Source organism: Balaenoptera acutorostrata, chromosome 8, assembly GCF_949987535.1.
Source record: "Balaenoptera acutorostrata chromosome 8, mBalAcu1.1, whole genome shotgun sequence".
In the NCBI taxonomy this organism is placed as follows: Eukaryota; Metazoa; Chordata; class Mammalia; order Artiodactyla; family Balaenopteridae; genus Balaenoptera; species Balaenoptera acutorostrata.
Window position 1 is genome coordinate 104,597,156 of NC_080071.1, and position 288,358 is coordinate 104,885,513.

A 288,358-nucleotide genomic window follows, 5' to 3' on the forward strand; every position below is an offset into this window, starting at 1 on the left:
GAGTAAAAATTATCTGGTAAATCAACATGCTATTTAGTGAAAATACAGAAAAATACTAAATATTACTGGTAACAGTCAAGAAAACACTCTCCAACAGCTTGCCTCAACATAAGACAATGTCAACCATGTCCTGAAGTACATTTTTTATTGATGACTTGAACAAAATTAGGGAAAGCACATTCAAATTATTCCAAGGTGATGCTGAGCTAAGGAATGAAAACAGCAATCAGGAAAATAGAATAGATCAATGAGCCAAGTTAGGCAAACTACAATCTAACTTAAGATATGTGTGAATTTCAATAGTCGGGTCCAAATAATCAACTACAAACACATCATAGATGAAAATTTGGTAATCAAGATAAGTTAATTTAAAATTTTAAAAGTTACATCTGTTTTTAGCTTCAACAGATAAATAACTTAGAAGCTGTTACACCCATACTTAAAACAAAAGAAAGTTGAAAACAATTGAAGAGCAGACTGATTTTCTTGGGCTCACTGGAAAACTGAGGATATGGGACAAACTGTCACCTTGAAATCTGGAGAGATAGCAAATCCAAAGATTCACAAAGACCTACTTAACTGGAGATGCTGAAGCCATAAACTGGTAGGAAGACTTAAATGGTACTAATGGCAAATTGTTGGAGGTTGAGTATGATTAGTATAACAGTGCAAACATTCTTGGGCTCTCCACACTTTCATTAGTTTTACTTCCATGACCCCAAGATGTCCTTATGAACTAGAGTTAAGAGATATACTTAAGAGGTATACCCCTGATTCTGACAGAAGAAGATGAAGACTAACCGTGGTCTAATATACCAAGAGCATTATTCATAATTAAACCTACTTTCCAGGGAAAAGGACTTTATCAGAGTCTTATTCCAGAATTGTAGACGAGAAATTTGTAGGGAAGCCCAAAGTCAACATGGGGAGAAGGATGAAAACAAACACATAAGGATATTAGAAGAATTTGAAAACTATGGCAACTAACCCCTTCCCCCCAAAAAAGCTCAAAAACCCAACTCAACTCCTAAAAAAATTAACAAAAACCTCACACTAAAGGGTTATTTACTCCAGTCCCTACAATATGTTGTATCATGTCAGACTTTTAACAACCAAAAATTACAATGTGTGCTGGAGGCAAGAAAAAATACAGTCTGAAGAGGTAAAGCAAGCACCAGAATCTGAATCATGCATGACAGATATTGTAATCATCAGAAAAGGAATTTAAAATAATTAATATGTAAGAGACTCCAATGGAAAAAGTGGATGAGATGGGGGTAATATAAGAAGAGAGACACTTTAAGAAAGAGCCAAAAGGAAATTCTGGAAATAAAAATTAATGTAACAAAATACTTTTGATGGAGTTATATGTAGATTGGATACAAGTGAGGAGACAATAAGTGAGTTTAAGACAGATCAATAAAAACTTCCTACATGAAAATGAAAAGAGAAAAAAAATTTTTTAAATCAAAATGGAACATCTGAGAACTGTGATGTAATTTCAAAGGTTCAACACACACATAACTGAAATACCAAAAAGATAAGAAGATTAGAACAGAAAAATTATTTGAAGTAATAATGTTTGAGAACTTTCAAAAACCAAACTACAGATTCAGGAAGCTCAGAGAACACCAAGAAGGATTAAAACCAAAATACCTCCACCCAGGCATATTACATTTGAACTTCAGAGAAACAAAGACATAGAGAAAATCTTGAATAAAATCAGAGGGGAAAAATCATGTTATCTATAGAAGCAAAGGGTAAAAACTGAAGATTTCTTGTTAGAAATCATGCAAGCAAATGTTAATTGAGTAGAATATTTAAAGTACTTAAAAAATAAAACACAGAATTCTATATCTTGTGAAATTATTCCACAAGAATAAGGGGCAAATAAAGACTTCCAAAAAAAAAAAAAAAGACTGAGGAATTTCATTGCCAGCAAACTTGCCACACAAGAAATATTAAAAGTTCTCCAAAGAGTAGAAAAATTATATATGTCAGAAGTCATTATCTTCATAAAGAAATGAAAAATATCAGGAAAGTAATAAATGAAAGTAAAATAAAATCTTTATTTTATCATTAATTTATCTTAAAGTTAATTGCTTAAAAATATAATAGTAATGGGACTTTTCTGGTGGTCCAGTTGTTGAGACTTCAACTTCCAATGCAGGGGGTGTAGGTTCGATCCCTGATCAGGGAACTAAGATCCTACATGCCTCGTGACCAAAAAACCAAAACATAGAAGCAGTATAGTAACAAATTCAATAAAAGACTTTAAAAGTGGTCCACATCAAAAAAATCTTAAAAATAATATAATAATAATGATGTATTAAGTGATTATATCATGTGAAAAAGTGAAATAACTGACAGCAATGTCATAAAGGATGGGAAGAAAGAAATGGGAATACTCTCTTATACAGTGTCTGCAACACATGATGTGAGATGAGGCTATATAAAGGTGGATTTAGATAAGTTAAAATATATATTTCAAATTCAATCAATATTATGATATTTTTAGTTTTGAACTACATTTTAAAATTTCCTACAGGATTTAAAAGTCAAAAGTATAAAAAGCATGAATCTGAATTATTGGACACACATGCATAAAAATAAAATTTTTTACCACAATAATGTTAAAGGGGGAAAGAGTTGTATACGAGCAGATTTTTTGGTACCACGTTGAAGACATGTTACTATCAATTCAATTAACTGTTATAAATTTAAGGTGGCAAATGTAATTCCCATGATAACCACAAAATTATTGACAGAATATATACAAAAGGAAATGAGAAGGGAATAAAAATGTATCACTATAAATAATGAACTGAAAAAAAAAGAAGAATGGCAATAATGGAGAAAATCAGGGACAGAATTGTTATAAGACATACTGAACAGAAATAGAAAAAAAGACAGAAGTAAAATTTTCCTTATCAGTAATTATTTAAATGTAAGTAGATTAAATTTCTAATCAAAAGGCAGAAATTGCAAGAATGTATATTTAAATATACAATCCAACTATATGCTGACTATAAGAAACTCACTTTAGATACAAAGAAAAATAGGTTGAAAGTAAAAGGATGGAGAAACATATCCAATGCAAATAGTAAAACAAACAAAAAAAACTGAGGTAGCTACACTAACATCAGGCAAAATATACTTTAATTCAAATATTACTACAGTAGATGAATAAGAAAATTATATATTGTAACATGGGCCAAATTTTCAAAGATGAATAGCAATTATAAACATGTATGCAATAAACTGAACGGAGTCCTAAAATATATAAGTCAAATATTGACACAATTGATGTGAGAAATAGACAGTTTTATAATAATTGTTCAAGACTTTAATACTCCACTTTCAGCAAAGGATAGAACCTCTAGACAGAAGTTTGGTAAGGGAAGGCTTGAATAACACTACAAACCAAGTGGACCTAACAGACATATAGAACATATATGTGGAAATCCAGCACTATCTATTGAAGAGACTATTCTAACAGACATATAGAACACATATGTGGAAATCCAGCACTATCTATTGAAGAGATTCCTTTTATCATGCGTGGGTTTGGCAATCTTACAAAATCCAGTTGGTCATAGTTGTATGCCCTTTAACACTACTATTAATAATCTCCTCAGCTAGATATCCAGTTTCATTTATTGTAAGCTCTACCTTCCACAAAACACTAGAATACAACTCAGCTAAGTTCTTTGCAGCAAGTACTGCCTTTCCTCTAGATTCCAATGACTATTTTTCATTTCCTTTGAAGACTTCACCAGAATGACTTTCAGCATACCATATTCCTACCAACTGTCCCTTCATAAAAATCTAGGCTTTTCCAGCACACACATCAAAACTCTTCCAGCTTCTACCAATTACACAGTTCCAAAGCCACTTATACATTTTTAAATATTTGTTACAGAAACACCCCACTCTGGCACCAAAACCTATATTACTTTGTTAGGATTGTCATACTGAAATGCCACATACTGGGTGGCTTAAACAACAGAAATTTATTTTCTCATTGTTCTGGGGGTGGGACATAACAGGATTAAGATGCCAGAAAGGTAGATTGCATTCTGAGGCCTATTGTGTTGGCTTATATGTGGTCATCACTTCACTCTTTGCTCACATGGCATTTTCTTTGTGTGTGTGTGGGAAGAGACAGAGCAAGATTGAGCAAGAGAAAGACTGAGACAGTGAGTAAGTGAGATAGAGAGAGAAAGCAAGCTCCCTGGTGCCTCTTCTTATAAGTGCACTAATCCTATAGGTTCAGTCCTCCACCCTTATGACCTCGTTTAACCTTAATTATTTTCTTAAAGTCCACCTCTTCAAATACAGTCACACCATGAGTTAGGGCTTCAACATATGCTTTGGGTGGGGAGGGCATAAACATTCAGTCACTAACAACAAGTATTGGCAAGAATGTGAAGAAATCAGAACCCTGTACATTGCAGTGTAGCTGTTATGGAAAAGAGTTTGCAAGATTCTCAAAAAGCTAAACAAATAATTACCATATGATGTTGCAATTCCTCTCTTAGATATATATTCAAATAAAATGAAGGCAGAAAAAAAAAAATGAAGGCAGGGACTTTGATCCTTGTATGCCTTGTATGTGTTCATTGCTATGTAATTCACAATAGACAGAAACTAAAAACTACCTGACTGTCCATGAACAGATGAATGGGTAAACAAAATGTTGAATACACATGTAATAGAATATTATTCAGCCAGGAAAAGGAACACAGTTCTGATACATGCCATGGCATGCATAAACCTTGAAAACATTATGCTAAATGAAATAAGCCAGATACAAAGGACAAATGTATGCTTCCACTTATATTAAATTTCTAGAATAGGTGAATTCATAGAGACAGAAATTAGATTAGAGGTCTCCAGGAGTTGGAAGTATAAGGATGGGGAATTACTGCTTAATGGTTATAGTTTCTACTTTGGTGATGCGAAATTTTTTCAAATAGCTGTACAATATTTTGAATGTAATTAATGACACTGCATTTTACACTTTAAAAAGTTAAAATGGCAAATTTTACGTTACAAATAGTCTACCAAAACTTAAAAGTAAATAGTGTACCCAGAAACATTGAAATGCACACTTTAACTGGATGAATTTTATGGTATGTGAATTACATTTCAACAAAGCTGTGAAAAAAAGAGATTCATAAGATAAGCTACAAACTGGGGGAAAACATTTGTAAAACACATATCTGATAAAGTTCTTATATCCAAAAAGTATACATGCAAAGAACACTTCAAACTCAACAGTAAGAAAGTAAACATTTCAATTGAAGAAATAGGCTAAAAATCTGAATATGTTTCTCAGCAAGAAAATATATAGATGGCTAATAAGAATATGAAAAGATATTCAATCATTTATCATTAAGGAATTGAATACTAAAACAACAATGGCATGCCATTATACAACTATTAGAATGACTAAAATCCAAAATACTGAAAATACCAATTGCTGGCAAGGATTTGGAGCATAAACAACTCTCATTCCTTTCTGATGGGAATGAAAAATAGTACATATTATCCAGCAGTCATGCTTTTTAGATAGTTACCCAATTAAACTGAAAACTTATGTCCACACAATAACCAGCAGATAAATGTTTATAGTAGATTTATTCATAACCACCAAGTCTGGAAGCAACCAAGATGTTTTTAAATAATTGGATAAACTGTGGTATATCCATAAAATGGGATATTTTGAGCAATGACTATAAATGAGCTACCCACAAAAAAAGATACAGAAGAGCGTTAAATGCACATTCCTATGTGAAAAAAGGTAGTCTGAAAATACTGTGTAGAGTGTGATTCCAATTATATGACATTCTGGAAAAGGCAAAATTGTGGTAACAATAAAAAGTTCAGTGGTTTCCAGAGGTTTGGGAACAGGAAGTGTTGAGTTATTGAAGCACAGAGGATTTTTTTTTTAGGGCAGTAAAACTATTCTACAGGATACTGTAATGGCAGATATTGGACATAATGCATTTGTCAAATCCATAGAGCTGTAAAGCTCAAAGAGTGAATGTTAAGGTATCTAAATTAAATATATATGTTTAAATATACATAGTTAGGGGATCTCAGGATGGAATGTGAATGTGACAAAATAATCTAACCATACTATAAATGTATGAAAAAATCTCACTGAAATGGGTGGGGAAAAAGTGCTGGCATAAGTAATATTGGGGATGAGCAGAGTCTGTGAGACTAAAGGTGAAGGAAGCTATATATAAGCGCTTTTCTCTAAATGATAAAGTTATTTTCTAATTCCTTTTTTGGACAATGAATTTCTAAAAAGGAACAAATGTACAGTAACCTTCATGTTATGATAAACTACTGTTCAGAAATAAAATGACATGGGTTTATACTATCATCATTTCTAGTAAAAAGTGTATTGAAAATACTAGATATTGAAATAAGACAAGAAAAATAAGTATATAAAGACTTAAAAAGAAAAAAAAATCAAACAGTTATTCATTTCAAATGTGAAAAATTCAGGATACCAAGAAAATGGACCATTTGAAATGCTGGAGCCAACTGGATGACTTTTAGTGAAGACACCATGTAATAAATTGGAGTTATTCTAGCCTCCATTAGTTGTCAAAGCATTCATTGTTCCAGAGCAATGACAAAGTTAGTAAGAAATACTGAAGGTGGCAAGCTTGTGTCCTTATCAACCTATATATATAGACTCTCTGTAAAGCTAGATATAAAATAGTCAAGAATTGTAAAAAGTACGCTGAAAATTACCAATCTGTCGGAAAGGGTGTCCTCTCTACATTTTGAACTTTTGTATCTTGGTGCATCTTTTCATTCTTCCTTGTCTTGGTTTGTAGCTCAGTCTCAAATTTTACATGATCTCAAAGAGGAGGGGATAAAAATTCCCATGATTATTTTCTCCAAATCAACTTGCTACTGAGTAATAAGAATATACATTAGAAATAAGTGAGGGCTTCCCTGGTGGCGCAGTGGTTGAGAATCTGCCTGCTAATGCAGGGGACACGGGTTCGAGCCCTGGTCTGGGAAGATCCCACATGCCGCAGAGCAACTGGGCCCGTGAGCCACAACTACTGAGCCTGCATGTCTGGAGCCTGTGCTCCGCAACAAGAGAGGCCGCGATAGTGAGAGGCCCGTGCACCGCGATGAAGAGTGGCCCCCGCTTGCCGCAGCTAGAGGAAGCCCTCGCACAGAAACGAAGACCCAACACAGCCAAATAAATAAATAAATAATAATTAAAGGTGCTAATACTTTAAAAAAAAAAAGAAATAAGTGAAGGTTTTATATTTTCTTAAATATTTATCCAAGTATGTAGTAGAAATATTTTCATTAATTTCCCCAAAGATTACCATATTCTCCAAATTCATATTCATTTTACTTGTTATCAAATCTCTGACATTCTATAATTATCCAAACTTTTATCTGCTCATTTATTCATTTCTGGCATGAACTAATTAAATCTGGAATAATTAATGAGAATGTGTATTCATTTTACTGTAAATAATGCATCACCAACAATTATTAATTCACCTTTTTAGGACTTGTTAATGTGATCTAAACTTTCTTCTTCTTTTTTTTCTCCTGTTACTTTTCACTGAACTCTCTCTCATTCCAGCAATTAGTAATGTTTATTTATGGATTCATGAATTAATTGAAAAAATCCATCTCACTAAGAGATGAGTTTCATTTAAAACTGTACTTTTATGTTTAATAGTGATTAATCCAAATTTTTACTATAAAGTCATTTTACTCAGTTGTGTGCTACTAAGAAATGTAATGATGGCTTAATCCAGAAGGAAAAAAAAAATGCTTAATGCTTTTCGATCACAAGAAACACAAAGAAATATAAACATCTAAATTTTAAATACAGAGATATTTTATGGCAGTGATGCATAAAAAAGTGATAAGTAGAAGATTTGCAAGGATAAAAATATATTACATTAGGATTAAATTCTGTGCACAAATAAGGAAGAAACACACAAAGTTAAAGAGAAAGTAGAACACTGTAAAATGTATGACTTTTGAAAAATCTTTTTAGTTTTAAATGAATGGTTGTAGATGTCTAATTGTTATGGTATTTCTACTTCACTGTATATGTTTATATAACAACTTTATTTTTAAATGTCAGTATTTTAAAAAATCAACATATATAACATTTGTAACTACAGTATTTAAACATAAGATGAAAATGTTTTAAATCAGTTTACAGTTTGTAAGTATATTCATATTTCTCACATTTTCTTTTTTAATTTAAAAAAATTATTGAGGTATAGTTGATTTACAATGTTATAGTAATTTCTGCTGTACAGCAAAGTGACTCAGTTTTATATATATATATATATATATATATATATATATATACTTTTTCATATTACTTTCCATTATAGTTTATCACATGCTATTGAATATAGTTCCCTGTGCTCTACAGTAGGACCTTTTTGTTTATACATCCTACATATACTAGTTTGCATCTGCTAATCTTAAACTCCCAGTCCATCCCTCCACCACCCCGCCTCCCCCTTTGGCAACCACAAGTCTATTCTCTATGTCTTTCTCACATTTTCTTTAGAGGGTGTTACAGAAAAACATTAATGATCACTAAGTTAGACCACTTCTCAGTTCCATTGAAAACCGAGACTGACTTTCCACAAACTTCTTCCAGGTCAATTTTAAGTTCAAGTCTATGAAACCTGGGGTGAAGGAATGAGGGAGCATCACTGAAAGTGCAGACAGCAAATTCCCAGGCAACAGGGACACCTGGCTCAAAACTCTGGGGAAAATCCCCAGGAATAAAAGGCATTTAACCCCGAGCCAGAGAATTCTAGGCAGCAGCTTTGGCTGGTGGCAGAGGAGAGTGATATTGGAAGCTGAAGCTGAGGTTGCTTTTGAAGTGGGCTCAGGCTTTTGGGATCCACCCAAGTCTTGCGGCTGTGAAGTTCCTGGATAACTCAACCAGTCCCTCCAGTTTCCTAGACTTGCTTTTCCTCCACACTGGAGATTAAGACACTCACCCTGCTCTACTCACCTCTAGTGATAGCATAGACCTCTCAACCTCTTAGGTTTCTCCAGCCCTAAGAGTGAACCATGAGAGGGATGTTGTCATTCCACTTCTGCCCTTCCTACCTCTCCAGAAGCCTGGCCTTAAGCAGCCAATCATAACTCATTTGTTACCCAACAGGTCTTCAGGGTATAGGAAAACAATGCAGAGATAAGACATACTTACCCATGGTGTGGTATCATTTGCTTATACTCAGGAGCTCCCTTGTTACAAGTGGAGTCTTTTTCTCTCAGAATTCCTCAAGATTAGTTGATCCCCATTTCATGGGATCCTGGAGAACAACATTCATCAAGGCATTTTCTTCTAGAATGTATAAATGTCTAGAGGAGTTGCGTGTTAAGGGCAGTTTTGTCAATACAGAGTTTTTCCTTATTTGCGATGCCAGGATTCTCTCAGATGCCTCTCTACATCTGACAACTGGTAAAAATGCCTCTCACCGCCCAAACCCAGCTTGTGCAGAACTTCTATCCTCACATGCTAACCCTCACTGTGCTCTTCCTCATTTTCCCTAGTACCTAGCCTATACAACCTTACTGTAATTATCTTATCATACTGTAAGCAGCCCTTTGCAGGAAACTGCCCTCTACAGGGAGCCTCTTTTCTTGTCGCTTTAGCAAAGCTACACTGTAACTAACTTTTAAGCAGGCACCCCTTTCAAATCATTTAATCAGGCAATACTTTTCCTAACTTGTGTGTTCTTTACATAGATCAAAGAAGTAGAAATGAAGAAAAGAAATTAACAGATGAATAGATGTCTTCCCGAGCTTCCCCCTCAGTAACCTCACAAAAAATTGTGTGACCAAACTGTGTTAATAAGACAGCATCTAGAGGAAGATCACGAGGAGTTGACCAGCCTGCACACAAGCCTGCACGCAGTGGGGGATGGTGACGGCTCTGATCCCCCATCTCAATGATTAACTTAGATTTCTTCGCTGTTTCCCTTTAAAAATTTCATGGCTGAGCAGAATCTTCAGAGGTGGGTTTTGGGGGACCGTGGGGAGTCCATCATCTCCCCAGATTGCCAGCATTCTGATTAAAGGCACATTTCTCCTCCATCATTTATGAGTATGTAATTGATTTTTTTAAGCAGCAAACAGCGGGATTTGATCTATTCAGTAACAATATTTCAAAAACCTGTGTTCCTGTCCATCTACTTTATCTTTAGTCTTGATTTACAAGATAGGAACACAAAGTGCTCATTCGAAAGATGCTCATCCACTCCTCTTTCTCTCCAAAGTGCTCAAATTTTCTGAGCATGTCTGAAAGAGTATATGCAATCAAAGTATTTGAAGAACACAGAGATCGTCCATCTACTAAACTCAAATTTTAATCTAACTTGATATCTAGCTCAAAGCTTTGAGGTCAGAGAAAGGAGTTGGGAACAAATCCATGGAAGTTCAGGTAAGTGCCTTAGGGTTGTAAGCAAGACGCTGTCCATAGATCATTCTGTTTAACCCTCATACAAGATTATAAGATAGGTATTATTTAGACCATCTGATTGATAGATTAATGTAAATGAAATTCAAGGGTACCTTACACAGAGTACCACAAATATTACAGTATATCCAGGGTTTAAGACAACTCTTTTCATCATGCCATGAGAGTAATGTGGGATTCATTACTTTGGCAGGGGAAAAAAAGTAGTTTAAAAAAGTTTGGACATGCTACATGTCCAGACATGCTAAGTGACATCAATTCAGTGAAGGCAACTCTCCATTTGATCTGACATTTCACAAAGTCTTTAATCCATTTAAAATAAATTCATCTTGTTAACAATGAGAAGGGCTAGGAAATTATAAAAAAGATACCTTTTCTTCCAAGTACTTTATATTTTACAGAACAAGGAAAAATCTTTAAAATAACTTTAAAATATATCATCCTAAAATTGTCGCCCTTCTCCGAATGACATAGATTTCCACTTCTTTCCATAAAGCCACTGCCCATAATTTAACACATTTATTCTTTCACTAGTCTTGAACTGCAGGCATCCTGAAACATTGTAGAAACCTTGTAGAAACATTTTTTTTTTTAACTTCTCACAGAAGACGGATACACACCAAGGATTTTTTTTCAGGACTTCGCAAAGTCCAATTTAGTGTTTTATCAATTCTTATTTAAATTGTTCCCAGTCCTCTGTGTAGTGATTATTGATAGAACTATGCCTCAGGTTTTATCAATACTAATAAAGCCATCACATATTTGTACAGATATTTCTATAGACATACTTTAAATACAGTATCATAGGGATAAATTAATCTGTCACCAGATTTCTTTTGCAGGAACCATGTGGGCAGTGCAGGTGAAAAGTGATACCTCCATTGTTGTCTGATTTTCCAGGTAAACTGCTACCTGAAAACACTCAGCTTTCAATTTGTCTTCTACAGTATTTTGTTTACAGTCTCGTATATCACATAGACGCATTGCAATGTAATTCATCCATTTACATGTCTGCCTTCTCCATTAGAAAGATAAGTTCTGAGAAAAAGGATAGTGTCTGTTTCATTTTAATATTCTGTGACCTTCCTTGGGTGCTTGTAAGTACACAGACAAGTCCCATGTAATTCTGAATGAATAAATGAATGGTAGCTCAGGGTTTTCTGTCTCACTAACTCCATGTATTCCCCTTTTCACTCATATTTCTTCTTAAAAGGGAATGTTTTAATCTAACAGCCCTTTGAAGTTAAGCTATGAGAAGCAATGTGTGTTGGCAGATAGAAAGTTTGTCTCATAGAGGATCTATTTTGGCCAGTCTAAAATAGCTACTGTTTCTTCCATGGAGAATTGTGACCCTACACATACTATGGGGAACTCGAAGCACATGAAAAGGAGAAATGATACCCCAACAATCTTGATCAGATAGCGCTCAGCCAGAATGGGACAGGGGCAGGGTGAGTAGCAGGAAGAATGGGTAAAAATGCAAAAACAGAAAGAGGGAAACAAACACAGAGGGAGAAAGTTCATCCGAGGCTGATTCCATAGGAGAAAAAGGATGATGCAACTGTAAAATTATACACTCTGTATGGCTCTCTAGACTCTGTATATGTTTGATGAGTTAGCTGGTGTTCTGTTCATGGACTGTGCCTGCTTGCCTTTCTGGACATTTTGGGGGGTATAATGTTGGGATCACAAAATGAAACATATTATAGTTGAGAGATACAAAAGAATTAAAACTGTTTCCAGATAATGTCCTCATTTCATTAAAAAATCAAGGGCATTCACCAACTACCCATTTCAGTAGTTCACTAAATCCTCCACATGGTACCTCATTTCTCTGGAAAACAATACTGTATAAAGCATCCTTTCCATGCATTTCTCCAGCTTAAATGGCCCATAAACCACCTATGTTTACCCATTCTATCTCCCAGCTCCCACCTAGCCCACTGGCCTCAAGCACTGACCAGAAATAACTGACTTCAGTTATTTTGGAGGATACTCAAGTGTGTATGTGAAATACAGTCTCAGAATGCTTTATTTTCTATAAGGCTCTAGTGGGATTTGGTTTTCTTCCCCCAAATCTAAATAATATATTCAGTTTACTACAACATACTCAGGAGGGAGGCACATAAAGAAGTTGTTTTCTATCAGGCATATAAAGTTAATATAAACAGAATGAAAAAGGAATATGAAAAGGCAAAGAAGCAAGGGGAAAAGACTTTCACCAGAGTGATTTCATCAAACATTGATTATCTAAATTGTAATTCGTTCAACAAATTAATATACAATGAGATCCAGTAAATAAAATAGAGTAACAATAACTAAAATTATAGTGTTCAAAAAGTATGTGCACACACCATTTTATATTTCTGTCAAACTATACAAAAGTTTCTGTTTCACATACATACTAACTTTCCTACAAAGAAAATGGAATGGTATGTAACTATAAAGCAGATAAATGTAACAAATGTACTTCACTGGCCAGAAGATGAAAAGAATAATGACAGTGGATCATTTCTTAATCTGGGGAAAAAATAAAACAACAAACATAATTGTTGCTGAGGTATTGGAGAAAGTGCTGATTGAATAAAGAAGGGCATAATTTAAACTTTTCATGTAGTCCAGCCGACTGACTTCATGTTCTTCTTCTCTTTCTGCTTTTGTTCTTGAGAGTTGTCAAGCCGCGAGTATGAGAAGGAGCCATGGAAGAATACCAACACCTTGGGCAAATGTAGTTCTCCTGCTCAACAGAAAGAGAAAAATTAAAGGATGAAGCATGGTCGTCCTCAAGGCAAACCTTACCAGCTGTCCTCAAGGGGTGAGACACTCCAGGGCTTAGTAACATGTAGAGGGGCTTTTCACAACTGATCCTCACACTATTTTGGTTAGCAAGCACTTAATAGTAGTGGTACTACTACTATGAAGCATTTGTCCTACAGGAGCAATTTTGTGAACAGAAAAGATGATTTTAAAAAATTCATTTAGTTAATAAATATTTATTGCAAGCCAAATGTGTGTCAGCCACTCTAGGAGAATTTACCAGTATTATGGTTAAAAATCCGTAATCTCAGGGCTTACATTCTAATGAACTAACAGAAGTTGACACAGGCCAAAATGCACTATTTAAAGAAATTTTAAAATATTATATATATATATCTTTATATATATATCTTAGAGATACTTTTTAATGTTTGCCATTAACAGTATTTTCTCTGTATTAAATTTATTTCACCAACTACTAGCGGTCGTTGGAGAGAAATATGAGCAGGGAGTAATATTTGTAGAAATAAGTTTTTAAAGTAAAAATTTAAAAGGCATGTTGAGAAAATTAATTTGTACAATTGATTTTCTTTTTTTTTTCCTTTTCTTTGAATTAGAAAATGACCACCATTATTGTATTTAAGTAAAGGAAAACTTTAATTCAGCTTGGAGAAGCATAGTTTGAGAACCACTGATGTAGGAAAACTATTGAGTCAACTGGGACTTGATGACTGAGCAAGAATAACAGTTATTAGAAATGATTAAATGTTCAGAAGCAAAATCTGAGCTTCTTAAAAATAGAGTTACCATATGATCCTGCAATCCTACTCTCGAGTTTCTGGAGAAAACTCTAATTCAAAAAGGTACATGCAGTATTCACAGCAGCACTTTTTATAATAGTCAAGACATGGAAGCAACTTAAATGTCCATCAACAGATGAATGGATAAGAACATGTGGTACATATACACAGTGGAATATTACTCAGCCATAAAAGAGAATGAAATAATGCCATTTGCAGCAACATGGATGGACCTAGTGTTTATCATACTAAGTGAAGTAAGTCCAACAGAGAAAGACAAATATGTGACATCAGTTATATGTGGAATCTAAAAAATGATACAAATGAACTTATTTACAAAACAGAAACAGACTCACAGACACAGAAAACAAACTTATGGTTACCAAAAGGGAAAGGGGGGGAGGGATAAATTACGAGTTTGGAACTAACATATATATGTGACTATATATAAAATAGAAAACCATCAAGGACCTACTGTATAGCACAGGGAACTGCACTCTACATCTTGTAATAGCCTGTACTGGAAAAGAATCTGAAATATATATATATATATATATATATATATATATATATATATATGAATCACTTTGCTGTACACTTTAAACTAACAAAACATTGTAAATTAGCTATACTTCAATTTAAAAAAACCCTGAACTTCTTGCAGGCAGGAACCCAGGGCTAAGGTGTTCCCTGAAGGTAGCTGGGGACAGTCCTCAAAATCCAAATGGGCAGCAGAGCTAGGACATGACAAGAGCACTAAGAACAGGAAGCTAAACATGTTTTGTGCAGCCCAAATCCAAGGTGCAGAGACAGGTTCAGGGGTGGGGCTACAATATGAAGATCCAGGGACCAGGAGGAAGCGGGAGGGTCAAGACAAAACCAGCTGGAGGAAGAGCTTCTTTGTGCTGTTTCGTGAACTGAGTTACATGGGATGATAGCCACTTCCCACAGGTAATTACTGAGCACTTGAAATACGAGTAGTCCAGAGATGTGTCATCAGTGTAAACTACACATTGGGATTCCAAGATATAGTACAAAATACATAAACTAATGTAAAAAAGACCATTAATACATTTACAATTTTACATGTCAAAAGGATAATAGTTTATATATGCCACAGATCTATACATATGTGACTTCTAGGAAATGTGAACTTATAAATGATGTTTATATTTCTACTGGACAGCATATGTTTGGAGAGTGGATTCTCAACTTTCTTGAACACATACCCTTGTCAGTAAACACAATTTAAATGCATCTTCAACATTTATTTTTAAATGATAGATCTGCCAAGCTCTATAAAAATTTGGTATATTTTTGTAAAATGTGTGGAGAAATAGAAAATTTAAACAGGTAAAATAAAAATAGAGATAGAAATTCTAACACTTTCTTCCAGCTCTAAGTAGATCATGTGATACACTTTTGGAAGCTAAAAACTTTTATTTCTAGGAGGATTATAAACCAACTAAACAATCTTATGTGGATGATCAAGCCAGGCTTAAAGGATCAGAAAGAGAGAATCCAAAATAAGTGTTTCCTTATAAGTACATTTTAAGTCATGTTTAAAATTTTGTGTTGGGTTGAAATGTAACACTATAGTAAATCTCTTTTATGTATATGCATAAATACTAAACTACCATAAATATTAATTTTACATAAAATAAAATATGATTTTTTCATTGAATAAGTCTATGGAAAATCAGAGTGCTGAGATGGGCAAAATCATAAATATGAGACTAATGTCCACCTGCTGGCTGATTTCTCTAACTGTGAAGGAAAAAAAGTAAGAAAAGATGAAAACAATAACTTATAGAGGATACGCTGCATAAGCCTTGATTTATTAAATGGGAATAAATGCCCAATTATCTCAATTACATAATAATGTATCCTAAGCACATACATTACTTAACTCATAAAAATTAGGATTACAGGCACTCAAAGCTGGCAGGAAAATCAATAAACATCTCTTCCACTCTTTAAAAGTGAGCATGCAGAAGCCCAAAATTCCAATGATGGGCAGAAAGCACATGGTGGAGAGTCATGGGGGCTAAGACCACACCTTGGTGCCAGGCCCAGACTCTGTCTCTTTCCCAGTCAACATCATCTTCTGAGTTCACAACTGTAGCACCCTATACAGAGACAGTTTTAAGTTTGGTTTGGTTTTGAGCCATGTTTGATTATTCTACCTTCCCCTTTCTCATGAACAATACTTTTATAACTCATAAATAAAGACATTGTTTCCAAATTTTTCCTAACTGAGAGTCAAATGTTTGAATAACCTTAATTTCCAAACTGTGTAGGGTCTGAGTTAATAAGATTTTACTGAATGTCACAGCAAGGGAAACAGCTCCCAGGTCAGCAAGCCCATTCTCTACACACTTCATGCCTTTCCTTTTGTTGTGATTAAATGAAACATTATGAATTCCCCAAATAACCTCAATATGTTTTTATGATAAAGTATGCCATTATGTTCAAATATATATCTTACTCATTGTAACAGTAATGATGTGGGCAACACAATATTCTATTGCACTTTCCCTGTTGATATTCTGGGTTAGAGTGGAGCAGATGTTCATATATTATAAACCATATTTTAAAGTGCACATGTGCAAGCATCAATTTCCTTGTGTGTTAAAAATCAACATAGCATTTTTGAATATGAGAATGTTAAAGAAAGGAGAAGCAAATATTTGGTGATTATGGCTTTTACCATTCACAGACTAAATTTTATATGCTTCCCTTTGATACGGAAAGATTAAACTTATAAAATGAAGAAATTATTAAAATACTTTTTTGTATTTAGTCAAATCTATTGTAATTATGTCTATGTACTTTTTAGAAAGAGAAAATACTGTCGATTGTTACCTTGCTGGTATACAGTTTTTCCGATCAAATTTTGTAAGAAAAGAACATGCTACTACAACCTTCGAGTGACATTTTAGTTTAGCATGCAACCAGAAAGAAGATGAACTTTGAAAAACACTTTTAGGGTTTTCCAAGTAGTGAAAGATATCTCTTAATTCTTCGATAATTAATTAATTATCCCTTGAACCATCTATATTAACTTTAATTTTTAAATGTTACATGCTTCAGCATTTCTGTGAATTTGCTACATAAACTTTGATGTAATTTCCTCTCTATCTACATGGTATCATATTACATGACTTTGCAGCATTTAATAATTAGTATATTCTGACAAAGTTACTGATGTGATGGACAGGAGAGATATTAATGATGTAAGATTGAGTGGGACTATTTTTATAATTAGCATATTTCTGTAATGGATATTTTTCTGCTCTAAAAATGTTTCTTTTTATAAGTCTCAACTTCTGGGATTCTGATAGAGCAGTGCTACTCAGGGAGTGGTCCCCGCATCACAGGGAGTTCTGGATCTACTTGATACTGATCAGCTAGGAGACAAAGGCAGGGACTGAGAGTTTACATTCAGGAAGTCTTTGAACACTTCGGCATTGCCACAGCATCCGGTCCCCGCCTGGTGGGACACAGCAGAGCCCAGTTCAGGTGATGTCAGACTTGTGAAGGTGGGTCGCATGGGCGCTACCCATACACAGTGAGACCATGTACTGGGATGTACCGTGGGCTGGAAAAATTATTCAGAAAAATAAAGTTTCCTTTACTTGTACCTCAGCAAGATAGCTAATTCCTGTGAGTCCTCCCTAAGAGCAGAAATACATATCCTCTAGAGCTGTGTGGCCCTGGGTGGTAACCACTCGCCACCTGTGGCTATGCAGCTTCTGAAGTGTCCTTAGTCCAAACTGAAGTGTGCTGTTACTGTATGTGTATATTACACACTGTGTTCTGAAGCCTACATAGATAAAAAAGGAAAAAACAATCTCATTAGTAATTTCATATTGAATTACTGTTGAAACAATAATTCTTTTGATATTTTGGATTAAACAAAATATGGTATTACCCTTAGTTTCATCGGTTTCAGTTTACCTTTTTTATGCAACTATTCAAAAAATTTTCAGTTAAATGTGGCTTGCATTTTATTTCTACTGGATGGTACTGCTCTAGATTATCTTGAGCAGACTATGACATCTAAGCTTTGTGGTGAACACTAGATAAAAATTACTCTAATCCATGATGGTGTTTGACTCTCTGAGCCTTCCTTCATAACAAAATGCAGTGAATCAGTTTAACTGCATGAAAATTTGATTTGGGTTGATTAGGGTAGAAGTTGAGTGTGTTGGAGGATGATTTTTAATCTGTTAAAAGATTTTAGCTACAGCCCACAGTTACTTATAAGAATTCATTTATTAAATGCCAGAAGAAAAAATAGAAAGTAAAAGTATATAAAATAGATTTTCCAGGTACTAGACAATACTTAATCGTTGAAAATCATATTTTTAAACTTAGAAAAAAGTGAAGAAAGAAAGAAAAAAAGAAAGTAAGCATTCATAGAGACTTGAACTTAATCACCATACTGTATTAATATAGGTTATAATATTGTCATATCAAAAATGCATAGCAAAAATCTTATACAAATAGAAAACATTCTATTTACTGCATGTGCCCAGAAGGTCCCTCAGGGCTGAGTTCCAGGGATAGTGTGGTTTTTTGTTATCCTAACAGTCCTAAACATTTGAAAATGGGTCTATTTTCCTCTTTGTTTTCATCATTGGGAAGCTGTGAGGCTTTTTTATGGTCCAGCTTGAGCAGCTCCCTAAGGAGCCCTGACTCTGTAATTGTAATCTCATGGTAGATTTAACTAATTCTTTTCCAATTGTGTTTCTCTAACTCCAAATCTTGGGTTAAAATGATAAGAAAAGAAAAGAAAAACTCAATAAATGGTACTATCTCTAAAATATTTACTGAACAACTCACGCCTATAGTGGTTCTTCCATGCTTTGCCCAGACACATATTAGCAGCTCTTTTGCCTCTTCCTGTTTGTCTATTTTTGTTCCCCTTAAACCTTAATTATAAAAGTGAGATCACCAGGCAACATTTAACCTAATTCCTGACTTATGCTCTACTAAATGTACACAATGCCTTACCTAACCAGTTGATTCCCTTTTTGGATTAAAAGGAGTAAGAATGAAGAATTAAGTAGTTAAAGAATGAATGACTCTCTACTCCTAGTTTCCCCTGAGTAACTCTGCAGGTGGACCCCACAGACACAGGCGGACCACGTGGGCATGACAGCATCCAATTGCAGGCGGACCACACAGGCAAGACAGCATCCAAAAGAACATCAGGAGAAGTCAGCAGGTCTGCACGCAATGGAAAAATGATGAAGAATCTGACCTCCTATCTTAATGATTAACTGAGATGGCTACCACTTTTCCCTTTTAAATTGTTGTGGCTGAGCAAAATCTTCAGAGTTGGTATCTGGACATGAGTCTACCCTCTTCCCAGATTGTTGGATTTTCTGAATAAACTACCTTTCTTCTCTACCAACATTTGCCCTTTGATTACTGGCTTTTCAGCAGGGAGCCTCTGAACCTGAGTTCGGTAACACAGAGACAGCCCTGGCAGGAAGCCCATCTAGCTCTATCATACAATCAGGACACCTGATTAAGTCAATACACACAAGAAAGATGGGTTGCCATGTATGGGCAGGAGAGGATGTAGGACCAAATGCTTGTGTGTTTAGGAGCACAGAGAATATCCCACAGAATCATTTTCAAGATGAAAGCAAAGATTTGGTTTTATACTCAAATATAAAATGTAAGAAACTTTTCCCTCTGAGAGAATAACCACCATAAGAGGGCCACAGAAGTCGCACTAATTAGGAATTGTGTAGCCTAAGGCTACCTCATTAACTGCTTTGTGCCTCTCTTTCTTCCTGAGTGAAAAAATAGTGCACACTTTTCAGAATTCTTGTAACTAAATCTTGGGCAATCAACAAGCCATATTTATTATTATTAAGGTAATAACCAGTTGTTGATAACTTTACAGGCTGCAAAAGAATACTGATCCCCAGGAGAAGGACAAGCACAGAATAGGAGAGCTTGACTGTGCACAGGATAAACTCCACTGCTTTTCCATTTTGACTTTTTAATGTATTGGGTTGCCCACAAATTTTGTTCGGGTTTTTCTGTAACATCGGTCCAAAAACCCGAACGAACTTTTTGGCCAACCCATAGTTAAATCTCCATTGTTTCTGTAGCCTCTAAAATTCCGTTGTTCATGGACCTCTGACTTGGAAGAGAGGCAACTGAACACCTGGCAAGGATGCATAACACTCAAAACATAAAGTTGCCTATCTAAATATCTACACTTTCATTCATCCTCTCAGCTCTATAACATTAATTATCCAAGTCTTGGAAGCCTATTCTAATTATTTGATGTTGCAATTTTGTTTACTTTAGACAGTTGGAAAGAAGATATTTCTCAATTAAATATCAGAAAAGTAGCTAAAATATCTCACTCTGTGAGAAACAGTGTGGTCTGTAATATCTACCAGTTAGGTCTCAAGATTTCAACAACTTGCTGCTGTTACGTATATATTCTCTGCTGGGAACTCAAAGACCAGCAAATAGTGCCTTGAAATGATAAGCGATTAAGAAGCACAGGGAAAAGTTTCTCAACCAAAAGGAAACAAGTCAAGGAACGTGCTGAGAAGCAGAAAGATGTATCAATGGGTAGGAACATAGTTCTCAGCTGGAAACAGCCTCATGATGTCCTGAAAGTGAAAGCAAGACGTATGCTCCTGGCAGGAAAGAATATAAAAGAGTTATTCATAGGCCGACTCTTGAAAGCATATATTGAAGGACCTTGTTTTTCTGTCTGGTAAACAAAAATCTTTAATATGGCCATGTAGTAAATAACAGATTAATTGTGATTGTGAATATTGCAATCCCACCACAGCTAGAAAGTTCTGGAAGCCAGTTGATGTGTCTTTGCCTCTTGACAGATGCTTAACATAGTCATTTGTTCACTCATCCATTAATTCTTCCACATTTTTAAAAACTGTGTGTAACAGGTTCACTGCTGGGGATAAGAAAGCAGAAAAAAAATCACCATCTTCACAGAATTTACAGACCACAAAATGTCTCTCCCTTTTGTAAAGAATAACAAAGGAAAGAAAAAGAAAGAAAAGTTCAACAACCCCTTGGAAATCAGCTCTTAGTACATTTTTATATTCTTGTAATTCGTTCTACATTCTCTATTAAAAAAAGAAAGAAAGAAAGAACACTGGAGTTTAGAAACAAATTGATCTTTAAAAGGCAAGAAGCATGGGCCATTTTCTGCTTAGCTTGAATTATTGAATTGTGGGACCAGCCTCCATACTGGTCTTGGAGAAATGCTTCTTGTTTCAAAAACGTTGCAGATCATAATACAACCTAGTATCATTATAATAGATTATTAACCATTAGACTATAACCTTGAATATATTGTCCTGGAGTTGATATCCAGAAATTTTTGCCATGATCAATGACAGAAAATAGTAAAAGTTATCCTTTCCTTGTTGAAAGACTAAGGACTCAGACAAGAAGAGAGAATAATGGCCATTTAATGATAATCTGTCAGCTTTAGATAAATCTAAAAATTTGGTGGGAGGTCTCTAACAAATAACCATTTGGTCTATATTAATTGATTTTCTTTTACATAGTCCAAATAACTTAACTATTATTAGATAAGAAACAACATGGGCGGAGGGTGGGAGAAGATGGCGGAAGAGTAAGACGCGGAGATCACCTTCCTTCCCACAGATACAGTAGAAATACATCTACACGTGGAACTGCTCCTACAGAACACCCACTGAACGCTGGCAGAAAACGTCCGACCTCCAAAAAGGCAAGAAACTCCCCCCGTACTTGGGTAGGGCAAAAGAAAAAAGAAATAACAGAGACAAAAGAATAGGGACGGCACCTGCACCAGTGGGCGGGAGCTGTAAAGGAGGAAAGGTTTCCACGCACTAGGAAGGACCTTCGTGGGCGGAGACTGCGGGTGGCGGAGGGGGGAAGCTTTGGAGCCACGGAGGAGAGCGCAGCAACAGGGGTGCGGAGGGCAAAGCGGAGAGATTCCCGCACGGAGGCTCGGCGCCGAGCAGCGCTCACCAGCCTGAGAGGCTTGTCTGCTCACCCGCCGGGGCGGGCGGGGCTGGGAGCTGAGGCTCGGCTTCGGTGGGATTGCAGGGAGAGGACTGGGGCTGGCGGCATGAACACAGCCTGAAGGGGTTAGCGCACCACAGCTAGCCAGGAGGGAGTCCGGGAAAAGTCTGCAGCTGCCGAAGAGGCAAGAGACTTCTTCTTGCCTCTTTGTTTCGCGGCGCGCAAGGAGAGGGGATTCAGAGCGCCGCCTAAACGAACTCCAGAGAAGGGCGCGAGCCGCGGCGATCAGCGCGGACCCCAGAGACAGGCGTGAGACGCTGGGGCTGCTGCTTCCGCCTCCAAAAAGCCTGTGTGCGAGCACAGGTCACTCTCCACAACACCCCTCCCGGGAGCCAGTGCAGCCCGCCACTGCCAGGGTCCCGTGATCCATGGACAACTTCCCCGGGAGAACACACTGCGCGCCTCAGGCTGGTGCAACGTCACGCCGGCCTCTGACGCCGCAGGCTCGCCCCGCCTCCTCCGTACCGCTCCCTCCCCGAGGCCTGGGTGAGCCAGAGCCCCCGAAGCAGCTGCTCCTTTAACCCCGTCCTGTCTGGGCGGGGAACAGACGCCCTCAGGCGACCTACACGCAGAGGTGGGTCCAAATCCAAAGCTGAACCCCAGGAGCTGTGCGAACAGGGAAGAGAAGGGGAAATCTCTCCCAGCAGCCTCAGAAGCAGCGGATTAAAGCTCCACAAACAACTTGATGTGCCCGCATCTGCTGAATACCTGAACAGACAACGAATCAGCCCAAATTCAGGAGGGGGACTCTGGGAGCAGGAGATATTAATTTTTCCCCTTTTCCTTTTTTTGTGAGTGTATATGTATATGCTTCTGGGTGAGATTTTGTCTGTATAGCTTTGCTTTATAATAGCTTTATTTTACTTCATTATATTATAGCCTCTTTCTTTCTTTCTTTCTATTTTTTCTCCCTTTTACTCTGAGCCGTGTGGACGAAAGGCTCTTGGTGCTCCAGCCAGGCATCAGGGCCGTGCCTCTGAGGTGGGAGAGCCAACTTCAGAACACTGGTCCACAAGAGACCTCCCAGCTCCACGTAATACCAAATGGCAAAAATCTCTTAGAGATCTCCATCTCAACATCAAGACCCAGCATCACTCAATGACCAGCAAGCTACAGTGCTGAACACCCTATGCCAAACAACTAGCAAGACAGGAACACAGCCCCATCCATTAGCAGAGAGGCTGCCTAAAATCATAATAAGGCCACAGACACCCCAAAATACACCACCAGACGTGGACGTGCCCACCAGAAAGACAAGATCCAGCCTCATCCACCAGAACTCAGGCACTAGTTCCCTCCACCAGGAAGCCTACACAACCCACTGAACCAACCTTAGCCACTGGGGACAGATACCAAAAACAACGGGAACTACGAACCTGCAGCCTGTGAAAAGGAGACCCCAAACACAGTAAGATAAGCAAAATGAGACAACAGAAAAACACACAGCAGATGAAGGAACAGGGTCAAAACACACTGGACTTAACAAATGAAGAGGAAATAGGTAGTCTACCTGAAAAAGAATTCAGAATAATGATAGTAAGGATGATCCAAAATCTGGGAAATAGAATAGACAAAATGCAAGAAACATTTAACAAGGACGTAGAAGAACTAAAGAGGAACCAAGCAACGATGAAAAACACAATAAATGAAATTAAAAATACTCTAGATGGGATCAATAGCAGAATAACTGAGGCAGAAGAAAGGATAAGTGACCTGGAAGATAAAATGGTGGAAATAACTACTGCAGAGCAGGATAAAGAAAAAAGAATGAAAAGAACTGAGGACAATCTCAGGGACCTCTGGGACAACATTAAACGCACCAACATTCAAATTATAGGGGTCCCAGAAGAAGAAGAGAAAAAGAAAGGGACTGAGAAAATATTTGAAGAGATTATAGTTGAAAACTTCCCTAATATGGGAAAGGAAATAATTAATCAAGTCCTGGAAGCACAGAGAGTCCCATACAGGATAAACCCAAGGAGAAACATGCCAAGACACACATTAATCAAACTGTCAAAAATTAAATATAAGGAAAACATATTAAAGGCAGCAAGGGAAAAAAAAACAAATAACACACAAGGGAATCCCCATAAGGTTAACATCTGATCTTTCAGCAGAAACTCTGCAAGCCAGAAGGGAGTGGCAGGATATACTTAAAGTGATGAAGGAGAAAAACCTATAACCAAGATTACTCTACCCAGCAAGGATCTCATTCAGATTTGATGGAGAAATTAAAACCTTTACAGACAAGCAAAAGCTGAGAGAGTTCAACACCACCAAACCAGCTTTACAACAAATGCTAAAGGAACTTCTCTAGGCAAGAAACACAAGAGAAGGAAAACACCTACAATAACAAACCCAAAATATTTAAGAAAATGGGAATAGGAACATGCATATCGATAATTACCTTGAATGTAAATGGATTAAATGCTCCCACCAAAAGACACAGGCTGGCTGAATGGATACAAAAACAAGACCCATATACATGCTGTCTACAAGAGACCCACTTCTGACCTAGAGACACATACAGACTGAAAGTGAGGGGATGGAAAAAGATATTCCATGCAAATGGAAATCAAAAGAAAGCTGGAGTAGCAATTCTCATATCAGACAAAATGGACTTTAAAATAAAGACTATTACAAGAGACAAAGAAGGACACTATATAATGATCAAGGGATCGATCCAAGAGGAAGGTATAACAATTGTAAATATTTATGCACCCAACATAGGAGCACCTCAATACATAAGGCAAATACTAACAGCCATAAAAGGGGAAATTGACAGCAACACAATCATAGTAGGGGACTTTAACACCCCACTTTCGCCAATGGAGAGATCATCCAAATTGAAAATAAATAAGGAAACACAAGCTTTAAATGATACATTAAACAAGATGGACTTAATTGATATTTATAGGACATTCCACCCAAAAACAACGGAATACACATTTTTCTCAAGTGCTCATGGAACATTCTCCAGGATAGATCATATCTTGGGTCACAAATCAAGCCTTGGTAAATTTAAGAAAATTGAAATCATATCAAGTATCTTTTCCGACCACAACGCTATGAGACTAGACATCAATTACAGGAAAAGATCTGTAAAAAATACAAACACATGGAGGCTACATAATACACTACTTAATAACGAAGGGATCACTGAATAAATCAAAGGGGAAATCAAAAAATACCTAGAAACAAATGACAATGGAGATACGACAACCCAAAACCTATGGGACGCAGCAAAAGCAGTGCTAAGAGGGAAGTTTATAGCAATACAAGCCTACCTCAAGAAACAGGAAACATCTCGAATAAACAACCTAACCTTGCACCTAAAGCAATTAGAGAAAGAAGAACAAAAAACCCCCAAAGCCAGAAGAAGGAAAGAAATCATAAAGATTAGGTCAGAAATAAATGAAAAAGAAATGAAGGAAACAATAGCAAAAATCAATGAAACTAAAAGCTGGTTCTTTGAGAAGATAAACAAAATTGATAAACCATTAGCCAGACTCATCAAGAGAAAAAGGGAGAAGACTCAGATCAATAGAATTAGAAATGAAAAAGGAGAAGTAACCACTGACACTGCAGAAATACAAAAGATCATGAGAGATTACTACAAGCAACTCTATGCCAATAAAATGGGCAACCTGGAAGAAATGGACAGATTCTTAGAAATGCACAAACTGCCGAGACTGAACCAGGAAGAAATAGAAAATATGAACAGACCAATCACAAGCACTGAAATTGAAACTGTGATTAAAAACCTTCCAACAAACAAAAGCCCAGGACCACATGGCTTCACAGGCGAATTCTATCAAACATTTAGAGAGGAGCTAACACCTATCCTTCTCAAACTCTTCCAAAATATTGCAGAGGGAGGAACACTCCCAAACTCATTCTACGAGGCCACCATCACCCTGATACCAAAACCAGACAAAGATGTCACAAAGAAAGAAAACTACAGGCCAATATCACTGATGAACATAGATGCAAAAATCCTCAACAAAATACTAGCAAACAGAATCCAACAGCACATTAAAAGGATCATACACCATGATCAAGTGGGGTTTATCCCAGGAATGCAAGGATTCTTCAACATACGCAAATCAATCAGTGTGATACACCATATTAACAAATTGAAGGAGAAAAACCATATGATCATCTCAATAGATGCAGAGAAAGCTTTCGACAAAATTCAACACCCGTTTATGATAAAAGCCCTGCAGAAAGTAGGCATAGAGGGAACTTTCCTCAACATAATAAAGGCCATATATGACAAACCCACAGCCAACATTGTCCTCAATGGTGAAAAACTGAAACCATTTCCACTAAGATCAGGAACAAAACAAGGTTGCCCACTCTCACCACTATTATACAACATAGTTTTGGAAGTGTTAGCCACAGCAATCAGAGAAGACAAAGAAATAAAAGGAATCCAAATCGGAAAAGAAGAAGTAAAGCTGTCACTATTTGCAGATGACATGATACTATACATAGAGAATCCTAAAGATGCTACCAGAAAACTCCTAGAGCTAATCAATGAATTTGGTAAAGTAGCAGGATACAAAATTAATGCACAGAAATCTCTTGCATTTCTATACACTAATGACGAAAAATCTGAAAGTGAAATTAAGAAAACACTCCCGTTTACCATTGCAACAAAAAGAATAAAATATCTAGGAATAAACCTACCTAAGGAGACAAAAGACCTGTATGCAGAAAATTATAAGACACTGATGAAAGAAATTAAAGATGATACAAATAGATGGAGAGATATACCATGTTCCTGGATTGGAAGAATCAACATTGTGAAAATGACTCTACTACCCAAAGCAACCTACAGATTCAATGCAATCCCTATCAAACTACCACTGGCATTTTTCACAGAACTAGAACAAAAAATTTCACAATTCGTATGGAAACACAAAAGACCCCGAATAGCCAAAGCCATCTTGAGAACGAAAAATGGAGCTGGGGGAATCAGGCTCCCTGTCTTCAGACTATATTACAAAGCTTCAGTAATCAAGACAGTTTGGTACTGGCACAAAAACAGAAATATAGATCAATGGAACAGGATAGAAAGCCCAGAGATAAACCCACACACATATGGTCACCTTATCTTGGATAAAGGTGGCAAGCGTATACAGTGGAGAAAAGACAGCCTCTTCAATAAGTGGTGCTGGGAAAATTGGACAGCTACATGTAAAAGTATGAAATTAGAACACTCCCTGACACCATGCACAAAAATAAACTCAAAATGAATTAAAGACCTAAGTGTAAGGCCAGACACTATCAAACTCTTAGAGGAAAACATAGGCAGAACACTCTATGACATACATCACAGCAAGATTCTTTTTGACCCAGCTCCCAGAGAAATGGAAATAAGAACACAAATAAACAAATGGGACCTAATGAAACTTAAAAGCTTTTGCACAGCAAAGGAAACCATAAACAAGACCAAAAGACAACCATCAGAATGGGAGAAAATATTTGCAAATGAAGCAACTGACAAAGGATTAATCTCCAAGATTTACAAGCAGCTCATGCAGCTCAATAACAAAAAAACGAACAACCCTATCCAAAAATGGGCAGAATATCTAAATAGACATTTCTCCAAAGAAGATATACAGATGGCCTACAGACACATGAAAGAATGCTCAACATCCTTAATCATTAGAGAAATGCAAATCAAAACTACAATGAGATATCATCTCACACCGGTCAGAATGGCCATCATCAAAAAATCTAGAAACAATAAATGCTGGAGAGGGTGTGGAGGAAAGGGAACCCTCTTGCACTGTTGGTGGGAATGTAAATTGATACAGCCACTATGGAGAACAGTATGGAGGTTCCTTAAAAAACTACAAATAGAACTACCATACGACCCAGCAATCCCACTACTGGGCATATACCCTGAGAAAACCATAGGTCAAAAAGAGTCATGTACCAAAATGTTCATTGCAGCTCTATTTACAATAGCCAGGACATGGAAGCAACCTAAATGTCCATCGACAGATGAATGGATAAAGAAGATGTGGCACATATATACAATGGAATATTACTCAGCCATAAAAAGAAATGAAATGGAGGTATTTGTAATGAGGTGGATGGAGTTAGAGTCTGTCATACAGAGTGAAGTAAGTCAGAAAGAGAAAAACAAATACAGTATGCTAACACATATATATGGAATCTAAGGAAAAAAAAAAAAAAAGGCCATGAAGAACCTAGTGGCAAGACAGGAATAAAGACAGAGACCTACCAGAGAATGGACTTGAGGATATGGGGAGGGGGTGGGGTGAGATGTGACAGGATAAGAGAGTGTCATGGACATATCTACACTACCAAATGTAAAATAGATAGCTAGTGGGAAGCAGCCGCATAGCACAGGGAGATCAGCTCGGTGCTTTGTGACCACGTAGAGGGGTGGGATGGGGAGGGTGGGAGGGAGGGAGATGCAAGAGGGAAGAGAAGTGGGAACATATTGTATATGTATAACTGATTCACTTTGTTATAAAGCAGAAGCTAACACACCATTGTAAGGCAGTTATACTTCAATAAAGATGTTTAAAAAAAAAAGAAACAACATGGGCTCTGAGAAGAGCCATGGCCAAAAGGATAGAAAGGATTTAACTCTGCTAATAAGCTTAATCACATGTAAATATTTGCACTGATCAAATAGAAACTATGTATCATTTCAAACATACATGGAACAGCCGAAAATACCCACAACAAATATTAACAAGTTTGTTGTAATACCAATAAGGTTTTCAAAACAAAATAGAACTCAAATCCAAAATCACTGATCAGAATGCATTAAAATTAGAAATAAATAGAAAATAAAGGGAAAAAAATCTGTAAACCTAAAAAATTATGCAATATCTTTCTAAAGAACCCTTGGCACTACAAAGCATTCATAAATAAATGATGATAAAAATATTAAATACAAATCCCGCCATATACAACCAAAACATAATCAGGAAAAACTGATAACCTAAAATATTTTCAATAAAAATCCAGAAAAACTGAAAAAATGTAAATTAAGCTTCAAATGAAAAAATTGCATCATTAAATAATAAAAGCAACTAAAAGGGTAAGAATAAATTCTTTTAAGAAAAAAAGCAAAGATTAAGAAAATAGTAGATTTGATAAGTGCGATATGATTATATATTTTACAAGTTCAGAAAAAGGCAAAAAAAAAAGAAGACAATTAAAAGGTACAAATAAATAGGAGTAATACATTAAACATATAATTTTTTTCTTAAATAATAAAAAAATAGAGAATATTTAAACCATCATTTCTTAGATGCTTATGATAACAATTGATAAACTAGACAGTACACAAAACTTTTTTTTTCTGAGGAAGTATAAAATCTTGTCAGGCTGATAAAATAAATTTCAGTGAACGTTCTGTACTTCTATTTTACACACACAGAAGCACATACATGTGTACCAGCTGGTCCCCAATAAGTTTTACTTCTCATGTTCTACTCTGGCATCAAGAAACAGATAATATGCATGTTACATATCCTGTTTCAGAGCCTAGAAACAAATGCACAGCTAACTAAATCATTTTCTAAGAACAATGTAGCACTAATTCCCAATGTAGAAAGGGAACATGTAAGATAATTCTGGGCAACTATCATTGCGATATCATCAATATCAATGTTAATAAAACCTTGGCAAATTGAAACCGGAGAATATCAGATGAAGTCCTTGGACAAACCATCCTAGTTTTTCCTGAGTCACCAGGATATTCAATATTAGAGAAAAAATTAATGCAAACCACTATATTAATACATTACAGGGAAATATCAATAAAACAAAATCAGTAGTTAAACAAATCATAATGATTATAAACATAATTCCAAACTAAGTTCATAGCAAGTCAGTATTCATAGCAAATAATAATTAAAGGAATCATTCTTAATCTATTAAAGATAGTTCACCAAAAGAAAAAATTCATGGTGACAAAATATTAAGCAACTTCTTATTAAAGTAAGGAAGAGGGTAATGATGTTTGCTAATACCCCTATGAGTCAACAACCAGAGCACTGAAGGAAGTAAAAAAATATGAGACATACATACTGAAAAGTAAAAGTTAGAGCTGTCATAATTCCAGATGTTATCATTATCTAGGGAATCTAAGGGAAACAATGAATAAGAGTACAACCAGAAAGAGATTTAAAGTGAAAAAAATTAATGAGAAACATCTTCAACATACCAAAGTCAAAGGTTTTCTTTATACTGAATACTATTTTACATACCAAAATACTACTAAAACTAACACCCAAATCATAGAAAATCATGTTGCCTCCTCTTGACCATCAAACTCAAAGTGCTGCTTCATGGCAGCTTGGGGGGTCAGCTCAAGCCATGCTGAGCCATCAGGGAGACCCTCTGTGTTTCAGCCTCCATTTTTGTTTGTTTGTTTTGTTTTGGGGGGTTTTGGGGTTTTTTTGACCTGCCAGGTCTGCAGTTCCCTCTTGATGGCTACCTGGGTGTACCTGATATTTCCTCTTCTTCCCTCTCCACAAATTTTTCAATGGTTGAACCTCTTTTTCTGCATCCTTTTTCTCAAACCAATCTTTGTATATGCACAAAGTATCAGAAGATGTTGCCATTGACCTCATGTTGAAATTAAGTAATCATCAAGGCCATTGTTCATGAGTTTATATCCATTCCCTTTCAGAGTTTGCCATGCTCTTCCAACCTGTTTGCATGGGTATTTCTCCAGGAGAAATTCATTTTAAAATGGTCTACAAAAATCTGACACATTCAGATAAGTTTTAAAATATACCATTAATCTTTCATAAGGAGATTATTTGAATGTGGAAAATTATTTATTTTGTGTTTGTGTGTGAGAGTGGGAGACAGAGGGATAAAGACATATAGACAAAGAGACAGAGAGACAGAGACAGAGATAGAAATAGAGAGAGAGAGAGAGAGAGAAAGAGGGAGAGAGGGGGAGAGAGGGAGAGAGAAAAGGACAGAGAGAGGGAGAGGGAAGGGGAAGAGAGAGAGAGGGATGGAGGGGGGAGAGAGAGGGAGAGAAGGAGAGGAGGAGAGAGAGAGGGAGAGAGAGGGAGGGAGAGAGGGGGAGAGAGAGGGAGGGAGAGAGGGGGAGAGAGAAGGAGGGAGAGAAGGGGAGAGAGAGGGAGGGAGAGAGGGGGAGAGAGAAGGAGAGAGAGCTGAAGAGACACTTGTGAACTGAGCTGTCAAACAAGTAAGCACATTTCCGAAACAGATTTTAAAATGCACTATCATATTTTAATTCAGTTCCTACAAATGATTTGTTTTATTTTCTAGTATCATCCTGATGTACAGTCTTTTCACAGAAAGACCATAAAACTCATAAATGCTTGATTTCTTTTTAATTTAATTAATTAATTTATTTATTTTTGGCTGTGTTGGGTCTTCGTTTCTGTGCAAGGGCTTTCTCCAGTTGCGGCAAGCGGGGGCCACTCTTCATCGCGGTGCACGGGCCTCTCGCTATCGTGGTCTCTCTTGTTGCGGATCACAGGCTCCAGACGCACAGGCTCAGTAGTTGTGGCTCACGGGCCTAGTTGCTCCGTGGCATGTGGGATCCTCTCAGACCAGGGCTCAAACCCGTGCCCCCTGCATTAGCAGGCAGACTCTCAACCACTGTGCCACCAGGGAAGCCCAAATGCTTGATTTTTTAACTCATATATTAAGCATGTGTCTTGTTGCTTTATTATTCTCTGTTGACTCACTTTTTCCAGAAAAAGCAGAAAATGTCAGTCAAATATATTGCCATAATATTGACATACATTTGACTTTTTCCTCTTAAATGTTTGTTTAAAAATAATTGTGCCGTGCTCAAAAGCATCCATTCCAACCTTCTGCCCATTACACCCTTGACAGAAGTGGGTCCCTGAGTGCGCATACAACTGAGTTAACAAATGCATCTTATTTCCTCGACCTTTTTGCCTGCTCTTACACCTTGACCTAAAATATTAAAATGATATTCAGGATCCCCAAAATGGTTAAGTTTTTTTTTTTTTTTTAACATCTTTACTGGAGTATAATTGCTTTACAATGGTGTGTTAGTTTCTGCTGTATAACAAAGTGAATCAGCTATACGTATACATATATCCCCCATCTCCTCCCTCTTGTGTCTCCCTCCCACCCTCTCTATCCCACCCCTCTAGGTGAACACAAAGCACAGAGCTGATCTCCCTGTGCTATGCGGCTGCTTCCCACTAGCTATCTATTTTACATTTGGTAGTATATATATGTCCATGCCACTCTCACTTCAACCCAGCTTACCCTTCTCCTTCCCTGTGTCCTCAAGTCCATTCTCTATGTCTGTGTGTTTATTCCTGTCCTGCCCCTAGATTCTTCAGAACCACGTTTTTGTTTTTTTTTTAGATTCCATATATATGTGTTAGCATACTGTATTTGTTTTTCTCTTTCTGACTGACTTCACTCTGTATGACAAACTCTAGGTCCATCCACATCTCTACAAATGACCCATTTTTGTTCCTTTTTATGGCTGAGTAGTATTCCATTGTATATATGTGCCACATCTTCTTTATCCATTCATCTGTCGATGGACACTTAGGTTGCTTCCATGTCCTGGTTATTGTAAATAGAGCTGCAATGAACATTGTGGTACATGACTCTTTTTGAATTATGGTTTTCTCAGGGTATATGCTCAGGAGTGGGATTGCTGGGTCATATGGGAATTCTATTTTTAGTTTTCTAAGGAGCCTTCATACTGTTAAGTATTTTTTTTAATTTAGATTTGACATAAGAGTCACCACCTTCTATTCAATACCATCTGGCATATGCAATTTACATATTTAATTTGTAAAAGCCCTTCTGTTACAGGAATGATCCAGTGCATTCAGAGTTCTTACCTTCAGGGAATAAAAGTACAGTGCACATTAAAACACAAAAATAAGTAATCCTGAAATACTCTGACCACTTAAATTGTGTATGGGTGTGTATTTGTGTGTGTGAGACAGAAAGACAGAGAGAGAAGCTTAAGTAATTACCAAGAAATGACCTGGATCCCTTTTCAAAGATGATTTGCAGAAAACACTGGTACTGGTATAAAAGCAATGTGTTGCCTAATTCTGTTGGATTTGGGTGTTTTCATTGTAATCTAACTTCATAATGACATACTTTTAAAAACTATCTCTTTAAGGATGGAAAAAAAGGGGATGTGGACCAACAAATCATGCTGTGGATGTAGGGTTACAATAACAGTTTTTGACTAAATTCAAACTATGGTTTATGGTACTGTAATTCTATATAGTAGGGTATATGTTATATAGTATATAGTAGGAGATTATCTATCTATCTATCTAGAGACTTCATTTCATTTTATAACTTTCATTATTTTTTTTTCCTTCCTAATCTTCCACCTTTCCTCTTGTCATTTCCTTTCTGTTTAGAAGACTTCCTTTAACTATTATTTAGAGTAGGTCTGCTGGCCACAAATTCTCTCAGTTTTCTTTCACCTGAGAGTGCCAAGGTTTTCCATTCATTCCTGAAGGTTATTTTCACTGCATTCATTATTCTGGGTGAAAAGTTATTTTCTTTCAGCATCTGAAAAATACTGTGCCATTTTCTTCTGGTCTCCATGGTTTTGGATGAAAAATCCATTGTCATTTAAATGAATTTTCCTCTATAAGTAACATAATTTCTCTCTCAATGTTTTTAAGTTTTAGGTTTTTTTAATTTGCTTTTAGTTAAAACTACAACTATGATGTGTCTTCATGTGGATTTCTTTGGGATTATGCTATTTGGAATTCATATAGTTTCTTAAATCTATAGGTTTTTGCCCTTTCCCAGATTTGGAAAGTTTTCAGCGATTATTTCTTTGGGTACTTTTTCAATCTTACTCACTTTCTCTTCTCCTTCAGGGATTCCAATGACATGAGTGTTAAATCACTTATTACAGTAATACAGGTCTTTGAGGCTCTGTTCACTTTTTTTCTTTTCAACCTATTTACCCTCAATTGTTCAAATTGGACTGTGGCAATTTTCCATCTTCAAAATCACTGATTTTTTCCTCTGTCCCCTCCATTCTCTTCTTGTGCCCATCCATTGAGAATTTTCTTTATTGCATTTTTCTCTATTAAAATTTCCATTTGGGTCTTCTTTATGTCTCCTCTTTCTTTGCAGAGATTATATTTTTTTTATTGGTTTCAAAGGTGCAAGCAATTTCTCATTGAAACATTATTTTATGATTATTGCTTAAAAATCTTTGTCAGATAATTGTAATATTTCTGTCATCTCAGTGTTGTCATCTATTGTCTTTTCTCATTCAGTTTGAGATCTCCCTGGTTCTTGGTACCATGGACGATCTTCTTCTGGAAGATGGATATATTGGTAAGTATATTATGAGCCACTAGATCTTACTTAATCCTTCTATTTTAGCTGGGTTTCTCTGATGCTACTCCTTCAAAAGAAGGGAAGATACAGCTTGACTTCTGCTAAGTGGGGGTAGAATGCAGAGTTCCATGTTCCCCACTTGGCCTCAGTTAAGTGCTCCACAAGGTTGTGAGTTCCAGTTCCTGCCTACACCTCCCGTGAGACTCCCATAGCTGAGAGAGGTGTGACTTCTCCCCACATGAGCTCCTTTGACATCATGACGGGGAGGAAAGAAGGCGGATTAATTCCCCCAGGAAGTATTGAAATTCCTAACTCTCCCCTAGGTCTCCTCTGACACCACATCGTAAGACAGGGGGACAGTCACCTTGTTACTGCTACATGGGGATAGAAGCCAGTGCTCCCAGCATTGTCCCACTGACACATTGGGTGGGGGGTGGACAGAGGTTAGGATCTCCATTACTTCCTAGTGAGGAAGAAACTCCCATCTCCATAGTAAGTCCTCTGGCACCCCCAGAGGGGACAGGAAGGGGAGAGCTGGGGTATCTGTTACAATCTTGTGAGGGTGGGAGTAGTCTATACTCCCCACTTGGCCTTTGCTGGCTGGTGGGAGTGTTTTCTGTGGCATTTAACTGGATTAGAGCAGATATGTCTATAAGTTTTCTGTCTCAGTATGTTGCCCTTTTTCTGGTACTTTGTCTAGAGAAGGCAGGCTTTTTGGTGGCTTTCCTCCCCACTCCCCACCCTCCCCACCCTGCATCATTGTCAGCTTCGTCTGCTCCAAGTCTGGAATATATGAAGCAAAAAGAAAACCCAGGGAGCTCATAACCCAGTCATTTCTCCAGCCCTGAGGTCTCTAGTCAGTCTGCCTTCTTTCCTTCACCTTTGAGAGTCTTTGTGTGTGTGTGTGTGTATGTGTGTGCGTAGAGAGAGAGAGAGAGAGACACCAAGATTTTAGTAGTAGTTGAGAGAGAAATAGGACAAAGTATAAAGTGCATCTTCCAAAACGTAGTAGTTGCCTTCTTATTTTATAAAAAATTATTTCTAAATTGTGTATACAAGACCTATTTGGCTTTAGGTACTAAAGATATAGTTTTCTACTCAAGGGTGTACTTTTTCACTCTCTCAGTGGTGTCTTCAATAATAGCTCCTCTTAATATTAACACTATATAATTTAACAATATTTTGATTAACAATGAGTACCTTTTTGATTTAAGATTTTCATTTGCCTAAATTATGAAGATATGATCTTATGTTATCTTGTAAAAAATTGTTTTTTTACTTTTCCCATTATTATCTCCAACTTATTTAGAATTATTTATGGAGAATCAGGTGAAATACAGATTAATATTTTTCCCCTATGGACATTCAAAACAGCATTAAAAGAATACCCTATTGCAATGCAACAGCAACTTTATCATAAATCAAGTGTTCATATATTTGGGCATTTTTTAGGACTCTCTAGCTGCTCTTTTAATTTATTTGCTCAGATTTTTGCAATAGAATAATCTGTTAATTAAAATAGCTTTGTAATAATCCTTGTTTCTATAAGTGCAAGTCAGGTAATCTTACTTGTTTTTACATACATGTTTTGGGTATTTTGTTTATCTTGTCAATTTACAATACAAACCTACCCTCCTAAACATATACACACTGGCTAAAATTTTTATTGGGATAGTGTTTAATGCATAGACCAGATGTGGATTTGACATTGTTATAGTGTTGAATCTTCTAATACATGAACAGGGTATAATTTCTCATTTATGTATGTCTTTTGAAGTTATCTCAATGGTGTCTTACATACTGTACTGAGGTCTTTCACACCTTCTTTATATCTGTTCTTTGGTATTTAACAATCATAGATGTCATTATACATGATATCATATTTTTCATTTCTTTTTCTACATTTGGTTGTTGGTATAGGACAACAAGGAGTTTTGCATGTGGACTTTTTGGCAACTTTGCTAAAAATCACTTACTAATTTTAATAGCTTATGCATAGATCATTTTGAATCATCTACATAAATAATTACATCATCTGTGAATTAAGCAAGTTTTATTTCTTGTTCCCGTTCTTGTACCACTATTTAGCTTTGTCAGCTTATTAGACTAGTCAGAAGCTTCAATAAAATGTGGCATAGAAGCTATGATAATAGGAATACATCAGGATTATCACCTGGTTTTTGTTCTGTATTATGTTAATATGTTGACTTACATTGATTGGTTATTGCACAGTTTCCATGGGTCAAGAGTGTGAGCACAACATAACTGGAGCGTCTGCTTAGGATCTTATAAAGCCAAAATCGAGGTGCTGTCAGGGCTGTGTTCCTTTCTGGAGGCTCTGGGGAGGAAAACTTCCAAGCTCATTCAGGCTGTTGGATGGTATAGAGTTGAGGTCCTCCTTCTTCCCTGCCTGTCAGTCAGGGGTCTGTTTCAGCTTAAGACCAACTTCCCTTCCTCCTCACAATTCCTTCTCATATGACTGCTTCATCTTCAAACCAAAAAACAGTGTGTTAAGTTGTTCTCACACTTCTCATCTCTCTGACTTCCATTTCTGCTTTGTACTTCTACCTTCTTCTACCTTCCTGTTCTGCCACTAGCCTGAGAAAGATAACTGCTTTGAAGGGCACATGTGATTAGACTAGGCTTACTTAGATACTCTCTCCTTTCTTAGATAAGCTGTGTCATATAACACAATCACAGGAGTGACAGCTCATCACTTTCACAGGTGCTGGGAATAGGGGGCATAGAATCTCGAGAAGGTGAGCATTACAAGCATTCCTAGAAATTTTTCACACTACAGATATTATTCTTTTCTTTGCAAGAGATTTCTGAAAAGTTCTGTGCAAATTTTGTGTTAATTCCTCTCTAGATATTCTGGGAGTGGGTTTTCTTTTTGAGATGTGTACTATTATTTTATTTAAAATTCAATTTAGTATTTTTTTCAGAATTTTTGCTTATTCTTTTATCAGATTTAGTCAGTGATTTTTCAAGGAATTTATACATATCATGTAAATTTCCACTTGAACTGGAATAGCATTTTTGAAAATTTGCTCTAAGATTTTTAAGCTCTATAATCTGTTATTATATCCCATTTTATTCTTGATATTATTAATCTGTGACTTCTCTCCTTTTTCTTTTTCACGCTTAGTATAAGACATTTCAAAGGACTAGCTTTTGAGTTTGTTAATTTATCTTTTGAAAGGTGTTTCCTATTTTATTTATTTCTGCTTGATTCTATTTTTTTTTTTTTTTGCCTGTTTAGATTTATTTTGTTTTCTTTTGTCTTCAGATGGACACCTACCATTAAATTTCCACATTTTGGTAGTGTATATATTTAAGGCTAGAAATTTCCACTGACCCATTAATCTTTTATCTTCATCCCCTTAATTATACATCTTAGTTCAATTTTATTCAGTTAAAATATTTACTATTTTCCACTGCAATTTATTTTATAAAAACATACTGTAGGGGCTTCCCTGGTAGCGCAGTGGTTGGGAGTCTGCCTGCCAATGCAGGGGACATGGGTTCAAGCCCTGGTCTGGGAAGATCCCACATGCCACGGAGCAACTGGGCCCGTGAGCCACAACTACTGAGCCTGCACGTCTGGAGCCTGTGCTCCGCAACAAGAGAGGCCGAGATAGGGAGAGGCCTGTGCACCGCGATGAAGAGTGGCCCCCACTCGCCACAACTGGAGAAAGCCCTCGCACAGAAACGAAGACCCAACACAGCTAAAAATAAATAAATTTAAATAAATACATAAATAAATAAACCTTCTTTCTAAAAAAAAAAGAAAAAAACCTACTGTATATTTTAGAATAGTTTTATATTTACCAAAAAATTGAGTAGATAATAGAATTCTCATACTTAACCCCACACAAACACGCATATACATAGTCCCCTATTATTAACATCTTACATTATTATGAAAATTTTGTACAATTAATGAACTAGTATCAATATGTAATTTTTAAGTCAAATCAATACTTTTTTCAGATTGCTTTAGTTTTTACCTTGGCTTATTTTTCTGTTCCAAGATCCAATTCAGGATATCAGACATTTAGTCATCATACCTCCTTAGATTTCTCTCAGCTGACACAGTTTCTCAAGCTCCCCTTGATCTGGATAACCTTGGCAGTTATGAAGAGTATTGGGTATGCATATTATAAGACGTACTTTTATTGGAATTTTTCTGATGTTTTTCTTATAATTAAAGTGGGGTTAGTCATTTTGGAGAGGAAGATCACAGAAGTAAAGTGCCATCTCATCATATCGGGGAATAAGCCATCAGCATGATTTATGACTGTTGATATTGAACTTGATCACCTGGCCAGTGTAGGGTCATCAGGTTTTTCCACTGTGAAGTTACTCCCCCTGTCTTTTTCAGACTTAACTCTTTGGGAGAAAATCTCTATGTACAACCCACATTTAAGAAACAGGTAATTTCTTTTTTGTTTATTGAGAGTCATTTTGCTTAACTTCAAAATGTTTAGTAATTTTTCTGGCTATCTGTTTTTGCTACTGTTTGCTCTTAATTACTAGCTTACTTTCACACTGTGGTCAGAAAACACAAACTGGATTATTTCAGTTTCTTGAAATTGTAGAGATTTGCATTACCATTCATTCCATAGGAAACTTTTTGTAAATGTTTTATACATTCTTGATAATAATGTGTATTTTCTAATTGTTGGGTGCAAAGTTCTATATATGTGAATTATACAAATTTGTTAAACTGGTTCAAATCTTCTAAATCTTTAGCAATTTTTTATCTGTTTCTGTCTGTTATCAAAAAAGATATATTAAAAACTATTTTCAGCTTTTCATGGAAAAAACTGAACAACAAAATAAAGTAACATTGGATTATAACCCAAAGTTTAAAATAAATACCCATGAATCCATTCTGATATAAATAAATGATTGCATAAATAAACAAATGGGGGAAAAGGGACATATTCCTCATGAAGAAGAATTCCAAATAATTGATGTAGGTATCCTGCTCTCAAGGAAAGGAAACATAACAGGCAAACATACACAACTGATAAACACTACCTCAGGCAGGTGGTCAAGGTCAGTAGCCACAGTTCTAAGTCATGTTTATAGTATGTACGCTTGATAAAATGTGATGAGAATGGCATTTCGCCTCTGTGGTCTTCTTCCAAAAGATCATAACCCCAGCCTAATCATGGGAAAAACATCAGCATCTTTGACAAAAGTCAGACAAAAACGACTAGGAAATATCAGGATATATTAAACTTTTTGGAGTGAACCATATATTTAGAGGAGTAGAGTTTCTTTGGGTGAAATTTAGGGGGTGATGTGTATTTGGGAGTTTGGTACAACACACAGAACACACTACATGAAAGACACAGATATAGTAGCCTGTGTCCCTTTTTTCTACTCTCCTACAAGAGAAGTAGTGGACAGGGTCCTGACAAACAAATGGAGTTCCATGGAAAGAATTCCAAAATCAGGAGTTTTAGAGTTCTAAACAAGCTGGTTGCCTTTGTGGATAAAGTAAGTGTTAAGACCCCAGATTCAGGAAGGGCTGGAGCACAGGAGAAATATTCTACTTCTTGGGAAAACAGGTGATAAGTGATTGAAAAAAAGGAAGCCAGAAAATAAGGAAGAATGGAAGGAAGGAAGCACATTATGTTAGAAAAGAACAAATAAAAGGAATGAAGAACAGAAGCTAACATTTTATTGAACATCTACTGTGTGTAAACTCTTGTATTTGACCCTCCTCTGTGTATTATTTCTTTTAATATTTTCATATAACTCTATGGAGTAAGTAGAGGAAGGAGTTGTTAGGAAATTAGAAAAGAACAAAAAGAGAAGATGGCAGTGTGGGAAGATGCCAAGTTAGCATCTCCCCACATCTAGGGCACCTGCTGGCCACCGGTGGGGGACCCTGATGCCCAAGGAGATGGGAGGAACCCCCAAGTGAACCAGTAGGATATGGGGGGACTGAGGGGGGAGGAGAAGTAGAGGCCAGACAGGATCAGTGCCCCTGGGGCCAGGGAGATCAGGAAAGGCAAGCAGGAAGGTCCCTCTGGAAGGAGCAGAAGAGGAGCTGAGGGCATTTGCCCTGCCCACTTGTGCCCAGGAAACCTGCTGGGCTCCCAGGTGAGGTCCCCAACCCTCTGAGACTGTGGGGGGGGGCACACCTGGGTCCCTTCTGTTCCTTGAGCCTAAGCCCCCACCCCCCACCACTCCTAGGGCTTTTTCCAGCCCTGTGGGTCCTGAGCATTGGCCCTGCCCACTGCCCAAACCTCCCCTTTGCTCAGGTCCTGCACTCCACAGCCAAAGCCTTTTCCCCCACTTTTTAAATTTTTTTTCTTTCCCCTCCTCCTCTTTTTTACTATTGTGGTACGGTTTAACTTCTGGTTGTTGATTCATCTATATTTTTATTTTTATATTCATTCTAACATATCTGTTAGTTTCCTAGTCTAATTTTAGTTTTTACTGTGTTATTGTTCTCTCTTTATTTATTTATTTAATTATTTTTGCCACCCCACATGGCTTCTGGGATCTTGGTTCATGAGCTGGGGGTTGGGCCGAAGTTCCTGCAGTGAGAGCTCTGAGTCCAAACTACTGGACTAACAGAGAACTTCAGACCCCATGGAACATTCATTGGAGTGAGGTCTCATGGAGTTCCTCATCTCAGCACCAAGACCCAGCTCTACCCAACAGCCTACAAACTCCAGTGTTGGAAGCCTCAGGCCAAACAACCAGTAAGACAGGAACACAATCCCCCTCAAAAAAAAAAAAAAAAAGAAAAGAAAAATGAGATGTCAAAAAAATATGCCACAGTTGAAGGAGCAAGGTAAAAACCTACAAGACCAAATTAATGAAGAGGAAATAGGCAATCTACCTGAAAAAGAATTCAAAGTAATGATAGGAAAGATGATCCAAAATCTCAGAAATAGAATGGAGGCATGGATTGAGAAAATAAAAGAAATGTTTAACAAAGATCTAGAAGAACTAAAGAAAAAACAGAGATGAACAACACAATAATTGAAATGAAAAATATACTAGAAGGAATCAATAACAGAATAACTGAGGCAGAAGAGCAAGTAAGTGAGCTGGAAGACAAAATGGTGGAAATAACTGCCAAGGAGCAGAATAAAGAAAAAAGAATGAAGACAGCCTAAGAGGCCTCTGGGACAACACTAAACACACCAACATTCAAATTATAGAGGTCCAAGAAAAAGAAAGGGTCTGAGAAAATATTTGAAGAGATTATAGTCGAAAACTTCCCTAACATGGGAAAGGAAATAGTCACACAAGTCCAGGAAGGGCAGAGAGTCCCATACAGGATAAACCCTAGGAAAGAGACACATATTAATCAAACTAACAAAAATTAAATTCAAAGAAAAAATATTAAAAGCAACAAGGGAAAAACAAAAAATAACATACAAAGGAATCCCTATAAGGTTATCAGCTGATTTTTCAGCAGAAACTCTGCAGGCCAGAAGGGAGTGGCAGGATATACTTAAAGTGATGAAAGAGAAAGCACTACAACCAAGATAGTTGTAGTTTGCCAGATTACAATCAGTTGTAATCTGGCATTCCTATACACCAACAATGAAAAATCAGAAAGAGAAATTAAGGAAACAATCCCATTTATCATAGCAACAAAAAGAATAAAATACCTAGGAAAAAACTTGCCTAAGGAGGCGAAAGACTTGTACTCAGAAAACTATAAAACTCTAATGAAAGAAATCAAAGATGATGTAAACAGTTGGAGAGATATACCATGTTCTTGGATTGGAAGAATCAATATTGTGAAAATGACTATACTACCCAAAGCAATCTACAGATTCAGTGCAATCCCTATCAAACTACCAGTGGCATTCTTCACAGAATTAGAACAAAAAATTTTACAATTCGTATGGAAACACAAAACACCCCAAATAGCCAAAGAAATCTTGAGAAAGAAAAACGGAGGTGGAGGAATCACGTTCCCCAACTTCAAACTATACCACAAAGCTACAGTAATCAAGACAGTATGGTATTGGCACAAAAACAGAAATATAGATCAGTGGTTCAGGATAGAATGCCCAGAGATAAACCCACACACATATGGTCACCTAATTTATGACAAAGTTGGCAAGAACATACAATGGAGAAAAGACAGCCTCTTCAATAAATGGTGCTGGGAAAACTGGACAGCTACATGTAAAGGAATGAAATTAGAACACTACTTAACACCATACACAAAAATAAACTCCAAGTGAATTAAAGAACTAAATGTAAGACCAGACACTATAAAACTCTTAGAGGAAAACATAGGAAAAACATTCTTTGACATAAACCAGAGCAAGATCTTTTTTGACCCACCTCTTAGAGTAACAGAAATAAAAACAAAAATAAACAAATAGGACTTATTAAAATTAAAATCTTTTGCACAGCAAAGGAAACCATAAACAAGATGAAAAGACAACCCTCAAAATGGGAGAAAATATTTGCAAATGAAACAACAGACAAAGGATTAATCTCCAAAATATACAAACAGCTCATGGAGCTCAATATCAAAAATAAACAAAAAGCAATCCAATTAAAAAATGGGCAGAAGAGCTAAACAGACATTTCACCAAGGAAGACATACAGATGGCCAAGAAGCACATGAAAAGATGCCCAACATCACTAATTATTAGAGAAATGCAAATGAAAACTACAGTGAGGTATCACCTCATGCCAGTCAGAATGGCCATTATCAAAAAATCTAGAAACAAAAACAAAAACAAAAACAAAAACAAAAACAAAAATCTAGAAACAATAAATGCTGGAAAGGGTGTGGTGAAAAGGGAACCCTTCTGCACTGTTGGTGAGAATGTAAATTGATACAACCACTAGGAGAACAGTATGGAAGTTCCTTAAAGAAATAAACATAGAACTACCATATGACCCAGCAATCCCACTACTGGGCATATACCCTGAGAAAACCATAATTCAAAAGAGACAGTTACTACAATGTTCATTACAGCACTACTTACAATAACCAGGACATGGAACCAACCTAAATGTCCATTGATAGATGAATGGATAAAGAAGATGTGGCACATATATACAATGGAATATTACTCAGCCATAAAAAGAAATGAAACTGAGTTATTTGTAGTGAGGTGGACGGACCCAGAGTCTGTCATACAGAGTGAAGTAAGTCATAAAGAGAAAAGCAAATGCTGTATGCTAACATATATATATGGACTCTAAAGACAAAAAACAAACAAAAAAAAAAACGGTACTGATGAATCTAGTTGCAGGGCAGGAATAAAGATGTAGACATAGAGAATGGACTTGAGCACATGGTGGGGAGGGGGTAGCTGGGGCAAAGTGAGAGTAACATTGACATATATACACTACCGAATGTAAAATAGTTAGCTAGTAGGAAGCAGGAGCATAGCACAGGGAGATCAGCTCCGTGCTTTGCGATGACCTAGAGGGGTGGGATAGGGAGAATGGGAGGCAGACTCAAGAGGGAGGGGATATGGGGCCATATGTATGCATATGGCTTAGTCACTTTGGTGTACAGCAGAAACGAACACAGTATTGTGAAGCAATTATACGCCAATAAAAATATATTTTTTAAAAAAAGGAAAGAACAAAAGGAGTAGAGGAATGAATTGGTTTTGGAGTCCAGGAGTTATTCTATTTAAAAATATTCTTTCTAAGGACAGGATTTATCACGTTTTTCCCAATTGTCTGTTTTCCTCATTCTCTGAGACTTCAGGAGAAACACAGGAGCCAAAGAGGCACCATCCTCTTGAATATGCATCCTTCCTCCATTCTGACTTCCTCTTGCAATGGAAGAGCTCTTACCTTTTCAGTAGCAGCACCTCTGCTTGTTTTGAATGCAGGTACCCAAATCTCATTCTCTCTCTCTTGTCTAAGCTGCTGTGGCACCACGTTCCCTTTCTTCCCTCCTCTAACTTAATGCTTGCTGTTGGCTCTACCTGCTTTCCCTCTACCTGCCTCTAAATGTTGGCTTTCCTCAGGATAAATATTAGAGTTCCTCAGATTTTGGAATTGAGCTTTCTTGTCTCTAGTCTTTCTAAGTGATTTTCTTCCTTTCCAGAATTAGAAACACCATTATTGTTTTTGATGGTTCCCCAAAATATAACTTCTTCGAAGACAGTTTTTGAGCTCTAGACTTGAATCGGAAGTTAATCCTCATTAATGTCATTAGAGTTTATTTCTAACCACCAAATTGATACTTGTGACAGTTTTGTGGTCATTTGTGGACATGCACAGAGCAGCAAAAATTTTGGTTTTCAACCTACACCTACCTTCCCAGTTGAGGTGAAAGAAGGCAATGCTCTTTCTTCTTGTTTCAGCTCTTATACTGTAAACAAGTGTTCTTTTTGAAATCCATTTACTGCCATGTTTCTTTCCCATTTTTATGCTTTTTTTGTGTGTGATTTCTCTGTTTAAAATGACCTCCAAGAATAGTGTTGAAATGCTCTCTAGTGTTCGTAAGTACAGAAAGGCTATGATGTACTTTCAGGCAAAGCACACGTTTTAAAAAAATGTTACATATTGATTGGTTGATGAAAACATGCCTGGAGGCTGGCAGGAATCTAACCCTGTATTCCCCCTAGGGACAATAGTTCAGTATTGGCAAATTCATTGTCTGTGGTGAAATCATAGAGCATACTACCATGAATAATGAGAATCAACTGTATTTTCTTCACTTGGGTGACATAACCATTCACACTTTATTATATAAAACACTGACCCCTTTCTAAAGTCATCCACCATCCTATATACCATTATCCTATTAGTTACTTAAGCCATAACTCTGCTACTCTTTTTTGATTTTTCAATGTTTTCTGCTTTCCACATCCAATCTGGTACCTAATCCTGTTGGTGGTACCCCACAATTTACACAGAACGTATCCATTCCTCACCAACATCATGGCCACTGTCTCTAAACCAGGACCCCACATTCCCATCTCTTAATTCAAGGCAATGCAATTCTACCTCGATTAGGTTCTGAAGTTTAGGAAGCAAACACGTTAACTCTTCTACCTAAATCCTTTAATATATTCCCATAGTTTTGAATAAATTCCAAAGTTTTTGGAATGGTTTATATGCCTGGTATGTTTTTGTCACTCACTACCTGTCGGGGGGGAGGAGAAGCAAATGAGGAGGGCAAAATAGGGAAGCCCAAGTTGAGGCACGTTAACTCTGTAAGCCATGAAGATTAAGCTTCTGGACCCTCATCTGTACAGACTCTACTTAGCTGTGTCCACATGGCCATATATCCATTAAGCTTTGCAAAAGTAAGATATATTGTCCATAGAAGGTTAAAACAGACACCATTTGTCGGCTTCAACTCCCTCTTCATAATACTTCATGTGTCCTATGGTGTTGGAATAGCTGTGAAGAAAAAAAACAAAAACAACAACAACAAAGGCTCTTTTGAGGATTTATATGGTTCAATCTCCTCAAATTATGTTATTTTTATATTGTGATATTCATCATATTTAACAGCTTTTGTTTCTTTATTCTAATTTGATATTCTCTCTCTCTCTCTCTCTCTCTCTTTCTCTCTCTCTCTATATATACAGTAAAATTTGCAAAAGATATACTCATGGATATTACACCACCATTTTATACAAGGAACCTGAGCATCTGCAGATTTTGCTATACACTGGGCCTCCTGAAACCAATCCTCTGAGGATACTGAGGGACGACTATATATACCACGTTTTGCTTATCTATTAATTGTTCAGTAGATACTTGGGTTGCTTTCATGTTTCAGCTATTGTGAATAATGGTACTATGAACATGAGTGTGACAATACCTCTTTAAATCTTTTAGGTGTATACTCAGAAGTAGAATTGTTGGATCATATCATAATTTTATTTTTAATTATTTTTTAAGGAAAGGACATACTGTTTTCCATGGTGGCTTACCATTTTACATTCCCACTAACAGTACACGAGGGTTCCAACTTCTCTGCATCCTCACCAACATTTGTTTTAGATAGATAGATAGACAGATAGATAGATAGTAGCCATTTTAATGGGTGTGAGGTGGTATTACATTATAGTTTTTATTTGCATTTCCCTAATAATTAGTGATGTAGAGCATCCTTTTACGTGCTTGTTGGCCATTTGTTTATCTTCTTTGGATAAATGTCTATTCATGTCCTTTGCCCAGTTTTGAATAGGGTTGTTTTTTGTTGTTGAGTTGTAGGAGTTCTATATATATTCTGGATATTAATCTCTTATTAGGTATATGATTTGCATTTTCTCCCTAACATTTGCATTATGTTATACTATCTCTGCAGTTTCCAGTAGTTCAAGGATTCAGTCTTATTCTCTTTGCATCCTCAACTAAGCTTTATAGAAATCTATCAGCTACATTGTAAGGGTGAAATTAAACTTGACTTGATCCTGGCTGGTGGGACAGTATTATAACATTATATCAACTGAACAAGTTCTTGTAGTTTACCAGTTCCTCCTTATTTATGTGAAGCATGGTAAAATCAGTCAGAATGTCTTTCTCATAGAGATATGACTTTGGCTTTGGCTTTGACATACGGGTCATTGAAAAATGTTACCCATTTCCATTTTGATTCTTTCAATTTAATTGGCATAATAAACTGAAGTGTGATTTTGCATTCATTTGAGGCTCAAGTGAGTCTTATATTTGAAATATTAAGTATTCCTAGAAATTTAATGTAGGAAAATTGCTTCCTGTAAGTCCTTTTGAAAATGGAAATTCAGTAGTTTTGCACAATGCTTAAGTTTTTGTTTTTAGAATTTCGTTCCTTCTCTATCACTATTCTTCTAACTTCCTTTCATCTCTCAGACCATATTTTGATTGAAAACGGTTCCTTAATAATAGCTAGCTAGCTAGCTATAGATACATACTCATGCACTGAATATGTGCATATACATAATCATACATAAACTGAATATGCTATGTCTATATATATAGAGAGAGAAACAGAGACAGAATCAGAGACAGAGAGAGACAGGGTTGAAAATAGCCTCTGAATGTGCAGATTCAGATTTAGCTTATATATGTTAAATGCTTACTAAGTGCCAGGTACCATGCTAGCTTACCAGTCTGTTCCCTTAGCATATCAGCACATGTTTTTGACTGAAAATCTTGATATGGATCATCTGGTAATTCCTTTTTTGTTTATATTCTTATTAATAATCATGATAGATAAATATAATAACATCACCCATAAGTACAAATTCCATACTTATGGAAACATAAGCATTTATTTCCCATATAATTCTTTGAGAAAGTTATTGATAGCATGAAATACACAAAACTCTACCATAAGATAGTTCTGGCTCAGCATTTTTTCAGATAATGATAAATTTGAGGGAGTCATGAGGAAATTTTTGGTTGCAAGTTCCAATTTAAAATATTATTCATTAATTTAAACATTAACTTTACAAACTTTTACTAAGAATCTCCTCTGGTCTGTCATTATCTTCTAGCAGCCCAATATACTGAAATCAGAGAGGTGTGCAAACCAAAGAATTACAGCACAACTTGATAAGTTCTTTATAAGAGGTATGAAGAGAGCTGTCAAAGAAAGATTTTAACACCTCTGCTTGCATGAATCATGTTCAGTAAAATTCAGTGTAAGTTCAGTAAAATTTGGTATAAATTCAGTACAAATTACAATTTGTCTTTGAAGTCATTAGAAAATCACTTAATATAGTTAGAAGTAGTTATTTCAAGTTACTGTATTCAATTTGAGGTATATCTTCCAATATCATTTTATCAAAGACTTACTTATACTTTTTTGTTGAGCATAATACAAACAAATACTGCACTTTTGAAGATCAGAATAAATCAAGTTTTAGGACAGGCTGAACTATATTTAGCATTTTTCATACAAAAGGACTTACTAAACAAATTAGTGAGGTAAGAAAGACAGAAAGGGGACCTTTATCTAAGGTAGGAAAGCAACAACAAAACTTAAAAAGCAATTTGCACACAAATATATGCTAATTAAAGACATTGTTTATATATTGAAGCAATATTTGTGAGTCCTTTATTTATTGAATTTTTTAGACACGACATTAGTAATGTGCTTAGAAATAATAAAATTATATTTTTTGCAACATTAAATGATTAAAACTAAGGTTATTATTCCGTACTTATTCTTAAAGAGTTAAAACATTATTTATATTAATACATTCCCCCCAAAATACTTTTTTGTCAATGTCATAAGATATATCAAAAAATAAATATATAGAACAACTCACATGATTACAAAATATAAGAAGAGAGTGCTCAAAAATCGTCTTTCATAGAGTAAAAAAAAAGATATATTTATCTAAGTCATAGATTCTTGTTTTTGCATTGCTATCAGGAAAGGTCTAGTATAGCCTGGAATTTTACTAATGCCAAGTCTCCTTAAGTAAAAAGTAGCCTCTACCAGAAAGCAAGTCTTATCAGATATCAGAAGTCTCAATGATGTACTCAGTGAGTAAATGCAGACAGTATATGCAAATCAGGCTAGGAGAGCTTAGGCCAGCTCCCAAGGCTAAGGGTAGAAGAACTGTATGGTAAAGGTGACTGCGTAAAAAACACAGGAAAGCTATGTTGCTGATGGTACGTGCCATTCCTCTGTATTTTTACTCTTCTTCCCATTGGGGGAAAAAAACCTCAGGCACTCTGGGAAGTTACACATATTATTGAAGTTACAGGGAAGGACTATGTCATGGCAGTTTTTTCCTATGAATCACAGGACATTTAAATAAGACGTAGTCTTTCATCCAGGGAGTGACATTAGGGTCCGCCATGTTTGTGATATGGTGGGCAAAGGACAAAGATGTCACCATCATTTTCTTAATTAGGCAGAGCAATGGAAACTGCACAAAATCAATTCTGCAAACCTGATTAGAGTATTAAAGCCTCAGATAACCCGAAGACCACAGGAATATTTGGGACAGCCTCTCTCATTGTTTGAAAAGAAAAATCAACTGAGTACATTTGAAGATGAAATTGGCTTTACTCAACAAGTTATGAATCAGGCAGCATCAAATCTAGTGGACCAGAAGGAGCTCCAAAGAACTGCAGAAGAAGAAAGGTTTCTAAAGGCAGAAAGGGGGAGCAACAAGAAAGTCACAAATTAAAAAAAAAAAAAAAAGGGGATATAGCAGGTGGATCACCTCACTAGTGCCGGACGGGAAATTCCAGACTGACTGTGTAAGATGACATCCTTAAGAGAAGCAATTAGATTAGGCATCAAGTCTTGGTTTGGTGACGTGGGTTTAGAACAAGTGACTCCATTTTGGGTCTATTGTTTCTTTCTTTCTTTATTTTTGAGATTTATTTTATTTATTTATTTGTTTGTTTGTTTTTGGCTGTGTTGGGTCTTTGTTGCTGTGCATGGGCTTTCTCTAGTTGCAGCGAACCAGGACTACTCTTCGTTGCTGTGCGTGGGCTTCTCATTGCAGTGGCTTCTCTTGTTGCAGAGCATCGGCTCTAGGCACATCGGCTTCAGTAGTTGTGGCACATGGGCTTCAGTAGTTGTGTCTCACAGGCTCTAGAGGGCAGGCTCAGTAGCTGTGGCACACTGGCTTCGTTGCTTTGCGGCATGTGGGATCTTCCCGGACCAGGAATTGAACCCGTGTCCCCTGCAATGGCAGGAGGATTCTTAACCACTGTGCCACCAGGGAAGCCCCTGTTTCTTTATTTTTAAACACCAATTTATAGCATTTTTTTTTTTTTTTGGTAACACTATAAATACTGTTAAGTATGCCAAGGCAAGAGAGAGAACTGGTCAAATAAGTTGGGAAGTCCTAGCCTATGATACCCTTTTTCAGGTTTCAAAACACCAGTAATCAGAAGAAAGATCCAGCAATCTGGCAGAAAACAGACTTTTTAAATTTGTCTAACCTGGCATGTCTTAAACTAATTTGGTATCTGACTTTGTAATTTATTTGATAATATCCTACCGATCTGTGTTTTTGGGAACCATAGACTTTTAAGAGCTGCTTAGTTTGAAAGATGTGTGTTAGAATCAGCCTGGAAATGAAAATGAACCCTGATCCAGGCTTATTAAATACTGATGGATAAGCGTTGAAGAGTAATGAGAAATTGTTAATTGCTAAGTTTGCATTATTTTAAAGGATGTGTGATAAATTATTATATACTTTAACATCTATATATCTACAGTCTTATTTCTATATTTTTTAAAAACAGAATGAAATCATCATTTGGGATAATTAGTCATGGGCAATCTATAGTTAAGTCGTTGGGTAACATCAATTTTGTAGAAGAGCACATCTAGAAGATAGACTCTGAAATGCTAGCCTTACAAAAACAATTCACATGATTAAATCTTTACAAAGCATTATGACCTTTGTAGTTGTGAAACTCTTCTAAAACCATATGCAAGCCAAGTAACATTGAGCCAATATGCCCAACCAAAGCAAGAAAACAAATTTTCATTATTTGTTAGAATTTAATAGTGTAGGAGGTTTTAGTTTCAGAATATTACAAAGAAGATTAGATCTGAGAAAATCCATCTGCCACAGAGCCTAGTGATTTTGGACGGCTCACTTTAACCCCCCGGTCTTGCCTCATGAGCAGACAGGAAGATTCAGTGATCCCTGTGGGAATTGGGGGTGGTATTGAGATAAGAACTGTAAATTCCCTTCAGTTTCCACGTTTTTTCAAGACGGGAAGGAGACAAACATGGACATACCCTTATTTCACCTACGGAAACTGATGGGGAAAAAGAAAAGGTTTTCACATGTCCCCAAAGAAAGAAATGTACTTAGACTCTTATTCTTTGGGATTTTGTCCCCAAATACTCACTCCTCACTCTAACAACCTTGAAGTTCCAGTTCATATCTTGTATTCAGTGGAGAGGAAAATTTTTTAAAAATTATTTAAGCATCCATATAATCCAAATACCTTTTATGGAAACATCCTAAGAAAAGTCACTAGCTATACAATGTTACAGAAGGCATGACCTTCTCCCAGAAGCAGCTGGTAGGGGAGAGATCCAAATTATAAAGAAAACAAATATATATGTGTGTGTGTGTGTGTGTTTGTGTGTGTGTGGGTGGGTGTGTGTGGGTGTGTGTGTACACACACACAGAGAAAGAGAGACAGGCATAAATTTAAAAACAACAAAAAATCATAAAACACAGAGAAAGCCTTATAACAGAAGTTTAGACGTTTGTAAGTGGAATGATTCTCTTATCCCACCAAATGGATTTTACATTCCTCGAGGGTTGCATCCATCCTTTACCTCTTTATATCTATTTCCCATCACCAAGCACCCAGGACCCAGGAAAGCCCTTGCAATAGCATAGACAACAGAAGAACAAGTGTCTTCGAGTTGATTGCTTGATTTGACCACATGGCTTTGCATTCTTTATTCACTCACATATATTCATTCATTCACTCATCTCTAATTAATTATTTCATTCATTTGCAGTTACTCTGGTTAGATACTAGAACTATGGGAAAAAGTTCAAACAATAAGAACATTTAAGCCCTTCACAGTATCAAAAGCTTTGCTCTTGATTGTTTTTGTTATCTCTGCTAACAAGGAGGCTGCAAGGAAATTACGACGCGGGTAGCAGGCTTGGTGAATCAATATGCTTCGTTATCATTTATGCCCAGCTGCCGTGCTGCTGTTACCCTGGCTGCCAAGCATTCTAACCTCCTGGGAGACACCTAGAGAGGTTAATTAGTTTACAGCTGGCCGTAATTAGGATCAAAAAGCAGCAAGAAAGAAACTCTTAAGCATCCTGACGGAAAGCATATGCAGAGGTGAAGCTATCAGCTTGAACAAACTCCAGTGTTTTAATTAGAAATCAGACATGTAAAAGTTTGGAAGTTGTGAGATAGGAATGCCAAGGGAAGGTATAATTAGGAAGGATAAGAGACTCATTCCTCACCTCATTCATGTAACTCTTACCACTTCAGAACCACCTTCCCTCACCACCACCTATAAAAGTACCTCAGGTCTCTTTATCTCTTCACTATTTTAAATTTTTCTTTATGGCATTCTACTTTTTTGTTTATCTATTTTTGTCTGTCTCTTCTAATGAAATGTAGGCTCCATGAGGGCAAGACAGTTGAGTCTTTGATTTACTCCTCTATCCCTGGGACCTAGAATTGTGCCTGGAGCAAAGAAGCAACTGAACACATATTTTCGAATAAATGATTAAGTGAATGAATGAAAGATGGATGGATGAACAATGAATAAACATTTTATAAATGGGGAATACGAATCTCCCAGAAGTTAAGTAATTTGTACAAGTTACATCGTTAGGAAATCTATGATGAGAACTTGGACTTGCTTGCATCCTTACTAATATCCAGTACACCCTGCCATCCTCCCAAGACTGACCTGTCACTTGCAAACCTCTGTCCAGTCAAGAAAATTGTCAGTAGCTTTCTGATATTCCACAAAATGATTCTAATGAATAAGGGTTAAGAGTGAGTCATAATGATTTCTTATTAAAATTAAAGTATTTTTTATCATGCTCCTCAGAAACTATGTCCAGGTCAGGCAAGAATTGCTTTGTAGACTTAAATGAAAATAGTCATACCAGAGGCCATCATATTAGTTCTTGTAATCCATTTACTGATATGTATCAAAACTCTTTAATGTGTTCTTAATCTGTGATGCACTAATTTCACATCTGGAAATATATTCTAAAGCGTAACTACAAAACAAGCTAGATGTGGGGGCTTATTTATAACCACAAGTCTTTTTATGATGAATCTTAATGCCAAATAATACTACATCAGTGCAATATTTTAATGGCACATGAAAATTCTTATGAGATAATGTTAGTTGATTAAAAATAGTTGTATAGGGGCTTCCCTGGTGGCGCAGTGGTTGGGAATCTGCCTGCTGGTGCAGGGGACACGGGTTCGAGCCCTGGTCTGGGAAGATCCCACATGCCGCGGAGCGGCTGGGCCCGTGAGCCACAATTGCTGAGCCTGCGCGTCTGGAGTCTGTGCCCCGCGACGGGAGGGGCCGCGATAGAGAAAGGCCCGCGCACCGCGATGAAGAGCGGTCCCCGCACCGCGATGAAGAGTGGCCCCCGCTTGCCGCAACTGGAGAAAGCCCTCGCACGAACCGAAGACCCAACACAGCCAAAAATAAATAAATAAATAAATAAATAAATAAGAAAATCCTTAAAAAAAAAAAAAATAGTTGTATATATAATACAGTGCCATATATTACATATGAAATACTGTACAATGTAGCGATAATGATGATTGTATGTGGCAGATTTGTAGATACTTTACAGAAAAAGACACTTTTTTTTCTATTATCCAAGTTTTTAATGGGTATATGGTTTTATATAAAATTTGCAAATAAAGCAGAATGAGACAAAAGCAAAATTAAATAAATTAACAAAAGTTGCCTCCTGTCTAATCAATTACTGGTTATTTTCAGTATATAATTCACTGATTAGATATGACAACCAAGTATGAATAACCTTGCAAAATTAGCAAATATGATTAGGGATCGACACACAACCATGATTAGTCTTTGCTATAGATTGAATGCTTTTGTTCGCTCAGAATTTATATGTTGAAAACTAGTCCCCAGAATGATAGTATTTGGAGGTGAGAACGTTTGGAGGTTATTAGGTCATGAGAGTGGAGCCCTCATAGTGAGTTTAGTGTCTTTACAAAAGAGGCCTCAGAGAGTTTTTTTGCTGCTTCTTGCTGTGTAACGTTATAGCAAAAAAACTGCCATCTATAAACTAGGAAGCAGGTCTTCACCAAACACCAAATCCACCTAGACCTTGATCTTGGATTTCCAGCCTCCAAAACAATGAGAAATAAATTCTATTGTTCATAAGTCATTGGTATTTTTTACAGTAGTCCTCATGTTTATTTACATTAATTTCTAATGTTCCATCTAATTGGATTTTCATTAGCAAGTTCTACCGGTGAGTCCTCGGGAAAACTACAGAAAAAAGAAAATAAAATCAGAACATCTACATCGTAAAATGAAGTTTTATGCAAACCATAGTTTCTTTTTTGTTTATCCTGTGAAACACATTCAATATGTCTGGGTTAGACTCTGACACGGCAAAGTGGCTTGATATAGGGTTGCTAAATTAACAGCAGGTCAGATATCTTAAATGTACAAAGAAGAATAAATTTAGAAGAACATGTCTACTGAGATAGTACCAGAAGAAATTTAGGCATTGACAGGTGCAAATCAAACTTGACCTTTCAGACATCAGCAGAGGAAAAGAAGAAAGACTATTTATGCGACTTTAAGCAGTATAATCCCTGGAATGAGATGAAAAAGGGAATTTGAAATAAAAAAAAAGTGTAGTGTTCAGAGTTTTCTTTCTTTTTCAGTATTTGCAATTACGTATTTGAACATCATAACTGGAAGCAATACATCATTAACTTACCTGGGATTACATAGGAGGGTCATCTCAAGATAATATATTAAAGCAGTTGTTGCAAAAATAACAGCAGAAGCTCAAAAAGCATCTGCTTTTTATTTGGCAACTTAATTAGAAATACATATAAATTGACTTAGAGGATGACCCTGAAAATCTTACAAGTGAGGAAATGCTTTTCCTAGACAACTACGTTTTTGGACGTATGCATAATCACTCTTTTGTGCCGTCTTTCTCTGACCAGTGTTAGGTGTGTCAGTGATAACCCAAGCCCGATTAGTATTTTATTCCTCCCAGGAAATGTCTGAAAATTCTGTTCAAGCAATCAGACTGCATTCATTACTCTTTTAAACACTAACTTAGTCACATGGCTTCACTGAGTGCAAACCATGAACTAGGCTCTGTGCTGGGCAGAGGAAAACAGAGATGAATAAGGCATCTTCCCTGCCCTCAAGGACTTCACAGTCTAGTGAGGAAGTCAGACAAGGAAGCAATTACTACAGAAAGAGGTAGATGCTCTGAATATAAAGCTGTATGAGCGTGAAGTGGCACCCAACTTAATCTAGAGGAATCAAAAAAGTCTTCCTAGAAGAGGAGGCAAGTGAGCTGAGATTTTAAAGACAGTTTGATATTGGTAGGAAAACGAGTAAAAATTGAGTGAGGGAATTTCTGGCAAAAATAAGAATAAAAAAGAATTTCATGCTGTTGGAAATTATCCCATGCCTTGGCACTTTTCCATAACTGTAAATTGTTTAAAGCCCTTATTTCAGTGTTTTCCCCTACCTTTATTTTCTATATTTTTATTCTGGGAGCCAGTTTCCAGATGTTTGGAGGGAAACCTAGAAATAAGTAGGTTTCAGTAACAAACAGTAGAATATATCGGTTTATCAACTAGCTTCTGGAAACCTAGATTGGGTTTCCTACCTTTAGAACTTCAGAACCAATAAAAAGTTAATGAGAACCAGGTAGGTGCAAACTTGGATCTAATCAGTTTAGTCGCCTGTATGTGTAACAATAATAGTGACGGGCTGTATTTACACAGAATGTGAAGCAAGGGATGAGAAGTTTACACTGACATCAGAGTTTATCTCTAGCCCAGGAGCTGCTCTGTTGGGAAGATGATTTTACATTAATTGAGGAAGCATTTAAGTACTGGGCACTGTGCTAGGGAAACAGAATGAAATAAGCACTGACAATGCAGAGTGAGCAAGTGAGATAGTGCAGAATATGCTAGAAAAATCAAGGAGTTGAGTATGGATAGAGTAAAAGAAGGGGGATGGAATGGTATGCATGGAGAGAGAGGAAGAATATAAATAATGAAATCCTCAGTTTCTTCATTATCTTGAAGGCAGGGAGGACACCCTGAATTATTATTTTTAAGTAGATAACTATGGATGAGAAGTTGGGACAACTTCAAGTAGGGTTACCAGGTTTTTGTCTTGTTTTTGTTTTTTTTGTTTTCTTAGAGGGAAAACTTCCCCCAGAGAGTGTGACAGCTGTCCTGCTTCTGCAGGAGGTGCTCCTGGCCACCAGGGGCTGTGATGCTTCTGGATTGATGTACAGAGGTGATGCCTCCTTCAACAAAAAAGCAGATCCCACAACTCCACACAGGAGTCCCTCCTTCAGCCCAGAATTTTTTGATGCTATTGCAAATGGAATTCTTTTCTTAATTTCATTTTTAGGTTGTTCATTGCCGTTATATAGAAATACAATTAAAATTTTGTACATTAACCTTGTATTTTGCCACGATGCTGAACTCACTTATTCTAATGATTTTTAAGTGATTCTTTTTTTTTTAGAATTTTTTATTGTTTACAGATTATGTCATTTGCAAATGGTGAATTTACTTCTTTCTTTACAATCTAAATCTTTAAAAAAATTTCTTTTTCTTGCTTAAGAGCTCTGGATAGAACCTCCAGTACTATGCTAAATAACAGTAGTGACAGTGGACATCTTGCTTCAGATCTATGGATAAAATATTTAGACTATGACCACTAAATACAATATTACCTGTGGGGTTTTCATAGATGCCCTTTATCAGATTGAGAAAGTTTTCTTCTATTTTTAGTTTGTTGAATTTCAAATTTTGTCAAATGCTTTTTCCTTCATATATTGTGACAAATATGGCACTGTTTTTGTCCTTTATTATATTAATATAGTTTGTGATGTTGACTGATTTTTAGATGTTAAACCTTGCATACTTGGGGTAAATCCTACTTGATTACATTGTGTATCCTTTTTAATATGTTGCCTGGATTATGTTTGCTAGTGTTTTGTAGAATATTTTTGCATCTATATTCATAAGAAATATTGATCTGTAGTTTTCTTTTCTTATAATATCTTTCTCTGGATTTGATATCATAATAATACCGGTTTCATAGAATGAGTTAGGATGTGTGTCCTCTTTTTCTATTTTTAGAAGTATTTGTGAAAAAATTGGCATTCATTCATCTTTAAATTTGGTGGAAATTACCAAAAAAGCCATCTGAATCTGGAGAGTGTTAAAATTACCAATTCATTCTTCTTACTTGTTATATTTCAATTTAAATTTTCTATTTCTTTGTGTAGCAGTTTTGGTAGTTCTGTCTTTCTAGGAATTTGTATATTTAATCAAAGTTATTATTAGACAGTTTCTTAGGCTAGTGTCATGTGCCTTATACTTTTCTCTCTTTTGTCACTTGAAAAGTATCGCCTTGTAGTATTTTATACAATTAAATTGTATATATCGTATTTCTCTTTGGCCAGATATAAAAATGCCATAAGGACAACAATCATAAGTTACTTTTGTAATTCCTCCAGCTTACTTAGTGCCTGTAATAATATAGGTGTTCAATTAACTGTGGGGGCTGTTACCATCATCGCCACCATCATAATCTTTACCATCACCATCATCATCCATGGCAAGCTCAACATATGGAATAAAGACAAGAGTGTGTGACCCCAAGGAGTTACCATTATAGGCTCTAAGTAGCAAATGCTTTTTATCTCGCTACCACACATAATCAGCTGATAGTGGCTACCTGTGTGCCAAAACTTAAAGTATTGAATTTTGCCTCAACAGAGAAGTGATAGGCATAATTAATGATGTCTGTGATGCCTAATGGGGAATAGTAAAGGTTCCAACGTCTAGTACTTGCCAGTGTGGCCTAAATGTGGAGACACTAATGTGTGAATTAGTACCCATGCTCTAGAAACTCACCACTATTGCAATAATACCATGCCAGGAGTAACAACATCAAACTCCATGGTATATATAAGACACGTATAATGCCATGTTTTTCAGAGACATTTTTCTTCAGACATGTCAAACCTCATTAACAGTACTGGTTGCAGTCATAACAGGAAAAAGCCATATCAATTTTCAGAAAATTACTCCAGTATCAATGATTTCTGTGTCAGCTTCTTATAATTCTCTCTCCTCAACTGAAAGAATTGCAACAAGAGTTTTGATTATTTGAATTTAGTGCAATGTATATTATATCTAACTGGTAGCACATTATTGGTTTCTGTGGTTGGGGAGGGAACAGAAATATGTGCCTGAATTTTAGCTGTAGGGACCATGATCTATTTCAAGCTTCATTTTTTATAACTGCCCCTGGGATAAACACACTAACTTGCTTCTTTTAACTGACACCAAATAATTGCCTTCTTTCTTCATTCTGTCTTCCTCATTACTTACAGTTCTTTAGTTCTGCCTATCTTTCTTATTTTAGGAAACCTCTTCACATTGCTTGGCACAAGACAACAATATTTAAGTTTTCCTCTTCAGTTCATTCGACTTCAACATTCCTAATGTGATTTCTTCCTGTTGACTCAAGAAGTGCCAGTAACCAAAATATCATATTATAATGAAGCACACTGTATGGAAATTCTGCATGAAGGCATCATGAAGGAAAGGGAGAATAGTGAAGGCTTAAAAAAAAGAGGATGCCATTAAAATATGATAAATCCATCTGTTACCACATCATCATAAGCTTGCATGAGGAGAAAAAAGAACTTTCAGATTAATACCCTGTGGAGCTGAGTCTCTGACTTTTTCTTGTATCATGCACTCAGCTCATTTACTTTCTTTCTGTTACTGAGAGCCAGATCACTTCCCCAGGAGACTACCATGTGGAGATGTCTCATTATTTCCAGAGAGAACTCAGTATTGGCAACATACACTGAGATAAAAGTATGCTCTCATGTTGAACTTAATCTGAAAACATGAGCTCTTCATTAATGAAAAGTATGGATTTAATTTTGATATTCAAGAATCACAGACCACTACTAGGAAGCTAGATATTAATCAGCAGGTGAAAAAGTGTTTATTGATATGTATGCAAGGGTATATTTATTAACATGTATGCATTGCCGTTTACCACAGAATCACATAAGAGGAAAATAAAACCAGTTTTATTAAAGACCAAAGCCTACTCTCCTAACTCAAATTGGCCTCTACAGAGATTAAATTTCTGCTTTTGGTGTGCGATCTAGTCAGTATCCCCCAGACTAGAAAGGTTGACCTATGTTTTTGTTGAGAAAAAAAAAAACAAACAAACTTAGTTCACTTGCTCTTCCATCCAGGCTGGATAAATTGATTTTTAACTAAGAGGATGAAATGCCTAGCAAGTACATCATGTGCATCAGGTGAAGGTAAGGTCCAGTGAGGGCAGAGTTGGCAGATTCTAGGGCTTTCCAAACTCTTCACATAAAAAGGAGCACAAGAAGGGTGTTTTTAGAAACTCAGTAAAAATTGTAAGGAGAATTGACTAGCAGTGTCAGATTTAAAGCTGCTGTGAGATCTTCCTCCCCAGCACTCCAAAATTCTGAGCTTTCTCTTCCTCCAAACCCACCTCCATGAGCTTCTTGATAATCAATATTAATAATTTTGCATATTGTACATATGCTTATGAATATAGTTTATATTAATATTTTCTATAGTTATTTTTTTCCTAAGTTTTTTTTTAGCTTTATATACATGCATATAGTTTCCTAAAATCTAAATTGATTCTAACTTTTCTCCACATATATAGATAAATACTGCTCACAAAAGGATTTCTTAAATTAGGAATTGGTAAAACTATTTTTAAGAAGTTGCTTTGTAATATTTGGAGAAATTTATAATATAGTATTTGATCAACTATGCGATGGAGCTATGAATTAAAATTATATTACCAATTCTAACAAAAAAATGGCTATACTCATTGAATTACTTTACCTGATAATTTTTTAAATTTGTCTATCTCAATTAGAAAATCCATGTAAATAAAGACATGATTTCAAATTTTCTTTATGTTAGAAGTCTGAGTAAATCTCAGTAGAACACTGGGCCTAGTTTATTTTTCTGCAGCTTTTATGTATTCATTGGTTGATTCGTTTATCACACATTTATTGAGATATTCTCAGCTTGGTCACGTTTCTAGTCCCTTGGTCACGTTTCTTTCTAGATGAACAAGTCTTAGGTTCTGCCCTAGGAGCACACAGTCTCATGGGATAGGCCAACACATAAACCCGGAAGAGTAATGTGGGTTAGAACAATTGTGGAGGTATATGCATATATTTCCATGAAAGTCAGAAAGAAGAATAGTCCTGCATGATTCCAGGGAAACTTCAAGGTACATTCTTTTGAAGCTGGGTCTTCAAAGAATAAATAAGAGATAAACAGGGAAAAGGGTTGGAGGGACATCCTAACAGGAAGATCAGCATTTTCAAAAGCACAGAAACATTTGGATATATCCCAGGGCCATCAGTGGCCAGATGGGGTGGTAACAACAAAGTTAGGGCCAGATTAAGAGACACCTATGTTTTCCTAAGGAATTTGTGTTTTATCTTATAATCATAAATCAAGTTCTGCATTTTTATCATCTCACCTCTGCCCACATTAGTGTGACCACTGCTTAATTTATCTAAATTTCGTTATCTTCATCTCCTAATATAGAAATGGGCAGTTTTTCTTTCTAGCCTTTTAATGAATAATGGAAATTATGTGAGCATGGTAAGCATGCTTTATAAGTATAGTTGCTCATGAAAGTTAGTGACATCACAATTTCCATCCTTAAGTATAGAACTGCTATTATCAAGTCTGTTTTAAAATGATTCTACTAGAAATTGAAAACAGATGAGATTAAAAGTAGGAGGTCAGCCAGGAGTCTAGTTCAGGAATATAAATAGGTGCAGTCAGAGTGCCAAATGAGTGTAGGATACGAATGGCATGAATCGGAGGCTAATTCAAAATAATAATGATTATTATTATTATAATTATATAAATGCCATTATATAATTGTTATTATTATAATAATAATTATATAATTCTTATTATAATAATAACAACATTAGCTACCATTACCAAATGTCAAGTTCATGAACTCTCCTAGGCACTCCAGCTGTTATCTCATTAACTTTCACAGCAATTTATGTGAGAATAATATTTTCATATTTTTGATGAAAAATGAAATTGAAGATGTGAAGACTAACATAGTTCACCCAAGGTAAATGTCCAAGGTAGAACTGGGTATCAGATCCTCATTATTTTAACTCAAAAGTCATTTTGTGGAGTGATGTTACCAAAATCACAACATAGGAGACCCCAGCCACCATACCCCCCAACAAAAGGTCAACAATTAGACAGCTGTCTATGAACAAAACACTGCTCTGTGAGACCTCTGGAATCTACTTAAGAAACTTTAGCAACACAGCGGAACAAAAACACTTGAGAATAACCACAACAGAAGGGAAAGAATACAGCTTCAGTTTTGGACATCATCACATCCCCATAGCCAGCGTTGCTCAGTGCCAAGAAATTAGCAGCTAGGAAGAGTTCACTTCACCGGGAAAGGAAGTGTAGGGTTCCCCAGTATTTTGTGCACCACGGGAAGGTCGCATTCAGTTTCAGCCCACCCCGATGGGCAAAGCTGAGATGCATAGAGATGGCGCAGAACAGGATTGGTATCCATGGCAGCCAGACGGTGGGAGCGATCACAGTTCGTAGTGACCCACCTTGCAGACAAATCCAGCAGATTTCGCCACTGAAGAAGCCATCAGTTAGCACAACTGCCCTGGATCCCCTGCATACCACTGTCTTCCCCCCACAGGTATTTGCATTCCCTGAGGCCACGACCCCTGAGCTCTTCCCTATTCCCCTCCTCCACCTCCACTGGGGATTAGAAACACACCGGCAGCCAGCTCAGGCCTCTGCAGCTGCATGAGTGCAAAAAGCCAGCCTAGACCCCTGCAGCTGAGCCCCACCAGCATGTGTGTGCTCAAGCCTAGCCCCTCCAGCTGTGCGCGTGCATACTGCCAGCTTGAAGCCCTTCGCAGGTCTCCACTGCAGCGTGCACACCTGGAGGGAGACGCGGAGGTCCCAGGAGAGCGCACTAACAACCGCGGCCCCCTCAGGTGCTTGTGGGTCTGGATCCGGCCCTGTGTTCAGTCACCAGCCTGCACAACCATGCTTACCAGCAGCTAGTCCCTCCGCCTGTGTGCCAGCCTGGTCTTGGTCTGATTTGATGATTGCCCTTCACTGCAGCACACAGGCATGGGAGAAGACTGTGCAGTCACAGGAAAGCACACTGAAAGCAAGCTCCACCCCCCCCCCAGCCCCCTGCAACAACTGGGTTGGCAAAACTGGGCCCCAGAGTCTCCGGTGCAGGGCCCTGAGAGTTCCAGAGTCAGCCCACTGGTGGGTGAATCTAGCACCCAGGGATTCCTGTGGTTGGTGTCTGCCCACAGGCTGGTGAGGCTGGTTCTAGGCTAGTCCTGGCCCACTGGGTGGGGCGGGGAGCCATGTTCATGGGTCTGTGGCTTCTGGGTCCTGAGGGTTCCAGGGCTAGTACTGAACCACTGGTGGTTGGGTCCAGGTCCTGGGCCCTCTGGTGGATAAGGCTGGGTACTTGGGGCAGCTATGGGCTCAAGAGGTCTTAAGGCAGCCAGCCTGCTGCTTGGTGGGGCTATGTCCCTGCCAGGCTAGTTGCTTGGCTTGAGATAGCCCCAAACTGGTTCTGACAGGCGTATGGATGGGACCAGTTCCCCATACTAATAAGCTAGAGGGAGAATTCCAAAATGCACTAGCCAGCACCAGTGTCCTTGGGGTAGAATGAACCCTAAAAATGGCCAATGCCTGTTTCTAGGTCCTCAGGGTGAACTGCAGTTTCCTCCTGCCTCTCTGGAAAGCTCTCCAAGACCAGCGAGTGAGTCTGATCCAGTCTCCTTTCAAATCACTGCTTCTGCCCTGGGTCCCTGAGCATGTGAGATTTTGTGTATGCCATTTAAGAGTGGAGTCTCTATTTCCCATAGCCCTCTGGCTCTCCCCAAAGTAAGCAAACCCTCCCGGAGGTTGTCTTCCTGTTGCAAGACCCCCAGCTGAGGAGCCCAACATGGTTTTCAAATTCCTCACTCCTTACAGAGAAACTCTGCCATTGTAATTATTCTCCCATCAGTGGGTTGCCCAACCTGAGGTATGGGTCTTGGCTATATCACATTTCCACCTCTCCTACACATCTCGTTGTGGGTCTGTCTTTACATCTTTAGTTGTAGATCTTTTCTGCTAGTCTTCCAGTTTTCTCATCAATAGTTACTCTGTAAATAGTTGCAATTTTGACATTCCCGTGGGAGGAGGTGAGCTCAGGGTCTTCCTACTTCATTACCTTGGCCACCAACCTCTGGTGATTCTTATGCACATTAAAGTTTGGGAACCACTGCTCTGCACTACCCTTTATGCTTTTTACCTGTAGAGTCTTGTACTTCTCACTCATTCTAACATCTTTCAGTGCATGTTCAGGGAAGGTGATGCCGAAAAGCCAAATCACAACTAAATCAACAACTCTTCACCCACTGTTGGATGCATGCTCACCTCAGGGTGTTTATTCAAAGCTTCTCCTCTCCCCTTTGTACTTCCTCCACCCCGCCCCACCTTCAGTAAAAGTAGGAATTCTCATAAGATCAAGGACTTTGGGAAATTTAGTGGCCACTCCTTGAAGAGGAATCAAGTTTAGTTAAAGTTTTCTTTTTTCTTGAAATTCATTTATTTTCATTCTGTTAGAGTTAGGAGGTCAGGAATGGCAAGTGAACTGTTGCTGGAGACCAGAAAGAATGTGGTAAGGAAATGTCAGGCCTGTTTCTTGGTTGGCAGAAAGCAAATATGCAGCTCATATTTATAGGAATAACAGAAAATACCTCCTTAATGGTAATAATAACACTAATATTTCTGAGTTGGACTCCCATATGTACACAATTGCCTGTATCCCAAACCCTCTAACACTGCCACTACTATTAGCTCCATTTTGCAAATGAGAAAAGTGAGGTTTAAACGACTTTCTCAAAGTCATTCAATAAATTAATGGTGAGACCAGTGTTCTTTCCCATACATCTTAATTCCAAGTCTCATGCTTTTAGCTACCATGTTTAGATGCCGCAATAAAAAGTTCCTGTGTATGCACCTCTTAGTTCGTGGGGTGACATAGTGGGTAGCATTAGCAAATAGTTCAGCAGAAAGGAATTCAAGTCTGCCTGTCCTCTGCACTTTGGGGTTAATGGCACAAAAATTGAGAACAGAATGGGTTCCCTACTGTGTTTGATCATATTCAACGTTTGGAGTTAGGTATCAATTCAGGCCAAATTCCTAGCAAATAATTAAGAGTATACATACGCTTTGTGTGTCCAGGATTTATGCAATAATTTGCGAAGGGTAATTGTTGAGAAGTAAGTATTCGGACCCTTTTTTTTTTTTTCTTTTTTAGCCTTAATTCTAACTAACTCACTGTTTTTTGAAAACTGCTGTCACCCACAAGAAAGTAAATGTTTTGTTAGTTGCTTTGTTATTGCTGGTGTTCCATTTTTAATGTAATCTCCTCAAGGATCTCAAACACAGTTTGGCCATTTTATGAATATTAAGACAATCAGTCAGTTACAGGCTCTTGTGATTTTCCAAATATCTTCAGCTGGCATAATGAATAGAAATTCTCTTTTCAGAAGCTCACTTAACTTCCATATGAATTTCTAATATACTGATGAATAAATAACAACCATCAATTATTTATAAGAAATATATTTAAAATTATAGTAATAATGATACTGATATCTTGTACATTGCTTTTATTCCCAAAGTCAAGTTATTTTTCAAAACTGAATCATTGGGGGCTTCCCTGGTGGCGCAGTGGTTGAGAATCTGCCTGCCAATGCAGGGGACACGGGTTCGAGCCCTGGTCTGGGAGGATCCCACATGCCGCGGAGCAACTAGGCCTGTGAGCCACAACTACTGAGCCTGCGCATCTGGAGCCTGTGCTCTGCAACAAGTGAGGCCGCGATAGTGAGAGGCACGTGCACCGCGATGAAGAGTGGCCCCCGCTTGCCACAACTAGAGAAAGCCCTCGCACAGAAACGAAGACCCAACACAGCCATAAATGAATAAAATTAAAAAAAAAAAGAACCGTGTGCTCTGACATATCTCAAATTAAAAAAAAAAAAAAAAAATTGAATCATTGGTCCAGAATACGGCACGTAGGATCAAAGACATTTCCTAAATTAAGGAAAAACATTCAAATGTATATCAAAGGCTGTATTTCTTCATAAGAATGTTGGGTCAGTGTTGACTCATTGCTTCCCTGCATCTGATAATCATCCCCTATATCTAGGAAAATAAAACTATTGTGTGTGTGTGTGTGTGTGTGTGTGTGTGTGTGTGTCTGTGTACTGACTGTCCTTAAAAGAGGACCTCTTTCAGTTACTGGCTGCATCATTCCCCCGATCCCTAAACCACTACTCTCAAAATAGCTTTTTACTTAAAATTCTCCTTCTCTTAATAGCCAGTCAGTCTTCACACGTTTACCTTGTCATCATGCTGGTAGAGGGATTAAAACTTTTTATGTTTTGTTCTTGTTTTTCCTTATCAGAACAAATCCAGTCCTGTTTCCAAAATTCCAAATGGCAATGTCTCCCATTAATGAGATTACACCAACATTTATCTTCTGCTCCTCCTCACCATGACTTGCTGTTCTACTCAAACATTTTCTTCCTGTCACTCCTATCTGCCAAGGCCATTTCCACCTCAGAAACATTCCTCATATATCACTTCATGGATGATTCTTCCACTTCTCTCACTCTATCCAAATCCTATCCTTGTGTTGGTAGGGAAATGGTGTCACAAAATGTGCATATTAGAATGTACAGAGGGTCAGCTTGACACATCCATCAGATTGAGAGAAATGATGCTGGACATATGTTTATAATGGACGCTTAGGATTTGTGAATAAGCTTTACTGAATTGTCTGGATAATTCAGAGACAAAGTCTTTTCATTCTCTGTAAATTTGATAACTCATATTCAAAATCAAGGTTTAGAAACTCCATGCTCAGATTTTTATTTCTTTATTTCTTTATTATTTTTTTGGGGGGGAGGATGAAGTAGAAAAGAATAACTTTATTGCTTTGCCAGGTAAAGGGGACCACAGGAGGCTCATGCCCTCAAAACTGTATGTCCCAACACGGGGGGGACTGTGTATGCTCAGAATTTTTAAAATTGTGTCATGTCCTTTCCTTGGGCTCCATTACAGTCACCTGTCTGTTCTTATTTCTGATATCTCATCTGAAATGAAAAGCTAAACATCATCCTAGACTATTGTTTTTAACATTATTTTGAAAATATTTATTGGAGATTTTAATTTATTTTGTCTACATTAATCACAATATAGCTTTGGTCTCTGGTGAAAACAAGTTTGAGAAAGAAGAAAATATTGTATGTATTTTCCATACTATGTGTTCAGGACTGAAATGTATTCAGCCAACAGACATTTCTCAAAATGTTATTTTCATCAGTACATCTATTCTACCATAGCAAAAAGTGAATTTTAGAATTTTAGCTAGCTCAATACTCAGAGTTTTGTCAAACTCTCTGTTGTAGTAAATTCTCGGCAGCTTCCTCTCATTCTGCTCTCAATATTCCAACCAACTCCAGATCCCTGACCTGATCCATTTCCTGTGACTTGATAAATCCACTCCATCCCCGGCCACCTGAATGCAGGAAGCACTGGAAACTAGACCTGAAAAGAGAAGACCAAAACTGGACAATGTTTTCATGATATTATTGTCAGGGTAGCATTGTAGAGAGAGCAACAATTCCTTTAGGCAGGGTACTTCAGTCCCTGGTTTTGGGTGGACCTGGGTTTGGATTCTGGATCTCTATACTTTGGGTGAGGTACTTAATATTGTGAAATGTTAGTTTTCTCAGGAAAGTAATACAACATATCTCATATGTTTATCATGAGGCTTCAATTCAATGATGCATATAAAATGCTTAGCACAGGGCTTCCCTGGTGGCGCAGTGGTTGAGAATCTGCCTGCTAATGCAGGGGACACGGGTTCGAGCCCTGGTCTGGGAAGATCCCACATGCCACGGAGCAGCTGGGCCCGTGAGCCACAATTGCTGAGCCTGCGCGTCTGGAGCCTGTGCCCCGCAACGGGAGGGGCCGCGATAGAGAAAGGCCCGCGCACCGTGATGAAGAGCGGTCCCCGCACCGCGATGAAGAGTGGCCCCCGCTTGCCGCAACTGGAGAAAGCCCTCGCACGAACCGAAGACCCAACACAGCCAAAAATAAATAAATAAATAAATAAATAAATAAATAAATTAAAAAAAAAAAAAAAAAATGCTTAGCACAGTGACAGGTTTATAATAATACATGCTAGTGATTGAACTTGTTATTTTGCTGTTTCTGTTTGAAAGTAAGACTGTGTTAAGTTACAAGCTACCTCACTTGATGACTCTCTGATAAATATAATAATAACACTTCAAATGGTGATTATTCTAAAATCTGTCATATAACAGGTATTCAATAAATCTGTGTTTCCTCCTTCAACAGAAAAAAATAATCAAATGATACGTTTAATGTGCAAACGTTTAAGGATCAAAAGAATGTTTTTCTGGGTTTTGTTGTTATTTAGTCTGTTTGTTTGTTTGGCTGTCCTTCATTAACTTGTCAGTGATGGTGACTTTGTTTATTCTTATTTTCACATGCAGACACAGTCTCTAATGGACATAGCACCTCCATACATATTAAACAGTTTTTCTGATAATAAACCAATCAAGCTGCATCTTCCTTCCCTGCTGATTTGATTGACATGATAATCACCACAATATACTACTTCCAAAATACATTTGTCTTTTGTCCAACTCACAACTTCACACTATGTGAGATTACAGTCAACACTGAATAATTTTGCTAAGCCAAGTATTGATTTGTTAAATTCTGGTTCATTTAATTAAAATTTCAAACTTATGTATTACCACGATGAAAAATTGCAATTTGTTAACACAGAAAATGTTATTATTTTAGAAAAATTAGCGGTTTATCTGATAACATGAAAACAATGTCATTGCACTGTCATGAGATGTGCTTACAATCTTAATATTTCCTAATATAGTGGCATGGCTTAGAATATTTGGAATAGTAGCCTATTCTCTTGCTTTGGAACTCTGGCAAGTTCAACTAACACTCCTACATGGGGTGGAAATAGCAACAGAAATTTTTATTGAATTAATTCAGTAGCTATTTATTCACCATCTCTGATTTGCTAAGCTCTGATATAATGGGGGAATAACAATATTTTTTTAAAAAAATCATGTCATTGTCATGCTCATATTCCAGTTGATAAAGGTAGATGATCAACACATAAGCAATTAAATTAACAATAATTCAGATAATAAGAGGTCTCATTAGGAGAATACAACAGAGTAATATGACTACTTTTCAGTAGGGTAAGGAGCATGCTACTTCATCTGGAATGGTCAAGAAAGGTCTCTGAGGAATTGAGTTAAGCGTTGTAAAGGAGCTAGCCACATAAAGACCATTGAGAAAGTTTCCCAGGAAGAGGGAAGAGCAAATGGTCTGTATACTAAAGTTATGTTTGCCCTAAAGCCCAGAGGCATGCAGTACGTATAGGGGAAAAGAAGGAGGCTCCTCGCTAGAGTGAAGTATACACAAGGAAGAAATGCAAGGGCTGAGGTGGTAGCAGGGGGGTGATGAGCAAGTGTCCAACTCAGGGAATAATTAGAGGGAGTGGTGCTGAACTTACTGAATTGGATGTGGGAATGACTAGGGAGAGCACAGGACATGAGGATGCCTAAGTTTGGGCCTGAAATATTGAGTGGATGAAGGTGCTAGTAACCAAGACAGAAAGACACCCAGCACTTTTCTGAGTGGGGAACCAGTTCAGTTTATTCCCATGTCAAAGGTCAGATCCCTATTAGACATTCAGGTAGAGATGCCACGGAAGCAGTTGCTCACCTTTCTGGGGCACAGGGTAAAAGTTGGACATGTGCATTGTGAAGGCACTGGAATATTGATGGCACTTAAAGCCATGTGACTGAGGAAACCACTGAGGGAGAAAATGTTGGCAGAGGAAGGAAGGGTACTGAGATCTGAGAAAAGGATGAGCACCCAGAGAAAGAGACTGAGGAAGAGAACCACAGTGTAGTAGAATAGCTAGAGAAGTGTGGCATTCAAGATGCCTGGAGAACGAGGATTGTCAAGAATTAAGATTGGTCAACTATTAAAAGTGTATAAGAGCTGGAATAAAGAATGGATGAGGAATTAACCAGTGAATTTGGCCAATCAGGATTTTGGGAGCGAGCCTGATGACCCTCTTGGGTCATTTTGCTCAGCCTGTAAATATGCCATTTCTATGGCATTACCTGGAATAGATCGAATTATTATGTTCAATTCTCCATTGTTTCCTTGTAATAAGATCATACATTCATACCTTTTGCAATGGAACTTTGCTGTGCCTCCAAGTAAAGCAGACAAGTATACATCTCTATCTCTTGATTTAGGGTTTGGCCATTAACTGGTCATACATACAGGAAAATAGAAAAAAAATCTGTAAAATTTAAATCTGTCAGTAGTCAAGAATGTCGCTTGGAGTCCAGAGTATTACAAAATAGATAGTAGAGAAAAGCTTAGAAAGAAGTAGGCATCTTTCTCCCATTGCAGTGGGAGGAAAGGTAGAATATATGGGGAAAGATGCAAGCAGGTTAGTGAATATGGCTGTAGAAAAACAAGCAGAGGATAATCCTAATCTCTCTGCTAAACCTTCTCTAAGACACCTCTGCTACTCTATAAGGACTCTGCTCTTCTTGGTCACTAAAACAAATTCTTACCAGGGAAAGTAGCCTCAGCCTCACAAGCTGAGATTTAGGGATTACTTTTGTAGTATTGGCTGAAGCCAGGGGTTCTAGGTGTTTAGCAATCTGAGGGAAAGTCCTACATAGAACAAAGCACACCTTTGCCTCCCTCTTGTATTATATAGGATAAGAATAGACTCCAGAAACTATAGACAAAAGAGTGTTCAATGGCACAACACAATACATCACAGGACTGTCTGAGAAGGAGACTCTTTGGTAGATGATTTTCCTTCTCCCAGACCCCTGTCAATATGCAGTTCCAACCTTCCTACAGCAGTGGTTCTCAAACTTTAACCTGCATTGTGGTCACATGGAGGGCTTGGTAAAATGCTGAATTCTGGGTTTCACCTCTAGAATTTCTGATTATGTAGCTCTATGGTGGGATTGGAGAATTTACATTTCTAACAATTTCCCCAAGTGACAAGGCTACTGTCCCAGGAACAATTTTGTAACCACTACCCTACAGCAATTATTACCGACTCCAGCTAGACGGTGAAAGTGGAAAGAGGGTTTGGAAGTACTACTTGTTGGGTATCTTTCCTTTGCTCCTCTTTGTCTTTCTCCAAGCTTCTCGATGCCCCAAGAGTTTGGTCTGCACCAAAGGGCCTCCTTGATCACTGGAATTCAATTTGGCTTAACCCATGAGGAACATGAGTAAGCAATGAGAGGGGGAGAAGAGAGAGAGATTGGATTTTTTGTTCCAGTCCCAGTGGGACTGATGTTAGCAGAGTGTGTCCACAATCCAAGTTCTAACTCTTGGCAGGCAATCCCCCTCTACACAGCTCTCTCTCTTCATTTATCTGGTATCTGTACCCTCCTCATCCCCTTCCAGGTTTATAGAGTCCAAAGACCTCCTTGCTACCACCCCTGGGAGCTGCATTATTCTTTATGCCCTCTTATATTCTGCCTTCACTTTTCTTTTTAAATAATCTAATTTATTTTTTAAAATTTATTTATTTAATTTATTTATTTTTGGTTGCATTGGGTCTTTGTTGTCATGCACGGACTTTCTCTAGTTGCGGTGAGCTGGGGCTACTCTTCCTTGCAGTGTGCGGGCTTCTCATTGCAATGTCTTCTCTTGTTGCAGTTGCAGAGCACAGGCTTCAGTAGTTGTGGCTCGTGGGCTCTAGAGCACAGGCTCAGTAGTTGTGGCACACAGGCTTAGTGGACCAGGGCTTGAAACTGTGTCCCCTGCATTGGCAGGTGTATTCTTAACCATTGCACCACCAGGAAAGTCCCTTTTCCTTCACTTTTATAATGATATTATTAAACTCTCCTTAAATTACTGAACGTGAGCATATTATTTATTTCCTGCAGGAAATATAAGTGATACAAAAGACAGAAGTTTTTTGTTTAAAGACAAATAAAATTAGCACACCTTATTTCTGCTTTATTCCTTTGGCTAGACTGCAAAATAGGCTAGGGAATGGGTCTAACTCTGCTCCCAGACAGGAAAAGAAATGATGTTTTTTCAGTGAATCTTTAAAAGTTTCAGTGAATCTTTTCTACATGCACAACTTTTCTATGTCAGTAGAAATTCACATACGTGAAAACCAGTTTATAATTATTTGAACCTAGAACCTAACTCTATATTACATATTTATACAAAAATGTTTTTGATGATTGGCCTAAAACTTTCAGGAATACACACTTGATAAATTGAAGGAAGAAAATACATTGTTTTATTCATAACTTTACCAAGAGATGTCCACTACTTTAGGAAGTCTTATCCATGACTGAGTCACCAATTCAAGACAATGAAATCTTGGTATTTGATCTCTTTATTATGTCTTCTAGTGTAGTTGTACATAAGTATTTACATATTGAATGTATATTATTTTATCTGCTTCCTGTTAAAGATAGGGAATTGTATTGATTTGTCATTTAAAATTATATGTACTAAGGTAAATAATCTTATGATTATATCATGGTTTTAAATATGTGTTATAAAAGGAAGCATTGGGTTTTGTAGGGTTGAGAACTGTATTTTATTAATAAAGAGACTTTTGAAAAGATATTTGTACTCATACACATGTGGGAAACCAGAGCCCTGAACTAATGAATCAACGTAATTAACAAAGAGAAGAAAGTAGACACCTGTCAATGATGTACAGGTGACAGCTGAATGGAAGCCACCAAGCACTCCAGCCCCAGATGTGTTGGAGAATGGCAATGCTGATTGCATAAATGCTCCTGAATTTGAATGCTGCCCTTATCATTGAGGCTTACCACCTTCCCAGCCACAGAAAACTGTACCTAACTTGGGAAAGTTTGAGTCTTGAGAACAATTTGGGAAAGTCCCAGAAGGAGGGATCAGATCCATTTTATCTGTTCACTGAATAGTATAACTTCAGTAATAGCTTGTGGTAATCATTAATACTACCTGGGATTATGGCAATTTTTTTTTTATCATGTGGGGATTTGCTTAGGAATTAGGATGTAAAATGTAAATAAAATATTAATCTTTATACCTCCATTGCAATAACAGAAAACAAAGAACTATAACAAAGAGATTTAAAAACAAAGCCAAACAAAAACACCCTGAGTGTTAAAGGGTAGCATCCGTGTTACTGATAATGTCATATACAGATGCTATTTAGAGCTCTTTGGAGCTTATAAGTGCGTTCCCATACATTACTTCATTTCTTCTTCACGACGGCCCTGTGAGATAGTTATTATTATATTTGATTCTCTGCTGAAAAGAACGTGAAACCCAAAAGGACTAATTAAATTGTCCAGCATTGCTAAGTTAGTAAAGTGTGAAGTTAGGAATCAAGATTTAAAATTCCAATAGCTACTCTTGTACCACAAGCAATGTCTCTTTTCATGTTGAGCTTTGTGTCAGACACTTTTGAGGTGATGAAAGAGGTGGACTTGGATTTGATCAAGAAAGCCAGACAGATCCCATAAAATATGTAAAACATACCCTAATCTCCAACTGCCTTTCAATCCTCTGTATTTGATTTCTGATATAATTTTACCAATGAAATTGTTTACTAATATCATCCCGTTTTGATACATAGTAGAAGAAATTCCCTTCCTCATTTTCACTTGATCTCTGAAGTCTTTACCAAGGACATTTTTCAAAACATGTGTATACATTTATCTGGGTTGCTTCTTAGTATTCATTAAAATAAAATTAAAACCACTCCTACAGACACCCTTCTTAGCTGAGTCCAACTAGTCTAGTGGTTTTCACAGCCATCTACAAGTTGGTGGCACTCACAGCTTTCCCCTGAGCTCATGACCTGAATCTCCAATTAGTGACTTAATACCTCCTCTTAAATAATTCATGGACAATTCAGGCTCAATTGTGTAAAAAACGAACTCTTTGTTGCCTTCCTCCCAACCACCCCTCAACATATATGCATTCTTCCTTCATTCTTTTATTCGTCTTCATGAGTTCTGAAAACCTAAAATGCATCCTTGCCTGGTCCTTTACTCAAATCACCACTGCTTTATATATCAATCATCATATCTCCTATTTTTGTAGGTTCTTCTTCTCTTATTCACATGGCCACTACCTTAGTTCAGCTCACCATCATTTCCAAAGCAAATCACCTCAAATCCTGTTAGTTTTCATGATACCAGTATTTCCACATTCTGATCCATTACCTATACTATGGTCAGAGTAATATGTCTCACATAAAATTCTGACAATATTGCCCCCCTGTGCTCACCTCTAATTACAGTCAGATATACCACAAGGATTTATAGGGGGCATATGATACATATTCTCTCTTACCTGTTGGCTACTGCACATGTGATTTCTGCATCTAGAAGCCTTCAGTAGATTGATCTCATCATGATGAGAGCTCTTGAGGAGATTTCATCAATTTGGAGGATTTAACTCTTGATCATGGGCTTAACATTATCATGGAGTTTTGGTTACCACTTTAATTAATATGCATGTTTGTCTATTTTACTCACTCAACTTTAATCAACCTGAGAAAAGGGTTCATATCTTACACATCATTGTAATCCCAGAAGCTAACACTGTCTGACATGTAGAAGACACTCTGTCTATATCCATCAAAAGAATGAAAGAGTTACTGAATGAATGGATGAGTGTGAATAGAATACAAATTTTGTGTGCAGTCACATAAAGTGCCTTACTCCTTCCTGGTTTGGTTAGAGCTGACAATCCTACTGCAATGCTGCTTACCACACACGTGAATGATCTTGACTTGAATGAGAAAACTTATCAGAGACTTTGAAAGAATCATCACTGTAGTTTAATGGAAGGAGAGACTGTTACACATGAATTACATTACTTCTCTAAGTTTATCTAAGACAGATACACAAACACACACACAAAATATTACTGTTTATCTCATGAGTTGAAGTGAAGTGTAAATTAGGTGGTAGATAGAATTTATATGGTGAGAACAAGTTAATGAAGGTGTTTTTGGCAGTGTCACTGCACAAGGCTATGGGTTCAACCATTTCAATGGAAATCAATTTTGATTAATGTAAGTGGTGAATTCAGTCATTCAATCAGGTTAAATGTATTCCACGAAATTAACTGCAGGGTATCAGCTCAACTGTGTAAGACTATGTTTCTACTGAGAAAATCATAAATTTCATACGTTTATGACTTTAATAATTTATGATCTGAGTGTGGACTTTGGGAATTTCCCTTTTACAAAGTGCATGGCTCAAAATAAATGCTCAATACTAAAGTTTATTGTTGTTATTATTTATTATTAGGAGATTATTAACAGAAGGATATTCAAATAATGTTTTAAAATCATTTAATAATCCAGAAATATTTTTGCATTATTAAGGTATGGTTTCAAGGAACGTCTGTAATTTATATTTTCCTAACAGTAGTGACACTATTAGTAATTTGAAAATTCTTAAAATTAGGGAATAAGATATATTTCCATACTTTATTTATCTTCAAGACACAGTTCTAGTCTCTAGAAATTGTGTGTGTATGTGTGTGTGTGTGTGTGTGTGTGTGTGTGTGTAAGAGAAATAGTACAGAATAGAGTACTATTTTCATTATCAGTGGTTAACAATTTGGGAAGTTTTCTAGGTCAGAAGTTAATGAGATAGTTACAGTTTCAGGCTGACTTTGTACTTTGTACAGTTTCTGTTTTCCCAGGACTTGATGTGATGGACTATGAGGGCAAAGCCAGTGTTGACCATACAACAGTGTGTGAGCACTGATTTTCCCAGTGACCTTCAGAAATGGGCATAAACCCTTGGTGTACAAGACTTTGCCCTTCTCTTAGGGGAGGTCAACAGCATATTTGCTTCTCAGATTCTAATTTTCTGTAGTATTAGAAAAGAGTTTTGCACTTAAAAGAATACAGATAAAGGTTTAAGATAAACAATTTCTGAAAAGTAAGTCATAAGCCTTCTGTGGCCAGAGGATCCTCTGAGGCTGTTTTTGGCCATCATGCCACCCTACTCACTTCAAATTGAAGACCACCTTCAGTTGGAAGGTGATAATGAAGATATAAGTTTCAGAGTGAGAACTTTGAAAATCCCTCTTTCGGCTCATTATGAAAGCTCCCTGATGCATAATTCAGGTACCAGGTCAGAATCTCTCAATAAACCCCAAGAAAATCTGGGAGCACTATACCTTCTGATATAAAAAAGAAAGAGATCTAGTGAAATGTGAAAATGATGTAGGGGGTGCTAATGAGAGGAAGTAAAGTCCATGGGTTACCACATTGATGGGCACCAAATAGTTATGTGTTTTCCCCAAAATAGAATATCTGTGTCTCAGGGGTAAGGAAAATAAGTTATATGAAATACCTAAACAACATATTTAGAAGTATAAATTTCTTGGGGAATAGAGCATATTAATAGTGCATTTCCTTTTTTATTGTTTACTTACTTTTTTATTTTGGAAAAAAGTAAATATACCCAGAATAATAATAAAATATATAAAAATCAATTTTTATTTATAAAACAATAGAAATTATATTTAGATTATTTAATCTTTTGATTAATCTAGGCTATATTGTTGTTACACTTCATTTGGAGCCAAGGACTCAGGCAAAAACTTTAGAGTCTGTTCATGTCTAATGGAGACCACTTCCATTCAATAAATTATTTTAATTACCTCAACCTTAACATTTTACAAGTCAATATTCTCTTTCCACATTAACTTATGTGATTCCACAGTGTAAAAGAAATTTTTGTAATGTGCTCATTTTAGGTAGTGTTTATACAAGACTTTCAGACCAACTATTTGATGGATTCTAAGTCATGAAAGTGGTGGATCCATCATTCAACCGAGGTAATGAATTTCTATGAAACTGATCATATGACATTAGTTTAACTGTGTAGGAGTATCAGCCCCAACAGAGACAATCTAGCTCCCAGTTAGAAAGCAAAAAAAAAAAAAAAAAAAAAAAAGTTTTATCTGATTCAGCCTTGCTTGGCAAACTTGACTTCCAATTACAGTGACTACTGACAAACACAGCCTTCTGGCATCAGTGTGTAAAGTATAAGAAAAGTGTTACTAGATAGATCTTGATTCAAATCTCAGATCAATCTCTTCCCAGCTGCGTGATTAAAGCACTTGAATTATTTTTCTCACCTGTGAATTGACATTGAAAAATATCAGTTGCTGAGCACTGTTATAAAATTGAATGTTATACATGTATAAAAACTTGGCTCCTTTGGAGCATATGCAAATGATATCTATACTTTCTCACTTTTTCCTTTGGACCACTTAATTTTCTTTATTCTTCATTCATTTATTTCTTCAAGATACCCACAAAACACTCATCAGGACACAAATTTTCTTGACTCTTGTGTTCCTCTATTAGAGCATATATAACCTGCTTTGTGTTTTATTTGTCCAAACCTCCTACTAAATTATGAGCTTCTCATCAGTGAGAAAGGTCTCTCATATCCAGCCCTTAGAACTTACCTGGGCATAGGGTGAAGACCCTCTGCAAATCACCACTGCCCTGTGAATGTTTCTAAAGCACAGCTTAATTTTGTGAATGTCTTGTTAAGAATAGAACATACTCAATATATTTACTCCCTGACTATCAAACAAAGGTTTAGTTCCTAAATTGGACAATAGATAAATGGATGCATTTCATCATCTATCTCCAATAAATCTTTTCATTTGGCCCCCTCCAATTACCCAGAATCCAGGTAGTTGGAGCACTGTTACATACTCATGAATATATTTCTTTTGCTTTTGTACCTTTAAGACCACTTTCCCCACCTCTTAGTTAGTTCTTCACTAACAAGCTATTATCCAAACTCAAGCTATTCTATAAAACCATTTCTAGAGCTTACCACCATCATGACCCTGTTGGAGATGAAACAAGCAGGGGCCAAACAGGAGGCCTAATGGGATGGTCATCACTGGGTCCAGAAAAGGAAAGCAAAATTTGGAGTGAGGGCTGCAAGATGTGTGACTTTCTTCTGATTGGTTGGTGGTGAGGTAACAGGGTGGTGCTCCAGGAATCTTGTGCTCAGCCTGAAGTTACCATCTCCACTAGAGTGGGGGTCCCAGTTCTGCAGAAGGGTTCAAAGACATTGTTATGCATATCCCTTGGGGAGGAATCAGAACCCTGCCCCAAGGCTGCACCACCATTTGACTGCTCCTCCCTTGTCTCTGCATCCCCTCCCTTCTCTGATTAGCAACTGTTTGAATCTGCCCTTTGGAACTCAGAGAAGGTCAAGGAGACTGAATGAAGTGTGTTCCATTTTATTAACCTGTTCATACAAGAAGCAATCTCATCCATCTCTGGATTTTATTTTGCTTACCTGTCTGTATTAGTTATCAGTTATTGCATAACAGGTAACCCCAAATTTTAGCAGCTTAAAAAAAGCATTCATTAATTCACATAGATTCTGAGCATCCGGAATCCTCTGGTGGCTTGGCTTAGGGGTTCGGGGATAAGGTATCTCTTTACATTGCTGTATAGGTGTCAACTAGGGCTGCAGTCATCTGAAGAAATGGAATTTCACTTCCCAGCATAAAGTTGTAAAGTCCAAGATGCAGGGATACTGACAACCATCTTGGAGGCTGACTACCATCTTTCTCATGGTCCTTATGCCTTTATTCTTCTTTTTTAAATTAAAGTACAGTTGATTTGCAATATTATATTAGTTTCAGGTGTACAACACAGTGAGTCAATATTTTACCGAATATACCCCATTTAAAGTTACTATAAAATATTGACTATGTTCCCAGTGTTGTACAATATATCCTTATAGTGTATTTATTTTATACATAGTAATTTGTACCTCTTAGTCCTCTACCACTATCTTGTCCCTCTCCCCATGCCTATCCTTACTGGTAATGACTAGTTTGTTCTCTATATCTGTGAGTCTGTGACTAATTTGTTATTTTCATTTGTTTGTTTTATTTTTATATTCCATATGTAAATGAAAACATACAGTATTTGTCTTACTCTGTCTGATTTATTTCACTTAGCATAATCCTTCCAGGTTCATCCATGTTGTCACAAATGGCAAAATTTCATTCCTTTTATGGCTGTGTAATATTCTATGGTGTGAGCTGTTTCTTGTTTATTGAGGTAGGCCTTCACTGCTAAAAATTTCCTTCTTGGAATTGCTTTTGCTGTGTCTTATATATTTTGGAAAACTTTGATTTTACTTCCACTTGTCTTGAGGTATTTTCTCATTTCTTCTTTTATTTTTTACTGACCCATACATTTTTTGTAGCATGCTGTTTAGTCTTCACATGTTTGTGTTTTCCCTTTTTCTTTCCTGTAATTAATTTTTAGTTTCAACTATTATGGTGAGAAAAAATTCTTGATATAATTCTTAAATTTGTTGAGACTTGTTTTGTAGCCTAGCATGTGATCTCTCCTGGAGAACATTCCATGTGCATTTGAAAATAATGTGTATTATGCTGGTTTTGGTTGGAATGTCCTATAGATATATATTAAGTCTGACTGGTCTAATGTGTCATTCAAGACCACTGTTTGCTGATTGATTCACTGTCTGTATGATCTGTTTGCTGATGTATTTAGGGTGTTAAAATTCCATAATACTATTGTATTATTGTCAGTTTTACCCTTTATGTCTGTTAATAATCACTTTATGTATTCAGGTTTTCCTATATTAGATGCATGTATGTTAACAAATGTTATACTTTTTCTTATATTAATCCCTTTATCATTATAAAAACTTTCTTTGTCTTTTGTTATGGACTTTGTTTGAAGTTCACTTTGTCTGATATGTGTTTCTGCTCTAGGTTTCTTTTTATTTTCATTTGCATGGGATATCTCTTTCCATCCCCTTACTTTTAGTCTGTGGGTGTCCTTAGCCCTGAAGTGATTCTCTTGCAGGCAGCATATTGAAGGGTCTGTTTCTTGAGGTTTTGTTTTGTTTTTTATCCAAACAGCCACCCTATGTCTTTCTATCAGAGCATTTAGTCCATTGAAATCTAAAGTAATTATTGATTGGTATATACTTATTGCAAGTTTGTTACTTGTTTTCTGGTTGTTTTTGTAGTTATCTTTTCTTCTGTTGTTTGTTTCTTTTATCTTTTCACTGCTGTTTGATGGTTTTCTTTAGTGTTATGACACTGTTCTTTTTTCTCTAGTTTTTGTGTAACTATTTTAGGTTTTTGATTTGTGGTTATCATGGGGTTTATATATGTTGACCTATAACTGTATCTACTTGTTTTAAATTAAAAGCCATTTAGATTCACACACATTTTAGATCTACATTTTTTACTCCCCTCCCCCATGTTTTGTGGTTTTTATGTCATTACTTATATCTTCATCATATCCCTTAACTATTTATTTTAGTTATGGTTGATTTTACAATTTTTGTCTTTTAATCTCTGTGCTATCTTGTTAAAGTGGTTGATCCACAGCTGTTGCAATACATTTGCCTTTACTAGTGGGATTTTTAAATTTCCTGTAAATTCTTACTTCTTGTTGTAGCCTCTTCTTTTCCACTTACAGAAGACCCATTAACAATTCTTATAAGGTTGGTTTAGTATTGATGTTCTCTTAGTTTTTGGTGGCTGAGAAGGTCTTTAACTCTCCTTCAATTCTGAATGATATCCTTGTAGGGTAGAGTATTCTAGGTTGTAGGTTTTCCTTTTCAGCACTTTAAATATATCATGCCACTCTCTTCTGGCCTGCAAAGTTTCTGCAGGAAAATTCACTGATAGCCTCATGGGGGTTTCTTTGCATGTGACTCTTTGTTTTTCTCATGCTGCCATTAAAATTCTCTCTTAAACTTTAGTCATTTGAACTGTGATATGTCTTAATGTGCATGTCTTGTTTCATCTTATTTGGGACTCTCTGTGCTTCCTGTACCTGGAAATCTGTTTCCTTCCTCCACTTCAGGAATTTTTCAGTCATAATTATATCAGATTTATTTTCTACCCTTTTTTCTCTCTTTTCTCATTCTGAGAATCCTATAATGTGAATGCATATATGTTATGTTGTCCCAGCAATCCCTTAAATTATCCTCAACTTTAAAAAATTTGTTTTTCTTTTTGCTGTTCTGTTTGTGTAATTTCCATTATTTCATATTACTTATGCATGCTTCTGTATCACCTAGTCTGCTGTTAATTCCTTCTAGTGTATTTTCATTTCTGTTATTGTATTATTCAGCTCTGACTTGTTCTTTTTTTATATTTTCTAGTTTTCTATTAAAATTTTCACTGTGTTCATCTATTTTTTCCCAAGTTCAGTTATCGTTCTTATGACTAATGCTTTGAACTCTAACTGGCAAATTATTTATCTCTATCACTTTAGGGTGTTTTCTTGTTCTTTCATTTGAAACATATCCCTCTGTCTTCTCATTTTTTGAAAATCTATGTCTCTATGAAATTAGATGAAACAGTTACCTTTCCCAGTCTTGAAGGAGTATTTGTATGGGAGCATCCCTGTGCAATCTGTGTGCCCAGTGTCTTTGGTGGGAGAGCTAGATCTGAAGTAAGCACAGCCTGCATCTTCCCCTGGACTGTGCTAGCAGCTACCACCTTGGCGAGTTGTAGGGTTTGAGATGGTGGAGCTAGGGACAGAGCCACGTGTGAGCCAGGGCTTTTCCTATGTTCCACAACAGTCACGACCCTATCAGGGGTTGGGGCAGGGCTCAAGGTGCTGGAGCAAAAACTCTGAGGGTCAAGTCCAAGCTGGGTCCATTGTCTCTTAGTGTCTGCATTCCCTTGGCAATGGCACATCTGTCTCAGTGGAGAGCAGTGCCATAGCAAGAAGGGCTAGAGCAGGCACCTGGTGCAGGCTGAGTGCACACTGAGACAGTCACATCAAGCCAGTCAGAGCCCTAGGCAGCTCCCAATCTGCCACTTCCACATACCCACTGGCAATGGCCACCCTCATCCAGTCCAGTAGCAGGGTCAGGCCCAAGTCAGCTCTCTTCTTACTAAGTGTGCACACTCTAATTGGCACCAGTACCATTCCCTACTTCAGAGTGTACTGGAGCAAGGAGGGCTTGAGCAGGAGCCTGGTGTGGGCTGGGGGCTTGCTGGGGTTTTCGTGAGAAACCAGCCACAAACCCAGGCAGTTTTCATTCTATTTCCACTGCCTTGTACCTGGGAGTAAGCAAGCATGTGCATGCTCTTTACAAGTGGAGTCTAGGTTTCTTATAAGTCCTGCTGTGAGTCCCACTGGTTTTCAAACAAATTAAGGGGACTTGTTTTCCTGGTGTTGGACACCAAATCTGGGTTGCCTAATATGTAGCTTGAATGTTTCATTCACCAGGGATCATCCCCAATCTTTTGATAAACCCCTCCTTTTCTTTGTCCCCCTCCATGGGTGCAGGTTCTGACTTGATTGTTTCTCTACCCTTCCTACTCAATTCTGTGTGAAACTTTCTTTACAGCCTTAATTGTAGAACCTTCTGTCAATCTCTAGTTTGTTTCAGTGAGAATTGTTCCACATGTAGCTGTATTTTTTATGTGTTCATTGGGGGAAGTGAGCTCAGGATCCTCCTACTCTGGCATCTTGATCTCCCTCCCCCTTCATTCTTTATATTTGCACTATAATTATTTCTCTTTCCATGTAAAATCCTTGATAATTTAAAACTCTTTTTTCATTTATTTCTCCCTTTACATTTAATAGTGTCAGGAATGGTGAGAATAAATGCTTATTGAATTAATTGAATTAAAACAATTCTTTATGAAACTAAATAAAACCTTCTAACTTCTCAGATCAGGTCACTAGAATGTACTCATTTTTAAGTAGAAATTTAAAAAGCACTACATTAAATCGTTGTTTTGAAAAAACTGCAGAGATTTTCTGATAAGTTCACAAGGAGATTTGGGAGTGGGGGGTGGGGAAAGCATTACCATAACATTAAAACCAGACAAAACTATTGCAATAAAATAAAACTGCAGATTAATATCCCTCATGAGCATAAATGCAAAAATCCTCAATAAAGAGTTAGCAAGCTGAATCAGTGTATTAAAAAATTGTAAACCCCAATCAAGTGGTATAACCTAGGTATGCAAGCCTCATTTAAAATTAAAAAAAAAAAAATCAACTACAGTAATCTATCACATCAACTGCCTAAAGAAGAAAAATCACATGATCATGTCAATAGATGCAGCAAAAGCATTTCACAAAATCCAACGTCCATTTGTGACAAAAACTTTTAGTAAACTAGGAAAAAGGGAAACTTTCTCAACTTGATAAAGACTATGGATGAAAAAACCTATAGCTAACATCCTACTTGATGGTGAGAAACTGGAAGCTTTCTCAGTAAGATTAGGTACAAGGCAAGGATGTCCCCTCTCACTATGGCTTTTCAGTATCATACGTGAAGTCCTAGCTAATGTAATATGACAAGAAAATAAAATGTATACAGATTGGGAAGAAAGAAATAAAAACATATTTCTTTGTAGTTTATATGCTTATCAATGTAGAAAAACTGAAAGAACAAAAAGTCTGTAATTAATACATGATAATATCAATAGTGCAGTTTATGAGGTTAGTATACAAAAGTCAATCACTTTTCTATATACCAGCAGTAAACACATGGAAATTTGAAATTGAAAATACAATATTATTTATATTAGTAACTGAAGAGATGAAATATGTAGGTATAAATCTAACAACATATAAAGGTCTATACAAGAAAAACTCCAAAATGATGAACAAAATTAAAAATAAATAAATAAATTGAGAGATATTCCATGTTCAATTATAGGAAGCCTCAATATAGTTAAGATGTCAGTTCTTTCCAATTTGACCTATAGATTCAATGTAAGTCCAACCAAAATCCCAGGAAGTTATTTTGTGGAAATCAACAAAATATACATAAAGTTTATATGGAGTTTCAAAGACCCAGAATAGCCAAAACAACATTGAAGGAGAAGAATAAAGTTGGAGGACTGACATTATCTGTCTTAATTTAGTATAAAGCTAAAATAATAAGACAGGATGTCATTGCAAAAAGAATAGACAAATAAATCAATGAACCAAAATAAAAAGCCCAGAAATAGACTCACTTAACTATACACAACTGATCTTTGAAAATAGAAGAAAGACAATACAGTGGAGCAAATGGATCAAAATAAAGGTGCCAATTTAAGTTAAGTATTTCTTGCTGTAAAATTACCAGGTATAAATGAAATTCTCCATTCTTTTATCAAAACACTTACCAGCCACTTATATTCAAAGCACAAGCATATTGGAGAGCAGATGCAAAAAAAAAAGTGTATTTTACACAAGTTGTTCATTTAATTTAAGGTCACAAATTTTTAAGGTCAATTAAATTATACTGATGTATAGGTGAAGGTTGTGCACAGGCATGCTTACATCTTTGTCTATGGATTTCTGTTTTCAGTTTTCATAGGGCTATTTTCCTGTTGATTATTAGTTCATTTGTTTTTCTAAGAAGTTCCTGAAGATAATTCTGATTTTTTACTTTTTCCATCCCTCCACAGGATCTAATTCAATATTCATTGCATAAACTATGTTTTACAATTATTTGGGGGAAAAATAATGGAATTTAGTCAAATAACTTGTATGGCTATGTTGGACATATTACCTATCTTCTCTGGGTTGCAATTCCCTGAATTTTAAAACAAGCATACAGATTTTTATTACAGGAATACCTCGTTTTATTGTGTTTCTTAAAAATTAAAGGTTTGTGCAACAGCAAGCCTATTGGCACCATTTTTCCAACAACATTTGCTTACTTCATGTCTCTGTATCACATTTTGGTAATTCTCCCAATATATCAAATCCTCCACAAGCAAAAAGATTATGACATGTTGAAGGTTTAGATGATATTTAACATTCTTTAGCAATAAAGTATTTTGAATTAAGGTACACACACTGTATTTTTAGACATACTGCCATTTCACACTTAATATAATATAATATAATCATAACTTTCATATGCACTGGAAAACCAAAAAAATTGTGTGACTCAATATGATATTTGCTTTATTGCAGTAGCCTTGAACCAAACCAGAAATAACCCCAAGTTATGCCTGTATATTCCATTATGTTATTGAAATAATAAATGTATAGATTCATCTAACTTTTTGAGCTGTAAATTCCTAGCGTGAGGCCTTGCTTCATATGGCAAGTTTGTAATGTTTACTGAACCCAAATTGCTGATTATGTTTCTTTGCTTGTTTATTTAAAAAACTAAAATATTATATACTAAGACTCAGCTATAATATATATTTAAAGAATATTCCCAAGGAACTTACTAAGGTAAATGTTTTCTTACTTTTAGCCATCTTTATCATATTCATATGTTCTAATCAGGTAACATATAACTTTAAAGTTCTTACAGTTTGATTTTGGTAACTTCTAACAGCATTTTTTTCTCCCAGACCCCTATTCTGATTCTCTCTCTACTTTCCATTTCTGCCCGTTTCAGCCAAAATGTTAAGTAGTAATTAAGGTAATCATTGGTAGAAACTTAGGACAAGGGTTCCTTCCTTGACCAAATTTTAGTCAGACTCCTGTGAGTCCTCTTTACAACCAGGTCTTGTCCTCAGCCCAGTCTTGGCTTGCCTTTAGCAAGAAGGCTTTTAGGCCCATTTAGCAAGGAACCCCCTTCCCTTGATTTCTAACCAAGTTGCTTGTAGTAACTTTCCATCTGCTTACTCCCTCACTTTGCTTGTTGGCTCTAATTGTTAGCTGTTTTTTCTATATTTAGAATTGAGGTTTTTTTATATGCTTAAGTCTCTCTCCCCTATTGCAGTGGCTTGAACAAAATCTGTCTTACCATTTTAACAAGTGTCTGTTGCAAATTTTTTCTTCTATACTTATAGAAAATGTAAAAATGCTAGCACTTTCTTGAAGAGCTTTTGGAAAGAAACTTCTAGAGTCAAAGACTATATTGTTAAACTGGATTCTGTGTAGCCCTACTCAGAATCCATTATTCACATTATTAAAGTATTCAAGGGGAGAAAACAGTCATGGAAGATTTTGTCCTGTCCCAAGATGTTGTGACATCTTGGAATTTTGGGGGTGTAAGACAGACCCTCAGGAGAAGAAAGAGCATTCAATTTGGGGGGAAAATATAATTCAAAACAAAATCTTCTCCCAATCCAGAAAACCTCTACAAAGGTAGAAGACAAATAAAACATTTTTATTACTGAATAAACATTAAACCATACTGTGATAAGGCACATTTTGTGGGTAAGCAATCTGCTAAAGAGTTTTCAAACAGAGAAATAAATCTCACTCTTAATAAATAAGTGGATAAAATCCATTCAATAAATGAGGTAGTTTTTAAAATTTGAAGTCAGATGACACCTGAAATTAGGCTAATCTCCTCCCAGGAAACTGGGAAATAGAGCCATACTTTCTTTGATGACTACTTTTCAAAGATATGGCTCTCAGGTCTTTGAAGAAACATTCTTGAGTTTTGAGATTGGTGAGAACCTTATTTGACCCATTAAAAAGATTTGCATACATTTGAAAAGACCCGAGAAGGAAATTCTGAAAAAAAAAAGAGGGGAGTGGCAGTCTTTCCTCTTATTTTCAACAGGTAGAAATAAGCCTCCTATTTTCAATTTGCACTTGCCCTTACACAGTGCCGTAAAACCCTAAACATTATAGCCTGTATTCGATGTAGAACTCCAAAGTAGCAATTGCATTTCCTCAAGACAACAAACAAAAAAAGGTCATTAATGAATAATACTAGTAAAGTAATAATAATTGCAATTATTTATTAAATTTACTACACCTTAGGAAATTTAGTAACTATTATACAAAATATTATCTCATTATCTATACCTCTCAATAGCATTGACTTTGCTAAGCAAACACAGTCTCTGATTATTGGCTTAAATGTTCTTGTTCCTCCTAGCTACATACCATTTGTCAAAATATTGTGATGTGTGTGTGTGTGTGTGTGTATAAGGGAGATCATGATAAGGGTGTGAGAACGCATTTTTTCCGCCAGATATAAATTTTACATTTGCTCTGAAGAACACATCTTGTTAGATCAGGTCTTGAAAGAAACCTTCTAAAATAAAACATGAGGGCTTCCCTGGTGGCGCAGTGGTTGAGAATCTGCCTGCCAATGCAGGGGACACGGGTTCGAGCCCTGGTCTGGGAAGATCCCACATGGCGCGGAGCAACTAGGCCCGTGAGCCACAACTACTGAGCCTGCGCTTCTGGAGACTGTGCTCCGCAACAAGAGAGGCCGCGAGAGTGAGAGGCCCACAATGAAGAGTGGCCCCCACTTGCCACAACTAGAGAAAGCCCTTGCACAGAAACGAAGACCCAATACAGCCATAAATAAATAAATTAATTAATTAATTAAAAAATAAAATAAAACATGAGTCCAACCCATTTATTTTAATAAAATGGATGTTGTTCTTTTTCCCATATGGTAATATTTCATCTTTAAAATATTTTCGCATAAAACAATCCTATTCTAAATAATTTTAGGTTGAAAAATCAAAGCAAACCAAGTTTCTTTTCTATTGTAGAAAATCTCCTGGTAAAATAGTAATAAACATAAGCATTCAAGTGAATAAACTAATGATCCACATGACTGTTAAGAAAACTTATAATTAATTGGATTTTATACTCACTCATGATAAATCCCTGGAGTTCTGCAGGCAGTGACCAAAGACACTTTTGCTTTTATCGTGCAAGATAATGGGATTACCGGCTAGTCTAAATCTTTAATCTTTGTTGATAAAGTGAGATGAATACTCAGGAAATACAGTAGATGGGCTTAAATTGCCAAAAGAGAAAGAGAGAGGAAAAGCCTGAAGTGTTAGATTGTCTATCAGGGAAACAGAATTAACTGTAAGCACATTTGCATAGCTGAAGGGAATTTCTAGCCATGGTTGCAAGGTATAATTTTAAAGTTGGTTGTCTAATGCAAATAATTGACATTATAATGAGCAAACTAATTTGTGTTCTTTCATTTCTACCCCTTTGACTGGAATAAGCTGTATTGATGTTTTTTGTTTGTTTGTGTTTTGTCCATCCACACACATTAATTTATTTATAAATAAAGAAAGAAAATAATTTATTTGATTTTTTAATGACAGAAATAAACATGTTCCTTCTATTTTGATTTATATTATTTTTCTTTAGTGTTATGTTTTGTTTTCCACTTCAAACTGTGTATATTTAACAATTAGATTTGCTAAAGGATAGCTTCAAGCAAGTGACTTGTTTTTTGAGTTGACTAAAACATTGTGTGTTCTTAATAACTGTATTTTATCATGCTTGATAAATTATTTTTCAAACAATTGATGACTAGCATAAAACATGTGATTCTACATCAAAAGAAGTTTAGCTTTTTATGACATCAACTTGAAAAAAAAACATTAAAATTTATCCATTTGAAAGAGTAAAATAGGCCCACCTAAAATAGACGACAAAACTGAGTTTTGAGTATTGACTTAACCTAAAACAAAAATTAAAAAAAATAAAAAATTCTGCGATGCAGACATTATTTTTATTTTAAAGTTCATAAATCTCAGGCTCAGAAAGGTAAGCTACTTTGCCCAAGCTCATACAGCTAGTAAGTGGTGGAGCCAAGAATGCAAGCTCTTAACTCCTGTGATCATTGTTTCTGAAATCCCCCCTTCCCCCAAATATTGCCTCTGACACCTTATTGGTATACAGCATCTATGAAACTTACATGTGATCTTATTTGTAAGGGTGTGTTTCTACATATGGTAAACAACAAATTTTGTTTGTTGATAAACCTGAGTGTCACAAAGGTACAGGTCACATACACCTACAGAGTTACATAAGTAAATATGTATCAACAGACATTTCTAAGTCATATATCATCAGAGTTTTCAATAGTGACACAGAGTTTTAGTGTAACCACATCTCCAAAATTTAAAAGAAAATTTTTGAGCATAGGATTCTGCACTTGGCCAAATTATTAATCTTAAAGATTATTAAATATATTTTCAAAGTCCTAAGATATCAAAAATATGTATACCAATCTTTACTTAAAAAGCTATTAGAAATGATGCTTTAACAAAACAAGAAAGTACATTTTAAAAATAGTAGATATGGGATTTAGAAAATGAAGGATCCTGCATAGCAGAGTGGTGAAGGGAAATCCCAGGATGAACATGTATGATGTCTAGAGAACCGTTGGCCCAGTGAGAGAAAGAGGATAGTGAGATACTGTGTGTGGACTAAGAAAACTGCCTGCCATATCAATAAACAAAGGATGTTGCAGCCATCAGCCACTACAGCTGCCCTCTATGGTGAGCCCTGAGGGAGCTCAGGATGGAAACATCAAGCCATCAGACACTGTAGCCACCTCGGAGCGTGTGACCTAAGGAGACTCAGGATGAGAAGCACAGGATGTTGGCCCAAGATAGCTGAGGTGCATATCAAGGGAATGATTTCAATGACTGCAGACTCTTGCATCTTCCCATACAGAGGAAAATCACTAAATTCCTTAACTTGAGATGTCTGATTTTCTTTGATTAACAGTAATCATTTGATGTTCCTACTACCTGGTCTTTGTTGCAAAACTCCTATATATCCTGACTTCTCCTTACCTCTTTAGCGCAGTATCTCAGAGCTATCAGAGGTGCTGTGTCCTCAGTTTTGTCCACTGAATAAAACATAGCTCTCAACTTTTAGGCTGTGCTTTTTTTTTTTCACTTGACATGTGTAAAAGAGCCTAAAAGATTAACTAATGGAACTAATAGATTATTTTGGTGTTTGAGCATCTGGAAAAAGTGTATAGAATTTGAAAAGTCTAGCATAGTTTTGAGAGAAAAAAACAACCAACCACAAAAACAGTGACAGATACTGATAAAACTAATCAAATAAAATTTAAAAATTGGTGTTTATTAGTGCCAAAAAATATTAGACATGTGCATCAGAAAACAAAGTTTACTAACAGAATTATTGACTAAGCCATTATATATGTTATATATAAATCATAAAGCATAAAACATGAAGATTTAACAAAAATTATTGGCATGTAGCAATATTGGGAAAATGGCAAATATAGATGGTTCTAGCTGAGATATAAACCCTCAAGTACCATATGAAGTGGCATCTAACATTGTTAAACCAAGAAATAGCCTAATTTGTTAAATATATTATTTAGCTACATGAGGATATATGCCTGAAAATAGGATTTATTTTTGAATGTGATTACCTTTGGGGAGGAAGACTATGGAATGGGGAGGGCTTGGGCAAAGGATCCCCCCTTTCATTGTGAAACATATTAGTCCTATTTGATTTTTAATCTTAAATATGCAATTCTTCATAAATTAAATTTAGCAGGGGGAAAAAATAAAAACAATTATGGTTAGCACATTACCCATACTAGTGGCTTCTCCCTTTACACCCAATGCCTGCAGATGTGTCTTTTATGTTCCCAATAAGAGACATATCTTCGAGTGCAAGGGTACAGATGAACTTCAGTTCACTAGCCTGATCGAGTTTCATAAGATAGAAATGCAGGGCTGGCATTTTGTCTATCTCACATATATGCCAAGGCCAGTCTTACATTTGTTTCCCACCTGGTAAATTCCTGGTTGACAAAATTTGCATATGCATTTCAAGTTAACTTAAAATGATACAGGATTTATATTTTTATTGGTATTCTCCAAAGCCAGATTGATAATCTGCCTAATTTTGAAAACAGCTCTTTTGCCCCTTTCATGTTTGCCCATTTCTGTTCCCCTCTAACCTTGAAGGAACCTAATTATAGGAATGAGATCACTAGGCAATTTAACCTAACTCCTGACTTATGCTCTCCTGAACGCACACCATGCCTTGTCTAACACGTTGATTCCTTTCCCAGATAAAAAAGAGGGAAGACTAGCTCTCTACCCCCACCAGCCCCCTAAGCAAACCTGCAGGCAGATCACTCAGGCAAGATAACATCTGAAGAGAGAACCAGCCAGCCTGCATGCAATGGAGGACACAGAACCCAACCTCCTTTCTTGATGATTCACTGAGATTCTTCCCCCCCATTTTTCCCTTTAAAAACTGTCATGGCTGAGCAGAATCTTTGGAGCTGGTCTCTGGGCAGGAGTCCACCATCTCCCCAGATTGCTGGCTTTTCTGATTAAACCACTTTTCTTTTCTACTGCTACTTGCCTCTCAAATTATTGGCTTCGGAGCAGTGGGCAGCCGAACCTGAGTTCGGTTCCAATTTGATTCAATCGGTCTTGAGAGAATGATAAAGAGAAGGTAAGACAGGCATGATACAGATCTTTTCCATCTATTTCCTTCTTTAGTCATCATCAGAAAATGTCTTTATGATCTCTTCACTAGAAGTTTCAGCTTCTTCCAGAGCCTGAGTCCTGCACCACTGAACAAGGCTGCCTGCCTCCATCTTCCTCCCCAAGTAGGAAGTCCAGGATCTAGGTTTTCTTTTTCTCATGCTTGAAGAAAAAATACGAAACTAAACAGCTGCTGCTGAGTTCGACTATGGGTTATTTTAAGGCTGTGTATCCCATCACACTAATACCACTACCTCATTTGATCTGGCAATTCAATCAAAATTTACTGGCTTATTTAAATTGTGTGTGTATGTGTCTGTGAGTGTGCTTTCCTAGGATAGCGATCTGACCTAGTGGCTATGCTAATTGGAAGACATCACTGGTGATCCATCCTCACCCATAACATGTTCTCATGTAGAGAGTCTTCCTCTTCCAAAATTTCATTTTATCCATTTGGGCTTCGACCTTGGAAACTGGGTCCTCTTCTGTTTATCTGTCCTTTGATAAAGGGGAGAAGCTTCAAAGCATCTCATTTTGCACATCATTGAAAAATATATCCAAAATAGACACTCATTAGTGTTTGGTATCCTTGTACACACTTTAATTAGTTCTAATTAGTCTCTCCACATAGATAAATATTAGAGAAAGGAAAATGGACATTTTAATTGGAGGGAGGTTACTTTCTAAAGACTCAGCAATCTCTATCTTTCCATGGAAGAGTTTTTAATTATAATCATTCATACTGTTTGTTTAAAGTAGACTCTAGAATTTGAAGCAAGTGTTCACAGAAAAGCTTAATTAGTTACAAAAGCTTTTTGTGTTATGTTTATTTTTCTTCAGAACACACACACATGCACACACGCGCACACACACTAGTTTGCCAGAAAGGAAAAATTTTAAACATTGTCATTTGACTCTTCTCAATCCATCTGTCAGCAAATCAGTTCAAACTCCTGCTGAAGGGCCTGGGGGAAACATCAACATCTGGTAGAACACCTGCACATATTGATAGGACACACACAGTATTCCACATTTGCAAGGATTTCGTATCACTAGGATGAGTTAAATTTGGGCCTTTTTTCCCAAAGCCTTTAATCTGACTCAGAAGAAACCTTATCCTGTGGTTAACAGTTGTGATGGCATAAGTTTTATTAAACAAATGGCAAGATTAAAAAGCTACAAGAATACCTAATAACAGAAAGATTTCCTATTTCCTAACAGCTGTCTCCAATGCAAAAGGACCTCAAATCCATTCCCAGTACTACAGGAAACACCTCTGGGGTTTTTGAAGTATATCAGCTCTGAAACTATGCAGGAAACATTTTTCAGGTGGACTCTAAAATATACTTTCTGCAAACATGGAAGGAGGAAGAATCCAGTGCATACATTTATTTCTCTAGAAATGCTCAGCATCTAAGTGTAGGTGCTCAGATCAGTCTCTATAAAATTTAACAAGGATAGCATTTATGCTTCATTTTGTACTTTGTAATTCTCTCCATAGCTGCTTTTGATACAAGCTCTAACAGATCCCCTAATTATTTCCTAATACATGCCAACCCCTCTCTAAGGCTCTCTCCTTGTCCCCCAAGTGCACCCTACATTCTAGTTACATTTTAACTACTTATATTTGTTGTCATTATTGTTTTATATCTGATTGAGGAAGACAATTTTTCAATACTTTGGATTGCCATCCTTTTCTGTCAAGTAACCTTGAATTATATTTATATTATTAAAATGCAGTTTGCTTTAAAAATAAACCAAAGACAGGAGAGAGGAAAGGAGATTAGGTTAGAAGTGGTGTTACTCTTTTAGCTTTTTTTCAGCCATTTATACCTGAGTCTGTATGTAACTGGTAGTAGCACTGATAACAAGGGACCCTAATTTAACAGAGTGGCATGTTCGGATAAACAATACAATACGTGTAGTAGAGGCTTTAAAAGCTATTGTCTTGTGTTTCTCATGCTTAGGACTGTTTTATATATTGTATTAGTTGAAACTAATAAAGTAAATTGGTGGTAGAACATATGCTCTGTGAGATATGTGAAGACAAGGAGGAGTCTGGGAGGATCCCATAATCTTATAACCATAAAGTGAAATGAGCCAAGAATGTAGTTATTATCGGATTATGGCAGATGCTATGGGTGTTCCACCCATATGTCTTCAGCCCCCCTCACTGTGTCCATGCATTCCAGCCTGAATTCTAATGACCAGCATCTGCATTTTTGTTGGAGGGTTTCTCTGAGTTTGCTGGAATTTGTTATACCTAAGTAAATGTCCTTCTGAGGGAAGCCCTTAAACAATGAATGACAGATGTGGAGAGGTAAATACTCGTGTCCTTTTGCCCCTTAGCAAGATGTGTATTCACATGATGTTCTAGTTTCTCTGTAGGATTAAGCTTCACCCCGAGTCGGAAGTCACCCATTTTTGCCCCTTTCTTCTTCCTGGAATCACTTTCTATCCTCTTTTGGTGTCTCTGCACTTTCTGAATAAACTCCACAATCTCTGCTCTTATTCCTGGGCAGAGCAAAGGGGCTCTGCTTCCAGAGGACAGGACAGAGTCCAGCAAGCCAGGAACTCTTGGTTGAAAATGGACCTAGAAAATATCTTATTAAGCCCATAAGATGGAAAATACTCTTTATACTAATGTTTATATGACGAAGAAGACTACAGAAAAAAGCAGGAGTTGGCATCATTAACTGAGGTTTGCCAACTTGAAGGTGAGGAGCTGGGTTTGTGTTTGAGAGAGTATAAGTCGAGAATTGGAAGTGTGGAGGACACGAGGGTGGACTTGAGAGATAGAAGACAAGCCCTGCAGAAAAGAAGCTGGGCTCAGGCTCCTGTGGGATTGGAATAAATAGATCAACCATGACCATGGCCCAATAGTAGGACACATGACAGTGGGTGAGAAGAGTTGGCTGTCAGAACAAGGAAGATAGATGCATAACCAAGCCTGGGAGAGCAGAAATCTCCTGAAATGACAAATGTCTGAGATGAGTGAGTAACATTAAACAATCATATCCATTTTGAGAAGAACTGGGGGCAGCAAAGGAGTAGAAACATTTTTTTTTCTGAAATAAGGATTTAGAATCTCAAAGATTCTTTAGGCAACTACAGGGAACTTGATGTGGCTTGAGGGTAGCCTATCAGTGGAGGAGTCACCAAGACATGCCACTGAAAAAGTGAAAAACTCTAAATCTTAAAGAGCCCTGTCCTAGCTGCGTAGACAAGAAATAAGAGGAAAGTACAGGAGGGAAAAAAACAGAGTCTCTGAAGAGTGACTTGGGAAGGAAATTGGTGGGGAGGCTAAGAAGAGTGGACGGTATGGGACAAAAAGAAATCTGTATTCATTCCCCACTATATCCTAGCGCTGATGCTGTGTTGATGATGTTTAAAAAAGGTATATTGCATCTTTTACACTTAATAGACTGAATTTGATTTGCATGGCTTGACTATTTCCTATGCTCTAAATGGCAAGGAAATGGTTGAATAAATCTGCTGTTTTAGCACCATCCAAACTTCAGAACTAGATTACCTGTTTTCCCTCTTTGTTCCCAGTCCTCTAAGATCAATATCATACTCATTGTTTGAGCACCTGCAGTCCATTGCTAGTCTAGTCTTTATGGGGTAAGCTCTTTAGTTCTCATATTTTGTATGCATTTATTTTATATCATGTATTTTACTTACTGCAAACCACCATAGGCATTCATGTAGCTATAAAAGTAATCACACTTAAAATAATAATAATTTTATACTGAGTCTCCTGAGTTGGTTGTTTTTCTGGTATGGAAGCGTTTCGGTAATGCTCTGTGACAGTTTTACCCATGAGATCTTCATGAAAACAAGATGTGAAGGTGTGTATTTATGAAGTCATACCATTGAACCTATGTTTAAGTAAATAAAGTACTGTTTTTTCTTCTAACGATAGCCTGCATTTTCCAAAATGACTAAAGACTGTGTTACATCCCCAATCCAATGGAATACTACACTGTGGATTGAGGACTGCTTTGCAATAGTAGGGATTCATATTCTAGAAGAAAAAAAAATTTCAATAGAGGTCTGGTTCTGCTATGTGGTTTTCCATGCTTTGGCTATACTCTTCTCAAAATATGATATATTATCTCATTGTTAAATGGTATAACAAGTGACCATGTCTTAACTGTAAAAGATGCCTAAAATGCTCAAATTTTTTACTTTCAATATCAGAAAGAGTGTCAGGTATGTCAGTGAGATAAGGTGACCTTCATAACTAAGATACTTATAACTGTAGCTATGCTGAGATGCCCTCAACTAAAGAGCACACTCTCACTCAAAGGTATGCCCCATTCCCAGGCAGACTGTAACCAATAATTGGTCTGTATGGGGTATAAATACATGTTCAAGCCACACCCTAATTTGGAACAATTTCTTAGTAGCCATCTCAGCTTCAAAAGTCACAGTGGGGTCAGCTGAAATGTTTGTTGTTACTGTATTGCAGACCAACTTCTACCTATCATGGCTCCATTACTCACCTATAGGTGATGACTCTGACAGCATTCTTCAACAAACTTTATTCATGATAATTTTCATCTCAGAGCAAGCTTGTCAGGGAGCCCAATATGAAAGAGATGGGAAAAAAAATAAGTGAGAGAGAGCTCTTGTTACGGAAAGCTCAGCCTCTCTGTGTACCGGTGCCAAATCAAATCTTGGAGACAGAGTTTTGAGTGAAGTAGCAAAAGATAGCTTTATTACTTTGCCACGCAAAGGGAGACACACCAGGCTCTGCCTCGAAAAACTATGTGTCCCAACCCAGGAGGATTTGATGAGGGGTTTTATAACAATGGTTCAAAGATGGGGTCTCTGACAAGATTAGGGGGTGAGAAGGACTTCCACTCCCTTAATCTCCTCTCAGGTGGTGTTCTCCTAATCTTGATGAGCTTTTCTGGTTCCTTTAATCTTGCTTCTGGTGGATTCTTGGCTGTTCCTCCCTTGATTAGCAACTGTTAGCAATCCACCCTTTGGAACTCAGGGAAGGTCACGAAGGCTGGAGTCTTGCCTACCAGAAATGGTGGACAAAAGGAGGGCTCTGTGCCCAGGCCCCACTTGGTTTCACTCTAAGATAGGTAACAAACAGTTCTACTGACTCTAATTAAATTCTTACAATAATTCTATACTATGAATGTCACTCCTTTTTGAAATAAGAATACAGAAAAGCATAGAATTTGAAAAATTTGGCCAAGATCACACAGCACAAATTTGTTAAATACTTCTTCTTCAACAACATCCTTCTTCCATTGTCCCATTAATCACAAATGTTTAATTTAAAAATTAAAATGTTAACTCTGAAAATTAATTTTTTCTTGTGATTCAGGTATATGATACTGTGATTTGTAAGAAATATATATTTGGTCATTCAGATGACCAAAATACATTTCTCATAAATATTTGGTCTTTGTACACAGTTCCTGAATCACAGCTCACCAAACCACTGGAATTTCAAGTGTTGAGAGTGAAAAAGGTATCTTTTGTTATTTGAATGAAGTGACTTTTGGAAAAAGCCTAAGTATGGGGGCTGATGGCCAGGGGAGCCATTCACCTGATTAGAGGGTTGGAATTTTCATTCCCAACCCCTGATCTCAGGGGAGGGAAGAGGGGCTGGAGGTAAATCAATTGCCAATGCCCAATGATTTAATCAGTTATGCCTATATACGAAGTTTCCATGAAAATTCAAAAGGAAATTGTTCAGAGAGCTTCCAGATTGGTGAACACGTGGAGGTGCTGGGAGAGTGGCCCACCTGGGGAGAGCATGGGAACTCGGAGCCCTTTCCCCACACCTTACCCTATGCATCTCTTCCATCTGGCATTTTCTGAGTTATATCCTTTTATAATAAACCAGTAATCTTGTAAGTAAAATGTGTGGTGCTCTGGCAAATTAATCAAACCTTTGATTTACAGCCATTTGGTTAGAAATACAGTACATGGACTTGCGACTAGTGTCTGAAGTCCAAGGAGGGGGTCGTGGGAAACCTCCAATCTATACCTGTTCGGTCAGAAGCACAGGTAATAACCTGAGCTTGCAACTGGTATCTGAAGTGAGTAGGGGGTGGGGTGGGGTGGCAGTCTTGTAGGATGGAAATTTTACCCTGTGAAACTGATGCTATTGAAACCAAACCAGGACCCTGTGGGGCTCCTGGGTACAAATACTTTCTGTGTTCCCTGTTTCTTATTCGTAGGCAATAGGCTTCATTCAGCCTCCTTGACCTTCCCTGAGTTTCAAAGGGCAGAATCAAATAATTGCTAATCAGAGAAGGGGGAGAATGCAAGGAGCAGTCAAGAAACAATAGTGCAGCCTTCAGACAGGGTCCTGGCTCCTCCTCAAGGAATATATTATACATAACAATGTCTTTGAGCTCTTCTGTAGGAAGTAAGGTCCCCACCCAGGTGGAGGATTGTAACTTCAGGCTGAGCACAAGACTCCCGGAGCACCACACTCTTTCCTCACCACCAACCAATCAGAGTTTCTCCAAAACTTCTTGGGAAGTTTGGGGTTTTTGAACACAAGCCACCTGTTCTCCTTGCTTGGTCCTGCAAAAAACATTTCTCTGCTCTAAACTCTGACATATTGGTTTATTTGGCCTCACTGTGCCTCGGGCATAGGAACTTGGGTTTGGTTACACTATCTCCAGATAGATTGTGTCAGAACTAAGTTGAATTGTAAGGCATCCAGCTGGTGCCTGAGAATTGCTTGATGCTGTGTGGGAAACTCCCTATCCCCTTGTCAAACTTTGGAATTGGTTCCACAACCAATTTAAGGTATCTGAATCATTTTGAATATTTTATGTTTTAGAATTAAATGACTAGTAAAATTTAAATGTAGTGGGGTTGTCATTATTTTATTTGGTGTTTATATTGATTTATCATTTTTTGTTTGTTTGTTTAATCAAACTTAGCTCTGTGGCTATTGTGCTATTGCAAGCTTCTATTAAGCAATGATAAATCTTCAGATCCCCATGATGAATGGCTGGTGTTCTCTACATTATTTGCTATTAAATCTTACCTTAGATTTTAACTGCTACTTCTCACTTTAATTTTGGAAAACATGATGGCAAATGCTGAAATTTAATCACTATCCTTATCACTCTAGGATCACATTTTTATTTCTTCTGAGCATTCCATTGAAGAGCCTAGGAGGCTACTCTATTTATTTAAACCTCTTTGGTTTAATGTTGCAAATTAGCATTGAGGAAATCTGAGAGGAAAGAAAAAATGTATATTCCTTAGAATGAAAGTCTACTTTTTTCCTGTTTGTGTTTTTTTTTTTTTAATTTCTAGATCCTATTGTTTTATTCCAGTGAGCATTAATTGCTACTTTTCTGCATTTATTTGGCACTTCAGTATTGAGCCAGGTACATTTATTTCATTAAAACATCTTGTAATAAACTTTACTGAAACATACAGCATTCCACAGTCTGAGGAAGTGGTAAGCAAGTTCATCCAAAAATTATGACTGAATTTTTGCTGTGCTATCTGGGATAAGTTAAGCAGTGTCTCTTGGTTGCAATTCTTCAACTACAGAAAGGGAGACTTGAGCATGATATCTAAATAACAAATCTTAATATTTAATCAATAACCACTTACTGAGATCCTACTATGTGTCAGAAACTGGGAATTTTATGATGGATAAGCAAGGTGTGCTTCAGGAGCTCACATTGTAAAGTGAAAGATCACCTGAACGTTTTTGGTGACTCTCCTCTTTCATTTCTGCTCCTCAAATTTGAAGCACTTCTATAGATCCTCAAATAATTCAAAATCCATTAAAGACAATGGAAATTAACCTCATATTTTTATTCAGAAACTGAGGCACAGTGAATGTGAGAGGTGTATAATATTCACTAATTGCCATGTGGCATTTCTTCCTCTACACTTTAACAGCTCTGCTTGTTTAACTCTGCCTCTTAGCCCTTTCTCCAGGTGTCCTATAATATGAGGTCTTTTGCTGATCCTAGAAGCTTTAGTCATTGTTCTTTGCTTGAATAATTCATAAAATTTTAAGAGGTTACCATATACCATTGAATATTAACCATAGTCATGTATTCTTCTTCTAACAAAAGTTTTGGTAGTCTCAATTCAACTTAAAAGGTAAGCACATTTTATAAATCAGAGTCATGAGAGCACTACATGGCTATGTTCTAGGAATAATGGTGGCAGTCATTTTATTTATTCATTCACCAAAATTTATTGGTATACCAGGTGTACCAGGCATGGTGCCAGGTCCAGGTATTGCCATGGTGAACAGCAACAATAAATTATTTTCTTCATGGTTCTGGTTGGGCAACTGGACTGACTTTTTAATGTCTCTGGATTGTCAGGCAATGAATAGATAATCAAATGCAATAATGGGCCATTAAATGATTTAATTCAAATGGTACATATACATAGTAGAGGTATAAATCTATATACACTCTTATACATTCATAAAGAACTTTAAAAACAGCCAATTCTTTACTTTTTCCAAAAATTAACTTCAGGATGATGTTCTAGCTGTAAAATTTAGTTCAGTATTCTACAAATTTGCCGCATTCACTTGTCCAAAGAAATAATTGAACCTTAATCAAAATGTGGGAATCTCTTTTCAAGACTTCAAAACACTAATCAACTGAAAATAAATAAATGAATAAAGGGAGAAATGTATTATGAAAAAAATGGATTAATGCAAAAATAAGCTTTTAAATTGTTGGAAAGTAATGGTTTCCAGTGAAAATGGATTAAGGATTATGTCTGCTTCTGGGAAGATAAAGTAGACATGATTTTCCCTATTCCTTCTGCTAAATAAAATTAAAAACCTTGAACATTTTACTAAAAACAACATAAAAAGACTAAGTGGTTGTGAGAAAATGTAAGCAGACCATCAAGGGACCTCAGGATCCAAAAAATGAAGCACAATGGTAAGTTCCTTTTTTTTTTTTTTTAATTTCCTAGACTGGGAGCTGAAGAAGTCAGCAACCACAAATGCCAATAAGTACAAACAAACAAAGCCACAGCAAAAGCCAGCTTTGTCTACAAAGGATCAGGATAATTTCAGTTTAGCAAGACAGAAAACATTTTTAAAATAATGGCTCTACTCCAGCCAAATGCCACAGAAAAAAGTGGATACCCCATCTCCACCCATATCAGCAAGGGTCTAGTGTGGAGTCTAGAATTCTGCCCTCATGAGGCCCTAATAATGAATCCCAACATATCTGCTGGGATAATGTCAGACAAACCAAGTAGGAAGCTGGAACATTCATTGCATTGGGCAGCAATGAGGACCTGCCCCTCCCCAGTGTCAATAAAGGCTACCTGGGTAGCCTGGACTTTCTACCAATCAGGAGCAATGAGGCAACCTTCCACCTTCCTGGTGAGTAGAGTCAGAGAAATCTTAGTGGAGAGTTAGGACTTTTACCCATGGCCAATGGTAATGAGGCCACCAACCCACGTCAATAGAGATCACAAGGTGGGCAATAACACGACACTCCTACTCTTCCCATATGAATGATGTCAGCAGAGATCCAGTGCTCAACACTGCCTAGCAATAATAGGAAACTCTCTCAGGTGTTAACGGAGGGGAAGGAGGCTCTATTTCTACCTACACCTAGCAGATGTGAGGTGGCACCCTCTCTTCCCCTACTAGACCAGAGTTAGAGGGAGCCAGTTAAAACAAGTTTACATAAGATCCAGAATCTCAGAATAAAATGCCCAAGATGTCCAAGTTTCAATTGAAAATCAGTCATCACATAAAAATCAGGAAATTCTTTCCTTTGTCTTGAATGAAGACAACAAATAGATGCCAACACAGAGATGACAAAGATGTTAGAATTATCCAATAAAAAATTTAAATCATTCATAATAAAATGCTTCACCAAGCAATTATAAATATTCCAGAAACAAAAAAAAGTAGAGTCTCTGCAAATAAATTGAAGACAGAAAGAAAAATCAACTGATAATTTTAGAATTGCAAAATATAACAAGTAAAGTACAAAACTCAATAGACAATCTCAACAGCAGAGTGGATGGGAGAGATGAAAGAATTAGTGAACTGGAATATAGAACAATAGAAATTACCTAATCTGAACAACAGAGAGAAAATAGACTAAAAAAATAAAAAATAAAAAATAAAAGAACAGAGTCTCAGAGACCTATAAGACTATAACAAACAAAAACTAAGATTTCTGTTGTCAAAGTCCATAAGAAGAGGAGAAAGATGGCAGAGCTAAAAAAAGTGCTTTATGAGTAATGAATGAGAACTTTACAGATTTGGCAAAAGATGTAAAGCTACAGATTTGATAAACTGGGAAGATGCTAAAAAATGGTAAACAAAAATTAATCTGCACTAAGGCACTTCCTAGTTAACTCCTGAAAAAACAAAAACAAAAACAAAAACTTACCTACAGAAAGAAAATGATTTGAATAACAGTGAATTTCTTACCATAAACCATAGAGGCCATCCACTAAGTAATGACAGGAACATATTCAACTTCTGAGAGAAAATAACTATCAATGCAGAATTTTGAATCCAGCAAAAATATCCTTGAGGAGTGAAAGAGGATTCAAGACATTCTCAAATAAAGAAAATCTAAGAGACTATGTGGCCAGCCAGCAGACTTATCTTAAAAGAACAACCATAGGAATTTGTCTAAAAACAAGAAAAATGATGAAAGAAGAGATTTTGGAATATCAGAAAGAAAGAAAAACAACGCAAAATGTAAACCTAAGAGTAAATAGTTTTCTTCTTTCTAGTTCCTAAATTATATTTGACAATTGAAGCAAAAGAGCTTAACATGTACAAGAGATATTTTAGACAATTATATTCTAAATGGAGAAGAGTAAAGGACATAAGAGGAGTTAAGTTTTCTAACTTCACATGACCTTGTAAAAGACTGAATACCAATAGACTGTGATAAGTCACCATACTTAGAGAAACCACTAAAAGAAAAATACAATGAAAAACACTCAAAAAAATAGAGCTAAATCCAAACAGAATCCTAAAAAGTGTTCAAGAAATCTACAGGTAGACAGAAAAAGGAAAATTGAGAAACAGAAAACAGAGAGAACAAACAGAATATGAAAAAAAACAAAAGTATAGACTTAAGCCTTAACAATAATTACATTAAATTTAAATGGTCTCAATAGAACAATTGAAATGTATTGACAGAGTGGATTAAGATAAAGTAGACTTCAGCTAAGAAAATTGCCAGAGACAGAGAAAAACATTACAAAATGATAAAATGATCAATCCACCAAAAAGACATATCAATTCTAAATGTGTATGCACCAACAAACATAACTGCTAAATATGTAAAGCAAAAAGTGATAGAACTGAAGGCAAAATAGATAAATCCACAGTTATAGTTGGAAACTTCAATATTTCTCTCTCAACAATAGATGAAGCAATAAGAGAGAAAATGTGTAAAGATACTGATGAGTTCAACAACACTATCAACCAGAAGGTTATCATCAGCATTTATAGCACACTTCATCCAACAGTATAATAGTCATTATTTTCAAATATCTATGAAACATACACTAAGGTAGACAATATTTGGGGTCATCAAACGATTCTCAACAATAACAATTGATACCACACAGAGTGTATGCTCTGTCAACAATGGGATCAAACTAGCAACCAAAACAGAAAGATAAGAGAAAAATCATGAAATAGTTGGAAAGTAAACAGCTCAATTCTAAATAAACCATGAGTCAGAGGGGAATAAAAAAAATACATGAACTGAATGTCAATGAAAATACAACATATCAAAAACTGTGAGGCACAGCTACAGCAATGCTAAGAGGGAAATTTATAACACTAAATGCTTATGTTGGAAAAGAGAAAAAGTTTCAAATCAATCATTTCAACTTTCATCTCAAGATCCCGGGGGTGGGGGGGGGGAAGGAGAGTCAAACAAAGTCAGCAGAATAAAATAATTAATAAAGAGAATAACAGAAATTAATGAAATTGAAAATGGAAAACAATTGAGAATATCAATGAAACAAAACATTAATTCTTTGAAAGCATCAGTAAAATTGACACACCTCTAGCAATACTGACACAATAAAAAGACAGAAAACACTAACTACCAATATCAGGAATAAGACAGAGGATACAGACTACAAACTTCAAAAAGATAATAGGGAATACTATGAACAAGTCTACACACATAAATATGACATCTAGCCAAAATGCAAAAATTGTCCCAAAAGCACAAACTACCACAATTCATTCTATATGAAATAATGTGAATAGCCCTATAACTATTGAGTAAGTTGAATTCTTAATTATGTAATAAACTCCTCAAAAAAGAAATGTTCAGGCCCAGATAACTTTACTGCAGAATTATTCATAACTTTTAAAAAGAATTAACACCGAATATATATCATCTGCTCTAGAAAACAGAAGAGGAAAGAATACTTTCCAAGTTATTTTATGAAGACAAAACCAGAGAGTATGACAGACAGAAAACTAAAGGAAGGGGGAAGGGCAGGAGAGGAGAAAGGGAGGGCAGGATAAAGAAAATTAAGACATTAGTATTCCTCATGAATAGAGAAGTAAAAATTATTTTAAATATTAGCAAACATAATTCACCAATACATAATAATTATACTGTATATCATGACTATATGGGGTTTAATCCAGGATTCAAGGATGATTTAATATTTGAAAATCAATCAATATAATCTACCATATAGCAAGATAAAGAAAAAAATCATGTGATTATATCACTTGATGTAGGCAAAGCATTTGACAAAACAACACACATTCATAATTAAAAACTTTCAGAAAATGCAAGGAATAGAAAGGAACTAACTTAGCAAAGAGCAACAAAAACTACAGTTAACCTACTGTATACTGTATGGTATACACTTATCATTTTACTTTTACTTAAGGGTAAAGGACCAGAGGTTTTCCACATGAGAACAAGAGCAAGGCAAGGGTGTCTGATCTCACTATTCTTATTCAATAGTGTACTAGAATTATTGCACAATGTAGATTGTACAGTTAAGCAAAAAGAGGAAAAAAGTCATATAGATTTTAATGGGAAAAATAAGACAGTCCCTATTTGCAGATGGAGTAATTATCTATGAGGAAAATCCAATGTAATATAAAAAATTTCCTAAAATTAATTAATTAAACAAGCTTACAGGATACAAATATAGTGACCAAAAAAATCAATTTTATTTGTATATACTAGCATGTAGAGAGAAGTTTGGCCTAAACTAAAGGTGTACTTTATATAATTTTTAATAAACATGTAGATAAGCATCTTTCATATAATTAATTATTATTATAACAATTTATAAACACTCAATTTGAGGCTTTTTCTTATAATTAATTATGAGAGAATGCTGGGCACTAGGTAATTTATTTTGTTCCTGTCACTTAGGCAGAGAACAAGTAAAATGTGCTACTCGCGTCTATATAGACATTCCTTATATCTCCAAAGGATTACATGTTGGTAGTGAAAAATTTTCAGTTCAATAATTCTAATGGATATTTAGCTTAAATGTTATGATTTTTCAATTTTCTATACCTTTTCATAAAGTCGTTTTGAAACAATAGAAATAGCTTTGTTTATTTCAAAGAAATAATTCAGGTAAATTGTCATTTAATGAAATCAAAACAAAAATGTAATAAGGAAGAAATGAATTAATGGCAAAATCCTTTTAAATATTTGACAAGAATGGTTTTTCACATTAAACTATAAAATTCAATTAACCAGGACAAATGAACTTCATCATCCTTATTTCAGAAGGGAAAACCTTCCTATGTTAATTGTGTGGATTTGTGTTCAGTTCAGACAGCTTTTACTTCCCCAAATATTTAACAAATTAGAGATGTTTTAGTCTATTTATGTTCAATTGAATTTCAGTAGAGACGCCATGACAATTAAATAGGGAAAGAACATTCGTTTCCACATATGGCCCTGGGACAGCTGGACATCCAGCTGCAAAATAATAAATTTGAAACCTTATATCAAATCATAAACAAATTAACTCAAACTGGATCACAGACTTTAAGAGCTAAAAATATAAAATTCATAGAATAAAACATAGATGTAAGTCTTTGTGATCTTGGGTTAGGCAGTGGTTTCTTAGATGTGACTCCAAAATCACAAGTAATCAAATTAAAAAATAGACACATGAAACTACTTTAAAGGTAAAAAGATCTACTCTCCAAATGACACTACAAAAAAGTGAAAAGATAACACAGAGAATGACTGAAATATTTAAAAATAATGTGTTTGATAGGGAACTTATATCCAGAGTATATAAAGAGCTCTACAATGAATAGTAAAGAGACAAACAACTCCATTAAAAATGGGAAAATTATCACCTCACACCATTCAGAATGGCCATCATCAAAATGTCTACATACAATAAATGCAGGAGATGGTATGGAAAAGAGGTAACCCTCCTACACTGTAGGTGGGAATGTAAATTGGTACAACCACTATGGAAAACTGTATGGAGGTTCCTTATAAAACTAAAAATAGAGTTTCTATATGACCCAGTGATCCCACACCTTGGCATATATCTGGAGAAAACTATAATTTCAAAAAGGTACATGCACACCAGTGTTCATAGCAGCACTATTTACAATAGCCAAGGCATGGAAACAACCCAAGTGCCCATAAACAGATGATTGGTAAGAAGAAGTGGTATATGTATACAGTGAAATAATACTCAGCCATAAAAGTAATGAAATATTGCCATTTGCAGCAATGTGGATCAACCTAGAGAATGTTATACTTAGTGAAGTAAATCAGACAGAACAAGGCAAATACTATATGCTATCACTTGTATATGGAATCTAAAAAATAGTATAAATGAATATATACTCAAAACAGAAACAGACTCACAGACGTAGAAAAGAAACTTATGGTTATCAAAGGGGAGAGGAAGGGAAGGAGGGGCAAATTAAGAGTATGGGATTAACAGATACAAACTACTAAACATAAAACAGATAAGCAGCAAAGATTTACTGTATAGCAGAGGAAATTTTAGTTAATATCTTGTAATAACCTATAATGGAATATAATCTGAAAAAATATGTATAACTGAATCACCTTGCTGTACACCTGAAACTAACACAATATTGTAAATCAACGATATTTCAATTAAAAACTGGGCAAATCTTTTGAATAGATATCTCTGCAAAGAAGATACACAAATAGTTAATAAGCTTTTGGAAATATGTTGAACATATCATTAGGGGAAATGTTAATCAAAACCTCAAAGAGACACTACTTCACACACACTAGGCTGAATATAATCAAAAAGTTAGAGAATCATAAGTGTTGATGAGGATGTGGATAAATTGGAATGCTTATACACTGCTGGTGGGAATGTAAAATGGGACAGTCACTTGAAACATAGTTTGACATTTCCTTAAAAAGATTAAGCATGAAGTTGCCATATGAGCCTGAAATTCTACTCCTACCTTGGTAGATGTCCAAGAGAAAGGAAGCATATGTCTACACGAAAACTTAGACATGAAGATTCATAGCCAAAAGGTATAAACAGCCCAAGTATCTATCAACTGCTGAATGGATAAACAAAATATAGTATGTCCATATGATGGAATATTATTCATCAATAAAAATAAACGAAGTATTGATACATGCTAAAACATGGATGCACCTTAGAAACATTATGCTAAGTCATAAAAAGCCAGTTATGAAAGATCACATATTGTATGATTCAATTTAAATGAGATATACAGAAGGGGCAATATATAGAGAGAAAAAGTAGGTTAGTGTTTGCCTAGGACTGGTAATATGGGAGAGGAGGGTAAAACGGGAGTGACTGCTAACTGTTATGTGTTTCTTTTTGAGACGAAGGAAATGATCTAAATTATTGATAGATCATAGTGGTATTTGAGCAACTCTGAATATACTAAATTCTAAAAACTACTATGTGTACTTTAAATGGGTAAATTTTACAGTATGTGAATTATATCTTAATAAATATGTCAAAAATAATTACAGATATTTTTATTATTCTGTTCAATTTTGCAAACAGGAAGAGGAAGAGAAACAGTTCTAAGCATTCATGGGAGGCATCCTTCTGAATTACAACCAAGATGACAGTCACCCCACATCCCAGATTTTCTGAGATGTTACCAATTTCAAATGTTTCACCTAAGTGTCCCCGAGGCAATTGTACTTGTTTGAGGATATCACATGCCTTTTCTGTTTGACATTTATGATCACAATAACCTTCATCATTGGTTCTTTCATCAAGTTCAGCTTTTGATTACCGTAACTCTTTTTCAAGTGTCTTTCACACTTAGATATATCTAAAAGCAGGCATTTGCAGAAAAGAAAGAGAAAAGAAAAGAAATTAATGTTTGGCTGAGGATAAGACCTAGAAACATAAAGTTATTTTTTTTTCTTGTCAGTACATTGCTTTCTTCAGAAGAAAAAGATGATTTTGACAGATTTCACTGAGGACAATAGCTGATGTTGTATGGATGTCCTGGGTTCCCATAGCCCTTCATTCAAAGCACTCTTCTTGTGTCGGCACTCACTGGCCATGTGAAATTGAGACATCGTGATGGTGCTGTGCTGGGGTGGTGAGGAGGTGTGAGCTCCCACATCAGCCTCTGGTGTCAGTTCTGCCTGGCAGATTACTAGCTATGGCTACTTGAGCAAGTAAGCTTTGCTTTGTCATTTGAAAATCGAGGAATTAAACCCTACTTTATTTTATTTATTTTTATTAAAGTATAGTTGATTTACAATGTTGTGTTAGTTTCAACTGAATATATATATATATATATATATATTTTTTTTTTTCAGATTCTTTTCCCTTATAGGTTATTACAAGGTATTGAGTATAGTTCCCCGTGTTATACAGTAGGTCCTTGTTGCTTATCTGTTTTATATATAGTAGTGTTCATATGTTCCTTCCAAATTCCTAATTTATCCCTCCCCCTCCCCTTTCCCCTTTGGTAACCATAAGTTTGTTTTCTAAGTCTGTGAGTCTATTTCTATTTTGTAAATAAGTTCATTTATATCATTTTTTAGATTCCACATATCATAGGATATTTGTCTTTCTCTGTCTGGCTTACTTCACTTAGTATGATAATCTCTAGGTCCATCCATGTTGCTGCAAATGGCATTATTTCATTCTTTTTTGTGGCTGAGTAATATTCCATTGTGTGTATGTATGTATGTATGTATGTATGTGTGTGTGTATATATATATCCTATATAAGTCTATATTCTATTGTCTGTATGTGTGTGTGTATATATATATATATATATATATATATATATATACTTTAGGAGCACAATGAAGATTCTATGGAACAAAGGCTTTGTGTAAGGCCTTGACAGTGCCTTACACTATTCTCTTCTGCATGCATTGGCGTACAGGGAATAGCATAGCTGCCTATTCATTCTGGACCTTGGATCAGCATCTTAAAAGCACTTCAATCATTTACTAAGACAGTATGATGTGCAATGTACTAACATGTTATTTTTCAGTATTTCTATAATTAGTTAAAAAGCAACCAAACATGAGACCAACATATCTGGAGAATTCTGCTGTCTAGAGATTTTATTAAACCATATCCACAGATTTGCAGAAACTATGCTATGTGTTTGGTTCTGAAGTGGCTATTCTAATTCATGTCACTTAGAATTTTCTCTATTATTTTTTCTCTTGACCACTGAACTAGGGTAAGATTGTTAAAAGTTAGTTGTGAAATTCTGCTAAAATTGTCAAGGTGAGTATAATTCTTTTTTAAATACCTCCAACAGCCTTTACTCTGCAATCCCAATTAATTTGTTTATACTTGGAACATTACCAGCTCTAGTTCCTTAACATGCAAAACATTTTACACTTCCATTTCCTGGAAGTAATTCTGATATCACATTGCATTGTGCAAATGCTCTTCTTTTTTTTTTTTTTTTTTTTTTTTAATTTTATAGCTACTTTATTTATTTATTTCTTTATTTTTGGCTGTGTTGGGTCTTCGGTTCGTGCGAGGGCTTTCTCTGGTTACGGCAAGTGGGGGCCACTCTTCATCGCGGTGCAGGGACCGCTCTTCATCGCGGTGCGCGGGCCTCTCACTATCGCGGCCCCTCCTGTTGCGGGGCACAGGCTCCAGACGCGCAGGCTCAGTAGTTGTGGCTCACGGGCCCAGCTGCTCCGTGGCATGTGGGATCTTCCCAGACCAGGGCTCGAACCCGTGTCCCCTGCATTAGCAGGCAGATTCTCAACCACTGCGCCACCAGGGAAGCCCCCAAATGCTCTTCTTATAGTGATGTCTTTAATGCAAAAGGCAGACAACAAATGTTCTCAATTAGTTTTAAACATATCCAAATCACAGAGGAGATGTTTACAAAGTTAAAGGAATATAATGTTTGTAATTTCTCTCTCATGTAAAAATACACTAGAGTCAACCAATTCTACATAAATATCAAGAGTGATCTGTATAACTTTTTGATTTGAACATTTCTGATCAGATTCATTTTGGCCGTGCTGGGGAGTAAAGCAGTTTCTTTTCTTTCTTTCCTTTTATTTTCTTTTTTCTCAGTAGTTTGAGCCACCACATAAAGGTTTGTTTGTTTGTTTTTCCTTCATGCATACATGCTTGTAAATGCAGGAGAAACCATCATTTGAATCCAAATACACCAATTTCAATTCCTCTTCAAAATTCTACATGAAATGTGGCATTAATAGAAAACACCCAAAGTTGGGGAATATCTGAGCCTCCTCAACTCTCAACTACCCAGTCATAAATGACAATGAATTTGCATCTCTTAGGATAACGTTCCCTCCTGGGTGGTGCAACTATCTATCTTTGTTATCTTTAATATCCTGTGCCTCATGCACTAAAAAGCATTTTTATGAAGTCACTCAGCCTCCCAGCAATTAACGAAAAATGGGAACTTTGCAGCTAATGAAACCAGCCAGTTCGTTTTAATTCCAGGCTTAATTTTCCTTGGACATAGAGAGCAAACACTTCTGTGGTGGGAAAAAAAATCTGTAATAACTCTTCTTACTCTAAAATCATGTCCAAATTACACCACCAATGGACAGGTCTGCACTTTGCCAAGCCAGAAGATTGCAGCCTTGCTTCCAGGTAGGGACTAGGACAGATTCCTTCTCAAGTCACCCTAATGGAATTCATGCCTATCAGCTCTTGCAAGCTGGGACTGCTTATTTTTTGAATTTTATTTTATTTTATTTTTTTAATACAGCTGGTTCATATTAGTTATCTCTTTTATACATATTGGTGTATATATGTCAATCCTTATCCCCCAATTCATCCCAGCAGCACCCACCTTGCCCCGCTTTTTCCCCTTGGTGTCCATAAGTTTGTTCTTTACACCTGTGTCTCTATTTCTGCCTTGCAAACTGGTTCATCTGTACCCTTTTTCTAGATTCCACATATATGAGTTAATATAGGATATTTGTTTTTCTCTTTCTGACTTCCTTCACTCTGTATGACAGTCTTTAGGTCCATCCACATCTCTATAAATGACCCAATTTCATTCCTTCTTATGGCTGAGTAATATTCCACTGTATATATGTACCACATCTTCTTTATCCATTTGTCTGTCGATGGGCATTTAGGCTGCTTCCATGACCTAGCTGTTGTAAATATTGCTGCAATGAACATTGAGATGCATGTGTCTTTTTGAATTATGGTTTTCTCTGGGTATATGCATGGTAATGTGATTCCTGGGTCATATGGTAATTCTATCTTTAGTATTTTAAGGAACCTCCATACTGTTCTCTGAAGTGACTCTATCAATTTACATTCCCAACAACAGTGCAAGAGGGTTCCCTTTTCTCCACACCCTCCCCAGCAATTGTCATTTGTAGATTTTCTGATGATGCCCATTCTAACTTGTGTGAGGTGATACCTCATTGTAGTTTTGATTTGCATTTATCTAATAATTAGTGATGTTGAGCAGCTTGGCATGTGCCTCTTGGCCATTTATATGTCTTCTTTGGAGAAATGTCTCTTTAGGTCTTCTGCCCATTTTTTGATTGGGTTGTTTGTTTTTTTAATATTGAGCTGCATGAGCTGTTTATACATTTTGTAGATTAATCCTTTGTCCATTGATTGGTTTGCAATTATTTTCTCCCATTCTGAGGGTTGTCTGTTCATCTTGTTTATAGTGTCCTTTGCTGTGCAAATGATTTTAAGTTTCATTAGGTCTCATTTGTTTATTTTTGTTTTTATTTCCATTACTCTAGGAGGTGGGTCAAAAAAGATCTTGCTGTGATTTACGTCAAAGAGTGTTCTGAGTATGTTTTCGTCAAAGAGTTTTATACTATCCAGTCTTACATCTAGGTCTTTAATCCATTTTGAGTTTATTTTTGTGTATGGAGTTATGGAGTGTTCTAGTTTCATTCTTTTACATGTAGCTGTCCAGTTTTCCCAGAACCACTTAGTGAAGAGACTGTCTTTCCTCCATTGTATACCCTTGCCTCCTATGTAATAGATTAGTTGACTATAGGTGAATGGGTTTATCTCTGGAGTTTCTATACTGTTCTATTGATCTATATTTCTGTTTTTGTGCTGGTACTATATTGTCTTGATTACTGTAGCTTTGTAGTATAATCTGAAGTCAGGGAGTCTGATTCTTCTAGCTCTGGTTATTTCCCTCAAGACTACTTGGCTGTTCAGGGCCTTTTGTGTCTCCATACAAATTTTAAGATTTTTTGTTCTAGTTCTGTAAAAAATGCCATTGGTAATTTGAAAGGGATTGCATTAAATCTGTAGATTGCTTTGGGTAGTATAGTCATTTTCACAATATTGATTTTCCAACCCAAGAACATGGTATATCTCTCCATCTGTTTGTGTCATCTTTGATTTGTTTCATCAGTTTCTTATAGTTTTCTGAATACAGGTCTTTGATCTCCTTAGGAAGATTTATTCCTATGTATTTCATTCTTTTTGTTGCAAAGGTGAATGGGAGTGTTTCCTTGATTTCTCTTTCTGATCTTTCATTGTTAGTGTATAGGAATGCAAGAGATTTCTGTGCATCATTTTTATCCTGCAACTTTACCAAACTTATTGATTAGATCTAGTAGTTCTCTGGTGGTATCTTTAGGATTTTCTATGTATAGTATCATGTCATCTGCAAACAATGACAATTTTACTTCTTCTTTTGCAATCTGGATTCCTTTTATTTCTTTTTCTTCTCTGATTGCCATGGCTAGGACTTCCAAATCTATGCTGAATAATAGTGACGAGAGTGGACATCCTTTTCTTGTTCCTGATCTTGGAGGAAATGCTCTCAGTTTTTCACCATTGAGAATGATGTTTGCTGTGGGTTTGTCATATATGGCCTTTCTTATGCTGAGGTAGGTTCCCTCTATGCCCACTTTCTGGAGAGTTTTTATCATAAGTGGGTGTTGAATTTTGTCAAAAGTTTTATCTGCATCTATTGAGATGATCATATGTATTTTATCCTTCAGTTTGTTAATGTGGTTTATCACATTGATTGATTTGCATATACTGAAGAATCCTTGCATTCCTGGGATAAACCCCACTTGATCATGGTGTATGATCCTTTTAATGTGCTGTTGAATTCTGTTTGCTAGTATTTTGTTGAGGATTTTTGCATCTATATTCATCAGTGATATTGGTCTGTAATTTTCTTTTTTTGTAGTATCTCTGTCAGGGTTTGGTATCAGGGTGATGGTGACCTTGTAGAATGAGTTTGGGAGCGTTCCTCCCTCTGCTATATTTTGGAAGAGTTTGAGAAGGATAGGTGTTAGATGTTCTCTAAATGTTTGATAGAATTCACCTGTGAAGCCATCTGGTCCTGGACTTTTGTTTGTTGGAAGATTTTTAATCACAGTTTCAATTTCAGTGCTTGAGATTGGTCTGTTCATATTTTCTATTTCTTCCTGGTTCAGTCTCAGCAGGTTGTGCTTTTCTAAGAATTTGTCCATTTCTTCCAGGTTGTCCATTTTAATAGCATAGAGTTGCTTGTAGTAATCTCTCATGATCGTTTGTATTTCTGCAGTGTCAGTTGTTACTTCTCCTTTTTCATTTCTAATTTTATTGATTTGCAACTTCTCCCTTTTTTTCTTGATGAGTCTGGCTAAGGGTTTATCAATGTTGTTTATCTTCTCAAAAAACCAGCTTTTAATTTTACTGATCTTTGGTATTGTTTTCTTCATTTCTATTTCATTTATTTCTGCTCTGATCTTTATGATTTCTTTCCTTCTACTGACTTTGGGTTTTGCTTGTTCTTCTTTCTCTAGTTCCTTTAGGTGTAAGGTTAGGTTGTTTATTTGAGATTTTTCTTGTTTCTTGAGGTAGGATTATATTGCTATTAACTTCCCTCTTAGAACTGCTTTTGCTGCATCCCATAGGTTTTGCGTCATCATGTTTTTGTTTGTCATTTGTTTCTATGTATTTTTAAATTTCTTCTTTGATTTCTTCAGTGTTCTCTTGGTTATTTATTGTTGTATTTTTAGCCTCCATTATTTGTGGTTTTTCCTTTTTTTTTCCCTGTAATTTATTTCTACTCTCATAACGTTGTGGTCAGAAAAGATGCTCGATATGATTTAAATTTTCTTAAATTTACTGAGGCTTGATTTGTGACGCAAGATGTGATCTATCCTGGAGAATGTTCCATGTGCACTTGAGAAGAAAGTGTAATCTGCTGTTGTTATATGGAATGTCCTATAAACATCAATTAAATCTATCTGTTCTATTGTGTCATTTAAAGCTTGTGTTTCCTTATTAATTTTCTCTCTGGATGATCTGTCCATTGGTGTACGTGAGGTGTTAAAGTCCCCCACTATTATTGTGTTACTGTCGATTTCCTCTTTTATAGCTATTAGCATTTGCCTTACGTATTGAGGAGCTCCTATGTTGGGTGCATATATATTTATAATTGTTATATCTTCTTCTTGGATTGATCCCTTGATCATTATGTAGTGACTTTCCTTGTCCTTTTTAACATTCTTTATTTTAAAGTCTATTTTATCTGATATGAGTATTGCTACTCCAGCTTTCTTTTGATTTCCATTTGCATGGAATATCTTTTTCCACCCCCTCACTTTCAGTCTGTATGTGTCCCTAGGTCTGAAATGGGTCTCTTGTAGACAGCATATATATGGGTCTTGTTTTTGTGTCCATTCAAGGAGCCTGTATCTTTTGGCTGGAACATTTAATCCATTTGTATTTAAGGTAATTATCAATATGTATGTTCCTATTACCCTTTTCTTAATTGTTTTGTGTTTGTTTTTGTAGGTCTTTTCCTTCTCTTATGTTTCCTGCCTAGAGAAATTCCTTTAGCATTTTTTGTAAAGCTGGTTTGGTGGTGCTGAATTCTCTTAGCTTTTGATTGTCTGTAAATGTTTTAATTTCTCCGTTGAATCTGAATGTTATCCTTGCTGGGTAGAGTAATCTTGGTTGTAGTTTTTTCTGTTTCATCACTTTAAATATGTCCTGCCACTTCCTTCTAGCTTGCAGAGTTTCTGCTGAAAGATCAGCTGTTAAACTTTTGGGGATTCCCTTGTACGTTATTTCTTGCTTTTCCCTTACTGCTTTAATATTTTGTCTTTGTATTTAATTTTTGATAGTTTGATTAATATGTGTCTTGGCATGTTTCTCCTTGGATTTATCCTGTATGGGACTCTCTGTGCTTCCTGGACTTGACTAACTATTTCTTTTCCCATATTAGGGAAGTTTTCAACTACAGTCTCTTCAAATATTTTCTCAGTCCCTTTCTTTTTCTCTTCTTTTTCTGGGACCCCTATAATTCGAATGTTAGTGAATTTAATGTTGTCCTAGAGGTCTCTGAGGCTGTCCTCAATTCTTTTCCTTCTTTTTTTCTTTATTCTGCTCTGTGGTAGTTATTTCCACTATTTTATCTTCCAGGTCACTTATCTGTTCTTCTGCCTCAGTTATTCTACTATTGATTCCTTCTACAGAATTTTTAGTTTCATTTATTGTGTTGTTCATCATTGTTAGTTTGCTCTTTAGTTCTTCTAGGTCCTTGTTAAACATTTCTTGTATTTTCTCCATTCGATTTCCAAGATTTTGGATCATCTTTACTATCATTACTCTGAATTCCTTTTCAGGTAGACTGCCTATTTCCTCTTCATTTGTTTGGTCTAGTGGGTTTTTACTTTGCTCCTTCATCTGCTTTATATTTCTCTGTCTTCTCAATTTGCTTAACTTACTGTGTTTGGGGTCTACTTTTCGCAGGCTGCAGGTTTGTAGTTCCCATTGCTTTTGGTGTCTGCTCCCAGTGGGTAAGGTTGGTTCAGTGGGTTGTGTAGGCTTCCTGGTGGGGGGATTGGTGTTTTTGTTCTGGTTGATGAGGCTGGATCTTGTCTTTCTGGTGGGCAGGACCACGCCCATGGTGTGTTTTGGAGTGTCTGTGAACTTATTATGATTTTAGGCAGCCTCTCTGCTAATGGGTGGGGCTGTGTTCCTGTCTTGCTAGTTGTTTGGCATGGGGTGTCCAGCATTGGAGCTTGCTGGTCATTGAGTGGAGCTGGGTCTTAGCGTTGAGATGCAGATTTCTGGGAGAGCTCTTGCCAATTGATATTACATGGGGCCAGTAGGTCTCTGGTCGTCTAATGTCCCGAACTCAGCTTTCCCACCTCAGAGGCTCAGGCTTGACACCCCACCAGAGCACCAAGACCCTGTCAGCCACACGGTTTGATCAGTAATGATTGTCCTAGCCTCTTGATTGCTGGTCTTGTTTTTCAAATTCTAGGCAGCAGTAATGAGCTCTTCCAACTGCGGGCACCTCTGTTCCAAATCCTGCAGTGTTGCATGTCTGAAGGAAGGTCTTAGTGACAACAAGCTAGAATATGTAGCAGATGTCAGGCAGGGGCAGTCTTTGCTCCCGGTCCTTTTTATTTTTTTAAAGCTACTTTTTGCTTTGACTATAACCATAAAAGAGTGAGGATAAGGGATTGCTCTTTGGCATAGCTTGTTTTGAGACAAACTGTCATCAGTAACACTCCATTTATTTTGTATCATGCAATATTCAGTTTCTGCACAGCAAGATCGAAGACTACGTACCTAACTTTCTCTCCTAGAATCCATTAATATAAATAGTCTGAATAATGGGGATTAAAAGATGCCTTGAGTGGAGCATGTAATCTACTTTTGCAGACTCCTGTTTGGTTGGTGAATAACCCCAGCCACCTCTTTCTGATGTCTTTCCTTCCATCATTAAATACTTTAAGTTGAAATATGTACAAAGGGATTTTATCAGTTAATAACAATTTTCTGTCATGAAATTAATTGACATGAGACTTGCTGTGGTGGCAATTTTTTGAAAATAAAGAATTTTAGAATTTCACCAAATCAGAATAAGCACGCACAGAGATACACATGTATACTGTATCACGTGTATTATCTAACGTTCAAAACAAAGAAAAAATTGTAAAGTAGGTATGTAAGTTACATATCTTAAAGAAACTTTTCTTTTTCACTTCTGATTCTTTTAACTTAATTCCCATCCATTTGTTTTTTGGAAATAATAATTTGCAAAGATCAGTTTACTCTGTTGTCTGCTAAAGTCTGAGCTTACTAGATACCTGTTATTATTGTAACAGAAGTCTTAATGATCACTTTGCATTTTAACTTTGGTTTTGGAAACCTATTTGGTTTGATATGTTGGAAAAGTCAGAATAAGGGATGTGTCTGAAACATTATTAAGCTTGACCTCCACTGCCCTCTCCCCTCTGTGCACTGCTGTTATATTTATGATCTGTCTCTAATTATAATGTTCTCAGCTGTTTCAGTTGTAGTATGCTTTTCCTTTGAAAAGCAATAATATTTGTGAAGGCCAGAATTGAGATAGATATATATATATATATATATATATATATATATATATATATATATAATTTATATATATAATTTGTATATATACATACATATATATACACATAAATAGTATATACATAAAGAATGTATATGTGTATATATGTATTAGGAAGTGAATAATGTATTTGTTCACCAAAATAAAAAATTAGATATAACAATTTCTGTGATGAACTGTGTCTCAGTTTCTAAAGCACATTATTGACTTGGCTAAGAACTTTTTAGTTCTAGTATCAGGACAGGCCTCATTAAATGTGTGACTTTTGAACTGATCTGTTCTCAGCTATAAATCCTTTTCTTTCAAGCTCCTATTTAATTCTGAGTTCTACCCACTTCTCTATAGCCCTACTGACAATTTCTAAGTTCAGGGATTCAAAACCCTCTTCTAACCTAGTAAAATAGCTTCCTAAGTGGTCTCTCTGCTTTAGGTCTTTTGATCTCCAATACATCCTACAAAGAGCTGTCAAAATTATCTTCCTTAAATCCAGATCTTTTCCTTAAATGACCTAAAAAGGCCATTCATTGTGTTAACTGTCCTGCAAGGTCCTTATTATCTGGCTTTTCTGCCCTGTAAGCTATGCTGTAAGCATTCTGCACTACCTATCTTTGCTGGATGCCATCAATTTCAAATTTCATGAGTATTTGCTTTGACTATGTTCTTCTATTTTCCTACTTGGTCATTTGTCCTTTATAAACTTGCTCAAATGTCATAAGTTCTGTGAAGACTGTCCAAGATGATCTTCTACCATGTGGCCCTAGATTCTTCTCTCCTTTGTATGCCTACTGTACCTTCTAGTCAGATTCTGCGAGCAACCACTTAATTTGTTGTATGTCTCACTTACCTGCTTGGAAAGATCTTCAGGAGTGTATCTTTGACACTCAGTGTAAGCAGTGTCTGCCATACACTCCCTGTTCAAAATTTTCTGTTTAATGAGTGCACGATTGTATGAATACATTAAAATATGTTGCTGAATTTATGCTGAAATGAAAATTTTAAAAAGCAGTGCCTCTATTCACTTCTCATGCATGGTTGTCATTTTCACAAGTTTCTAAATGCTTTTATTTTCTTTGCTTATTATAAGTTGTTAATATAAGCTTGAAAATAGCTAGTTTAATCAGATAAAGGTCTGTGATTGTGATAGTCTAGGCAAACAGAGCTTCAATAGAAAAATAATCAAGAGGTGGGGGAAGGATGGAGTGGGAGTTTGGGATCAGCAGATGCAAACTATTGTATATAGAATGGATAAACAATAAGGTCCTACTGTATAGCACAGGGAACTATATTCAGTATCCAAATGAAAAATAATGTATATATTTTTATTTTAATGTATATATTTGTATAACTGAATTGCTTTGCTGTACAGAGAAACTAACACAACATTGTAAATCAACTATACTTTAATAAATTTTAAAAAAATAGAAAAATAATCAAAAAGTACATTTGGAAAAAGAAAAAAAAATAAAGACATAGGTGGTAATTTGCAAAGGAAAAATGAGTTGATTATTAATTGATGAAACAGAGATGCTCTGAAAGAAAATGTATATGTTCAATAGTTCTTTATTGAATACTGACTATGGATCAGGAACTGTTTAGACTCTGGGCTTCCAGGGTGAACAATAACAAAAGAATCACAGTCAGCACAGAGCTTATCCACTAGGGAATATAAGTATAATACAATTTTATACTGCAGTGATAGCTAATTTTTAGTTAAATTGCTATAATATTTGACTATTTTATTCAGATTAGAGACAAACTATATTCTAGGAGGAGGAAAAGTGTGAAAGTGTAAGTGTGTGCATATGAATTATAGAGCTAACTGCCCCTAGAAGCATAGCATTTGGAGATATGATTGTCACTAACAGACAAAGCAGCTCACTTGAACAAATTGTGACTTGGGAATGAAACTAAAAGGTAGGCTGAAGCAGATAGATCTTCTGTATTATTTCATTTAAAAACATGGGTGCATTCTTTTGGTGATCATTTATAAACACCAAAAATTAAAAAAGAAAAAGAGCTACACAATATGAGTAACACATTTTGCTATTTGCAAAATTGCTTTCAATGAGTTACTTATGATAAGATGGCATGCTTTTCTAAGAATAAACTTATTAAAAGAAAAAAATGCTCTATTTGCTCAAAGATGATACGATCAATTATGTTATTACAATCTACAATACTCCCTATATAAGCTACCACATGAGACATTCCATTCAATATATTGCTAGAATAAAGTGTAGTATTTTTTAAATTAGCAGTTTTCTTTTCTTTGATAGGGAAATACAATGAAACAACACATAACCCTTTATGACTGGGCTGCCAGGGAGCACGGAGTAAACTAAATATGTTGTGGCAGACATATTTTCTTTTTCCTTTTCAACTTCTAATTAAAAAAACAAAAGCTAGTCCTATTTTATAGCTTTATTGTTTATGACTTTTATTTTATTCTGCCTCAAACCTTTTCAGCAAAGAAGCGAAGAAATAAAGTAGTAAGGTGTGCTACAAATATAAATGTGACAAGAACAAGTTCACAGATCCTAAGAGGATTTCATAGTTTAGAATGTGAGATGTAGGGGTCAGTCTAAATATGAGTGTGAGAAAAGTGACTGTCAGCATGGACCTGTAGCAAACTCATTATAGCTGTAGACAGGCCAGAGAGAGTTCAGAGTTGAATGCAATGCATGGTAGTAGATAGGGATATTTTGTTCCAGTAGGAGTAGAGTGATATTAAGGAGAGAAGAAATTAAAATAAAGTAAAAGAAAAAAAAAAGTCGCATTAGTGAGACTGGGTTACCATTCCTCTGTTAGGTGATTAACAGGAAGTGATGGCACGTTTTCTATCAATCCTGAAGAAGAAAAAAAAGGAGGAGAAGGAGGAAGAGGAGGGGGAGGGGAAAAAGAAACATGAATGAGACTGGAAATACTAGTTGGACTTCTTACATCCTAAAGCCAAACCACCTTTTCTGTGATAAAAAGAAGTAGACGTTAGAGTCAGAATAGCTTTCATTTTACACTCACTCTAAGGAAAATCTTCTCACTTTGCAGATGAAGACATCAAGGCCCACGCAGGAAAAATTGAGTTGCTGCTTTTCTTCCTAAATTCTTCAAGTTATCTCGCTCAACAATTTCATCTCACTGCCCTTCCTTCCTCTCTCTCTCCTTGCTGCCAAATAGAAGTTCACTTGGCAAGTATATTTTAATTCTTAATGATAGGGACAGAGGAAAGGGACAAAGTAACTTATTAAATAGTTAATCCCGCTAGGGGATTGTAAGTAGAAGAAAAAGTATGGGACACTTTTGTAAGTAAATAAGTACTCAAGAAAGCAGATTTGCTTAACCACAAAACCAAGCAGGCTTGCTTAGCAGCAAAACCAAGCAACAGAAGCACAGGACATGTCCCCAAACAATAAAACAGTGGTGGCATGAGACCCACATCCTGCCCAGTGAGTTCAGTGAGTTAATGACCCCTAGGACATGATCTCTGCACTCATAAAAAACAATAATTTATGGAAAGGTGACATTTCAAAGTGAAAGACACTCATATTGAGACCTGAAATAACTTTTCCATAGTGCCATGACAGTCCTAGCTTGACAATGTAGGGACAAGAAAACTCCCCTGTCCAACCTGGAAGAGGAGCTGATGATGGAAACATAATGTCTACTCAAGAATGAAGAAGAAGTGGTCTTCTCCCCTCCCCACTTTTCCTTTGATTATAAAATTGTAGCCCACTAAGTTCGTGGGGCACAGCACCCTCTTGCCTACCCACCTGTAAGCCTCACAAACATCTTATGTTAATAAATCACTTCTTATCTATCACTTTACCTCTCGCTGAATTCTTCCTGTGCTGAGATATAAAGAACCAGACATCCTCAGAGCCCCCCCTGCCAAAACGACACCTAGCAGCTTCATTACCAATCATTATGTTTTTTTATTATGTTATTTCAGAATTTTTATGATACCACTTTACCATCTTTCCAAAATTATTGTACATCTTAAATTCTGCTAGTCTAAAATGGGGTAAATGTGTTAAAATATATTAAGAAATTTGAACATAAATTCAATAGCATAGTGAGAAATTAGAAGCCTGCTAAGTGAGAATAATGACCATATGTGTTTAATGATCTTGTTTTTTATCATGCCGTATCATTTTGCCTTAATTTTAGAATTCTTTCCCATAGGAATGGGATTAACATTAATCCAGAGCTCACACTATATTAGCTACTGTTCAAAGTTTTTTTCTTACTCTTCAAGACAGAAATATCTTCCCCACTTTAGAGATAAGAAAATTGAGGGACAAAGAGGTGAAAAAGCATGGTCAAAGCTGAGAGTTAAGAAAGGAGAAGAACCTGGATTTGAGTTTCCCCTACGTCAAAGCATATTCTCTTTCTGTCACAAATGCAACTAAAGCACCAATAATAATACATCAATAATACATATACTTTATCAAGACACGTGCATGAAGACATGAAAATTGGATCAAAATTTCTTATTCTTCTTTTTTTCAGAGATTTTAGTTTGCTACTTAGGTCAGTAACTCCCCCATAATTTAAACATTGTGTGCTATATGGTGGACTCATATTGCTATGAGAACTTTAATTTTTTATATTTCTGACATTTTATTTTCAACTTGTCAATTTTATTGTGCCATTAGCACTGGTACTCTGTTTTTTTAATCATTTATTTTAAAAAGAACCCTTCATTTCTGGTGATCCAGAAGAGCATATCCAATAGGTAATTCAGTGGAAAATAAAACCCCAGACACGAACACTTTTCTGTCCTGGTAAGGAAAGATTTCCCAATAAATCAGATGTACTGACTTTCTCTTTATTAATGCAAAATTATTGGCTGGAAGTTGAATTAATTCCTGTTTGTGATATATTTGGAAATATCTCTGTACAGAAGACATAAGTCTAAGCTAGCTGCCATTTTGTTTCTCATCACTGGTCCACCACATTGAAGATGCTTAGTACAAAATAGTCACCTGTAATAGCCACATGAAGGTGAGGGATAGGCAGCAGGTATGGAGGCAGAAGAATTGAATTCCAGTTCATCACTGTTTAGAGACTTGAAAACTAAAACCATAGAGATGAGTCAATGTCATCACTTTAGTGGTTTTAACTGAAAGTATAAAATATAGTGAGAAAGGCATTGGGCTGTGTTCAAGAACAGGTTCTACCAATTAGAGACTATATCATTTTAGAAAAAAAAAAAATAAGCTGCAGCTTCCTCATCTGTAGAATGGGAGTATGTATACCCAGAATGGAATTGTGAGGCTTGTAGATTGTCATGAACTTGAATTCGCTAGCCATACTAGTATCTACTGTAAAACATTGTTTATGTCACCAAACCATGGCTGTTGTAAATGCCTTTTATGCTTGCATGGGAAAGGATGTTACATATACAACAAGACTTTTTAAATTCATATTCCACTAAGCTAGAAATAGAGAAATCGGAAAACAGAGTTTTTATTTCCAAAGTGCTTTAAGATATAAGGGTTAACAAAGAAAGTCATTATCTTAAAAGACTATTAAGAACAACATAAATAATTTAGCTTAGTTGTTTCTTTTTTCAAGTACTAAAAGCTCCTGTTTATATGAGCAGTTTTCTACTAAATATACATCAGTCACACCTAGGGACAGAAGGAATTTCCCTGTGAGCCCCTACTTAGTTGCTCTTGGTTTAGTGCAAATTATTGTATAACTTTTAAATCAGAAAACTGCATCCATGAAAGTAGATTTTTAAAATTTCAAATTTGATTCTAGCTGAATGATCTAACTACTGAAAGTGGGTTAGGTTAGACTCTGGAGTGTCTGATATTCTAGAAATGTATAACTCAGCAAAGGAATAATGATTCATTACTCAATTCAGAAAATGCTGAATCAGTTTTTACTATCACTGGGAAATTTTTCATCATATTTCTTACTGCTAATTTCATAACAGGAATAGATGATATATTTTAAGTAAAGTTCTAAGTAATGGCAATAGCAAAAATTTTTATCTCTTATATATTACCCATAAAGTTCACTATTTTTTATAATAACTTTTGCCTCATTTAACTGAATTCTCACAACTCTGTGATGCAGATTTTATCTAGTTTACCAATAAGGGGGGAAAAGGCAAGAGATATTAAGTAAATACATCAATCAAAATATCAGTTCTTAACCAGAGGATCCAGGATATGGGGCCAAAACAAGTACACATATTATTGTGTAGCACCGACATATTCATACACATTTAACAATTTGAATTTTTCCTATTCCAATTCCCTTTATCCACCATCATCGATGGGCTTTCAAATTAATCCAATTGTTTTAAATTAATTCAATAAAAGTTTTCTGGATTTAAATTTTACCTATTGCAAAGGGAGATGCCCTTATGAAAGCAGCTTTTCTGCCCCTTTTTCTATTTACCCATTTCTGTTCCCCTCTAACTTTAAAAACGAATTATAGGAATGAGATCTCCAAGCAATTTAACCTAACTCCTGACATATGCTCTCCTGAATGCACACCATGCCTTGCCTAAACTGTTGATTTTTCTCTCAGATAAAAAGAAGTAAGAATGAAGCAGTTAAAAAAAAAAAAAATGACCATCTCTCTACCCCTACCAGACCCCTTAGTAATCCTGTGGGCAGATCACACAGGAAAGATAACATCTGAAGAGAGAGTCAGCCAGCCTGCACACAATGGTGAAGAATGCAGAACTCACCCTCCTGCTTCAATGATTCACTGAGATTCTTCTCCCCAATCCTCATTTTTCCCTTTAAAAACTGTCATAGCTCAGCCGAATCCTGGGAATTGGTCTAGAAACACAAGTCCACCTTCTCCCCAGATTGCTGGCTTTTCTGATTAAAGCAACTTTCCTTTCCACTGACACTTGCCTCTCAAATCATTGGCTTTTGTGTGGCAAGCAGATGAGCCTGAGTTTGGTAATACTTAGACATCCCTGCATTAAAGATTATACATTTTTAAGTTAAATGATTAATTTCACTTTTTTTCCTATACAGTAAACAAGATGCCTTAAATAAGGATATGGCATCTGAATCTCTTTTATTTGCATTAAAAATAAAATTATTGTCTGGTAATATTTTAGTACCTTAAGATGTGAGCCATTGCGGCCCATGTAGAAGTTCCTACTCTTGCACAATTCAACGGGGTGGTGAGAAAAGCTCTCAGGGAAGCATGTGGTTTGGGAAAGAATTTGCCCTGAAAAAAATGACAGGCATTGAAAGTTGCTCTAATCTGATAACTTCAAGCCCCTGTCTGAACGCATGGACCTTATTAGGCCTAAGAAAAATGGCTAGAGGTCTGTCCACCTAATGTCATGATCATCTTTCTTCTCCTACCTGATAGACAACCACTGACCTCATGTGATATTCCTATAGGACCTTCCCCAGAACAAACTCAATGCTGAATTTTTTAGGGTCTTGCTCTCAGTAGACAGTCTTCTAGTTCCCCTGAAGGAGTGAGCTTATAAAGATTTCAAGTGCTAAATGACTTTTTAAGCCTTTGCGAGGAAGCAATAATAATGGAATTCCAGATAAGACTAAGTGGAGAGAAGCCAACATTGTTGCTAAAAGGACACTGAGAATGGCTTCTTCTATTTCTCTGCAATTCCACCTTGGACACAGTGACTCCAGCAGCGCATTCATGCAATCAGGCAAGACCAAGGATACAGAAACAATTGCATCTAATGTTTTTACTAATGTAGCCATAGATCTTTAATAGGTAACTAATTCTCAATAGTCTTATCTATAATATGAGGGAAAAAAGCATGATGTTGTTACTATAGAATGTGACATCATCATGAATGTGCCTAGAATGTAGTAGTCATTGGGTACTGTTTGTGAATACTAAATTAAACTTGAAAACTAGGTCTTCTGGGAGATGTTCTAAGGCCACTTCATTTAAAAATTTCCATTCACAGGCTAAAAATTCTCACTGTGGCCATGTAACAGTATAATTGGAATCAAATACATTTTTGTTGTTGCTGTTTAAAATATAATTGAATGTATCAATTTTTAACCCACTTCATTCCTGAACAGATACACAGTGACTAAAAAGTATGTGTCTGTATTATTGCTGCAATAACAAATTGCCACCAACTTAGTGGCTTAAAACAACATAACTTTATTTTCTTAGAATTCTGAAGATCAGAAATTCAAAATCAGTTTTACTGGGACTAAATCAAGGTGCTAGCAGAACCATGCTCCCTCTAAAAGCTCTAGGGGAGAATCTAGTTCCTTTCCTTTTCTAGCTTCTAGAGCTGCATCCCTCTTCAAAGCCAGCACTATAACATCAAATTTTTGCTCCCATAATCACATGGTCTTCTCCCTCCTATCTCTGACTTTGATCCTCCTGTGTCTAATTTATAAGGACCCTTGTGATTATAAATTTGGGCTTGCATGAATAATACAGCATAATATTCCCAACTTAAGATCCTACATCTGTAAAATCATCTTTCCTGTATCAGGTAACAAATTCACAGGTTCCAGGGATCAGAACTTGGGCACCTTTTATGTGTGTGTGTGTGTGCATGCATGCACACACATGAAGGAGACCTCATTAATCTACCATAGCATACAATACAGTTATAAAAGATGGCTTAGGCTTCCCTGGTGGTGCAGTGGTTGAGAATCTGCCTGCTAATGCAGGGGACACAGGTTCGCGCCTTGGTCTGGGAAGAGCCCACATGCCGCGGAGCAACTAGGCCCGTGAGCCACAACTACTGAGCCTGCGCGTCTGGAGCCTGTGCTCCGCAACAAGAGAGGCCACGATAGTGAGAGGCCCGCGCACCGCGATGAAGAGTGGCCCCCGCTTGCCGCAACTAGAGAAAGCCCTAGCACAGAAACGAACACCTAACATAGCAATCAATCAATCAATCAATAAATAAATCTTTAAAAAAAAAAAAAAGGTGGCTTAATATAGGAGGAATATATTTGAGGAATACAGAATATTTTAACCCTGGTGCAATGCTTTTTTAAATGTTTTTCTGTTTCTGTTTTGTTTGGAGGTAATTTTGGACTTGGAGATTTACAAATCCTAGATAGCTATTATCCAGTTTCCTTTTATGTTAATATCTTACATAATCATGGGAAATTAATCTAGGCTATGAAATTAACTTTGGTACAATACTATTAACTAAACTATAAATTTTATTTGGATTGCATGACTTTTTCCACTATTGTGCTTTTTCTGTTCCAGAATCCTATCCAGGATCCCACAGTGAATTTAGTTGTCATGTCTCCTTAATCTCTCTAATCTGTGACACTTATCAGTCTTCTCTTGTCTTTCATGATCTTGACTTTTTTGAAGAATCCATTATCTTCACATCTTGGTTGATTAAAAAAACCACATAAAGGACTTCCCTGGTGGCGCAAGGGTTAAGAATCCGTCTGCCAATGCAGGAGACATGGGTTTAATCCCTGGTCCAGGAAGATCCCACCTGCTGCAGAGCAACTAAGCCCATTCACCACAACTACTGAGCCTGCATTCTGGAGCCTGTGAACCACAACTACTGAGCCCACATGCCACAACTACCGAAGCCCGTGCGCCTAGAGCCCGAGCTCCGCAACAAGAGAAGCCACCGCAATGAGAAACCCGTGCACCTCAATGAAGACGCGATGCAGCCAAAAATAAATAAATAAATTTAAAAAAAAACACATAAAGTTCAAATTTTGTATTGTGTAGTTTTACGGGATTTAGATAAATGAATAGAATTATATGTCCACTAATATCTTTCCATACTGAATATTTCTGTCACCCTCATCTTTCCCCCAAGCTGTCCCCTGCAGATAATCCCTGCCCTCCCAACCCCTGGCAACCACTGACTTGTTTGCTTCCCTCTAGTTTTGCTTTATTGTATAGAATCATACAATATGTATCTTTTGGGGTTTGCCATCTTTCATTTCAAACACACACACACAAAAAAAATTTAACAGCAAACCAAGTTACTACATAAATCAATAGTTCTTCTGTCCCTTTTAATAGGAGTAGCATTTTAATGTATGGCCGTATCACAGGTTGTTTATGCATTGGTGGGTTGAAAGATATCTGGATTGCTTCCAGTTTTTGGCATAATTAATAAAGCTGCCATAAACATTCATGTATAGATTTTATGTGAACACAATATTTCATTTCTCTTGGGTAGAAATCTAGAAGAGAGATTTCTGGGTTGTATGGTTGGAATATGTTTAACTTTATTAAAAAAAATAACAGATAAAATTTTTTTAAGATATGGCTGTACTATTTTACATTTTCACTAGCAATGAATGAATGTTCCCCAAACAAAGGTTTTTAATTGAAATAAAGTTCAATTTATAAAGTTTTTCTTTTACATATCATACTTTTGGTGTTGTGTATAACAACTGTTTGGTTAATCCAAAGTCACACAGTTCTTTCTCTTATGTTTTCTTCTAGAAAATATTAGAGTTTTAGGTTTTCAATTAAGGTCATGAACGACTTTGAATTAATATTTGTATTAGATGTAAGCTAAAAATTGAGGACTGTTTTCTTAAAAAATGAACAACTCAATTAGGATATAATACACACACCATACAATTTCCCCACTTGGTGTACAAATGAATGTCTTTTAATAGAGTTATGCAACCATCACTTCAATCAATTTTTGAACATTTTCATAAACCACACAAAGAAACCTCACATTTTGTAACTGTCACTCCCCAACCATGCACCCCTATTGTCTCAGTATATGTGCATATACAATCATGATTTTTTTGTTTTGAGAATTGACTACTGTATCATCATATAATGCCCTTCTTTATCCCGAATAAGATCCTTATTCTGAGTTCTACTCTATCTGATATTAATATAGCTACTTAAGCTTTCTTCTGGTTAGTGTTTGCATGATTATAATCAAGTCTTACCTTTTAATGCAATCCATCAATTCCTGTCTTTAAATTGGTGAATCTTGTTTTCTTTTCTATTGATGTATCACCTATGCCTCTTTTAAACATTTCTTTTATGTATTGTCCTAGGATATGCATTTTAAAATAATCTAAGTCCACCTTCAAATAATATTATGCCACTTCACTTGTAGTAGAAAAACTTTACCACAGTTTATTCTATCTTTATTCTTCCATCATTTGTGTTATCATTGTCACACCTTTTAATATTAAACATGCTACAAACACATAGGACTTAGGCACTCTTTTGCTTGCCATAGTCAGTTGCATTTAGAAAAATTAAATGTAAGGGAAAAAAAGTAAATTTAATTTCATCTTCCATTATTTCATTTCTAGCACTATTCATTTCCTACTATCAACCCAAGTTTCAACTTGATGCCATTCTTTCTTCCTGAAAAATTTTCTTTAACTTTTCTTTTAGGTGTGTTGACAATGAATTCTCTTAATTTTTGGTTTCCTGAGAAAGTTTTTATTTCTTTTTTCTATTTTTGAAAAATGTCCCCCCACCCCAGGTTTTGAGATCTGAATTGACAGTTTTTTGGCAGAGTCATTCATTTCAGCAGTACAGGTGTTGACACATGGTAAAAAATGTGTTTGTTGAAGAGATCAATAAAAAAATTCAAGTTTAACAGATTATTTATATATTATTTTTTAGAGTATATTTTGAATATTTCATATTGAATAATATTCATCTCTTACCACTGGCCATTTCCACTGGACATTTTTCTCCACTTAAATTTTGCTTTTCTGCTACACAAGTAATCAAGACTATGTCTGCAATACACCAAAACATCTGGCTCATTCAAATAATTGAATGAATAGAAACCATAGTTATACAAATGAACAAAAATGTCAATTAGAAAAATCAGTCCAATTGTGTCTCACCATAAAGATGATACAAACAGTTGATTGGCTGATTTTTTCTACTATTCAATGCTTTGCTTTAGCATTATAGTGACACAAGTTGCAAGTGAATGCCTCGAGTCCTTGAGTTAGAGCCAAACATCAATATCTCAGTGAGAATCATTTAGGAAAGAAGCCCATTCACTAAAAATACATGGTGCAGACCATAAGGAAAGATGGACAACTATCCCACCTAGAGATTATGTAACTTTTTTTCCTGAAAAAAAGTGGAAAAAGGTATATGATTTATCCGTAGGAAGGAAGTTCAAAGACAGAACAGATTTGAAAGAAGAAGTTGAGCCCACTGGGCCAATAATCTATATAAAATTCTTTTTATGCCATTTATACATATTTGAATTATACATTTATTTATATAAAAACAACACTTTCAAACGCCTAGTCTATAGACACTCAATAACTTCTAGGCACCTATTAATCTTGCCACCTTTTCCCAGAAATACCTGTTCTGTTTCTCAGTGAGTTATGTCCTTCTTTGGGTAAAGATATATTTTTTCACCCCCATATTGCCAATGATTAGCAAAGTGCTTGGTACGTGGTGACTACAATTCAGCTTTGGTGATGAAGGAAATGGAAAATCATAAGTTATCCAAATTATAGTCAAACGTGGTTGGTAAAGATGTTGGTTAAAAGGCAGCTTAGAAAAGGAGCTATGTTGTCCACTTCTAGTTGGAGGTTTTAGGAAACAGAGAAATCTCCAATTTTAAATTGCCAGGTGCTTGTGTTAACTGAGGATATTAGAATGTAAATACTTCAATTATTTTGCAAATAGTAGTGTAGACTAAACAAGTTAATTTGAGGTGTAGAGCATTGCGGCCTGTGTGCCAAGTCAATCACTCAATATATATGTAGACACACAAAGAAAATAAATGTGCACTAAGTTAGAACTCATCATGCACATAGATGAAAAATCTTGAGGATAGACAGTAACACCAAGACTCAGGAATAAATGTTAAGAACTTCCTCTATGGAAGAACCAAAGCCAAAATAAGGATTAAAGCTGTTTAAAAATAAGCTGTGGAATTTTAATTAAAATTTTGTTTTCTATGCAACCACTTCTTCCCTGAAATGTGAGGAAGAATGCCAAAATTGTGACTTGGCTAATGAACATTGAAAGCATAGTTAGAGAAACAACGGGCTGCAGAAGTCCATGTCTTTACACGCACTAACTAAGATGTGGAGACTTGGTCATCCTCAGTCTACTCATTTATTCATCTAAATTCTGTCTTATTTCAGAATCAATTTAAAGAGTCAGACTCTACAATGTATAGCACACCATAGGGCAACACACAGTAGTGGCTCAGAACATTAGTTTTGGAGCTAGAGTGAGTAAAATTATATCCCATCTCTGCTTTTGTTTAGTTGTGTAATCTTTAGCAAGTTACTTAGTTCTCTTGTCTTTAGGACCATGGGAATTAGCTTAGTATTTTATCTTCCCAAAAGGCTTGTTGTGAGGATTAGATGACAGAAGCTGTCTTATAAAAGCATCAGGCACGTAGTGCTCTGTAGGTGTATATGTGTATTTTTGTAATTATTACAAGGCCATGTAAGATACAAGATAGTCAAAGAACTAAAGAAAACACAAAAGACAAGAATAAGAATATTAGTGACATCAAAAATGAGTTTAAAGATGTATACCCACAATCTTTCTATATGTAAGTCACAGTTTTGATTCTAATCTTTCCAGAACTCAACCTAAAAATCTGGTAAGTTACACTTTTCATTTGGATCATAAAATTAAACAGAAATTAACTATTCAGTGGATAAATAACTGTTCTTGGTGGTGAAGCAGGCTATTTATTCCAAGGTTGCTGACAAAGAGGAATGCTCTAATTTCATGAAGACATCTTTAGGGACATCCTTACAATAGACACAGAGGCTGGCTTCACAGAGATGCTTTTAGAATAAGGTTTTGGGACTCTGATTTAAACCTCATTCAAGCAAAGCCCATTTGTGGAGGACTATGTTACTTAAACTCCACTCTCTGCTTTTTCTGTATGACTTGGGCAATTAAAGGGAAACAAAGGTTAATGCACTGTAATTATCCTGAAGTGGTGATTTTACAGTGGGATTTTTAGGCAAAGAACCTCACTGTTTCATTAGAATTAAACTGTTAGTGGAATATTGTAAATTGTTTTCTTGTGAGTCATGTTACCTAGAGGCCTTTAAATTCCTGGAGTTTTTGCTACCAGATATACTGATAAGCACCCTCAGACACCAAAGTTTTCACTGAAATAGGCTAAATAGAAATCTCTTCATTGTTTCCCTAAGGGTGCCAAAACATTAAATAAATATGACTTGAACTCTCAACATTTTCTCTGAGATAAACTGGGTAGAAACCGCTTTACTCAACTATATTCCCTGTGGATATCAAACAGCAAGAGAATGACTAAGACTTTGTAAATCTAAATTGAATATCTTAGTTGTGTGTTTGAAAACACCCAAAATACCGTTTTGAAAAAATAAACTTTTTTATTAACTTCTCCAAAAAACATTTGATGAGTACGAACTTTAGAGATTAAAAATAACTAAGACTTAATCTTTATCTTCAAAGAACTTGCAGAGTAATAATAATTCAACTCTCTTCTTGTTCAACTTTTCCTGCAGTGAGCAGTGTGAAAGTCTGAATACACATACAATTTGTTGATCATTTTCATATCCCTGATAAAACATTTTTAAGGATAAGGATAGTAAAATGATGTACATCAGATTCACTGATCTGTGTAAATTAGTAGGAGAAAACTTCTGGCCAGAGGGGACTCCTGGCTTTAATTTATCTGATCCTTAGAATGATAAGACATTGGTACCTGTTTTTATCTTCCTCCTGTGAGATGACCTGCTGTTGCTGGGCAGCTCTAAGTAGCATCTAAAGAATGAAGGATACAAAATTTAGAAACATCTTGGTATCATTTAAGTGTACGATGGATGCTTAAGAGAGCAACAATAATAGTACTCAGTAACACTCAGAACATGGTTTAGTCCAAATATAATTTAAATATATACATTTATATTTATATAATATGTATATATTTATATGTTACCCAATGGTCCAGTGGGATAGATCCATTTTTTATCTGGGTTTCAATTTCTTCTTGATTGCCTTGATTTGTCTAATAAGTTTCAAGTAATTGTGACCGTCACCATATCCCCAAACTGAATGGATTTGGCAAGAAATAAATAAAACTTTGATTTTTCTCTTCAAAAAAATATGCTTTTGTGGCAAGGTGGGATAAAAATAGAAAAATACTTTTTTTTCCTACATCTTTTCCTCAGTTTCTTCTCCTACCATAATTATGGCTCTGTTTTGCATAACCTATTACTTCCTACGTATTTCTCTCTTTTTTTTTACTTTATCTCGTTTCTTACCTGATCTTCTTTTTTCCCTTCTTTCTACTTCTATCTTGTATTTTCTTTCTCCAATCAATTTTCTTTACTTCATGTATCTACTCGCTTTCTCCCTTAACTGGCTGTTTGTGGGATTATACTAGTTTACTTTATTTTTTGTGTTATGTTTTAAAATGTCCACTCCAAATAATTTTATATTTCTTCCACTCAATTCAAAAGCTGGGAAATTTAAGCCTTATTATTTTGTTCTAATTTTCTCAACAACTTAAAACATTCTGCTGCTAAGCTAAAATTCCAGATGCTTTGACTAGAGTCCTGAGCTTTCAATTATCTGATGGTGCAATGTGGAGAAACTCTTTGAACTCTCTGGGCCTTAGTTTCTCCATCAGCAATGGGAGTGTCCTGGTGATCTGTAAGATCTCGACAGCTCTAAAATACCATGCATCTATTTAAAATTTTCAATACTTTGTTCCTTTGGATCTTAGGCCTGGGAGAGGAAAACATATGATGTTTTTTCTCACCATTCCAGGTAAAGTGTGGTAATTCTACCCATGATTCAGACTAGACCTACCTAAAATATGGTTAATGGTTTCTCCCAATTAAAATTTTAATTGATTCTTTTCTTTCCTCAGCACTAAAGTTGACCTGGCAAGCTATATGTCTCTATGTCTCTGAAGGACTGACTAGGAGATTTTTTCTTTTTAAATTAAAACATCTTTTTAAGCAAATTCAGGAACTCTAATCTATTATCAAGATTAACTTGCTTAAAGCACACTACTGCCCCACAAACACTGTATTTTTTAGAATAAATTATGTTCTGTTAGCCTGTAGAAACATTCTCGTTTATTTTACAACTGTTGCTGATTAATTAAGGGAATAGTCTGCCTTTGCTTGTGTCCTCCTACAAATTTATTAAAATAGTGATTAACACCTATGTGATGAATGTGAATGAACTAGCATAAAACAATTAATCTTATAGGCTTGTGCCTCACTCTGTGATTCATACATTCCTGAGCATTATGTGAATCGAATATATTCCTGTTACAGTTAGTTATCTGAGACTGAGTTTTTGGGTGAACACCTCTGTGAACAACCTTTGTATGTCTTGGTAGAAGTTTTTTGCCATTTTATTATCCATGTCACAGAACTCATGTGAGTATCACAGAGTCTAAGAGTGGAGTCTGCACAGAAATAAAATATTATAAAATTCAGACCAAAGAGAATAATTATGACTTGCATACTTAGAACCCATAGTGTGTCTGTTACTGTATGAAGAATACTGTCTGTTACTGTATAAAGGGCTGCAGAATGGCCTTTGAAATAATATCATCTACAGACACTGTTAAGACATCAATCACATCACTTTCAAATAACGATTGTTAAATACCATGGGAAATTAATGTCAACAAGTTTAAGAAATTAATACATTTCATTTACTGACCTTTCTTCTTCATAAGTTACTTTCCTCCATAACTAATATTGATAATTATTCCAGTGTATTTCAATGATTATATTTTACTTGCTTCACTTCTCTCTACATATAAATATACATGTGATATGTATGTGACTGTATTTCCATACACTTATACACAAGCACAATAAATCCTCTGGGTACCCTAATCCAACCCTCCTTGCTTGAAAAAAAAGTTAGTAGATTAACAAGTCAAATGTATATAAAGCCTGGGAAAGAGTGTATTGTTTCTATTTTTCTTATGTATTTATAAAAAAAAACCATGTTTCTTTGATAATTCCACAGGAAATTTGAAAGTTTTTTCTTGCACATAAATGGTAGTTGGCTAAACAATGTCAGCTTAACCAAAGTGTATTTCTACATTTAATTGTCTTTAGTCTTTAAGGTTGACATGTGCTTTATTTAAGACCAACACCTAAATGAAACAATAAATATATGTGAGCAGAGAGAAGAAAAAGATAAAGATTTGCAACCCCACACCCCATAAATATCTGAATAATATATTTAGAGTATTATCAGTAAAAATAAAATATTTATGAAGGTATTGAAAATTGCCCCAAAGTTATTGGGATGGGACTTGGGTTGGGTTAATCAAAGTAACAGAAGTTTATAATGAATGATATGGCTATTCTGCATACTAAGCCCTTCATTATCTTTTGTATATGTAAAGATGTGATAAGTAGTGTAGAGTTTGAAATGTGTGTTTTCTTTTCCAAGAAAATCCTTCTGGCAAAGCCATTGCTTGCACTGCTTACATTATAGCTTTCACAAAATTTTTTTTGACCGCTAATTAAATGAGAATATAGCATATGTGTCAGATTGAGTTGGAGCAGAAGAGAATGTCACTATACCTTCAAAGGGTGACAGAATCCTTTTTTATTTTTTCCAGTTAGATTTGTGAGTCACTTTCTTGATTGATTTTTACATAACCTATTAGGTTTTGATTTAGTTGGTAAGAACATTCTGTTTAACACAACCTGAGTTTATATCAATCAGGTTAGCTACTTGGGACATTTATTTATCCACTCATTGATTTGTTTATTCATCCATTAACTTACTCACTCACTGATTTGCCCAATCAGAGAAAATGCTTTGAAATTGAATATGTGGAAAGACTGGATGAGACATCAAAGATGAATCTGAGTGGTCTCTGCCCTCAATTGGTTCACAGTTCACAAGTGAAATGCACACATTTACTAATGAGCACAATGAAGTGTCAAGGATTCCATGTTAGAAATTCACACTAGTTATCCTGATGCCTCAAAAAAGGAAAACCCTTCCTAAGGAAATTATCCTAAAAGAAATTCCATGAAGGAGGTTGTTGTTGATGTGAAATCTTGAACTAGGAGTTGTTGTTTAAAAGTAGGGCAAGACAGTCAAAGGTGTCCTTTGCAGGAGCAGAATGAATAATGGGATTCTGGATGACAACCTTCTCAGGTTTCTAAAAGTTGTAAATTGTTCCAATCCATGGTTTACTGTCTCAAAGCAGAGTTTCTAAAATGGAGGGAAGGAATTTGCCCCCTCCCCCAGGGGACAGTTGCAATCTCTGGAGACATTTTTTTTTTTTTTTTTAATTTATTTATTTTTGGCTGTGTTGGGTCTTCGTTTCTGTGCGAGGGCTTTCTCTAGTTGTGGCAAGTGGGGGCCACTCTTCATCGCGGTGCGCGGGCCTCTCACCGTCGCGGCCTCTCTTGTTGCGGAGCACAGGCTCCAGACGAGCAGGCTCAGTAATTGTGGCTCACGGGCCTAGTCGCTCCGCGGCATGTGGGATCTTCCCGGACCAGGGCTCGAACCCGTGTTCCCTGCATTGGCAGGCGGATTCTCAACCACTGCGCCACCAGGGAAGCCCCTGGAGACATGTTTGATTGTTACAACTGGGGTTGAGTGCAGGGTTGCTACTGGCAGCTAGTGAGTAGAGGCCACACATGCTGCTAAGCAACCTACAATGAATGGGACAGACCTCTTTCCCAGAACAAAGGGTGATCTGGTAAAAATGGCAAGTGTGCCAAGGCTCAGCAATCCTGATTTACAGCCAAAATGTAAGGAAATAGAACTGGTGCAAAAGGAGAGGCATGGCTGAAACTGTTCCACAGAGCAGGAGATAACAGACAGCCTTATAGACTGTGCTAAACAATTTGAAATTTACAGGCAATGGTGGACACCAGAAGGTTTTCACACAATCTCTCCCTCTCTCTCTCTGTCCCTCTCTCTCTCTGTATATATATATGTATATATATATATATATATGTATGTATATATTTATTTTTTAGAAACACCAGTCTGATCTGTAACATCAGCTTTGAGGGAAAAAGACTGAAGGCCGGGCAGGGAGAACAATCATCAATATTAGGTAAATTCTTAAGTGGATTCAGATTTGAATAGACTGTGTGACTTTAGGAATATTATTTATTCAAATTGGGTCTCAGTTTTCTCATTTATAAAATGAGAGTTTCGAACTGGATAATCTACGACCCTATAAGTATTAAAATTCTCTAAAAACTTGTTTGTGGAAAAAATATAATGTCATGAGGACCTGTTCTTTATTTGTATGCTTATATTAACATAAGTTCCATGTGTGCGTGCATGTGTGCACATGCACGTACACGCGTGTGTATGTACCTCTCAACCTCCCTGATTTTAAAACAAGTTTTACCAGGTTAAAAACAGATTACAAAACCAGTTTACTTAGGTGGACTGGTAAAGACTGGTGAGCCCTGATACGTGCTCCTTGTGTATTCTTCTCTAAACCATACATGAATAGAATTCTCATTGTCTTGTCTGAAATCAAGATAATAAACTAAATAATAATTATATTTGTAACTATATAATAATAATAATAACCTAGAAAGTGCATTTTTGTCATGCTAAGACAATTGTCTAGTACATATAAGATCTGGAAGAATTTTTGTGATTTTTTTTTTTAATTTTTTTTATTGGGGTATAGTTGTTTTACAATGCTGTATTAGTTTCTACTGTACAGTGAAGTGGAGTTCTCTGTGCTATACAGCAGGTTCTTATTAGTTATCTATTTTATACATATTAGTGTATATATGTCAATCCCAATCTCCCAATTCATCACACCACCACCACTCCCCCACTTTTCCACCTCTTTGTCCATACGTTTATTCTCTACAGCTGTGTCTCTATTTCTGCCTTGCTAACTGGTTCTTCTGTAACATTTTTCTAGATTCCACATATATGTGTTAATATACTATATTTGTTTTACTCTTTCTGGCTTACTTCACTCTGTATGACAGACTCTAGGTCCATCCACCTCTCTACAAATGACCCAATTTCATTCCTGATATTTACCACTGGTGTGAGTAATATTCCATTGCATATATGTACCTTTTGTGATGTTTCTAAACCCTCATGACCTATGATGTGAGAATTTTTTCACACCACTGGTAAATATCAGATGTCGCTTGTCACTAAAAGAAGTCATCCTATTGTCTGTTGGAAAGAACTTTACTTTACTTTTAAGACATTGTAAAAGACTTACCATTAGAGAATTGTGCCTGTAGCACATTATCAGAAGGAAAACATAATAAGCAAAATGAGTTTGTGTGAAGCAGTATGGAGTCAGGGTCCGGAAAGAACAGCAAGGACTTCAACATCCTGCACAGCTTTTGAGATAGAATTTCAAACACTCATTGTCTAACAAAAGCAGCATGAGACTAAATCTCCAATGGTTTCCTATGTGTGAGGGAGTCATCAGACTGCTAGGCTAGGTAACTTGATTGTAAGAAGAGACATAAAACTCTGCCAACAATACCAGATGCAAGGAACAAAACATGACTGAATAAACATTTATATCACAATGGAGGAATCAGAAGGACCAAATAATATTGTAATTTATCAAGAAGTCAATATTAAAGAATATGACATTGCCAAAACACAAAGCGAAGAATGTCAGAGGAAATGATTTTGCTTTAAAAGTAAAGAGAAGAATGAGAAGGAAGCCAAGTTCCCAAAAGGTAAGGCTCCAAATACCTCACATTTTCCAGCTGCAAGTGCCTATGTTGATATCATAAAATTCATATAGCTTTGTTGTCATCTTCTCTAACCAACCTGGGGAATGTTGATTTTAATGTATGGCTTTGAAAGTGGAAATGAAACACTAAGTTTTGTGGAAATAGCAGAGCAGTTTCAGTTACACTCAGGATGAAAAAAGATGACAGCTGTGGCCTTGAAGCAATTTTTAAAATTCTACAAACTCCATCTAATATATTCTTTGGTTAACCCCTAAACATATCTACTCAGTGGCAAGTTAGTGTAACAAAGTAGCAAAGGGGAAATCTTCCAAAGATAATGGAGCATAGTGACAGGTAAAGCTAGTGAAAGAAAAGCCAGTGAAAATGAGTGAAAGACTCATCCGCAACTGATGAAGAGATAGATAGATGGTAGGGACCCAGAAGAGAGATAAATTAAATGCCGGACCCAGCAGCAGGAAAAAGTTCTTGATACTGAGCACATTTACTTTTCTAATCTCAAATGGCTTTATTTATCAGTTTTCTCGGGGAAGATAACAGGTAACTTAAGCTTGAAAGTACAGTGAATGAAAATGGACCTTGCTGGCTGGGAAACAGGGATGAGGAGGGGAGATTATTCTCCTAGCCTTATTTTTCTCAAAATGGCATTAAAGCATCAAAGGAAAACAGACTTGCCTTGATAGTACTACTCAGTGAAGCAGTGTTTATTTACACCCATGGATTCACTTCTTTATAAGTATAAGAACTAAATTAATATAGGACAGAAATATAAGACACCATATAATGTGTAGATGGAAATATAAAATATACATAAAAATATACCAACATTTGATATGAAAGGAATATGAAAGATAAATTTGATATGAATTGATGAAGAATTTGTGTCATTATTCCTAAAAAAAGTTACTTTTTCGATATTATCTATACTCTACATAGTTATCACTCTCATTAGGCAATACATTTTAATTTTTATAACAAAGCACAGAGTGAATCCTGGTCTGGACAAGATGGAATAGACTCATCTCCCCCTCCTCCTCCCAGCTAAGCTCAATAATAAACCCTGGTAGTAATGCAGGAAGCAGCAGAGAACTCTGAAAGGCAGAGGAGGAAAGTCAGCTGATCTGGGTGCCAGGATTGGAAGACCAACACTATGAAAGGTGATATTATGATGCATCCAATAGAAGATGGTGACCCAGGTCTGATGTTTCCCCACTCCCAACTTAGCAATAAAAGGTGGTTCAGATGGGCTTATGCCTAACCTAGATCAAGAAAAAACATTAAAAACAGGTGAGTCTGACATATCCAGCAAGGAGGATAAATCAATTGAATTTCTATTTACTAGCAATGGATATAAGGAAACCAAAATAAAAATGCAATACCATGTACAATTCCTCCAAAGAAAATGATATACATAGGTCTACATTTAAAAACACATATACAGAAACTGTATACCGAACATCATGAAAGGCTGAAAAAAAAAAAAAAAGAAATCAAAGAAGAGCTAAATAAGTGGAAACATTGTGTTCATGGATTGCAAGTCTCAACATTGTAAAGATGTCAATTCTCCTCAAATTGAATTATAGGGTTAAAGCTATTGCAAGTATTTTTTAAATTATTATTAAGAAAATATGTTGAATTTTGCCAAACATTTTTCTGCATCTAATGAGTTGATCACCTGGTTTTTATCCTTCATTCTATTAATATGATGTATCACATTAATTTATTTTCATATGTTGAAATATAGTTGTGTCCCAGTGATAAATTCCACATGAATTTGGATATGATCCTTATAATGTATCATTGAATTCAGTTTGCTAATATTTTGTTGAGGATTTTTGCATCCATATTCATCAGGGACATTGGTCTGTAGCTTTTCTTTGTGGTGCATTGTCAGGCTTTTAAATCAATGTAATCCTGGCTTCATAAAATGAGTTTGGAATTGTTCTTTCCTTTCCAATTCTTTGGAAGAGTTTGAGAAACTTTGGAATTAATTTTTCTTTAAATGTTTGGTAGAATTCACCAGTAAAACGATCTGGTCCTAGGCTTTTCTTTGTTGGGAGGTTTTTGATTACAGACTCAATTTCCATACTAGTTATAGTTCTGTTTAGATTTTCTATGTCTTCATGATTTGGTCTTTGTAGGTTGTATGTTTCTAGGAATTTACCCATTTCTTCTAGGTTATCCAGTTTTTTGACATATAATTGTTCCAGATAGTCCAGTATGATTCTTTGAATTTCTGTGTCATAAATTGTAATATCTATGCTTTCATTTTATAAAAAGATTTTTTCAACAAATTAGGTATAGAAAGATAGTATGTCAACATAATAAAGGTCATATAGGAAAGTCTCACAGCTAACATCACATTCAAGGGTGAAAAACCTGAAAGCCTTTCCTTGAAGATCAGAAACAATGCAAGAATACCCAATCCCACCACTTCTGTTCAACACAGTACTAGAAGTCCTAATCAGAGCAGTTAGGTGTAAATAAATAAATAAACATCCAAATCAGAAAGGAAGAGAGATCCTAGATATCCATAAAAAAACACATTTAGAACAAAAAACAAATTCAGTAACACTGTAGGATACAAAACCAATATACAAAGATCAGCTGCATTTTATACAGTAACAACAAACTAACTGAAAAGTAAATTAGGAAAACAGTCTCCTTTACAACAGCACCAAAAAGAACAAAACATTCAGGAATAAACTTAACTAAAAAGGTGAAAGACCGATGTACTGAAAACTACAAATATTGATGAAAGAAATTTAAAAAGACAAAAACAAATGGAAAGACATCCTGTGTTTATGCATTGGAAGACTTATTATGGTTAAAATGTCCATATTACTTAGCGCGATCCGCAGATTCAATACAGTTTCTTTCAAAATCCTAATGGTAGGTATTTTTTTACAGAAATGGAAGGACCAATTATAAAATTCATATGAAACCACAAAAGACCACAAATTACTAAATCAATTTTGCAAAAGAAGAGCAAAGCTGGAAGCAATCACACTTCCTGATTTTGAAATACATTAGAAAGCTAAAATAATCAAAGCAATATGGTACTGCATAAAGACAGACATATGGACCAATAAAATGTAATAGAGAGTTCAGGAAATAAATCCACACTTTTATTATACATTCCACTGATCTTTAACAAGGGTGCAAAGAATAAACCAGTGATCCCCAGCCCCCAGGCTGTGGACTTGTACTGGTCTGCGGCGTGTTAGGAACTGGGCTGCACAGTAGGAGGTGAGTGGTGGGTGAGTGAGCAAAGCTTCATCTGCTGCTCTCCATTGCTCCCCATCACTCGCATTACCACCTGAACCATCCCCCATCCCATCCGTGGAAAAATTGTCTTCCACGAAACTGGTCCCTGGGGCCAGAAAGGTTGGGGACCACTGGAATAAACAATGGAAAAGGAGTAGTTTCTTCACTAAATGGTGTTGGTAAATCTAGATATCCAGATGCAGAATTATGAAGTTGGACCCTTATCTTACACTATACACGAATTCAATTCAAAATTGATTAGACTTAAATGCATGATCTGAAACTGTAAAACTCCTAGAAGAGAACACAGGGGAAAGATTTATGACATTGATCTTGGCAATAATTTTATGGCTATGACACCAACAACACAGGCAACAGAAACAAAAATAGGTAAGTAAGACTTCACCAAACTAAAGAGCTTCTGCAGAGCAAAGAAAACAATCACCGGAGTAAAAAGGCAACCAACAGAATGGGAAAAAAAATATACAAACCATATATCTAAGAAGAGGTTAATCTCCAAAACATAAGAAACTCTTACAACTCAATAGCAAATAAAAACCTAATAATGCAATGTTAAAAAGGGCTAAGGACTTGCGTAGACATCTCTCCAAAGAAGACATGCAGTTTTCAATGTAACTAATCATCAGGGAAATGTGAATTAAAACTACGATGAGATATCACCTCATGCCTGTAAGGATATCAATTATCAAAATAACTACCATAACAACAACACAAGACAAGTGGTGGTGAGGATGTGGAGAAATTGGAGCCCTTGCCCTTGTTGATGGCAGCGCAAAATGGTGAAGCTGCTATGGAAAACAGTATGAAATTTCCTCAAAAACTTAAAAGTTGAACTACCCTATGATCTAGCAATCCCTCTCTGTGTATTTATCTAAACTAATTGAAACCAGGGTCTTAAAGAGATATTGGCACTCCTTTGTTCATTGCAGCACTATTCACCATAACCCAAATCTGGAAACAAATTAAATGTCCATAGACAGATGAATGGATAAAGAAAATGTGGCATATACATACAATAGAATACTATTCAGCCTTTAAAAAGAAGGTCATTCTGGATTATGTGACAAATTGGATGAACCTTCAGGATACTATGCTATGTGAAATAAGTCAGGCAAAGGAGACAAATACTGTATGATTCTACTTTTATGAAGTATCTAAAATCGTCAAATTCATAGAATCAAAGAGTGGAATGGTGTTTGCCAGGGGCTGGGGGGAGGTAAAAATGGGGAGTTGCTAATCAAGAGTAAAGTTACAGTCAAGCAAGATGATTAAGCTCTAGAGATTTGCTGTGCAACATTGTACTTATAGTGTACAATAATAGATTGTACACTTAAAATATTGTTAAAAGGGTAGACCTCATGTTGTGTTCTTGCCACAATTAAACACAATTAAAATCAAATTACATTAAGGTGCTTTGGAGACATCAACAAGCTTATTCTAAAATTTACAGGAAAAACTGAACAGTCTTGAGAAAGAAGAATAAAATGAAGATTTACTCCATATAAAATTTAGTCTTATTGTATTGCTTCAGTATCCAAGGCAGTGTGGTACTGGCAAAGGTGAGGACACACAGATTAATGGAACAGAATAGAGAACCCAGAAATACACCCACACTAATTTGCACAGTGCATTTTTCACATGAACTTTTCATAACAGCTTTAATGAAATATAATTTATATACCATAAATTCACCCTTTAAAGTTTACAATTAGGTGGTTTTCATTATATTCACAGAGTTTGCAATCATCACTACTATCTAATTTTAAAACAACTGATTTTTGACAAAGATGCAAAAGCAATGCAGTGGAGGAAGTACAGTCGTTTCAATAAATAAACCTTGACCTAAACATCTTACCTGTGGGAAAATTAACTCGAATCACATCATGGACTTTAATGTAAAATGGGAAACTATGAACTTTTAGCAAAAGAAAAAAATGGGGGAAAATCTTCAGAATCTAGGACTAGGAAAATATTTCTTAGATTTGACAGCAAAAGCATGAGCCCTTAAACTGGACTTCATCTAAATTAAAAACTTTTGCCCAGTGAAAGACCTTGTTAAGAGGATGAAAAGACAAGCTACAGATGGAGAGAAAACATTTGCAAACCACATACCCAACGAAAGACTAATCTCTGGAATACATAAAAACTTGACTCAATTAAAAAAAGATTTCATTAGATAATGGGTAAAATATATGAACAAATATTTCAGTGGCAAATAAACATGTGAAAATATGTGTAATATTATTAGTCATTAGGGAAATGCAAATTACAATAACCATGAGGTATCACTACATAATTATCACATTCGCTAAAATGAAAAATAGTTATAACACCAAATGCTGATGATTGTGTGTAGAAACTGTCTCATTCATACATTATTGGTGGGAATGTAAAATGGTACAACTTCTCAGGTTGCAGTATCTTATAAAACACAGAAACAGACTCACAGACTTAGAGAACAAACTTATGGTTACCAGGGGGGAAGGGTAGGGGGGAGGATAGTTAAGGAGTTTGGAATTGACACGTACACACCGCTATTTTTAAAATGGATAACCAACAAGGACCTACTGTACAGCACAGGGAACTCTGCTCAATATTACGTAACAACCTAAATGGGTAAAGAATTTGAAAAAGAATAAATACATGTATATGTATAACTGAATCACTTTGCTGTACACCTGAAACTAACTCAACACTGGTAATCAACTATATTCTCCAAGGAATTAATGAGAGTGAAAAAAGCCAATCCCAAAATGCACATCTCATATGATTCATTTATATAACATTCTTGAAATAATAAAATAGTAGAACAGGAGAACAAATTGGTGATTGTCAGGAGTTAAGGAGACAAAGGGCAGGAGAAGTGGGTGTGGCTATAAAAGGGCCACGTGAAGAAGGCTTTTGGTTGTGGAACGGTTCTGTATTATGACTATTAACATCAACAATCTAATTATGTTATACTATAGCTTAAAAATTATCACTGGGTAAACTTCTTAAAAGGAACGCGTGATCTGTCTATATTATTTTGGACAGTTGCATAGATATCTACAATTATCTCAAAATAAAAAGTTTAATAATACTAATACTATTACTATTAATAAAAACACAGAATGGGAGGAAATGCAGGCCCTGGTCTTTTCATTCTGGAGTGCACAATAAAGTGGAAAGAGTTTAAACGTGCATAAAAGATACTGAATACAAATAAATTTGAGGTGAGATATTTACTAGAGTAATATAGACCGTTCTGTGAAGTTATCAAGTCACTCCAGTGCCCAGGAGCTGGGATAGAGATTATGACTCATCCTTTACAGACTGGCAACCCTGGCCGAGTCCTTTAGCCTATTTGGAATTTATTTTCTTCATATGTGGAAGAATTATCCACCTGCTCTTCAGTTATCTGGATTACTCAAGCCAAATTATATCGTAGTCCTAAACATTTCAGTTTTCCTTGGCAATTAAATCTTTCCCATCTTCTAACCTTTCTAATGATATGTCTACTCATAGTGGAGCAATAATACCTCAGGGAAATTGAAGATGTGATCTGACACGAATGCTCTAAATTGTTTGAGTATTTGGATATTTAATGTCCATTCCAACAGTATGCCTACCTAAAACCAAGGGTTTAGGTAAAAAAGTTGAAAAAAGACTGTCTTCTCATTGTTAATATTGATTTTAGAAAGTTGGAGCTAAAGGAAATATCAAAAATTATTCATCTTAAACTCTTCATTTTAAATGTATGGAGACTGAAATCCAGAGAGAAAGATGACTGACCCCATATCCCACATATTTAATGGTCCAGTAAGATAGAACAAGGCACGTCTTGTATTAGTTAGGAAGCTCCACTCTCTCTTATCTGAAACATCTGGAAAACATACCCATCTATGCCATGGCAAGAGATAGAGTGAATTATGTAACACTTCTTACATCCTTTCTATTGAACAGGCATGCCTCACTCTTTTCACATTCCATTGGATAAAACAAGTAACACTGCCATTTGGTCTAACCAAGGGGATAAATAACTTCAACCCCTCCTGTGTCTACTTGGAATGGATAATGGAATCTCGCTGGAAATGCGGGTGATGAGAAAGACTGTTCGAGACCCACTATAAGTGAGAAAACGTTATAGACATGGAGTGAATCAACTAAAATTTATTTTGTATCTAATTTACCTTTATATTTAGTCTGCTATAACAATTGCATAAGAGTGATTTGTTAAATTACATCCACATGATTATATCCATAATGATTGTCTTTCATTACCAAGCAAAATTCATCACTTTCTGACAAGTAAAATTCTTGACTTCCTCACTGTACACAAAAGTCCCAGTTCCCAATCCTGGCATTCATCATTTCCTGACTGAACTTCACGTCTGCTATGCCAGTGGCTCATCTGTCTGTAGCAGGTTTTCTCAAACTCAGCAGTATTAATATTTGGAGGTGGAGGGACTTCCCTGGTGGTCCAGTGGCTAAGACTCTGTGCTCCCAATACAAGGGCCCCGGGTTCCATCCCTGGTCAGGGAACTAGATCCCATGTGCCGCAACTAAGAGTTCGCATGATGCAACTAAAGATCCCACATGCAACAGTGAAGATCCCGCATGCCACAACTAAGACCCAGCACAGCCAGGTAAATAAATAAATAAATATTTTAAAAAAATTTGGAGGTGGATAATTATTTGGTTTTGCAGAGGGCTGTTTTCTGTTGGAGTGCCAGCTCCTTTCTTCTCTGTCAACTGCCATTTGAAAACTTTCCTTTCTTCAAGATCTAGCTGAAATCCCACCTTCTATAAGTAGATATTAAGATGTCTCCTGTTTTCTTACTTTTTTCTTCTGAGAAAATTTCAATTTGTAATATTTTTCTGGTTTAAAAGTTGCTTTAACTTGTTCACTTATCATGATACAATAATTCTATGATATTTGTTTATTACGGCACTATTTGCAATAGCCAAGGCATGGAAGCAACCTAAGTGCCCATCAATAGATGAATAGATAAAGAAGATGTGATACATATATACAATGGGATATTACTCAGCCATAAAAAGAATGAAATAATGCCATTTGCAGCAATGTGGATGGACCTAGAGCTTATGCTATGTGAAGTAAATCAGACAGAGAAAGACAAATATCATATGATATCACTTATATGTGGAATCTAAAAAAAAATGATACAAATGAACTTATCTACAAAACAGAAACAGACTCACAGACATAGAAAACAAATTTATGGTTACCAAAGGGGAAAGGGGGTGAGCGATGTTAGGAGTTTGGGATTAACATATACACACTACTATATATAAAATAGATAACCAAAGAGGACCTACTGAATAGCACAGGGAACTATATTCAATATTTTGTAGTTACCTATATGGGAAAAGAATCTGAAAAATAATATATATATATATATATAAAATTGAATCACTTTGCTGTACACCTGAAATTAACAAGACATTGTAAATCAGTTATACTTCAATTAAAAATAAATAAATAAAACAAAATACAAAGAAAGCAATTCCCAGAGAAGTTAAGGAACTACAAGTATTGCACAAACTGTAAATGACAAACTATGCTTTGTAACCTTATCCACAATATTAAGATGCCGTGCTAACTCCATGGAATTTCTTCTAGTATATTCCCTACCTTAGTTTTATTATCACTGATGTTTATATGGATGTTTATTCTGCTTCCATTAGAGAGAGAATAGTACCTGAATTCCATTAGCACCTTTGGCTTTTTATATAAACATTTTATGTAGTATAAAATAGTATTTATTAATTGATTATTTATTTGGGGTCAGAAAGACCCTTGCAAGAGGCAGTTTAGTTCTCATGGCAAAACCCTATAACTAACCAACTAGTATTAGCCTTATTTTAGATATGAGGAAACTGCGTCTCAGAGATTAAGTGGAAGGTATTTGACAGGGTTTGGACTGTAGCCCAGGCTGATTGAATCCACAGCACGTTTCCAGCTACTACCTTTAAAAAAATAAACAAGAGCTGTGTATTGCATTAATTTCATTCCTGTTGCATTAATTTGGGCACGCTTGTACAAGGCCAAGTACACCTGGCGGCCCGCACACAAATCAGCACAGCCTGTCATGATGTGGCAGACTCACCTTCTCATGTCAAACTGTCATGTTCCAGTGGGAACCTTCAGGCCCTAGCATTTTCTATCTGTGGCTCTTTGAAACATTGTTTTTTAACTTTTACTCCAATGATGGAACTCTACTCAACCCCTAGAAAAATGAAATCAACAAATAAAAAATGCACTGTCAAGAATATATATTAGGATGTGAGTTGAATCCTTTTAAATTGACTGTGTATATGTCACTTCTTATTATGGGCCATTCCTATAGTGGCGAGGTGCTTGTGACTCAGAAGTCCTCCCTGGGTTTCCTGAAACCCTATAGGCACATTTGTTTTGAACATTTGTTCAAATGTTATAGAACATTTGTTTTGCCCCTGGATTAGGAGGCTTATGCCTCCCTAGATCCCTGAATCTGCATTCTACAAAGATTCCATATTCTACACAAAAGATAGACTTATTAATTTAGCAAAATCAACATTGTTCCCCTGACTTCAAAATCAGAACATATTGTCTGACATGGGTGATGACAAGACAGAATATTTGAAATTAGAACTTTCCTGAAAGAGTAATTCACCAACAGTTGGTATAATTATAGATGCTTGTTTTACAAGGTTGAATTAAGCCAATACATTCAAAACATTTGGTTTCTAAATATAAATTCAGTTTAGAAACCAAAACTCTCTTAAAAGACTTTGATTTTTATCCTATAGTTACCAAGCCCAGAATAGTTAATATTTCCAGATGACTTAACCTCTCTGTGACTTGGTTTCCTTTTCCGTTATTGATTCTGCATATGGTAGAGATAAATATTTAGAATTAATGATCCAGAGAAGAGCCTGCACTTTCACTTCTAAAATTGTCCTTTCTGTTCTGATGGAACTATTTGAATACCCTCCAAGTCTCTTCACAGTGTGAATTCATCCAAGACCTCAGGACATTTTCCTTCTTTAGATAAACGCTGGGCCAACCTGTAATGCTTCTCCTTCTCTCACACTCTATCAAAGGGTTGCTGAATTTGTTCACAGAGGAAAGTTTTGCAATGTGGGGAGATAATGAGCCTTGTTCTCTAAGACTCTAGTACCCAGTCTCACCCATGCTCCCTCTCTCTCCCTTCTGTTCCTCAGGTGCTGCCCCAGATCTTGCATCCAGGGCTGGAAGAGCACATTGCTCTTGCCAAAACAGTGTGTTGGCCGCTGCCATCACACAGGTGGCAGTAGAGAACTAAGCTGAAGCCAGCAGCCTTTGCTGTTCCATTTTCACAAGCCTGGTGCTGCAGCCCTGAGAGCCCCAGGACGGCCATGGCAGCAGAGGGCTGTGTGAAAGCCCTGCTAACTAGAGACGAGTGCCATCGTGCTCGTACCAGCCCAGCCTGGAAGAGTTCTAAAGGCAAATAAATTGTCTGAGGTGCAGTCAATGTGACCGGTTGAGCCAATTGCGCTCTGTTGCTTCAGCAAGCATTTATTTTCTTTTCTATATCTTAACAATTTGCATCAATTTTTTTCTAAATAATTTATCACTCTACTGCATTTTCTTATCTCTTTAAGGAACGTCATCGTCTTTTCAGGGAAATTGCCTTTCCAAGAGGAAGGAAAGGAAGAAGGAAGGGAGGATGGAAGAGACAGAAGCAGTCAGAGAGGGAGGGAAGGAGGGACTGGCCATTCATTCATGCTTATATTCAAAACATTTATTAAGTAAATAATACACCTTGACAGTATAATGTTCTTAAAACGTTAACAGTAAAGTTGAACAAATCCTGTTGGTAGTCTGTTGTCTACCAAATAAATGTCACATGTCTTGACAAAGAATGGGATGTATATTTAATTCAGGATAGTGTGTATCTCTGGCTCCAGCCTTTCCCACAAATACTGCACCATCCAGCCTGCAGGACTAAGGATCTCTCCATGTACCTCATCCCAGTGCTCTGTTTTGTGCCTGTAACCTCTGTTCTTATAATGTGCCCCCCTGCCTACAGTGCCTGGCACCTAGCTTACCCTTAAAATAAACACTAAAGCTGTCTCTTCGATGAAGAACTTTATCTAGTACAAGTTATTTTGGTTTTCATCACTTCCTTATATCCCTTCTTATACAACAGCCATGAGAGATTGAGTTCTTTGTCCGAATTCATTACTGCATTGTAATGTTATACTTTCACAGCCTTGCCAAGTGGTGGTGTTATTCTGCAGTCCCTGTTACTTTATGAATCCATGCAACATGCTTTGCCCAATAGAATATTACCAAGACTTAACACAACTAGAGGCTTGCGATGTGCTTGTATGGTGGGATTGGCCCTCTCGTGCTCTGTCATCACCATGAGGAGATATACCCTGGATCATCCTTTGCCTTTCAACCCAGATAGGACACACGAAGCACACCAAAAGCTGAGGTGTAGTCTGGAGCCAAGCTTTGCTGGACCAAGCCTAGATCAGCTAACCCCCAACTAACACACACACTGAGGAGTGAAAGAAATAAACATAGGCTGTGTTAATTCTTTGATATATTGTGGTTATTGTAAATCAGCTTTATTATGGCAACTCAACTGATAAAATGTCCCTCATTGATTGAGAACTCAGTTGATACTTTATTTACCTGCATCTTGATAAATTCCTGTTAATTGAATTAAGTAAAATAATGATACTCCCATTGTGATGGATATAAAAGTGACTGGCATATGTGTTATGTCTTCAAGAATCTTTTTTTTTTTTAAATTTTATTTATTTATTTATTTATGGCTGTGTTGGGTCTTCGTTTCTGTGCGAGGGCTTTCTCTAGTTGCGGCAAGCGGGGGCCACTCTTCATCGCGGTGCGCGGGCCTCTCACTGTCGCGGCCTCTCTTGTTGCGGAGCACAGGCTCCAGACGCGCAGGCTCAGTAGTTGTGGCACACGGGCCCAGCCACTCCGCGGCATGTGGGATCTTCCCAGACCAGGGCTCGAACCCGTGTCCCCTGCATTAGCAGGCAGATTCTCAACCACTGCGCCACCAGGGAAGCCCCTTTAAGAATCTTGTCAGGTAGGACACATAAGCCATACACATATGTAGATAAAATGTGCAGAAGAATGTAATGTGTCATGGGATTCCTCCCAGTCAAATTTTCCAGTGTGATTAAGGAAGTTTTTGTGAGTATATGAAAGCATCTGAGTGAAACTTTGAAAGCAGACAGAATTTCAGCAATCAGAAAGAAAATAAATGTTGTAAAGGATGGGACTAGGCATTCTAGAAAAATGGAAGGGCTTTTATAGACAGATACCTTAAAAAAAAAACTCAAGGGAAGTCATTCAATGAAAATTCTACTTGTGCTAGTGTGTGGAATAAATAAAAGTATCATGGAACAAAGATGGCAATATGGATTGACCATCCCAGCATTGTTAGTTTAAAACAACAACAAAAAAATGATTTCCTTCATTAGGGCAATGAAGAGCCATTTCAGTTTTCTGAGAAGGTGAGTGAACTCATTCTTTATGTATTGAGATAAAAGAGTTTTAGGCATGACACATGATATTAGGCTAAAATTCTCTGTGGAAAGTAGAAGAGAAATACAAATTCAAAAGCATCAAGATATTTAAAATTTCTGTTAATGAAGAAAAGCATATTCATATTTTAAATGTATAGATAGCAAATTACTATGATATTCAGAGTCTATTACATGGATTTTAAAAAGTGATGTAACAAGTTTTCTTTGTTTTTTTACAATGTCAATTTTTACAGTGTGGATGTTATGTCCTTGCAACTAATTAAACTATAGTTGAAACATTTTAGGTATAAACTTATTTTCTGTAAGGGAATATGGTACTATCAAAAAATTAGGGTGTAGTAAAACGAAAAGATTTGAAGACCACCACTTGTCTCTTTTACAAAGGGATGAAAAGACATGAAACTATTTTCCTTGTCTTATAAATTTTGGAAATGCTATATGAACAATGCATCCCCTGCTTTTACAATGTACATTAGCATTTTTAAGTTTACAGAAGTTACTAAATTTATTTGACCACAGACCTTCCTCCTGTTTTTTTGTTCAAATGATGATTATTAATATTCAGTGCAGGCGGTTTTCTATAGGGTACAATCCAAAGAAACATTTTAAAGTGTATGGGATCAACAATTACTTAATCTGGCTATATATGGTTGAAGATTACATTGGGGGTTTGGGACAAAAAACAAATATTTCTAACTCCTACAATGCTTAAAAGTTCATTGTAGTCCTAGAAATATTGATTGATAACACTTTGGAATTTTGAATACCTAGTTAAGGATGAGCTTTATGAAGTAGAAACAGAGAAGCCACATGTTTCAGAAAACAACATTAAGATTAATTTGATCAGTAAAGGAAAAACAGAGGAGAAATGACTGAGGCAGGGAAATGAAGGAAGTTCCTGCAATAAGTATGTTGAGAAATAATGATTTGAAATAAAAATGGTTTGAGGAGAAGCAAAGATAAAAATTAGGAATGCTATTTGGGTCACTGATATTTTTAAAGGAGTTACAATTTTTTTTCAGCTGGTTTGTGAGCCAAAACAATTCCATTTTCCCAAAGCTTAAGACTCCAGTTGTTACAAACTCAGGTCTGGCTACTCACCGCTGGAAAATCAATACCCGAGAGAGAGGCAGTTGTTGGTAGAAAGGAAATTTGCTTTTAATCAGAATGCTGGCAATCTGGGGAGAAGGCAGACTCAAGTCTCCCAAAAATCAACTCTGAAGATTCTGCTCAGCCATGAAAGATTTTAAAAGGAAAGAGGGAAGTAATCTCAATCATTGAGATGGTGGGGGGTCAGAGTCCTCACCGTCCCCCACTGTGTGCAGGCTTGTTGACTCCTTGTGATCTTTCTTTAGATGTTATCTTGTTCACACAGTTTGTTTGGGAGATTTCTGAAGGGGAAACTAGGGAAGAGGTCTGGTCATCTGTTCATTAAGTATTCTTCATTTTTACTTCTTTGATCTATGGAAAGAACCAACAGGTTGGGTAAGGTATTGTGTGATCAAAAGATGTGAAACGTGTACTAGGGCAAGAGATGAGTAGAGCAAGGGGGTGCCTGATTTAAAAGTTAGTTACAATGTATCTTTGCTTAAAGTGACAAGAAAAGGGGCTTCCTGCTGAGGGCGGTTTCTTGCTGAGGGTGGTTTCCTGAAAAAAGCAGCTTACACAGTTGTTTGGTAACTAAAATATCCTCTAGTTAATATCTCTGGAATGTAATTCAGAGTAACTTTTCTAATGAAGGAGATATAAATCATATGTATGTGCTTTAAAATTAAATATTATGTTCCAAATTATTTAAAATATATTTATTTTTTATGATGGAACTACAGAAACATGTAGATATGGAAAATCATAAGTAAAGCAACACAACAGATAAACATAACAAGAACAAAGAAAGAAAATCCAGGGAACATAAGAACACTTAAAAAAATCAAATTGTACCTTCAGAAAGGTTCAAAAGGCTTTATTTCACTATTTTCTAGATAGTAAAATAAAACTTTAAAAACAGAAGGAAAGGGACTTCCCTGGTGGCGCAGTGCTTAATAATCCACCTGCCAGTGCAGGGGACATTTGTTTGATCCCTGGTCCAGGAAGATCCCACATGCCACGGAGCCATTAAGCCCGTGAGCCACAACGACAGAGCCTCCCCCTTAGAACCCATGAGCCACAATTACTGAGCCCGTGTGCCACAACTACTGAAGCCTGCGTGCCTAGAGACCGTGCTCTGCAACAAGAGAAGCCACCGCAGTGAGAAGCTCGTGCACCACAACGAAGAGTAGCCCCTGCTCGCTGCAACTAGAGAAAGCCCACGTGCAGCAACGAAGACCCAACGCAGCCAAAAATAAATAAATTTATTTAAAAAAAAAGAAGAAAAATAATCTATGAAAAATCAGAGAATGAGAAATTAAAATTATGATTACTTACATTAAAAAATTTGTTAAGACTCTTCATCAACTAACTCTCAAGTTCTTTGAGACCCCTCACCATCCCTCACTCCACCTTTCTAACAGCCCCCTTCACCTTAGGCACCAAAGTGCTTATTCACACCTCTTTGTTGATATTTTTTACACTCCTACATTTTATAAAGCAGCATTCTCTTAGATTTCCTTCTGCTTCTCTAATTTCTCATGCTCTTCTTCTTTGGTAATTCAAACTTATTTTCCCTACCCAGTATAAGTATTAACATCCCCAACTTTATGACACAGTTTTCTCTCTTTCAGTAGTATCTTTTCTCTTTAGCTCTCAGACTTTCTACCTTAGGGTATATCAACTCACCAGTCCTCTGTAATAATACAGTCCACAGAAATTTGGTTTCCTTTTCCTTCCACAATACATCACGCTGGTCCATCACCTTGGTGATATTAGGCTGATTGAACCTGGTGAGCAGAAAGCAGTAACACTTCTAGACATAGTGGTAAGATATTTGCTTCTAAGAAAGTGGGAAATAAATTCCATAAAAATTCAGGGGGCTTCCTCCTCAGTGAAATTTCTAAGGATCCAGTGAGGTAGAGCACACCAAGTTATTTCTTCTAAGGTGAAGAAGAAATCTTCTGGCATCTGGCCCCTTCTAAAAGCCAAAACAAGGCAAAACATCTACTGGACCTCTTTGGATTTTAGAGGCACCATATTTCTCATTAGGGTGTGTGACTCTGGTCCATTTACCAAGTAACTCAAAAACCTGCTAGTTTTTTACTGGAGCCACTTGATATATGATAGAGATGGCCTCTACTTGGGTCATAGGATCCAGCAGATCATATGGTCATATGGTGTTTGAAGGGACAATGACAGATAGGGATATTGCATGGTGCTTTCTGCAGGCCCCTATGGGTGAACAACAGCATACTCCTTTAGTATTTTGGAGCAAAGCCTTGACATACTCTGGATAACTACTCTCCTTTTGAGAAACAGCTCTTGGGTTCCTAGTGGGCCGTTGTAGAGGTTGAACACTTAACCATGGGCCACCAAGTAACCATGTGATCTGAGTTGCCTTTCATGAACAGGGTGTTGTCTGATCCACCAAACTATCAGTTTGGGCATGTACATCAGCACTCCAATAGCACTTGAACAGGCACTGAGTTACCTATTAAATTACATGAAGAAGTGGCACAATTTCCCCTTATCTTCTCTCTCCCAGCCTGTCCTAAGGCCTCATGAGGAGTTTCCCACAGTCTGTTGACAGAGAAAGAGAACACGGGTTTTATTTACAGATGTTTCTGCACTATAGGTAGGCACCACCCCAAAGTGGTGCCCATTTCTTGGACATCCCTGAAGGACAGAAATGAAGAGAAATCCTCCCAATAGGTTGGACTTTAAGCACACTTGTCTTTGTTTTTGCTTTTGCCTCAAAGGAGAAATGACCGGGTACAACTTTGGTAGCTGTGGGAGGAGGTGAAAAAGGCAAAGCATCTTCAGGAGACCAAGGTCAGTACACCTAGAAGAGTCACAGATGCTGGCTATAGGGAACAAAACTACACAGGCACTCAGGAAGCATGTACAGGAATGATAAAAGGATCCTAGGGGATATGGGCAGAGTAATGACAGTGTCTTCACCAAGTACAAATCTTATTTTATTACTTTTCCTGAATGTAACACAATCTACAGGACTTAGTCTATTGAAGAAGAAAAATTTAAACCACAGATTTTATATATATTTCTATCATATACCAAGTTCCCATATATGTGTGGATCCATCTATCTACATGTTTTTCCTGTCACAAATGTGACACTGTTTTAATTACTGTAGGTTTAAAATGCCTGATAGCATATATCTTCAATAAAGAGTCTTCACCTTCAAAATTATCTTGTCAATTCTTGAGCCTTTAATTTTTCATATGAATGCAAAGGTCAATTTCTCATTTTCACTGCACTGTGCTATTAGGATTTTAATAGGAATGCCACTGGATTTGTAGATTAATTGACATCTTTGCAACACTGAGCCTTCCTATTCATACACATTGCCTTCTATTTCACTTATGCAAGTGCTCTTTTATTTTTTTCAACAGTTTGTACCATCATCTCTAAGAACATCTTGTTTCTATCTTTTTAGATTGGTTTTAAATACTAAAGTTTTGTTGCCATTTTGAATAGTTTACCTTTTTATAATGAGATTTTACTTCCTTTGTGGTATTGTATACAGATGGTATTAATTTTTTTTTAATTTTATTTATTTATTTATTTATTTATTTATTTATTTATGGCTGTGTTGGGTCTTCGTTTCTGTGCGAGGGCTTTCTCTAGTTGTGGCAAGTGGGGACCACTCTTCATCGCGGTGCGCAGGCCTCTCACTATCACGGCCTCTCTTGTTGCGGAGCACAGGCTCCAGACGCGCAGGCTCAGTAGTTGTGGCTCACGGGCCTAGTTGCTCTGCGGCATGTGGGATCTTCCCAGACCAGGGCTCGAACCCGTGTCCCCTGCATTGGCAGGCAGATTCTCAACCACTGCGCCACCAGGGAAGCCCGGTATTAATTTTTAAATGTGGATTTTATATAGCAATTCTCATGAACTCCTTGATTATTTCTAATCGATTATAAATTCTATCAGATTTTTAATGTAAATACAATATTATCTGTAGGTAAAGTGATGTAGCTTCTTCATTTCCATTTTTATATCTCTTGTTTTTCTTTGTTTATTTACTTAAAGAACATTCAGAAGTTTGAAATTAAGTAGGTTTAGATTACTCTCTTCAATTCCCACTTAGCTAAGGATAATTTTTACTGTGAATGGGTGTTGGTTCTTATTGAATTATTTTTATATATCCATTGAAATACTTGTATAATTATTCCTCATAAGTATATTAATGTGGCTTTACATTAATATATTTTTAAATGGTAAACCATTATTTTCTGTTTCTTCAGTGAATCTTACTTGGCATTTTAAAAATTCATTAATTTTCATGACAATTTATTTACAAATTTGTCATTATGCTTTAAATTAGACAATAAACATTTATTGTTCTGTTTTTAAAGCAAAGTGATTTTGAAGAATAACTAGCAAACAGAAAATTATACAAAATATTAGTATATACATCTCATTAAATTTTCATAAACACACCGATGCCATCACCACCCAGTTCAAGAAACAAGACAGGACCAGAACCTCATATCTCCTTTTGTTTTTCATTCCATTCAGTATCCCCTTCATGGAGAATCACTATGCTTATTTTTAACATCAAGTATTAGTTTTGCCTTCATTTTTTAACTTAATAAAAATATTTGTAGCACATGTTTTTATCTCATGCCTGGCTTCTATTATTCACCCTTATATTTTTAAGATTCATTCATTCTTATACTTTGGAGATGTAATTTGTTCACTTTTATTTTTGTATGAATATACATTGAATGAGTATATTTCAATTTATTTATTTTACTATGATAAACATCTGAATTACATCTAGTTTTTGGTCATTACTAAAATATAAATATTGCTGCTGTATTTTTGTCTATTTTTCACTTAGAGGTGAAATTAAATGAGCAGATCTTAAGTGTATTACTCAAATAACTTTGATAAATGTGCATCCCACAGAACCAACACCTCAGTTGTAATATAGAACATTTTCATCAGTCCTGAAAGTTTCTTGTGTACCCTTTCAATCAATTCCCCCTTGATGGACAACCACTCTTCTGATATCTACCAGTATAAATCATTCCATCTATATTTAAACCTTTTATAAATAAAATCAGAGTAGGTACCCTTGTGCCTGACTTCTTTCATTCATCATGTTTCTGAAGCTCATTCATGTTATTACCTGTGCAGTTCCTTATTTTTTTTTCCATTGCTGAGTAACATTTCATTGTATGACTATACTTCAATTTAGTTATCCATTCTACTCTTGGTTATTTCATGTTTTGACTATTGTGAAATAAGCCACTACCAAAATTGTATGTGTGTGATTTTAAAATATGCTTTTATTACCACTGAATAAATTTAAAAGGGGGAATATCTGGATTGAGGTGCAACTGACTGTATGTTGTGTTTAATTTTATAAGAAAGTACAAACCATTTTCAAAAGGAATTGTACATAATTATATTCTCACCAGTAATGTCTGAGACTTCAAGATTCTCTATATCTGTACCAATATTTGCTGATGTTAGTGTGTTAATTTTAGTTAGTATTTTGCATTTTTCCACCTCAAAGGTATAAGGATATTCTACTGTTTTATACCAGAAGGTTTATAATCCAAGCTTTCACATTTAAGTTTATAATCCATTTCAAATTAATTTTTGTGAATGGTATAAAGTAAAAGTTAAGGTTCATTATTTTCCACACATTTATTTAGTTGCTCAATATCATATGTTGAAAAGAATTTCCGCAATGATTTATCTTGACACTTTTGTTGAAAATAAATTGGTCTGTTGGGATTCTGTATTCTGTTTCGTTAGTCTTTGTTTCTATCTTCATTGCTGTAGCTTTGTAGTAAGTGCTGTAATCAGGTAGTGTAAGTCCTTTTAATGTTATTTTTATTTTTCTTCATTGTTTTGGCTAACCTATTTCCATTGTATTTTCCTGTAAATTTTTAGAATTACATTGTTAACTGTCATCAAAACAAGCAAACAAAGAAATCAACCAAACAAACCAAACTCTGCTGAGTGTTGATAGGGATTGCATTGAATTTAGGAAGAACTACATCTTAATAAGTTTATATCTTCATTTATTTAGATTTTCATAATTACTCAAAATACTTTGTTGTTTTTCATGTACAATTTTACAAACCTTTTGTTAAATGTATTTTAAGTACCTTATGCTTTTGATGTCATAAAATGTGTTTTTATTTTATTTTCTAATTTTTTGCTGATAGTGTAAAAAGATAGAATTGATTATTCTTTTAAAGTTTCTTCACAAAGTACACTGAATGAAAAAAAAATGTAACATCTTTGTTGGGGAATGATTGGCATACAATAAACTGCACATATTTAAAATGTACAATTTGATGTTTTGATATATGCATACACCCACGAAGCCATTGCCAAGATACATTACCCCTAAAAGTTTCCTTATTCACCTTTCCATTCCCTGCCTCTCCTGCCACCATGTCCCACTACTCCACATATAACCACCAATTTGCTCTTTTGTCACCGTACATTACTTTGTACTTCCTAGAATTTGATATGAATGAAATTGTCCAATACGCATTAGTTTTTAATCCTGCTTCTTTTACTCAGCCTAATTATTTTGAGATTCATCCATGTTATTGTATGTATAAGTAAATCCTTCTTTTAGGTTGCTAAGTAGTATTTTGTTGCACATGTATATCATAATTTGTTTAACCACTCAGCTATTGGTGGGCATTTGGGTTGCTTCCCAGCTTTTGGCTACAACAGATAAAGCTGCTATGATCATTCATGCAGAAGTTTTTGCATAAACATATGCTTTAATTTCTTCTGGGTGGATACTTAGAAGTGGAAGAGATGGATCCGATTGAAGATATACATTTAACATTTTAAGAAAGAGCTAAGTTGTTTTTGAAAGTGCTTGTAACATTTGACATTTCTGCCAGAAGTTTATGAGAGTTTTGGTTCTTCCTCATTTTTCTTGCTGACGTGAAGTTTATCCATTCTATAGATGTGAGTGGTATCTCATTAGTTGTTTTAGTTCATATCTTCTTAATACTGGTGGTATTGGACACTTTTCATAGGCTTATTTGCCAATTGTATATCTTCTCTGGTGAGGTGTCTGGTCAAATATTTTACCTGGTTTTTTTTGGGGGGGTGCATTTTTAATTGAATCCTTTTCCTTTTGTTGGAGAACTGTATTTATTAACCCAGATCTAAATATTTGATATATCCACTACTACTGATCTCTTGCTGCTCCCAAGGCACCTCAGTGGACAGTTGGGTAATATAGGTATGTATTACTATACATACTTACAATACATACATACACCTGCACATTTATACATTGTGAACACATTTAAAAAATTTCTCTTTTTTATTTTCTATTCTCTATTTTCACAGTAAATAGAAGTCCTCTTTGCAATGTCACCTTAAAAAAAAAAAAAAAAAAACCTCAATTCTCACACGTTATCCTGTATGTTTTTTGCAAGGGTGCATCTCCTCTCTATACAAACATTGTGAAATCTCTCCCAGCACCCTATAACAATGTCGTCACAGTTTGAATCATTGTTATACTGAAAACATATTATACCACAGAGATATCTAAAACACTTAAAAGTAGACTGAAAATATAATGTGAGTAGGAAAATGGATTTTTAAAATATGATGTAATTATTATCTTTTCAGTAACCAACTAGTGTCAAAGTAACAGATTCAGCCTCAGTTGATACCTGATTGATCCACTTTTGGGGACAAACTGATTGTGAACAATGGAAGATTTAACTTTTTCCTGAATAAAAGTTTGCCTTAGTTTTGTTCTTTAAATGTCTTCTTGTCTCTGCTTTTTAGTTCTTATTTCAAGCATTCTTCAAAGATATCACTTGTGTCCCCAGTGTTTTAGATGCAGTGCAAATGGGCTGCAGACTCTCCAGCTCACCAGTTCTCCAAACCTGCTTTTTGATGAGCTAACAGGTCTATTTTATTACACTTTGGAAATTTATACTCAACAAGAAGAATGTTTAGTAGCTTTGGAAAACAAGCCCATCTCTAATGTCCAGACAACGTACCATGTTGTTTCTGCAACTTTGGGGCAATTGCCACAAGACTCCACTTACCTTAACCCATTCCTGCATCAAATATAATTCCAAAATCTTTTCTTAATATCATCTAAATCACATGTGGATGAGACTCCAGGTACAACTCATTCTGTGCAAAATTCCTCTCTTTCTGTGAAACTATAAACCTAGACAAGAAGTTATCTGCTTCCAAAATACAATTATGGGACAAGCATTGGATAGACATTCCCATTCAAAAAGAGGCAAGTTGGAAGAAGGAAGTCATGGGTCCCAAGCAAGTCTGAAATCTAGCAGGACAAATTCTATTATATTTTAAGTCTGGAAAATAATCCTCTTTTGTTCCAGGCTCTAATAAAAATGTTAGAACTAAAAAAATAAATATTCAGCAAAGTTACACAGTACAAGATGCACACAAAATTAGCAATATTTCTATATTCTAGTAGCAGGCAAGCTGAAAATGTAATTAAGTAAACAATTTTATTTACAGTAACATCAAGATATAAAATACTTGGAAATTAATTTAACCAAAGAGGTACAAGACTTTTACACTAAAAATTACACAAGACTGTTGAAATAAATTAAAGAAGACAAAAATACATGGACTATATCACATGTTCATGGATTGAAAGAGTTAATCTTTTTGAATAATTATACTCCCTAAAGTGATCTCCAGATTTAACACATCTATTAAAATCCCAATAGCATTTTTTTTTTGGCAAGTGGAAAAGCCCCTTCTAAGGTTCTTATGGATATGAAAGGACCAGAATAGCCTAAAGATTCTTTAAAAATACTTACAAAGTTGTAAAAATTCACACTTCCTGATTTCCAAATGTATTAGAAAGCTACAATAATCAGAAGAGTGTTGTGCTGTCATGAGACTGGAAATATAGTTCAATGGATTAAAGCTGAGAGCTTAGAAATAGATCCACATGCAAAATAATGAACTTGGACCATTACCTTACACCCTATACAAAAACTAACTCAAAATGTATCAGAGACTTAGTATAAGACACAAAATATACAAAACTGTTAAGGAGAAAATACAAGAGTAAATCTTCATGACTTTGGATTAAGAAATGTGCTATTACATATGATAAGAGCACAGGCAACAACAACAAAAATACATATATTGGACTTCAAAAGTAAACAACTTTTGCTTATTGAAGGACATTATCAAGATTGTGAAAATAAATTCTACATAATGGGAAGAAATACTTGCAAATCATATATCTGATAAGTATCTAGTGTCCAATATATGAGTAACTCACACAACTGAAAAATAAAAAGCCAACAATTCAATTTAAAGATGGACAAAGATCACTCATATGTGGAATCTAGAAAAATGGTACAGAGGAACTTATTTGCAAAGCAGAAATAGAGGCACAGATGTAGAGAACAAACTTATGGATACCAAGGGGGAGAGGGGAGGTGGGATGAATTGGGAGATTGAGATTGACATATACACACTACTGTGTATAAAATAGATAACTAATGAGAACCTACTGTATAGCACAGGGAACTCTACTCAGTGCTCTGTGGTGACCTAAATGGGAAGAAAATATAAAAAAGAGGGGATATATGTATACGTATAACTGATTCACTTTGCTGAAACTAACACAAATTTGTAACTATACTCTAATAAAAATTAACAAAAAATAAAATAAAATGTTAACTTTCAAATTTAACAAAGGATAAAAAAAAGGCATTTCTCCAAAGAAGATATACAAATGGCAGCTAAAAATCACATGAATAGATGTTCAATGTTGTTAGTCACTAGCGAAATACAAGTAAAAACTACAATGAGGTACGATTTTATTTTTTATTTTTATTTTTAATTAATTTATTTATTTTTGGCTGTTTTGGGTCTTCGTTTCTGTGTGAGGGCTTTCTCTAGTTGCAGCGAGCAGGGGCCACTCTTCATCGCAGTGTGCGGGCCTCTCACTATCATGGCCTCTCTTGTTGTGGAGCACAGGCTCCAGACACACAGGCTCAGTAGTTGTGGCTCACAGGCCCAGTTGCTCCGCGGCATGTAGGATCTTCCCAGACCAGGGCTCGAACCCATGTCCCCTGCATTGGCAGGCAGATTCTCAACCACTGCGCCACCAGGGAAGACCGAGGTACGATTTTAGACTCACTAGAATAAATGTCTTTTTTTTTTTTTTAAAGGAAAATAACACATGCTGGAGGATGTGGAGAAATTAGAATTTTCATACATTATCAATGGGAATATAAAATGATGTAGCCCTATTTGTTTTTCTCTTGTTAGTATGTCTATTATTACAGGAGTCTAAGCCAAGAACCATGAAGGGTAGAGAAAAAATAATTTCTTCATTGCAACATCAAGGTGTTCTTCCAAATATGGAAGAGATCACAGAAGTGTGGCTATATCTGCAACTGTTTGCCCAGAAAGAAAAAATATTTAATTACTGATCAAATCATTTGAATTTAAGCTAGAGGAATCAAGGAAAAATATGAACCCTCTCCTTGCCATTAGATTTGATCCTTTAGTATAAGGTCTACACTTCTATAAAGCAGTTCTTGAAAAATACTTTAATCATCTGCATCTTGTTTATGTCTCAGACTGGAATGTCAAAATCTTAAGGGCAATGCCTATGTTACATTTAGTTTATTTTCTGCCTAGCACAGTACTTGTACAATTTAGGAAATCAGTAAATTTTTACTGTTATATTTTAGTTATGATTCTAGTTAAATATGTGTTGGCTACCTCCAAATGTAGTGTAAGTGCTTTAAAGGCCAGAATAATCTCTTAAGCTTTTTACCACAAAACATAGAGGACTGTTTTTTAGGAGACCTATAAATTGTCCTGATTGACATATTTCTATACAACCGCATGATGTAATTTACTATCATGACTAACGTAACTGATCTGATAATATTTGATTGCAACTACAAAGAATTGGGAATTTTAAAAGCTTCATCCTTTTGAATTAGGAGGCTGGGATTGATATATATAAACACTAATATGTATAAAATAGATAACTAATAAAAAAAATAAAAAAATTAAATCAAATGTAAAAAAAAAGGTTTCATCCTTTATTCATAACTTTATTAAGAAAATGTTTGAGGGCTTCGCTGGTGGCACAGTGGTTAAGAATCCACCTGCCGATGCAGCGGACACGGGTTTGATCCCTGGTCCAGGAAGATTCCCACATGCCGCAGAGCAACTAACCCGTGCGCCACAACTGCTGAGCCTGCACTCTAGAGCCCATGAGCCACAACTATTGAGCCAACACGCCACAACTACTGAAGCCCATGTGCTTAGAGCATGTGCTCTGCAACAAAAGAAGCCACCGCAATGAGAAGCCCACGTACCGCAATGAAGAGTAGCCCCCGCTTGCTGTAACTAGAGAAAGCCCACGAGGAGCAATGAAGATCCCACCCAGCCAAAAATAAATAAATAAATAATAAAGAGGTAAATTAAAAAAAAAATGTTTGAGCATGTACATGTACTACACACTGCATTAGGAGTTATAAATTAGGAATGCAACCGTAAGAAGAATTATCCCTGTATTCAAAGGGCTATGTATTATTTTATTTGGGAGTGATGGATAAGCAAGTAAACAATCACAAAAAATAATATATGCTAAATATAAGTAGGAACAGATTTCTATGGGAGAATAAATATGGTTCTTTTAACCCAGGGTGGTGGAGGGGTGTCAACCAAGAAATTCCTCTTAGGGATATTGACAAGTCAGCTGAATTGTAGAGGGTTGCTTGGAGTTAGCCAATTAAAAAGAAGTACTGCATTCCTAGCAGTGGAAAGTTATCTTCAAAGGCACAGAGGTGAGAAAGAATGTATGGTACTTCCAGAAAATAAACTAACAAAATAGTTATGTTTGATACATAAGAAGAAGGAGGGAGACCGACTGGAGTTAGGCAAAATTGACATCATGAGGGGCTATGTGTCATCTCAAATGTTGAATTATCCTGAAGGAGAATTTTTACTCACTTAACTGTATGATTTTACAAAGTCTCATGAGATCCCACTCTTCAAGCCCCGTAAGTCCGACCTCCAACCTTTATTATTCATCATTCTTCCCTAGAAGTGTTTATTTTCCCCAATTCTTTGTAGATTGCCAGAGGGAATGAGACTGTGGTGTTCCTTCAGAATAAAATGCCAAGCATGCAGTTAACATTCATAGCAAATGTTCCATTTGGAGTTTCAGCAGAGAGAAAGCATTACTCGAGGAAGTTTTGCCTAAAAAGATGTTAAGCTGGTATATTTAAATAAGGGGAGGGGATAAAAGAAGAGCCTCATTTCGGATTCAGCAGTGACTGAGAGAACAGTATTGATGGACCTTCCTTAACCCTAAGCACAGACAATAAGCTTATGATATTAAACTCCCTTAGGTGTAAACCAAAATGCTCTAACTCCCAACTCAAGTAGTATCATTTTTATACTTCTGTTTTGTTTGCTGGCTTTATTACAGAGTTCCTAAGAGAATGCTAAATTGTTGGGAGTTTTCTTTATGCCTGACTTTCAACGTTAACTTTTAGGCTATCAAATTGCCTAAATTAAGTACCACAAAATAGCTTTAGGTTATCCTATTGCATAAATTATGCACCATAAAATATAAATAAACAATCAGACTTAAATATGATTGCACCCCTTGTGAAGCATGAAGAGAGAATTCTCCATGAACATGCTTTATATTGCAAAGGTGCTAAAATATATATCATGTGATTTTGCACCTGGGCTTGATTTTAGGCAAAAGGAAAGCTAAAGTTTTCTTTCCTATGTTGCAGCCTCCAAACCCAGAATGGGGAGAGGAAACACTTTCTGTTATTAAATAGTAAGATAAGCTGGGCTCTGACATTGCAGCCTGAACTGCACTGATTTGTCCTTTTATTGTTAAAGACCATGTTATGGTCTGAACCATGTCCACCCCAAAATTCATATGTTGAAGCTCTTATCCCCCAATGAGGTTGTATTTCAAGATAGGATCTTTAGAGAGGTAATTAAGGTTAAATGAAGTCATAAGTGTGGGACTCTAATCCTATAGTATTAGTGTCCTTATAAGAGGAAGAGACACCAAGATTTCTCTCTCTCTCCAAACCAGCACAGAGGAAGGGTCATGTGAGGGGTCAGCAAGAAAGTGGTTGTCTACAACCCAGGAAGAGGAGACCCACCAGAAACCAACCTCATTGGCACCTTGATCTTGGACTTCAAACCTCTTGTACTATGAGAAAATAAATGTCTGTTATCTAAGCCACCTAGGCTATGGTCTTTTTTTTAATGGTATTCCTAGCAGACTAATATAGAACTCTTTGGTGGGGGGTTAGGGGGGGCGAGTATAAGACAATGTAAGAAAAATATGTTGGAATGCCTCTACAAAGACCAGGAAATTACCAGAAAGGACATAATTAAATATCTTTCTTTGGTCACTGCTGTATGCAGCCTTTAAGAAGCTCTCCAATGATCCCCACATACTAATTCCCATGCTCTTCTATAATCGTCCACCCCTTTGAGTGCAAGTTGAGCCTAGGAATTTGCTCCTAGTGAATAGAATGTGATGAAAGTCATAAGATGTCACTAGCTTGGATTTGCCAGATTTAGCAAGCAAAAGTTCAGGATGCTCAGTTAAATTTAAGTTTCAGATAAACAACAGTTTTTTTTGTATAAGCATGCCCCATGTAATATTCTTTAAAAAGTATTATCTAAAATTTAAATATAACTGGGTATGCTGTATTTTATCTGACAAACCTAGACTAGCTCAATTAGAATGCAAAAGAAATGATGGAATATCACTTCCAAGATTGTTACAAAAATATGCTGGCTTCCATCCTGGGTGCCCACCGCCCCCCCTTTTTTTACAAAAAAGAAAAAAGTGAAACACTTTTATTTTCCACAAGGAAGAGCAACAGGAAAAATTAAATCATTTCTCACATATTGTTTTCTAAAAACAGGTCTACAAGGACATATTCAGCACCAAATAAAAAAGAAGAGAAAAAGAGAGAAATTACAAACAGCTACTAGAATATAATCTACAAAGCAAACATTCAATATTGTACTTTGTTTTGCTAACATTTTGGATTTTACTTTTCCTAATTGGAAAATCAGGGATCTATCTTGAATACTGGAATACACCTGAGAACCTCACGTCTTATGTCAAGAATTGACCAGTGTTTAGAAATGAGTCAAGGGGGCATCAAGTTTGGTGCCCTCTGGTGCTTGACGGAAGCCAGCAGTCCTATTCTGAGATCTCCTACAAAGAGACGCTTTTGGAAAGTATCCAAGTGGTGTCTCTGCCCAAGAGAGAGAGGCCTGGAAACAGTCATGTGAGTGAGCTTGGAAGTGATACTTCCCCACACAAGACTTAGATGATTGCACCCCTGGTCAACACCTGTATTATAGCCTCCCTGATTCAGAGACCAGCTAAGCTGTGCCCATAGTACTGATCTACAGAAACAATGACGTAAGTATGTATTGTTTTAAGCTGCTAAACTTTGAGTATTTTGCTAGGCAGCAATTACTACAGCAATTGAGCCTTCCCCAAATGTCATTTCATTTCTTTTTTCCTGAAAATCAGTGGGAAGCCTCCTGCTACACCTCTGCTCTGGATACCCTGTTTCACTCCAATGCTCACTCCTCTTTTACTTGGTTCTACACCTGGATATCCTTTAGTGTACAGATTAATGATCACCTCTTCTGGGAAGTTTTCCCTGCATTTGAAGCTCTTCCGTATACGTATCTATAATATAATTTAAATAGTTTTACTGCATTTACGACCACACTATATTGCAATTTTATTTTTTTTGTTTCATTTTATTCTCTGACTAGTTGCAAGTATTTGGTATAGCACTGTGTGTGGCGTATAGTAAGTGCCAACAAAGAGTAGATACATGAGAAGGATCAGAGCACATTAAAAAGTAAAGATCAAGTTTTGACCTGACTCTCCAGGATTTTTGGAAGGAGGATGAATCCTAATTGTGTTTCCTCTGATTAAAGTACAGGGAACATTCACTAGAACACGGTCAGGGTGTGGTGGTTCTGGAAGCCCTCATAACCAAGAGACATTGGATGGAGAAAAGGATGAAAAGGGAGAAGTAAATGACACTTCCTCTGTTTTCCAGAAGGCTGAACTCAGAACATCAAGAGATGTTATATTTAATCAAGAGTGTGGGCCAAATGATCTGATGTTGAAATCTGAGTCCTGCCTTGTATGGTGATGTGGTCTTGAGAAAATAACCTAAACTGTCTGTACCATAGCTTTCTCATTAATAAAATATAAGTACAGTGAAGGAAAGCTAATGCAAGGTAAGTGTTTAGAGTAGGCTAAATAAGTGTCCCCATTATAAGGAATATTCTTATGATAATGTATATTTCCATTATAAGAAATAGTAATAGTATAAGCGTGCAGACACTATGGAAAACAGTATGGAGGTTCCTTAAAAAACTAAAAATAGAGTTGCCATGTGATCCAGCAATCTCACTCCTGGGCATATACCTGAGCAAAGCTATAATTAAAAAAGATTCATGCACCCCTATGTTCATAGCAACACCATTCACGATAGCCAAGACATGTAAGCAACATAAATGTCCATCAGCAAGTGAACGGATAAAGAAGATGCGGTACATATATACAATGGAATACTGCTCAGTCATTTAAAAGAACGAAATAATGCCATTTGGAGGAACATGGATGGACCTAGAGATTATCATACTAAGTGAAGTAAGTCAGAAAGAGATAGACAAATACCATATGATATCACTTATATGTGGAATCTAAAATATGACACAAATGAACTTATTTATGAAACAAACAGACTAACAGACATAGAAAACAAACTTATGGTACCAAAGGGGAGAGGGGGTGAGGGAAGGATAAATTATGAGTTTGGGATTAAGAGATACACACTACTATACGTAAAATGGATAAATAACAAGGTCCTACTGTATAGCACAGGGAACTATATTCAATATCCTGTAATAAACCAAAATGGAAAAGAATATGAAAAAGCATATGTATATATAAGCATAACTGAATCACATTCCTGTACACCAGAAAATATCACATTTCTAGAAATGTAGAAAATATCACAACTCTACTTCAATTTAAGAAAAGACAGAGTATAAGGGTGAACTGTTAGAAAGTAAAGCAGTGGAATGGACTATGCCGTTACATTACTAGTAGTTACCAAGCACTTGGTCTATATGGGGCATGTGCTCATATGTATTAACTCAATCCTCATACACACCTCATAAGGGAGATGTACTTTTCTTTCTGGTATTGCAGATGGTCTAGAGAAACACAATACAATTAAGTATTTTGTCCAAAGTCACAGAACCAGTAAATATTGGCACTAGGACTGGGCCACACAAAATCAAGATTTAGAGCCTGGGCTATTAACCACTTTACTACCCTGTCTCTCCTGAGTGGTCAGTTTCCACTTCTCAAAGCTATTCTAACATCTGCCGCCTGAGATTTTGTCTGGGTGGGACGTTAAGATAGGTATTATTTAGGATTACCACAATGTTTTTTTAGGTTCTATAATTAAGTTCTTTTACCCTGCTCAAACCATTTTCTCTTGTACTCATATAATTACTTTAAAAAAGTAATTTGAGTATTACTTTTTGAGAAGGCTCTGTGGGAGATAAAGCTAAATTTTTGTTCACTGATTTACAAAACAGAAACAGACTCACAGACTGAGAGAGCAATCTATGGTTACTGGGGGGAAGGGTGGGGGGTGTGTGTCAATTTGGGACTGACATGTACACACTACTATATGTAAAATGGATAACCAACTAGGACCTACTGTATAGCACAGGGAACTCTGCTCAATATTATGCAACAACTGAAATGGGAAAAGAATTTGAAAAGAATAAAAAAATAAAAAAATAAAGCTATTGATATAGTCAAATGGGAGATGATGAAGACATCAGTTAACTTGCAAAATGGGAATGGATTACAAACAATTTGGTAATAGAGAAGGAGAGTAACTTGATGATCAGTTAGGTGATGTGAATGAGGAATAGAGAAGAATCAATGTTGATTCTAGGTTTCTGGCTTGGGTGGCAGTGTGAAATCTTTAGTGTGTTTAGAAGTCTACTAGCAAAGAATTATGTTCATCTTCTATGAACAAATATTTGAGGGCATTGGCAAATATAGGTTGTTTTCTCTTCACATAAAAGATTTCCACATTTAGAGTTCATGACGTGTATAATAGATCCAAGAAATTGTAACAAAGCAAGACTCTGTGGGGCCTTTCTGGGACAGGCCTCTTGATGGCCTCTGCTTGCCTCTTGTTTGTAGAAAAACTTTAGTCTCCCAGGCCTCCCCTGAGTCACAAAAGTTTGGCTCAAGAGTTAATAATTGAAAGAACGTAAAAATGTAGTAACAAAAATAGCAGTTGGGCCAGGAAAACTGGTAAAAATTTAAATAATAAATCAGCCACATAGCAGTTACAGAATCTTTAGTCCCTCTCTGAGGGAGGAACAATGATAATAATGCACATTCCTGAGTTGTTCTGCAGATACTAAAACCCTCACCGGGTGGACAAATTTAACTTCATGATGACCATGAGAATGTAGCCCTCAGACTGGTTGGAACCAGAAGGCTGATGACTGAGATTCCTGGAACACCATCCTGGTACCTCACCACCAACCAATCAGAAGAAAGTCGCACACCCCACAGCCCTTCCCCCCAGATTTGCCTTTTAAAACTTTTCCCCGAAACCCATGAGGGACTTTGGGTCTCTTGAGCACAAGCCACCCATTCTCCTTGCTTGGCCCTGCAGTAAACCTTTCTCTGCTCCAAACTCTGACATTTTGGTTTGTTTGGCCTCACTGTGGGTCAGGCATACAAACTTGGGTTCAACAACAATTTCATTAGAGATCTATGCCTTTTCTCTTTCCCTTAGCCCTTCTGTAAGCTGTTTCCAGCTATGAGGTCACCTTATAGTTAAGAGTTCGTGCAGGAATTTAAATTTTTGTGCCCATTTTCTAGGCTAACAAAGGAATGAGAAGAAATGGGAAAAAAAGTATACACCATTCTCCTCCTTTTTAAAGATACTTCTTAAAAATTTCACATAACTCTTCTAGTTATATGTCTCTTTCATCAGATCCGAGTTGTAGCACCTCACCTAGGTACACTATATGTTCAGACTCTTTATTTGGTAACAATGTGCATAAGTACAATTTAGGGTCCCATTCCTAAAGCAGAAGAAGAGAATATGGGGACAACTATTGGTCTCAGTAACAAATAAAGGGAACTTGAGTTTGAAAGAAAACTGTCTTATCGAGCTTTGTAAACATCGCAAAGCCTACCAAATGTCTTGCCCAGAATAGAGCCTCAATAAAAGTTTATTAAATTGTTTTGAGCCAGTTTTACCATGTGAGTTTCTCCTTTAACATGCTTGGGTCTTCTTTGTTTTGTAAATGCTACCACATATTTAAACCAAGATCACATTGTTTGGAAAAACTAGGAAATTTTACATTTGTTTCTTGGTTGTTCCAAGGGTAGAATCTAGGTTGGATTTTTGTGTGTGTTTAGAGGGGCACTGCTGGAACTATAAAGATAGATGTAGGGTTAAGAATGACACTATACCATTTAATTTTTGAAATATATTCCCCTCTACTACCACCACAGAGACACAAATCAAATACTACTTCTTTGCTTTACTGAACTAAATTATCTCTTCATTCTTTATTGTAAATATTGTTGTTTGACTTTTGTTGCTATCTTCATATTTTCTGTTTGTTTGTTCTGTTTTACTTCCATTTCCAAGAAAGAAAAAACTGTATCTTTTTCTTAGAGGAGGAAATATTATAACATATTCTGCACAAAAAAAGTTTATGGTTTAAATCTTGGTCCACGTTGGTGAAAATTTACAGACACACATTTGTTTTTAACAGGTGTCAAGTTTTCAGCAATAGTAATCAAAGGATTTCAGTTAAGGTGTCAGTAAGTCTCCTTACAGGACGTGTCCTAAAGGTGTAATAGGAATGAAAGGATCAGGGTGATCTGTTCTGATCCTATAGCCATTATCGTAAAGTTAACACAACAACAGCTTTGCTAAGATCAGTGCCTGGAAGGATGCATGCCTGAGAAGCTTGTGGTAACCACTTGGGACATTCTCTGAATCTCTTTCTCTCTGCCTCCCTGGTAGATGGCAGTATTTCATGTCTGGGATCCCATGTGAGGGAGAAGTTATGTGACCAGTTTGGGTCAAGGAGTTTTGAGTAACTGTGACAAACATCATATAATTACTGGTGTAATGCTCTCCAGAGAAGTCTCTTCTCACTATGAAAGAAACTGGAGAACTTCAAGATGATGGCAAAGTAGACCTCCTAAACCATTATGGTCTTATGACATGAATAAGGATCAAATCTTTATTTCAATTCCCTATTTTTCCTATTATTGTTGTTGTTATTATTATTGTTACCCCAATACAACCTGCCTATCCTGAATAAAATAGATCTCAACAATCTTTGTTTATAATGAAGATGAGGAAACAACAATGGAACAATAGATAGTGTTTTGCTTTTAATTTACCAAGAAAGCCTGTTTGAGAGAAGTGGTTTAATTCACTATATGTGAGAGATTAGCCTTTGGGATTTCATGATGGGATTGCTTGAGTGGAATTCTTATAAACCAAAAAAGAGATTCTTATTGTCTCAATATGATAGCCAGACTCCCCATCCTGTTTTTCAAAACCCTCAGTCACTGGCTACAACCAACTTACACTAATTATCCCACAAGTTCCTACTGCTTCTATCCAACTAATTGCTTCATTAATTAGCATATTCTATGTTAATTCCTGCTTTTATGCTTACACCTAGGCAGATGCCTTCACCTGTATTGCTTTCTCTTTTGCCTTCTTTATAATTAAATCCTAGGTGAATATAAGTGGAAATGATAAAGATCTCCAGAAAAATCTCTTCTTCATAAAAGCAATGAGAAAACTTGCAAAATGGTAAACAATCAGCATTTCAGCATTCTAAAATTTGTCTGATTTTTTTGCCTGTCTCAGGGTATTCACAGGCTGAGGTTTAGGCTTGCCCTGTCCAGTTGAGGTTAGAGACTTAAAGGTTAATTACCCACTTAGCCCCAGCTTCTGTTGCCTTAGAAAAGGATGTTGTTATTCTTGGAGGCCCCTGGGTGAAGGCTAAGACCTGAATCGTGGGCCCACTGGGAGCCCAGCCCCCCTTGCTGTGAAACCTGGGACCTGACGGGTCAGATCTTGTTGTTGTCTTTTTGTAGACAAGATGAATAAATGGATGAATGGTGGATAGATCAAGGACCATGAATGCACAGTGCTTTGCACACCCCTGTGCACACAAACCACTGGCTGGAAACATTTCAGTGAGCATGAGAGCCTGTAGGATGTCAACTAAAAATGCCAACTACAGGTTTGCAGCATTTGTTCAAGAAAAACAGCTAAATCTTGGTAAGGAGAGTAAGTTTATGGCATTTTAACTTGCTGTCTTCTCATCCTTTTCTTTTCAACTGCAGGGTAACCTTGCAAACCAACAAATGCACCATGGTAAAAACCAGCAGCAGCCAACCAGAGCAGGAAAAATGAGTTTGGAGCTCCTTTATAGCCTCATTCTCAGAGAATTGTCATTATTTACCCTGGGTGATTGTTCACTGGAAGAGCACATTTTCAAGATTGCCTTTATCTGACCTGACTTGGAACTTGCTTAGTGAGATAAGCCTTTTTCCCAGGAATGTTTGTCAGCAATTGAAACAGAAATCTTAACTTCACAGATGCTCAAGGCAGGGCATAACAGTTGGGAAGAACAATACGTTAACCAAAATGTTTAAAATCTGAGCAACAAGCTGTTTGTAGAAGGTTGGAACATTTCCAATGTATTCCTTGTAATCTAGAAAGCCACACCCATGTGTAGGGCTGTATGCATACCCATTAAACAGCTAGGAGAGATCTTAGCTCTTACTCCTGTGTGATTCTGAGTTTCTATGTAAACAGAGAGAGAAGGTTAAGGCAGCGTGGTAAACTGCCTGTGTCATTGTTGAAGATGTGTCCAACATGCATACAGAACTCCTCAGCAAAAGCAAGGAGACTCACTGATTCCAGGAGTTTAAGGAAATCTCTCTCTGACCACTAAGTTAACTGAGCAGAAATTTCAATGGCCACACATGATTAAGACTACATATATTATAGAATTAATTCAGAATATCCACTAAACAAACAAACTACAGTATCAATAACATCAAAAACAAATAGTAGCAACAACAATTCCTGGGGTGAGGGAAGAATTTTAGTTTCATATTTAATTCACAATACATTGTAAAAGGTTTAGGTTTCAACAAAAATTATGAGATATGTGAACACACAGACCCACACATATACACACAGACTGCAAGGTATAGATCATATACAGAAAACAAAATTTATTAACTGAAACTGTCCCTGAGAAAGGTAAAACTTTGGACTTAATAGAAAATACCTATAAATCATTTATATTAAGTACATTCAAAGAACCAAGGGAAATCATGTCTAAATAACTAAAGAGAAATACAAAAATGTCTCTGCAAATAGAGAGTATAAATAAAAATATATAGGTTATTATAAAAAGAACCCAATAGAAATTCTGGAATTGAAAAGTACAATACTGAAAAAAATATCACTGGAGGGACTTTGACCAGTCAAAAGAAAAAAAAAAAAAAAATCCGTAAACATGAAGGTATGTCAGCAGAGATCAACCATTCTGAAGAACATAAGGAAAAAAGAATAAAGGAAAATGAACTGAATAATCTTCAGAATTGTGTGGGATGCCATCAAGCATATCAAAATACCATAATGGGAGCCCAAGAAGGAGAGGAAAGACAGGAAAGGGCAGAAAGAGAATATTTAAGAAAAGAGTGGTCAGTGTTTAATTTCTCCAGGAGGTCTTGCCCAGCTCAGGGTCTCTCAGCTTGCAACAGTGGTAGAGGTTCATGGTGAAATTTAAAAGGTTGGGTAGAAGAGGGAGTAGTGGAATCCAGGATGAGTTGTTACTAAGGATAAAATGGGGAAGCTAAGAAACTCAAAACAGGAGTGTTTTTAGTTTATTTGCAAAATTGCATTCTACCCATGGTCGTTTATGTACAATGCAGAGCATTACTGTTTTGAGAACGCAGTAACCAAGAGTTTTGCACCTGATGAAAAGTAGAATAGCCCACTCATTTCACTCTTATTTAACTAGGTAAACCCAGCATCTGATGAGGAGAAGCTATTAATAATCATATGTAACAACATTGGAAATACAATCAAGATATCTTCTTTCCAACTTTTTGACATAGTCAAGTCTTCCCCTTTTTTGATAATTCAGCTAAAGTCCTAAATCATATGTTTATAAAATATTAAGATTAAAATAACCCTTTCACTTGTATGATATAGGAAAAAAAATAGAACTTTTAAATGATCGCCTCTAATACTGAGGGCCATTAAAAACGTGGTGAAGTTATACTCATATTTTCCCAAAGGGCATTTAAAAGTAGATAATTTTATTACCCCCCCAAATGAGTTAGATAATTAATTATGTATCCCAATGTGATTTATTGATAGGTGCTCAATATTAAATAATATCAGCCTTTTTCCATAGGGAATTAATTGGTACTCTGAGCAACCAGGAGCGAGCAAGATATGAAACGAATGATGTTTCAGTAGCAGATGAAATCAGCTATAATATCTTTACATAAATAAAACTATGTAAGCCTTTCCTTGAGTTGCGTTTGTGTCTCTCCAAGGCAGGGCTGCAGTGCTCTGCTCCTGTGGAAGGCCAGGGGCAAGAGAACGCTGACTACATTTTCAATAATCTTGAATGTCTCATATACATCTTACGATATGTTATACTTCGGTAACAGATAAAAAACAACCTGGTAAAAGCCATCATTTAGCACAGCTTATGCAGTATAAGAGAGGGGCCAGAGTTTACAGACTCCTTTTCAATGTCATGCTTATAAGAGACTTTAACTCTTGGCAGGGAGAAAAATAAGTGAGAGAGATGTATCTAAATTCTTTTTTTGTGTATAAATTTTATTCTTTTTATTTTTATTGTAGGTATATTCAATGTTTATGGAAATAGAAAACACTGTTAAATATAAATACTGTTTTATATTTCCCTGTATCTTCCTAGTAGTAAATTAAATGTGTGTTAGATCAGTGATATTTTTTAAATTAATTTTTTTGAAGTATAGTTGCTTTACAATGTTGTGTTAGTTTCTGCTGTACAGCAAAGTGAATCAGCTATACATATACATATATCTCCTCTTTTTTGGATTTCCTTACCATGTAGGTCACCATAGAGCATTGAGTAGAGTTCCTTGTGCTATACAGTAGATTCGCATTAGTTATCTATCTTATACATAGTAGTGTACGTGTTTCAATCTCAATTTCCCAATTCATCCCATCCCTCCTTCCCCCCTCCTTGGTATTCATATGTCCATTCTCTATGTCTGTGTCTGTATTTCTGCTTTGCAAATAAGTTCATCTGTATCATTTTTCTAGATTCCACATATAAGTGATATTATACGATATTTGGGTTTTTTTTTTCTGACTTACTTCCCTCTGTATGACAGTCTCTAGGTCTATCCACGTCTCTGTAAATTGCACAATTTTGTTCCTTTTTATGGCTGAGTAATATTCCATTGTATATATGTACCACATCTTTATCAATTCTTCTGTTGATGAACATTTAAGTTACTATTTCAGCTGGCTATTGTAAATAGTGCTGCAATGAACATTGGGGTGCATGTATCTTTTTGAATTATAGTTTTCTCCAGGTAGGGAGATTGAGATCCCAGGAGTGGGATTGCTGGGTCGTATGGTAGTTCTATTTTTAGTTTTTTAAGGAACCTCCATACTGTTCTCCACTGTGGCTGTATCAATTTACATTCCCACCAACAGGGCAAAAGGTTTCCCTTTTCTCCACACTCTCTCCAGCATTTATTGTTTGTGGATTTTTTGATGATGGCCATTCTGACTTGTGTGAGGTGATACCTCACTGTAGTTTTGATTTGCATTTCTCTAATAATTAGTGATGTTGAGCATCCTTTCATGTGTTTGTTGGCAGCCTCAAGATTCTTAGTGAAAGGTTTTCTGCATATTCGGGTGTTAAATGGGTGACAACCAGATGTTGAGATCCGTTTTTACAAGACAGGCTGTTAGGAGTCTCCTAATGGGGATGCAAATCCCAACATTCCAGGGTTCGCCATTGGCATAGTTATAAAGATAAAGAAAATAATCTTTATTTGGCAACTTTTCACCTCCCTCTTATTTCTCCCCTTTTCTTCATGCCTAAATCCTCAGAATTCCATAGACTTTTTCTAAGAGGTCACCTAACCTGCTAATGCATTTACTATTCTTTTTTTTTCTGAGTTAGTTGTCAACTCTTACATGGAAGAGAATTTATAGGCTTACCTCTTTTCACTGCACTTTACTTTTACTGTGTTTTGCAGACACTGTGTTTTTTAACAAATTGAAAATATGTGGCAACCCTACCTCAAGCAAGTCTGTTGGTGACATTTCTTGAAAAGCATTTGCTCCCTTTGTGTCTCTGTGTCATAGTTTGGTCATTTTGGTAATATTTCAAACTTTCTCATTATTATTATATTATTGTTATTGTGATCTGTGATCAGTGATCCTTGATGTTACTACTGCAATTATTTTGGGGCCCCACAAACCACACCCATATCAGATGGCAGACTTAATCTATAAATATTGTGTGTGTTCTGTATGTTCCACTGATTGGCTATTCCCCTGTCTCTCTCCCTCTGCTAAGGCCCCCCTCTTCCCTTAGATACAACAATATTGAAATTAGGCAAATTAATAACCTTACATTGGCTTCTAAATGTTCAAGTGAAAGGAATAGTTTCATGTATCTCACTTTAAATCAAAAGCTAAAAATGATTAAACATAGTGAGAAAGGGATGTCAAAAGCTAAGATAAACTGAAAGCTAAGCCCTCCTGCAACAAATAGCTAAATTGTGAATGCAAAGTTCTTGCAGGAAATTAAAAGTGCTACTCCAGTGAACACACAAATGGTATGAAAGTAGCACAGCCTTTTTGCTGATGTGGCAAAAGTTTTAGTGGTCTGGATAGAAAATTAAGCCAGCCAAAACATTTCCTTAGGCCAAAGCCTAATCCAGAGCAAGACCCTAACTATCTTCAATTCTGTGAAGGCTGAGAAATGCAAGAAAGCTGCAGAAGAAAAGTTTGAAGCTAGAAGAGGTTGGTTCGTGAAGTTTAAGGAAAGAAGCCATCTTTATAACAAAAAAGTGCAAGGTGAAATAACAAGTGCTGATGTAGAAGCTACAGAAAGTTATCCAGAAGATTCAGCTAAGATAACTAATGATTCTGGCCACACTAAACAACAGATTTTTAGTATAGATAAAACAGATTTAATATTGGAAGAAGATGTTATCTAGGACTTTCATAGCTAGAGAAAAGAAGTCAATGCCTGGGTTCAAAGCTTCAAAGATAAGCTGACTCTCTTGTTAGGGGCTAATGCAGCTGGTCACTTTAAGTTGAAGTCAATGCTCATTTACCATTCTGAAAATCCTAGGGCCCTTAAGAATTATGCTAAATCTACTTGCCTGTGCTCTATAAATGTCACCCAAAACCTGGATGACAACGCATCTATTGACAACATGGTTGACTGAATATTTTAAGCCCAATATTGAGATCTACTGCCCAGAAAAAGAAAAAAGATTCCTTTCAAAATATTACTGCTCATTGGCAATGCACCTAGTCACCCAAGAGCTCTGATGGAGATGGACAATGAGATTCTCATTGTCTTCATGTCTGCTAACATGCCATCCATTCTGCAGCCCATGGATCAAGGAGTCATTTTGACTTTCAAGGTTTATTAGTTCAGAAGTACATTTCATAAGTTCATAGATACAATTGATAGTGGATCCTCTGACGGATCTGAGCAAAGTAAATTGAAAAACTTCTGGAATGATTCACCATTCTAGACACCATTAAAATCATCATAATTCATGGGAAGAGATCAAACTATCACCATTAAGCGGTGTTTGGAAAAAGTGAAGCCCAACCCTCATGGATGACTTGGAAGGGATCAAGACTTCAGTGGAGGAACTAACTGCAGATGTGGTGGAAATAGCAAGAGAACTAGAATTAGAAGTGGAGCCTGCAGATGTGACTGAACAGCTGCAGTCTCAGGATAGAACTTTACTGAATGAGGAATTGCCTCTTATGGGTGAGTAAAGAAAGTGGTTTTCTGGAGCTGGAATCTACTCTTAGTGAAGATGCTGTGAAGATCGTTGAAATGACAATGAAGGATCTAGAATATTACAGAAACCCAGCTGATTAAAGCAGCTGCAGAGTAGGAGAGGATTGGCTCCAATTTTGAAAGAAGTTCTACTGTGGGTAAAATGCTATCAAGCAGCATTGCATGGTCAGAGAAACGGTTCAAAAAGGAAGAATCACTTGATGTGGCAAACTTCGTCGATGACTTGTGTTAAGAAATTGCCACAGACACCCCAAGCTTCAGCAGCCACCACCGTGATCAGTCAGCAACCATCAACATCGAAGGAGGAACCTCCACCAGCAAAAAGATTATGACTTGCTGAAGAAACACATGATGGTTAGTGGGTTTTAGCAGCAACGTATTTTTCAGTTATGGCATGTACATTGTTTTTTTTTTTAAATACCTAATATTATATTGCACACTTAGAGTGTGAACATAACTTTTATGTTCATTGGGAAACCAAAAATTTTGTGTGACTCACTTTACTGCATTGTTTGCTGTATTGCAGTGGTCTGGAACCAAACCCATTATATCTCCAAGGTATGCCTGTACTGATAATTACGGTGTTAGGTGTTAAATATTGGTCAACACATTATACTCTTATACTCTATTTACCTCTACATGAAATTTCAGGTATGACTCCTACTTGTATGACTTGTATGATTCCTACTCTTACTTTAAAAGATTGGGAGCAATACAAATATGCTAGATTAGCTTGTTTAAAATTAACTTTGTCAAGATTCTTATTTTAGGTGAAATATTATTATCTTTAGTCTATATAGGAGAAAGGTATATTTTGCTTTGCAATATTTTAGGATTTTTGATGTCTTTGGAAAAAAAGGGGGGGTCTGTAGCCAAAGAACTTATAATCTAGGTGAATAAACAAAAAAGTTTACCTTAGGTGATATATTTTAGGTGCTAGATTTGGGATACATATGCTTTAGATTATAACAATGCAATGGAAAGACACACCACCACCTTGGAAGTCAAAGGAAGCCATGCAGGAGGAGGTGGAGAATCAAGAGTTCTAGAAACAAAGATACAAAAATGGTATCCTCTAAAGAGGGAAGGCAATGTGCAAATAAATTCAAATATATGGCATTTTATGGGGCTGAAGAAGAAGGATGTTATTTTCACAAGCTAACATTTTGATAAAAGAATGGGAACTTTTTAGCAATGGCAACATCCTACAGGAAGAGTTTGTAAATATTTGTTTATTTTATTTTCTAAGCATCAGTTATCCATTTTTCTAGTAACAGATTTCTAATTTTTCAAAAAACTCCACTGTTAATCTCTGTGACTTCTATCTCTACTCCAGTGGTTGTCATGTAACTATAACTAGCCAAAGTATGTCATCACATTGGCCACAGTCATAGGTCAGAGCTGAACAACTAGCAAATCAGGAAACAGCATGGTCCAATTGGAATATTTTGAGAATATTTGTCTGAGAAAATCTCTCTTCAGTTGGAGCTAGTATGGAAGTCCGAAACTTTCAGTGGCAAACTGGAATAAACAGGAAGAGTTTCTGCCTCAGAATTGTGTCAGTCAGAAAAACAAAACAAAACAAACGAAAAAAACATTGAGAGAGAGGGTGAGAGTCTGTCCTGAGGATGCTGAGCCAATGAAATCTTTATATTTACCTGTGCCCTTCAGCTATTGCAATCAATACATTTAATACTTGAGAGTAAGTCTAGTTTTGTAGCGACTGTACTCAAAGACATTCTGACTAATAGAAAAGCAAGGGTGCATGTTTTAGTTGCTACTTTTAAAAATGATGGCTTTAATTCATGGAAACAAAAATTACTGAGGGGTTTATATTTCATATAGTTAGGGTGAAAAGATTTTTGACAAAAGAGTCCTTTCAAAAATGCATTTGTACCTAAATTACAAAATAGATATTCATAAAATATACATTCTCTTTATCATTCTGAGGCCATAACTAAGTTTCCCTTTTTTATTTTATAAATTATGTATCTCAGCAGGTAGAAGTATCTTGACCTGAAGTTATCCTCAAACGCTTTACTACCCTGTGAGGCCACATCAGCAAAATATTCCTTTCCCTTTCACAATCTAAAATTTGACTGTCTACTCAACTGAAAGAAATTGGTCTCTGTTCTGTTCCATTTAAACCAACAAACAGTTGTTGAGGTAGTCCAAGGATCTACAATAAATGCTAGAATACTAATAAAAAAGATGCATTCTGTGCCCTGCCACTGTTTAAGTTCACTGGTAAAGACAAACGGGTAAACAGATTTATAGTGTGATGTGCATTTGAAGACAATTAAGTGCACAGTACAGTCACTGTACAAGGAGGCCACGGCTACATATACCGGTTCAGAGGAGAATTAGTCATGTCAGTGGGGGTTTCAGAGGTGATATTCTATACCCTTCAGGATCATTCATGGTGGATGTGACATTTACACTCTGGATATATCAATCTCAAGTTACCAGCAATATCTGGCTTTCAAAATACAAGGGTAACCTCTATCTTGTATTAAACTGCTTTTTCCAAAACAGTTATGTTGCAACAAATACAGGTTAAACCTCCTTCCATTTTCTGACTTGTCAAGAAAAACATAGTACGTACAAAAAGAGAGGCAAAGACATAAAACATTCATAAAGATTCTCCTGAATGTTCTAAAATTCTAAGCTTTGCTGATGCATCATAATGTTCTCAAATAAATTAGTCAAAAGGCAGAAACTGGAACAAATTTTTACCTTAATTTATATTATAAGAGCCATCTTTCTTCTTCAAAACATAAATAAGATTCTAAGGGGAGAAAAAAGATTTAGTTGACTAGCGTAGGATGCTTATTTTGATATTGAAGGTTTCCCTTCAAAAGGAAAAATGAATAAATGTAATTTTTAAGTTATTTTAAGGGACACACAGGGGTCTTTCTGAATTTAACAAATTTAAAAACCACATGGACCTTACTTAGAAATGTAATCAAGTCCAGCTCTCCTATTACTCACTTGATTACATTCAAAGTGCCATTCTTCATTCTTTAAGTTTCTCTCATCATTTACATTATTGTCCAATATTGCTTCTCTTGATATCAGCAGTGGATTCAAAATATTCACACATGGTGTGAGGTAAATAATGTTTAGCTCATTATTTATTACACTTTTCTTATTTTTGAAATGTGCTGATATTTGCATTGAATTTTTTCATCATTATTAATCACAATCCCCACTTGGTATATTTAGGAAAAAAGTTGTAAAGAACGTTTAAAATATTTAGTTAATATTTTTTGAAAAATAAAACTGTCACTCTTCACACAATGCATAATAGTGCATACATAAAAAGAAAAAATAATATACAGATAACACCTTGAAATTAATAAGTTAATATAGTGAGGTCACTGATAAAAGATTAATATAATTTTTTCACTTTTTGTATATAAGTGACTAGAAAATGAAAAAGAAAGGTATCATCTACAATAATACCAAAAATCTAATTACTGAGGATAAATTTAAAGATAGGTGTTCTAAATCTCTACACACAAAATTAATCATATGACCTAAGTGAAAGGTATTAAAAACCTAAGTAAGTGAAGGTATACACAATGTTCATGTATTGAGGGACTGAATAGTAGAAAAATATCAATTCTGCATAAATCAAGCTATGAATTCAATATACAGATAAATTTTAGCATATTTTTAATGAAAATTAGCAAATGTGTTAAAATTTATGTGGAATATGTAAACTTTTGTGTCTGGAGTTTTTCACTTGGCATAATGTTTGTGAGGTTCATCCAAGTTGTAGCATGTATCAGTACTTCATTCCTTTTTTAAAAATTTGAATAATATTCCATTGTATGTATATATTATAATTTGTTTACCCATTCATCTGTTGAGAGGTGTTTGGATTGTTTCCACTTCTGGCTATCATAAATAGTCCTTCTATGAACATACATGCATCTATTTACCTATATTTCTTTGAACATCTGTTTTCCATTTATTTGGACATAGATCTAGGAGTGGAATTAATGAGCCATATGATTATTCTATGATTAAATTTTTGAGGAGTCACCAAACTGTTTTCCACAGCTGCTGAGCAATTTTAGATTCCTACCAGCAATATACAAGGGTACTCATTTCTCTCTCTCTCTCTCTCTGTGTCTCTCAGTTATCGCCATCCTAATAAGTGTAAAGTTGTATCTCATTGTGGTTTTCATTTTCTTTTCCTTAATTATTAATAATGTTGAGAAGTTATTCATGTTCCTATAAGGCATTTGGCCATTTGTATATCTTCTGTATGGAATGTCTATTCAAGTCTTTGACCACTTTTAAATGTATTGTTTGTCTTTATATTGTTGAATTTTAGGAGTTCTTTATATATTCTGGATATTATATATACATATATATACACACACTATTTCAAAATATTTTCTCATATTCTGTAGGCTGTCTTTTCACTTTCTTGATAATGTCATTTGATAAAGAAAAGTTCTTTAATTTGGAAGGTGCCCATTTTATCTATGTTTCGTTTTGCTGCTCATGCTTTTGGCATCAATATCTACAAATTCATTGCCAAATTCAAGGTCATGGATATTAATTTCTACTTTTGTTTTCTTCTTCATCAATATTGTTTTGACTATTTAGGGCTGCTTGAGATTCCATATGAATTTAAGGATCAATTCAATTTGTCAAATGGCCACTAGAATTTTGATAGGGATTGAACATTTCTATGAATTGTGCAAGATAGGTAAATTAATAAAGACAGAACACAAACTGGTGGTTGACAGAGGATTAGGAGAAGGGAGGATGGGAAGAAACTCTTTAATAGAATTTAAGCAATTTAATGGAATTTAATTTTGGAGTTTTGAAAATGTAATTGTACAGTTTTGTCAATGTCCTATGTATCACTGAATTGTTCACATTAAAATGATTATTTTATGTTATATGAATTTTACCTCAATACAATTAAAAATTATGTAGAAACACCAAGTTGAAGAAAAATCAATATGTCTAGAAACAGTAGGACCAAATTGAAAGAAACATGCACTGTAAGATATTAAGACTTAGTACAAATCTACATAATGAAAAGTGTGGTATTAACAGAAGGATTAAAAAAATAAACAAATGGCAAAGAATTGTCTGGAATAAGAACCCATATAATTTTTCAAGAAGCATTGCAGAAAGACTTAGATTTTCAATTAATAAACTTGAGTCAATTGGAGGTGTGTATTGGAAAAAAATTAAAAAACAAACTTGTCTCTCATTATACATTATACTATATATTACATATATTACACTCATTAACATATATGCATGTAATGCAGTAGCACCTAAAAACATAAAGCAAATACTAACAGACATAAAGGGAGGAATTGACAATAATGCAATAATAGTAGGAGACTTTCACACCTCACTTACATCAATGAACAGGTCAACCAGAAAGAAAATAAGAAAACAGTGGTTTTAAATGACACAATAGACCAGCTGGACTTAATGGACATCTACAGGACATTCCATCCAAAACCAGCAGAATACACATTATTTTCAAGTGCACATGGAACATTTTCCAGAATAGATAACATGCTAGACAACAAAATATGTCTCAACACATTTAAGAGGATAGTAATTATATCAAACATATATTCCAACCACAACAGTGTGGAACTAGAAATCATTCATAGGAAGAAAAATGGGAAAAGTACAACACATGGAGTCTAAAGAACATGCTACTAGAAAACCAATGGGTCAATGAAGAAATCAAAGAGGAAATCAGAAAAAACCTTGAGACAAATAAAAATGGAAACAAAACTTTACAAAATTTAAGAATTACAGCAAAAGCATTTCTAAGAGGAAAGTTCATAGCAATACAGGCCTACATCAAGAAGGAAGAAAAATCTCTAATAAACAACCTAACCTATGATCTAAAGGAATTAAACAAAGAAAAATAAAGAAAACCCAAAGTCAGAAAAAGGAAGGAGATAATAAAGTAAGAAAGAAAATAAATGAGACACCCCCAAAAGTAATTTAAAATGCCAATGAAACCAAGAACTTTTTTTTTAAAACATAAACAAAACTGAGAAACTTTTAGCCAGTTTCACCAAAAAGGAGAGGACCCAAATAAAAATAAATAAATAAATAAAAGAGGAGAAATAACAACTGATATCACAGAGATACAAAAAATCATTAAAGAATATTAAAAATGATGCCAAGAATTGGGACAACCTAGAAGAAATGGACAAATTTCTACAAATTTTCAAACTTCTAATACTGAATCAGGAAGAAATAGACAATCTGAACAGACCTATCATAGTAGTAAAATTAAATTTGTAATAAAGAAACTCACAGCAAATAAAAGTCCAGGACTGGATGGCTTCAAAGGGGAATTCTAACAAACATATAAAGAAGAGAAATGAAAATTAAAAGCACTAATTTGAAAAGATAAATACACCCCAATGTTCATAGTAGCATTATTTACTATAGCAATGTCGTGGAAGCAACCTGTGTGATCGTTATATGTATACAATGGAATATTACTCAGCCACAAAAAAAATAACATTTTGTCATTTGCAACAACATGGGTGGACCTGGAGGGTATTATGCTTAGTGAAATAATTGAGACAGAGAAAGACAAAATCTCTATGTTATCACTTATATGCAGAATCTAAAAAATAAAACAAATGAATGTATATAAAAAAATAGAAACAGACTTATGGATATAGAGAAAAACTAATGGCTACCAGTGGGGAGAGGAAACAGGGGGCAATATAGGGGTAGATGATAAAGAGATACAAACTACTATGTAAAAAGTATAATCTATAAAAATACTGAATCACTGTGTCATATACCTGAAACTAACATAATTTCATAAATCAACTGTACTTCAATTTAAAAAAAAATGTGACCTAGTTCATTTCATATGCAAAAATCAACTCCAGGTGAATTTAAATCCAAATATTATTGCTAAAATAATAAAACTTTTAAAATTCAATATCTTCTTGACCCTAGGGTAGGGAAGGGAGATGTTTCTTAAATAGGAATCCAAAATTAAAAACAAATAGGACAAAATTAAGATTAGGAATTCTGTCCATCAAAAGACTGATTTAAAAAAAAAAGACAAAGAAATGGAAGAAAATATACATAATGCATTTAACTGATGATGGTTTGTATCTAGAAGTTGTGGTGGCCCCCAAGCTGTAAGCTTATTCAGCTTTCTGCTTTCCGGAGAACTGCTTGTCTCTCTCTTGGTATGCACTCCTGACGCTGCGGTATTGAGCGTAAAAAAGGAAAATGGCTTGCGGCCAGTTTCGCTCCAGGTGCCTGCTCTGCATCTAAGAGCCCCTGGTTGTTCCCCAGAAGAAGGACGTGCTGCCCTGAGGGGGAAGTCTGTATCTCCAAAGAATGGCCCATAAGGCATGCTGACGCATAGATAGTGGTGCATAGATAGTGGTGCATAGATAGTGGTGCATAGATAGTGGTGCATAGATAGTGGCGACAGAATTATGCGGAAATATAAGGTTTACTGATTTATTGTCTGATATTCGTTCCGTACTAAACCTATATATACATTCATGCTCTTTGAATAAACTTGCCTTGCAACCATCAGTTGTCTTGGCCCTTCTGACCCCATACTGGTGCTTTTCAGTTCCTTACCCCTCACCGCCAGGAACTTCTAGCTTTCTGCAGCCGGTCTGCGGCAAGAAGTTATAATGAACTATAATTTAATAAAAATTAAAAAGGGTATCAAATAGAAAAACAAGAAACAAGCATCCATTTTCAATTTAATCCAGCAAGAAAAATAAATACATGAACTATTATAAAACCTCATTAGTAATCAGGGAAATGCAAGGTAAAGCAACATTTTGATACAAATATGCACAAAAGTATTAAGAAATAAAATTAAGAAATGGAAAATATCAAGTCTGGGCAAGAATGTGAAGCACCTGGAATTTTACTTTGCTGAAGGGATTGTAAATTTTTATAATGTCTTTGGAAATCTGTTAACAGTACCTACTAAATTTGAGCATATGTATTACTTATTTTTTCAGCAGTTTTACCCCTAGGTATATAATCGGTAGAAATATGTTCACCAGCAGACATATACAAGGATGTTCATAACAGTGCTATTCATTTTAGCCAAAGATTAGCAACAAACTGAGTACTCAACAATGGTAGAATGAATAATTTATGATACACTAACTTGAATTGCATACAATATTGAAAATAAATGCCTTGTTATGCTAAACCATATGGATGATTATTGCAACATAATTCTGAGTGAAGAAAACCAGAAACCAAAAGTACATGCTGTGGGATTTTGTTTCTATAAAGTTCAACAATAGGCAGAATTAGTTTAGATTGCTGGAAGTGAAGATGGTATTTAACATTGGGAAAATTGTGGGATGTAGAGACTAGAGGACTATACTGAGGACTTTGGCAAAAGATTCTGTTTCAGGTGGTGGTTATGTGTGTGTGTTTACCTTGTGATAATCCATACATCTCTATACTTATGATGTTATTTTTGAGTGAGTGTGTTATATTTCAATTAAATGGTTTATTATAAAATGTTGGTTATTGATAAATATATTAGGATGTCTTTAATAGAAGTTGTATTAAATAAATACATGCTGGAGTGAATGTCAACAGTCACATAAATGTCACAGTAATCTGATAGAATTTGGAGATCTACCAGATAGTGTAAACTCCATCATCGTATTCTAACTTGAAGCACATTGTAGCATATAATACTCATACCAATAAACTAATTTGAATAAATATCTTTATTGTTTATTTTTATTATTTTGACTCATTTTAAACTGCTTTGTTGTCAAGATTTTCTTGTTGATCTGTTCTTGATTCATAATTATGCCTTAAGAATTATGCTTGAACCTGAAACTAAATAAATTAAAATTGTGTATTATTGTTCTTTGTTTTCTTAGCATTGTTTCTATTGGAGAAAACATAATTCTAAATTTCTAAATAGACAATTGCCACAAAGTATAATAAGAGCACTAGTAAGATCAAGCAAATTATACAATAAAGGCAAGAGAATCTCTTCCATAAATTAATGATTTGATAATTAATTTATTAAGGTGCTCAGGCATCTGTGTCTGAGAAGATAAATGAGGAAATGTTGCTGCTGACTTGGAAAAGCACCAGGAGTAGGTAATTCTCATACCAGTCAGCTTCTGTGAAGAGAAGGGAGTACCAACATGAGGATTCAACATTGGTTACACAGACAAGGATTCCATTCATGTCTCCGTGAAAAGGCTAATTCTCTATTGAAAAGGCTAATTCTCTATATGACAGGATTATTTACTGATGACATTTTAGAGACTGCTAACTCATTTAAAGTAACACTGAAATACCTAGATTCTGTGATATTTGGAACTTTCAATCTATTTGGAATCAAATTAATATCCACAATGAGCTTGATGAATAGTTTTTAATTCACAAACTAGGAATTGTAAAAGAAGAAAGTTATTGCAAACTGCAAGCATTGAAGGACTTGTCTTCATATATTTGGGTAGGAAATTATGTTGAATTGTTCACTTTATGTGAGTGTCTAACCCTGAAAACATACTATTTCACTCATTGTTTCTAAACCTACAGGTATCATACAAATTTGCACTGTTTTTTACAAATTTTCACTGAGTTAGAGTTTCCTGATTTTTGTAAAGATTTTGAAAAATAAACAAGTTTTATAACAGGAATTTTTTAATCTCCAAAAGCACTGCATAAATTTTTCTGTCCAATTAATTATATATTAGGTACCCATTACATACCAGGCCATGTTCAAGGGTAGGGTAAACAAATAGATAATGATGTTAAATTCCCTTGGCCTCAGGAAATTCATTATAATAAGAAAGACATTTATGTGTGTATCTATGGCATGTATGCATGTATACATATATACATATGCACATTTATGTATACACACATAGATATACATATATGTAATGCATCAAATATAACATATACAATAGTAGAAGAGATGATTAGAAGAAAAGGTTGACTTAACTGTCCTAGCCATCATTTCTAAATAATAATTTAATTGAATATATGATAATGATATGTTCCTTAAAAAGAAAAAAATCATAAAATAATATGAAGAGAAAAGTGACAAATTAGTTCAAATGGCTCGATCTAAACATACCCAGTATCAAAATGTGATAACGATATCTGTAAGCAACAGAATCCACTCCAGAGAGTTTAAGCAAAAAGCAACTTATTAAGAATCTTTGAGAAGGCTGAAGAAACAACTCTAGGCTAAATGTCCAGCCACACAATAGAACTGAGTGTCCAATGGAACTGCTGCTTTTGCCAATAGCAAGAAGAATGCAAATCAGGAAGCCACCACTATAGATACTCCCATCATAACCATGCCCCTTATATCAAGATAACCATCAACAAAACAGATGATCTGCATCCTACCTCTCTCTCCCAGGTAACTTAGTCCAATATTAAAATCTTATTCAAGTGCCTTTCCCTCTACACGATTCATTCTAAATCAAGATCTAGGATCTAGTGTAACTACAGCTGATCAGTAGACTCTAAATCACATTTAAAACCCTACAGGAAAGCAAGTCAGCAAGACAGAGGATTTTATCTTTCTCGTTTCTGCTCACGAGAAGAGGGTCGCAATTGCTGTTGAATAAATCAACATACTGGTCATCATTATGAGCCTATAGGTCAATAAATGAATGGAAAGATGGAAGGATGGATGGATGGATATGTAAAGAGATATTGGTAGGTGAGTAGGTAGGCAGACAGATGGATAGTAACAATTAATAAAATGGAAGTATAGTATGCATTTGATTTCTAATAAATTTATTAAAGTTAATTTCAATTGAAATTAATTTCAGAGAAGAAAAATTGAAATGCAATGATAAATAATGCTAAATTTAAGATAATTATTTATTTACCACAAGAAAACGAGGTTTTAAAAGCTACTTTGAAGTTGGAAGTAAAAGGTAAAATGGTTATAAATAATTTTAAGATTAAATTTATTTTGGGGGTAAATTTCATGTTTTATTCATAGACAGTATGCCTTAAATTTATTATCAAAGGTGAAGTAAATCATTTTACATTTTTCATAACCTCTTGAATTTTCTTGATTATATTATATAATTGGGGTTTTATGGAGGCTTATAATATTTGCATTCTCTTCTGTAATCCAAACTCCCACAGCTATTTAGTCATTTTTAATCAAGCATATTTAGCATAACATAAAAGGCATAGATCTTAGTGTATGGTTTAATGAGTTTTGACAAATATATACACCTATGGAGCTACCACCATAATCAAGATATAAACAAATTCCCATATTATTCCAAAAGTGCACTCTCATGCCCCTTCACAGAAAGCCTTACTCTCAACCCCTTTATCAGACAGTCACCAATCTGCTTTTTGCTACTGCAGCTGAGTTGTATTTTTCTAGAATTTCATATAAACAGACTTATGCACTGTGCATACTTTTATGAATGTCTTCTTTCCTCAGTATATTTTTGAGATCCACCTACACTATTGCATTAATCAGTAGTTGGTTCCTGTTTACTGCCACTTAGTATCCGTTGTACGACTATATCTGAATTTGCCCATTTATCTATTTTTTTAAAATTTATTTTTATTTATTTATGGCTGTGTTGGGTCTTCATTTCTGTGAGAGGGCTTTCTCCAGTTGCGGCGAGTGGGGGCCACTCTTCATCGCGGTGCACGGGCCTCTCACCATCGCGACCTCTCTTGTTGCGGAGCACAGGCTCCAGACGCGCAGGCTCAATAATTGCAGCTCACGGGCCCAGTTGGCTCCGCGGCATGTGGGATCTTCCCAGACCAGGGCACGAACCCGTGTCCCCTGCATTGGCAGGCAGATTCTCAACCACTGCACCACCAGGGAAGCTCCTGCCCATTTATCTATTGATGAACATTTAGGTTGCCTTGAGTTTTGGGGCATCTAAGGTTGATATAAGCATCATTTCATACACAAGTCTTTTTGGAAATATGTTTACATTTCTTTGGACTAAATACCTAATTATGGAATTGCTGAGTGGTATAGTAATACTATGCATAACTTTATAAGAAGCTATTTTCCATATTAATGTCCAGAGTGATAGTACCACTTTATCTCCCCCATGGCAATACATGGGAGTTTCAAATTGTCTGTACGTTTTCCACCATTTCTCATTGCCAGCCTTTTGAATTCTAGTCATTCTTTTTTTTTTTTTGAATTCTAGTTATTCTTGTGTGCATGTGTAGTGCTATCTCATTGTAGCTTTAATTCGTATTTTCTTGATAACTAATGATTTTGAAACACCTGTTAATATCCTCATTGGCCTTTTATAGGTCTGTGATGCATATATGCAAATCTTTTGTTCACTTTTCGTATTGTGTTCTTTATTTTCCTACTGAGTTGTACGAGTTCTATATCTATTCAGAACGCAACTTACTTGTCAGGTAAAGAGGTTGCATGTATTATTTTCCCATTCTGTGACTTGTCTCTTAATTTTCTTTTTTTTTTTTTTTTTTTTCTTTTTTTCGGCCATGCTGTGCAGCATGAGGGATCTTAGTTCCCCGACCACAGATGGAACCTGGGCCCTCGGCAGTGAGAGAACGCAGTCCTAACCACTGCACCCCCAGGGAATTCCCTGTCTCTTAATTTTCTTAATTATGGATTTTGATAAGTAGGCATTTTTATTTTGAAAGTCCCATTTTTCAGTTTTTCCTTTATTTTTAGTTCTTTTGGGTGGAAATCTCTATATTATTCAATGTTATAAAGGAATCTCTCTATGCCTACTTTAAAAAGTATAGGTTTTAGGTTTTAGATTTATTCCCTGGTACATTTTTATTGAGCTATAATTGACATATAACATTATATTAGTTTTAAGTGTACAACATGTGATTTCACATTATGCATATATTGCAAAAAGATTACCACAATAAGTTTAGTTAACATCATCATTTTACGTAGTTAAAATCTATTTGTTTTTTGTGATGAGAAATTTTCAGATTTACTCTTTTAGCAACTAGGATCAATTTTAAGTTAATCTGTTTAGTATAGTATATCTGTGCCTAGGTTATTTTTTTCCCCCCATGGGGACATACAATTGTTCTGGCAACATTTATAAAAAAGACCACTCTTTCTTTATTGAATTACCTTTGCACCTTTGTAAAAAATGGTTGATTATATTTGTGTGCATTTAATTCTAGACTGTCTATTCTGCTCCATTGATCAACATGTCTTTTCTTTTGCCAATACCATGTTGCCTTAATACAGATACTCTAGAAATTTTTGAATTGAGTAAAATTTGTTCTCTAAATTTGTTCTTCTCTTCAGAATTGTGTTGACTATTCTAGGTCCTTTACTTTCCAAAAAAATTTAAAACACTTTTTAGTATCTATGACAAATTTTGCTAGAATTCAATATTGTGTTGGTTATTCTGGGTCTTTTGCCTCTCTATATGCACTTTTTAATCAATTTGTTGATATCTACAAAATAATTTTCAGAGATTTTGGTTAAAATCAACATTGAATTTACAGATCAAGTTTTGAAGACCTAATATCTTGACAATATGGAATTTTCCTATCCATGAACATATTATTCCATTTATTTAGTTCTACTTTGATTTTGTTCATCATTTTATAGCTTTTCTTATACAGATCTTGTACATATTTTATTAGATTTCTACCCACATAGTTCATTTTGTGGGGAGCTTACATAAATAGTATTGTTTTTCATTTCAAACCACTTTTTCATTGGTAGTGTATAGAAAAGTGATTTTTTAAAAATATATTTACCTTGTATCACACGACCTTGCAATAATCACTTAGTTCCAGGAGGGTTTTTTATCTTTTTTTTACAATTCTTACAGATTTTCAACATAGACAGTCATGTCATCTGTGAACAGTTTTATTTCTTTCTTCTCAAACTGTATACCTTTTATTTCCTTTTAGTGTCTTAGTGCATTAATTAGAACTTCCAGCATAATGTTGAAAAGGAGTGGTGAAAGGGGACATCATTGCCTTGTTCCTGATTGTATTGGGTAGCATTTCATTTTGATTCTTTCTAAAGTTTCTCTCTCTGATGACATTGTTCATCCGGTTTGACATGATGTCTATCTTTTTTCCAATTAGATCTCGCAACATATTAATCATAGTTATTTTAAATTCCTTGTCTAGTAATTCTAAATGTGTGTTGATCTGAGTCTTGTCCTAATGCTTGCTTTGTTTCATCAAACTGTGTTTTCATACTGTCTTTTAGCATGACTTGTTATTTTTTTGTTGAATGACAGAGATGTTTTATTACATGACAGTTACTGGATGAAACAGGTCTTGAATGTAAAGAATTTTGTTAACCTGGTATTGAGTTGGACTATAGATAATGTTTGTTTTATCTCTAGTTATTAGTAGCTTTTAATTCTTCTATTTTCCTTGTTTGTTCCACCTCCTTTGGCATTAGGGTTTCTCCTCAGAGATATTCCAAGATTTGTAGCTTTTCAAATTTCATCTACTGTTATTACACAGGAAGCTTGTTCTTGTGGATGCAAGGCCGAGGGGAGAAGAAGTGTTCAGGAATCTTGTTTCAACCTCAGGCTTTTAATTGACATGTGCCTGGGCTTTCACCCTCCACAGGTCTTCCTTTTCTTTTCCAAGTATATAGATAGTTCCCTCTGTCTCTTACTTCGTTTCCAGACTGCTGCATTCTTAGAATTCAAATCTACTTCCTCGAGGCTCTGTTTGTGTTGGCTTTCCTGTCTTTAAGCAAGAGAGACACTGCCTTTTCTTCTCCCAGCTAGGATAAAGTTTCAGATTTCTTCTCTTGTGAATTTCTTTCTCTTAGCGACTAGTTAGTCCTTTACAAAGAAGAATCTAGGCGTGTATTAAGAAGGCTACTCTTCTCTTTTCATCCCCATGAGGGGATGTTTTCACATTTTTACTATGAGAACCTGATGGAGTTCCTGGATGGAAAGCTCACAAAACTGTGGGGATCCTCTAAACCTGCCACTCCCAGAAGTTTTATACTCTCAAGTTAGTCCACCCACTGTTTTCATCAGTTATCAAATAACCATTTGATTGTTCCTACCAGTTTATGCATCCAGCATCTTCTACTCCTGGTAAGCAAATTTTAGATGCTGTTTCTCTCTGGATGCAACTGTCTATTCAAATTACTGAATGGTGATTTTTCCCTATGTCATCAGTTGTCTAATGTATCCAGGACAAGTCATTGAGTTTTCAATTATCAAGCTATTTTTTTCTTGTTGAAAGAACTGGAATGATAAACTCTAAAATCTTTGCATGTCAAAGGTGAAAATTGATTATTCTGTTATTTTTTTAATATGGTGAAATCTACTGATTTGAATTGATTTGAATGTTAAAACAACATTACGTTCCTACCATGTACCTTACTTGGTCATGATATAATATCACATTTTAAATGGCTGAATATGATTATTATTGTTTAATTAAGAATTTTTGTGTGTATGAACATGAAGCTTAGTGTTCTGTACATTTTTTTTTCAAATATAGTTTTCAGATTTTGGTATCATTGTTAGACTTGTAAGGTGACCAAGTCTCATTGTTTGTCTGAGATTGTCTCAGTTTTAAAACTGAAAGTCCTGTGTCTATGGAAATCTCTCTCTGAGATTTAAAAAAAAATGTTATGACAGATGCAGAAGTTTGTAGGAAAATTACACAACACATACAACATCTAAAATAAAAATTAAATACTAAGAGTACACTGATTTTAGTGTCAAAATGATATGATATATCATAGTAGTCCCTATAATTTTTTTTTCCAAATATAGGCAAACTTCTGAATGGGGCAACTTAAGTGTGCAATGCAACTTAAGTGCATTGCAATTGTGACTTTGCCATATAACTATTGTACTTTGTATTGCCATAGTGCTGGTACAATTTTTAACCTTTTGAATATTGTGAGCACAGTTGTATCACCACCCCAGACATCACAATAATAGAGAGCTAAACAACTGTGCTGTTCAATGACAGTTGGAAGAACATATACAACTGGATTTGTATGGCGCATAATCAAAACAGAGCCTACTGCACGATATGTAGAAATGAATATGAGATTCGTCACTTTTTGATCACCCCAAAATGTGCAGAAGCACTTAATGAAATGTTTGACTTATAGAAAAAAGAAGAAGATAGCTTCCCTATCCTTTGCCTACAAGATGACTATCACTGTTGCTGACCATAGAAAAGATGTTAAAATGATAGCTTGCCATAAAATCATATTTTGTGCATGTGGGACAAGAAGAATGTCCTTCTCTAATTTGGAAATTTATTGAGGATATGAATACAGAAAAAGGATCACAGTAAATACAGGAATGTATATGTGGTTTTTCCAAAACTGCATGATGATCTTTGAAGAGGCCATAAGGACTTTAAAAATGAATAAATTGACTGCACCTGAGTTGTTTAATTTTATGTGTAGTTTGCAACAAAAACAGTGCAAAAAATCTTAATTTTTTGGAAACAAAACTTCTTCAGAACTCAAAAATATGTCTCAAGAAAAGGGCAGCCAAGTTAAACAGAACTTTCTAAATTTCTTTACTAAAACTGTCACTTATTTAAATTCCAGCTTCAATTTCACAATTTCAAATTATTTCTTTGCCTTAAAAAAGTTGACCTGAGAAAGAAAGTTTCAATCCATGACATCTGTTTTTCATAGTGTTAAAAAAATAATAGTTTAGACATGGATAAAATATTGATGAATTTATAGGTGCAAAGGACCTGGTTGGCAAACAGCTGATATACCAAAATATGTCTATAGATTTAGGGCGTATGGCCACATTTGAAAATCTGGAAACTAACTCCTACAAGCCTACAAACTTGCTGTTGTTAATAATTTCTGAAGAGGTCCATGCTTAAACTTGTATTAAGAACATATTTAACTTGATGCCATCACATGGCATGATAGCAAGAGTAAGGTGAGCTGAATGAGAGAAGAGCTGCTACTCAGAGAAGTTTATGTTCCACTGTGTTCAGTTTGACCACTACATATAAAAAAAGAGGAAATTTTTAAATTTTGCTGATGCATGAAAGAAGTATTATTAGAAAGGGAAACAGGTAGAGTAAAAATATTGTGTTATCATTGGACAAAAATAAAACAGTTCAATGCTGTTTTTGGTTAAACAGAAAATGTTTAGTTAGTCATATTGTAATTGTAATCTCCCTGTAAACAGTCAAACATTTTGGTGGCTTAAGAATATATGATAATAAAACCTACAAAGTTTAACTACTCAGTGAAGAGTTAAAACATAAATAAAATAAATGTTAAAATAAGTGTTGGAAGATAGAAAAAATTATAAGATATTGTTATGTTTTTCTAACACATATTATTTGTTTAATTAGTCCTATTATTAATTAGTACTAATTGTCACTAGTAACTAAGTATAAGGTTGTTTTGTTTCATTAAGAGTATTTATGCAACAAAAATAAACATAATAATATATAATTGTAAATAAATGTCCACTTTATTTTTTAGTTTAAATTATTTATATATATATATATATATATACTTCCCAGTCCTCCCCACCCCCCAGTATGGTTGTTCCCATGACTGACTGTTTAAAAAGCTGGTTACCCTATGACTTGCCTTATAAACAAACTGGGAGATGTCCACTTCTCTCTTATAGTCTTAAGATGTTTGCAAAGTATAGGTATTCTCTCATCTTCAAACTTTGGTAGAATTCACCAGTAAAACTATTTGGACCAGAAGTTTTCTTTAGGAAAATTTGTATTACAAAACCAGTTCCTTTAGTAGATGTGAGCTCTTTGACTTCTCTTTTTTTGTCCTTGTGCCAGTTTTTCTGTTTTTGTTTTTGTTTTTATTTGTTTTGCTTTATTTTTTTGGTCACACTGTGTGGCTTGCGGGTGTTCCCCGACTAGGGATGGAATTCAGGCCCCCTGCAGTGGAAAGGCTGAGTCCTAACCACTGGAATTCCAGGGAATTCCCCTCTTGTGTCAGTTTTGATAGTTTCTTTTTGTTTGTTTGTTTTAGGAATTTGTCCTTTTCATTATAAATTATCTTATTTGTCGGCATGAACTTGATCATAACAAGTCTTTATTATCATTTTAATATGTGCTATTTGTAATAATGCTCCCCTTTTATGCCTGACGTTGGTAATTTTCCATAATTCTACTGAGTTTTGTCTCCTTGATTTTAATTCCTAATAAGTATGTGTTAAAATCTCCAGCTTTAATTGTGGGTTTGTTGCTTTTTATCTTAAGATCTATCAATTTTATTTAATAATTTGAAAGCATATTTAGTATTTATATATAATTTATAATATTTTTATTACAAAATGTTCATCTAATTTTTCTTGAAATCTTTGTTATTAATAGAGTCATTCCATCTTTTTTTATGTTTACATGATAGTTTTACCATCTTCATTCTTTCAAACAATCTGGGTCTTTACGTTTCTTGTAAATAGTACATAGTTTAGTCTTGTGCTTTGTTTTGATTTGTTTTCTACTTTATTTTAGCTTCTTTTTAAAATCCAGTTAATAATTTATGCCTTTTAATTTGTATTTAATCCAATTAAGCATAACATAATCATTGGTGTGATTGTATTTACATTTCTCATATTTGTATTTGTGTAGGTTTTTTTTTCTGTTTCTTTGTTCTTCTTTTCCTACTTTGTTTTGGGTAAAGTATGTATTTTATGATGCCATTTTAATATTCTGTATTGAGTTTTTTGCTATATCTTTATGTATTATTGTTTTATCAGTTGCTCTAGAACTTATAATACCTTCAAGTTATAAAAGTATATCTTTAAATAATACACTACGTTATGTACAATGTAAAACCTTATATGAATATAACTTTTTTGACCCTCTTTGACCTTTTCACTTCTCTTGCTTTAAATTTTATTTCTATAACTATGCTATAAACATGACTATATTTTTTATTATTTTTACCTTACTCAATAGTCTTTTTCAAATATAGACAGACAATTTTAAAAGGGCATTTAATATTTACCAAAATACTTATGGCTTCTGTTATTCTTAAGTATCTGGACTTGTTCCTTCTATCATTTCCTTTTAGCCTGAAAAATATTTGTTGACATTTTGTGTTGTGCAAGTCTTCCTAAAACAATTTTTCCTAAAAAAATTTTCCCAAATATTGACTCTATAAGAATGATTTTATTTTACCTTCAGTTTTGAAGAATATTTTAACCAGATGCAGATTTCTACTTTGACAGTTTTTTTCTCTTATTTATTACCTTCAATATTTCATTCTGTTATCTTCTAACCACCTTTGTTTGTTGTGAGAAGTCAGTCTTCTTACCATTGCTTTTAATATCTGTTCTTTACCTTTGTTTTATAAAATGTTAAAATGGTGTGGCTGTGTTGGTTTCTTGGGTTTTTTTTTTTTTTTTTTTGCATTTATTCTTTTGGGATTCACAAAGCGTCTTGAATTTATGGGTGGATTTCTTTTCATGAATTTTGGAAAGTGCTTCACCATTTTCTCTTCAAATTGTATTTCTGTCCTTTATCTCTCTTTTTCTTTTGGAGAATTCTAATTAAATACACATTTATACTAATTTTTATTAAGACACAAATCTCAGATTTTCTGTTTCTTTTTTTCCCCCCACAGTTTGTTTTCTTTCTGTTTCAGTTGGGTTTTATCTTTCAATCTGTCTTCATAGGCACTGATTCTTTCCTGTGCTCTCTTCAGTCTGTTATTAAGCACAAATCATAATTTGTGATATTTTATTTTCATTTCCCGCATTTCTATTTGAATCCTTCTAACATTTTTGTGCCTCTACTGAAATGACCCATTTCTTCATGCATATTACCCATATTTTCTATTATATTCTTTATCATTTTTCTCATAATTATTTTAGAGACCTTGTTAAGAATTCCAACTTCTGGGCCTTTATTCATTGGCTGTTTTCTCTTTTAACCATGGACTTTTTTTTTTTGCCCTTTTTGTAACTTGTATTTTTATATATTATACACACATACACAATATATACATACATACATATATAAACAAGTAGATGGCTTTATATACGGCCACCAGGCTCTTAGATCATTGATGTACATTCTTTGTTTTCCAGCCTTATCCACTGTTCCCTGTGCCTCTGGTGATCTCTTACAAGCTTACTTTTCCTGCCAAAGCTTTGAAAGGCATATGGCAGGCATCATAGGCTCCTTAAAGTTCTTTAGGCTCTTGAAATGGTTTTTCTTTTCGTCTCTTGCCCCATATTCATTCTTCAGGGATTGAAATACCGCAATGCTGTCCTGTCCAACCCTCAGCTTTCTTCAGCTGAAAGCATAAATATCTCTAATGGATTTCTTTCCATTCTCCAGCTGTCTTCCATCCTTATTTGGGACTTCATACTTGGGAGAGGTTCCACATGCCTCTGGGGATTTGTCTCTTATCTCTTCTTTGTAACTCATCCACTTTGACCACCATCTGCCAATTTATTCATTGAAATTGGCTGGTGAATGCAAACTTGTTCTGAAGGTAGGATTTTTCTGGATTCTAATCTGTCACCCCAGCAGACATATGATTGTTAAAATTTGAAAAAAAATATAGCTCTTTTGTGCTTTTATTGTTCTATTCATTCATCTGTCCATTCATGCAACACATACTTCTTGAGTGTCCTCCATTTGCCTCAGCATGACTTTGTTGATACAGCAATGTGCAAAATAGAAATAGCTCTGGCCTCTTGAGGCATAAAGAAAATTGTGGAATAATAGCATTCAATTTAGCACTTTCTTCAGGACACCTTTTAAGGAATAGTGAAACAAGGTAGAAATGAGTATCCTGAAATTCCTTGTGCATGGTGGTGTCTACAACAACTTATTTCCAGAAAAAGGCAACACATAAATATTCATAGACTTGTTTGGACTATGTAGTCATACTGTGAATAATTCAAATATATTTTCACATATGAGTAAATATTCAATTCAAGTTGTGTTTACTTATTCTCAAGGATTTGTGTATTACATAGATATTATAATATTTTTGTGCTGTGCTTTTGCAAATTGTCAGGATTTAATTCCATGAAGGGTTTCTTAGTGTGTACCCTTCACATTCATTCACTTATGATCAATGGCTCATGGTAATTGAGGTGACTGGCCATGGTTCATACTTTCATCTCTCCTCACCAGCAGATTTCTTCACAAATTCTCTGTAACATTACCTTAGTAGACTATATAGATACCAGTATACAACATAAAATAATGCCTCCCAATGATTTTAAGTTTTATATATATATATATATATATATATATATATATATATATATATATATAAAGTGTAATATAGATGCTAAATCATAACAGTGATGAAAATGAAGACTGGAGCCTGGTGCATAAAGCAGAGTTGGATAAGTGGACTTAATGATAGGAAAGTGAGAGCTTGTTTTACTAGGCCACAGCATCCTGTTTGGGATTATGAGTCTGAGAGTCACAGGTCTGCTGCATCTATTCAGGTAGACTACAGAGTTATATATCTAGTAAACAGGAAAAAACCTCATGAGAAAGCAGGTCTCTGAAGGTTTAGCCTTTGTGTTAGGACATCTGGGTGTAGTTGGCTCCAAATAGAGATATTCGGCAAAGAAAAAAATGATCCATGTAGTCAAGAAACTATCTGAATGGTTTTTCATGGGGACAAGCACACTGCTGTGCAGATTTTGAAGTATTATACACCAACTTAATTGGAGGCAGACTGGCTAGCTTTATCTCTCTGCTTTTGCTCCGTACCAGCTGTGTAAACTAGGTTGGTTACTTAATCTCTATGACTCTTTCTTTCTCATTTGCAAAATGGGCAACTTAATATCTACTATGTCTCATTATTGGAAAGACAAAATAAAATGGTGTATATAGGATTCAGCATTTACACTGGTGGCACACAGTATACATCAGTATTTGTGTCCTCTCTCTCCCAGCTCACCTCAAGACCAACACACCCAATGTCTAGCTAAAGAATGCCTCCTCCTGCTGTGATATTGGGTTGAGTTTCTTCCAGAGGTCTAGTAGAGTCTTAACTCAGTACTTTAATATATGTATCATCACCTTTTAGATGATGAAGCTAAATCATAGGGGCACTACTTGAATTTACAAATGGAGTTTGAATTTATAACAAGAATGACTTTTGATTCTAATCTTTGGGTCCACTCTTTTTGCCATGTTAGCCCCCTTCCTTCTAAGAGTTGAAGGGACTTTATTAGTTCTTAATTATTGGGGATTCTCTGTCTTCTGTCTCTGGTGGCATCTAAGTGTCTCCCCATCTGCAAAATATATATGTAACTTTCACAAGAGAAATTCAGAGCCTCATAGGCTCCACAAGGGCTATATTTACCCTGATCAATTTAAGGGTCTATGGGAAAAATGCATACATAACAAAATCTGCTAGAAATCCTCACCTGTCATACTCTTTTCAGATTTACAATTAACCAATTATTACTTTCAAATTTAGTAAAACAAGTTACTTACCTAATATAAGGCAGACAAAAGACTTGAACCTAGATTTCTCTGATTACAAGTTCTATAGTAACAGACTAGATGTATCACTGAATCAGATTTGTGCAGGAAAGACAAACTTCCTTAGTTTCTAAGAAATAATAATGAGTACATTGCTCATAAAAAATCTGGTTTATCAGGGCTCCTAGTACAGTTAGATAATAAAAGTTTAAAAATATATATCATATCTTTTTAGTTGGTGCTCAAATATGTGATTCATGAATTATACGAATAGAACAGGAATTATATAGACATCTACATTGTAGCTTAAATAGATATTGACACATCTAATTTAAGTAGATATCTGTACCCATAAGCTTATATAGATATCTACGCCTCTAAATTTATGTAGACCTCTACATTCCAACACTTATATAAATATCTATGTCCTGCAGCTATCTATTTCCCTAAGCTTGTACAGAAGTTTATACCTCAAACTTACATAGATATTTATACTTTTAATTATATAGCTGTCTACATCTCTAATTTAAATAACAGTACACAATCCTAAACTTATATAGATATCTACACCTATACATTTATGTAGAGAGCTATGATCCCTACTTAAATGGATCGCAATGCTCTTAAATATGTAGATATTAACATATCTAATTTAAGTTGTTTACACTTCTCAAATCACATAGATGTTTACACCCCTAAACGTAAATAAATATTTATATATCTAACATATTGATAACTATACCCCCAAAACTTTAGTAGCAGTAATAGTAGTAGTAGTTGTACTAGTAGTAGCAGTAGTAGCAGTAGTAGTGTCCTACAACTCTAAAATTGGGAACAAATTTAGTGGCGGGAACTATGTTTGCCTACTGTAATGTTCTTATACTAGAAGACAGATATCATCCTTGATGAGTGGCTATGTGGTCATTTAAGAAAAAAAAAAAATTAAAGTCAGGATTTTTTTTTCCTACAGCTCATAATTTCCATCTGCATAACTTTCATCCCATTTGCCCGTCTGGTTCGTCCAGATGGAATATGTTGCTCTTATACCACCATCGGTTTAGAGATTGACTGATATTACTTAAATTAATAATTAAATGAAGATATATAAGAGGTTTTGAGAAATCACCTTGTGGATATGATGGCTCTGTTTGGAATACCTTTTGATTTGTGACTTAATTAAATACAGCACAGACTCTCTGTTGAATTTGAATAATTACTTATCAGAGAAGGGAGACAGAGAGAAATTGACTCTTGTCTCCTAGAAAAAGGAGACAAGGAGTAAGGAGGAAAACTCAGGAGGCTGTCCTGGCCACAGAGATCCCCTCCCTCTCCTCCTTTCCCCTCCAACCAGAAAAAAAAAGAAAAAAACTGTTAGAAGACTGAGCTACCACTTTAATCTCAAGAGCCACGGGCTCCAGATCTGAGCGTAACTATACAAGTCACTGATAGACTGAAGAAGTGAGGTTAAAAACTGGGAAGAGTGGATGCCTTAAGGTGGCACATTTGGCAAAAAGAAGCAGCAAACTATAGCTAGCTGTCACTTAAAGTCCTGTCTGTGTACTTAACAAAAGCTCTAAAGTCGGCCTTCCTGAGACCGGCTCAGCAAAGAAGCAGTGTCGTTAGGAACCTAGGAGCCCCATCCATTTGATCAGCCATCAGTGTGCCTGCCGTTTGTTTCTAGGCTGGTTGTCTTTGTCCTCAAGGTGGCTGCAGCCAATACCGCCTCACATGTTCTCTTAACAGCTTTGCATGAGGAAAGATTGTTTCCAGGTCCTGTTCTCACTTTCTATCATGGAGTAAAATCCTTTCCCTGAAGCTTGTCAGCAGACTCACCTTACACTTCACTGTCCAGAAGAGGTTGCATGCTTACTGTTAAGCCTGTTATTAGGACTGATAGGATTAACCTGGACCAATCATGATTCACCTCAAAGCTGGACACAGTCATCCTAAAACTGAAACAACATATCCTTACAGTAACTTTGCAAAGTGAGCGAAGGGAGTTCAGAAAAATTAACATCTGAGATGATACAACTTGTAACTGGAAAGACTGATATCCAAATCCTAATTTTTCTTTTCACAAAGCTCTTTTCCATTCTGCTGTATGACACAATCTTTTACAACATCTTTAGAGAGCTAAAATTTGGGTGGCCTCTTCTAAGTAGTGAACTGCGTTTCAACAAAGGGAGTTCTGGGCATCAGGACAGCAAAATCAAAAAAAAAAGAGATGAAAATGATTCTTAATGCATAAAAACTTGAGAGACTCTGAAAGAGCCCTTTGAATTGATAGCTTGGGTTTCTGGCCTGTCTGAGAAAGAACAGAGTGTTTTTGTGGCTAACCACAGCACTGTAGACTGAATGATTGTGTTCCTCCAAAATTCATATGTTGAAGTCTAACTCGCAATGTGATGGTATTAGAAGGTGGGGCCTTTGGGGGGTGATTAGGTCTAGAGGGTGAAGTCCTCATGAGTGGGATTATTCCTCTTATAAGAAAAGACAAGCCATGTGAGCATGCAGTGAAAAGGTGACCATCTGCAAACCCTGAAGCTGGCTCTCACCAGGAACCCAAGCTGCTGGCACCTTGATCTTGGACTTCCCAGTTTCAGAATGGTGAGAAATAAATGTTTGTTTCAGAGTGGTGAGAAATAAATGTTTGTTATTTAAGTCTCCCCAGTCTATGGTATTTTTTTTTATAACAGTTCAAACTGACTAAAATACATGACCAGAACAATCAGAAGGAAGGCTACATGGTCACTCCATGTCCTCAGAAGCACACGTGTCACTTTCCCCTGGACTTTAACCTGGCCCTTTAGATCTCTAAGCATTGCCCCTGGCTGTCCCTATATCCTGGTTATCCTCCAAAAAATACAAGTTCCAATTCCAACAATTACACTTGTATAAGGCAAAGCTACACAGACAAATTCTGGACCTTAGGTGACAATAAATTTTAAACTGTCTTATTGAAGTTCTGGATTTCTGTCTTCTTTCCAAGGACCAATATATATTAAAGAAAAACTTATAAATTGGAATAAGAAAGTAGAAAAGCCTCTACAAGTTTCCGTGGCAATGTAAATTGTCCTGTCTTCATAAGTTAAATTACTAGAGGCTACTGGAAGTTATGAAAAAAGCTCTATTACTATCATTTGAATTTCAGGTGGCCTTGTATGAAATAAATCAATTTGGTATTTTGAAAAATTATATAAAATCAGAGCTAAATAATTTCTATCTTAATGTTTTTGGATTTTTTTTTTTTTTTTTATCAAGGCATGTTGAAGGTAGACCTTTTTGTTCCTTGGCTGTAGCTCTGGAAGACCCCATAAATAAGCCAGTATTTCATGCCCAAAATACATTATTTGACAGCTGCACTCATTCAATTTCTTCCTATTTAAATGTCCTTTCATATATTCTGATTGCACCAAAGAGAAATTTTCAACTGGGAACTAATGATTTTAACAAGCATGTTCAACACCTGGTTATCTTTTAAAGGAAGAAAGTACAACCGGAAAAAGGCAGCATGAAACGCAGAGGAGGAAGCAGGTGAAAAGTGATGTTGGACTAAATCCAGGAAGTGATTTTGTTGAATATTTGAAACTAAACTATTGTACCTGACCTAAAGAAGAAGATTCTATGAATGAGTACATGACCTACAACAGTTACAAACTTTTGGAGCTGGTAGAGATCTGAGAACTCATGTCTTTGATTTTCCTGCCTTTTATAGATAAATAAATTGAGGAACAGAGTGCTTGGGTAACTTATAAGAGATGATTCAGGCATTTTCTGACAGAACCATGTCTAGAACCTTGAAGACTTAACTCAGCACTCTTTCCACAATACTACACTACATCTGAATCAGAAAAATTGATGAATCACTAAACAGATTTTATATCTTCTCTTGTACAACACTTGCAGAAATGATGAACTTTTTCACATAGCCTTTGCTTACTCCTATCAGATGCACCAAGTCCATTCACATGAAACAACATTAGTAATACGAAGATAGTTAAAGTGTTGTACTCATTCACCTTTTCCCTAAGCTAAATCACCCCAATAAACCATTGCCACAGGCAATATCTGTATTTCTTCATTTTTTTCCTCATTCTATGCAAATGAGGATGTCCTATTATTTAACCAGATCCAAAAACAATCTTTCCCCTTACACAATACAGTTGGTATCCAACAGGGCAGACTGTTGGCTCACAATGGATTCATAGCAGTGTATTTTCTGTTTATATTCATATCTATCTGTGTTCATATCCCAAATTAAGAGAATCACACTGTTTTGTGTCTATACTGATGTTAAATGCTAAGAGTACTCACCCACTTGTGATTATCCTCTCCTTCTGGGCCAAGAAAATATTACACTTCCCCTCCTTCTAGTAGTTTGGTGTAGCCATGTGACTAATTCTAGCTTATGGGGTTGAGTGGGCTTGTGCTATATCATTTCTGGATGCAAGAATTCTCTAGACCATAAATATCTTTCTACACTATTTTCCCATGTCACGTCAACTGAGGAGACCACAGGTTCCAGATGGTGAAGTTACAGTGTGACACAGTTACTCTCTGCCTGTATCTCTGAGAAGATGAATGATCCAGAGAGCTGCTACAGCCCATGGCAGACTTGACAGGAGTGGAAAGGAAGGCTCTGAGATTTGGAGTTCTTTGTTACTGCCGCATTATTTAGCTTATCCTAACAGGTTTTAGCCCAGATACTTTCCCTTTTTCCAGAATGTTTTTAATATTTAGATTTCAGAGAGTAAAGTTTGATCATTAACTTACCTAGTCATTCATTTATGATATCTATTTGATTCCAGGAATTTTGTTAAGCACTAGGAACCCCAAGAAGAATATAACCCAACTATGACTGCAGTGCTTCACAATCTGGGGCAGAAAAAAGCAAACAAAAGTATAACAGAGAGATAGATGTTAAAAATGAGGCACGTACTCAGCAATTGGGTTGAAACAAGAAGAAAGGATTTGACTCTGCCTGGAAAGTCACTGTGGCTTTATGAAAGAGTTGACATGAGAGCCGAAAAAAAAGATGGACACGAATTCACTTATTGGGCAAAAGTTGCCAGAAGGACAAAGCACAGAAAGGAAAGAACATGTGCAGTAGTGGTACAGAGAGAACAAGGTATTTTGGTAAAGTTTTCTGGCATGGCTAAAATGAAAGACTGTGATCAGAGAAGAATTTAGCACTGTAGTCAGGGGCCCGATTGTGGAGGGCTCATGTGCCATGCCAGGGGTTTTGTTTTTGGTTTTGTAAATTTGTGTTGATGAGTAAGCTTTACCTTGACTGCCATCAGTCAGATTTGCAGTTTGTACCTGAAGCTCTGTGCTAAGACGGAGTCTGACTGTATTTATACTTAATTGGCAAAGTCCACCATGGGGGGGGGGGTGTGTGGTACAGCAGTAGCATACATGATCAGATCTTTGCAACAAATTAGCATCAACCCAATACACAGAGAAGTAGTTCTTTTTCTGAGGACCACAAAATACTCGGTTTTTTTATTTCTTTGCTTCATTAAAACAAACACACAAAAAACAACAACAATAACTCAATACACAAGCACACAAGAGTTCTATAACTGCTAGATTATTAAGAGAATGAGACAGAATTCTGAATACATCTTTTCAAAAAAAAGTAAACAAAAAGAATACAATTCTTGGGAGATCTGTAAGAGTTTCCCCCTCCTTTTTGGCACTGCAAGGAGAAAATATATTTACCACTCCCACTGAAAAAATAAAACAGGAAAGTTCAAATAAGAACATGGAAAAAAAAAATCGATACATGGTCTCCAAATTCCACCATTCAAGAACAAATGTCATTAACAGTCGGGGGTCCTCAATCTAGACAGCATTTCATGTGTAAACACAGATAAAAGATTGAGAGACGATTCGTCTAGAAATTCATGTGTTGGGGATGCAAAGCTTGTGTGTATGAAATTCTATTCTTGGCTATTGTATATTTATTTGCGGGAAGTGATACTATTTTATAGGACATTCCTAGATGGAAAAACCTAATGACTACAATTGAGGCAAGAAAACTAATCTCCACAGTCTTGAGCTGTGACCCATACAATGTATCCATTCTACAGATTCAAAAACTGAGTGTAATTAAGATGAGCTATTGGTTTAGGGTCAGGCAGCTGAGGGAGACAATAATAAAATCCATGCCTCAGCTAATGTAAAGTTTTACTTGCCCATTCTGACTGTGTGGAAAAGATCTTTATCAAACCCATTGGTGAGATTTATCTCCACCTATAAAGAATCTATTTCTGAAAAGCAGAAGAAATATTTGTCTAGGGAAATCATGTCTTTCTCAACAGATTTTTAAACCCTCAGAAGCTGAGATACCATATCCTTATCATGTGTTTCCTTTTAAGAACACAGTCTATAAATATTGTACCTAGAAAAGAACATATGGATTGCCTGAGCAGAACACATTTATGTGTTAAATCACATTGTAGATAGACTTCTCGGATTTTTATATTTTGTGAATTATTTGGGAAGTGATTGCTCTCATTGCCTTCCAATAAGTGTGTTACTGGGTTTCCAGCTTAGCCTTGTCTTCATGAAAACCAGTAGCTTCCAAACCTCCTTGTAGATCTGGAGATCTGAGTGTGGTGTGTATAGCAACTGCGAAAATTCACAAACAGTGATCAAGAAAAGGTTAAGAAGGCCCCAGGATCTATCCTGGCAACCAGAAAGCTCAGAGACGGTTGATTTTATATATAAAACTGCTTTAAAAAATGATTTTCACCAGGGCATTACAGCACTTGAAGTCAAAAAGAAATCCAATGTCTAGAGATTTCAAAGAAAATTATATTTAATTGACAACAATTTCCAAACAAACCGTAGTCTATTGTCGTAATTTACTGTTCAATTTTATATGGCTTTAAGAAGACCACAGTCAATTGATTTATGTTTTTTTTGATAGATCTTTATTGGAGTATAATTGCTTCACAATACCATGTTAGTTTCTGTTGTACACCAAAGTGAATCAGCCATATGGATACATATGTCCCCATATCCCCTCCCTCTTGAGCTTCCCTCCCATCCTCCCTATCCCACCCATCAAGGTCATCGCAAAGCGCCGAGCTGATCTCTTTGTGCTATGCTGCTGCTTCCTACTAGCTATTTTACATTCAGTAGTGTATATATGTTGATGCTACTCTCACTTCGCCTCAGCTTTCCCCTCCCACCCCGTGTCCTCAAATCCATTCTCTATGTCTACATCTTTATTCCTGCCATGCAACTAGGTTCATCAGTACCATTTTTTTTTTTTGGATTCCATATATATGTGTTAGCATACTGTATTTGTTTTTCTCTTTCTGACTTACTTCACTCTGTATGACAGATTCTATGTCCAACCACCTCACTACAAATAACTCAATTTCGTTTCCTTTTAGGGCTGAGTAATATTCCATTGTATATATGTGCCACATCTTCTTTATCCATTCATCGGTCGATGGACATTTAGGTTGGTTCCATGTCTTGGCTATTGTAAACAGAGCTGCAATGAACATTGTGGTGCATATCTCTTTTTAAATTATGGTTTTCTCAGGGTATATGCCCAGTATTGGGATTGCTGGGTCATATGGTAGTTCTATTTTCAGTTTTTTAAGGAAACTCCATACTGTATTCCATAGTGGTTGTATCAGTTTACATTCCCACCAACAGTGTAGTAGGGTTTCCTTTTCACCACACTCTTTCCAGCATTTATTGTTTCTAAATTTTTTGATAATGACCATTCTGACTGGTGTGAGGTGATACCTCATTGTAGTTTTGATTTGCATTTCTCATAATTAGTGATGTTGAACATCTTTTCATGTGCCTCTTGGCCATTCATATGTCTTCCTTGGTTAAATGTCTATTTAGGTCTTCTGCCCATTTTTTAATTGGATTTTTTTTTTTTTTGATATTGAGCTCCATGAGCTCTTTGTATCTTTTGGAGATTAATCCTTTGTCTGTTGTTTCATTTGCAAATATTTTCTCCCATTCTGAGAGTTGTCTTTTCATCTTGTTTATGGTTTCCTTTGCTGTGCAAAAGCTTTTAAGTTTAATTAAGTCCCATTTGTTTATTTTTGTTTTTATTTCTGTTACTCTAGGAAACGGGTTAAAAAAGATCTTGCTGTGGTTTATGTCAAAGAGTGTTTTTCCTATGTTTTCCTCTAAGAGTTTTATAGTGTCTGATCTTACATTTAGGTCTTTAATCCTTTTGTAGTTTATTTTTGTGTATGGTGTTACATAGTGTTCTAATTTCATTCTTTTACATGTAACTTTCCAGTTTTCCCAGCACCATTTATTGAAGAGATTGTATTTTCTTCACTATAAATTTTTGCCTCCTTTGTCGTAAATAGGTGACCATATGTGCATGGGTTTATCTCTGGGCATTCTATCCTGTTCCATTGATCTGTATGTCTGTTTTTGTACCAGTACCATACTGTCTTGATTACTGTAGTTTTGTGATATAGTTTGAAGTCAGGGAGCCTGATTCCTCCAGCTCCATTTTTTTTTCCCTCAAGATTGCTTTGGCTATTCGGGGTCTTTTGTATTTCCATACGAATTGTAAAATTTTTTGATCTAATTCTGTGAAGAATGCAATTGGTAGTTTGATAGTGATTGCATTGAATCTGTAGATTGCTTTGAGTAATATAGTCATTTTCACAATATTGATATTTCCAATCCAAGAACATGGTATATTTCTCCACCTGTTTATATCATCTTTGATTCCTTTCATCAGTGTTTTATAGTTTGCAGAGTATAAGTCTTTCACCTCCTTAAGCAGGTTTATTCCTAGGTATTTTATTCTTCTTGTTGTGATGGTAAATGGGATGGTTTCTTTAATTCTCTTTCTGATTTTTCATTGTCAGTGTATAGTAATGTCAGAAATTTCTGTGCATTAATTTTGTATCCTGCAACCTTACCAAATTCACTGACTATTTCTAGAAGTTTTCTAGTGGCATCTATAGGATTTTCTATGTATAGTATCATGCCATCTGCAAACAGTGACAGTTTTACTTCTTCTTTTCCAATTTGTATTCCTTTTATTTCTTTTTCTTCTCTGATTGCCATTGCTAGGACTTCCAAAACTATGTTTAATAAGAGTGGAGAGAGTGGGCAACCTTGTCTTGTTCCTGATCTTAGTGTAAATGCTTTCAGTTTTTCACCATTGAGAACGATGTTGGCTGTGGGTTTTTCATCTATAGCCTTTCTTATGTTGATGTAAGTTCCCTGTATGCCTACTTTCTGGAGGGTTTTTACCAAAAATGAGTGTAGAATTTTGTCAAAAGCTTTTTCTTCATCTATTGAGATGATCATGTAGATTTTATCCTTCAGTTTGTTAATATGGTTTATCACATTGATTGATTTGCGTACACTGAAGAATCCTTGCATTCCTAGGATAAACCCCACTTGATCATGGTGTATGATACTTTTAATGTGCTGTTGCATTCTGTTTGCCAGTATTTTGTTCAGAATTTTTGCATATATGTTCATTAGAGATATTGGTCTCTAATTTTCATTTTTTGTGATATCTTTGTCTGGTTTTGGTATCAGGGTGTTGGTGGCTTTGTAAAATGAATTTGGGAGTGTTTCTCCCTCTGCAATTTTTTGGAAGAGTTTGAGAAGAGTTTGAGAAGTGTTAGCTCTTCTCTAAATGTTTGATAGAATTCGCCTGTGAAGCCCTCTTGTTCTGGACATTTGTTTGTTCAAAGATTTTTAATTACAGTTTCAATTTCATTACTTGTGATATTTTCTAATTCTTCCTGGTTAAGTCTTGGAAAATTGTACCTTTCCAAGAATTTGTCCATTTCTTCGTGGTTATCACATTTATTGACATATAGTTGTTTGTAGTAGTCTCTTATGATGCTTTGTATGTCTGCGGTGTCCGTTGTGACTTCTCCTTTTTCATTTCTAATTTTATCGATTTGAGTCCTCTCCTTTTTTTTTCTTGATGAATCTGGCTAAGGGTTTATCAATTTTGCTTATCTTCTCAAAGAAGCAGCTTTTAGTTTTATTGATCTTTGCTATTGTTTTCTTCATTTCTATTTCATTTATTTCTGCTCTGATCTTTATGATTTCTTACTTTCTACTGACTTTGGGTTTTCTTTGTTCTTCTTTCTCTAGGTGTTTTAAGTGTAGGATTAGATTGTGTATTTGAGATTTTTCTTGTTTCTTGAGGGGAGATTGAATTGCTATAAACTTCCCTCTTAGAACTGCTTTTGCTGCATCCCATAGGTTTGGGGTCTTCATGTTTTCATTGTCATTTGTTTCTAGGTATTTTTTTTTTATTTCCTCTTTGATTTCTTCAGTGATCTCTTGGTTATTTAGTAGCACACTGTTTAGCCTCCAAAACTTTTTTACAGTTTTTTCCTCTAATTGATTTCTAATCTCAAAGTGTTGTAGTCAGAAAAGATGCTTGGTATGATTTCAATTTTCTTAAATTTACTGAAGCTTGATATGTGACCCAAGGCGTGATCTATCATGGAGAATGTTCTGTGTGCACTTGAGAAGAAAGTGTATTATGCCACTTTCAGGTGGAATGTTCTATAAATATCAATTAAATCTATCTGGTCTATTATGTCATTTAAAGCTTGTGTTTCCTTAGTTATTTCCTATTTGGATGATCTGTTCATTGGTGTAAGTGGGGTGTTAAAGTCCCCTACTACCTTTGTGTTACTGTTGATTTCTCCTTTCATGATTGTTAGCATTTGCCTAATGTATTGAGGTGCTGCTATATTGGGTCCATAAACATTTATGATTGTTATATCTTCTTTTTGGATTGATCCCTTGATCATTATATAGTTTCCCTCCTTAGCTCTTGTAACAGTCTTATTTTAAAGTCTATTTTATCTGATACGAATATTGCTACTCCAGCTTTCTTTTGATTTCCATTTGCATGGAATATCTTTTTCCATCCCTTTACTTTCAGTCTGTATGTGTCCCTAGGTCTGAAGTGGGTCTCTTGTAGACAGCATATATATGGGTCTTGTTTTTGTATGCATTCAGCCAGTTTGTGGCTTCCACCACTGGTGTTTGTAGGCTGTGGGGTAGAGCTGGCTCTTGGTGTTGAGATGAGGACCTCCGGGAGACCTCACTCTGATGAATATTCCCTGGGGTCTGAGGTTCTCTGTTAGTCCAGTGGTTCAGACTCAGAGCTCCCATTGCAGGAGCTTCGGCCCAACCCCCAGCTCATGAACCAACATCCCACAAGCTGTGTGGGGTGGCAAAGAAAAAAAAAAAGAGAGAAAGAGAACAATAACAAAGTAAAAAATAAAATTAACCTAGGAAACTAACAGATATGTTAGAAATAATATAAAAATAAAAATATAGATGAAACAGCAGCCAGAGGTACAATAGTACCACAATAGTGAAAAAGAGGAGGAGGGAAAAGGAAAGAAAAACAAGAAAAAAAATGGGGAAAATGCTTTGGCTGTGGAGTGCGGGGCCTAAGCAAGGGTGAGGTTTGGGCGGTGGGCGGGGCCTATGCTTAGGACCCACAGGGCTGGAAAAGGCCCTGGGGGCTGTGGGGGGGTGGGGCTCAGGTTCAAGGAACAGAAGGGGCCCAGGCGTTCCCCCCACCCCTGGTCTCAGAAGCCAGGGGACCTCATGCGGGAGCTCAGCAGTCTCACCGGGCCCGAGTGGGTGGGGCAAACACCCTCCGCTCCTCTCCCGCTTGTCCCAGAGGGCCCCTCCTGCCTGCCTCTCTTGATCTCCCTGGCCTCAGGGGCCCCTATCTTGTCTGGCCTCCACTTCTCCTCCCCCCTCAGTCCCCCCACGTCCTACCAGTTCACTTGGGGGTCTCTCCCATCTCCTTGTGCATCAGCATCCCCCACCAGCAGCCAGCAGGTGCCCTGGTTGTGAGGAGATGCTAACTTGGTGTGTTCCCACACCCCCGTCTTGACTCCACCTCTCTGATTTATGTTATTACATAAAGAAGTAATGAAAACAAGTATTACCTTACTATTTAATACAGAATCATGAAGTCATATCGATCTAAAAATATTTAATAGTTTACATTTTAATCCTGTCAGAGGAAGCATAAAAACAAAGGTGCCAGAAGGAAGTGTCAAGGTGAATACCAGCTCACCATGGCTCTGAAGAGGATGGAAAGGGTATGCAATCAAAGGTTACATGGCTTTTGCATGTGACATTTCCCTTAAGACAATAATTCTGGAATACTGTAAAGGACCATCCAGTAACTAATTAGAAGAAGATACTCTATCATATATTTTACCATTTAACACAAAATAACTGCAAGCTTCTTGACATTGATTTACAGCTGCCAGCATCTCTTATAGCCCACAATATGACACAAATTTACTTTTCTAAAGCAACTAGAGTAAATATATATCTAGGGGGAAACATTTTATCTGATGGGCATCTCAATGAAAAATTTTATTTCTAAGGTGGGAGGAACTTAAAGTGGTCAAAGAAATATGGCCATAATTAAATATATATTCTATATATATATATAAAATATATATATTCTAGGGAAACAGTGAAGATACAGCAGCAACCAAGAGAAAATCCAGACTAGATAAATTATGTTTATAAATAAAAAACATGATGAGAATCTTAATAGATTTGTTTATTGGGAAACTGTAAATGTCAAGAGAGGTTTTGTGGCACTTCCATATTTTTTTGTTTGGGGATAGAAATATTCATGGTAAGGGGGTGAATCACAGAGGCAAGAAAAATCTACAGTAAGGGACCAGTGAACTGTATAAAGGCTTATAAACTTCACACTAGAAATTTAAGGAGTGTCTACTCTGAGGTGAAAAATGATAAATTTAACCTCAAGGTTTCAGCTTCAGGTTGATAGGATGAGGGAAAAGAGAAACATAGTAACAGAGACGAGATTCAAAGTCCCAGCCAGCCTAGTGCCTAATCCTTAATTCAGATGCCTGGGAAATAACTCCTCAAATTCACAGCACTCACTGGAGTGCAGCTAATTTGTGGTCTGGCCCCACCCTACTGGGTAGGTTCAGGTCTAGGTTATCCCAAGCCAAGTTTCTCATTCAAAGGAATCTTTGAGGCTGCAAAAGCTGTACTCCTAGACTGAAAAGGGAATTAGACAAGCACTCAGGGAATAAAGCAAAGCAATGGACAAAAATAACAGATATCCTTCCGAATGACTGAGTTCCAATCAGTTTCTGCTTGTGTTTCTATACAACCTCCTATTCACATTCTCAAAGACATTTCACAGAAGCACTAGGCAACCAACTCAATACAGCTGTTTAAATAGAATACGATACTGACCATGATGGCAATAATGGTGATAAAAATTAGTGTGATACCACTGAGAATTTTACATTTTAATAGAACTTTTGGCATGCAACACAAATTTTCAATTTATGTTTTTATTTCATTTTATAACAATTCTATTTGGGAGGTAATCTCCAAACAAATTATTCAAGGGAATCAACTTACTGAAAGCCAGAAATTAAGTGTGAAATCTGAGACTAGTGAAGAGTCCAGTGGATTATGCTACCTCATGTCTTCTTGAAATGTCTCCTACTAGCAGAATTAAAATGAATGGGATTTGTCAATTAAAACAAATAATTTGAGTAGTGTATAATATACTGTGCTAAATCATGCATCTGTAGGAATGGATAAAAAATAGTTCCTCTCATCATACCCAATATGAATATAGTAATGGGAACATATGAGTTCCCATTATGAGTTAAAATGAATTATTATTGCATATGAGTTAAAATGCAATATTATTTTTTGTGATAGCTGAGGTACAGGGTATAAAGTTAAAGTAGGAGGGAGTGACGTCCACTGTATTAGAAGGAGGAAGGGTTAAGCATTTTCTGGAGACAAGATTGCTTTAAAATGGCATTTAACACTTTAGAATCTTGATAAGAAGCAGATGTTGAATTTTCTGCTTGATAACTCATTGAAGTTCAATGAAAGTTACAACTCAATTCAACAAACACACAGTGAATCCCACTTTATGCCAGACAAACACGATACATGCAAAGCCTCAGATAAGCCTCTGTGAACTTTGTTGAATGGAAGGAGATATGGCCGTATAAGAACAAGGTTTCCATATAACATGGTAGTGCTTTGATAAAGAGCAGCATGGTGTGCTCAGGGGTCAGCAACTTTAGTCTGTAAACTCCTAGACCTGAGAGATAATACAGAATGGAGGCCAGAGGAGCTTCTAGAGAATGAATCTTAGCTGGGTCCTGATTATTTAATAGGATTTATCCAGGAAAAGAGAATGGGATGTTTATCAGGAAAAGAAAGAAGAGAAGAGAGTATGGTGGTTGTGAAGGATATATTCCAGACAGAAGAAACGGCATGGGAATAGAAATATGACCTGCCATAGGAAGCATAAGGAAACATCAGCTCTGTGTATACATGGGACTGGAGGCATTAAAGGCTTGTTGGCTACCAGCAATTGAAGGAAACAGCCATCTTAGTGTTTCAGATAAATCACCCTTGCTGCTATACGTATTTTTTATAAGGAACAATATTTGAGGCAGGGGAGCAGATAGAAGGCAATGTTAGGGATCCAAGTGAGACCTATGAAAATCTGGGTAGGATTGAGAGAAAGAAAAAGTTCAAGACGCATCTTAATGATAAATTAATAAGAAATCTTTATTGTTGTGGGAAGGTGAGAGTTTATGGCATAGCCAACATGGAGGTTCCACATGAAAGTAATTTAATGAAACTGTAGCATCATTTCCTTGTTTTCTTTTGTTGTTCTTTTTTGGGTTTTTTTAACATCTTTATTGGAGTATAATTGCTTTACAGTGGTGTGTTAGTTTCTGCTTTATAACAAAGTGAATCAGCTATACATATACATATATCCCCATATCACCTCCCTCTTGCATCTCCCTTCCACCCTCCCTATACCACCCCTCTAGGTCAAAAAGCACCAAGCTGATCTCCATGTGCTATGCAGCTGCTCCCCACTAGCTATCTATTTTACATTTGGTAGTATATATATGTCAATGCCACTCTCTCACTTCATCCCAGTTTACCATTCCCACTCCCCGTGTCCTCAAGTCCATTCCCTACCTCTGCGTCTTTACTCCTGTCCTGCCCCTAGGTTCTTCAGAACCACTTTTTTTTCTTTCTTTTTTTTTTAGATTCCATATATATGTGTTAGCATATGGTATTTATTTTTCTCTTTCTGACTTACTTCACTCAATATGACAGTCTCTATGTCCATCCAACTCACTACAGATAACTCAATTTCATTTCTTTTTATGGCTGAGTAACATTCCATTGTATATATGTGCCACATCTTCTTTATCCATTCATCTGTCAGTGGACATTTAGGTTGCTTCCATGCCCTGGCTATTGTAAAGAGAGCTGCAATGAACATTGTGGTACATGACTCCTTTTGAATTATGGTTTTCTCAGGGTACATGCCCAGTAGTAGGATTGCTGGGTCGTATGGTAGTTCTACTTTTAGTTCTTTAAGGAACCTCCATACTGTTCTCCTTAATGGCTGTATCAATTTACATTCCCCCCAACAGTGCAAGAGGGTTCCCTTTTCTCCACACCCCCTCCAGTATTTATTGTTTGTAGATATTGTGATGATGGCCATTCTGACCAGTGTGAGTTGACACCTCATTGTAGTCTTGATTTGCATTTCTCTAATGATTAGTGATGTTGAGCAATCTTTTGTGTATTTGTTGGCAATATCTTCTTTGGAGAAATGTCTATTTAGGTCTTCTGTCCATTTTTGGATTGGGCTGTTAGTTTTTTTGATGTTGAATGGCATGAGCTGCTTGTAAATTTGGAGAATGACCTTTTGTCAGTTGCTTCATTTGCAAATATTTTCTCCCATTCTGAGGGTTGCCTTTTTGTCTTGTTTATGGTTTCCTTTGCTGTGCAAAAGCTTTTAAGTTTCATTAGGCCCCATTTGTTTATCTTTGTTTTTATTTCCATTTCTCTAGGAGGTGGGTCAAAAAGGATCTTGCTGTGATTTACATCGTAGAGTGTTCTGCCTATGTTTTCCTCTAAGAGTTTTATAGTGTCTGGCCTTATATTTAGGTCTTTAACCCATTTTGATTTAATTTGTGTGTATGGTCTTACGTAGTGTTCTAATTTCATTCTTATACATGTAGCTGTCCAGTTTTCCCAGCACCATTTATTGAAGAGGCTGTCTTTTCTCCATTGTATATTCTTGCCTCCTTTATCAAAAATAAGGCGATCATATGTGTGTGGCTTTATCTCTGGGCTTTCTACCCTGTTCCATTGATCTACAGTTCTGTTTTTATGCCAGTACCATACTATCTTGATTACTGTATCTTTGTAGTATTGTCTGAAGTCTGGGAGCCTGATTCCTCCAGCTCCGTTTTTCTTTCTCAAGATTGCTTTGGCTTTTGGGGGTCTTTTGTATTTCCATACAAATTGTGAAATTTTTTGTTCTAGTTCGGTGAAAAGTGCCATTGGTAGTTTGATAGGGATTGCATTGAATCTGTAGATTGCTTTGTGTAGTATAGTCATTTTCACAATGTTGATTCTTCCAATCCAAGTACATGGTATATCTCTCCATCTGTTTGTATCATCTTTAATTTCTTTCATCAGTGTTTTATAGTTTTCTTCATACAGGTTTTTTTCTCCTTAGGTAGGTTTATTCCTAGGTATTTTATTCTTTTTGTTGCAGTGGTAAATGGGAGTGTTTCCTTAATTTCTCTTTCAGATTTTTCATCATTAGTGTATAGGAATGAAAGAGATTCCTGTTCATTAATTTTGTATCCTGCTACTTTACCAAATTCATTGATTAGCTCTAGTAGTTTTCTGGTAGCACCTTTAGGATTCTCTATGTATAGTATCATGGCAACTGCAAACAGTGACAGTTTTATTTCTTCTTTTCCAATATGGATTCCTTTTATTTCTTTTTCTTCTCTGATTGCTATGACTAAAACTTTCAAAATTATGTTGAATAATAGTGGTAAGAGTGGACAACCTTGTCTTGCTCCTGATCTTAGAGGAAAGGGTTTCAGTTTTTCACCATTGAGAACAACGTTGGCTGTGGGTTTGTCATATATGGCTTTTATTATGTTGAGGTAAGCTGTCTTTATGCCTACTTTCTGGAGTGTTTTTTATCATAAATGGGTGTTGAATTTTGTCAAAAGCTTTTTCTGCATCTATTGAGATGATCATATGGTTTTTATCCTTTAATAGGTTAATATAGTTTATCATATTGATTGATTTGTGTATACTGAAGAATCCTTGCATTCCTGGGATAAACCTCACTTCACCGTGGTGTGTGATCCTTTTAATGTGCTGTTGGATTCTGTTTGCTAGTATTTTGTGGAAGATATTTGCATCTATGTTCATCAGTGATATTGGCCTGTAGTTTTCTACCTTTGTGACATCTTTCTCTGGTTTTGGTATCAGGGTGATTGTGGCCTTGTAGAATGAGTTTGGGAGTGTTTCTCCCTCTGCTATATTTTGGACGAGTTTGAGAAGGATAGGTGTTAGCTCTTCTCTAAATGCTTGATAGAATTTGCCTGTGAAGCCATCTGGTCCTGGGCTTTTGTTTGTTGGAAAATTTTTAATCACAGTCTCAATTTCAGTGCTTGTGATTGCTCCATTTATATTTTATATTTCTTCCTGGTTCAGTCTTGTAAGGTTGTGCTTTTCTAAGAATTTGTCCATTTCTTCCAGGTTGTCTATTTTATTGGCATACAGTTGACTGTAGTAATCTCTCATGATCCTTTGAATTTCTGCAGGGTCCGTTGTTACCTCTCCTTTTTCATTTCTAATTCTATTGATTTTTCTCCCTTTTTTTCTTGATGAGTCTGACTAATGGTTTATCAATTTTCTTTATCTACTCAAAGAACCAGCTTTTAGTTTTATTGATCTTTGCTATTTTTCCTTCACTTCTTTTTCATTTCTTTTTGATCCTTCTGCTAACTTTGAGGTTTTTTGTTCTTCTTTCTCTAATTGCTTTAGGTGTAAGTTTAGGCTGTCTATTATAGAGGTTTCCTGTTTCTTGAGGTAGGACGGTATTGTTATAAACTTCCCTCTTAGAACTGCTTTTGTTGCTGCCCATAGGTTTTGGGTCATCGTGTTTTCACTGTCATTTGTTTCTAGATATTTTTTGATTTCCTCTTTGATTTCTTCAGTGATCTCTTGGTTATTAAGTAGTGTACTGTTTAGCCTCCAAGTGTTTGTATTTTTTACAGATATTTTCCTGTAATTGATATCTAGTCTCCTAACGTTGTGGTCGGAAAAGATGCTTGATGTGATTTCAATTTTCTTAAATTTACCAAGGCTTGATTTGTGACCCAAGATATAATCTATCCTGGAAAATGTTCCATGAGCCCTTGAGAAGAAAGTGTATTCTGTTGTTTTTGGATGGAATGTCCTATAAATATCAATTAAGTCCATCTTCTTTAATCTGTCATTTAATGCTTGTGTTTCCTTATTTATTTTCCTCTTGGATGATCTGTCCATTGGTGAAAGTGGGGTGTTTAAATGCCCTAGTATGATTGTGTTACTGTCGATTTCCCCTTTTACAGCTCTTAGCATTTGCCTTATGTGTTGAGGTGCTCCTATGTTGGGTGCATAAATATTTTAAACTGCTATATCTTCTTCTTGGATTGATCATTTGATCATTATGTAGTGTCCTTCTTTGTCTCTTGTAATAGTCTTTATTTTAAAAATGATTTTGTCTGATATGACAATTGCTGCTCCAACTCTTTTGATTTCCATTTGAATGGAATATCTTTTTCTATCCCCTCATTTTAGTCTTCATGTGTCCCTAGTCTGAAGTGGGTCTCTTGTAGACAGCATATATATGGGTCTTGTTTTTGGATACATTCAGCCAGTCTATGTCTTTTGGTGGGAGCATTTAATCCATTAACATGTAAGATAATTATCAATATGTATATTCCTATTATGATTTTCTTAATTGTTTTTGGTTTGTTATTGTAGGTCTTTTCCTTCTCTTGTGCTTCCTGCCTAGAGATGCTCCTTTAGCATTTGTTGTAAAGTTGGTTTGGTAGTGCTGAATTCTCTTACATTTTGCTTGTCTGTAAAGATTTGAATTTCTCCGTCAAATCTGAATCAGATCCTTGCTGGGTAGAGTAATCTTGGTTGTAAGTTTTACCTTTTCATCGCTTTAAATATGTCCTGCCACTCCCTTCTGGCTTACAGAGTTTCTACTGAAAGAGCAGCTGTTAACCTTATGGGGATTCCCTTGTTATGTTATTTATTGTTTTTCCATTCCTGCTTTTAATATTTTTTCTTTGTATTTAAGTTTTGATATTTTGAATAAAATATGTCTTGGCGTGTTTCTCCTTGATTTATCCTGTATGGGACTCTCTGCACTTCCTGAACTTAATTGACTATTTCCTTTCCCATATTAGGGAAGTTTTCAACTATAATCTTTTCACATAGTTTCTCAGTCACTTTCTTTTTCTCTTCTTCTTCTTGCAGCCCTATAATTCAAGTGTTGGTGCGTTTAATGTTGTCCCAGAGGTCTCTAAGTCTGTCCTCAATTCTTTTCATTCTTTTTTTTTTATTATGCTCTGCAGTAGTTATTTCCTCTATTGTATCACCCAGGTCACTAATCCTATTCTTCTGCCGAAGTTATTCTGCTATTTTTTCCTTCTAGAGAATATTTAATTTCATTTATTGTGTTGTTCAACATTGTGTGTTTGCTCTTTAGTTCTTCTAGGTCCTTGTTATAACTTTCTTAAATTTTCTCCATTCTATTTCCAAGATTTTGGATCATCTTTACTATCATTACTCTGAATTCTTTTTCAAGTAGACTGCCTATTTCCTCTTCATTTGTTTGGTCTGGTGGGTTTTTACCTTGCTCCTTCATCTGCTGTGTGTTTCTCTGTCTTCTCATTTTGCTTAAATTTCTGTGTTTGGCATCTCCTTTTCACAGGCTGCATGTTCGTGGTTCCCATTGTTCTTGGTGTGTGCCCCCAGTGGCTAAGGTTGATGAAGTGGGTTGTGTAGAGTTCCTGGTGGAGGGGACTGATGCCTGTGTTCTGGTAGATGAAGCTGGATCTTGCCTTTCTGGTGGGCAGGACCATGTCTAGTGGTGGGTTTTGGGGTGTCTGTGACCTTATGATTTTAGGCATCCTCTCTGCTAATGGATGGTGTTGTGTTCCTGTCCTGGTAGTTGTTTGGCATAGGGTGTCAAGCACTGTAGCTTGCTGGTTGTTGAGCTGGGCCTTAGCATTTAGATGGAGATCTCTGGGAGAGCTTTTGCCATTTGATATTACATGGAGCAGGGGGGGTCTCTGACGGACCAATGCCCAGAACTCGGCTCTCCAACCTCAGAGGCACAGGCCTGACACCTGGCTGGAGCACCAAGACCCTGTCAGCCACATGGCTCAGAAGAAAAGGGAGAAAAAAGAAAGAAAAAAGGAAAATAAAAAGAAATAAAGTAGAGGGCAGACAGCAGAAGCAAGAAGAACTACAATACTGCAGCCTGTGGAACAAAAACCACATTCACAGAAAGACAGACAAGATGAGAAGGCAGGGGGCTATATACCAGATGAAGGAACAAGATAAAACCCCAGAAAAACAACTAAATGAAATGGAGATAGGCAATCTTCCAGAAAAAGAAATCAGAATAGTGATAGTGAAGATGATTCAGGACCTCGGAAAAAGAATGGAGGCAAAGATCAAGAAGATGCAAGAAATGGTTAATAAAGATCTAGAAGAATTAAAGAACAAACAAACAGAGATGAACAATACAATAACTGAAAAGAAAAATACACTACAAGGAATCAATAGCAGAATAACTGAGGCAGAAGAACGGATAAAAGACCTGGAAGAAAGAATGGCGGAATTCACTGCTGCCAAACAGAATAAAGAAAAAAGAAAGAAAAGAAATGAAGACAGCCTAAGAGACCTCTGGGACAACATTAAACGCAACAACATTCGCATTATACGTGTCCCAGAAGGAGAAGAGAGAGAGAAAGGACCCGAGAAAATATTTGAAGAGATTATAGTCAAAAACTTCCCTAACATGGGAAAGGAAATAGCCACCCAAGTCCAGGAAGTGCAGAGAGTCCCATACAGGATAAACCCAATGAGAAACTTGCTGAGACACATAAGAACCAAATTGGCAAAAATTAAAGGCAAAGAAAAATTATTGAAAACAGCAAGGGAAAAATGACCAATAATCCACAAGGGAACTCCCATCAGATTAACAGCTGATTTCTCAGCAGAAACTCTACAAGCCAGAAGGGAGTGGCATGATATACTTAAAGTGATGAAAGGGAAGAACCTACAAGCAAGATTACTCTACCAAGCAAGGATCTCATTCAGATTCGATGGAGAAATCAATAATGAATTAAGATTTCTTTAATTCTTTACAGACAAGCAGAAGCTAAGAGAATTCTGCACCACCAAACCAGCTCTAAAACAAATGCTAAAGGAACATGTCTAAGTGGGAAACACAAGAGAAGACAAGGACCTTCAAAAACAAACCCAAAACAATTAAGAAAATGGTAATAGTAACATACATATAGATAATTACCTTAAACGTGTATGGATTAAATGCTCCAACCAAAAGACATACACTGGCTGAATGGATACAAAAACAAGACCCATATATATGCTGTCTACAAGAGACTCACTTCAGACCTAGGGACACATACAGACTGAAAGTGAGGGGATGGAAAAAGATATTCCATGCAAATGGAAATCAAAAGAAAGCTGGAGTAGAAATACTCATATCAGATAAAATAGACTTTAAAATGAATATTACAAGAGACAAGGAAGGACACTACATAATGATCAAGGGATCAATCCAAGAAGAAGATATAACAATTATAAATATATATTCACCCAACATAGGAGCACCTCATTACATCAGGCAACTGCTAACAGCTATAAAAGAGGAAATCGACAGTAACACAATAATAGTGGGGGACTTTAACACCTCACTTACAACAATGGACAGATCATCCAAACAGAAATTAAAAAGGAAACACAAGCATTAAGTGACACAATAGACCAGATAGATTTAATTGATATTTATAGGACATTCCATCCAATAACTTCAGATTACACTCTCTTCTCAAGTGTGCATGGAACATTCTCTAAGATAGATAACATCTTGGGTCACAAATCAATCCTCAGTAAATTTCAGAAAATTGAAATCATATCAACCATCTTTTCTGACCACAATGCTATGAGATTAGAAATCAATAAGAGGGGAAAAAAAAGGGAAAAAAAACACAAACACATGGAGGCTAAACAATACGTTACTAAATAACCAAGAGATCACTGAAGAAATCAAAGAGGAAATCAAAAAATACCTAGAGACAAATGACAATGAAAACACGACGATCCGAAACCTATGGGATGCAGCAAAAGCAGTTCTAAGAGGGAAGTTTATAGCTATACAAGCCTACCTGAAGAAACATGAAAAATCTCAAGTAAACAATCTAACATTACACCTAAAGGAACTAGAGAATGAAGAACAAACAAAACCCAAAGTTAGCAGAAGGAAAGAAATCATAAAGATCAGAGCAGGAATAAATGAAATAGAAACAAAGAAAACAATAGCAAAGATCAATAAAACTAAAAGCTGGTTTTTTTAGAAGATAAACAAAATTGATAAACCATTAGCCAGACTCTTCAAGAAAAAGAGGGAGAGGACTCAAATCAATAAATTAGAAATGAAAAAGGAGAAGTTACAACAGACACCACAGAAATACAAAGTATTCTAAGAGACGACTACAAGCAACTCTATGCCAATAAAATGGACAACCTGGAAGAACTGGACAAATTCTTAGAAAGGTATAACCTTCCAAGACTGAACCAGGAAGAAATAGAAAATATAAACAGACCTATCACAAGTAATAAAATTGAAACTGTGATTAAAAATCTTCCAACAAACAAAAGTTCAGGACCAGATGGCTTCACAGGTGAATTCTATCAAACATTAAGAGAAGAGCTAACACCCATCCTTCTCAAACTCTTCCAAAAAATTGCAGAGGAAGGAAAACTCTCAAACTCATTCTATGAAGCCACAATCACCCTGATACCAAAACCAGACAAAGATTCTACAAAAAAGCAAAATTACAGACCAATATCACTCATGAATATAGGTGCAAAAATCCTCAACAAAATACTAGCAAACAGCATCCAACAACACCTTTAAAGGATCATACACCATTATCAATTGGGATTTATTCCAAAGATGCAAGGATCCTTCAGTATATGCAAATCAATCAATGTGATGCAGCATATTAACAAATTGAAGAATAAAAACCATATCATCATCTCAATAGATGCAGAAAAAGCTTTTGAAAAAATTCGACACCCATTTATGATAAAAACTCTCCAGAAAGTGGGCATAGAGGGAACCTACATCAACATAATAAAGGATATAGATGACAAGCCCACAGTAAACATCATTCTCAATGGTGAAAATCTGAAAACATTTCCTCTAAGATCAGGAAGAAGACAAGGATGTGCATTCTCACCACTATTATTCAATATAGTTTTGGAAGTCCTAGCCATGGCAATCAGAGAAGAAAAAGAAATAAAAGAAATCCATATCGGAAAAGAAGAAGTAAAACTGTCACTGTTTGCAGATGACATGATACCACACATAGAGAATCCTAAAGATGCCACCAGAAAACTATTAGAGCTAATCAATGAATGTAGTAAAGTTGCAGAATACAAAATTAATGCAGAGAATTCTCTTGCATTCCTATACCCTAATGATGAAATCTGAAAGAGAAATTAAGGAAACACTCCCATTTGCCTTTGCAATAAAAAGAATAAAATACCTAGGAATAAACCTACCTAGGGAGACAAAAGACCTGTATGCAGAAAATTATAAGACACTGATGAAAGAAATTAAAGATCTTACCAACAGATGGAGAGATATACCATGTTCTTGGATTGGAAGAATCAATATTGTGAAAATGACTGTACTACTCAAAGCAATCTACAGCTTCAATGCAATCCCTATCAAATTACCAATGGCATCTTTTACAGAACTAGAACAAAAAATCTTACAATTTGTATGGAGACACAAAAGACCCCAAATAGCCAAAGCAGTCTTTACGAAAAAACACGGAGCTGGAGGAATCAGGCTCCCTTACTTCAGACTATATTACAAAGCTACAGTAATCAAGACAATATGGTACTGGCACAAAAACAGAAACAATGGAACAAGATAGAAAGCCCAGAGATAAACTCACACGCCTATGGTCAACTAATCTATGACAAACGAGGCAAGGATATACAATGGAGAAAAGACAGCCTCTTCAATAAGTGGTGCTGAGAAAACTGGACAGCTACATGTAAAAGAATGAAATTAGAACACTCCCTAACTCCATACACAAAAATAAACTCAAAATGGATTAGATACCTAAATGTAAGACTAGGCACTATAAAATTCTTAGAGGAAAACATAGGAAGAGCACTCTTTGACATAAATTACAGCAAGATCCTTTTTGACCCACCTCCTAGAGTAATGGAAATAAAAACAGAAATAAACAAATGGGAACTAATGAAACTTCAAAGCTTTTGCACAGCAAAGGAAACCATAAACAAGACGAAAAGACAACCCTCAGAATGGGAGAAAATATTTGCAAATGAATCATCGGACAAAGTATTAATCTCCAAATTATATAAACAGCTCATGCACCTCAATATTAAAAAAACAAGCCACCCAATCCAAAAATGGGCAGACGACCTAAATAGACATTTCTCCAAAGAAGACATACAGATGGCCACAAAGCACATAAAATGCTGCTCAACATCACTAATTAATAGAGAAATGCAAAACAAAACTACAGTGAGGTATCACCTCACACCAATTAGAATGGGCATCATCAGAAAATCTATAAACAACAAATGCTGGAGACGGTGTGGAGAAAAGGGAACCCTCTTGCACTGTTGGTGGGAATGTAAATTGATACAGTCACTATGGAGAACAGTATGGAGGTTCCTTAAAAAACTAAAAATAGAATTACCATATGACCCAGCAATCCCACTACTGGGCATATACCCAGGGAAAACCATAATTCAAAAAGAGTCATGTACCCCAATGTTCATTGCAGCTCTATTTACAATAGCCAGGTCAAGGAAGCAACCTAAATGCTCACCGACAGATGAATGGATAAAGAAGTAGTGGTACATATATACAATGGAATATTACTCAGCCATAAATAGGAACAAAGTAAGGTCATTTGTAGAGACATGGATGCATCTAGAGACTGTCATACATAGTGAAGTAAGTCAGAAAGAGAAAAACAAATATTCTCTATTAATGCATATATGTGAAACCTAGAAAATGGTACAGATGAACCAGTTTGCAGAGCAGAAATTGAGACACTGAAGCAGAGAAAAAAACGTATGGACACCAAGGGGGGAAAGTGTCGGAGGGTGGTAGTGGTGGTGTGAGGAATTGGGATATTGGGATTGATATGTATACACTGATGTGTATAAAATTGATGACTAATAAGAAAAAATAAATAAATAAATAACATTAAAAAAAACAATAAAAAATAAAGTATTTGTCCATTGAACCATTGAACCCTTATTAAAACTAGGGTTTTCTGATTATGGAAAATATCAGAATAAGTCAACAACAGTGGCAACATGGTATTTAAATATCCATGTTTTCCAGCTTAGACGACCTTGTGAACCACCACATGCTCATGGTAATTTAGCATGTTCTCCACAGAGAAATGGTGTTGCATACACAAATAAGAGTTGATCATCAAAGAGCTATTTATTAACATGCTGAGAAATGCCTTTTCTATTCCTTTCCTGAGGCTTCAGGAAGCTACCTCTTCCTTAAATAAACCTGTTGAAGGAGGGCAGATTGGCTTGCAGCTTCTCTTAAATGCTGGTATTTGAACTTGGCTTAGGCAAGCACCTCCTGTAATTTACTTTACACTAAGCTGGAAGAAGATGATTTTATATTTGGGCTAGGGATAAAGGGAGCTTCTGTTTCCCTCAGGGGACCTATGGAGATTGAGAACATTTACTGTGTGTGCTTTCTTCACCTTCCCTTGAAAAGAAATAAAACCACCTTGTGCTGTTTCTCTACATAGTTCAGGCATGCAGAGACATTCATCCTGTTGCATAATGCTTAGAATAAAAGGTGTTACAAAAAGCTGATTTGTTTCTGATAACCCAATGACTGCACATACTTAACTGATTTTACTGTAATATTCCTGAATTCAAAAACATTACTGCTACTTGACATTATTACATTTTCAGTAAAGGATTAAATCTTAGTTTACTTAAAAAAAAACAGCTATTAAAGTAGAAAATTTTTTAAATTATTAAAAATAAAAAATATTAAAAAGTAATAAAAAAAGAAAGAAAGAAAGAAGAGAGCAACCAAACCAAAAAGTAAATCCACCAATGATAACAAGCACTAAGAACTATATTAAAAAAAAAAAAAGGACAGACATAACCCTCAGACAAATGGTAAAAGCAAAGCTATACAGACAAAATCACACAAAGAAGCATACACATACACAGTCACAAAAAGAAAAAAAGGAAAAAAAAATTTATATATATTAAAAAAAAGGAAGAGAGCAACCAAATCAATAAACAAATCTACCAATGATAATAAACTCTAAATACTAAACTAAGATAAACATAAAACCAGAAACCAGTAAGTCACATACAGCAAACCCCCAGTCTACAGTTGCTCCCAAAGTCCACTTCCTCAATTTTGGGATGATTCGTCATCTATTCAGGTATTCCACAGATGCAGGTACACCAAGTTGATTGTGGAGATTTAATCTGCTGCTTCTGAGGCTGCTGGGAGAGATTTCCCTTTCTCTTCTTTGTTCATACAGCTCCCAGGGTTCAGCTTTGGACTTGGACCCGCCTCTGCGTGTAGGTCTCCTGAGGGCATCTGTTCTTTGCTCACACAGGACAGGGTTAAAGGAGCAGCTGCTTCCGGGGCTCTGGCTCACTCAGGCCGGGGGAGAGGGAGGGGTACGGAGGAGGCGGAGCGAGCCTGCAGCATCAGAGGCCGGCGTGACGTTGCAGCAGCCTGAGGCGTCAGAGGCCGGCGTGACGTTGCAGCAGCCTGAGGCGCGCCGTGCGTTCTCCCGGGGAAGTTGTCCCTGGATCATGGAACCCTTGCGGTGGCGGGCTGCACAGGCTCCCAGGAGGGGTGGTGTGGAGAGTGACCTGTGCTCGCACACAGGCTTCTTGGTGGCGGCAGCAGCAGACTTAGCGTCTCATGCCCGTCTCTGGGGTCCGCGCTGATCGCCGCGGCTTGCGCCCGTCTCTGGAGTTCGTTTAGGCGGCGCTCTGAATCCCCTCTCCTCGTGCACCCCAAAACAATGGTCTCTTGCCTCTTAGGCAGGTCCAGACTTTTTCCTGGACTCCCTCCCGGCTAGCCGTGGTGCACTAGCCCCCTTCAGGCTGTGTTCACACCGCCAACCCCAGTCCTCTCCCTGCGATCTGACCGGAGCCCGAGCCTCAGCTCCCAGCCCCCGCCCACCCCGGCGGGTGAGCAGACAAGCCTCTCAGGCTGGTGAGTGCTGGTTGGCACCGATCCTCTGTGCGGGAATCTCTCCGCTTTGCCCTCTGCACCCCTGTTGCTGTGCTCTCCTTCGTGGCTCCGAAGCTTCCCCCTGCCACCCCCTATCTCCGCCAGTGAAGGGGCTCCTAGTGTGTGGACACATTTCTTCCTTCACAGCTCCCTCCCACTGGTGCAGGTCCCATCCCTATTCTTTTGTCTCTGTTTTTTCTTTTTTCTTTTGCCCTACCCATGTACGTGGGGAGTTTCTTGCCTTTTGGGAAATCTAAAGTCTTCTGCCAGCGTTTAGTAGGCGTTCTGTAGGAGTTGTTCCACATGTAGATGTATTTGTGGGGAGGAAGGTGATCTCCATGTCTTATTCCTCTGCCATCTTGAAGTCACTTTCTCCTTGTTGTTTTAAAAAATAAAATTCTACCCAAAGAGCATGATTCTAAAGCTGCTGTTTCTCTCATCCCATGTAGCCAAAAAATCCACATATGTGTGTGTATTTATGACTCTAAAATGTATCTATCTATCCATCTCCATATACCATTTATCTTTGATTGAAAGCTTTCCTTTATTTCCCCTCAAAGAACAATATAATTTTAACAGATATTGTTATCAGTTTTAAGCACTGAGGCATAAACCTTAAGGTTTACCACTTCTTGATAATATGAGGCAGTCATCGTTTCACAAACATTTGAGTTTTTTTCCTAGTTATTTGAATATTTCTCCTTTCTCCTTTTTATTTTTTTCAGAAGGTCTTGAAAAAGGTGAAGTCCATGTATAAGGGTAGGGAGGATTTTTGCTCACTACTGATCTCTTCAATAATAGTTTCATGCATTTTATTGATATTTATTTTAAAGGTTGTGTTAATTCATATGTCCTGGGAAGCAAATACAGAGTTAAGAGTGCAAGAAATTTATCAGTAAAAAATACAGTGGGAGGAAGTAAAATTGAGCATTTGTATGCTTTCAAAATGCTGCGTAGGTCTGATAACCATGAAGGAAAAGAAGGGGTGGGAAAGCAAAAACTGGTGGGAACAACTCACTGTGCAGTGGAAGAGTTCTACTTAGAACAGAAACAGCCAGATGCTAGTGTCTCTGTACTCTCACTGCTTAAGGACTGCCCAGGAAGGGTTTTTCTTTGGATTTAATGCTGTGGAAGATTCTTGCAGCTCAAGAGCAGACCCTTCCTTGAGAGAGAGCTGGATGAAGTGCTCTCTTGACTTTTTGCTATTCACCCTCATAGTGTGTGAATCCACATCTCTGATACTGTTTGGGGAGCACATTACCCAGCATACCAGTATGCAGAGGTTTTGAAAAGAAAGGTAGTGGGATGAACGTCATTTTGTCAACACAGCAGTTGGTCACAAGGTCTTAGACGGTATTCATCTGCTCCTTCCTACACTGTACTCTAAATGCCCCTTGCCCTCACATATGCCTGTTGGTCTTGGAGGCTTGCCTAGGGGTGTGGCCTGTATCCTAATCTTTGGGAAGTCTGAGTCCTTGGTAACCATTTATTTCTCACTAGTTCATGTCACAGGTGGGCATCAAAATGGCAAGGGGCACTCAAGTGGATGCCCGCAGTTCCACACATTCCTTCCTGCCCCACTGTGTATCAGCAGCCCTACCTCCTCTAGCTAAACAGGGCCAATTACCCTGTCATGTTGGTGACTCCTTGCCTGCTGGCCCTTGGGCACAAGGGTCTCAAAGGCATTTTCAGATGCTCTTGTGGTTCTATGAGACTCTAGCTGTGTCCCTTGGTATGAGTGCACTGCCTTTGGGGACCAGGATCTCTAACTCTGCAAAGCCCAGAGCTGTATAGATGGGAAGCAAAAACTCCCCAGTGGCTCAATGACGGTGATGGTAAATAGTGCTTCCAGCCGCTTGATTCCTAGACTCATGTATTCTTCCCACTGGGACATAGTATGTTGAAGACTCTGATTCCATTAGTATATTGAATCCTGGAAGATGTTTCCCCATCCTCATAGAGTGTTGCCTTTAAGCTGTCCCGTCAGCTATGACTTTCAGTGACCATTCCATGCTCTATCAGGCTACATTTGAACAATGCACAATGAGATACAACCAGTGTAACCTATGGAAAAGGACCCAATCTTGCAGCTTCTTCGCTGTAAAATAGGTCCCCTAATCAGTAGCTATGCTGTATGGTATTCAATGCCTGTGGACCAGGAACATTGTCAGTACCAATAGTGATGATGACTGAGGTTTGCTAGGTAAGAAAGGCAAAGTCAAACAAAGATAAGTTTCTCTTCTAGGGAAAATAAATCTTAGACTGAAGAGGCCCACTGAAGTAAACTTACCACCAATTGGTCATTGGGTCTCCCCAAGGAATGGTAATATCCTGGGAGCTCGGTACTGGACTCTGTGCAGGCAGACTGGCCATTCAGAGATGGCATCAGCTAGAAGAGCCATGGCAAGTGGTAGTCCTTACTTCAGAGACTATATCTCTGCCACTTTGGTCACTCATTTCATATGTTAAATGTGCCATGTGTGCATAGCAGATGACCAAATCTGGTAATATCAACTGGCCATGTCTTTTCTCTTTTTTTCTTACAGAGACTTGTTAGAGGTTTATCAATTTTACTGTTTTTTTTCAAAGAACTAGTTGTTTTGTTTCATTTATTTTCTCTATTGTTTTTAATTCCATTGATTTATGCTTTATTTTTTATTCCCTTTGTTCTGCTTGCTATAAGTTTAATTTGCTCTTCTTTCCTTAGTTTTTAAGGTGAAAACTTGGGATCTTAATTTTAGATCTTCTTTATTTTCTTATATATGAATTTAATTCTATAAATCTCCCTATAAGCACTGCTTTATATGTATACCACAAATTTTGATTTTAGTCTAATTTGGAATACTACTTAAATTTCTCCTGAGACTACTCTTTGTGTAACAGACTATTTAAAAGAGTGTCTAATTTCCAAATATTTGGGGATTTTCCAGCTATTTTTCTGTTATTGATTTCTAGTTTAATTCTACCATAGTCTGAAAACACACTTTGTATTATTTCTATTCTTTTGCATTTGTTAAAATGTGCTTTATGTCCTAGAATATAGTATATCTTGATGAATATGCCATGTGAACTTGAGAAAGATACGTATTCTGCTTGTTTTGGATGGAGTATTCTATAGATGTCATTTGATCCAGTGGATTGATAAGGTTGTTCAGGTCATCTATATCCTTTTACTGATTTTCTATTTGTTGATCTGTCAATTACTGACTGAGATGTGTTAAGGTTCCCAACTATAATAGTGGATTTATTTATTTCCCCTATCAGTTCTATCTGGTTTTGCCTCACATATATTGATACTGTATGGTGACTTGTATACACTTTTAAGGTTTTATGTCTTCTTGGAGAAGTAAATTATTTATGTTTATTATGTAATTCATCTCTTTATCTCTTATAACTTTCCTTTAATGCTTCATGTGAAATTCATATAACTACTCAAGCATTCTTTCAATTAATATTAACACTGTATATCCTTGTCATTTCTTTACTTTTACCTTATTTGAGTCTTTATATTTAAAATTTCTTACAGACAACAACTATAAAAGGTAGTTGATCTTGTTTATTAATCCACTCTGATGATCTCTGTCTTTTAATTGGTATGTTTAGACAATTGTCTTTTAAAGTGGTTATTTATATAACTGGATTAAAATATACTATCTTTGAAATCATTTTCAATTTGTTTCATTTGCTCCTTCCAAAACTGTTGATAATTGTGCTGAACGGTTAAAATTCAGAGTAAATTTCTCTTGAAAATGGGACAACTGCTTCTTTTTTAAAAAATTTTCTGCATCATATATTTTCATAACTTATGCTTTGTAAGTCTGTCTCTGGGCGTTGCATGATGGTACAGTGCCTGAATCATTCTGTATCAGTGATGCCTAGCTAAATACCAGTCAGTTAGCAAATTCTTACTAAGTATTTGTTGAATGAGAGATTAATATATGAAAAACAAATGCTGGGTGATAATGTGAGAAAAGTAGCAAAAGTATAAAGGGAAGATGAGAATCAATATTAATAATAATAATAATAACAACTTAAAAAAAGACACCGTATATTATGCACTATGATAATTGGCCTATATGCGTTACCATTTAATCGCCTTGAAACGTTCATAAATATATATATATATACATATATATATATATGTATATATATATATATATATTTGAGGAATGTATGCTTTACAAATGTTAAGCAAACTGTTCAAAAGCTAACAGGTTGTAACTTTCATTGCCAGGATTCACACTAAGGTTTTTAGACCACCAAAGATCAAACTGTATCTGCACCAAAAACAGGCTCCCCAGATGCTAAATGTTGCTCATGAGGCTGTGATTAACCAAACATCTATCATTAAGCCCATTATTAACTAATCAGTTTAAGTGCATACATTTTATAAAGAAGCCACACTTAGCAAAATAAAAAATGCTTCATTTCCTAACTCAGGGATCTGTTGTCGAGACAACTCTTACCTCCAAGTTATTAGTAATTTTCTTGAGATTGTCCTTTTTCTTCATTTGTCACTAGAAACTTGTTTCACCATCGAGGAGTGACTTAATGCCCCCAAAATACATTACTGTACCTGAAATTCACACTTCTGATGCTATTTGAAAAACATATATGTATAAATATTGTGTCAGGCAGAAAATATTTGCTCAGATGGCCAAGTGAGTAAAAATTTATTTCTGGAGGGAAAACACAGCAGGCAGGAAGGAGACATACAGCAGCAATAAAAGGTGCCTCCCATGAAAGGCTCCATTCTCATCAGCATAAATGTGGCCAGGAACAGAACAAATTTTGTATGAAACAAGAAGGAGAAAAGTGCTAATATATTTATCTGAGAACAGTATACTACAGCAATGTGCTGACATCTTCCGGTCCATCAGCAGATTTTGACTTTTGGGGGAAAACATCTGGATGTGTAGCAGTGAGGAACAGAAGAGAGAAGTAGCACAGTTGGGCAATTCTAATCTTGAGATCATGTTTATGATAACAGAGGGAAAAAAAGAGTTGTTCTCAATGCAGAAGGCTTGGTGCTAAAATATTGTCCATATTTATTTGTTGTTGCTTTTGGAGGGTCATTATTTCATTCCTTAGAGCTTCAATATGCTCATCTGTAATATGGGGCAAATAATACTTTCAAGTTGTCTGTGAAGATCACATAAGATAACACATGGAAAACCAGGTAGCATAGAGACTGGTGCATAACGGATGCTCAACCATGCCAGTGTTTTTTCTTCTCAATATTGGGGAGAAATTGTCAAAGCAAAACCCTATGCTATTAATTCTGGGATAGCCTATATTCTCAATTCTTGATACTTTACTAAATTCTTTCAAATCTTCTCTTTTAATCAGTTGGATTTTCCATTGTTAGGTATCTGCAGTCAGTTTCAGGTTTGTGGGAGGTCTGGGCGCCCATACGGGTTTCACACCCCTAAAGGTCTCTCTCTAAAAAGCAGACTGCTTCTTGCTCAGCACAATTCCCCTGTGAGATTGTTCAGGTCATGTTACATCATCTCATACTATGTCCTGAAGTGTCTCTGCCACCAGTCTTGGACTCACAAGCCCCGTCACTCTCCACTGCAAATAAGAAACACAGCCAATGTACTTCAAGGAAATCTCCCAGGCTCATAGAGGGTGTTTTTGCTGAAATTTCTGATGTCTGCTTCTTGCCTCTAGGTCCTCCAAACACTCTCCACTTTGCCCTTCTACTCTTCCCCTTCCCCTCACCCCCAGTCCACTGTGGTTTCTGATTGATTTCTTATGACTAATGCCTACGTTAGTTCCAGTTATTTCTGACATGAGCTGTTCTGTATTTCATTATAAGTCCTACCTTTAAGATTTTAATGATGAGTGTTTAAATTTGTAACCACTGGGTCCCCTTAGCTTTTCCTGTTGTTCTTCTCTTGCAGTTGCTGCCAATCCCAGATTATACAGTATGTTTAACTGCAACTTTCCATTGTAACTAGGATGGGTGTTATTTTAACCCCCCCCTCATCAATCTATCAATCTATTATACTTTTATGTCCAGTTCTGAAAACAGCTTTTCTGCCCCTTTCCTGTTTGCCCATTTCCATTCCCCTCTAACCTTGAAAGAACCTAATTATAGGAATGAGATCACTAGGCAATTGAACCTAGTTCCCGAAGTATGCTCTCCTGAATGCACACCATACCTTACCTAACCTGTTGATTCTTTTCCTGAATAAAAAGAAGTAAGAATGAAGAATTAAGTAGTTAAAGAATGACTACCTTTCCACCGCCAGCAGCCCCCTTAGCAATCCTGCGGGCAGATCACTCGGGCAAGATAATATCTGAGTAGTCAGCCAGCCTGCATGCAATGGAGAAGGATGCAGAACCCAAGCTCCTGCCTTGATGATTCACTGAGATTCTTCCCCTTTTCTCTCTTTGAAAACTTTCATGGCTGAGAGGAATCTCTGGAGTTGGTCTCAGAACATGAGTCTATTTTCTCCCCAGATTGATGGCTTTTCTACTGACACTTGCCTCCAAATTATTGACTTTTGAATGGCAAGCAGCCGGGCCTGAGTTCAGTAACAGTTTCAGAAAGAGAAAGGAGACTAGAAAGACTGCTACTGACATGTTTATACCACTGCTTGTGATTTTAATAACAAAACAAAAATCCCCAAAATTCTTATTTATTTTTTTATTCTTACAAGTAACACAAGGTTCTTCAAGTCATTTACAAAATTACATTGTGGATTCTCACAAATGGCTTTACTGTGTTTCACCACATCTTTTCACTGTTAGCAGTATTCAAAATAATTTTGCTTCCTTTTTCAGCTACCACCTCATCTTCTGCTTTTTCTCCTTATTCCTTTTTACTTTTGTTGACAAGATTCTACTCATATTTACTTTCTTTATCATGCCCATGGTCTATTTCTTATTACTCCCTTCCTGCAACTTCAATATATTTTAGTGGAGGATGAATAGGTGAGAGGAAGCCGGAGTCACTGCAATAAATATATTAGAACGTTTATATTTGGCCAATTTATCCCTCTTTGGTAGTTGGTACTTTATGAATCAGCAATGCTGATTAAGGACCATATTCATGTGCATTTACTTGTTCATTCTGGTCTTGTTTATTCAATTAATGACAGTATTCAGAAGGAGGTGTTGGCATATCCAAATGTTTTTAATAAAATTAAAGGTCAAAGTTCAGGTTGTGATTTATTTATTGTTTTAACATCCTTGTTATGCTAGATTGGTAGCTGACTGAGGCAGCTTTACCTCTTACAGAATATTCTTAGAAGAGGGCACTGCAACCTTGATGAACATTCTTTCTTTAAAAGACAGAAAAACACCTTTTACTAATAAGAATTTAATCACAAGTCCAGAGTTCTAAGAGATCCCAGGTCTGTTTTTGTTTGTTTGTTTGTCTGTTTGTTTCCTGAGTCTGTTTAACCCAGTCCTTCAGAGACATCATCTGTACCTTTGCAGTCTTCTGGGTTTCTTTACACTCTCTGTATTTCTCTCTAGCTTTTATAGCCCTTAATATTTTGCCCTCTCCTCATGTACCCCACTTTTTTCACCAGTGTTCCCTCAAGTGCCTGACTGGGTCAACTCCAATAAGACTGCACAGGAATGGAACACCCCTTGCTCTCTTTATTATATTGCAATTTCTGTTCATCATTTATTTTTTGCCTGCATATTAAGGTGCAGAGTCATAGACTCTTTATTAGCTTACAAAGTTCATCTGTTTTCACTTCCATGAATACTTGTTAGCTCCCTATTTCTAAACAATGCAACCCTGCATCACCGTTTTCTAGTGGGAACATCTAGCACTTATATTCCGAGTCATAATGTTGATGCTTGTTTATATTATCAGTACAGTTCTGCACATTTTTTTTTTTATTTTGGTACTTTCTAGATGTTGACCACTGAGTTAAGACACAAAGGTGACCAAAGGAAGGTCACAAAGGTGACACAGTTTCCTAAAGGAATTCCCATTTTGCAGGTGGAAACAGCTACTTTGAATTATCATGGACTCTTTTGGTTAAAAGAATCTGCCTAAAACTGGCTTAGATAAAAATGGGAATTTAATAAGTTACTAAGTTGAAAGTTCTAGGGATCTTTCCAGGGTCTCACATGATAACATCAGGAATTGTTTTATAAAAATGAATATCATGGTAAGTTTAGTAATCAGTATTTATAGTTAGATTCCCAGGTGACACTGGCAGAAATAGTCCAAACTTCATACATGTCTTCAGACCAAGCTTTGGCAATTGTTGGACTAGAAAATGATCTCGAAGGCCCCTCCCATTTCTTACCCTCATGAGTCTATCTAGATTGATCATTTTATCATTGCAACTAGACTGAAAGGGATTCAAGGTTAGTAGTTGTGTCTTATACTTCTATATCCTAAACAGTTCACAACATTGGGCACAATATATGAGTTCAGTGAATATTTGATATATTTGCTAATATTCTACCTACCTCACTGTTAGGAAAACTAAGAAAATAAACCAGTATACAGAAATGTCAATATAGGAAGCAAACCTATGTGTTTATTAGTGTGGGACATTTTTTGGATTGGTGGGAGAACATACACTTCTTGAGAAATATTTAGTGGTAATGTCCAGACTTTCAGTAATGAGGATATTACAATCTAAGAGAAAAGATTTGGTCTGTAAATGGTTGGGATACTCCTCATCTTTCATCCATCTGCCAGTCGATTTCACTATTTTTCACATTTAAGTGAATTTCTTTCAATCACCTAAATAATGTCTTGAATAGATGTGAATTCCAAACTGATAACTGCATACAGCTTCCATTAGCACATAAAAATGTGTCAGACTGACTCTAGCAGATATTTGCCATTTTAATTTTTTTCCAGTTTTCCAGAATATTTTTGAAGTGCTAGGGTGAACACTCTGAGTTTTTAAGAAGGAAGATAGTGACCTGAGAATTTTCTTTCTCTTGTAACTCCATAGAATTGAGTAATATTCTGAGAATATGTCTAATTATCATTTAAGTATTTTTAAGTGCTTTACTACCTATATTTTTAAGTATGCAACTAGAACATAATAGGACGTTAACAAGGATATATTGAGGTTATATCATGTGTGAAGACCTTAACTTGAATAATTTTATTTAATCTGAGAAATCGGAGATCTAATATGCTTAGATAAAGTCCAACTGTTTATGGCCCAAATCAAAGTCTTCAAAGTCTTTTCACAAGTTATTATTTTTTTATAAATTTTAATTTTGTTCTTTCTTTACTTTGATAGGAAAAATAGGTTGATAATAATGAAAGAAATAACTAGCAACTATTATGCTATGTCCTAGATAACTATTTTTAACATTCTGTTACATATTGTCTATGTATACTTACATATTAACACTGTATTGTATGCATGATTTTCTATCCTTCTTTTAAAAATTAGTATTATTATTATTTTTTTTGACAGGGAAAAAATGTTTTTTAATTATGTACTCAGTCCTTTTGGTGTATTTCAAAAGGTGTAATACTTTTCTTCATTTATCAGTGAAAGAAGTTAGAAATTAACTTCAAAAAAAAATCAGCAAATGGCAAACAAATTTCTTTGAGAGCCACAGTCACATATATAGTACATCCTATAAAACAGGAGGGGCAAGAGAGGTTCCACCTACTTTCATGAGTTTCATCAAATACTGGACCTACTCAAGGGTGGAGAGAAAAGGCAACTTTCAAAAAGGAGTATATTATTAAATGACACGTTTACTATACCCCTTCCTAAGAACAACAGGTGGGGAACACGTTTTCTAAACTAGATCTAGGAAGAGGAATGTGGAATCAATCCATCCTCCTTTATGGGCTGTCCATTGGTTAATGAATTTTAATAAAACATGACTAAATAAAAACAAATCCCACACATACACACCGTCCAAAAAAAAGAAAAAGAAAAAAAACTAGATATCCCAGATTACTCACCAGAGTGGAACCTGGGAACAGCTTCAACAACCCAAATTAGTCTGTTACAGAGTCATCACAAGCATGCCTTGCTTTTAAACAAAGAAAAGAAATCCCTAGAGCAAACAAAAAAAACAAAAGGTGTGCCAAAGGTGAAGTTGCTGTGTGGAGCAGATTTCTTGGAGTCCTTTGGTGTGCCCAGTCTGTGGAAAGGCAAGGATGTCACCAAAATCGTGGGAGCCTATGGGCTTATATAATTACTCGGCCTGGAAATGATGCTCAGAAATTCATCTATGAATCCAGCGTGCTGTGGAAACATCAGCACAACATTCACCTGGTGAATGAATGGATCACCAATGACATCTCATCCACGAAGATCCAGCGAGCCGTCAGAAGGGGCCAGAGAATTCGCTACTTGGAACCAGACCTTGTTCAGAAATATATTGAGAAGCATAGTTTGTATAGTTCCAAGAGTGAGGAGCGGAATGTTGGGGTGATGTGACTCCTTTGCTGAGAAACACCGCAGAAGCTGACACATAAGAAATTCTCCAGGGCTTCCCTGGTGGCGCAGTGGTTGAGAATCTGCCTGCTAATGCAGGAGACACGGGTTCGAGCCCTGGTCTGGGAAGATTCCCACATGCCACGGAGCAGCTGGGCCCGTGAGCCACAGCTGCTGAGCCTGCGCGTCTGGAGCCTGTGCCCCGCAACGGGAGGGGCCGCGATAGTGAAAGGCCCGCGCACCGCGATGAAGAGCGGTCCCCGCACCGCGATGAAGAGTGGCCCCCACTTGCCGCAACTAGAGAAAGCCCTCGCACGAACCAAAGACCCAGCACAGCCAAAAATAAATAAATAAATAAATAAATAAATTAAAAAAATTAAAAAAAAAAAAAAAAAAAAAAAAGAAATTCTCCAGCATGGTATTGTGGACTGCTGTTTTGGGAATTTGAAACAGTATGAGTGTTAGTAAGTGGGGAAAGGAAATATGATCCTCTTTAATAAATTAAAGTTTAAAAGCTTGGTAAAAATCAGTAGTAAATTAAAATCAGGTTTATCTTTTTATCAGAAAAAAAATACTGTCACCAGTATTATTCTATGCAAAATGATCTCATTATTATGTTTGACATCAATCTATATGTCTGTCCTAACTTTTCATCAAGAACAGGTATCTAGATGCCATTTCCTTCTGGCTGTCCCTCTCAGGCATAGAATTTCTGCCCTAAGTAACTTCACCCTGTGAGCTGTAATCTCAATATTTTTGAAAGTCTAGATGAGCAACTTGACTATATTTTCCTAGAACCGTGTGGCTGACAGGGTCTTGGTGCTCCGGCCAGGTGTCAGGCCTGTGTCTCTGAGATGGGAGAGCCAAGTTCAGGACATTGGTCCACAGAGACCTCCCAGCTCCACGTAATATCAAGTGGTGAAAGTTCTCCCAGAGATTGCCATCTCAATGCTAAGGCCCAGCTCCACTAAACGACAAGCAAGCTACAGTGCTGGACACCCTATGCCAAACAACTAGCAAGACAGGAACACAGCCCCACCCATTAGCAGAGAGGCTGCCTAAAATCATAATAAGGCCACAGGCACCCCAAAACACACAGCTGGATGTGGTCCTGCCCAACAGAAAAACAAGATCCAGCCTCATCCACCAGAACACAGGCACCAGTCCCCTCCACCAGAAAGCCTACAAAACCCACTGAGCCAAGCTTAGCCACTGGGAGCAGACACAAAAAACAACAAGAACTACGAACATGCAACCTGCAAAAAGGAGACCCCAAACACAGTAAGTTAAGCAATATGAGAAGACAGAGAAACACACAGCAGATGAAGGAGCAAGGTAAAAACCAACCAGACCAAACAAATGAAGAGGAAATAGGCAGTCTACCTGAAAAAGAATTCAGAGTAATGATAGTAAAGATGATCGGAAATCTTGGAAATAGAATAGAGAACATACAAGAAACGCTTAACAAGGACCTAGAAGAACTAAAGAGCAAACAAACAATGATGAACAACACATTAAATGAAATTAACAATTCTCTAGAAGGAACCAATAGCAGAATAATTGAGGCAGAAGAATGGATAAGTGACCTGGAACATAAAATAGTGGAAGTAACTACCATAGAGCAGAATAAAGAAAAAGGAATAAAAAAACTTGAGGGCGGTCTCAGAGACCTCTGGGACAACATTAAACACACCAACATTCGAATTATAAGGGTGCAAGAAGAAGAAGAGAAAAAGAAAGTGACTGAGAAAATATTTGAAGAGATTATAGTTGAAAACTTCCCTAATATGGGAAAGGAAATAGTCAATCAAGTCCAGGAAGCTCAGAGAGTCCCATACAGGATAAATCCAAGGAGAAACATGCCAAGACACATATTAATCAAACTATCAAAACTTAAATACAAAGTAAAAATATTAAAGCAGCAAGGGAAAAAGAACAAATAACATACAAGGGAATCCCCATAAGGTTAACAGCTGATCTTTCAGCAGAAACTCTGCAAACCAGAAAGGAGTGGCAGGACATATTTAAACTGATGAAAGGGAAAAACCCAGAACCAAGATTACTCTACCCAGCAAGGATCTCATTCAGATTCGACGGAGAAATTAAAACCTTTACAGACAAGCAAATAGATAGCTTCATAACATGGAGCTGAGGAAGAAGATCCAAACTATTTCCTCTTCTGGTTAATTCTAATTTATGTAAACGGCTCTATTGTCAAACCAATCTATCCACTAGAATGAGCTGGACAGAGAATGAATCTTAGTATGAAGCCATAGGACAGAAACCAGAGAAGAAAATAGATTTAGTGATGCCTCAGAGGCAGATACTAATTTTTTTCCAACCAAATATGTGACCATCTGTAATTTAAGCAAATATTGAATCTAAAAATTGGATGTCTGGTTCACTTGATGCTCACAATTTTCTTTTAGATGATGATGATTATGATGATTTTAAAAGTATGTAACAGTACACATTTACAGAAAGAAAATGAAAATGAGAACTTTGAAATAATTTGGGGGATTGGAGTGATTAAATGAATCTCCTGCTTTCTGTGCAATTTTCTGAAAAACCTGTAGTATATTTTTCATTTGCTGCTAAAAAGATGCTTATATTCTTTGATGTTAACTGAAGTTTAAAATCTTTCTGGAATTGGAAAACTTAAAAATAATGTTGTATATGAAAAATAAATGTTAGCAAAGAATTTTTATCTATTTACCTACCACACTGGGCTGAGTAGGCAGTTACCTTATTTTATCCATAGGGTCTAATATCAAGCCAAGTTGAAGTGCCTGAAAGCAAGTCTTTTGCCCCTTTCCTGTTTGCCCATTTCTGTTTCCCTCTAACCTTAAAAGGACCTAATTACAGAAATGAGATCACTAAGCAATTGAAACTAACTCCTGACATGCTCTCCTGAATGCACACTATGCCTTGTCTAATCTGTTGATACTTTTCCTAGATAAAAAGAAGTAAGAATGAAGAATTAAGCAGTTAAAAACTGACTAGCTCTCTACCCCCAACACCTCCCCCCAAGGAATCCTGTAGACAGATCACGTGGGCAAGATAACATCTGACGAGACAGTCAGCCAGTCTGCTTGCAATGCAGAAGGATGCAGAACCCAACCTCCTGCTTCGATGAGTCACTGAGATTCTTCCCCCTTTCTTCCCTTTAAAAACTGTCATGGTTGAATAGAGTCTTGGGAGTTCATCTCTGGACACAAGTCCACCATCTCCCCCGATTGCCAGCTTTTCGATTAAAGCACCTTTCCTTTCTACTGACACTTTCTTCTTGAATTATTGGCTTTTGAGGGGTGAGCAGCAGAATCTGAGTTCAGTAACACGCTCGCAATGCGTATTCCTGCCATCCCTGACAAGAAGTATTCTGCAGCCGTGTGCCCCTCAGAGTCATGTCCTCTCAGGACCAGTCTTTGTCACTCCTGCTGGATCCCAGCATGTCCACTGTCATGTCTCCAGAGAGCAGATTCTTGGCTCTCTGTCCTGGGGTAGTTTCTGCTTTGGACCCTCTGGATTTGCTGTCTTTCTGACTCTCCCTGGAGATCAGTGCAATGCTCCTGGAGTCCTTATTTCCCAAATGTCATGGCTTCCTTTGTCTCAGTAGAAGCTCATCTGTGAATATTCAGTCTTCTGGGATCCTGGCACAAGCCAGCCACCACACCCCATCATGAAAAATTGGGGGAAAATATTATGAATCTCCCCAGGAGAATCAATAGATATAATCAACACAAACAGTATTTCCTTTTCTTATTCTTTCTGGCTAGCAGTTGGTGAGGCTCATTACTTTCCTTCTGCAGCCACATAAGGTCACCTGAAATCAAGCAGCAGCATCTCAATGCCTTGAGATTATAATGTCATGACTTGCCAAGTATAATCCTCCCAAGGTACAGTTTGTCAGATGAAATGTACCTACTTTTCCCTTTCCTGACTAATTATAACTTTCAGTTCAGCCTCTGATGTCCCTAAGGAACTTTGATTTTGTTCTATGGAACGTTCCTCATATGACTCATGATGAATACCCTGTGTTCTTCCTCAAGGTGGCCTTTTCGAGTCTGAACATCATAACCTATATGACAAGGTGACAGGGTGAAGAAGATAGGTCACTCTGGATCCACCTGAGTGCACAGCAGAGCCTGATAGATGGGCTCTTCCTTGATATCCTCCCCTACCAAGCCTAGCCCAGGGGAGTTACAAATGAGACATCGGACATCATCTTACCTGGACACACTTGTAATAAAGAAAATAGCCAAGAGCATTCTCTGAACACTTGAGAGTAGGTTTCCAGAAGGTGCCTCATCTCTGAGATTGGAGTTTTCATTTTCTTGGAGAGACCATGGTCCTTGAGAACATCTCTGTCCTTGAAGCATTTCAACCACCTGCCAGATTTGCTTCAGACCCCATCAAACTGGGTTGGAATGACTCTTTCTATGTAGTGCTTCCCACTTTGGGGACTTTGGGATTGTAAGTGGATGTTGAAATACTGAAAGAAAGTGATCATTAAAAATGTCCCAAGGCATATATAATGTCTTCAGGCATGATGGTTAACCTTGATATCTTGGCCCTTTTCCAAACTGAGTAATTGTATTCTGCCAAGCTCAAGGTCCCCATACATTTTTAATTGAGGAATTATCTTTCCTTCTTCTCTTAAAACCTGCTCATGGGTTTATTCACGTCAGCAAAGCAGACGGGCCATGGTGCCCCAAGGCATCCCCATCTGTGATTGGTGAGGCAGTCAGAATTCTGAGAAGATAGTCTTTTCTTGAGCAATTGTAATAGGGCTTTATTCTACACAATTCATTTGCCTAGTTATATCTGATGTTTATGGTACCAACAAGAATCAAAATATTGAAAACAAAATAAGAGCATCTTTAACATGAAGAAATGTTGACTACTTACAAATAAAACACACTAATAACAGAATGCCAGCTCTGTAATAGAGCAACACAGAAGAAATGTAAACCATCGCTTCCTCCCAAATGCTTTTTTACAGGTTACTTTGCACAGGTTAAATGCAATGATCCATTTGTGTGTGTCTGTCACAGTGTCAATAAGGCCTCTTACACAGAAAGCTATAGTAGGCCTTGTAATAATATACTTTTTTACTTATACTAACATTTGTTCTAGGAGGTTGAATGACCTGTAGATTGGCTAGATTAGTTTTATACTTCTCTTCCTTCTTATTTTGCTTCCACTATCAATTCCTTCTTCATAATGACTAGCTTCATAGTAAAAATGTTAATCACACTTAGAGTAGTTGGGCTGTTATATTCTAGCACTGAGCTCTAAATATTAAATGCATCATCTTGTTTGATCCACACAGAAACCTTCTTCAATAATCACTATTATTCTGATTCTATAGATAGAGAAACTGAAGCTTTGAAGGGTAAATAACTTCCCCAAAGTTACCCAGTTACTAGGTAAGAGATCAAGATTTCAGAATACATCCGACTTCAAAACCTGTGCTCATGCTACTGTGCTTCTCGCTTCTCTTTTGTAGCTAGAGATAGTTAGATATGAGCAAGATTAAATGAACAAACAACAAAAAAGTGCTCAAAAGATTCACTGTCTGTCCATGCTGGACTGGAGATTTTAGTTATAATGCTTGGTTGTAACTACTACAGTGCTTTTTTAAAAACTTTCTCAAGTATCTCCAAAACTGTAAAATCTAGTCTGTTTATTTTTATATTTATAAAACACCAAGACTGTTTATGACTATTTTTATAAACTTTCAACACTCTTACCCTAGAAATTACTTTTATGATAATATTTGGCAATATTAATTGTGGTCAAGACTCTTAGTTGCAATCTCTGTCTAGCTTGAAAGAAATAGTGTGGAAGTTTATGCAGATGCTTACATTAAGAGAAATATCTAACCCAGTTCCCCATTTTACAGGTGGAGGATTAAAGGGCAGCCACTGCTCAACGCATCTACTATTTTATTGGCTTTTGTAGTAAGTTAATAAAATGGACATTTGCTTATCCAGTAAGTCAGGTTCCTTAATTTAATTTCTTCATGTGATGGTAGAAGCTGACTCAGAATGTAACTAAAGAAGTAGCACTAGTGAGATAAGCTCAGCTTAAGTTTCCCAGAGAGACAATTGTCCTGTTTTGAACTTATATTAAGCCATGCCACATAAATGTTAAAGCAGGCAGATATCTAGATATGAGGAGAGAAAGGGGATACAGGCCAAATGGCAGGAAACCACACATCTTGTAAACAACAGGGGTCCTTGGGCAGACAAAGAAAAGCAGGAACCTCCAGACTGACAGGAAACCACACGTTTTGGGGTGATCAGGGTCCTGGAGGCAGGCAAAGAAAGGTGGGAAAAGGGGGGAATCTCCAGTGTCCAAGTGTAACCTGTTGTATAATGTGCTTGCATTGCATTACAAAAAGTGGCCCTTGCAGATCAGAAGTTCCCATTATGCACCAAGGCCATGACACTTCCCATCAAGGGTAAATAAGGACAAAAATTCCTCCTCCCCTCGGGAAGGTGGAGCTGGGATGAAAATCAAGGAATACGACCCCCAAACCACTCCCGCCCCAATGAATACTCTGCCCCTTCACTTCTACACCCCACATAACTTGCTTGCCAAGAAAACTCAGGGCACCTCCTCACTTGAGTCTGCCCACTATCCCCTTGAGCGCATACTATCACTTGAATAAATCCTCACTTTTCTTTCTTGACCTCCCTGTCTTGTTTCTGAATTCTTTCTATGATGGGACAAGATACGACTCTCCAGTATCATAAACATATGGCTAGTGGAATGACTATAGCCTTTGCATGCAAACATCATTAAGGAACAGAGTCAAAATGACTCTGAAGGAAATCTAGCTTCCTAACCAGGACCTTTTCCATTAGATCATACATGTATTCTTGGAAAGACTTGATGTGTTTTAAAGTGAGTTTCTCAATGTCACCAGTGACGTCTTTGACTACAGTTAGCAAGCTCACATCAGGTCTTCCTTACATGCTTCTGTGTTTCAGTCTCTGGGTGAATGACACACTCTGATTTCATTTCTCCAATAACCATGAAATTCTAAAGCTATTATTGTCATTCACAACTGAGAACCCTGAAGTTTCTATGAGGTTAAATGACTTTCCCAAGGTCATTGGCACTCCTTCTGTCAAGTGGCCTTATCTCTATCTAACCATAACATAGCATCAACAATTTGATGTTATTTTACTCAACAATGTGAAGAAGCAATGTTGGTGAAGAAGCATTGCACATCTTAGGAATTATATAGCAACTATACATGCACATAAACACATTTAATCTTTCTAGCATATCAGTGAGGTTAAATATCATTATTGTAACTTTACGGATACAGAAAATTAGATGCAGAAAGATTAAACTGCCTGAAAAGACTACCTAACTTGTAAATGTCAGCAGAAGATTTGAACAAAGGGTTACCTATCTCTGAAGCTTGTGTTCACTCTACTGACTTCTCAATGGAAATCACTTTATAAATGATCTTTAGTATCTTCACAAAATGTCCTTTATTGTCTTCAAAGTGATCTCGGGGAGGCAAGGGGTGAGGTGGCTTGAAGCAGGACCTCAGCCCTTGTCTTCTATGAAGAAATAATTCAGCAAACAGACAGATGTGAAGCAGATAAAGCATTTATTAGAAGCAAAGTACATGTGGAATAACACACGGGCAGACTTGGAGTAAGTCGTGCACAATAAGGGTGGCTTAAATCACTTATCTGGGGGCAGATTTCTGGGTTCCCTCTTGGCCAATCATTTTGCTTATGCACATATTTTGTCTGATTCAGGGCCCTCCCCAGTGTGCACATGCATCCTTTACCCAAGATGGATTCTAATGCAAACATTTCTGGAAGGTTGGCATGCTCCCACTCCCTCCTTTGACCGCTGAGGACCTTCTCTGTGCATGTGTGGGTTGGGAAATCCCCTTGACCACAAGAATGAGAAAAATGTGGTTTTAATGTCAGGGCTCTAGTCCTGTTGTTATCTTATCTCAAATTGTCAGCAGGAGACTGGTTGCAGCTGCTCAGCCTGGGACCCGTCTATCTCCTACCTCAAAAGGATAATGCCCCACAAAACATATTGCTAATACACAAAGGCAGAATTTCTCCAACAGTAAGGTGAAATTACTTTCCTACAAAAATGTTGCCAGAGAAGATACTCTAAAGAAGTATGCTCAGAGCAACTGGGCTCTCTCAATTCTGCAGTTTCAAAGTAAGAATACAATTTAATTGTTCATCAAGTCAAGGAGGATTCCAAGTAGAATAAGTTCCTAATATCTCACTTCAATATATTGGGTTTCAAGCATCTCTCAACTTTTGAAGAATTGTCAGCTACTGCTCCAGGAAAAGGGAAGGAGATGATTCCCCACCTACTTTCCCAACTTTATTTAAGTAGTGCTTGTTCTGCAAAACTCTACATAATCTCATAAGACTGAACCAGAACACACAGCATGGATGGAATTCTGTAAATGAAAGATTTGTGCTGACATAAATTCCTTCAGATCTGGAAAAGCACAGGGCAGGAAGACATCAACACACCACTTTACACCTTTTATTTTCCTTACTTGGAACACCGCCTTGGATGTGAGGGACTCCATGCATGTTTACTGAGCGGTATCTCTGAGTCAGACACTGGGATATATGTTGGGAGATGAATGAAATGCAGCCCTGTCCTAAAGCCTTCTACACACTCATCTCGGGTGAGAAGCAATGCATATGTATATATGTGAGAGTTTTCCGAAGCTCTTCCTAGAGGATCAAAGTGTCTTCACAGCCTGGTCATCAAGGAAAAGGTTTAATTTCTCATCAGAAGCGTAGATCATTAAATATATGAAGGCTCAAGGGCCTCTACTCACAAATCTCTTATTCCTTGAAACTCATAATTCCCAGGGGTGACTCCTGGACATTTCTCTCTTAAATTGTAACTGCAAAAGGTAGTAGAAAACACTTTGTTTCAGGGTGTGAATCTGAATTCCAGCTCTGATACTAGCAAGTTGTGTAATCATAAACTGATTAAACTTTCTGAACCTCGGGGTTTTCATCTGACTAATGTATATTACTTAATGTATATTACTTACCTCACAAGATCATTGTGAGGGTGTAAAGAAACAAAGTATGTAGTAATGTCTATGCAAAGGCACAATTCACTAGTTGGTAGATCCTTTGTTAAAAACAAACAAACAAAAACAACCACAAAACTTCTAAATGAGTGCGAGGCTAATCTGGGAAATATTTCAGTTCCTTTCCAAGTCTGAGACACTATGATTAAGGGAAGCGCACTCTTTTCTGGAGATTTGTATTTATTGGTGTCAAGTCTAGATACATTCAATAAAAGGTCATTTTTACCCTTTCCTGTGTGACCCAGAATAAATGTCCTTGTTATATTTATTCATTTATCTTAATTCAAAATCTGAATTAATACAAATAGCTAATTCTTTATTTCCTCAAACTATTGAAATATCTATTTTATTAAATATCTATTTTAGCTATTGAAATACCTAAAAACAGTTTCAAATTGAGTAATTTATATTCTCCATCTTAGGAAATCTTACTTCACATGTGTTTAGGATAAGAGAAATTCTTCCCAACTCCTGAATTTCTGAATAAAACTTTATATCCATAAATAAAACCCATTCATTTTATTGTTATGGTGTTCACATTTTCCTAGGGATAAAATTTTTTCCACATTGAAATAGAAAGCTAAATATAAATATTTTTAAGAGAGAAAAAAAATGGCTTACATTCACACTAAAGAGGGAATGCTTGCTATCAAACCCTTCTGTCCTGAACAGGGCTTCTAGTGACGGAGCTGGGGTAGGGGAGGGGGGCAGGAAGGAGGGCCCTCTGCACTGGGAGAAAGCAGGTGAGCATCTGAGTACAAGAAAGCTGAAGATGGGATGGAAGACAGGTGGGGTGAAGGGATTCTTAAAGGAAATTTAGCTAACTGAAAGTTTTCACCAAAGGCTAATTCTGCTCCTAAGGAGCTTGAAAATGGACATTTCATCTGCATCTAAGAAGCATAAAACAGAAATTGAAACAATTTCAACAGTGAAAAAGACTTGAGAGGTCACCTGTCCAGGAAGCTCCAAATTTAGTTGACAATGTGAACCACCAGGGGAATCTTTCCAGAATCCATGTTCCTGAGTTCCACCTTAGACCTTCCTAGACTATGCACAAGAATATTTATGTATCAATTATTATCCTCAGTTCCAAGTGATCGAAACCAACTTAGTCTGACAGTTCCAAGTGATCGAAACCAACTTAGTCTGAATGTATTAAAAGGGTAATGGGAACTCTTAGATTCCCCAGGAAAGCTGGAGAACCAAGCTTGGGAAGCATGGAGTGATGTAGAGGGGAAAGGTAACAAGGACCACAGAGAATCCCCTCAGTTCTTCTGCCTGCCTGGGAGGCATTGCTCCTGACCCTCCAGGGATGCTACAGCCGCTGCTTCCCCACAACAGGGCAGACACCATGCCGGCACTGAAGACCTGAATTCCCTCCTCCCTACTTCTTTGTGACACTAACTCCAGATTCAAGATCCAGGTGGCTGCATCTGGTTGGCGGCTGAGACAAGGTCATGTGCATCCAGGCCCTACCAGTTAGGGGAGCTTGGAAAAGTGAGTATAAGTCCTTCTCTGATGCTGTAGAAGGATTGGGCTCCTGCAACAGAATTATATAGTAGATTAAGATTGAGAACCAAACATAGAAACTAATCTAAATAAGAAGTTTGAATGTAGGATCTAGGGTTTGTTTATTTTTGTTTTTGTTTTCCAGGCAGAGTGGCAAGAGGCAAGAGGACAAAGAAGCTGAGGACCCAAAAGACAGGATTGTGTGTGAGAAGGTGACCTTGGAGCAGAGGCCTGAAGCAAGTGGGGGAGCATCTTGCACACCTGTGAGGCAAAGGTACTCCAGGCAATGGGAACAGCAGATGCAAAGGCTCTGATGCAAATGCGTGCCTGGCACATTCGAGGAACAGTAAGATGGGCTGTGTGTCTGGAGCAGAAGAAGCTAGTGAGAAGCCTGGGAGGTGAGATGGAAGGGCCGGCACATTTCACCTGGGTCTTGCGGGCCATGAGACTTTGTCTTTTCCAGGGAGCGAGATGGGAAACCATGGAATGTTTGAGAGAGAGGACAGACGTGTTCAAACCTGGTGCAACAATTGTCTCTATTTTATAATTCCGTCCTCCACAACCTTTTACCTTGTCATCTCTAAGTCTAATGTGGTTGCTATGCTCCAGGCAACATCTTCCCTCACCGATACCATTTTTGAGGCAAGAAGACAAGATGGCAGGAGACTTTTTCCTCATAAAACTCCATATTTTCTGAGATGAAAATATTTCCCAGAACTCTCTTCCACCCTCAGTCTGAAGACTTATCTTACATGTCATTGCCCAGAGCTGACTTACATACCATATCCTAGGTCAATATGGTATACGTATATGTATAATATGTATACATATAATACTATAATACTATAAGGACAAAGGTTCAATTCTTTTGATTTTTGGACTGACATAGTTTCCATGCCCTGATAACAACAGCTTCTATTTCTGGACCACCTTTTAGTATCATGCTGATTAATGTACATGCATTATCTCTGGTTTTCATAACCACTCTACAATGTACTTGCCCACATGGAAAAACTGTGGAAGAGGCATTCAACTGTCTTTTCCAAGACTAGAGTGGTTAAACTAGGACTTGAACATACGTCTGTCTTTAGGGCTGCAAAGTCTATTTCTACTACAGAACACTTGTAATTTTAAAAAGCATCTGCACAGATCAGCATTCTTCCTGTCTCATAGGATACATTTATTTTTTACTTTGAAAAATCTGATTTTATTTTCTAAATCAAAAAGAAGTGTATTCATGTTAAATTTAGAATGTTTAACTTTCCATTGATCTCTCAAAATACTTTCCAGATATTGTTAACAGTGCTCAGAATGGTGTCAAAGTTAAAATCCAATATCACATTTTAAAGAAAAAAGTTTAAATGTAGGCCCTATTTCTAAGAAACCCTTCTCAAAGGTCAAGGCATTGACAATTCTAATTTTAAAAGAAAAGAATTTTAATCATTATTGGAAATTTAAGTGACAATGGTTTGAAGCACACTAAATCAGATCTCTTTTAAAACAGAAAAGAATTTTAATTTCTGAGGGAAGGGACTCATACCTGACAACTCCAATTAAACATAATACTTCCCTACCCCCACCCTCAAATTACTAAATGCATTATTTCACTTAGGGATAGAAAACTATTTCCTGTCACGTAAGATATAAATGAGCTTACACATTACATGAAAGAGCACTGTATGTGTGTGTCTGTGTGTGCCTGTATGATCTGGCCACGGATGACATTACCCCTCAGTTATGCTCAGTTCTGGGGTGCATGATTTTTGTGGATTCCTGAGTCCTCATCCTGATGGAATGAAGGAGATTACACAGAGACAGTAAACTAGGCTTGAAAGCCCTTGGCTTTAGACATAATATATAAAGTACTAATCACCAATTTTACAAAGATAACGAACAGTCTTGTCTTTCGGAATAATAGTATAAAGAAAGTAGTAGAGATGAGTAGGAAAAGAATTGTGACATGCATGTAAAAAAAAAAAAAGGAACTATCAAATTGCCTTTGAAAGGGAAAAAAAATACAAAATGATACAGGAGGGTAGCTTCCTCAACTGTGCTTTCAGCATTATATGTTTTCCAAGCCCTGCTTTTCCAGCTCCGTCCTCCTTGCCCCCATTAATTGATTTTGGGGTTATTTCCTTTTTTTCTTTCTTGGTCTAGATCAAAAAGTGGGGTTCTAACACATTGGTGTCACTTCCCAGTTTGTGTTTGAAGGTGTGTCATGCTTTGACTTTATCACTGTAACTCTGTGAGCCTGTCTGATATCAAGGAGGAGTGTGCCTTGTGATCCAGAAAATTAACTGACTGGCTTTCATAGAATATCCACCATCTAGGCTTGATGCCCATAGAAGAAAGATAAGGTACAAAGTAATCAAAGAACAGTCAAAAAGAATTGCCTGAGGTGCTTATTTGAGTCCTACCAGAGGATCACTGACGCTGTAAATAATGAAGGGAAACTCTTTTACCAAAAGTTTCAGGTGATTTTAAATTCAGGAACATTTAGGTACCACTGTGATAGATAGCAGTCCTTACAGAGCGAAACGTGTGATTTTTGTTTTGTGTTTTGAGGGCTAGATGACAAAAGAGAAGTATCACGCCTTAGAAACAAAGGGGTGAACTAATGAAGATCATTTTTCATTGGTTGTGATTAGATTTCCTCTTTGTGAATGAATTATTTATAACCGTTGGTCTCCATATTCTTCCTATTGATTTATAGGACTTTTAAATATATTTAACACTAAATCATTTTATTGTGTACATTATTTTAATGTTCATTATATTATATTATACTATAAAACATAATTTGTTTTGATTATATACATCTTTTTTAGTCAGTGGCTTATCTTCAGATGTTTTATATTGTGGTTTGTATCAAAGAAGTTTTTTTTTTTTTTTTTTTAACTTTTTGAAGCTTTTTATTATTATTATTATCATTATACAAGAGCTATTTAACATAGAGAATACAGATAAGCAAAAGGAAAATAAGCAGCAGCAGTAAGCTTATTACTGTGATATCTGCTGGTAACACTTAATTTAATGTCCTACCAATCTTCTCTTTTTAAGGTTGTATAAATTTTATAAATGTAGCCAGTGCCATCATTTATTTTGCCTTATTGCCCTTAATTTCAGTTTCGGTTGCATATCTCCACTACTAGACTCTGAGTTTGTAGGCTGGATCCCATTGATCTTTTTTTTAAATAAATTTATTTATTTGATTTTATTATTTATTTTTGGCCGCATTGGGTCTTCGTTGCTGCACACGGGCTTTCTCTAGTTGCGGTGAGCGGGGGCCACTCCTCGCCGTGGTGCGCAGGCTTCTCATTGCGGTGGCCTCTCCCATTGTGGAGCACGGGCTCTAGGCTCGCGGTCTTCAGTAGTTGTGGCATACGGGCTCAGCAGTTGTGGCTCACGGGTTCTAGAGCACAGGCTCGGCGGTTGTGGCACATGGGCCCAGCTGCTCCGCAGCATGTGGGATCTTCCCGGACCAGGGCTCGAACCTATGTCCCCTGCATTGGCAGGCGGATTTTTAACCACTGCACCACCAGGGAAGCCCCCCATTAATCTTTGTGTCGCCTTACCATAGCAGGCAAAGTAAAGAGTCAGTATATTATTAGTTAAATAGAAGGTGTGTCAGAGTAAATATATTTTTATAAGAAATATGTTTTTTTTTTTTTTGTTAGCATCTGCTTTATAACAAAGTGAATCTGTTATACATATACAATATGTTCCCATTTCTCTTCCCTCTTGCATCTCCCTCCCTCCCACCCTCCCCATCCCACCCCTCTAGGTGGTCACAAAGCACCGAGCTGATCTCCCTGTGCTATGCGGCTGCTTCCCACTAGCTATCTATTTTACATTTGGTAGTGTATATATGTCCATGACACTCTCTTACCCTGTCACATCTCACCCCACCCCCTCCCCATATCCTCAAGTCCATTCTCTAGTAGGTCTGTGTCTTTATTCCCGTCTTGCCACTAGGTTCTTCATGGCCTTTTTTTTTTTTTTTTTTTTTTCCCTTAGATTCCATATATATGTGTTAGCATACTGTATTTGTTTTTCTCTTTCTGACTTACTTCACTCTGTATGACAGACTCTAACTCCATCCACCTCATTACAAATACCTCCATTTCATTTCTTTTTATGGCTGAGTAATATTCCATTGTATATATGTGCCACATCTTCTTCATCCATTCATCTGTCGATGGACATTTAGGTTGCTTCCATGTCCTGGCTATTGTAAATAGAGCTGCAATGAACATTTTGGTACATGACTCTTTTTGACCTCTGGTTTTCTCAGGGTATATGCCCAGTAGTGGGATTGCTGGGTCGTATGGTAGTTCTATTTGTAGTTTTTTAAGGAACCTCCATACTGTTCTCCATAGTGGCTGTATCAATTTACATTCCCACCAACAGTGCAAGAGGGTTCCCTTTCCTCCACACCCTCTCCAGCATTTATTGTTTCTAGATTTTTTGATGATGGCCATTCTGACCGGTGTGAGATGATATCTCATTGTAGTTTTGATTTGCATTTCTCTAATGATTAATGATGTTGAGCATTCTTTCATGTGTCTGTAGGCCATCTGTATATCTTCTTTGGAGAAATGTCTATTTAGATCTTCTGCCCATTTTTGGATTGGGTTGTTCGTTTTTTTGTTATTGAGCTGCATGAGCTGCTTGTAAATCTTGGAGATTAATCCTTTGTCAGTTGCTTCATTTGCAAATATTTTCTCCCATTCTGAGGGTTGTCTTTTGGTCTTCTTTATGGTTTCCTTTGCTGTGCAAAAGCTTTTCAGTTTCATTAGGTCCCATTTGTTTATTTGTGTACTTATTTCCATTTCTCTGGGAGCTGGGTCAAAAAGAATCTTGCTGTGATGTATGTCATAGAGTGTTCTGCCTATGTTTTCCTCTAAGAGTTTGATAGTGTCTGCCCTTACACTTAGGTCTTTAATCCATTTTGAGTTTATTTTTGTGCATGGTGTCAGGGAGTGTTCTAATTTCATACCTTTACATGTTCCTGTCCAATTTTCCCAGCACCACTTATTGAAGAGGCTGTCTTTTCTCCACTGTATATGCTTGCCTCCTTTATCAAAGATAAGTTGACCATATGTGTGTGGGTTTATCTCTGGGCTTTCTATCCTGTTCCATTGATCTATATTTCTGTTTTTGTGCCAATACCAAACTGTCTTGATTACTGAAGCTTTGTAATATAGTCTGAAGTCAGGGAGCCTGATTCCCCCAGCTCCATTTTTCGTTCTCAAGATTGCTTTGGCTATTCGGGGTCTTTTGTGTTTCCATACAAATTGTGAAATTTTTTGTTCTAGTTCTGTGAAAAATGCCAGTGGTAGTTTGATAGGGATTGCATTGAATCTGTAGATTGCTTTGGGTAGTAGAGACATTTTCAAAATGTTGATTCTTCCAATCCAGGAACATGGTATATCTCTCCATCTATTTGTATCATCTTTAATTTCTTTCATCAGTGTCTTATAATTTTCTGCATACAGGTCTTTTGTCTCCTTAGGTAGGTTTATTCCTAGATATTTTATTCTTTTTGTTGCAATGGTAAATGGGAGTGTTTTCTTAATTTCACTTTCAGATTTTTCGTCATTAGTGTATAGAAATGCAAGAGATTTCTGTGCATTAATTTTGTATCCTGCTACTTTACCAAATTCATTGATTAGCTCAAAGAAGTTTTGAAATTGAAAATAATCAAGTTCTTGAATCCTTTCTTTTCAGATGTATGCTTTTTCTGTCTTGCTTAAGTAATACTTCACTATGTCTACAATACGGATATTTATTTTTTTTAATTTTAGTCAAAGTTTAATACTAATTATTTCATATGAAGATACTTAATCTACCTGAAGTTGATTGTTCATTATAGTATGGGGCAGAAGCCTTAATTCATATTTTACATATTTATAACCAACTTCCCAAGCACCAATTATTGAATAGTTATTTCTGTCTACAACTATTTGATCTACACTGGTATCACAGTGATATATCAGGTCCCCATGTATTGGTGAGTTTGATTCTCAGCTCTCTACTGTAATGCTAATATATTCTAAATTCTTCCCAGTCACTGCTGAGAACAGCTTATTGTCTTAAGAAATACAGCTTCTAGAGAAGTTTTAATATCTCATTGACTAAGACTCTGTTCCCTCTCTTCCCTTCCCAAACTGTCTTGACAATTCTTGGCCCTTTGAACATCCATGTGAATTCTAGGATCACAATATCAAGTTCTGTGATTAAATCTTGTTGAGATTTGAATTGAAATTACATTAAAAGATATTTGGAAGAAAATGACTGTTTATAGGCCTGTTTCTTCTGATGCATAGTTATGGCCTATTACACATATACTTAGGCCTTCTTAATTAATTTGAACAAAATTGCGATCATATTCTCCATAATGATCTTGGCTAATCTTTTGCTAACTACACTCCTATGTATTCTGCAGAGAGGGTGACAATAAAATTTAGATTAATTATTTTTTAATCTGAACGGGTAAACTTTGGGGACTACAAGAATACTATACCACATGAAATGATGCAATTCTGGGCATAAAATCTGTCTGTCTCAGGTGAATCTAGTTGTCATAAGACGTAGTTTGATGACATTATTGTATAATGTTTAATGGCCTGGAATCAATAACTTTATTCTTATTTACTTAATTTTTATGTGTTCACCGCTACTTTACTCGCAAAGACTAGAGCTTCCTTGGAGCACTCCTGAACACATTGGGAAATCTTGGAGGCATCATTGATGCCCGCCTGCAAGAATCATTCCAGTCTTAACTATTTGGTCTCTAGTCCTGTGACACAGCTTTACTCTTAGGACATTCTTTTACACATTGACATGAAACTTCACCTTTTTTTCTGAGATGAGAAATCCATTTCTAGATTCAATATCTTCTTATTTTGTGTACTCCCTATTTTTATAAAACCTACCTCACATACTTCCTGAAAAAATATACATGGAATGTAAATTTTTAAAATCTTGTAGTCTCAAAATTCCTCCACAATTTACAGAAAGTTTTGTTTGGTATTGAGCTCACATTTGTTTTCCTCAAATAAATAGTTGAAGCATTGTCCATTGTCTTCTGCCTTCCAGTGCTGTTGAGAAAGTCATTTCCACCCTGATACACATGATTTTTAACAGCATTTTATTCTTTTTTCTATATGTTTTTAACCATTTTTCCCTATTGCTAATTGTCTACAATTTTTCTATGATGAGCTTTCATGTGAGGTTTCATTTTTTTATGTTTAATTTTTTACTATAATGATGGAAATTCAGTGAACTCTTGCATTCCCAAAACTCATGTCCCTAAGTTCTGGATCGTTTGTTAATTTCTTCCCACCACATCTTCTATTCTCTCTGTCTCTGTCTCTCTCTCTCTCTCCCCTTCCTCTTTCTCTCTCTCACTTTGTCTCTCTTTCTCTCTGGAGTTAATGTTTTTAGGCTGTTGGACTTCCTAAACCAGTCCTCTAAATATCTTATGGTTATAAAAGGGAATTAGCAAGAATACTATCAAGGATGTCTTATAAAGGAATGTCTTATAAACACACAAGAGATACAAATAGAACAAAAGAAAATCTATGATGTCTCTAGTGGTCTTCTTTATTGCTTTAGTATTTATGAGATATGTCTTTTGTTAAAAAAATAGACTATTATTTGAGCAGTATTAGGTTCACAGAAAATTGGGCAGAAATTTATAGAAGTCCCATAAATTTCCTACCCTCACACATACATAGTCTCCCCCATTTTCAACATCCCCCATCAGAGTGGTACATTTGTTAAAATTGATGAGCCTACATTGACACATCCTTATCACTCCAAATCCAGAGTTTACATTCGGGTTCACTTTTGATGTTGTACATTCTATGGGCTTAACAAATTTATAGTGATATGTATCCACCATTATAATAGTATCATATAGAGTAGTTTCACTGCCCTAAAATCCTCTGTGCTCTGCCGATTCACCCCTTCCTCCTCTTACCCTTTGCAACCACCTATCTTTTTACTGTCTTCATAGTTTTGCCTTTTCCAGAATGTCATATGAAGCCTTCTCAGGTTGGTTTCTTTTACTTAGTAATATGCACTTAATTCCCTCTACGTATTTTCATTGTATGATAGATCAATTATTTTGAGTGCTGAATAACATTTCACTGTTTGTACCACAGTTTGTTTATTATTCACCTACTAAAAGGCATCTTAGTTACTTCCAACTATTGGCAATTATGAATAAAGCTGCTCTAAACATCTGTGTGTAGGTTTTTATGTGGACATAAGTTTTTAACTCCTTTGGGTAAATACCAAGGAATGCTATTGCTGGATATTATAGTAAAAGTGTGTTTCGTTTTGAAAGGAAACACTGAAGTGTCTTCAAAGGCGATATAACATTTTGCATTCTTACCAGCAATGCATGAGAATTCCTATTTTTCCACATTTATGCCAGCATTTGGGGCAAACTCAGTGCTCTGAATTCTGGCCATTCTAATAGGTGTGTATTGGTATCACAATGTTGTTTTAATCTGCATTTCCCTAATGATATCTGATGTGGGCCATCTTTTTACATGCTTATTTGCTATCTCTATATTTTTGATGTGGTATCCGTTCAGGTCTTTGGCCCATTTTTTAATAAGGTTGTTTGTTTTCTTTTTATTATTTTTTAAAATCAGAATATCATTCTTATTGCCTTTGCTTCTTATGAGATGAGGAGTATATAATTGAAAATCTATTTTTAGATTGTAATCCTTGCCCAATAACTCATCCATAACATTAAATATTAATCTATAATGGAGTAACACCTATAGAAAAATAGGGACAATTGTAAATACTTCCCTGTCCACCATCTTTGCTAGGGATTTGACAGTTTTCTTAAGGTAAAATTGCTCAAAGGTCATATATTTGCACATAGACTTTTTTTTGCTCTATATATTCATATCTCGTGTGTTTGTAAGACATTTCTTTATAAGACACTCTTGATATTATTCTCACTAGTGACTTCTAAAAGCCATGATAGATTTCCCTATTATTTTAAAAACTAACTAACTTGGAATCCTCAAAAATGAAATGTTACTCATGATTCCATAAATTCTGAGGTAGCTTGAAAATGTCAAGATGTGTTTGTCATGACTGAAAAGACTGACATTAAAAGTCACACTTTCCACTCTCCCCTTGATTGAGGAACTGAGTTTCTGGAGCTTTATAAACCTAGGACAAAGTGTACTCATTTAAAATAATTTTGAGTCATTATATCCATGATATATCTTGACTTCTAAACGATAGTTTCTCAAGTTTCTATGAATGGGCTGTTAACAGCATTTTTTAGGTTACCTTGAGACTCTGTGGAAACCATGCCCTGCATATAGAACAAATGCTAAGAAAAGATTAACTAAAGCTATAAGTAAACTAATATTCTTTTTCCTGCCAACTTTCCCAATGAGTCATAAAGAGCATTACTCTGGACCCATGTAGATTTGTGTCTGATAACCATGACAAATATTGTTTTGAAAAATAAAATTTGTCAGGCATTTAGCTGCTGTCAAATTTTGGTAGAATGTTTAATAAATTAATAAATCTATTCTTACTTAAGAGTATAAGTATGCCCATTTTTGAATATTTAAGTCCAGTTAGAAGTCAGACTATCATTATTTTAATTGATAAATAATTGACATAAGACATTATATTAGTTTTAGGGGTAGAACATAATGATTTGATATATGTATATATTGCAAAATTATCACCACAATAGGACTAGTTAACATACGTAACCACACATAGTCATATTTTTTTCCTTGTAATGAGAATAGTTAAGGTCTACTCTTTTGGAAATATTTAAATATACAATACAGTATTGTTATTATTTTTGTATATTGCATCTCCATGACTTATTTATAACTTCCCGTTTGTACTTTTAACCCCCTTTACCCATTTTGCCCACTCCCTCACACTTTGGCAACCACTAATCTGTTAATCTAGTCTCTGTACCTACAAGCTTCCTTTTTTTCTTTTTTTAAGTTCCACATATACATGACACCATATGGTATTTATTGTTCTCTGTCTGATTTGACTAACTTCACTTACCATAATGTCCTTATGATCCATCTATGCTACTAAAAATGGCAAGATTTCATTATTTTTTATGGCTGAATAATATTCCATTGCATATATGCACCACATTTTCTTTATTCATCCATCCATTGATGGGCACTTAGGTTGTTTCCATATCTTGACTATTGTAAACAATGCTTCCATTAATGTGAGGGTGCATATACCTTTTCAAATTAGTGTGTTTTCATTTTATTTGTATAAATACCTGAAAGTGGAATTACTGGATCATATGGTACTTCTATTTTTTAATTTTTTGAGAAACATTCATACTGTTTTACATGGATGGCAGCATCAATTTACATTCCCACAAATACTGCATGAGGTTTTCCTTTTCTCCACACCTTTGTTAATACTTGTTATTTCTTGTCTTTTTGATAACAGCCATTCTAACAGGTGTGAAGTGATATCTCAGGTTTTGATTTGCATTTCCTTGATGATTAGTGATGTTGAGCACCTTTTCATATACCTGTTGGCCATCTGTATTTAGTCTTTGGAAACATGTCTATTTGAATCCTCTGCCCATTATTTAATTGGATTTTTAAAAATTGGGTTTTATGAGTTCTTTATATTTTGGGGTATTAACCCCTTTTCAGATATATGATTTGCAAATATTTTCTCCCATTTGGTAGGTTGTCTTTTTATTTTGTTGATGGTTACCTTTGCTCTGCAGAAGCTCTTTAGTTTGATGTAATCCCACTTGCTTATTCTTGCTTTTATTGCCTTTGATTTTGGTGTCAAGTCCAAAAAATTCTTTGCCAAGACTGATTCCAAAGAGCTTACTGCCTGTGTTTTCTTCTAGGATTTTTATGGTTTTCTGGTCTTATGTCTTTAATTCATTTTGAGTTAGTTTTGTGTATGGTGTTAGCGGTCAAGATTTATTCTTTTGCATGTGGCAGTCCAGGTTTCCCAACATAATTTATTGAGGAGACCATCTTTTTCCTTCGTCATAAATTAACTGATCATATATGCTTGGGTTTATTTCTGGACTCTCTATTATGGTCCATTGATCTGTGTGTATGTTTCATGCCCATACCATACTGTTTCGATTGCTAATGCTCTGTAATATAATTTGAAATCAGAAAGTTTGATGCCTCCAGCTTTATTCTTTCTCAAGATTGCTTGAGATATTTGCAGTCTTTTGTGATTCCATACAAATTTTTAAATTGTTTGCTCTATTCCTGTTTAAAATGCCATTGGAATTTTAACAGAGATTGCAGTTAATCTGTAGATTGCTTTGGGTAGTATGGGCTTTTTAACACTCTTAACTTTCCAATCAATGAACATGGAATATCTTTCCATTTGTTTATGTCTTTTTCAATTTCTTTCATCAACATCTTACAGCTTTCATTGTATAAGTCTTTCAACTTCTTGGTTAAATTTATTCTTAAGCATTTTATTCTTTTTAATGCAATTGTAAATGGGATTGCTTTCTTAATTTATCTTCCTAATAGTTTGTTTTTAGTGTATAGAAATGTAGCAGAATTCTGTATACTAATTTTGTATTCTGCAACTGTACTGAATTCATTTATTATTTCTAACAGTTTTTTTTTTTTTTGGTGGATTCTTTAGGGTTTTCTAGAAATAATATTATGACAACTGCATATAGTAACAGTTTTACTTCTTACTTTCCAATTTGGATGCCTTTTATTTATTTTTATTGTTTAATTGCTCTGGCTAGGATTTCTAATACTATTTTGAATAAAAGTGGTGAAAGTGGGCACCCTTCTCTTGTCCCTCATCTTAGAGGAAAAGTTTCAACTTTTTACTATTGAGTTTGGTGTTAGCTTGCCTTGTCATATATGGCCTTTATTATGTTGAGGTACTTCTCTCTATACTCATTTTGTTGAGGTTTTTTTTTTTTTTTTTGATGATAAATGGATGTTAAATTGTGTAATTCTTTTTTTATCTATTGAGAGGATTATATAGTTTTTATCTTTCATTTTGGTATTGTGATGTATCTCATTGATTGATTTGTGGATGTTGAATTATCCTTGCATCCTTGGACTAAATCTCCCTTGATTATGATATATAATTCTTTTAATGTATTGTTGAATTCAGTTTGCTAATAGATTGTTTTCTTATTGTTGAGATTTATATGTTCTTTGTATATTTTTGAAAATTATCCTTTATTGGATATGTCTTTTGCAAATATTTTCTCCCTGTCTGTGGCTTGTCTTTTCACTTTCTTGACAGTATCTTTTGCAGGGTAGAAATTTTTAATTTTAATGAAACCCAGCTTATCTAGATTTCTTTCATGTATTGCACCTTTGGTGTCATATCTAAAAACTCATCACCAAAATCAAGGTCATCTAGGTTTTCTTCTCTGTTACCTTCTAGTAGTTTTTTAGTTTCACATTTTACGTTAGGTCTGTGATTCATTTTCAGTTAATTTTTTTAAAGTGCGTAAAGTCTGTGTCTAGGTTCCTTTTTAATTTGTATTGCATTGTAATATCCAGTTGTTCCAGTACCATTTCTTGAAAAAAACTATAGTTTCTTCATTGTATTACCTTTTCCTCTTTGTCAGTGATAATTGACTACATTTTTATGGGTCTATATTCTGTCCCATTGAGTTGTTTTTGTTTGTTTGTTTGTTTGTTATGTTTTTGTTTTGGTCAAACCCACATTGTCTTGATACTGAGCTTTAGAGGAAGTTTTAATGTTGGGTAGAGTTAGTCCTCCAACTTTGTTATTATTTTCAGTATTGCATTGGCTATTTTGGGCTTTTGCTCTCCATATGACATTTAGCATTAGTTTAGCATTAGTTTCAATATCCACAAGATAACTTTTGACTGAGATCATGTAGTATTTATAGACCAAGTTAGGAAGAACTGGCATCCTGACAATATCTGGTATTTCTATACATGAACATGGAACATTACTTCATTTATTTACTTCTTTAATATACTTCCTTTGAGTTTTATAGTCTTCCTCATATAAATATTGCATATAACTTGGTATATTTATACCTTAACATTTCATGTCTTGGGTGCTAATGTAAATGGTGTTGTAGTGTTGTTTTGTTTCAATTTCCACTTGTTCATGAAGATTCATTGATTTCATATATAGTGTTGAATAGAGAAGACAGTGTGCTCTCCCATAAAGATGAGCTAAGAAAAAGACATCATCACTTGGCAGAGTCAGGAGGAAGATATCTGAATGCATAACCAACATCATTGACAATAACTACCTTATGCCTTTGGGTAAGTTCTTAATACATTGAGGTCTTTAATCAAATGGATGTGCCAGTCTATAACGTCAGAACTTCTTCTCTTGTCCTGGCCTGTTATGGCTATATGGTTCTATAAATAACTATGAGGAATTGACTGTGTCTTTAAAGAATCATATTAGTTTTTTCAACAATAACACTATTACCAGCAGCCACTGCACCATGATAATCTACACCAAACCTATGTGAACTAACTATTACATTTTGTTCTGTGCTTGGAAGCTACCAAAGTAGATGAGGTGATCAGTAAATATTTCCCCAGTGATGATGGCTTCATGGTCAACTTCCTAGTGAATATCTATATTCATGCACTTCTCCCACCAACCCTTATCTCTCCCCAGCCCAAAGTAACTGACTTTGATTTATACATATGGAACTTAGATCCAGGTGAATATCAAAAGATGAGTAAACTTGCCTGTTTCATTTAATAAATAGAACTGCATTATCTTGTTTAATTATACAACTTTAACAATGGCTTTGTTTTACAAACACAAAATCATACTGGTCATACAGAAGAAATAAGAAAATATAATGGATTTCTTAATAAATATGCTGTTAATTATGCTTGTCCTTGTAACATCCTCAAAAAATGTCATACATAATTTTTTCTCCCTTTTTGCTGTCCTTTATCAAGTACATATTTAAATTCATCATGGAAAACAGGGAGAAAATTGGTAGTTTTTTTGTGATCAAACACATTTTCTAATTAATTTTGGCATCTCAATGTCATGACAATAAATATTATTAATTTAACTTCTTATGCCCTCTTAGGAGCATCTTTATAAAGAAATGTGTCGGGCTTCCCTGGTGGCGCAGTGGTTGAGAGTCTGCCTGCTAATGCAGGGGACATGGGTTCGAGCCCTGGTCTGGGAAGATCCCACATGCCACGGAGCAACTGGGCCCGTGAGCCACAATTACTGAGCCTGCGCGTCTGGAGCCCGTGCTCCGCAACAAGAGAGGCCGCGATGGTGAGAGGCCTGCGCACCGCAATGAAGAGTGGTCCCCACTTGCCGCAACTAGAGAAAGCCCTCGCACAGAAACGAAGACTCAACACAGTCATAAATAAATAAATAAATAAATAAAAAGAACGTGAATTTCTTAAAAAAAAAAAAAAAAGAAATGTGTCATTTGGGAAAGTACTTTTTTAGATCAAAAGGTACAACTCACCTTTAAAAGTCTTTCAATTAAGGACTGCTATTAAATCATTTATATCATTATATTTATCTTTCCTCTTTCTTCATATTTATCTTTGCTAATTCAGATGGTAAACAGTGTGTGTGTGTGTGTGTGTATGTGTGTGTGTGTATATATATATATATATATATATATATACATGAATTTAAAGAGCATTTCTACAGCAATAATGCAACTGGTCTTTAATTTTCTTTCTTTTATTTAAGTGAAGAATTACAATTGAGAAGTAGCCCTCAGCAAACACATTCAACTTCAGTTATTCCACAATTATGATCAGAAGAGGTTTAGATAATGCCAAGTGCATGTACACTTAGCTGTAATTTGGGGGTTTCTTTAGAGATTTTCTTAGACCCTTGTCTTTACTGTTTCCTTTAAGAGGTCTTTGTGAAATCAAGTGTTAAAATCTCTTCACTATTCTCATGAAGTGCTTGGGTGCAAAAGAGAAGAGAGAATATAAATTGCTTTCTAAGATGAAGCAGGAGGGAGAAGGCATATTGGAAGGACCTAAGCAGAACTGTTCTGCTGAGAACGTCCATAGTTAGACAGATAAGATTTTTTTCTGGACTTCCTTTTTTTCCAGTGACAACTAGTATTAACCTCAGAAGAAATTAAGTGTTCATAAAGGACTGTGTCAGGGGGTACTGAATGTCCCTTTCTTTAAACTCTCTCTTATAATATTGAGCTTCACATGGACAGGATTTCTTTTTTCTCACTCATTTTGTATTTTTAATGTCCAGCAGAGGACCTGTCATAAAGCATATCTGAGTAAATGTTGATTAAATTTAATTGAATTGACTTCTTTAATCAGGTCCAAGAAGGATCTATGAATGTCTGATATCTTAAAGAATAAAACTCAAGGATGCCACAGGTCAAGCTTTAGAGAAATATAACTTGTCTGTATTCCTTAAGGCTCTTGGGACTACCTTATTTCTTGGGCTGACTATCCAAGAAATGTTATTTCTTGGGTAGTCAGCCAACCAAACTTGGAAAATGAGGTATCCTTACAGAGGAAAAGAATTAGGCTTTGTAGTTGAATCCAAATTCTGTCTTTTACTGGTTTTGTAACTCTGGATAAATCACTTAAGTCTCGAGACCTCATCTTCTTCATCTTTAAAACAATTGAAATGGTCATCAATACAGAGGGTTATTATGAGTAACATACAAATAAAGTGATTTATGAAAAAATATCCTGTTAGTGAGAAGGCATCTAAATATTCCTTCCCCTCAAGTATTCCCCTGGTATTTATGGCCATGTATAATTCCTTCATATTGAGTAATTTGGTTCTAGCTAAGAGAGTATGCATAGAAGGATCCCTTTGTGATTAGGTTACAAAAAAAATGTTGTCTACTAACTGACGCTCATTCTATTGCTTGCTTTGATAAAGTAGACTGTCATGTTGGAGAGATCCACATTAGAAGGAAGTAAAGTGACTTTCAGTCAACAACCAGCGAGCAACTGAGATCTCCAATCCAATTGCAAGAAACTGAATCTTGCGAACAACCACGTATATGGCTTAGAAGCAGATCCTTCCCCATTTGAGCTTGGTGCTGAGATCATGGATCTGTCTGATACCATGACTACAGCCTGTCAGAGACCTTGAAGTCAGTCGAGGACCCAGCTAAGCCACACCCAGGTAAGTGATCCCAGGAACAACTTTGAGATAATAAACGTGCGCTGTTTTAAGCCACTAAGTTTTGGGATATTTTAAGCAGTGAGAGGTAATTCATAAAAATCACTAAATAATCGACAAATCCATTGTTACAGGTGCTCAGGACAAAAAGCTTAGTCTTTCTGTACTCCCTTCTTTCTATCATACCCCACATCTGATTTCTCAGTAATCCTTTTGACTCCTCCTTCAAAATGTACCCAGAACCTACCACTTCTCTGCTACTCTCCTGAAACAAGTCACCATAATATCTCTATTGGATTATTGCCGTAGTCCCCTAAAATCACCCACTCACTTGATTACCACTGGGCTTCCTGTTTCTGTCACTTCCCCTATGTGATCTATTCCCTCCATAATAGAGACTCTATTTTAAAACACATGTAAAACTATGCTACTTCTCTGGATGAAATCTACTAACAGTTTCCCCCAAATACTCATAAAAACCAAAGTCCTTCTGATGGCCTCTGTGTCTCTAATCTGGGCCCTGAAACATCTGTGCCTTCATGTCTGGCCCACTTTGCCTATATCCAGTATCACTTCTTTCAAGGTTTCACTAGGAAAAACCAGCTTCTACTGGGTGTGCTTTGCCTCAGGGCATTTGAGTTTGCTGTTTCACTGAATATAATGACCTTCCCCCAGGTAATATGGCTCAGGCTCATTCGCTCACCTCTTTCAGGTCTTTGCTACGCTTCACTTTCTCAGCATGACTGGTCCAAATTACTCTATTTAAAATCCCACACATCATCATTCTCTCCCCCAACTTCCCTGCTGCATTTTTCTCAGGGTAAAGCCATCAGCACTCTCTGACATATTAAATATTTCACTTATTTTTCCTCCCTTACAACATAAATGCCATGAGGGCAGCCATTTTCTTTTTTTTTAATTATTATTTTCTGTACCTTCAGTGCCTATATAGTATACATTTAATAAATGATTGATTGGCTGAAGAAATGAGAAATAGTAGGAGAATAAAGCAGTGAGTTACAAACAAGACAGTGAAGTGTCTTCTTGAACTTTCTAGAAGTGAGGTCAGAGACTTATAAGTGGAGTTGTCTCTCAAGATTTTTATGCTGCTAAACATGCAGGTATGAAGCCCAGGAAAAGAGACTAGTGTTTCTTCCTTTTTATTTTAAAAGAGAGCAATAAATGATATAACACCTATAAAGTACTTGGAATAATGTCTGGCATAGAGAGATTGCACAAATAATGTTAGCTGCTATCATTACATTATCAACCTTATTATGTCTTCTTCATCTCTCTATACCTTTTGGCCTTGATAAGAAACAACACCTAGATGAATCTAGAAGTGAGAGAGAAAGGAGAGGGTTGGGCAACATGTCAGGGTCTCAATTCTTGTATTATTGCTCTTTGTGAAGAAATTTGGTAGAACAAACAGTTGTTTGGCATGGAAAAATTAAAGTTTTAACATCTAATTCATAAGTAAAGCTCAACTAAGAGCGTTTGCTTATAAGGGCAATTTGGTGGCTTGTGAAAGTCAGTGATTATTAATAACATACCCCCACCACAAACAACAGCAACAACATTGGATCCAAAAAAACAAAAGAAAAAGGAAACCAAACCAAACATACACAAACATGAAAACATTGTAAAAAATAAAACTAGGAAATTTGAACTCAAGAGTGGGGTGGGGTAAGTCATAAGAAAAATGAATTGTAGATTTTCTTTAAAAATCAGAACCATGTTTCTTATATTTTGGATGAAAACAATCATTTCTCAATTCTAAGTTAACAAACATTTATAAACATGGTTGGAAAATACTAAAAAGTGAGTATGAAGAAGGAAAAATCTTTTAACAATCTTTCTGTTGCTATTACCAATTTAGATATGTTCTCTTTATACACTTAACTAATCATTTTGCATAAACAACTGATACTCCTTACTTTCATTTCATATTGGCATTTTTTTTCATTGCATGGTGTTGTCCTTATCTAAAGCTTTTCCAATGGTTTATAACAAACCTTTGAGTGGGTATGCCATCATTTTGATTTGTTGCTACCTTTTTATAAGATATTTAAGTTTTTCCCCAAGATTTCAATGTGGACATTATAAAAATAATATTGTCTACTAAATATTTGGCAGAGTGAAATAGAACTGTGTAGGAAAGAGAAATTCAAAGTTTAATAAGATTATCCTTTAAAAGTCAATTACGGGATTTTCGTGAGATGCAGACACTGAACAGTTCTACATTGATTTTCATTGGTGAAGGGTGGACCTGTTCACCTCCAGGCCCCTCAGGAGTAACCATATACTCTTTACAGAGTATAGTATACCATAACCATTTCATCTTCATTCTCCTACCAGCCAAACTTTTGACAGACAACATGAAGTCACTCTTCAGCATGGGACATTGATAAGCAGATCTATGACACATTTACAATTAAGGTGCAGTGATAGAACATGTTCATTCATAAAATAGACATTGATGTGTGTTAAGTGTTTTATTTTGGCAGGTGAAAGTTTTTGATTCATAAGTGTGGAAGTGTAGGGCTTTATATTGTTTCAGCCAAGGCTCTGTAAGTTGTGTATCCATTCTTTAAGCCAGATCTAAAGACTTCTCTGTAAAATTGACAAAGACACCATAGAATGAAGAGATTTCCTCATCCTTTGATTTCAATAATGTGATTGCCTCTTTTTGTTTATTTACTATATAAATCAATATTTTACTCCTGACTTTACAAAATTAACCCATTACCCTAAGGTTAGTTGTGAATTTTTCCCCTTTCTTTTTAATAATGGATAAGGAAAAATATCCAGGATAAAATTACATTCAGAAACACTGTACATGTCTCTTGGACACAACATAGGGCTGGTCACTGTGGAAGAGTGAACAAAAGAGGCAAACATGAGCCAGAGAGGAGCTAGTTAATATCAGGTGTGTGCATATGCTACAGATAATATCTAGTCCTGAAAAAATACTTCTTTTTTTGAGACTATTTAGGGAATGGATCCTCAAGTTACAATTACTTTGCAGCTCAGCCCTTAATTCTTCTGCCAATCTTTCTCTAATGACAGGAATCTCTTCAGTGTAATAAGATTTGCATGGGAGGAAGAAGACCATCAGCTGAGCAAGTTCAGTGCTCTATACCAAGCAGTAGGATTTTCAAACACATCATTAGAAAGGAATTCTTAACAACCACCTGATGGAATTAGGCTAAGTCTGTTTTAAAGGTGCAGTTGAAGAGATAGAAACTCAAAGATGTTTAAATAATCTTGGTCAAGGCAGGTTAAAGGAGTTATATAAACAAGGTCTTGGTTACTAGTTGGAAAGCACCAAGGGAAACACAGGTATTTAATTGTGCAAAACTGTCAAAACAAGGTAATTTTGTGCCTACCAACTAAATACCAGCAGTTACTCATCATTTCTGATACTGTCATGGTGGCTTAGGTATGAATCATCAAAATCACCATTCAAACTAGTTACCGATGGAGGGCAGGGAAAACATCTCCACCAACTGCTGGGACCCATGAGTAATCCTAAAGTAACTAAGATTGTTATTTTTTCCTTTTTTAAATTAAAATATAGTTGATGCACATTATGTTGCTTTCAGGTATACTGATTTGATATTTGCATACATTATAAAAATTTCACCATGATAAGTTAAGTAATCTACTGACCCCATATATAAAATTATTATAGTATTATTAACCATATTTCTTATGCTGCATATGACCTCAGTGTGGTTATTTATTTTATAACTGGAGGTTTGTGCCTCTTAATACCCTTCACCTATTTCTCCCCCCACCCACCTCTAGCTACCATTCATTTATTTTCTGTATTTATGGGCCTGTTTTTATTTTGTTTTTTAGATTAAATGTATAAGTGAGCTCATACTGCATTTTTCTTTCTCTGACTTATTTCATTTACCATATACCCTCTAGATCCATCAATGTTGTCAAAAAGGACAAGATTTCATATTTTATGGCTGAGTAATAGTAATTTATATTATTAATAATTGTAATAATTGTGAGTATATATATATGCACATCTTCTTTACCTGTTCATATATCTATGGACACTTAGGTTGCTTCCTTATCTTGGCAACTGTAAATAATGCTGCAATGAACATTGTTGTGCATATATCTCTTTGAAATAGTGTTTTTATTTTCTTTAAGTAAATACCAAGAAGTAAAATTGCCAGATCATGTGGTAGTTCTATTTTTAATTTTTTGAGGAACCTCCATACTGTTTTCCATAGTTGTCTGTACAAATTTAGATTCCTATTAAAAGTGCAACAGGGTTCTCTTTTCTTCACATCCTCTCCAACAGTCATTATTTCTTGTCTTTTTGACAATAGACATTCTGATAGGTGTAAGGTGGTTTCTCATTGTGGTTTTGATTTGCATTTCCCTGATGATTACTGATGCTGAGAATATTTTCATGTGTCTGTTGGCCACCTGTGTGTCTTTTCCGGAAAAATGTCTATTAAGATCCTCTGCCCATTTTTAAATAGAGTTGTTTGCTTTTTTGATATTGCATCATATGAGTTCTTTGCATGTTTTTGATATTAACCCCTTATTGGATATATTGTTTGAAATTTTTTCTCCCATTCAGTAGACTACTTTATTATTTTGTCGATACTTTCCCTCACTGTGCAAAAGCTTTTTAGTCTGATGTTTGACTAAACAAAGTCTCTTTGTTTCTTTCTGCTTTTGTTTCACTTCCCTGAAGAAACAGATCCAAAAAAAATATTGCTAAGACCAATGTCAAAGAGTGTGTTGCCTATGTTTCTTCTAGGAGTTTTATTGTTTCAGGTCTTACATTTAAGTCTTTAATCCATTTTGATCTATTTTCATATATGGTGTGAAAAAGTAGTCCAGTTTCATTCTTTTGCATGTAACTGTCCAGTTTTCCCAACAACATTTGTTGAAGAGGTTGTCTGTTCCCCATTGTATGTTCTTGCCTCCTTTATTACAATAGATTAATGGACCATATAAGCATGGGTTTACTTCTTGGCTCCCTATTCTGTTCCATTGATCTATGTGTCTGTTTTTGGATCAGTACCATACTGTTTTAATTACTGTAGCTTTGTAGTATAGTTTGAACTCAGGGAGAATGATACCTCCAGCTTTGTACTTCTTTCTCAAGATGTCTTGGGTCATTCAGGATCTTTTGGGTTTCCATACAAATTTTAGAATTACTTTTTCCAGTTCTGTGATAAATGCCTTTTGCATTACCATAGGGATTGTTTTAAATCTGTAGATTGCCTTCAGTAGTATGGTCATTTTCACAACATTAATTCTTCCAATCCATGAGACAGTATATGTTTTCATGTGTATCCCTCACCTTCAGTTTTTTTAGTCAATGTATTAGAGCTTTCAAAATACAAGTCTTTTATCTCTTCAGTTAGATTTATTCCTAGGTATTTCATTATTTTTGATGCAACTGTAAATGGTTTTCTTAATTTCTCTTTCTGATATTTCATTGTCAATGTAGAGAAATACAACAGACTTCTATGTATTAGCTTTGTATCCTACAGCTTTACTTAATTCATTGATCAGTTCTAAATAGTTTTTTGGTGGTATATTTAGGATTTTCTATATATAGTATCATGTCATCTGCAAACACTGACAATTTTAATTCTTCCTTTCCAAATTGGATTCCTTTTATTTATTTATTTGTCTGATTGTTGTGGCTTGTGTGTTGAGGGGAAGGGGGCCAGAGTGAGCATACTTGCCTTATCATAGTCTAAGGGGAAATGCTTTCAACTTTTTGCCATTGAGTATGATGTTAGCTGTGAGTTTGTTATATATGGCCTTTATTTCATTGAAATATGTTCCCTTTATACTCTCTTTGTTGAGAGTTTTTATTATAAATGGATGTTGAACTTTGTCAAAAGCTTTTTTCTGCATCTATCGAGATGACCTTATGATTTTTTTTCTTCTATTTGTTAATGTGATATACCACACTGATTGATTTGCAGACATTAAACCATCTTTGCATATCTGGGATAGATCTTACTTGACCATGGTATATGATCCTTAGAAAGCATTGCTGAATTTGGTTTACTAATATTTTGTTGAGAGTCTTTGCATCTATGTTCATTAGTAATATCAGCTTGTAATTTTCTTTTTCCTTGATGTCTTTGTCTAGTTTTGGTGTCAGGGTGACGCTGGCCTCAGAGAATAAGTTCAAAAGTATTCTTTGCTCTTCAATTTTTAGGAGTAGTTGGAGAAAGATAGATGTTAACTTTTCTTCAAATATTTGGAAGAATTCACCTGTGAAACCGTCTGGTCCTGGACTTTTGTTTCTTGGGAATTTTTCTTAATACTGGTTCAATTTCATTACTGGTAATTGGTCTGTTCATATTTTCTATTTTTTCCTGGTTCTGTCTTGGAAATTATACTTTTCTAGGAATTTATCAATTTATTCTAGGTTGTTAATTTTATATATATATACATATATATATATATACATATATACATATATATATATATGTATATATATTCAGTTCATCTAATATGCCATTTAAGGCCAATATTTCCTTATTGATTTTTTCTGTCTGGATGATCTCTCCATGGATGTAAATGGCATGTTAGAGTCCCCTACTATTGTGTTACAGTCAATTTCTTTTTAAATGTTTTTTAATATTTCCTTTACATATTTAGTTGCTCCTATGTTGAGTGCATATATATTTACAATTGTTACAAATTTTTCTTACATTGATCTCTTAATCATCATGTAATGTCCTTCTTTGTCTCTTGTTACAGTCTTTGTTTTTATGTATAGTTTCTGATATACTTATTGCTACTCCAGCTTTTTTTTGTTTCCATTTGGATGGAATACCTTTTTCCATCCCCTCGCTTTCAGTCTGTGGGTGTCTTTATATCTGAAGTGAGTCTCTTGTGGGTAGCATATATAAGGGTCTTTTTTTGTTTTTGTTTTGTTTTGTTTTATTCATTCAGGCACTCTATGTCTTTTGAATGGAGCATTTAGTCCATTTACATTTAAATAAATTATTGATAGATGTGTATTTATTGCCATTTTGTCAATTGTCTTCTGATTGTTTTTGTAGTTCTTTTTCCTTTTCTTCTTCTTCTTTCTCTCTCTTCCCATGTGATTTGATGACTATCTTAGTGTTATGTTTGTATTCCGTTCTCTTTTTTGGTGTGTGTATTTATTATAGTTTTTTGACTTGTGGTTACCATGCTGATTATATATAGCAACCTATATGCAAATGTGATTATTTTTAGTTGATGTGTTCTTATGTTTGAAAGCATTCTAACAGCCCTGCTATTTTAACCCTCTTACTCCACATTTCATGTTTTTGACATGATATTTTATATTTTTTTGTGTTTGTCCCTAACTACTTATTGCAGACGTAGATGATTTTGTCCTTTTTATCTTTTAAGCTTCTGAATAGCTTTATAAGTGGTTGGTCTAACTTTGTTCATACTTGCCTTTACCAATAAGAGTTTTCTTTCTTAATTTTCATATTTCTAACTGTGACCTTTTCTTTTCTGCTTAGAGTTGAATTCTTAGCTTTAGCTTGTCTATAAAATTCTTTATCTTGCCTTCAGTTCTGAATGATAACCTTGCTCTGGGTAGAGTATACTTTGTTGAATGTTTGTTTTTTTCTTTCATCACTTTGAATATATCTTGCCACTCTGACATGCAATATTTCTGCAGAAAAGTCAGTTTATATTCTTATGGAAGTTTTGTGTGTGTGTGTGTGTGTGTGTGTGTGTGTTTTAACATAACCAGTTGTTTTTCTTTTGTTACACTTATGATTCTCTTTTGATCTTTAATTTTTGCCATTTAATTATGATGTGATTGGTGTACATCTCTTTGGTTTAATCTTGTTTGGAACTCTCTGTGCTTCCTGGACCTGGATGTCAGTTTCCTTCCCCAGATTAGGGAAGTTTTCAGCTGTCGTTTCTTCAGATAACTTCTGTTCTCCTTTCTCTCTCTCTTCTCCTTCTGGAACCACTATAATGCAAATGTTAGTATACTAGATGTTGTCCTATAGGTCTCTTAATATATCCTCATCTTTAATTTTCTTTCTTATGTTCAGCTTGGTGATTCCCATTTCTCTGCATCATCTAATCTACTTTTGATTCCTACTAGTGTATTTTTTTTTTATTTCAGTTATTGTATTTTTTAGCTCTGTTTGGTTCTTCTTTATATTTTCTAATTCTGTTGAAATTCTTACAGTGTTCATCCATTCTTCTCCCAAGTTTGGTGAAAGTCTTTATAATCATACCTTGATCTCTTTATTGTGTAGATTGCTTATCTCCACTTCATCTAGTTCTTTTTCTAAGGTTATGTTTGGTTTTTGCTTGGAATGTATTCCTCTTCCTCCTCATTTTGCCCAATTCTCTGTGTTTATTTCTATGTGTTAGGTAGGTCAGTTACATTTCCCAATCTTGGAGAAGTGGCCTTATGTAGGAGATGTTCTGTGTGGCCTAGCAGTATGGTCCTCTCCAATCACCAGAGTTATGTGCTCTAGGGGTGCCCACTCTGTTTGCCTTCTCTTCTGGTGGGGCTGACCACTGTGGGCACATTGGTAGGTGGGGCTAGCCCCTGGCCAAGTTATCTGTGCCTCATGTGGTGGCTTCAGGCCAGCTGGATCACAATGTTGGCTTCCTGCATGGCTGTCTGTGTGCTCCTCAAGGTGGGGAGTCTTGGGGCTGGTGTTGTCCTGCTCGAGGGTGGGGCTGATTCTCAGTACGGCTATGTTGTACAACCCAGGGAACATTGGGGCTGGTCTTGGTCCACTGAAGGGAGGGACCAGACCCTTCCTCCACTGTCTGCATGGCCATGGGATATTTGGGGTTGGTGCCAAACTCTTGGTGGGCAGGGCTGGTGCCCTGGTGCTAATGGGCTAGAAGGAGAATTACATAATGGCACTTGCCAGCATCAGTGTTACTGCAGTAGAACAAGTTCCCAAACGTGGCAGCCACCAGCATCTATGTCCCTGGGGGAGGCCCAGTTGTCTCCTTCCTCTTCAGGAGACTCTCCAAGATCCACAGGTGGGCCTGACCTAGGCTCCTTTCACTACTGCCTCTGTGCTGTGACTCAGAGCATGTGAGATTTTTGCAGGTACCCTTTAAGCATGAAGTCTCTGTTTCCTATAGCCCTCCAGCTCTCCTGAACAGAAGCTCCACTGGTTCAACGCCAGACATCCTGGGGGCTCATCTTCCCAGTGTAGGACCCATGAGCTGGAGAGCTTCATGTTGGGCTCAGTTTCTTCACTCCTTGGGGAGAACCTCTATGACTGTGATATTCTTCCTGTTTGGGGTTTGCTGACTCAAGAGTGTAGGTCCTGACAATACCATATCTCTGCCCCTCTTACCCATCTCCTTGTGGTTTCTTCTTTAGTTGTGGAAATTCTTTCCGTCTAGTCTTCAGGTTATTCCCAAAGGTAGTTGCTCTGTAAGTAGTTGTAAGTTTGAGATGTCTTTGGGAGGATTTCAGTTCAGGGCCTTTCTATGCCACCATCTTGGCTATCTCCTAAAAATTCTTGATAAGTAGCTGGAATAACCCTATGCTTACAAAAATGTTATTAATTTAATAATTTAAAATAATTACTTATTTTTAGATGTCAGAAAAACATGTATCCAGGAATTGGTTCTGCCATTGGCTTGCCAAGTCATTTTATGCTTGTCAATTTATAACTTAGGGCCTCAGTTTCCTCAGTTATAAAAGTTAGGCATTGGTACAGATTGAAATTCCTCCAACCAGCCAAATACTTATATTTCTACAATGGACAGAGGACAGCATATGACTTTATATTTTCTATAAAGGATGTTTCTGCATAATGTAATAAGGTAGGGGGTAGAGGCTAAATGTGGTATCCAGACCCCTAATATGCACAAGGCAGTGTGCTGTGTGCATAAAAATTGATCTCTACAAAACTCTACAAAGTCAGTATTGTTATGTACATTTAATGGAGGAGAAATAGCTAGAAAACATGGTTGGCTCAAAATTTTAACAGCTATGTTACAAAGCAGAAGAAAATTACTGAAATAATAGAGGTAGCAGGGGGTTTTCTTAGATGACAGAAGAATGAATAATCAACTCTTTTTCAGAAGTCTTTTTTTAATGTTATTGAATCCAGGAAAGTCTAGGCTGCAAATATCAGAACTTTTCAAAGTCCCTTCCTTGGAAATAAAATAGCTAAGAATGTATCATTTTGATAGAGATTAGAAAAATTATTCTCATTCTAAATATCTTTGCTCATTCAGCTCCAAACTTGGAATGTTTCCTTGGAACTAGAAACATCACTATGCAGTCATGGCTCTTTCTACCTAGTAAAACTTATTTGAATTACTCTTACTAATAGTCAATTAAAAATTGAATGCTGGGCTTCCCTGGTGGCACAGTGGTTAAGAATCCACCTGCCAATGCAGGGGACACAGTGTTCAAGCCCTGGTCCGCAAAGATCCCACCTGCTGCGGAGCAACTAAGTCCGTGCACCACAACTACTGAGCCTGAGCTCTAGATCCCACGAGCCACAACTACTGAGCCCGTGTGCCACAACTTCTGAAGCCCGTGCACCTAGAGCCCATGATCCACAACAAGAGAAGCCACCGCAATGAGAAGTCTGCTTACTGCAAGGAAGAGTAGCCCCTGCTCGCCGCAACTAGAGAAAGCCCGCACGCAGCAAAAAAGACCCAACGCAGCCAAAAATAAATAAATTAATTAATTTAAAAAAAAATTGAATGCTTGTCCTCAAGCTTTCCAACATGTCTGTTATTTGGCCCTAGTGTCTTTGTGTCTAAACTAATGATGTCTGCACTTTCACGTTGACTACATCATGGTCATATTCCACTTTTCTTTTTTCCAGGTAGGAAATACCTGTTTCCTGGTACCAATCCTCTTACTGCTTTGGAAGGAATCTCTGTTCATTTATGGCTTCATGTTTATTAAACTCGATACCATTTTCACACATATAGAGATTTAACTGCTATTCTTAAAAAGAAAATTAAGCGATATGATCAGCAAAATATTAAAGACATTACTTGAAGCTGGAGAATGTCACTGTCTAATAATTTTCATCAAGTACATTATTATAAAATATAGTCAATTCTATAGTCTAATAGACTTAAAATATCCTCAAATGTGAAGTGAAATTTAAACAGTCATTAGAAGTTTAAAACTATTTGAGAAAAAAATAACATCCCCCATTTGGTTGCATGAAGTAGACAGAGTGTTTTGAGAGACATTTATTTTGATAAATAAAATAAGAATTATTTATGGTAGATGTTTCCAGAATATCTGTTTTTGAAGTGGTTTGGGGGAACAAAAGTAAAATGTGCTTAGAAAGAATTTTAGAAAGAAGACTACCTCTCAGAATGAAACCACAAAATTATTGCTTGATTTTGGAGTTTGGAATGGGAAGGTATGTGGGGAGACATAGAGTGGAGGGATAAGCAGTGACAATGGCAGGAAAAGCCTTAAAGGTTTGACAAGGGACTGGAAAGCACTGGAGAATCATAAAGTTATTTGCATGTTGATGTAACACTGGAGAGTCAATTCATTCATTCATTCATTCATTCATTCAAGTTTATATTATTTAGCTGCTCCTCTTTACTGGGAACTTCTTCTCCATTATGTATAGTATTGGTGGAAACTACTGCCCATATCATGCAATAGTACCAGACCCCCTTTGGCTTGATCAAACAGGCCTACCATAATGGGGCTTTGACTCTCAATATAAAGACATAAAGATAATGGGGTGTTTGTGATTCACAGCCACTGTGTCACTCTCAAATATTAGTGTCAGCTAGGTAATAAAATAGTAATGATGATATACTGGCTAGATATACTGACATACTGACTACTAGAAATGCAGCCAGCAGAAGCCCCAGAAAAAGATTCTAAACAAATTCTCAAAGGATGAGTGGATGGTTACTGGTCAGATGCACCCATGCCAGAATAAGACCTCAGTGATGGTGATCCAAGAACAGAGACATAGTGAGCTGACACAGGCCTGGATCTGTTCCTCTTGGGGCTAATGTAACAGTGGAGATGGCTATGTATGGAAAACATGCAGAAGGCTGTTTATCTCATCATTGGTACCCTAATTCAGAGGTGGCTAGAGACACAAGTAGCTAATCTAACATGTCCACAGCACAAGGTACAGTACCTCTGGCTTCTTCAGGAATCCATCTGGCCTGGGGGAGTTTTGCCTAACTGTCCATGCCCTGTAAGGATCTAGGAGCAGAATGCAGCTGTGGATGGGAGTCCTGGCAAATATTTTCCTAGAAATTCTTGGGGTGAACAAATGCAGGCTGAGCCGTAGTCTAGTCTTGGAGTTGCTACAGAAACCCTTAATCAACAGGCATTTGATTACTGCCTTTGGATCATCATCTTGGAATTCTTGGATCTCAGTGCCTTTACTGAAGATTCTACCATAACCACCTCTGCCTCAGATACCCCAGGCAACTCCAAGAGAATTGGTATCTCTGCTTAGCCATAAGTTACTTATCCACTGAGGAAGAAGGGTTATTCCACCACTGAGAGACCAGTCAAGAAGCCTGTTTCCTCTGGAACTGAGCTATAGCTCAGAAGACCTGGTTTCACAATGGTACATCTCCTTCCCTGCCAGTTCCACTCTACTTGCGGCAAGTGACTGGAGTATATATGTACCTATTAGGTGCATATCCATCTCCATACCTTTTTTAAACAAGTGTATATGACACTGCCTGCTTCTTGTCCTACACAGTAGCTTTGAGTTCCACCCATTTTTCTATCTTTCGTTAGTCTCCCCCATTTATTCTGTAGCGTATGTAATACTTATATTCAATTATTTGCTGTTTAAGCTAACCAGATTCATGCAATTAAGAATCCTGCATGATTGAAGGTTTTGAGCAGGGGTCTGACCAGATTTGCATTTAAGAAGTTTTGCACTTAGGGCTGAACTTGGATTAAGTCAGGTCTATGACACTAGCGCATAGGCAGTGGCATTTGGGAAGGGTGGGAGGATTAATTTTTGTGTGATTGTATAATGACTCTTCCTCAAATAAATTTTATTAGATTTTTAAACCAGGAAATGTTCTTTACAGTCTCTCACCACCTGAATCTGGTCAAAAGTGAAGCACTTAGTATAATACGTTGCACATTCAGACAACCACTTAAAGATTTTTTCGACATGCTTGTTGATTCGCTGGATTAGTAAAGATCTCACACATTATTGGTACATAATTTGTGAAACCATGACCAGAAATGTATGATATAATAGTAAGGGTCCCTGTATAATTTTAGGGACTTAGGTTTTAGTTTTCATTTAAAACAGATCTGTGGTGTGTGTGTGTGTGTGTGTAAATAGTCACTGATATTATGTTGTGGAAATGGAAGCATATGAAAGGAAAAGAGTTTCCAAGGACTTAAAAATAGTGACAAGTAGATCATTTAGTTCCTAAGAAGCAATATAAGATTATGAAGTCTTGAAATTTTCTTACCAAGAATATCCTTATATAATGCTCTTCATGGCTACGGTGGGAAATTTTTGTATACTAAAGAAAATGCATTTTTTATGCTTTCAGTATAAATGCTGAGTGAATGTGGTATTGCTATAAAGCAGAGTTGTGGTTGCCTTTTTTTTTCTGTAACACACAAGGGATGATGAACAAAAGTGAGACCATCTTCCATGGGCATATTCAGGTTTATGGACTACATCTCATAACTGGCTATAGCACTTTCTCAAAGAAACTACATCCAAGTAAACATTCCTAAGAATGATATTATTATGGGAAAGTATGTTTTTGTATTTCTTTATTTATTTAGCTTTTATGGCAATGATATATTCATCTGACATTCAAACGAAACAGAGTTTTTTATAATAAAAAATGGTGGTCCCATGCTCATACTCCGTGTTCCCAATCTCTCTGTCCAAAGTCAACTGCATTCAGATATCTGTTATTGATTTATTCCTTTTTACTTCCTCTGCTATAATTTCAACAGTAATTTGCTAGGGTTATGTGATAAAGTTCTACATCTTGATCATAATTCTCTCACTTTTTAAGTGAATTATCAAAAATATCAGTATGTTAACTGTTCTTAGCAATTAAATGTTTATGATTCATCTGAAACCTGATAATACACTAGCATGTTCTGAATCCAAATTTGAGAAATGAAAACCTACAAACTCTACTCTGTGTTCCTTAGATTCTCTACATTTTGGTGTAGCCCACATTCTTGGAATAAGTTCCCTATCTCTATCTATCTATCTATCTATCTATCTGTCTATCTATCTATCTATCTATCATCTATCATCTATCTCTATCTTTCTACCTATCTCAGACATTCCCAATGAACCTGTATGCTCCATGTACAATGTCTTACTTCCTTTTCTCCACTTATAATTTTCTCCTCTTATGGGCATCCTCACTGTTATTTCACTAAGCAACCAGTCTACTCTAGGCCCAAAGCAGGTCCATCTCTTCCGTGGAACTTCATCTGGCTATGCAAATGTACTATAAACTTTCCTTTCTCTACATTCTTTTAATAATAGCATGAATATAACCACATATTTATTAACAAAATTACTCTTAGACACTCAATATTTAACAGTGTCTCTCTTATCCTTAATTCTTCACAACAGTCTGTGAGCTCAACATGAGTGATTCAATGCATAGACAAGGAAACTGAGGCATGGAGAGACTTAAAAATCTTTCTCTGAGCCACGTAACTCTGTGAATCCAGGACTGAGATTAGAGTACAGCTTAACCTGAACTCATAGTCTACAGTGAATACATTCAATATCCCTTTGCTGATGCTAATTTTTCTCAGCTCAGTGTTGCCTTTTTTTTACTCCACTAAATGTACTGAAAAATTCATACTCTGAATTCTGATAGTTGGTTTCTCAACTTCTCGTGTGTATCTTCCAACCACTACCTTGAGGATACCGCATTCAATCAAATGATTAATACATAGTAGGGAGCAAAAACACATGTCTGTTGAATAAATATTTATGCACACCGTGGAGGTCATGCTCTGAATGGTTGACATGCAAGATTAAAGCTATGTTGATTCCAGACTAAGATGATTGGGGAAAGTTCAAAATTTTAATAGACATCACATTAGAAAAGAAAGTCAAATAAGGCTGCTTTTTCTTCTTTTTGGTTGTTGTGTAGTTCTTGAATTTACCCGGCAATATATTGAAGATAGTCAATAATGCCAATGGGAGTATAATGTAGCACCTAGAATCTTCTGGAGCTTGTTCTGAGGATTTTATTTAATTTTTTTTTTTTTTTTTTTTTTGTGACCACCAATTTCTGAAGACTTCTTTATTTAGTGTTGCTTGGTAGGGTTTGAGATATTATATTTTTTAAAAGGGAAAATATATATATATATATGTTCCAGAGGATCTATAAATATTATTCATTTGAACTTTAAGAATATTTTGCATCAGTTTAGGGTCTAAAAGTAGAAGAAAGAAAGCTCTTTTATAACATAAACACACAGGAGCCAAAGTCCCTTTCACCAGAGAAAGCTTTGTGATCAGTGGAATGTATACAATTATAAACTCAGTTATTAAATCAAATCACACCCCAATCACCTTAGCATGTCGCTTTTAATGGGCAATACATTCCCCAAGAAGGCAAATTCTCTGCTAACAATACTGACCCAAATCATCAAAATTCAAAGATGGGTCTATAAAATATGAAATTCCATCAGCCAAGTGCACAGTGGGCTGCAATGTGTAGATTAATGGGCAGCCTGTCAAGTATTTTAATGTATGCCTCAATCGTTGAAACACATGTGATGATTAGTAAAGTATTTGGCCGAGCAGTAAAAGATATAAAATAAAGTCATGACACCTTCCAAATTAATAAAGCATTTGGTTAGACTGTATTGATAAATCACTAGCACAGATGAAAAAGTCTGATAACTGGATATATTTTCCCCCCAGGCATGCTGAGAACTCACACTAGCCTCTTCCTATGACATCTTTCTAAATGAGGGTCTCTGTGAAAGCACCAAAGCTAAGTCTCTAAAGAATCTCAGAATATGAACACTCATTGGTTCATATTCACACTCACATCTATAACTGGCATCTCTCATATTTCTTTTTTTTTTTTTAACATCTTTATTGGAGTATAATTGCTCTACAATGGTGTGTTAGTTTCTGCTTTATAACAAAGTGAATCAGTTATACATATACATATGTTCCCATGTCTCTTCCCTCTTACGTCTCCCTCCCTCCCACCCTCCCTATCCCACCCCTCTAGGTGGTCACAGAACACCAAGCTGATCTCCCTGTGCTATGCGGCTTCTTCCCACTAGCAATCTCTTTTACGTTTGGTAGTGTATATATGTCCATGTCACTCTCTCACTTTGTCACAGCTTACCCTTCCCCCTCCCCATACCCTCAAGTGCATTCTGTAGTAGGTCTGTGTCTTTATTCCCGTCTTGCCCCTAGGTTCTTCATGACCTTTTTTTCCCCCTTAGATTCCATATATATGTGTTAGCCTACGGTATTTGTTTTTCTCTTTCTGACTTACTTCACTCTGTATGACAGACTCTAGGTCCATCCACCTCCCTACAAATAACTCCATTTTGTTTCTTTTTATGGCTGAGTAATATTCCATTGTGTATATGTGTCACATCTTCTTTATCCATTCATCTGTTGATGGACACTTAGGTTGCTTCCATGTCCTGGCTATTGTAAATAGTGCTTCAATGAGCATTGTGGTACATGATTCTTTTTGAATTATGGTTTTCTCTGGGTATATGCCCAGTAGTGGGATTGCTGGGTCGTATTGTAGTCCTATTTTTAGTTTGTTAAGGAATCTCCATACTGTTCTTCCTCTTGCATCTCCCTCCCACCCTCCCTATCCCACCCCTCTAGGTGATCACAAAGCGCAAAGCTGATCTCCCTGTGCTATGCGGCTGCTTCCCACTAGCTATCTATGTTACATTTGGTAGTGTATATATGTCAATGCTACTCTCTCACTTCGTCCCAGTTTACCCTTCCTCCCACCATGTCCTCAAGTCCATTCTCTACGTCTGCGTCTTTATTCCTGTCCTGCCCCTAGGTTCTCATATTTCTTTTGAGTTCTAAAAATTAGATTTCTTTTTCCTAAGCCTGTTTCAGAACTACTTTCACCTCAAAAGCAATTTTCAGTATTTTCTTCGAAGCATGTCGCTGGAGACACCGAAGCTGAAAAATACACACCAGAAGAGAAAGGATGGACTAAATACATCTACTCTCACTTTGGTTAGTAGTATATACATTGTGGGAGCTGGAGGAGGCGAAATGCGGAAGGTTTATCCAGGCAGATTCATCAGAGTGGTCAGGACAACGAAACCCATAGGGTCAAAGAGATTCTTTCGTGGCAGCTGTGGGAAGTGAAGCTGCTATGATACTTTGATTAGTCTTCAATGCTCAACACCAAATTTGCCCAGCAGTGGCACTCATGATTTGGAGGAGAGAAGGAACATCTTCATTTTTAAATGGTTTCTTTCGGAGGTAGGGATTTCCAGGTGGAAAGGAACATTACTTTTTACTGAGGGATGGAATTATATGCATCGTTTGCTTTTCCAGGTTTGCTAGGCATTTCAAAGGTCCATTCAGTCCAGCACCAGAAGTTGAAGCACGTGTGGGTATTTTGCACTGAAAATGTAAAAACAAACTCACGGATATTGCTCTTTACGACCTCACAGTTTGAAACCTGATAGTTACTTACAATAATAATGCAAAATGGAAATGTTATGAAAAAGAGAAGGCAATAGATGATACGTAAGTTACGTGGCATCTCACTGAATCATGGAGGTGCATGAACATCGGGAAATTTTCTTCATAGAGCCAGTACAAGAGGCTCATCTCAGACAGTGAAGATGAAGATATTTCTGGATAAGAATATGGAAAGAACAAACTATTCCTACGTGGAATGGAGGGTATTAATGTTGAGGAGAAGACATTCAGAGTAACAAGTGGAAAAGAGTTTACAGCACATCTCTTTTTAATTATTTCAAGTGGGATTAACATTTTCCCAGTGATAAAAAGATGAGAAATCTATCATGAGGTACACTTTGCCTTTATTTCTGTAACAGCTTTAAAAAATAAAATAAATATTTTTTAAGGCAAAGAGCTCCCCATCAGTAAAGTTGTTCAAGTGTTGGGTGACAGCTTGAGAAAGTTGTTGAAGGTTTTCTACCTCGGCAGTTTATATGCCAATGAAATATTAGTAGCATGTTTCAAAAGGGAGAATTAGTCACTGAAAAGTAATCTTTAGGGCAGCTAGAATCCACTATACTCATTATGACTCACAGTTCCCTTTTGCCAAAAAAACTTCGGTATCCTTTTGCAAGATATACGTAAATACCTTGTCATATATTCAAACTCCTTATCAGATATGTAAACACCTTGATTTTGGCATGGAGTATGCAATATATGTTTATAATTTTGTCCTCATTTTATTTTCCCATTAATAAATTTGGCTAGATTATGGAAGTTGGAGCATTATTTTAGTTGGCCAAGGGTTTGGGCAAAACAAAATTTTGGATGCTAAATAAGACAGCTAACAGCTGTCATAGCCCTATCAAATATTTTTTTTTAAATGATTGAAATATAAATAAGTGACCATTGTGGAAAATGCTGTGAAATAGGAAAAGTATAATGCACACAAAAATTTTCCTTTTTACTCTGGGTTATCAGCTACTTTTTTCCCAAGATATGCATTTTAATTTGGAATCACCCAATTTGTATATTGTCTGTGTATTGCTTTTTAATTTCATATTGTAAAATGAGCATCTTGTATATAATTAAGCATTACTAAAACTGGTATGTTTAAAAGCCATACAATAGTTTATTTTACAGTTGTGACACAATTCATTTAATCAGTCCCCATTGTTAAAGAATTGACTTATTAACCATAATGTAATCAAACTGGCATTTCAAACAGTACTTTTAAGCTCAGCCAGTTAAAAATGGTTTTCTATTTTACTTTATTTAAAAATGTAGAAGAATAAATGACTGCATTCTTAATTTTTTTTAATAATGAGATGACTAGAAAAAAAATTACATTATCTTTCCCAGAAGTAACAATTCTTAGGAATTGAGTGGCCATATATGCCAATTTATACCTGCTGATCTGGGGTAACTGTGATTGTTAAAGTAATGGCAACATTTTCCATTCATAGATATGAACCAATTTGATGATGTCATATAATCAACCTTAGTTAACAGTATGCAGTGTAAATGTATTTCTTCTACATATTTAAATTTATGTACCTTCCACATATGCAAATTTTAAGAATTTATTGTATATATTGTAGCAAATTATTTAATAATGATACTCCTTAAAGAAATTTCCATAACAGAATATATAGCTCAGAATCATTCCTTTAACTCCTTGGTATTCCTGAATATAGATGAACAAAATTCTATTAATATAGATGAATAATAATTTCCTAATTATGATGTTAAAGGATAACTTTTTAAGGGTAATATAAAGACTCTTATACAACCATAAAGTGAAAACATTTCAAAGACTTTCTTTAGTTCCTCAATTAATTAAACCAGTAAGGTATTGGAACTGGTTCAAAGGAGAATCCAACACACTCACACACGCACACACACACACACACTCGTACAAACACCATCAAAATGAATTTATAGATACATACACCAAAATGAATTTATAGATACATACAAAATTAGCCAATATTTACAGATCCAATAGATTCAATTCATTTGCATTTATATGTAAATGAACCTACTATTAGTTCACTACAATTTACAGAATTGTTCAAAGACGATGACAGACAGAGATAACTTAGAGGGTGTGCTTGACAGGCCACAAGTTATCTTTTATGCCAATTTCAGTCTTTCACAGTTTTTTCTGCTAATGGAATTTTAGATTGTATTCAGTATATTTGTCATTGTAAAGAATGCTGCAAGAAACATTTTTCATTATGTACCATTTTCTCATGTGGACATATGTTTGTAAGATAATTATCTAGAACTGCTGGGTCAGAGTATCAGATTGATTTCTTTTTTCTCTTCCTTTAATATGTATTTGTTTATTTTTAGAACAGCTGCTGAACTGCATTCAAAAGTGCTATTCCAATGTATGCTACCATGAGCTATCTATAATTAACTATTTTTCCTACATTTAAAAAAATACTGGATTGATTCTTTTATTTCTTTTTCTTTAATCAGGTCATTGTTTTCATTCTTACTGAGTCAACTACTGATGAGATGGGCAAATTTTCATATACTTATTGGTCACTGACATTTCTTCTAATTTAAATTTACTATTCATATAATTTATATATTTTTATATGGATGTTTAATTCTTATTCATATAAGAAAACTGTTTATATATTTTATTATAGTTATTACCTTGTATATATGTTTAAAATATTTTCTTGTAACTTGTCACTTATCTTTTTAAAAAATGTTTCTTTCAGATATATTTTTCCATTTTGGTGAATACATAATTATATTTATATTATCATTTAAACAATCTCTAAGTATATATTTCAGCTCCATTATGTACATTCACAACGTTGTGTAACCATCATCGTTATCTATACCCAAACTTCATCATTCTCTATATAAACACTATCCACTAAGCAATAACATCCCATCTCTCTCTTTCCCCTTCTCCCAAATTCTACACTATTTTCTGTCCCTATGAATTTGCTTATCCTACCTACCCTGTATAGGTGGAGTCACATAATGTGTGTCCTTATTTTATATGTCTGGCTTATTTCACTTAGCATGTTTTCAAGATTTAACCATGCTGTAACATATACCAAAAATCCATTCCTTTTTATGGCTGAGTAATAATATTCTATTGTCTTATATACTATATTTTGTTTATCTATTCATCTATTGATGAACATTTGGATTGTTTCTACCTTTTGGCTGTTGTGAATAATGTTACTATAAACATTGTTATAAAAATACGTGTTTGCATCTCTGCTTTTAATTCTGATTATATAATTCGGGTTATAATTAATGACTAAATACCCAAGACTGGCATTGCCAAATCAATGGTAATTCTATGTACAACTTTTTGAGTAACTAACTGACAGTTTTTCACAGCACCTGCATCATTTTACATCCCCATCTTAAATGCACATGCTCCTATTTCTTCATGTCCTTGCCAAAAAATTATTATTTATTTTTAATAGCATTCTAATACATATAACATGGCATTTCATTGTGATTGTTTTTGGCCACGCTCCACGGCATGTGGGATCCTAGTTCCCCAACCAGGGATTGAACCCACACCACCTGCAGTGGAAGTGCAGAGCGTTAACCACTGGACCACCAGGGAAGTCCCCTTCATTGTGATTTTTATTTGCATTTCCCTGATGACTAATGATGTTGAACATCTTTTCAAGTGGTTACTATTTGTATATCTTCTATAGAGAAAGGTCTACTCAAACACTGCCTATTTTTATTGTTTTCTTTTGTTTGTTTAGTTTTATTTTTGTTGTCATTGTTGAGTTTGAGGATTTTTATATACTCTGGATTTTAAATCCTTTTCATAAATATGATTTGTAAATATTTTTCCTAGTTTGTAGAATGCCTTTTAATTTTCTTGATACTTTCCTTTGATGCACAAAAGTTTTTTATTTTTGTTGAAGTCTAATTTATTTACTTTTTATTTTGCTGCTTGAGATTTTGGTGTCACATCTGTGAAATTGTCAGATACAATGTCCTGAATTTTCCCCCATTGCTTTATTGCATGAGTTTTATAACTTTAGCTTTTAAGTTTTGATCCATTTGGGGTACATTTTTATATATGGTATGAAGTAAGGGTCCAACTTCATTCTTTTCCAAATGGATATTCAGTTTTTTCAGCACCATTTTTTGAAAATAATTCCCTTTACCCATTGAACAGTCTTGGCACTCTTGTCAATAATCTATTGACCATATATGTGAGGATTTATTTCCAGGATTTTTATTCTATTCCATTGGTCTATATATGTGTCCTTATGTGAGTATCATACTGTTTTAATTGTTATAGCAACTTTTGAAGTCAGGAAGTGTGAGTCCTCCAAGTTTGTTCCTCTTTTTCAAGCATAGTTTGACTATTTGGGATCCTTACAATTCCATATCAATTTGAGGATCATCTTTGCCATTTTTTCAAGAAAAAAAGGTGTTGGAATTTTAATTGGGATTACATTGAATCTGTATATAACTTTGGAGAGTATTGGCATCTTAACAATGTTGTCTTCCTATTCATGAACATGGAATATCTTCCCATTTATTTATTTTCTAGTTAGTATTTTTTCCAGTCAATTTTTTTTTAAAATTTGGGAAGTCACATGTATTTTTTGTTTATGTTTTTAAAACTGTTGTACTGTTCTCATGGTGTCCTTCTTTAAGCCATTCTTTATAATATAATCTCTGTATATAATAGTTTCTTATAATTAAAAATAAATTGCTCTTTACTACATCTCAATTTTTAATGTATAATTAATTTATGCACCTGACTTATGTTTTTTCCAAATCCATACTATTCAACTCCCACAATATTTATTGACTGGTCTATCTTATATTTACCATTTTGAAATGCAACATTTAACACATGCTACATCGCTGTATGTTCAGTTTGATTTCTGGACCACAGTACTGTTTTGATCTACTTTCAAATTCTAGGTGAACACTATACTGTTTTAATCACTCTGATTTAATGGTAGGTTTTCATTTCTGATACAATAATTCACATTGCTCTTAATTATTATTCCCCCTTCCCATTTTTTAATTTTGTTTGTTTCTCCTTCAGACTACTTTTGCAATAAGTTAGGTTACTTTAGGACTTCCAATATTGTTATAACTGAGATTTTGTTAAATTTTTAAATCAATTTTTAGAGCAATAACATCTTTCTATTGTAAAGTTTTTTCTGCTGAGAAACAATGTAAGTTTCTTCATTAAAGTGTTCTTTTTTCCTTACTTTTTAAATATATATTCTTTTGTTCACAATTTAGTGGCTTTGCACAATTTTATTACTTTTTTTCCCTTTTTTCTATTTTACAGTTGGTTTGTTTTGTGTTTCATACATAATTTGCTTGAAAACTAGATATTTAAAAGAAATATAAATATGGTGACTCTGGAAATAAGATACAACTGCCAGAGTCTGTTGTTGTGTTTACTACTTGCTTGTTTAGTTACTTTTCTGGACCCCATTTTTCTGTGTTCTATTCTATCTCTATTCCCTGTAGTATGCTACCACTGAAGTCTCTGCTTGGTTAGCTTCCTTATAAACAAAAGATTGTTCACAACTATCCTTAATCGTCTTGAACCAATAAGTTCCACCTTTTCATGAGGGGCACTGTGATGAGGCGCATCTTCAACACTCTGGATGTTTACAGTTCTGCTTTAGCATTCCCTTCCTGCTTGTGCAGGTCCTCAAAGTGAGCAAGAAAACTCAGGCAGAAGTGTAAGATTGAGCTATATCAGTTCTCTCCTGGACGTGCACACTGCCCTGCAAAAATGCATGACCTCCTAGAAACCCCAGGTACATCAGAACTTTTTTGAAGCCCTCTATAGATATCTAATAACTCAGGCATTTCTTTTAATTTTTTGACCAGGCTTTTAAAATGTTTCCTAACCCAATATCATGGCCTTAGAAATTTGCAATGTTAGTAACTGCCTTTAACAGTTACTAATTTTTTCTGATCTGAAAAAACCCTAGAGACAGCACTTTTCCCATGGAGTGAGCTCTAAGTCAGGTCAAAAAATCACAGTGTTCTGAGAATAAGCCTTTTCCAGAGAGCTGCAAAACATGCTGGCATTTTGAGGAGTCCCAAACCCCGTTAACTCTTCTGCTGTTTGCAAGGCTGCTGATTTTTAAGACTACCATGAATGTGAGAGAGGGTCAAGGCATTGACAGTGATGCATTCTTTT

At 36.1% G+C, this 288,358-nt stretch overlaps 2 pseudogenes; both read left to right on the forward strand.

Moving 5' to 3' along the window:
• Window positions 1–75,462: 75,462 nt before the first annotated feature.
• Window positions 75,463–237,743, forward strand: LOC114237832 (nicotinamide/nicotinic acid mononucleotide adenylyltransferase 1-like; annotated as a pseudogene).
• Window positions 237,744–276,321: 38,578 nt separating this feature from the next.
• On the forward strand, window positions 276,322–276,957 carry LOC102998889 (sorting nexin-19-like; annotated as a pseudogene).
• Window positions 276,958–288,358: the final 11,401 nt, after the last annotated feature.